Source organism: Camelus ferus, chromosome 28 (assembly GCF_009834535.1).
Source record: "Camelus ferus isolate YT-003-E chromosome 28, BCGSAC_Cfer_1.0, whole genome shotgun sequence".
In the NCBI taxonomy this organism is placed as follows: domain Eukaryota; kingdom Metazoa; phylum Chordata; class Mammalia; order Artiodactyla; family Camelidae; genus Camelus; species Camelus ferus.
This window is the reverse complement of record NC_045723.1, coordinates 6,005,780-6,294,137: the sequence shown is the minus strand read 5'-3', so window position 1 is coordinate 6,294,137 and position 288,358 is coordinate 6,005,780. Positions and strand designations below refer to the sequence as shown.

General features: G+C 43.5%; 4 protein-coding genes, 1 long non-coding RNA gene and 1 other non-coding gene across 7 annotated transcripts; 4 read left to right on the top strand and 2 right to left on the bottom strand.

The window, feature by feature from the left end:
* Positions 1-89,763: 89,763 nt before the first annotated feature.
* On the bottom strand, positions 89,764-93,674 carry FOXI3 (forkhead box I3). The gene is made up of 2 exons (XM_032469629.1): positions 92,832-93,674; positions 89,764-90,371 (listed from the first exon to the last, which is right to left on the bottom strand). The coding sequence occupies exons 1-2, from the start codon at positions 93,544-93,546 to the stop codon at positions 89,764-89,766; spliced, it is 1,323 nt and encodes a 440-aa protein (XP_032325520.1). The 5' UTR covers positions 93,547-93,674.
* A 43,953-nt stretch (positions 93,675-137,627) lies between these two features.
* On the top strand, positions 137,628-140,892 carry TEX37 (testis expressed 37). Its single transcript, XM_006183596.2, is given in 5 exon segments — positions 137,628-137,657; positions 138,389-138,481; positions 140,470-140,580; positions 140,582-140,684; positions 140,687-140,892. Coding segments are annotated over 5 exon segments (543 nt in total).
* Positions 140,893-158,445: 17,553 nt separating this feature from the next.
* On the bottom strand, positions 158,446-219,891 carry EIF2AK3 (eukaryotic translation initiation factor 2 alpha kinase 3). 2 transcript variants are annotated; one of them, XM_032469787.1, is made up of 17 exons: positions 219,370-219,888; positions 205,926-206,055; positions 189,860-190,054; positions 188,254-188,387; positions 186,380-186,614; positions 185,426-185,588; positions 184,313-184,453; positions 183,449-183,571; positions 181,373-181,593; positions 180,892-181,004; positions 177,306-177,428; positions 174,131-174,280; positions 172,001-172,781; positions 169,331-169,498; positions 166,367-166,468; positions 161,187-161,249; positions 158,446-159,666 (listed from the first exon to the last, which is right to left on the bottom strand). In XM_032469787.1, exons 1-17 carry the CDS (start codon positions 219,672-219,674, stop codon positions 159,466-159,468), a joined length of 3,348 nt encoding a protein of 1,115 aa, XP_032325678.1. In that variant the 5' UTR covers positions 219,675-219,888; the 3' UTR covers positions 158,446-159,465. The 2 variants fall into 2 exon arrangements, with proteins under 2 accessions (XP_032325678.1, XP_032325679.1); XM_032469788.1 differs by lacking the exons at positions 158,446-159,666; positions 161,187-161,249; positions 166,367-166,468; positions 169,331-169,498 and adding an exon at positions 169,505-171,237 and having other exon boundaries at positions 219,370-219,891.
* On the top strand, positions 189,616-189,687 carry TRNAT-GGU. Its single transcript has one exon. It is a non-coding gene; the product is annotated as a tRNA-Thr (tRNA).
* Positions 219,892-220,222: 331 nt separating the features above from the next.
* On the top strand, positions 220,223-229,358 carry LOC116660389. Its single transcript, XR_004315889.1, has 3 exons — positions 220,223-220,960; positions 223,083-223,470; positions 228,283-229,358. It is a non-coding gene; the product is annotated as an uncharacterized LOC116660389 (long non-coding RNA).
* Positions 229,359-240,223: 10,865 nt separating this feature from the next.
* On the top strand, positions 240,224-267,237 carry RPIA (ribose 5-phosphate isomerase A). Its single transcript, XM_032469474.1, has 9 exons — positions 240,224-240,556; positions 245,737-245,797; positions 247,833-247,888; positions 256,304-256,363; positions 258,606-258,670; positions 259,903-259,971; positions 260,624-260,765; positions 262,027-262,126; positions 266,295-267,237. The coding sequence occupies exons 1-9, from the start codon at positions 240,272-240,274 to the stop codon at positions 266,387-266,389; spliced, it is 933 nt and encodes a 310-aa protein (XP_032325365.1). The 5' UTR covers positions 240,224-240,271; the 3' UTR covers positions 266,390-267,237.
* Positions 267,238-288,358: the final 21,121 nt, after the last annotated feature.

The following is a 288,358-nucleotide window of genomic DNA, read 5'->3' as shown; positions in this document are numbered from 1 at the left end:
TTGAAAGAAGGAAAGGAGAAGGGAGGGTCAGAGGGAGGGAAGGAGGGAGAAGAGAGAAAAGGAGGAAAGAGGGAAGGAAAGAAATGTAGACTGCAGTCCACGCCCAGTAGCCGTCTGACTAGACCCCAACTATGACTTATGATTCTCAGCCAGAATTCAGCACTGAGGACAGCTCATGGCGGGAAGGTAGAGCTCCGTGGTAGAGCACGTGCTTAGCATGCACGAGGTCCTGGGTTCAATCCCCAGTACCTCCACTAAAAAAAAATAAAAAGCTGAGAGTTCAGCTCAGATCATCCCCCAAGCAGAGGCATGAAGGACCCTGGGGATGGGCTTGGGCTGACAAGGAGCTGCTGGAGGTAGGCTGCTTTCTAACCAACACTGCCTGATGAAACCACATCCCTGCCCTGGCAGAAGAGATTCACCAGCCCTTCTGGCCAGGCTAGTTGCCAGCACTGAACATGTCCACTGGGAAAGGTGGCATGTGCATGATTGAATTTAAGCCCCACTGCATCACTCTGAGAAGGCTGCTGTTCACATCCAGGTGTTACAGAAAATGAAGGTCAGTAGAGGTCAGGTGACTTATTTGCCTAAAGTCACAGAGATGGTCAGTGGGATCTCTGAGCTTCAACCCAGATCTGAGGGATCCCAAGACTCTCTTCCTTCCATGTCAGCCCCACCCCATAGATGCCCTCATTTGACCTTCTGTGAAGCAGCCCATCCTGTGAACCTTTGCCTCTTCCCTTCCAAATCTCAAATGCCCTGTTCTCTGGTTCCTGATAAATTCATTCCCACAAAGGTGTCATCTGCTGCTAAGGGCTGAGCTGTTACCTTCAGAGAACTGAATGAGACAACCCTGGAAACTTCTTGCTGACGTGTCCCAAGCAGGAACTCAATAGAAGCTAATCATCACAGTGCCCAGTGTGGAGTAGGAGCCTGGGAAGCTTTGCAGGGTGTTGTAATTGATTCCAAGTTGGATAGGAAACCAGAATCCCACATTCTTCACCTCTTCTTTCTTTTTCCCAGGTATTTTCATTGCCACCCAACTCTGAACAGTCTTTTGCAGTTGAAAAATCTCTCTCACAAACATGATCTCATTGGGCTTTGCAATCAGTCCATGGGGTGGCCCCATAGCCCCATTTTTCAGGTGAAGAAACTGAGGCTCCTGGGCCAGTGCTGTGTCTGCTGTGCATCACAGCCCACTTTCTTTCTCCCCTCTTCTTCCCTCAGTCCAAGAAGAGTCAGCAAACACTCGTTTGGGTACAGACAAGAGGAACAGTGATATCTGCTCTGTCATTTCTGTTTTCCTCTGTGATATTGGGGTGCTGAGTGTGGTTTCCAGGTGGAGTCTGACAAGAGTCACATTGTTTGCACAAAATGGGAAAATCTCTGCCGGGCAAGCCTGGCCCATTTTGAGCTTTTACTCTGAAGACCGTGGAAGATGTAACAGCTCAGAACTGGGTTTAAGGACTTGGCTTGAAGTCCCATTTCTCCCAGGAATCCCACCCAGGGGAGGGTGGGGATGGGAGCAGAGGGTCATAGAGGTGTGTTGGCACGATTTGGGGCTTTGCTCTTGACGTCGGTGTGGCTTGAATGCTGACATACTTTTTAATTTCATGATGTGATGGGTCATTGATCATGATGCGCATCTGTTATTCCATAGTGATTTGTGGACCCCCGAGCCAGCAGAGTAGAGTAACTGCTTTATGCAGCCACTCACAGTTCATATGCTGTGGTAACTGAGAAATGTGGAGGGACTGGTTATTAACTGTGCGTGGCAACTGAAGTTGGCGTGTAGGGAAACATGCAGAGCAAGGACTGCCTGTACACACTGGGCTGCTGGACCGCTCCACCTAGAAATCCAACAAGCACCTAAAACTTGTCATCTCTCCTTCAAAACCTTCTGTCCTTTCTGATCCCTGCTGCACCCTCCACATAGGCATGCAGCCTGGGAACCTGGGGACCATTTCATCTCCCCATCCCACTCAATACATCCAAGCAATTCCCAAGCCCTGTAATGCCACCTCCTGAATATTTCACAAATCCGCCCTAACCTCTCTCTACCTCCAGAGTTCAGGCCCCCATCCTGCTGTGGGTATATGGAGACAGTCTTGTCTCACAGCCTCGGCAAGTTACCCCTTCAGCCAACCCTTCACACAATTGCCATTGGCTAAAATGTAAAGCTGATGCTATGATGTCCTTGCTCAAAGCCTTCCAAGGTTACCTTGTTGCCTGGAGAGTAAACTCCAACACACCACCATGGCAGACACAGCCTTCCAGAAGCTGGCTCCTATATGTGTTCTTTCATCACTTCCTGCCAATACTCAAAGCCTGAGAACCATGGAACTCAGTGCTGTCATTGATTTCCATTCTTCCGTTCACAATATTTTTAACAGGAAACTCCCTTTCCCCTACCACTCTCTTCCCCTGGCTACCTCCAACATGTCATTTAAGACTCAGCTCAAGTGTCCCATTGTCCTCCTCACACGCAGCGAGGGCCAGACCTCCTCCTCCGCACTCCCACAGTTCTCTTGCAGGGCACCATCACTGTTTTCATCACACAGCTGTAGAACCAACTGCTTTTGTATGTATCTCTTCTACTGGACGGCAGGGGCCGTATCTTATTCCGAATGCATGGTACATAGTAGGTGCTCGAAAAACATTCCATACATAACTGAATAAAAAGTTTGAGTTTGAGGGGGAGAGGGAAATAGCTGGGAGCTATTTTAGCAGTAGAGTGTGTGCTTAGCATGCATGAGGTCCTGGGTTCAATTCCCAGTACCTGCATTAAAAGAGAAAAAAAATTTTTAAAGTTTGAGTTGGTACAGTAGATCTGTACTGGGCCAATCTGCATGCAATGTTGTAGCCTACAAAATGACTTCACTTGTTTCCCTTCATCTTGTGATCGCAAGGACAGGGGATGAGAAGGTCATACGATGCCCATTACAGATGAGAAAAGTGAGGGTCAAGGTACCTAAGTGGTCTAGCCCATGTCACACGTCTTTTACCTGGCAGAGCTTTCTCTCAAACCTGGGTCTTCTGACTGGTGGTCCAGGCCCCTCTCTTTGATTGATTTCGGTCCTGACTGTTGGTGCTTGGCTAAGTGTTGGGGGGTGTAATTCACGGACAGCAGGTGTTGTATTCATTATGTCCACTGTTCTTCCAAGGCCTAAAACCCATGGTAGGTAGTGAGTGCACATTTGTTGAATTAATTCATGAGTTAGTGAATATTGGCATGAAGTCAAGTTTTGTTGGTTGGCGTGGAGAAGCCAGGCATTTGGGGATGTGGTAATGGTGTAGAAAAGAGATATCAAGGTATCCCTCAGTTCTAGAGTCAGCAGGTAGAAAGAGAATCTCTTTCTATCCTAAACCCAGATAACAGGATGTCTGTACAGTCGCTCAGGGATGAAGTCCCTGACACTCCAGTCTCCCCGAGCATGTGAGAGGAAGCGTTAGCAGGCGGCCAGCTTCTACCCCCCCGGGAGTGGGGTTCTTGGAAAGGTTTTATCCCGCCCGACTGCCAGGACGGGGCTGGGGCTCACTGCCTTCCAAGAATGTGACTGATGGCAAATTCAAGTTCAAAAGAAGATTGGATTTCAAGGCAACTGGAAGCTATTCAGTCAAAGCCAAGTTTTACAGGGAGAGTTTCCTCCTGTCTCCTCTCTTCTCCTCCTCCCTCCAGGGCAGCCCAGGGCTTGTCAAGACCTGAAAAAGAACTGACAGTGCTCAACTGTTTTCCCTAATTGAGAAAAGGAGAGACAGAAAACCAGGCTCTGGAATCGTTCATGAATCCAAGGAGAATCCAAAAAACACATCTCCCAAGGCGCTCTGGTGAGGTGGCTACTCAGACTGAGTCCGGCATGGTGGTTGGTGGATGTCTGGGCTGAGCCTGAGTGTGGTGTCCAGCACTTAGCATCCTCTCAGGGGAAGAGACCTTTACCATGCTCCCTGTTGACTGTAATGGAAAACGAAGGGGCCACTAAGAATAAATTGAAATCTTATGTTTGTGAAGAACTTTTCCAGTTTACTCTCCCAACTACCTGGTGATGCAATTTCTCAGGTGCCACCAACACTTTGCAGGTAAGAAATCTGGGACCTAGAGAGATGAAAGGACGTGATCATGGTCACACAGCCAGCAGATGGTGATGCAGGCTTACAGCCACCAAGGCCTGAGCACCTCCTCTGTGCCTGGGACACTTCTGAGCACTTTCATGTACTAAGCACTTAATCCTCACAGCAACACTAGGAAGTGGATGTTATTTTTATTCCCATGTTATTCAGAAACTTGAAGTGGGGGGAGGGTAGAGCTCAGGGGCAGAGCGCATGCCCAGCATGCATGAGGTCCTGGGTTCAATCCCCGGTGCCTCCATCAAAATTAATAAATAAACAAACAAACCTGACTACCTCCCCTAAACAAAAAAAAAAAAAAAAAAAAAGAGAAAAAGAAAAAAAAGAAAGAAAAGAAACAGGAATTCAATTACCATGAATAGCAGAGACGGAATTTGTTTTTTGAGCACAGCCATTCTGGCTCCTGAATCAGTTCTATAACTTCTACTTGATTGTAAATTTCCAAGCTCAGAAGATAATGTTATCCACAGTTTTTTTTTTTTTTGGTGGGGGGCGGTTACCACATCCCCACATTTGAACGTTGTCTGCAGATGTGGTCACACAGCCACAGACCCGTCAATCCTCAGCAAATCCTCCCAAGGCAGCTGTAACACGAGACCAAGAGAGGCTGAGGGTCCTGGGGGAGGACCCCAGCCGGAAGACACCGAGCACACAAATGCAAGAGCCAGGGCATGAATGGTCAGCGGGCAGATTGACAAATAGAAGTCAAAAGAATACAATGATGGAAGGGCAAAGCCAGGAAGGACAGACAGAGCTCACATGGCCAGTCAACCACCGAGAAGTCTGCAGGAGAAAAGGCTAAAAGAAAGGGGCGGTCCAAGGGAAACACATATTCGGTAGTCTTGTTGATTGCAGATGGAATTTACTGAGTGTTTATTTTGTGCACCGTCCTGTCACGCAACCTTATTTGAACTTCACACCAATGCTGTGAAGAAAGTGAGTTCTGCGAGGCTGAGTTAGCCTAGTTCTGCTGCAGTGTTAGCAGACTTCCTAGCTGTCAACGCAAGACGATCTCAGTTCTAAACCTTCATTATAACTTCCCAAGTTTTCCTCCATTCATGGCCCCCGTGCGTCCAACCCATGAAAAATCCCTAGCTATTTACCATTCAAGACTCATTGCAGGGAGTCAGAGGAACGTAGCATCTGGCATCTCTGTTTACCAGGAGCTGGCAGATTCATTGGGGAAGAGTCCTCTCAAGTTCATCTTTACATCTAGGTATCAACAGTGGGGAACTGGCGCTTTGTTTGAACAGCAAAGTGGAGTGTTCTAGGCCCGGAAAACTCGAGATGTAAAGCACTGAAAACAAAACAAAACATAACAAACAAATAAACGAATGGAAGTCGCTTTTCATTCCCTCATTAGCACGAACTTTAAAACATCTATTAATAGTAATAAAACAAGTTTACTTAAAATACACTCCTCATTAGGAAATAAGGAAAAACACACTGTTCAAAAGCCTAGCACAGAGAAGTAGGGACATGTCTTTGCATAGAAGTGATACACTCCTCTCACCACTTAGTTAATTAAACTTAATTTTATTTATAGATTCCTCCTGGCCTTTCCATGGTTTAGGGTTCTCTTCCTGTCTAACCTCCCCCCGTTCTCTCCCATCCACCTGTTAGTTTTGCTTCTTTCTTGAAGCTCCCTTGGATCTTTTAGAGAAAACTTTCTCTTACTCTCCTCAAGCCTAGCCGGAGGAGAAACTGAACAAACAAACAAACAAAACCCATCTGCTTCCCAAGATGCTACAGGATGAGATAAAACAAGAATTCAAGCACTACATGCAACGTGTCAAATGAATTCTAGACCTGAGGTTCCCGAACTTTCTCTCTTCATGGAACCCTCAGTGTCTCAGTAATTTTTTCATGGTGCCCCCAGGCCAAGAGGAATACCAACAATCCCGGTTTATTAAGTAATTAAGTAATTAGGTCCAAACAACTTAATAACTATTTATGGCTTTAACAACTTAGTAGCCACTTGAAAAGTTAAGATTCAAAAGACAGAAAAAAGAATCATATTTGTATTTCATTATTAAATAATTACAATTTGTTGCACAACCTTTCAGAACTTGGAATCCAGTCGGACACAACACTGCCACCTTTATTTTCTTCTGCGCATTCGATTTTCACGCGGAACTTTGTTTAAAAAGAAAAAATTACAGCAACTCTAAAACTATATCCGAAGGAAGGCGGTAAGATTCAGCACGGAAACTCTGCACGACCTTGGGCAGGTGGTTTGCGTGGTGTCAGACAGATGTTTCTCTGAGAAAGTCTAAAAGGGCCGCAGCACCCTGTGAACTGGCTGTGGTGCCCTGGGTACCTCGGCACATGGTTTGGGAACCACGGTTTTGGACCATAAACGCGACAAGAGTTCAAAGGAGAAACCGGACACGTCCCACAAAAATGGCTCACTGACGATTTCGTGGCGGAGGAGAAATAGGAGCTGAGCTTGCGGGCTTGGCTGGGTGATGAGGAAGGGATGAGAACGAGCTGGAAGGAGGAAGGGTCCGGTGGGCAGGGTGAGGGGAGCCCGCGGACACCGGGCAAGGATGTAGTTACAGGCGGAGGGGTTGGGGCCTGGCTCATTCTCCCTGACCATCTTTTATCCTCCTCCCCTCACTGAATTCTTCCTAATTTATCTCCTCCAAGAGACAGACAGCTCTGAGGGCGGGGGCTGCTCTGAGTCTTTATCTTCCATACCCAGGAGCCCAAAGATTTAGGTAGGGGGGCTCTTTCAATAAGCATTGGCGCATTGACACCCCGCATCCCCACTTGCTGGAATGTTAATATCTGGGCCTTTGCAGACCAGTGGCACAACCGAAGTGGTAAAGGGAGTGACCAGGGTTTTAGCAAAAGGCCAGCTACTGGGTAAGGGCTTTCATTCCTGCATCACACTCCCAGGGCATGTTTAGGGGAGACAGTAGGTGAGGGAGCTCAGCGCTGCGTTGTTTTCCAGAACAGCCCTACGGAGAGCTGAGAGCGCCAAGAGTGCGCGTTTCCAGATCTCTTATCTGCCGCATCTCCCAAGTTTTACCAGGAGGGCTGATCTTAGAGAAACGCACCCGCCGCCAGCCAAGCCTCCCGAACACACCTCTGTTCCCACGAGGCAGCCCAGATGTGACAGGAGCTCATCAGAGAGCTGTTTATGTCTTTCTTATTTACAGTGTAAACAGCACTGAGGCTGCAGCTTTGGAAGGCCTCCGTCTATTTGTTCGGGTAAATCCACGGCCCTAGATGTGGTTTCCATGCAAGATCTCAGGACATTAAGGCACAGGAGGCTTCGTGCCCTGGTTCTGGAGTGCTCCTCTTTGCCGGTCATCACAGGAAGAGGAAGCTAGCCTCTGGCTTTCGTCGCTTTTGCATCGACTCTTGTTTATTTACATTGCTCCTAAACATATTCTCCTGGGAAGAAAGATGGGGCTTGCTTTGGGTACCTTCTCCTCCACACCACTACTTACTTTAAATAACTCATCTCCTGGCAACATCGCTTTGTAACAAAGTTCATTGGATGAAAAGCAAAATCGACAGTAACAAATGAACTCTTCATAACCGAGGACTGTGGAACAGTCTGTACCTGCAGCGTGCAACCAAAACATCCCCGTTCTTGATAAATAGATGTGCTGTTGGAATTTACTGGCTTCAGTATAAATATCGGTAGGTTTGTGATTGATGCTATCTTTCACTTCCAGGAAGAGCTGAATTCTAGCTCACACGGAAGGGATTTGGTTTCAAGAGAAGTCTATTGCATTCCTGTTAATTCTCCTCATGAAATTGAAAATGCTTTCTCTGCTTCTCACCTTCTCTTACGGTCTGGGTTTACAAAGTAGCAATCAAGAGTCACGTTAATTCCTCCCAGGTATTTTGTCCTCAATTAGAATCAGTTTGATTCAACCACCCAAGCTTCTCGCAGGGTCCTTGCCCCAGAGAAAAATCCACACACTTTTCCTTTAAATGTGCCTTTGAAAGTGAAAACTACAAACGTGGTTGTGACTACTAGGCAACAGCCCCCAAGGAAGAAGTTAATAAGAAAAGTAAGTTAGGATAAATTTTGGAATTTTTCTCCAAATTCTTTTCTGCTATTAATCAATGCTGAAGAGAATTCTGACTTCTGTTTTCCTCCAGGTGGAGTAAGGGTCTCTCTCTCTCTCTTTTTTTTTAAACAATTTGTCGTGAATTTTTTTTAAAAAAATTGAAGTATAGTCAATTTATAATATGTTAATTTCTGGTGTACAGTATAGTGGCTTAGTTATACATTTATATATATATTCCTTTTCATATTCTTTTTCACTATAGGCCACCACAATGTACTGAATATAGTTCCCTGTGCTATACAGTAGACCTGTTTTTTATCCATTTTATATATAGTAGTGTGTATCTGCAAATCCCGAACTCCCAATTTATCCCTCTCCATCCCCTTTTCCCCTGGTAACTGTTGGTTTGTTTTCTATGTCTGTGAGTCTCTGTTTTGTAAATAAATTCATTTGTGTCACCTTTTTAGATTCCACATATAAGTGCTATCATATGGTATTTTTCTTTCTCTCTCTGGTTTACTTCACTTAGCATGACAATCTCCAGGTCTATCCATGTTGCTGCAAATGGCATTATTTTATTCTTTTTTATGGCTGAGTAGTATTCCATTGTGTGCGCGTGTATCCCCGAACTTCTTTATCCAGTCATCTGTTGAAGGATTTTTAAGTTGTAGGGGTTGCTTAATTCACCCATGATGTTAACACTCCCTCAAGTCAAAGTCCTTCCCGGGACTGCTGGTGGAGAGTTACATCTTTATCCGAGCTGGGCATTAAAAAACAAACAAATCAACACAACTTTGGCTTTTGCTCTGTTCTCCAATTTTCTGCTATCAATGAACTCCTCCCTCCTCCCCACTAGAACATGGGCTCTATGGAGGCAGGGATTTTACCTCTGTCCTTCGCTGGTTTATCCTGAGTGGAAGGCCTGGCACCCAGTCCATGCTCAGGAGGGATTTCCTGAGGAAAGGAAGGAAGGAGGCAGTGCCTGGGAGCTGTGCTGTGAGGCTGATGGGGGACAGATCGAGGCAGCTGGCATTTGGCTCGGAGCAGGTGCTCCATCAATGTCCTTTTCTTTCCCTCTCCTCTCTGGCAGCCTCTTTAACATGGAAAGACCCCCACCCTACTTTCCGGACCATTCACTATCCGGGTCACCACACCTCTGATTAAGTACCATGGTGGCTGCACTGGTCTCCTGGAGCTGTCCATAGCTAATCACCACAACTCGGGGGCTTCCAGCAGGAGAAATTTATTCTCCCAGAGTTTTGGAGACCGGAAGTCTGAAATCAAGGTGGTGGCAGAGCTGCACCCTCTCCGAAGGCTCTATAGACAAATCATTCGTTGTCTCTGCCGGGTTCTCGTGGCTCTTGGCAATCCTTAGGTTTCCTTGGCTTGTAGTCGCATCACTCCCATCTCTGCCTCTGTCTTTACTTTGCCTTCCCCTGTTGTTGGCTTTAGGACCCACCCTACATCCAGGATGACCTCCCTTAACGTAATTCACTTTAACTTAATCATATCTGCAGTCGGGGAGGGTACAGCTCAGTGGTAGAGTGCATGCTTATTGTACACAAGGTCCTAGGTTCGATCCCCAGTATCGTTTCTAAAAATAAATAAGTAAACCTAATTACCTCCCCCTTAAAAGAAAGAAAGAGAAAGAAAGAAAGAAAGGAAGGAAGGAAGGAAGAAAGAAAAATAAAGACATTAAAAAAATTTTTTAAAGAACCACAGAAAAAAAAAAGAAAGAAAAAAAATATCTGCAGAGACCCTTTCCCCAAATACAGTCACATCCACAGGTTCTGAGTGGACATGACTTTCAAGAGGTCACCATTCAACCCCTTAGAGGAAGAACCAACGAGACTCCTCCAATGAAGTTACACTGGTGCTGAGGACAAGGAGACCAGGACTGAAGATCTGATGACTTGAAAAATGCTAAGATGTTTTAATGTTTCAGTTGCCAAGAACATGACTGCCTAGAACTGACTTTGTGGTCAGGTGAACACTGGTTTCACACGAACACTGCTAGGCCAGATCTCCCCAACTACATTTATGTCCTTGTTCATTGGGCAAAAAGAGGTCAACCTACTCCCCGTTGGTCTCATGGAGAGGACATTTGGGACCTTGACCTCATCAACCATCATTACTGTCTAAGCTATAAGTCAGTATGCTGAACACAAGGGAGCCAAGAGGAGAGTAGTGAGGGGAAGTTAATGAGAATTCTCTCCCTTGGGAGCATTCATTTAATAAATATTTATGGTGTTTTCACACTAAGTAAGATGCTGCACTGGTCGTTCAGAGGAACTCCAAGCTGGGACAGTGAAGAGTGCACAGCATTGCAGAAAGCCCACAGAGCCATCAATGGATACTTTTTAATATGCTTGGAGAATTGAACTAGAATCACATGCTTTTATTTAATTTACGACAGTCTTGTTAAAAAAAGAATTGCCAAATGTCTTGCTCCATGTCAAGACACATAGCATCTACCAATTTGCCAATGCCGTAAGCAGTCTTATCAGAAAGAGGCTTTTTCTCAGTGAACTGGTGATCACTGTCGCAAGATTGGTTCTAAAACGTTGGCGTGGACAGACAGCAAGTTTACCAGTCTGTAGTGACTCGAATGAAACTTTAAAAAAAAGAGAGGTCTTTGTCTTCTGTGTTTCTGTGTTCAATGTGAAGGTCATCCTTATTTCTAAAAAATATTTAGGTAGACTAGGAGTCAAATTAGTCAGGTTAGGCACTGCTGCAGGAACAAACGTTTTAGAGGATTGATTCATAGTTTATTTCTTTTATACAAAGTTTGTGACTTTCACCCTGGGGGCTCGGCTCCATACGGTCGCTTGGACCCAAGCCAGTGGCAATGCCACCATCTTGTAATGCTGCCCTAGCAACAGGGTGAGTGGCAGAGAATAGTGGAGAGTGTGGAAAACTCACCATGACTTGCCCTCCCTCAGAAGGGAAGTGACGCTGGCACTGCTCACAGGCCATTGGCTGGAGCTGGTCACATGACCCCGAGAGGGAGGCAGCGGCACGCGAGGGAGCTTGAACAACACTTGATACCCACACTGTCTCTTCCAAGGGATTGGAACAGTTGTGCCTTATCTCTGGTTCCTTTCATCTATTGACAAAGTATTATCCTTTTCAATCAAGCAAGCATTTATTAAGCCCCAACTTAATAATCAGCCCTGTGCCAGAAAATAATGGAAGGCAAGCTCCAAAAGTAATAAAAGATAGGCCTCCTAGCCCTCTAGATTCCTTAGGGAGATAACACTCACAGATAAGAAGGAGTGATTGAACAATAGACAATACTGAAGGCCAAATTATGTGGGCGGCTCTGGCGCTCAGAAAAGGTGTGATGGAGAGGCCTGGGATGGTCTGGGAGGGTTCCATCAGGGACTTGGAAGCTGGACTAGGCCCTGAATGAGGTCTAGGTAACAGCTTAGAGAGAAAACATGGGAGGAATTGAGTACAAATCCTCAGAGAGGCTCACGGTGTTAGATGTCCACAGAGCCCGGAGCTACTCCCGAATTTATCTTGGTTTCAATTAAAGCCCGTAATTAACTGAACTCAAGCTGTTGGTGAAGGTCGATTGCTGGCAAAGTGCAAACTCTAAACAGTGGCCCATGTGCGGACTCACTTCTACCTGTTCCATTATTTGGGAGGGGAAATGCCTTGACACGGTCTTCCAACCAGGAGAACCTCATGGCTGGCCTGGGACAGTCTCTCTAACATCCCCTAAATAGTGACTTTCTCTCTGAGGACCATAGGAGGCCCTGAGTGTTTGGGGTTCACACCATCGTATATGCTGTGAAGCCATCTCTTAAGACTCATAGTCCTCCTGTCTACCATGTGGTTGCTGCTGCCCCCGCCATCATCGTCCTGGTTTCAAGAACAACGGTACCAGTGAGCTCCAAGGCTTGTTCGCTCTGCCAGCCCAATAAATCAACAGAAAAATAATAAATAGATGCTCTCACTGGCCCTCCAAAGGAGCCTTGCACAATTCCCGCCCTGTGCTACTGTCACCACTCCTGCCTGGGACCAGGGAAACTCGGAGGGTGTCAGGCACCTCCATCCCGGCAGACAATGAGCCAAGTCTCTGAGAGAGGTGAGCAGGATGCTGGAGGCAGCGCCTGCGGATGGGGCGGGCCCGGGAAGATTGGGATCTGCTGGGCTGTGTTGAAACCCAGTCTCGTGCTGGGCCTGGAAGAACAAAGCCGTCTGCAGATAAGTGAGCTGGGCTGGAAGTCTGGGTCAGGATGGGGCTCACCTCTGAGAACAGCCTGCTTGGCGGTGCTGTGAGAACCAAGGTCTGGACATGCCTACTTGCTTGTGGCTTTGGCCCCCACAACAAGGCAGGGGCGGGGTGGGGGTGAGGGGGAGAAAGTGTTGAAATATCAACAGGGAGGCAGAGGCAGTTCTCATGGGTGGCTGCGTCAGGGTGGCAACTAGGGAAGGAGGGGAGGACTTGGACTTGGGGTCTGGGAGGAGCTGATGATCGGGGGCTGTTAAAGGGGACGTCCCTGTATCACCTCCAGGAGATCCGAAAGCCCAGGTGAGAGCATCTCCTCCAACTCCTACACCTTACAGGTTACCACGGCAAGGCCCAGAGAGGGAAGCTGACTGACCCAAGGTCACACAGCCAATGGGGGCAGAGTCAGAACTGCTCAATTCTCATGGGTCATAGCTCAAGCCACTTTCCACCATGCTGCTTATCAGGGCAAAATATGTATATATGCACACACATCCGTGTACACACACACACACACACACACATGGAAAGTCAGATAACAGCACAGGTTTAACTCGTGGTGGGAAAGCTTCCGTGAGGTGGGAAGAGAGCCCCAAGGAATCCCCTGCGTGACCTCCTCGGCATCCACACAACCAGCCAATGGGAAAGTGTCTTCTTCTGGCCATAGATCCTCAATCTTACATCACAGGTGAACTTCTCATTTTTAGTTAAGTTTCCATTGGGTCATTCAAGAAGGCGCCCACTGGCTTAGCTTCGATGTGACCGCAAAGAAATCTCTGACACATTTGACCTACCTATAGGACCCTTGGCCCTGGAGTGGAATCTTTCTGGAATTATATGGGGGGGGGGTGCTGAGGGTGAGCTCTGCTCCCGGGTTAGGCGTCACCTGAAATGGGCACCCGCCGTCATTTTACAACTCTCTCGAGAAGTCATATGTGGGGTACCGCTCCCTGGAAGGGGTTGAGAAGTCACCCCAGGAAGAAGCCCCAGGCAGGCCAGGATGGGAGGGGGGCATCGTGCCCCCACCACAGTCAGCCAGCGGGGACCACGGGCTGCCTCGGAGGGTGCCTCCTTCGTGTGGGCTGCTCCAGGAAAAGGCCACATTCTCCCTGACCCTACACTGATTTCCCTGCCAGTCCCTTCCACGCCTCCCTGCACTGATGTCCGAGCCCCTTCTCACGCACTGAACAGAGAAGACGTGGGCCTGGTGGTTAGAAACATAAACTCTGAACCTGACTGCTCAGTGCCAGGGGGGTGGTCTCAGCTTCGTGTGGTCATGAGCAAGTTGCTTGAACTTTAGGCCTCAGTCTCCTCATCTGTAAAGTGGGAATAATCCTAGTACCTCCCTCAGACAGTAGTTATTGAAGGTTACATTAATCACATGAAGCACTTAAAATAATGCAGCGTTACTTTATTATAATCACTCTCCCCTCTTCTAGACCTAAAACCAATTTTCCCTGTTTTGTGAAACAGGGCCAACTTGGGAGAGAGAATATGTGTTAAATTAATAAAAACTTCCCAGCCTCATTCATTCATTCCCTCACTCATTCAGCATGTATTATGGCTGTGCTCTTCCTTTCTTTTATTTCTCTTTCTTCCTTCCTTTTTTCACTCTTTCTTTCTTGTGAAAAAGCCACAGATGAGACACAAATTTTCTAATACAGCCTCAGGCCTGGCGTAGTTTCCCCTTGTTTCTCCCGGGTCTCCAGCTGCTTTCCACAAACCTGCTATTGTCCCAGATGCCTGGTGGAAACCCCGGCCCAGCGCCTCCCCCAGGTGAGTGAGCAGCAGCAGCCTGGCACGCCTGGGTCCCACCTGGGCGCCCAGCAGGAATATTTGCATATTTCCTAGGCTTCTCTTTTGAAATTCCACACCAATAATTAAGGATGTCTAATTCTCTGGTAATTGAGTGCCATTTGGGACTGATTAAAAGCAGATACGATCTAAATAATTATTACAGCGTTGCCTTCCTTTGTGTGGGCTCTGAATAGCTTGTCAAAGCGAACATAAGATACACTCCTGCCTGGCTCTTAAGATGCCTGACGCATTCTCTCTCCCCTTTCCCTCACTGCTTCCCCCTCATTCTACCCTTTCTCTGCCCGTGTTTCTCTTTCCCTCCCTCCCCCTTTCGCCATGCTTGGCCACAGTGCCAGACGGCCCGATCGTTTTGGAAATGCCATGATAACGAGCCATCTCCTTGCTTGCTCTGTGGAATTCCAAACCAAAGAAGTAACAGGACTGATTTTTTGTTTTCAGTGGTAGAATGGACTGGGTGGTTAGCTGACCCTCCTTGTCTCATGTCCAGGAGTCAGGAACTTTACTAAGGCAGTTTAAGTTACATCTAATTTCATTCAACCATCGCAATAATCCAGCAAAGTAGGTATGGCTAATATGTGTATTTCACCCATCAAGCAACGGAAGCAGAGAAAGGTTAAGCAGCTTGTCCATGTGTGACACACGTGTATTAACACGTATGATAACGTATGGGGAGAAAAAAATGAGCCCCCTTTTCATTCCACATCATTCCTGGAATGATGCCGGCCATAGAGATCCGTCTCCATGCCCAAGCCTAAAGGTCTTCTCACTTAAGATGCTGTCAGCTGCAGCAGAAGTTCCCTGTATCCAAAGGCCCCAGAGCACCTCTCACCTCCCGTAATAGCCTCCAGCTTCCCGAGGGCAGGAGCCACGTCCTGTTTACCCCCATCCACTTCTGCACTCAGGCCTGTTGTGAATGCGTGGAAGAGCTCCTTCTGTTTGCAAGTATCTCGACATTTAGAGCTGCTGTCACCGATGTGGACACCAGCGAGGAGCAGACATCCTGTTCCATCTCTTCCTGTCTTGTCTCTCTAACAAGAATGCACATATGCCTTTTCTCAGGCCCCATGGCACCTGAATGTGCTGGGGATACAGTGGACACTCAAACAGTTCTGGCCAAACTGGACTGAATTACTAACAGATGGCAACTGAATTACGAAGAGAGCAGGTTTTTAAAAGAAAGCTAAGGGTGCTTGTCCAGGCTCTGAGCCAACAGCTACAACGAGCACCCAGCGTCCCCAGCCCACGGCCCACCTGCCGGACTCCCTGCCCGTGCCGATCAGCACTAGGGAGTCACAGTTTCTGCAAAGTACACGTAGTTAATTACATGGTTGACAGGCCTACTTAGCTCACATTTTAGAGACTCCAAGAATTCCTAGGCTGTGGCCAGTTGACTTGAGCTGAGCACTCATCAGTGGATTTCCAGCTGTCAAAACCATCCGTGGAGCAGGGGTGAAAACGTACCGAATATCTTTTGTTTGAGATCAGATCTGGCTTGGAACTGCAGCCTTTGTCCCTGTAAATACAAGACATCTCATGTGCATACACCTGGGTCTCGGGAGACCAGATTTTCCAGAGAGGTTCCCTTCAAGCTCTCTCTGCATCTTGGAAGGGTTACTTCATCTCCTGAAACCTTTTTGTTACCCCCTCCATCTGTAAAAGGAGACTGTTTTTCCCCCTGAGGTCTCATCCACAAATCTAACCTCGTGGGATTCTATGACCGTGGAGGTGGTGCCCACATGGGTCCTAAGAACCTTGATATAATTAATGGGCTAGCAATTGGACTATGTAGGAGCCAGAACAATGCTAGGAGAGAAAGTCTGGGGAGAACCCAGCTCTGGGGTAGAGAGAATAAACAAGAAATGAATGGAGGAAATAGGCACAGGTGGAAAAGTCTAGAAAGAATTCAGGGTAACAAGCTAGGTGGCAGGCACTGGGAGGTGGGGCGTGTGGCATGAGATGTAGGTTAGGTCCTGAGAGTGGGCAGGGGCTCCAGGCATCAAATCACCTCTGAACTGTGATCATCAAACCGGGTACCCAACAGAAATACCTCGGGAACTTACTAAAAATACAGATGTTCCCAGCCCCACGCCAGGGGGCTCAATTCTAGCAGATCTGGTCTTGGCTCATGAAACAGTTAAAATATAAGCCCCAGGTAGGCTCATGACGTGGCCTGAATCTTGTGTCTTGTGTAAAGCTTAAGTGTTGAGCGGGTTGGCATGGGAACGCTGCCCCATTCCTGGAGTTCTGGGAATAATGGAGCCTACTTGTCTAGATGTGAAACTGGGCTTATGCTTTGGGACAGAAAAGCTGGATCCTGTAACGGGGCATCTGTCATTTGTCTGTTTGTATAGAACGTGGACTCCCAGATTCCTTGTGCTGTTTGACCTTCGTGCATTAGACGATGGGGACTTGGGGGTGGCACTGAGGAGAGCTGCATGGTTCCAAGGAGGTGTTTCCTTGTGATTAGAGCAGAGCATCCAAAATTACCTTCCTCTTTTCAGAAGCAGCAAATAGAATGCCTGGAATTGTATCTCAGCTAGGGTTGCCAATTTAGCCGATAAAACACAGGACAGCCAGGAAAACTCGAATCTCAGTTTCTCTGTATTTTATCTGGCAGCCCTAATCCCAGCTCCTGCCATTACTAGCCATGTGACAGAGGGCACTGCTGGACAGCTCTGTATCTCAGCTTGCTCCTCTGTAAAATGGGGTAATAACAGTATCCCACCTCGTGGTATTGCTGTGAGGGTTAAATGGGTTAAAACATGTTCAGTGCTTAGGACAATGCTCAGCATATGCTAAATGCCAGACGAATGTGAGCTTTGACTCTTATGTGATGGACATCCCTCCAGTGTTTTCATCCCAACATCAGGCCAAGGCCAGCCTCTTAGAGTTCTTGAATTTCTACGGCATTATTCCTACTTAGATCCAATGTTCACAGCCTTCATGGGCCAATAGGATTCACAGGGCAGGAATGTTCACGGTCTACAGCTCATCGCTAATTTTGACTGGATGTCTCTCTAGGAGCTGCTCTTGGCCACAGGGTGAAGTTACCAGCTGAGAGGCTGACTGGCTCACGGCACCCCAGCTCACCGGCAGCGATCAGCCATCCCCAGAGAACCTTGCAGATATGAGTAGTGACGGCTCGTGCACCAGAAACAAACAAAACAGAGGATGTAAGTGCTCAGAGGGCTTTAGGATTAGCTGATTCAATCACCAGCATCACTTCCTAGTAGAACTTTTTACAATAACAGAGATGTTCTCCATCTGCACAGCCCATTATGACAGTCACCTGCCACACGTGGCTGTTTGGCACAAGAGATGTAGAGAGCGCAGGTGAGACACCGAATTTTTAATTGAGCTACATGTGGTGAGCAGCTGCAGGGGAAGAAGCAGCCGGAACCCAGAAAGGCGAATTTAGTTCCCCGGGTCTCTCAGCCAATTACTTACAAGGCTGGGGCCAGGAGCCTCCTGACTCCTTTCTCAGTGCTTTTTCATCTGGAGCCCTTAAGAACAAGCGCTGTGTGCTCGGGAGACAGTCCCTCTGCTTAGAAAGCCTTGCAAAGTTAAACTAGATGACGGGGCATCCTTCCCTCCAAAGCCCCGAGAGCACTCTGCCAGGAACAAGGAGGAGAATTCGCAGAAGGGCAGCCTGCACAGTTACAGACACTTCTTAAGGCTCTAATCCTCAAATAAACCGCTCTGCTCCTTCATCTTCTCCGGATGACACTTCCTTTGTTGGAGCTGTCAAACTCCGTGACACCTTAAGCCCCGCTGGCTGCATTAGCGGGTATGTGGCAGAGGGGCTGACCTGGTTGGGTCAGAGCTCCACGTGCACTGGGCTTGCCGGACTCCATCAGCACAAGCTCTTTGTGTCCTTCTAAGCTGCCGCATTCCTAGGGACTCCATCCGGGTGGGACAGGATGAGGCTCAGCATTGACAGCAGGGGAGGCAATAAAGCATGGTGGGGTCTGGAGCCAGCTGGGCTGCTGGGGTTCAAATCCAAGCTGTTACTTACTGCAGACAAGCTGGGTGACCTTGGGCAAGTCACTTAACCTCTCTGGGCTTCTGTTTCCTCCTCTGTAAAATGGGAGGCATTAACCGTACCCATTTCACAGGGTTGTTATAGGACTAAAAGGGTTAATACCTGTAAGGCACTTAGAACAATACCTGGCACGTAGGCAAAACACTTGATAAATGTGAGGTGTATTTTAGAGGGAGTCTTGACAAGGAAGTTGTGGTTGGGGAGACAGGAGTACACAGGCTGGCTAGGCCAGATAACTTAGAGCAAGTTGCTTAATGATTCTGTGGGTCAGCATTTTTTAGGTCTAAATTATAAGAGAACAATGAGGCTCTCTGATTAAGAGGATGAGAAGGAACAGCAAAGAGGGAGTTAAAGGAACAATAAGATTTTTGTGTGACTATGAAGTGTTCAAAAAACTCTCTCCTAAGAATATTTTCTTAGAAATTCAGGAAACCCTACTCTTCTGTCCCAGGGCAGCAACCACATTTTATGTCAGTCTCACAAAATATTTCAGGATAAACTGAGATCCTGGAGTCTGAAGAATAAACTGGGACCCACAAGACAAATCCAGGTGGCAGATGTATTTTGCTTGGCCTGCAGGGAAGACCCGAACAATGTTTTTAAAATGTTTAATTAGTTGCCAACATTTAAAAAACAGGAGATTGCACATTTTCAAAATCCAGGTTTCCAGCTTCTCTTGCAAAATCAGATAATATGGCAACAACCTGGCCAGCACAGGTCCTCTGGGGTGTGACATTACCTACGTGGTCCACCTTGCACTGTATCACCTGCCTGGCTCCATCCACCAGCATCCCCCAATCTAGTCCCACCCTTCCTTTTACTGATGGGAAAACTGAAGGACCCAGTTTCCCAGGCGCCAGGCCAGTGCCCTTCCTTTGTCTCAGTGGTTCTTGAGCCACATCAGAATCACCCCGAGGGCCTGCTGAACCCTCCGTTGCTGGGTCAATCTGATTCAGAAGGTTAACCTTTCTAACAAGTCCCCAGGTAATGCTTTTCACAGAGGCCTATTTTCTGGAGGTCGGTTAAGGGAGCGTCTTGAGCCCCTCCGTATAATGTCTCAGCACCCCCAAGCTCCCCCTTTCCAGCGCCCAGCCTCTCCAGCCTACCCTCGGGAAGAGGATGGCGCCCCTGCGGAGCGCACAGCTCGGCAGGGGGATTCTGGCTGCGCCCCGCCTGCTGAGGCCTGCGCACCTCCGACCCTGCCAAGGGCGAAAGTCCGCCCGTCTGTCCAGCCCCAGAGTTCTGGTCCGGGGGCTGAGAACCTCCACCCGCCTCGGAGCCACGCGCCTCTTCGGAGTAGCCTTTGCGCCTCGGCCGCCGCCGCGAGGTCCCAGTGCCAGCATCTCCAAGGTCTGCATCCCTGAATCACAGCTGACGTAGCCATCATCTATCTCCCTTTAAGCCCTTTCTGCCGTTTGGAGAGTTTTGAGCAATCGGGACCGGGTGCCGAGCAGCAGCTTGGGGGCGGCCGGCCCCTGCCACCCCGGGACGCCCGGCAACCTCCTCCGAGCACAGAGTGTGTGTAAGGACCACGACCCTCCGGGAAGAGGAAAGCGATCGCCATCCTCAACAGAGGGTTTTTCTTTTGTCCTGAGAGAGCCAGAAGCGCGAGGCATTGGCCCCTCCACCCCCGGCCCGCACCGCGACCCCCGCGCTCCCGGCCCTGGGCCTCTGATGGCTCCTCCCGCCCCTCCCCTCGCTCCTCTCCCGTCCTCCCCACCCCCCACCCCCGCGCCCCAAGTTTCGGCGGATCGAGCCGCAGCCGCCGCCTGCCCCCAGGCCGGCCCCATTACCGGCTTTGCACCTGGAAGGGGCCCCAGGCCGCCTTCGGTGAGACTCCCTCCCCAGGTGGTTCGGGAGTGGCTAGGGTGTCTGGGTCAGGGGGAAGCCCCAGGTAAGCTCTAATGAGGAGCGAGGCGGGAAGGCAGGCCTCGAGAACTTTCTTCAGGGGCGGGAGCAGAGTGGGGAGGGAGACGAGTGTTGTTACCGGGGACCTGGCATCTTCTCATAAGGCCTCAGGGCACCACCAAGAGAGGGCGAAGCACATGGAGCCCCGCCATGTACAAAGCCCAGGTCAGCGGCGGAGCTGGGCCCTGAACCCTCCCCCTTCTCCCCTAGCCCCAGAAGGGAGGCTCCCCCATTGGATCCGGTGTGATCCTTTTGCCCCTGTCCACCAACCCAGGATGAAAAAGTAGGATTTCTGAGTCAAAAGGTCCAGGACCCCTGGTTGCCACCAGTTTCTTTAGATTCCATAAGCCGCTCTCCCATTCTTTCTGCTGCTCAGCACACAAGTCCTAAGGCACACTTACCTGTAGGGTATCAGAACAGTGAGTCTTATAAAAAAAAAGGGGCTGCGGGGAAAAGAGCAGGCAGCAGATTGAGGTCTGGGGAGTGGGGCTGGGGGCCATCTCTTACCACAGAATTTAACTGATCCACTGAGATTCAGTATTTGCTGGTATCTGTTGAGCGCTGGTTGTTCCCTAGATATTTTGCTCAGGGGCTGACTTGCTTTCTTTCATTTAACCTAATAGCACTAAAAACTGGGTACCCATTGTACAGATGAGGAAACTAAGGCTTAGAAATGCTTAAGTATTTGCCTCCAGCCAGGCAGGGAAGTGGTGGGAGGAGACTCAGACTCAAGCTGGCTGACTCTGAAGTCTGTACTCAGCCCCTTTACTATCTGGCTCCCTCCCTAGGCAGGTGAGATAAAGAGGCCGGAGTTTCTGGGGAGGGGGAGGCTGGCTGAGCTTCACTGGCCTTGAATAAAACAGTAACATTTCTCTTCTTCTTCTCCTTTCTCCTCCTCCTCCTTCTTCTTCAGGCCCACCCTCATTTCAAAAAGTGTGTCCTGGTCTGCTTATTAATCTTGAAGATATCTTGGACAGTTTGTTATCTGCGACTTAAGTGGCCACTCAGACTCCTTACAGCTGGAAGTAACATGAAACTCACCTGTCAGTCAGTGAGTCCTACTTTTCGACATGCAAATGACAGTTTCCTGCACCACAGGGGCTTTCCCTCTGTTAAGAAAAGGAGTTGGGGAAAGAATTGGTCCCATTTTCATTTCACCATAACGCACATGAAACTTTATGAGGGTATGTTGAGGTTTCCTAAAAGCCAATAACTTTCCTTTATTTGTTTGTTTTTGATGGTCCTATTTCCCTGCAGTGATTGGCAGAAACACCTTGAGAGTTAAAAGGAACTTTACAGATTAGATCATCCAGTTGCTAATTTTACAAGTGAAGTCAATGAGGCCAAAGGAATAAGTGATCCAAGATGGTCCGGTTATGTATTGGTCAATACCTGGAGTCAGGGCATCCTAGTCCTGGGGTATTTGCACCCCAGCAAAATGTAAATGGCCCTCAGGCTTGTTTCATGTACGAATAGAGCAGGAGTCTTGGGAGAAGGGAGGGGAGCAAAGTAGCTGGGCTGGGCCCCAGAGGGCACCAGAAGCTGCGTGCATCCCCAACAGGTAGACTGTTGTCTATCTGAGGTCCACATAAGAATAGTCTCTTCTTGTTCAGGTAGCTTGGCTCAGGTATAAAGCACTGAGCAAAACCTTCCAGGCACTCCTTGTCATCCCTCCCCTTTAGTCTGAAGATCCTTCCTTTTTCAAAACCCTCACCCCGAGGTTATGTCCCTCTGACTGTCAGTCTTTTCATCCTCTTGTTTCAGTGACAAGGCTGCCTGCAGCCTCCCCTTTGGACTCTGGATGAGAGAAATACATTTCTATTGGAGCCCTGGACAGAACCCTTCTGGCGTCTACCCTTGGGCTTTTGCTGTCTGTAACGATGTGGTAGGTCCTACAGGGCTACGATGCTTCACAGGGGCTGGAGGTGATTATCAGAATTTGGGCGGAAGGATGTCACTGATTACAAAGCAGACAATAAGCTGATGTTGAAAGTAATTCACTGCGTTCTATCCTCCACCTGATAGGAGAGTCGTTGCTCACCCCGATAAAGTGCAGAACAAACAAAAAACCAATAACAACAAAAAACCTCTTTCAAGATAGAAATAAAACTTGATTCAGAAATTACTGTAGTTTCAATTTGTTCGAAACTTAGTAAAGAACAAATGACTTTTTATGCATTTGTCAAAACCCATAGAATGTACAACATCGAGAGTAAACCCTAATGTAAACTATGAACTTTGGTTAATAACAATGTGCCCATGTTGAGTCATCGATTGTACGAAATATGCCACACTGATGAGGGATGTTGAGGGTCAGGGAGTATGTATGTGTGGGTGGGGAGGGCTATGTACAAACTGTATTTTCTGCTCAATTCTGTTGTGAACCTGAAACTGCTCTAAAAGAATAGTCTATTAAAATTTTTTTCAAAAAAATCAATAACAAAACAAAACAAAACAAATGACTTATATTGTAAACATTAAGAATGATGTGTTTAAAAAATAGGCAGAAGACTTGAATAGACATTTTTCCAAAGACATACATATGGTTACCATGACAAGATGCTCAGCATCGCTAATTATTAGACAAATGCAAATCAAAAGCACAATAAGTTATCACCTCATACTTGTCAGAATGGCTATCATTAAAAAAAAAATCTACAAATAACAAACGTTGGAGAGGATGCGGAGAAAATGCAACCCTCACACTGTTGGTAGACATGTCAAGTGGTGTAGCCGTTTATCTTGCAATAACTTATAATGGGATATAATCCATTATATTGAAAAATATTGAATCACTATGCTGTGCACCTAAAACTAACACAGTATTGTAAGTCAGCTGTACTTCAATTTAAAAAAAAAGCGACAACTAGGCAATAAATTAGTAAAACTATAGAAGATTTGGACAGTACTATCAACTAACTTGCCCAAACTGACATTTATAGAGCGTTCTACCCAACTGTAGCGGAACACAGATTCTGTTCAAGTGCACACGAAACCTTCACCGACATACAATGTAAAATAGGCTATAAAATAAGTTGACATAAATTTCAAAAGATTGAAATATTACAGAATATATCTGTGACCACATGGAATTCATTTAGAAATCAGTAACAATGAAATACACAGAAAAGCCCTCAAAATGTGGAAATTAACCAACACACATAATCTATAGATTTAAGGAAGAAATCACAGGAGAATTTAGAAAATATTATGAAGCAGATGAAAATACAATGACAACATAACAAAATTTGTTGCATGCACTCAGGGCAGTTTAAAAACAATGACCTAAGTTTGCACCTTAAGGCACTAGAAAAAGAAGAGAAATTAAACTCAAAGTAAGTAAGAGACAGACAACAGAGGAAATTTACAAAGCCGAAGGTTAGTCCTTTGGAAACATTAATAAAACCGTCGGAAAACTGGTAAATCCTACAAAATTGATCAAGACAAAAAACCCTCACAAATTGTAAATATTAGGAATTAAAGTGAAGATATAAGTATAGATTCTTAGGACAGTCAAATGATAAGATAATATTATTAACTACTTTATACCAATAAATTGAACAACTTTAAAAGATTTCTGAAGCTTGCTCAAGAAGGAATAAATGCTTAAATGGACATTTTGAATTTATTATCAAAAAACCTTCCCACACTCAAAAAAAAAAAAAACCCCACAGGCTCAAATGTTTCCACTAGTGAATTCTATCAAACATTCAAGGAAGAAATATGACCCATCATGCCCAAAATCTTTCAGAAAAAATTTCTTCTCTTATGTAATTTAAAATTTTCTTAACCAAAGTTTTATATGTTCTAAGAAGTAAAAATTACTGAATGTGTACCTAATGAATATAGATCTTATAAGAAAAGTAAAATACTTGAAAATGAATTAAATAAAAGTACCTGGTGTTAATAATCAATACGAAAATACATTTTATAACTTATGAGTGCTGCATTATGAAATAACACATAATAACACAGCCAGCAGATGGTCACATTTAGTAAATATTTTACTATTATTTATTAGTGACTAATTATATTATTGACAGTTTCAGTAAAGGTACACTTTTTTAGTTACAAAAGTCAAAAGTGGTCAGTGAGTGCTGTACCCTTCTTCCTGCACTCTTCTCAACTGTGTGGAAGTGAGGATCTTTTTGTTTAATGTTTAATGAAGAATTTCCATTTCATGGATTTAACTCCATAATGGTGTCACCCTTCTGCTTTGAACAACCAACTAGGGAACTGGACAAAATTAAAGAAACAACTCTTTTTGGACACTGGACAACAGATAACACAGGACCGTGATCCGGGAGAGGAGAGAAGTGAAGGTCCTACAATCACTTCTGATTTCTGCCGGGAGAAACATTCTGGATCGTGGAATAGAGACAGTCCCCAAGCAGAGCCCTGCAGTGTTGTTGAATTGGGGGAAGAGAGATCAGAGTGCAAGGAGGCTGACGTGGCTGTAAATTGCGAGGCAGAGTTCCAGAACAGAGAGGGCTAGGCATAAAAAGATCTTCTGAAATCTGCTAAGGGGTCCCTTTGAGGGCTTCAGAACTAAAAAGCATTGAGTCTGTAAGGCTGTGAAGATCTTCAGTGACTATGAGGCCAGGGAGGTATAAGATGAAACTCCATCAGGCTGGACAAAGAAGGGCAGCTCTGAGCTGAGCAGTTCCCAGAGCTCACACGGGGTTGACAGTGACTTGAATTCCGATCAGCCATACGGAAGAGTCCTGGAATCCTGTGGAAGAACCTCCGTCAGGGCAGTGGGGTAAGTCAGGTTCTTTAAGCATCGTGGTTTGTATTGCTTCCTTCTTGTCACCGTGGCTTCAAGAAGGCCTGGAAACCTAGCCTTCTCCTGGACTCCTCTACTCTGGAGTCTTACGGTTCCATTGCAGGAAGGGGGGCCACAGGGAGGGAAAAATATCTTTAAAAGGCTCCTTAGCAGGGTGATAATGAAAAAAAAAAAAAGATAGAGATACGTTGTTTTAAGAATCCGAAGAAACCAGCCATGATAGCGGAGGTAAATTTTGAAGTGGCTGAAAAGGATTTTGAATGTTGGAGATTAGGGCTGGAGGGCTGTCTGGGCAGAGGGAATGGGCGAATGGGCTTGTGGATGTTGGAAGGGAGCTGTCCTCCAGTTAAAACAGCAAAGGTCCGGCTCTCCATGGAGCAGAGGCCCAAGCAGGGATTTCTGGAAGCTTCCATGGAAAGTGTAGACTTTCTTTATATGCATATAAAAACATCTTCCCAATTAGGCAATGACCTGTTCTAGGTCTTTCCCTTCTTAACAGCCTCACTTCCCCTCCTATATGTAGCCAAAATGCGACCGAAACTGGACCGGGAAAGTTTAGCCTTTGACTTCATCTTTTTAATCAGCACTTCCTCCCCCACCTCCCCTCCTTGGTTGTGCCCACTTTTCCCGACTGCTCAAGGTCTGTGAAAGAACAACCCATGGTGATCATTGTGCCACTTCTATAGGATGTGTATCATTGTTACTCAGATGTGAGACTTTTGCTGGATACATTTCCCCACGGAAAAGGAAGATGCCACCTCGGAGAGGAGACTGGAGCCGGGCTGAGGCTGAGAACCTGGGCTGAGACAGGTTTGTGCCCTCACTGGGATCTGGCTGCTGTCAATAATCTCTGCTATGCAAATGAGGGGGGGAAAAAAAGCCAAAGGGTCTTGTCTAGACCAGAAACCAGAACTCAGTGGGAGGTCGCCAAAGGGTGTGGTGCAGCTGGAAACAAAAAAATTTGTTTCATCTGGCCTTAAACAGGATATTCATCAGACTAGCTCCAGGGAGGCACTAACAACCCAGAGCCCAGAGGCCTCACGATGAGCGGCCAAAAAGCTGCTCAGAGAGAATCCAAGACCGTGTGCTCACAGTCCCCGTCAGCAGCATGTGGGCTGGGAATGAGACCTCTAGCATCCGGGGAAACCTGCACTTTGCAAATCTATTTTTAGTTATACTTTCCACTTCATTTCTTTCCCTTTGGAAGAAACTGCACTTTGAGTGGGTCTTAGATGCTACCTGTCAACCATAGTGTGCTGCTCCGGTCCATGCAGGTTCCCCCTCTCCTCGGGTACTAGTCTACATCTTTGAAAACCTCCCAGCTCCGGGCCCATCTTCTCCCTCATGGAAGAGACTGAGGCAAACAGAAGAGAGAGTCACAGACTCCCACCGCCACACCACGCAGCTGGCCCCAGTAACACCCACACCCTCTTGTTTTCCCATCTCTTGCCCTTCTTTTTCCAGAAAAGCTGATTCTGCTCTAGACTTTGTCAGGCTACTCAAGGACGGCCCTCTGTCTCATCTCCCTTCCCTCTTCGTTTCTCACTTTCTCTGCATCAGTCCTACCAGCTCGCAAACACACTGCTACTTCTCCATTTTAAACAACAGTGACAACAAACATCTCTTTTAAGTTTCATCCCATGTCTTTGTTCCCCTTTGCAGAAAACTCTTCAGAGAATGACCCATCACGTTCCTCCGTCCAGGGATGGAATCTCTGTCCTCATCCTTTCTAACCGATCCGCCACCCATGGTCCCGGCTACCGGGGCATCCTCGGTTGCCAGGACACCGCCTTCTCCAGTATCCTCTTGTCCTACTGGCTGCCTCTCAGACCACTCAGCTGCTTCTCTTTCTTCTCTCTCTCTCTTCAGGTAAGACAGTGTGTCCATATTCTATGGCCACTATAACAAATTACCACAAACTTGGTGGCTTAAACAATACGAGTTTCTTATCTTACAGCTTCAGAGGTCAAAAAATCCAAAATGGGTCTCAGAGGGTTAAAATCAGTCGGCAGGACTGCGTTCCTTTCTTGGGGGCTCCAGGGAGAATCCATTTGCTGGCCTTTCCCTGATCCCCGGGGGCTGCCCTCATTCCTTGGCTTTTGGCCCCACCCCCTCCAAGCCAGCAACGTTGCATCTTTCTGACTCTTATTCCATCATCACAGATCCCTGTGGACACGTCAGTGACTCCCAAGTTGATCTCTCCAGGCACTTACTTCCCCCTGAACTCCAGATCCACTCACTTATGGATCCCTAGACATCTCCATTTAGCTACCTAATAAGTCACAGACTCAGCCTGTCCAAAAACCACAAGCCTGATCGTCCTCCTACAATCTGCCCCACCCCCAGTCTCCTCCATCTCAGTTGATGGAGACTCCAGCCTTTCAGCTGCCCAGTCCAGCAATCTTGGAACAATCTTCGACTCCTCTCTTTCTCTTACATGCCCCATCCTGTATGTCAGGAAATCTTGTCTCTACCTTAAAAAATCTATCCAGACTGCTTCAGAATAATCCAGTGTGTGTTGCGGGTGAAGAGAGGGAGCGAGGAGAGGGCATTTAAATGAAACAAGATTGCTCATGTTCTGATAATTGCTGAGGCAGAATGATGGGTATGTGGAGGTTCATTATGTTATATTATTATCTCTATTTTGTGTATGTCTGAAATTTTCCATAATATAATATTTTAATTGCATGCACCATTGAACCCAGCAATACTATTCCTTTAAAATCTCATGTACGTAAAAGCAGCCATAAATAATAATACATACATATGGATATTTAACCTAGCATTGTTTTCAGAGGCAAGAGTAGTGAAAACGAAGCCAGTACCTATTAATATAGATGCAGCTGGATACATTCCAGCACATACATCATGGGGTATCACACTGCCACTGAAAGAATTAATTTTACACTAGATGATTTGGTGGAGTTTCCACAATTTATTGATAAGGGGAAAAAGCAAGATGCATATATTATCCACATTTTATACAACAAAAATGACAATAAATCAATATACGCATGAGAAAAAAATCAAAACAGAATAAGCAAACAAAAGATCTAACAGCTTCTAGCCACCTCCGTTCCCTGCACGGTGGGGCAAACCTCCATCATGTCTCACCTGGGTTCCTATGACGGCCTCCTGACCGGTCTACCTGGTCTCCCCTCCTCCCCCTCCTCCACTGCCTCACCCCAAGTCTGATCTCAACACGGAGACCAGAATGCTCCAAAACCCTGTAATTGCTCTTCTTTTCATTTGGAGAAAAAGCCAATGTCCTGAGTCCTGATAATTGTCTCCACCATCCCACATAATCAAACACACCCCCTCCTCACTCCTCTGACTCCGCCGTCCACTACTGTCCCCTTTGCTCACTTGGCTCCAGCCACGCTAGCCTCCTAGCACGTTTCTGCCTCAGGACCTTTGCTTGGGGTGGTGCATGTATCTTTTCAAATTAGTGTTTTCATTTTCTTTGGATGAATAGGTAAGAGTGGAATTGCTGGATCATACGGTAGTTCTACTCTTAGTTTTTTGAGGCACTTCCATACCATTTTTCACAGTGGCTGCATCAAATCACATTCTCACCAACAGTGTACGTGTGTTCTAGCTCTGTGGAAAGTGCCGTTGGTATTTGGGTGGTATTTGCATCGAATCTGTAGACTGCTTTTGGTAGTATGGTCATTTTAATGATATTCATTCTTCCAATCTATGAACACAGTGTACATTTCCACCTATTTTGTGTTGCCTTTGAGTTTCTTCATCAGTGTCTTATAGTTTTCTGAGCACATATCTTTACATCCTTAGGTAGGTTTATTCCTAGGTATTTTATTCTTTTTGATGTGATTGAAAATAGGATTATATCCTTAATTTCTCTTTCTGATAGGTCATTGTTAGTGTATAGAAATGCAACAGATTTCTGTATACTAATTTTTGTGTCTGGCCGCTTTACCAAATTCACTGATGAGCTTTAGTTGTTTTTTGGTGGCACCTTTGGGATTTCCTATGTATAGTATCATGTCATCTACAAACACCAACAATTTTACTTCTTCTTTTCCAATTTGGAATCCTTTTATTTCTTCTTCTGTTTTGACTTTGCTGTTTACCCCACATATATTTAATAATTTTTATAGGTGTTTTAAAATCCTCCCCTCACCTCCTCAGTGATTCCAATGCTTTAATCTAGACACAGATTCCAAAGTCCTGAGAGGTTAAGACTTGCCCAAGGTCACACAGCAAGGTCCACACCCAAAAAGTGGAAGGAACCCAAATGTTCATCAACTGATGCATGGATAAACAAAACGTGGTGTCGCCATATAATAGAATATTGTTTGATAACAAAAATGAATGAAGTACTCATACATGCTACAATCAGGATAAACCTTGAAGACCAAGATAGCGCAAGAGACTAAGACTCCTGAACTTTTTGTTCATTGTCTTCCTAATACGTCACATTGTACCCTTTAGAAATGTATATAAATGAAATATACACCATCTGCTATGTCCCAAAGACAGTGCTAGACTCATTTCTAAAATACATCAATTCATCTAACCCTCACTCTACAGATGAAGAAACCGAGGCTCAAAGAGATGAAGTCACCTTCCCAGTCACCCAGCTAGCAGGCAGCAGAGGTAAAATTGGCACCCAGGGCTGCCTGACTTTTAATGCTGCCCTCTAGTGGGGACAGTGTGGGAAAGTCACAGGTTTGGAAAGAAATCTAGATTTGCTTTCCGGTTCCTTCACTTGCTGATCTGGTAATCCTGTGTAAGGTAAATGGATTTAAACAACTGTTTACAGAAACTTTCATAAGCGCCAGTAATTTTTACAGATCACCTTATTTAGTCCATACAATTACCCTCATGGATAGAAATATTCTAATACCCATTTTTCAGAGGGAAAAACTGAAACCCAGAAGGTTATACTACTCAACAAGAAGCAAAGTCGGAAGCAGAAATCAGGATTACCAGCTCTAGACACCATGCCCCCAGACGCTTTCCCTTCCTCTCATTCCTTTATATGTTTTGTTAATTTTTATTTTTAAAATTATCATATAGTCGTTTGTATATTATCTACCTGATAAAAGCCTTGTATACAAAAATATACCAAAACTCTTAACAATAAGAAAACAAACACCCAGGTTAAAAATGAGCGAGAGATCTGAACAGACACTTCATTAGAGATATACAGATGGAAAAGGAGCATAAGAAAAGATATTGAACATCATTCGTCATTAGGGACAAATTAAAGCAACAATGAGATACCATTGCATACCAATTAGAATGTCTAAAATCCATAAATCTGAAAATATCAATTGCTAGTTAGGATGTGGAGAAATAGGAACTCTCATCCCTTCCTGATGGGAATTCAAAAAGGTGCAACCACGTTGGAAAACATTTTTGCACCCTCAACATGCTAAATACAGTTACTTTATGACTAGTTAATTTCACTTCTAGGTATATATCCAAGAGAATTGAAAATATAGGTCCACAAAAACTTATACACAAATGTTCACAGAAGCATATTCACGGCAGCCAAAAAGTGGAAGCAACCCAAATGTTCATCAGCTGATGCACGGATAAACAAAATGTGACATAGCTGTATAATGGAATATTATTTGGTGACAAAAACGAATGAGGTACTGATACATGCTGTGATATGGATAAACCTCTACCCCTGAGCTGCACCCTCGCCTGCAAACAGACCAGTTCTTGCAGCCTCTTTGTACACTTGACCGTCATCTTGGAATTAAAGACTTACCTCATCCTCGAGGCCAACTGGCTGCCTTTTGTGGCCTGGACCGTACTTCCTGTGAGAGAAGGCAGAAGGTCTATGCCTACCTGGTTCACCAAAGCATCCCCAGAGTCAGCATGGGCCTGGCACACAGTAGGTGCTTGATAAATGTGAAAAAACATCTGCCTTACAAGGCTATAGTTCAAGGTAAAGATTATTTCTTACTCATTCTTTTTTCTTGCAGATTAGCTTCTCAGAAAATTTTGCTGGATATATAAATTTATATTTATATGTAAATGGACACAGTCTTATCCCTCAAGGCTAGGACCGCCCAAGGAGGGGTGATGCTCAGGTCCATTCCAGGCAGACATCCCTTCTGTCCTTGGTCTGTCCTTGTGGCCAGTGTGTTGCAGGGTCAGCACTGTGCCATGTGGGGTTCCCCCCCAGCCCCCCCGTGTGACAGCATCCATCAAGGGCAGAGAGGCAGCATTGCATCCCCTACCCAGAGAGGGACATCCACTTTGGCTTCTCGTCCTGGATACATTCCCCATTGCTGGAGGCAGAGTAATGGCCCTCACAATGTCCACGTCAAAGGGGGAAAAGGAGACGTGGCAGTGCAAGCAGAGGTGCAGAGGTCAAGGTGAAGAGAGCTGTGAGATCAGGAATACAGCAGCTTCCGGAAGCTGGAAAAGTCAGGGAAATTGATTCTCTCCTAGAGCCTCCAGACAGGAATGCAGTCCGGCTAACCCACTGCGGACTTCTGACCTCCAGAACTACAAAATAACACATCTGTATCGTTTTAAGTCACTAAGTCTTATGGTAGTTTGTTACAGCAGCAGTGGTGAACGGATACGTTCATGTCCCCAAAGACAGCGTTTGTCCTCTTGTAATGCATGTTACGATTGTTACCCACTAGGCACTATAGAAATAGTGTGTTCATATAAATCAATCTGCAGTTAAGTATTCCAGCTTCAGAGCCATGTCTTTCCATTGGTACAAGTGTGTCAGATGCTCCCCTAGTGTTGATATTAATCAGCACTCTGTACTCTTGCCTGGAGCCCAGGGAAGGAGGTGGGAAGGACTGTAAGGATGATGGGGATGCTGATCTGGGGCTCCGACAAGTCAGGACATGCTGTGTGTGCCACCCCTAAACATCTAACAGCAAGTCAGAAATCACAGACTACAGCTCTTGGCCTGGATGCATTAGGGTAACTGACCTCTCCAAGTCTCGATTCTAGCCTCTCCCCAGTGTTGAGGACAAGGTCCAGGAGGCGCCACAGATGTGGTCTCCAGGGTGGGTGGCAACAGGTGGGGCAGAGTCGGGGAAGAGCCAGCCTCATCCTAGGGTCTGCCCCAGAAGGCAGATGGTCGACTGCATTACCCGAGCATTCTGCATGGACTCTCCCTGGAGAAGAACAAGGGAAAGCCACGTCCCCTCCTCCCCACACAAATCTGCCTCATGACTGGGCCCAGTGGGGAGGGGATTTGCCCAGCAGGCTGGGGGGAAGTTGCCCTGCCAGATAACCCCAGCTCCAATTAAAGCCATTAATGAGGAATGAGGCCGCGGACCATTATCCCTTATTAGGCCCCTTCCACCGAAAGTCTGGGCTTTGAGACACAGTGGGTCAGTCTAGGAGCAAGCATTCCATGAGGTACTTTACTTACAATCATTCCCCAGTCAACTTCCATTCGGCCTCTGGAGTGGCCAACCATCCAGCTTTGCCAGGGACCAAGGAGTTTTCCAGGGCATGAGACTTGTAGCATTAAAACGGGGAAAATCCCAGGCAAACTGGGGTGAGTTTCTCACCTACTTTCTGCCTCAGTGCTGCTGTTTTGTGTAGCCCTTCAGCTGAGAAGCCAAAGTGCAGATCAGCTGGACTGTTTTCCCGAGCTGTCACATCTCCTTATGAATCACCAATTTATACCTAATTCTCTCCAGTGTAAGGCTTTCCCCCAATGACAACAATTTCCCTGTAACAGCAGCCACTGTTCAGCGAGGGCTCACCACCAGGAGCTGCAGAACGCGCCTCCTCGTTGATTAATCCTTTTACTAATCCTAAGAGACAAGCAATATTTTTTCTTATTTTATAGACGGTGAAAACTTGGGCTATGAGAGTTTAAGTAATTTCTCAAGGTCACACCAAAAGTATGTGGCAGAACCAGGAAGGTCTCAGGTCACTGACTGCAGAAGGGGCATTTGTAACCAGAGCACTTCTGCCTTTAAATGGACTGATCCACCTGGCAGCCGGGCGCCTGTTTCTAGGGGTGGGAGCGATCACAGTGCTGTGTAAATAGGGCAGATGCTCTGTTGTGGCATTTAGTGGCATGAAGACCCTTTGCTGCTGTCATCTGTTCTTTGGAGAGGCTCTTTCCCAGCCAGAGGCAAAGTTCCTGAGAACTGGAAAACCAGAGCCAGTTCGCGTGCCAGGTGGCCCATTTCAGCCCCCAAGGTGCCTGGATGCTGGGCTGTGATGCACAACAGCCTCGGGGCTTCCCTTCTACCATCCGACCCCGTGTGGTTTGAGACTGGGGGCTCTCGGCATCCCAGCGACTGCAGATCCCCCGCCGGCAGCCCCCGTGGCAGCTCCGGGCACCTCTGCTTGCAGTAAACATGACCTCTGCCTTCCGCCACCAACATGACATTGGCATGTCGCTGCTGATCTGTAAACACAATTGTGTTTTCAGTCTTCTGACTGAATTTTGTTACTGGGATCCCAACAGGCAGCACGTCTCTGTTTATCTGTAAACAGCAGCCCCATTCCCCGGCAGAGAGGTCGGATGCTGTTTGTTTTTATTACTTTACAGTAAGAGGAAAAGGCAGTTAGTGACAGGCGTCCACACTGCCCCTCCCTCTTCTGATTGATCTTTCTCTCTCTTGATCCATACCCCATTAGCGGAATGCAGAAACAAGCTGATGAGTTGACATTTTCTAAGAAAACTTCCAAAGGATTGATTAGCCTATACAATGTGTAGGCAAATCAAATTATACGTGTAATTTGATCACATATATAATTTATATATTATATAAAATATATACAAATTTATTTAATATTATATATTATCATATATAAATATATAGTATAATAACCAATATATAATATATATTAAAATTTATGTATTTCATTTTTCATTAATTCTAGCAATGAAGGGCAAAAGGCAAATTGGTATCGCTTCTTCTACAGAGCTGAGTTATCGAGGACATTGTGATTTAGGAAAATTTATAAGGTGTCACAGTGTCATAATGTAGAGAAAGAACTAGTGTGATGATAGCTGTCGTGACAGGTGCGAGGTGATAGCTCACTGTGACTCTGATTTGCATTCCCCTGATGATTAGTGGTGTTGAGCATCCTTCCATGTGCCTGTTGGCCATCTGTATGTCTTCTTTGGAAAAATGCCTATTCAGGTCCTCTGCCCATTTTTCAATCAGACTTTTTTACATTGAGTTGTGTGATTTTTTTATATATTCTGGATATCAACCCCTTACCAGATATATTATTTGCAAATATCTTCTCTCATTCATTAGGTTGCCTCTTTGCTTTGTTCGTGGTGTCCGTCACTGTGCAAAACCTTTTTCGTTTGATGCAGTCCCATTTGTTTATTTTTGTTGTTGCTGCCCTTGCCCGAGGAGACATATCCAAAAAAATATTGCTGAGGCTTATGTCAAAGATGTCTCTGTTTCCTTGAAGGAGTTTTATGGTTTCAGATCTTACATTTAATTCTTTAATCCAACTTGAGTTTATTTTTGTATATGGTACGAAAAGCAGTTCAGTTTGATTCTTTTGCATATAGCTGTCCAGTTTTCCTGACACCATTTATTGAGACTGTCTTTTCCCCATTATGTATTTTTGCTTCTTTTGTCATAGATTAATTGGCCATATTAAGTATGAATTTATTTCTGGCTTTCTATTCTGTTCCATTGATCTTTGTGTCTGTTTTTTTGTCAGTACCATACTGTCTTTTTTTCCTCTCTTTTTCTTGATGAGTCTCTCTAAGGTTAACCAGTTTTGTTTATCTTTTCAAAGAAAAAGCTCTTAGTTTCATTGATCTTTTTTTTTTCGTTCTTCTTCTTTTTTTTTTAGTCTCTAATTCACTTACTTCCACTCTGACTTTTATTATTTCTTTCCTTCCACTAATTTGGGGTTTTGCTCTCCCTTTTCTAGTTCCTTTAGGTGTAACATTAGACTGTTTATTTGAGATTTTTATTGTTTCCTGAGGTAGACTCTTTGCCCCTGCTTTATTTTTAATTGTGACCATTTTAATTATAATGTGCCATGATGTGAACTTCTTTGGTTCACCTGATTTGGGACTCTCTTTGTTTCCAGGACCTTCATGTCAGTTTTTAGCTATTTGGAAACGAAAGTTTTCAGCTATTATTTCTTCAAATAGGTTCTCTGCCCCTTTCTCTCCTTTTCTCTTTCTGTGACCCTTATAATGCAAATGTCAGCATGCTTGATATTGTCCCAGAGTTCTCTTAAACTATCCCCATTTTTTAAAAACTTCTTTTTTCTGCTCCAGCTTGGGTGATTTCTGATCCATTCCACTGTATCATATAATCTGTTGTTGATTTTCCCTTAGTGTATTTTTTTATTTCAGTTATTTTATTCTTCAGCTCTGTTTGGCTTTTCTTTATATTTTCTAACTCTCTGTTAAAAATTCTCACTGTGTTCAACCATTCTTCTCCCAAGCTCATTGAGCACATTTATGACCTTTACCTTAAACTCTTTATTAGGTAAATTGCATACCTCCACTTCATTTAGTTTTTTTCTGGTGTTATGTCTTATTTCTTTGTTTGGAACATATTCCTCTATCTCCTCATTTTGCCCAGTTCTGTTTTGTTTTTGTTTTTGTTTTTGTTTTTGTTTTGTATTAGGTAGATCAGTTATGCTTCCCAATCTTGGAGAAGTGGTCTCATGTAGGAGACAGCCTATGGAGCCCAACAGAACACTCTTCTCTGGTCACCAGAGTTATATGCTCTACAGGTGCCCCCCTGTGTGGCTACAGGTGCCTTTCTGTTGTGGCAGGGCCAACTACTGTGGGTACACTGGTATGTAGGGCTGGCCCCAGCCTGGTTGGTGCAAGGCTGTGCTTTGTGTGGTGGCTGCAGGGCCAGTGGGAGGTGGGGTTGGCTGTGTGGCCCCGGGGGTGAGGGTACGAGGCTGCTGCAATTTGCTATGGGTGTGGCCAGGTCCCTGTGCTGCTGTTTGCACAGCCTGGGGGGACATGGGATTGGAGCTGGCCTGCTGGTAGGTGGGGCCAGTTCCCCAGTGCTGATAGGCTAAGAGGAGGATTCCAAAATGGCACTTACCAGCACTGGTGTTATCATGGTAGAACAAGCTACCCAAATGGCCATCACCAGTGTCTCCATTGTTAAGAGAAGTCCCAGTTGTCTCCTTCCCCTCTGGGAGGCTCTTCAAGATCAGAAAGTGAGCTTGACTCAGGCTCCTTTCAAACTGCTGCCTCTGCTCTGGGACTCCGAGCATGTGGCATTTTTGCACACACCTGTTAGGAGCAGAGCCTCTGTTTCCTATAGCCCTGTGGCTCTCTGGAACATAAGCCCTACCAGTTTTCAGAGCCAGACATTCTGGGGACTCGTCTTCCTGCTGCAGGGCCGCTGGCCTGGGGAGCCTAACGTGGGCTTGGATCACTTGTTCTTTGGGGAGGACCTCTATGACTGTGATAGTCCTCCCTTCTTGGATCGCCAGCCCACGGGTGTGGGTCCTGACTGTACCGTGTCTCTGCTCCTCCTACCCATCATCTTGTGGTTCCTTCTTCATGTCTAGTTGTGGGACATTTTTTTTCTTTTCAGCTAGTCTCCGGGTCATTCTCATAGATGACGTCTCTGTAAGTAACTGTAATTACTTACAGGTGTGTCCGTGGGAGGAGGTGACTTCAGGAGTTCCTACTCTGCCATCTTGGCCACTTCTTTGTAAATGCGTGTTTTACAAAAGAAGAAAGACCTAAAAATGAATGATTTAAGGTCTCATCCTAAGAAACTAGAAGAAGAAGAGTATCTTATGATATCCAATAGAATTTACCAATCACACAAAATTTTTATTTCATCACTGAGAACCTTCCCACAATGGAAACTCCTACACAAACTCTCTCAGATAATAGAGAAGTGGGAACTGACTAATTAATTTTATTATATTGACAGTAGAACCAGACAATGATGTCATAAGAAAACTATAGACAAATAAACATCATGAAAACAGATGCAAAAATGCTCAAAAAATTTTTAGTAAATCAAATGTAACAGTATACAAAAAGGATAACACCTCATGATAAAGTGTGGTTTTTCCTGAGAAAGAAAAATTGGTTTAATATTTGAAACTCCAAAATATGTAATCCACCGTGTTTGTAGAATAAAAGAGAAAAATCATATCTTTTAAATAGATACAGAGCAAGCATTTGAAATAAAGTTTCAATTCAACATGCAGTCATCGTAAAAACCCTTACCAAACTAAGAATAAAAAGGAATTTCCTCAGTCAGATTAGGGGCATTTGTAAAAACTGCATCATACTCAGTGATGAAACCTCAATGCTTTTGCTAATGTTAAGAACAAGGAAAGGATGTCCACTCTTACTATTTCTATCTACCATTACATTAGAGGTCCCAGCCTCTGCAGTCAGACAAAAAAGAAATAAAATTATAACGGCTTGAAAGGAAGAAGCAAAAATTTCTTTGTTTGCTGAAAACATGATTGCATACCTAAAAATTCCTAAGGAATCTACACATAGGCTAGGAAAACCAGCAGCTTAACTTCGCATGATTGTACAATACAGCGTGATACACAAAAATCTCTTGCATTTTTGTATGGTAACAATGAACACTTAGAAAATGAAATTAACAAACGACAGCACGTCAACTCTAATCAGAAAAATAAAATATTTAGGAATAAATTTAATGAAAGGTGTGGAAGATCTGCATACTGAAAACTATGAAACCTTGCAAAAGGAAGTTAAAGAAGACTTAAGTCAACGGAGAGTAAATATATCACATTCATGGGCTGGAATATCAATATTGTTCAGGTTGACGCTACCTGAGACACAAGTTGATACACAGAGTCTCATCTTATTCTGGAGAATTTTTTTTCAAGTCCACATATTTTCATGCATCACCTTCACTCAGTCCCTTCATCCATCACCGATCCTCCCATAAACAAACAAACAAACATATATATGTGCCTGTATGTGTATGTATACGTGTGCTCTATTACACTGTGTATTAACCAACTTTAATTGTTTACTTGGCTAGAATTTTACCCTTCCCCTTCACTGCCACCTCGCTCCTGCTTCTCTCATTGTCCCTGTAGCTGCTTATTTCTGCCACATGATTAGAATTAATTTAATTGTGCACACTCATGCATGCACACACAAAGCGTCCAGGCAGTAACAATCCCTTCAAGTGTGCCTCATTATCTGGTCTACCAAATTACTGTGTAATCGTCAACACATTGATCCATTCCATCTATTGTCGTTTGTCTATATCTACCAGCATCTACCCATAGTTGGTTAATATATCCACTTAAACTAACAGCATCCTATTTCCCTCGCTTTACAGAGGAGGTTCTTAGGTTCAGAGAGTCAAAGGGCTTTGTCCAAATCCACCACTCAGTGGCAGGTGGCCTACCCCAGGCTCCCATAGACTGCATGCTGGACTTTCTATTCCTTCCCCTGACCAAAGCTTGTCTTCCTCAGCTATTCTAACGACATTTACTTTCTTCATTAAGATCTCTCTTTCCTAGCTAATTTCTATCAAACATCTTTGTGCAAAGAATCCAAATTAAAGTTAATAGTTTAATGAGTAATGTGTATTTTTGTGTGAGGATGTAGTTCAAACCCCATGGAGTGAGATGGGAGGCAGACTGCTGACCTCATTACAGGGGTACGTGTTCGGGGACTGCAGGGTGGATGGAAGAATCTGGTCACCTGCAGATAAGCAGTCCTGCGGTATCCAAAAATCACACCTGTAGGGCCCTGGGATAATTGATGCTGCAAAGTCCCCGGCCCAGGAGGTCGCCCTCCCTCCCTTCTCCTCCAGGAAGCTCAGTTCCATAGCCAGACAGCTCTGTTACCCAACACCCAGCCCAGGAGCAGTCAGCCGCCCAGTTTATACTGTCAGTGATCTCATTAGAACCAACGAGATGAGTCAACATTCACACAAAGACCTTCTGGCCTGCAATCTGAGAACAGGTTTAGGAAGAACAAAGCAAAAGGGAGAAATGTAACCAAGAACTATCTCTTTATTGCTTTTGAGTTGTTTAAGGAGGTTTTAAAGGATTAAGGCTAAAGAAATGTTGACTGTACGAGAGGAGCAGGGTATCAGTTGAACAGAATAGAGGCCTTTGTGCTGACTAAGAGGGGAGACACATTAAACGCAAATCTCACCAGCCTGCTGCTTACAGGGGGATGGGGCTGGACCTCAAAGGTGAAAGAGAATACACGTTTCCAGCCTGGGGCGGGGGGGGGGGGACAAGTCAAGGTATAGGGGGACCTTTGGGGTCCACCATAGGTTATGATCAGACAGCCAAAGACTACCAGAGGTCCCCTGACCCCTTCTGCCTGTCCCTTCCCAAATTCTCAGCTGAAACCCTGGGAGGAACCTCACCATAAGCTCTGGACACAGAGAGAAGCTAAGCCCGGGGAGCTCTGAAGGCAATGTGCCAGGGGAGCTGGAAAACCTCAAGGGTCACAAAAAGACCTCAGGGAGGCATGTAAGATGGACTTGGACTGTGATTGGCCCTACCCCATTCCTTTCTTCTCACGTTCCTTTCCGTTCCTTTTATTGTAACAGCCAAGTTCCCTCTATATCCTCTCCTCGTGTCTCATTCAGGTGTTTCTCTTATTCTCCGGAGATGTTCCGCCCTGTAGACACTATGGATACAGCCGCCATCTCCCTCCAAGGGATGCGTGACCACAAGGGGATTTCCACTGAGGAGACACTTCCTCACCCCCCACCTCCATCTCTAGCCTCACCTGCTACATCCCCACAGTCAAAGGCAGCAAGAACAGATAAGGGCTCTGGGCAAAGGAATGATTCATTTTCTTCTTTCAAGTGAGCAGCCTCAAAAGCCCAGTAATACTTTCTATTTTTATCCCTCACCAGACGTCACCTGCCCATTCTTCCCACAAGCCTGCCAGGGAGAGTTTACCTTCATTGGGAGAGTCCATCGTAGCTGTAGAGGCAGGGGCGGGGAAGGGATGGGGTGGGGATAAGAGGTGGGGATGGGGGTTGCCTTGGCTCCTTCCTTCCATCCTGACCTTCCTTCAGCCTGTCTTGCCTTCAAACTACCCAGATTCATTTGCTCCTTAAAAGCGCTCTTCAGAATTTCCCACATTGCTGGAAGGTCAGTCTCTCTGAGTAGGGAACAACACCATGATAAATTCTGCCTTCCCTCTGCACTGCTCATTCGGACCCCTGGCTCTGCCTCTAGGAAGCTGTGTGAGTTGAAGATGATGGTTACTTACCTCTCTTGGACTCTTTTCCTTGCCTTTCAAATGAAAAAAAAATGTGACGGGCATTATTCAGTCTATGATTTTAGTTGGAGCTTCATGTGACATCTCTGAAGGCAGGGACGTTTAAATCACTACCAGGAAGCCTTGTAAAGCATCCGAGCTTATCCAGGATGTGCATTAGAACCATCTACAAAGTTTTAAAACTTAATTTCATGTAAAAATGTCTTCAGCACAGGAAATTCTGATGCCATGGTTTTGAAGCAGAGCTGTGAAAGTTTTCTATTTCTTTCTTTTTTTTTAAATTTCCTTACCAATTCCCTATTGATTGACAGACCAACTGACATAGATCTCTTTGCTTGTATCTCCGATACAAAGTAAAACGGATGTATCTAGTTATTACCTCATTATTAAGTTCACCTGAACAACTCCAATTACTGAAGAGGGTAATTCTTGACGGAAAAAAGAAACCCTCAGGCTCTCTTCTGCACCCTGATCTTTTGCTGGAAACTTAGGAAAGGTTTCAAATTGCAACAGCCAGAGCCAAAACCACCTTTACTCGAACTCAGAGAGTTTGGTTTATCCACTGACACAGCTTTAATGACAGAAGTCAGGGGAGCTGGAGCATGACGGGGGACATACACAGGCAGCTTCTCTTTCCTGAGTTGGAATTCCCTGGGAATTGGCAGAAAGAGGCTTGTCAGGTATTGAAAGTCTGTGATGAGGGGCTACGAGATGAATGGAAGTGGGTTGGACAGGGCTGGTCTTCAGGAGCTATAGTCATCTTAAAGATGACCGCAGGTCAGGATGCAAATGGATAGCGCAGACTCAGTTCACTGTGGCTGAGACTGACGGTTACCAGCCCATGAGATGTCAAGTCTTAAAGCTTCGTCTATGCATCTCCTCTTATTTAGGCTCATAGTCCTTACCGTGCAGCCTCGAGAGGAAAGGCAGGGAGGGAGTGGCATGAGGTGGTTCAGAGAGATGATCGGGAGTGTGATTTGGTAAGGGCTTGGAGGATGGGTAAAACATGTGCATTTTATGATATGTGTGTGTTGGGAAATCTTTACAGGAATTTAAGGCTGATTTATGTTTCTAAAAGATCATCCTGGCTATTGTATAGAGGATGGAGTGCAAGGGATTTGCAAAAGACAGGGAAGGGATGGGGTACCTTTCAGAAGACTATTACAGATATCCAAGCAAGAGAGTATGGTGGCTTGGACCAGAGTGGCAGTGAAGGACATAATGAGATGTGGAAATGTTTCAGAGATGGAGATACATTTTGGAATTTACATGTTTACTTCCTACTCTCTGATTTCCATACATCGTATTTAGGCATCTAAAGTTACTCACATCATTCTTACGAGGTGCCAAAATTGCTTGCTCCTGGTTCATCAGATCAGATCAGCATAACATTATGAGTACCATCGACCAGTGTGATGGTGTGCGCAATGTCAAGACGGTCACCACCTCTGCCGCCTGTGTGAAGGCAGAGAATGGGAAAGCGGATGGAGCCCTGACGCAAGACTGGGAGAGTATGCTGTTGTCCCTGCCAGGTAAAAGCAAACTGCTGCTTACGTTCTTACAAACTGGTATGGGGGGAAAGTATTTGCCAGGTCAGTAGCTACATACATTACCAGGAGCTACGTTCATTTTTTGTTTCCAGTGAAGTTGCTATATCTGGAATGGCAGATATGCAATTGGAATCGCTACCTGATAACATTTTTGACAATCCACAGGCATTCTTCAATATCCACCCACCTTCTGCAAGAGCAGACAGGAAAGTAAAACGGGGTTTTACCTGCATCTTTTAAGTCCACAGTTCCCTCAGGGGTAAGGTATTGTTTTTATGTTTACTATCCTGGTAGGGAAGGGAAGTTCCAGTGCCTTCTGTTTGATCTTTCCAACCATAATGCTCCTTACCCCACGGGCCAGACAGCCAAGACTGCTATTCTTCCAGTCACTGAGTATGTGTATCCAATTACCATTCATGAAAAGGGGAAATAACTATACAGTTGAGTCATGGACCTATTGGGGCCACTGTGATTTGAAATTGGCCTCAGACTCCATCTATCACAAGGCCACCATTAGCCCTGATTTCATTGGTGGCACAGTGGCCTTTTGAGTATCCAGGAGTTAATATAAATTCAGAGCCAGTACCTGGTATTCCTTGAAAGTTCTGGATAATTCCTTTTTGTCAGGGTTATAGTCACTCTAATAAATGGCAGTAAGTCCCTTTGGGGGACGTCTTCAGTAGATGCTTCATCACAATCAAACAAAAGTGATAATCTGATTCACACATGATGCCACTGCACACACAGATGCTAGTATCCCATTTCTTATTGACAGGAAACTCCAGGATACGGCCAAACCAATCCCAAAACAGCATCTCTGAGAGTCTGTTTCCCGAGACTACTCTTGGTACTAATTTCTGTATCAGTCAGGGACCATCCAGATAACAGAAACTGCACCATTATTAGAGGAAATGTCATATTAAAAAAAAATGTTACCTAGGTATGCATCTGTTAACTAGGTAACTGAAAGGGGAAATCCTAACCCTTAAGACATCAAGAAGGTGAGAATTACAGGAGGCTTCTTGCATTCCCAGGACGAGGGGAGCACAGGAAAGAGGCTGGGAATATTAATGCTTAGAAACTGAGAGGAGGGGCACCAAAGAGCTGAAACTCAATGCTCTAAGAGGCCTGGCTCAACTGGTGCTTGTGTCTTTGAACTCGGAGGAGGGTCCCTGTGAGCCTGGGAGCTAGACCTTCAGGAGGGGGCGCCAGCTGACGTCGGTGTTTCTGACGTGAGGCTTTTTGTAGTGCTGGTTGTGCAAGCATTGGAAAACTGCAAACTGGACTCAACTGCTGCGGTTGTAATAATTCCAGCCTCTTCCGTGTGTTATTCCGGACCTGGAGTTTTCCCTGTTACACAGATTAAGTCATATTTTAGTAGACTGTTTCTCTATTTTATTCCTAGAGATACTGCAATGGTTAATTTTATATGCCAACTTGACTGCATCACAGCACGCCCAGATATTAGGTTGTGCATAATTCTGCGTCTGTAAGGTCACTTACCATTAGAGGTAGACTCAGTAAAGCAGATTGTCCTCCTAATCCAATCCATTCGAGGCCTGAACAGAACAAAAAGACTGAGTAAGAGAGAATCTGCTCTCTCTGCTTGCCTGACTTTGAGCTGGGACATCCATCTTCTGCCTTCAGACTCAGACATGGACTGAAATTTACATTAATCAGCTCTCCTGGTTCTTAAACCTTTGGACCCGCTTGATGGTTCTTAAACCATCGGCTCTCTCGAGTCTCCAACTTGCCAACTGCAGATCTTGGGACTTAGACTTCATCATCACAGGAGCCCAACAGATAAATAATCATGTTCTGTTTCTCTGGAGAAACCAGACTAATACAGACACAGTTATCAATTAGGGCCAACACCAGGGGTCAAAATACTATGATTAGCACCCCACCCCTGATTTCCATTATTATAAATGTGCCAGTCTTATCTCTGGCAGTTAAATGGGCGTCTGCTACACCCACACCCCATCACCTTATTAAAATCTCAATGGCAGCAAATTCCACTGTCATACCTACTACCTAGTTTAAAGAAAACTGGTGCTCCTCTCATGAATACATTTCTCAATGTCACAGTGAAGGTAGCGTCCTGCTCACTTTCTAGGAGAATCTAGGGGGAGGCGGGGGGTAAGAGATCACACGGGAAAAAACCACTCTGACATCCTCATCCTCTAGCATCTCGAACTCACTGAAAAAGCTCTTGTTGATTCCAAAATTCAGTAACTTAACTGAGTTAAGTGTGAGAGCCACTTCCAGCTACACAAGCTAACACAGTAAATACAAAATCTCTGGTAAGTGCCCTCATATCAATTTTGGCTTGAGCTAAATTTGGAATCCTTCCTTAGGATCCACTCCTATTCATATTCTTCATGTTCCTGCTGATTTTAATTCACAAAATCTTGCAATCTTTTGGAGTTATAAATGCGTGAGTCAAATTTTGTACCTATTGCCTTGGGAGCATACAGAGACCTGGCCCTAATCATGGGTGGAGAAAACAAAAGGTACTTGGGATGGATCCTGAGATCGTTACAGGATCTTCAAGCAAGAAGAAGCAATTCTCCGTGGTGATGAGAGGGCAGACTCTACAAATTTACATACTACGGGGCTCTCACGCCTACTCTGGCTGCCTTCTGGCTGGAGGCTGTCCTGCCTGGGGCCCCGGTCCAGCCCCAACTTCGTCCCTCTCTGGAGTAGCAGCGAATCCAGGCAAGAGGCTGGGAAATTCACTGCCTCTCCCAGCTCCATGGCCTTTCATGAGAAGCTTCCAAAATAGATTCCTGAGCAGGGCTCATCTGAGAAGGTCCAGTGGGCCTCTGTTAGGAAATAATTCGGAGGGAACAGGTTAGAGAAAATAAATCAATACCAGTGCCGGTTTGGCGCGATCAGCAGGAGAACTGGGGGTGCCATATAATATTACGGGGCTTTAGGCGCCTCCTCCATCAGATGAAGAGCTTGGAAGCAGGAGAAACTCTGAGTGAGACTCAGGCTGACCAGCCTGGCTTCAAGCACTCCGTGGTCCATTCCATTCTGCAAGCCCCTGAGAAAGTCTGTCTCTAAACTACTCAACTACTCCTTTCTTTCTGGAAAGTTCTGTCTCCTGTGGGTCTGGGGTGGGGGGTGGGTGAGAACTGCAGATGGGGAGGGAGTGGGGAGACAGGGGAAGGCTCTTCGGGGGCACTCTAGATTAGGGGAGGGATAGGCAAGCCCCCGGCTCTCCCCCGGTGGCCCAGACGTGGAGGTCTGGGCGGAGTCTCCTCCCGAGGGCACAGCTGCCAAACCCCCACCCACCGCCAGAGGGAAGCCCCCAGGAGGCCGCGCAGCAGCAGGAATTCAAAGGAGCCTTCCCAGGGCCAGGTGTGTGCATTCCTGGCCTGACAGCCGCCTCCCCTCCGCCGCCTTTCAGGGGCCGTTTGACCCCAGGCATTATGCAAAATCAGGCCGCCTGGCTTCCTCCGCCTGGCCATCCCGGGCTTCCAGAAGGCTCCCTCTGAGAGGATCAGAGGGCCACAGCTGAGCCTCTGGCAGAGCTGGGAATTCGCGGGGGGCAGCAGAGGAAGGAGGCTCTCACCCTGCTTCTTCCTCTGCAAGTGTGACCCCGTAACTCTCCTGGCAGCTCCAAACCCGAAGACTCCACCGCAAACACCAGCACAGTCTCGGAGGGTCTGAAGGAATTGAGTTCAAGCCAGAAACAGTTTTGTAGGAAGAGGAGTTCCTCCAGCGGCCTCTAGGTGGCACGATTCTTCCCAACGACCCATCAATGAAACCCTTGCTGGGTGAGGGCTTCGGAATGATGACTGAGGTCTGAGAAGGGTACAGGACACAGACAGCCGCCCACTTCTTTTGCAAGTTAGTTAAGTCCCCACGTGAGCTGCCAGCAGAGTGTCTTAGAGAAAACAGGTCCGTGAACTGGAGTTCAGCGCCCGAGAAGGTGTCATGTGGGGCAGGAAAGTCATGGTCCTCCGTCTAAGTTCTGGTTCCAGCTCTTCCTCTGCAGGTTGGCTCCCTTGTCTGTTCATTCATGGCTTCGTGAGCTCACTCGCTCGCTCTATATATCAGGTGGCGAATTGCAGAAGAGGGAATACACAGACAAATGAGAGCATGGTTCTCTAGCATCCAAACAGAAGTTTCCCAACTTGACTCTTAGTCTAGAGAAGAAGTGTGCACTTTCTCCAGTGTCCTGGGGAAAAGCAGCTTTATAAGCAGATAATTAGAATGCAGTATGCTATGGTTATAAATAAAGGCACATAAACAGTTTTATGGAAGTTCAGAGAGCGGGAAATTAACTCTTCCAGGGAAGTTGAAAGAGGTTTTCCAGAGATACTGAGTCTTGATGAAGAGCAGACTTCTGGGAGTTCAGGATGATGAAAATTCAGACAACAGCAAAACTTTGAGGCTGGAAAGTACAGGCCATATTTGGAGAATAGCACCATTTTTAGATGATGTCAATGTCTACACTGGAAGCACAAAAGAATCAACTGAAAAAATCCTGGAAATAATTAGGGTTCAGTAAAGTGGTTTGTTACAAAATATATTGAGAAAAATCAGTATTTTTTTAAATTCTAGAAATTAGCAGTATAGTAACTATAATGGAGAGAAAGTCTCTTTTGTTGGCAACAGCAATAACAAAAGACCAAGAAATGAATAAAATAATAAACATGCAGGATGCAGGTGAACAAGACTTCGGCACTTTCTGGAGGACACTTGAAGAATTAGGGATGTACGTTACAATTCTGGACGGAAAGACACAAAGATACATAAAGCTTTAGTGTATAATGAAAGGAGGCCCTTCCAATCAACAGATTACACATGTATCCTCAACCAAGAGCCGAGTGACAACTGATAACCATTTGAAATAAGTATAAAATAAGATCTCCATTTCACATCATACTCCAAAATAAATTCCCAGATGACGCTATTTTTTTCTCCTCCCTCCCTTGTAACTTCAGATCTCTTTGCCAGAGTCCTGGGTGAGGCAGCCCTAGTCTTCAGGAGAGGTCCTCAGAAAGGACCGAACCCTCGGGGATTCGGATGCTGGCAAACCCACACTCTGCATGAACCCGTTAGTGAGGAACACTTGGAGAATTTCTTCGTCTTTTTGAAGACGAGGACTGTTAAATCCTCAAATACAGAGGCCTGGAGTACTCCTGAGTTTCGAAACAGCAGGTGACATTTAGCCAGATGGCCGAGGAGGGACCTTTTCAGCACAGAAATTATATAGATCTTTTACTTCTCTTTTCTCCCTCTGTCACGGGTTGAATTATGTCCTCCCCGAAACTATGCTGAAGTTCCCCTCTCGCCCAGCATTTCAGAATGTGACTTCATTTGAAACTAGAATCACTACAGAGACAACTAGTTAAGCTAAAATGAACTCACACTGGGCTAGTGTGGGCCCTTCATCCAGTAAGACTGGTGTCTTTCTAAGAAGATGGCCACGTGAAGACAAAGACACAAGGAGATGCCTTGTGAAGACAGAGGCAGGGGTTGGAGTGATGCATCTTTATGCCGAGGATGCCGGCAACACCAGAAGCTAAGAGAGCACCGAGGGACAGGGAGGAACCCACCCTGCCAACAACCTGACTGGGGCCTTGTAACCTCCAGGCTTGTGACTGTGTGAGAAGACGTTTCTGCTGCTTTCAGTCACCTGGTGGGTGGTACTTCATTTCGACAGCCCTGGGAAACCAATGTACCGTCTTCAAAGGGAGACATATTATTCAGGCACTATTTGAGTGAGTTCTCCCAAAGTCTGCTAACCAACAAGTCTATGATTTTTAATGGAGTTGTTCAACTTGTATTTTTAATTCGGAAGAGATGGCAGAGGTGTACCAGGCTACTGGCAGACACAGGAAGGGGGCCGAGCCCTCCCGCTCCTCAGCCCCTCGCCCCAACCTGCACCCTGGCTTCCTCTCAGAAGACCAAGAGGCAGCTTGGCTGGCTTCCCAGGCAGCTGCCCCCCAAGGGGAGCCACCCAGGCTCCCTCCGCTACTTTGGGGCTGGAGTTACCTGAAGAGGAAAATGCCTCCCAAATAGCAAGAAAAGGAAGGCGAGGCATCTGAGCAAAGGCATCCGAGGGTGTGGTCCTTACCACCCAGACCAGCCCACTGGCTCTAAATAAATTTACAGGATAAGCCCATCTTTCAAGCAGGCATCCAAGCTCATCCAGAAACTTGTGGACCGTTTACGGTTTCCAGCCAACAGTTCTGACTGGTACAGTGAGAACAACCGTCAGATGCTGAAGAGAAGGGGGAAATTCTTTGTACATCCTGTAACCTTTGTAAAGATAAGGGAGCTTCGGTGGTGAAATCACACCAGTCACACCGGAGGTTTAAATTGCAGGGGGACGCTCATTGCGGCAACCCAGCCTCTCTGATTCAGTTGCATGGAGTTGGTCCCTCTGGCTCATCCCTGGTCCTCTGCCATTGCTCCAGCTTTTTGTGGCTTCTCCTTCTGCCACAAAGGCTTCCTGCTTGGACTGCTCTCCCCCATCTGCCAACTGCTGTCTCCTCCTCACCCCTCACCGGCTCAGCCATCAAGTCGCAGGTTTAACATCACTTCCTGGAAGAAATTCCCATGAACCATCCCATTCTTTCTGCTCAAAAGTCTAGATAAGAGATAGTTAAAAGATAATTCTAAAACTGCATGATTACGTCCAAGTTCAGGGTTCCCAGAAATACAGTAACCTTAAAATACTGAAATTCTCCAACACCAAAGAGCTCCATTCTACAACACAAGGGTGAGTTTGCAAAAAAGGAAACAAAACAAAACAAGAAACAAACTAAAAAGGGAAATCCTTAAAAGAAGAGGCATGCAGGGTCATCACCAGCTCAAGCTATTAGCTGCCCAGATAACCTGGATGCCTGGCAGGTTACTCCAGGTACTTAGAGTTCAGATTCTGTGCGGGGAACTGAACAAAGTCTCTGTGACTCAGATCAAGGAGTAAGATCAGACTTCTTTCTAAAGCTGGACCCCTACAAAAGAAGAAACGAGAATTAGAAAAAGTCTGGCACCAGGAGAAAACATCATGGAAAAGAATTTGTCTCGCCTTTGGTTCTTAGTCAGGACATTGAGGGGCTTCTCAGAAAATTCGTAATCAAAGACCTGAGCTCCTACTGCTGTGGGCCTGTTTTCACATTATTTACAAGGTTAAAAAATTTTTTAAGATAAGCATTTTAATTTAAAATGACATACCAAACAAACAAACAAACAAAAATCAAACTTGAATCCCAGCAAGTTTCTAAAATTCATGTAAAATACACCAGAGGGATACATTCAGCAAATCCTAGACTGTGGGAAACTCTACAGGGCAATTTCGTTTCTTTTCTTTTCTTTTTTCTTTTCTTTCCTTGGCAGGGGAAGGTAATTAGGTTTATTTATTTATTTATTTATTTATTTATTTATTTATTTATTTATTTTTAGAGGAGATGCTGGGGGTTGAACCCAGGATCTCACTCTACCACTTGAGCTATACCCTCCCCCCAGGGCAATTTCAATAAATGAATTACAAGGGGGAAAAAAAGAGACAGAGGGGAAACCTCTCAGTTAAGGGTCTTAATATGCATATTAAACCAATTGTAATGTGTAGACCTTATTTGGATCATGGCACACATAAATATACAGTAAAAAATTCCATAAGATATTTGGAAATTGAAAGCTGCCTGAATATTGGATGATATTAAGGAATTATTGTTCATTTTTTAGGTGTGATAATGGTACTGTGGTTTTGATTAAGTACTTATACATTAGTGAAATATTTGTGGATACAGTTATATGATGTCAGAATTTACTGAAAATGATATATGAGCGGGACGTAGATAGAGGTTTATCAATGAAACTAGATTGGCCGTGAGTTGACAATCATCAAAGCTGGGTAGTAGATACATGGGGTGCTATATTGTTCTTTCTACTTTGTGCATGTTTGAAATTTTTTATCATGAGTTACAAAAATAAAGTGGACCAAACCTGGCAATGCTTCAAGATGTCTCATGAAAAAAATAATGCAAATCCTTTCTGAAGACATGTACTTTCTTCAGAGACCTCAGAAGTTTCTCACTGGTAGCATTTTAAGAAGAGTTCACAGTTGAAACACACATAGTAAAACAAGGTTTCAAGACCAAGAGTCAGCAAAAAGCAAAACAAACAAAAAAACCCTGTAGCACCAACATAAATATATTAAAGATGTTTAAAGAAAATAGAGATCATTATAAACATGAAAAAGAAAAACACACACATACATGAAAAAAGATTGAGAAACTGTCAAAAAGAAGAGGATAATTCTATCAGCTTGTGCTGTTTCAAACCAACTTTCCCACTAAAAAACCATTAGGAAATCTGTTTGGAGGCACTAGAGAGCTACCGAGTCAATGCGGACTTACAGGGCAAAGATCCGCACAGAAGGGAGGTCTGGAGAAGTGAACCCAGCATTTGGGGCTGCTCTTCTCCTCAAGGTAATAGCTAAATTCAAAAGCAGTGGATGAAAAGTGCATTCATTTTTGACAACTTGACAGCATCCAGGAATAGGGCCGGCTGTAGAAGAAGTATTTATCCTAGCCCTTCACTTGGGATCCGGAAGGGCTATACCCTGGGACATCAGTTCTCGGACATTGTCATCTCAGGATCCTTTTATAATCTTAAAAATTATTTAGGATCTCAAAAATTGTATGGCTTATATCTATCAGTATTTACCGTATCAAAAATTAAAATAGTATTAAAGTAGCTATAAAATACTATTTTATGATATCTATTATTAAAATAGTTTTTCATACTTTAAAAAAAGGCAATATTAAACCCATGACATGTTAACATAAATTATTTTATGAAAATCAGCTACATTTTCAAAACCAAAAGATCAGTGAGTGACCCTGTTTTACATTTTTGCATCTTTAATGTTTGGCTTAACATAAAGACAGTTGGATTCTCATATCTGCTTCCATATTCAGCCTATTGCAGTGTGTTCTTTTGTTTGAAATATATGAAGAAAATCTGGCCTTCTATAAATATGCAGATAGGAAAGGATGGAGTATTTAAATAGCCTTTACAGATAATTGAGGATTTTTTTTCTTTGATACTACACCAAAACTCAGTAAGTGGTAGTTTCTTCAAGGTTTGTTGCAATGTGGAATCTGAAGTCATATCAATGAAGTTTTCATACTTTCACACTTTAAACTATATTGGCCTGTTTTGTACTTTGAAGGCTCTCTTACCTATGCATAATTTTTAGTACACACTGGTCATTGGGAAAATATTATATTATAAATATAATCACTGATTTATGCAGTTCTTCGAGATTTTGAAGCAGTTCACTATAGAATATCCAAAAATCATGTTCAGTATCACTTTGAACATCACTGCCTTAGGAATAAGAGTAAGCCAGAAGTAAACCAGCCCTCTTAAATAATGAGGCCCAGCATTAGACCATCTCAATCCCTGCTGACCAGTTAAAAGTAAATCCTGTCTGTAAATCCTCCTGAGCTTCAACTTACCTCTACAACAGTTTATATATAATACCTAGCACTTAATCAGAAATAACTGGTACATGAGATGATGAGGCACGACTGAAAACCAACCGAAAATGACAGACAATAAATAGACTTACAGAGATTCTAAAGAATAGATTTAACAACAAGGGTTGGAATTACTACACGTAATCTATTCAGTGAAGTAAAAGATAAGGGGTAGATACTCAGCACACAGCTGGAAGCTATTTTAAAGAAAGCAAACGGGAATTCGAGAACTGAAAATAATATAATCAAAATTAAGAATCAAAGGATGGGTGTAACAGCAAATTAGAAAAGCCAAAGAAAGAATTAATAAACTAGAAGATAGGTTGAAAAGTCCAGAGCAAAGCAAAGAGTTTTACAAAGCTAGAAAAATACAAGAAAGTGACTAAGGAGACATGTGGGACCTAACGTATGTATAGACGGATTTCCAGAAGCAGAGAAGAACAAGAATGGAGTAAAATCATTTCGGAAGACTTAATGGTTGAGAATTTCTTTAAACTAATGAAAAACATCCGTTTATAGACACAGGAAGCTCTTCAAACTCCAGAAACAGCGGGGAATATATAAAGAGAACCACGTCTAGTGCATCCGGTTGGAATTGCTACACACCTCAAAAGCAGCCAGGGGAGAAAAAAAAGACACATTGTCTTCAAAAGAGCAATTGTAAATCAGAAAACTGATTCTCACTGGAAGCAATCGAAGCCAGAAGACTGGAACGATATACAGAAATTGCTAAAAGAAAAGAAAACAGAATTTTGTACAAAGCAAAACTATTGTTCAAAAAGGAGATAGAATAGGGTGATGGGGGAAATAGGTAAAGCAGATTAAGAGGTACAAACTTCTAGCTTTTAAATGAGTCATGAGCATGTAATATACAGACCAGGGAATATAGTTAATAATACTGTAATAACTTTAAATGGTGACGGTAATCACTAGACTTATCATGTAATCATTTTGTAACGTATTTAAATGTTGAGTCACTATGTTGTACACCTGAAATTAATATAATATTGTATGCCAATTATATTTTAATCCAAAAAAAAAAAAGAGATAAAACAAAGATATTTTCTGGGGAAAAAAAAAGACTGGGAGAATTTGTTACCAGAAGACCGAGATGATTAGACATAGTAAAAATGTTCTTCAGACAGAAGGAAAATGATCCCCCCCAAAAAAACAAAAACAAAAGCAAAAACAAAAAACAAAAACAAAAACAAAAACAAAAACAAAAACAAAAACAAAAACAAAAACAAAACAAAACAAACAAAAAAAAGAAAAAGATCCCAAATGAAAACCATAAAATGTAGGGAGGAATGAAGACCGATGGAATAGGTGTGTCTCTGGTGAGCAGCATAAAGTTGGGCTTAAACAGATAAAAAGGGATTGGAAGTAAAAGGACTGAAAAGGAACTGCAACTATATTAATAAAAGAAAGTAGACTCAAAGGCAAGAAGCATTAGAAACAGAGAAGGTGGTTTCAGAATAAGAAATTCAATACATTGGGAACATTCTAAATTTGTATGAACATAATGACATAGTGTAAAAAACACAGACAGAACTGAATTGAGAATTATGCAAATCTATAATCCTTGGGGGAGATTTCATGATATCTCTTGGCTAATTTTTAAAAATCAATAAGGCTACAATGAACAATCAATAAAAATATGACATAAATCTTGATTAAAGTGCCAAATAATGGCAGAATCTACGTTGTTTTTATGTGCAAACAAAATTTATCAACATTGGCCACAGTCTAGAATATAGACTAAACTGTAACACATTTCTTATACTGGCCATACTAGAAATTATTAGAAATGCATATTAAAAAGATAACTTGAAAATATTTATGTGTTTAGAAAATGAGACTTACACTTCCAACTAAGTCATAGATCAAAAAGGAAAGCTCAGTGGAAGTTAAAATGCATTTTTAAATGAATGAAAATTAAAACATGACCTATTGAAGCTTGCAGGATACAGGTAAAGGACAAAATTACAGGAAAATTTATATCCTTAAAAGCTTATATTAAAAAATAAAATAAGAAAGGCTGAAAATAAATCGTCTAAGCACCCATCTTAAAAAGTTAGAAAAGAAGAAAAAACTAAATCCAAAGAAAGTAGAAAGGAAATAATAAAGAGCAAAGCAAGCTGATCCTTTGAAAATAATAATAAAATTTGTAAGCTTTTGATGAAATTGATAAGGCAAAAGGAGAGAAGGCATAAACAAACAATATTAGGAATGTAAAGAAGATAGAATTATAGATCCAAAGTAACTAAAATGATAATAGAATTTATAAGTTTGATTATAAATATAATCAGTTTTTTTCACAGTATTAAAAATACTGTGTTTTTAACATTTATTTGTTATATTCAATGGTTATCAAATTTTGGACTGTTTTGTGATTTTTTTGATCAATTAGGTTTTAATAATGATTGGAAACAACCATATATTTTAAGGTAAAGTTTCCTTGTTATGGAACATTTTAAAAAGTAATTTGTAAATATGTTTATTGCAAAGTTGTATGAGAATTTAGGGTCAATAAAAGAGTTAGTTTCAAGCACAAATTATATTCAGGTAAAGTTCTGGGAGGAAAAATGGGATGTAAAATTTCCAACTTCACAAAAGTTGTTTTATGTGTTTTTTTAAGCTGATAAATGTAAAAGTCACTGTGAAATTTAGATTGCATTGGATACATTTAAAGACTGATGAAATACTTATACACTTCAATTACATATGTGTGTATATATTCAGAAATCACATTTTTCCACTAAGCAAATCAAAGTTTAATGTCAATTTAAAAAGTATTTGACTGCAGTACACAGTTTTTCAAAATTCTTTCATAGGAGTAGAATAAACAAGATTATACCGTATAGCACAGGGAAATATATACAAGATCTTGTGGTGGCTCACAGCGAAAAAGAATGCGACAGTGAATATACGTATGTTCATGTATAACTGAAAAATTGTGCTCTGCACTGGAAATTGACACAACATTGTAAACAGACAATAACTCAATAAAAAAATAATAAAATAAAATTGTATTTTAGAAAAAAAATTCTTTCGTAGGGGACAAGAGCAAAAAAGTTTGAAAGCCACTTCTCTATGCTGGCTTCAGGACAGCATAGAATCTCGAGGACTTTAAACATTTATTCATGTATTAAGTTCTTTTTTCCACGACTTCCTAGCACAGTGAACCATATCATGTACCCAACTTTAGGTTCTCTTCCCTTTCTTGGTGCAAGGAATCTCCCTGCAACTCCATAAACTCCCTTCAAACCATCCCAGGGCCCGTGGCCCTCTCAGACTGGTTAGATATCCGAGCTGCCATGAAACTTCAAAGAATTCGGGACCCCATGATATCCGCAATTCAGAATGAACTTTTACTGCCATCATCTGAGCAATTCAGTTGAAAAGTATTGGGACCTTGGATCATTCAGGTTATCTCCAGAATACTCCCCGTGGTCCCTTGTATCTTTATTTTTTGTCTTGGTGTCAATGAATGACCTAAACCTGAAGGTTGGTTTTGACTTCAAGGTGATTGCCTGAAGGCGCCACATAATCAGAGACTTCCATCAGTAGATCCACTTTTGCTTAACACTCCTCGATGGCTCCAAATAGCGCTGACAATAAAATGCAACCTCCCAATGCCCCTCTTGGACCTTGCCAAGCCTGTATCACCTCACAGACCTCGGCTTTTTCTTCCTCACTAAACCCAATCACCGAGTCATCCTTCAGTTCCCGAAAGGGGCGTTCTCTTCTGCCCCAGGGCCTTTGCCTCCAAGGCACGTTAGCCTTGAGTGCTCTTCTCCAAGCTTTTTCCAGTGGGTGGCTGCCTCTTTCTCTTCAGGTTTGTCACAGTTTGACAAGACCTGTCAAAATGTAAGCTACCTGCCTATGGACCCACCAAAAATGATTCTGGAAACTCCGTTCTGAAGGAATATATTCATATAGTCCCCAGCAATATATATATATATATATATAAAGATGTCTATCAGTTTTAGGAGTAAAAGTTGTTAAGAATGTAAATGTCCTTTAAGAGAGGAATGGCTAGGGGGTAGGGGGGATAACTCAGTGCGTGCTTGGCATGTACAAGGTCATGGATTCAATCCCCAGTGCCTCAGTTAAGCGGGGGATAGAGAGAGAGGAATGGCTAAATCATGGTACCTACGCAACCCCTAAAAAGAATGAGGTAGAAACTAACACAACATTGTAGATCAACTACACGCCAGTAAAAATAAATGAATAAATAAATAAAAAGAAGAATGAGGTAGATCAGTAGGTCCTGGCATGGATAGAAGTCCATGGTATGTTGTATATGAAAAAAAGAAGGTCACAGCACAGTATGAATCATGCAATCCTTTTATGTAAATAAAGTCACAACATCCATATAAATGCATAGAAAAGGTCCCGGAGGCCTCACACCAGCCAAGCATGAGAGGATAGTGGAAGGAAGCCATTATTACTTTTTTCCACTACTCATTCTCATTTTCTATGAACATTTTACAGCAACTGTGTGCTTCTGTAATAACATTTTATCAAATGTCTTAAATGTTGAAGTCAATTTGAGAAGTAGGAACATCAATAAATTGGTGTCATTCTAGGGAAATATAATCTTTCAAAGAGATACCAAAAACTTGAGGCAGCTTCCCTGGTATCTTCTTTGAGCTGAGCAGTTCCAAGCAGAGTGACCGCCCTAATGCTGGAACTGGCAGATCAGATGCTCATGACCCAGGCAGGGAGGTTATCTTTCTACCAGAAGCTGTTTGTTGAGGCAGGCTGGTTCCCCATGCCCATGGATGTCATTACAGTTAGAAATGCTTCATTTCTTCTTGTGGGGGAGATCCAGCCAGGGGGAAGCCTGTTTCGCCAATGCCTTGGGAAAAGGGATAGAAAGGGAGATGAGATGACGGACATGGGGAAAGGGGTGAGAAAACATAAGTTGAAGCATAAATGAATCAGCAGAGAGATGAAGAGGAGAATGAAGAAGGCAGATGGGAGAAAAGAGAAGGGCAGGAGATGAGGGGGAGGAGAAGGAGCGAGAGGAGGAGGGGAGAGAGTAGCTGACATTTATTGGATGTTTACTATGTGCCAGTCACTCTAAGCCCTGAACATGTTTTGATTTCATCCGCTCTAATGAGGGTGGTTGTATTATTATCTCTGTTTTACTGCTGAGGAAAATGGGGCAGCAGAGCACAGAGACGTGTATAAACTTTCCCAAGGTCACTCAGCCTGGGAGTTCTGACTCAAGAATTCAAACCCAGGCTGTCTGATGCCAGAGCACTTGTTCTCGTCTTTGGAATTTTAAGAGGAAAAAAAAAATTCTAGGGACAGAGGGAGGAAGGAAGTAAAGAAGAAAAGGGGGAAAGAAAGAAAAAGGAAAACAAATAAAAACTCAGTTTGATTGTGACGACCATAATTTCTAAACCACGTAGGAGGGGAGGATAAACACACACGACAGCTTGTTTCTGAACAGTTAATATTTGGGAATTTTTTTCATTGAAGTATAGTCTATTTACAGCTTTAACTTCTGTTGTACAGCATAGTGATTCATTTATCCATATGCATATTCCTTTTCATATTCTTTTTCATTATGGGCCATGACAAGGGATTGAATATAGTTCTCCGTGCTGTACAGTAGGACCTTGTTGTTCATCTATTTTACGTATAGTAGTTAGTATCTGCAAATCCTGAACTCCCGATTTTTCCCTCCTCACCCCCTCTCCCCCTGATAACCATAAGTTTGCTTTCTATGTCTGTGAGTCTGTCTCCGTTTGGGATTTTTTTTTTTTTTTACACAAAGCTCAAAAACAATCAAAACTAAACTATAGTGTTTAGGGATGTCTACTCAGGTAGTGAAATTATTAGAGAAACAAGGAAATAATTAGCCAAATAGTCAGGGGTGTGATTACCTTTAGGGATAAAGCAAAAGGTTGTGATCTGGATGGTGCAGATGGGTCTCCTGGAAAAGTTCTATTTCTTTACCTGAGTGCTGATTCCAAGAATTCCCCGGGGGAAGGGGATGCTCAGTGATAGACTGAGAGCTTAGCATGCACAAGGTCCTGGGTTCAATCCCCAGTACCTCCATTAAAAAAAAAAAAGAAAGAAAGAAACAAGCGTTCCCTTTTTAACAATACCTTAAGCTGTACGCTGATGGTCTATACACTTTTCTGTGCATTTGTATCTATTTCACAACAAAAAGTAGTTTAAAAAATTTTCCTAGAATGGCTTTAGTGATGGAGTCTGGGTTGAGCACTCTAAGATCCTGTCTCAGAAAACAAAGAATCAACAGTGATTGTAACAGTACTTAGTCTGGGTAGGCACAATGGGCCCTGTTCCGGTACCGATGTGGGGGGTGGGGACTGACAGTGAGCATCAGGGGTGTAGGGACACTTGTTCCCTCAGACCAGTGACACCAGTGTCACCCAAGTTTGAGGAGTTTCACATTTGGACCCCGGGGGAGGGGCAACTCAACCCCTATTGTTGTGGCCCCTGAACTTATCCTCCTAGAAACCTGGGTCCTGGAGGAATTTCAGTCTGGTTCTACCATCAGGGGTTTCCCCACCCCCTCCGTCTTTGCCTGCTGCCTCCCCATCCCTGCCTAGGCTGGCTTTCCTGAATTTCTTTTATGAAGCTGACAGAAGCCATAATTGGACCCACTGACAAGAGCTGGACTGTGTTTTTCTCCCTCTCTCTCTTTCCTTTTTCTGCAATCTACAATGAGCTTTCCAAGTTCATTACCGCAGATGGTCCTGGGCAGGACCCAGAGGCCAGTGGCAGAAGCTTATTATCCAGCCTCAGGGACAGTGAGAGCTGGCCGGCAGCCGCGGTCATTCTGAAGCAGTCATGTCCAATTAGAAGAAACATTAGGCACTTTCCTTCTGGAGCCCCATTAACAAATTAGTCCTACCACAAACTGAGAGGGACTGGATGGGACCAAATACCTTTTGACCACGGGATAATTTGATAATTTGGAGAAGAAACAGTGCAGAACACTGCCGTGTGTGTGTGTGTGTGTGTGTGTGTGTGTGTGTGTGTGTGTCTTGGAGGTAGGGGGTGGCAGGTGGTTAGGGAAGAGGATTTGATCCTGTATGCCTGTCCCACCCAGGAATGAAACTTTTCTAACTGTCATTGGGTGACAATGGTCAGGGAACTGGGAAGAATGGTCAGTATTTCACCCCTGGTTGACTTGTTGGGTTAGAGCAACTGTTACAATGGCCTTCAGCCAGGGCATTGCAGCCTTAGGCATTCTTGCAAGTTTTTAGTTCCAGGAAGTTCACTGGGAAAGGTCTGGGGAAACCTGTGTCTCATGTACCTGCCATGGTAAAATAACCTGAACTCACTATTTTAAGGTTTTGTTAAGTCTTCCAAACGTTGATTGGTTGGAAAAAGCACTAATTAGACCTCTGAGATTTTAAAGAGTCTGAATCACAGATTTGGATTGCTAAAGAAAGAAGGGCATTCAAATTACCATTCAAATTACCAGCGCAAATTCAAATAGCCATTTTAGGTTAATTTACATTAGAGCACAAGATTGGAGCGAGTCCTCACAAAAGGAGAGCAAGAAAGGCAAGTGAGGAAAGAGGGAAGATGTCCCAGTTGAGAAAACCCTTCCTGTTTTGGATCTAGAGCTGAGGAACTAGGAAATCTAGAAACAGAGGACCACAGAGAAGGCTCACACTCTCTTTCCATGAGAGTTTATTAATCCTGGTATTGCCAGGATTAGGACGTTCTTAGAGACTTCCTGCCAGCTCGCATTCAATGCAGGAATGCTCTTTTTATGCATGACAAATCCTATAGTTATAAAGGAAAATGTGAGGATCTTATGAACAACTTCATGCCAAGATAATAAAAAACCTACTTGAAATGGATAACTTCCCTCATAGACATAATTTATTAAAACTGACACAAGGAGAAACAAACAAAAAGAAATAACTTCATATCTATGAATTTATCATTAAAACCCACAAAGAAATCTCCAGGTCAAGATGACTTCAACTGGTGAACTTTATCACACATTAAGGAGAGAATTAATAAACAACAAGGTTCTACTGTATAGCACAGGGAACTATATTCCATATCTTGTAATGAGCTATAATAAAAAAGAATATGAAAAAGGATATATATATATATATGTATATGTATAACTGAAATATTATGCTATACACCAGAAATTAACACATCATTGTAAACTGACTCTACTTCAATAAAAAAAAATCAAAGAAAAAAAAGAGAGAATTAATACCAGCCACATACAAACTTCTTCCAAAAAATAAAAAAGGAAGAGGCACTTCTTTATTTGTTTTATGAGTCCAGTGTAACCCTGGTACTAAAACTTCAATAGATGCACAAAAATCATTTGATAAAATTCAACACCTTTTCACAATCAAAGCTCTTAGCAAACTAAGAGAAGGGAGTTTCCTCAACCTGATTAAAGGAACTACAAAAACTTACAGCTAATATCACAGCTAATGGTGAAAACCCATTTCCCACTAAGTCTGAGAACAAGGCAAAGATGTCTGCTCATACAAGTTCTGCTCAAAATTGAGGCACACACACAAAAAGAAAGAAAGAAAGAAAGAAGGAAAGAAAGAAAGGAAGAAAGGAAGGAAGGAAGGAAGGAAGGAAGGAAGGAAGGAAGGAAGGAAGAAAGAAAGAAAGAAAGAAAGAAAGAAAGAAAGAAAGAAAGAAAGAAAGAAAGAAAGAAAGGAAGAAAGAGAAAGAAAGAAAGAAAGAAACAGTGAGCATAGGAGTGGGAAAAGAAGAAATGAAACTGCAAATCTCTGCAGACAAGCTGATTGTGTATGTAGAAAACCTTATGGGGTTCTACACAATAATTACCACATCTTATAAGTGAATTTAGTAAGATTGCAAGATACAAAGCCAACATAAAAAATTAATTGAATTTCTAGATATTAGCTACAAACAAATGAAAGCTAGAATTTTTAAATATACCGTTTACAATAACATCAAAAAGCATCAACTATCTTGGGTGAAATTTAGCAAAGTATGTGTAAGACTTCTATCTGGAAAATAACAAAATATTGCTGAAATGAAAGACCTCAAAAATGGGAGAGGTATGCTATGTTCTTGGATTGGAAGTCTCTAATGTTGTTAATATTTCCATTCTTCCAATAAAACTGAACATAGTCCAGAAATGAATCCATTTATATATGATCAATTAATCTTCAACCAAAATGCCAAGTCAATTCAATGGAGAAAGGAAAGTCTTTTTAACAAATGGTGTTGAAACAGCTATTCTAAGAAAAAAATAAACCCCCAACCCTAATCTCACTCCATTAATAAAATTAATTTGAGATGGATCACAGACCAGCATAAAAGCCAAAACTACGAAATTCCAAGGGGAAAAAGAAAAAAAAAAGTAAACTTAGCTTTTGCAAAGCATTCTTGGAAAGAAAGCAAAAAATACTAATCACTAAAGGAGAAAGAAAGACATTTGATTTTATCAATACTTCTTTGCAAAGATAATAAAAAAGCAAGCCACAGACTGGGAGAGGATATTCATGATGAGTGTATGTGACAATTTCTTGAATCCCAATATAAAAAGATCCATCCAAATCAATAAGAAAATCAACCCAATTTTTTTTAAATAGTCAAAATCGTACCAGAAATTTCACCAAAGGAAATATTCAAAGAAGTAAATGAAATTATATTCAACATCATGAGTTATCAAGGAAATACATATGAAAAACACAATAGTGACATTTTAAAAGGCTGAAAATTACAAGAATTGAAAAGGATGAGAAACAATCAGGACCTCATGGAAAGATGACAGGAGGGTAAAATGGTACAACCCCCTTTGAAAACCAGATTGTGACTTTCTTATGAAAGAATATAAATTCATCTCTCTTAGATCCAGCAAATTCTTCTTCTAGGTAGAAACATGTCCACAGAACAACTTTCATAGAAATGTTCATAGCTGCTTTATTTATAATAGTCTCAGACTAGAAACAATAAGTGTCCATCAATAGGTGAATTGATAAACAAACCGAGGTATGTCTACACAATGAAGTATGACTCAACAGTAAAAAACAACGAACTGTTGTTGGGGAGGGTGCAGCTCAGTGGTACAGCGCATGCTTAGCATGCACGAGGTCCTGGGTTCCATCCCCAGTACCTCCATTTAAATAAATAAATAAATAAATAAATAAATAAATAAATAGATAGATAGATAGAAAGATAGCTAGCTAGATAGCTAGCTAGATAGATAGATAGATAAATTTAATAAACTAATTACCTCCCACTTCTCCCCCAAGATAAACGGTTAATTTAAAAAAAGAAAGAAAACCAATGAACTGTTGATACAGGCAATAACATGGATGAATCTTATACAGAAGGAGTCCGTACTATATACACATCGCTTTCACACCAAGTTCTAAACGAGGCAAACCTGATACGTGGTGATGGAAATCAGGTCGTGGCAAGCTGGGGTGACAGTGACCACAAAGGGGCTTGACTTCCATGGGGAAGCCTCGGCTCCGTAGGAGATGGGTCCTGATGGGAGACTTTCAGGAGGTGTGACCAGCCCAGGGAAAGATGTCTGGGGGGAGGCAACAGGAAAGTGAAGTCTGCTAAGCAGTCTGTGCATCGATTAATTCCATTTTTAAGAACTTCAGGCTTCCTTTCCTCCCTCCCTCCCTTTTTCTCTTTCTTCTCTCTCCATCTTCCTCTCTTTCCCTTTCCATCCCACTGAAACCTGTGGGAAATGTTGGTATCCTCCTGAGCCGAAACCTTTTAAACATTTTTTTCATCTGATTTCAGAGAGGCATCTGTTGATCCCTCCATTGTCTGTGATGGAACAAAACCTCAGACCCGTAATTATCTCTTCTCCTGGCGGGCCTTAAGATGAAACAGACAGGAAGACCTGAGCGGATTCTTCTCAGATGCACCTCTTAGCACTGGGCTTTGCGAGCCTGTTATTTGGGGCGCTGCAGAAGGCAAGGCCCTATCCCGCCGAGGATCAATGGGAAAATAAGCAGTTGCTGGTGAATAGACTGTGGTCTCCTACAGTTGTCAGGCCTCCGTGGTAATGGCTATTTATCCCCACTTAATTGCTACCTGGGCTCCCCTCTCTGCGCTGGCTGGCACTTCCCACCACTGCCACCCGGGCAAACTCAGGGCAGCCTGCAGAGGTGCCGTGTGCCTGCCCCGCACTCCTTCAGGGGCCGAGGGATGATGCCCATGGTGACCTCGGCCAGGTTGATACTGATGTCGCTACCCCGACTCTCTTCCCAGTGGTGTCACCCGATCTCCCGTGCCCAGTGACGGCTGTGCTGGCTCAGCCTTGGGATCTGCTCTCTTGCCAGCTAAGTGTCCAGGTGGTTTGTGGGGAGGCCCGAGGGGCAGGTAATTCTCTTTGACAACAAACAGACTGAAACAGAATAAAAAGCCCCGTTTCTTAAAGAGTGGAAGAGCTTAGAGGACCTTGGAGAAAGGGAACCACAAGCCCATCTACATCTGGACTTCTTGTCATGTGGTAGGATTAATGGATACCCTTTTGTAAAAAGAAGGGAAGAGAGGAAAAAGAAAAGAAAAATAGAAACACGTTAGCATATAAGCAAAAATTCTACTCCAAAGTTTATCATCCAAACCGAGTTATATAAAAAGCATATTATATCATGAACAAATTTGATAAATGCAAACTAGTGCAAACTTGGAAAATCAAATACTGTAATTCATAATTTAACCCAATTTTTTTAAAAACTTTAAAAAAAGTCTTTGTTCACTTATAGAGCTACCTCTGGGAAAGCTACAGAATCACATAACTCACCATACTGGGAATGGGAATCACTTTGATTTGGCAGGGTTAGGCAAAATTTTCTTTTTTATTTAGATTTGTGCCTGGTCTGCTTGGAGTCCAGTGTTGGGATCCTCTGTGCGCTCGGTAGGAAGGAGAGTCAGAACTGGTGGTGAGGTGTGCGGGGGCACTAGGGTGGCAGGCAGTGGTGCCCGGGCCCTGTATCGGCTACCCCAGTACACCTGCACTGGAGAGTATAAAACCCTTTTCCCAGGTCTTCCTGGGAAAGAATCACCTTGTTAGCCCAATTCTGCACACCAGAAAGCGGAGATCAAACAACACACTCTAAACCCTCATTGGTTAAACTGTTCTTTGGTATTTCTGAATAGATTTAGTCCAGCCCAGGAGTACATAGAGGCCATCTTGCAGAGCCGTGTACCCAAATGCCTGAAAAAAGTTCTACCCCTTTGGGTAAAGCCCTCTGTGAGAGTTTTAGCTCTTAGGTAGAAAAGAGCTTCGATTACTCAGAATTTCACTTTAATTAAACAAATCAATTTGCCTGCTTACCAGGTAAAAGGAACTGTGTTCAGTTCCTTTTATTCCTACAAGGAGTAAAATATTAGAAGTCTAAGGCATAGTGCCAAGACCAGAAATGGGGAAAGAACAGTCTTTTTAGCTAATGGTGGTGGGACAGCTGAATATCCACAGGCAAATAAATGAATCCGGACCACTATCCACACCACATACAAAAACTTACTCATAGAGAATCAAAGACCTAATTGTAAGAGCTAAAACGATAAAACTCGTAGAAGAAAACATAGGTATAAACCTTCATGACATTGAATTGGGCAGTGATTCCTTTCATATGACACCAAAGCACAAGCAACAAAAGGAGAAAATAGATACGTTGGACTTTATCAAAATGAAAATCTTTTGTGCTTCAAAGGACACCACCAAGAAGACAACTCACAGAATAGAAGGAGATATTTGCACGTTATGTATGTGATAATGTTCTAGCATCTAGAATATAGAAAGAACAATTACAGCCCAACAATAAAAAGACAAGTAACCCAATTTTAAAAGATTTGAATAGATGTCCCTCCAAAGAAATTATACAAATGGCCTATAAGCACATGAAGAGATGCTCAGCATCATTAGTCATTAGGGACTTGGAAATCGAAATCACAATGAGATACCACTTCACATTTACTAGGATGGCTATAACCAAATAGATGGACAATAACAAGTGTCAACAAGGATGTGGAGAGATTAGAACCCTCATACATTGCTGGCAGGAATGTAAAATGGTGTAGTCACTTCAAAAAAGTCTGGCAGTTAAACACAGAATTACTATATGACCCAGCCTTTCTGCTCCTGGATATACACCCAAGAAAACTGAAAATGTATGTCTGCACAAAAACTCAGGCATAAATATTCATAGCCACATTATTTATAATAGCCAAAAAGTAGAAACAACCCAAATGTCCATCAACTGATGATTGGATAAACAAAATGTAAGTATATCAAACAGTGGAATAGTATGTAGCCATAAAAAGGAATTTGGTACTGTACCTACTACAACAGAAATGAACCTTAAAAACATGCTAAGGGAAAGAAGTCATACAGAAAAGACCACGTATCATATGATTCTATTTACATGAAGTGTCCAGAATAGGCAAATCCATAGAAACAGAAAGTAAATTAGTGGTTACCAGGGGCTGGAGTGAGGAGGGAATGGTAAGTGATTAGCAGTGGGTACAGTGCATTTTGGGGAGGTGATGAAAATATTCTGGAGTTAGATAGTGGTGATGGTTGCACAACTTTGCAACTATGCCGAAAGCCACTGACCTCTTCACTTTAAAAGAGTGAATTTTATGACATGTGAATTACATACCAATTTTTTTAAGTCTGAAGCAACAGTCCTCACTCTCAAATAGCTGACAATCTTCAGTGCTCAAACCTTCCTGTTCAGCATCATGTAATTATCAGTAGTGTATGTTTTTATTTTCTGAGTTAGCCACAAATAACATGATTTTTGATGAATGAACTAACTTATGACCTTAAAAATAAAAATAGAAATCAGTCTAGAAACTATGAGGCGTTAATTATTCAAACTTTAATTAGTAAGAATGGAGCATCTTACAATAAAATGTTTTTCTCAGCAACGAGGAAAATGATGGTCATATCAATGACCTGGAGACACCGCCGTCTGATGGTGTTGGAAGCAACCTTAGGACTCCAGCATAACAAGAAATGCTCCTGTGTTTTTATTTGTTCATTCATTCCTCAGAACTCTGCTGGTTATTGTAATCTGCTGGGCCCTGGAGGAGAGACTGTAAGCTTCCGCAAGAAATGTTCCCAAGGAGCTCAGTGTCCAAGGTAAGAGGAGAACCGCCTGCACTAGCAGGGCTATCACAGAGTGATGTCCAGCCCAGCGGTGACCCACCTCAATGTTTTTGCCTGCAGTTATATTTAAGGGGCCCAGAATCAGCCCAGCATTTGACTGCATTTCCTGTCTCATCACCAGCATTTTCTCCAAACTTATGTTATTACGAAAAATCAGCAATTAGAGGGGAGGGTAGAGCGCAGTGGTAGAGCACATGCTTAGAACACACCAGGTCCTGGGCTCAATCCCCAATGCCTCCATTAAAAATAAATAAATAAACCTAATTACCTGCCCCACACAGAAAAAATCAGCAATTAGCACAAATTTGACCTGTACAATGCATTAAAAAAATTTTTAACTAACTGCCAACATTAAAAAAAAAAATCCGGTGGTCTTAAATAAAAATCAAAATGTCTAACTTCTTTTAGAAATCCGGCCTTGCTGCCCCCCCCTCCCCCCGTTCTGGCCTGTAGCTCTCAGGTAGGCTGGAACAGCAGCTGCTCCCACCCACCAGGTGCAGAATGGACAAGGACCTCTGTCACTGGCGAGCACTGATGAGCTGGGTGATGGACACGAGGGCTTCATTATACTATTCTGCTTTGTGTTTTTTAATGTCCATGATAAAAAGTGAAAAGCAAACAAGAAATAGGAAGCATGCATTCTCCAGTTGGCCACAGTCCCCGACCTGCTCTATGGTCATTGAGGCAGAATGTCAGTTACCATTCACTGGGCATGCGCCACTTTTTTTCTTAATAGTATTAAAAGGCAACTGAACTCTTCTTCACACCTCACTTGTTTGCCTTACCTTCCTCACCTTTGCAAGACCCCTGCTGCCATTGGAGTACAGTCTTTCAAAGAAGCCTTAAGCAAAGGGCACAACCTGGTGGCCAATGGCCAAATTTGGACCACAGATACGGTTTTTTGTTTGGCCCAAAGGATGTTTTCCTTAATAAGAATGTCATAGATGGGCATGACTTGCCAATTCTCCCCCATCCTCCCCTCCATTACATTACTATAATCGGGCCCAATACACATGTATGTTCCTTACCTTGTCCCTGTGGGCATCTGAATGTTAGAATCCAAGGCAAAAGGGAGAGCGGTTGTGCTCGGTATTTACACAAACGTGCAGATTGGCCCTGCTGATCTTCCAGAGTCTTGAAATCCTATCTGCCTATAGATCTCTTCCTGTTGTGAAGATGACCGTATCTTCCTTTTAACGGTTTTTGTGAAAGTCTTCTATTTGGGGAGTTTAAAATAGCTCTTTATTTTTCCTAATTACTTATTAAATGGTTACTTCTGTGTTATGCTGTTATCACCATATCACCATTAACATCATCTCCACTGTGACTGCGTTTCATTGCTATTAAATGTTCCACAGAAGCGGGTAACTCATTCTGTGACCAAATATAATTTATCCTCAAGGATATGCAGACAGTATGCGATCACTTTGAAAAATTCACAAGCTTCCTAGCAGAGAAAAAAAATGCAACCCGAAAGAGATCCTTGGGATTATTGTATCTCTATCAAGTTGATTACAAAAATTAAAAGGGTATCATTCGGTGACGATGAGGGAACAGGTACACTTACATATGACCCCATAGCTGCAAATTGGTTCGATAAGTAACTTGCAAATGTCACCAGAGCTGCGGTCAGATAATTCTGTCCAGAAATATACTTCCACGGAAATAACCAAGAATGAAAGGTACAAAGATAGTCCTCCTAGTGCCATTTATATACTAAAAATAATATAAACAAATACACTAAAGCTTGAAACATAGCATCCCCTGGCATGTAAAACAACAACAAACACTCTTTGATTGTTCTCTAATTATTTCTTTGTGTATGTCTTCTCAGCCCAACCCAACTGTAAACATACTTCTTGGAAACAGTGAATGGTTCCCCAATAGTTGTGCAGTTCGTAACCTACACAACCGTTCCTGCCTATCCTGTTAATATCGGCATTATATGTGAAAGTTAAAAAGTTTTACTGATGTTCTTGCTGTAAAGCCTTTGAATTCTCTGATTTTTCTGGTCCTAAGAAATAAGAAAGAAGAAATTTCACTTTTCAGAATGACCTGAAGCTGTCCCTCCACTTTTAAAGTGGACTGCTGTTGATTATTTAATTTACTAAGTAATTCATATAACAAACATTACTTAAGGAGCACCTATGGGCCAGGCTTTGTGCCCAAGCAATGGACAGAATCAAATAAACAGTAAGAAAATAAGACATGAACTTGTCCTCATGGGGCTTAGAAAACTAAAGTAAAAGGATCAAATCTCTCTCTCTTTTATTTTCTATTTGAAATAGTGTGCAAACCTCCCATAGCATTTTTGAACTTCTCACTTCAGTCAGTATCCATTCTCTCCTCTCTTTTCTCTACAAAATGAGGGTAGAGATGTGAATAATCTACATACCATTAGCAACAAGCTTCTTAACCACAGAACAATAAAACAGGGAACGGGGGCAGTTCGTGATCAAATAAACTTGGAAAATGAGTCAAATCACACTCCACACTGGAGATCTAGGTTCACATTCATGTATTAAAGAGTCTGGAGGAGAATGTGTCACCTTTGACTAAACCAGGCTCACCAAAACGTATCTGCCCATGAAATCTTTCTTTTTTTTTTTTAATATTCTAACATTAACTTAAGGAAATAGTTCTCAAAGTGTATGCGAGCTGTAGACATTCTACATTGAATTGGATTGGAAGTACATTGTCAAACCTTGCAGATGCTTTCAAGGGTTTAAGTGAACATTTTAGATCATTAATGCTTTACGGGCAATAGTGAGTCAATGGCCCACAGGTCTGGTAGCCAGTAAGCAGAAACGGGCAGAGTTGAGTGTGGGCACTATCCCTAAGGAACTTTGGGCTGGTGACAATAGGACCGAATGAAGAGTCAAGTATCTACGTTCCAGTCCTGGTGTCCCCTTGGACTCACGTGTGATCTCAGGGAAGCCACGTTCCTCCTAGGACCATCTGTGAAAGTGTGGAGTTTGGGATTGTGGAAATGTATGAGCACACTTTAATTTGTCAGTGATGAGGGGGTCACACCTGACATGGAGCACACAGGGACCATGGATGCTAGATGTTTTTGGCGGGGTAGGGGGAGTTCCTCATCTTGAAGAACTGAGCTGCCTGTTGCATGATTTTCTGATGTTCCTCTGGGACAGGAAGTGAAAAACCTTCTACCAATGACCAGAGCCCAGAACCGAATCCTGAACTACGCATAACTATGCACTGAAATTTCCAGGAATGCAACTACATTATGAACCAAGAGAAGCTTGTACTTTATGCATTCAGAACTTTACCTAGAACTTTTCCACAATTTGGGGAAGTCACGTCACTGCTGGTAACAGTACTCAGGTTTTAATTAAATTGCCAGTGTTACATGACTGCATCAGTCTTCACCTTTAGCTGTCACATTCATGTTGACTCCACATATGGATTCAAGCATCTGGTGGCTTCACTGTGTCCTCTAGAGCAATGCTACTTGAGCTGCCAGTGTGCTACCGGATCAGGAGCTTGCACCAGGATGTAGATCAATATCATGTTTCCTTCTTCAAGAAAGTCTTGCTATGAAAACAATGTCAACTAAACTAAATAGTGTGATTCATCGTATAGTTGATTTTCATTTCTGGTATAAGCTTTTGATGTCCTTGCCAATCAGTAACCGTTCATGTTTACAGTCATGTATGGAAGCAGGCTTTCTTATTGATGGCTTTCATTTCAGAAAAGGAAAGGGGACATAATGAATATTGGTTGTAAAAAAAAAAAAAAGAAAATTGGGTCCAACGCATTTGATGATCATTGGGTCAAATGATTGCCAAGAGGCGATGAGCTTTAGTTTGTCCGAGCATCACTGGCTGCCTCACCCAGCTCTCTGATGAGACAATGAAGATTTCTCAATTTTTCAAAAAGTGAGTGCTTGTCAATTGCCATTTGAGGATACTTCTTTCAACCAGAACACAATCCTTAAGTCTCACCTATGTCGAAAGTCTGAAGATCGTACCCTGCTAATGATCTCTGGGGTCTTTTTCAAACTTTTTTTCCCCCAGTGGATTTCTGTATCTTTCATACTCTGCAACTTGGTGCCCTGACTCATTTGTATGGCTGCTCAGGTGACAGAAAGATTTGATGATGCTTTATCAAGGGAGCAATTTGATGTCTTCTCCCTGCCAGACGAGGACAATTACCTCCTCTGCTGCTCTGTTCCCTAACTGTGTACTAGATGATTGGGGAAAGTAAAATTTCTTTGCTCCACACAGTCAGTGCAGTTCAGTCCAGCAGGGGTTAAAACTGGCTTCTTGTCTCTGCTGGGGAGCCAGGCGGGATGGGGCTCCTGTAATGGGCACAGATGCCGCCATGCTTTGTTGATTACAATCTCCCACACCAAGGAAGCTTTGACTAGGTTTGACATAATCAGCTCACAGCCTCTGCCTGCACTCTTTCACAAACAGGCCATTTTCACATCTTTTTCATGGAATCCGACAAGCGGAAAAATAATTAATGTTACCTCAGCCCAACAATGACCCTGGCTCTGATTCAAAAAGAAGGCATGTTGCATAAACTGCCCTTTAATTGAGAGTTGGGGGCAGACCCCACATACTCCTGTACCGGGTCTGCCTCCCTGGCCAAGGCTGATTAAGGCTTTCCTAAGACTGAGGACCCATGGTCACTGAGTACGACTCAGTTTCAGGTTCAAAGAGTTTCGGTGAAAGAATTCTGCTCATGGTATTTAGCAAGCACAGTCCAGTTTCATCTGCCAGAGAATTCTAGATGGTTCTTCTGGTTGCTCCCATTTCATTGATGAAGACACAGTGACTCGCTCTTTGCAGAAGACACAAAATTAGAACTCACAACTATTGTCCAATTTTTTTTCTTTTGACAAAGAAAATACAAATGTATTTTATTATCGAAGTCCACCTGGTCATTTACACAGTTGTTGTGACAGGCGCGGCCATTCAGGTGGCAAACTGGTACAGCCACTTTGAGCAATAATCTGCTGTTCCTCAAATGTTCACAGATAGACCTGGCAAGTCCACACCTAGGAATTCCCAAGAGAATTGAAAACATATGTCCACACAAAACCGTGGACATGAATATTCATAAAGTATTTTTTATAATAGTAAGAAAGTGGAAACAACCCAACTGTCTCTCAACTGACAAATGGGTAAACAAAAGCAGTATATCCATATAATGGAATATTATTTGGTCATAAAAGGGAATTAATTATATACTGTAACATGGATGAATCTTGAAAAAAGTTCCACTTATTATATGATTCCATTTATATGAAATGTCCAGAATGGGCAGATATAGATAGACAGAAAGTTGATTAATGATTTCTTAGGTTTAAGGAGGATGAGAACTGGGGTGGGGGTGGAAAAGGAAGGGTTACAGTTTCTCTTTGAGACGATGAAAATATTCTAAAATTGACTGCAATATTGGTTGCACAATTCTGTAAATAGACTAAAAAGCCATGGAATTGTACACTTTTTTAAGAAAGAGCATAGTACACTAATCTTACTCTAGAAAAAATGATTGTCGAATTGTGAGCCAAGAACCCTGGCAATTCCCAACATCTTTTTGGAGTGTCTGTGAACCCTTATCTTTTCAACTACCTACACATGTGAGGTCAGATTTTTCCTTATGTAATTCCACAATACAATATAATGCAACAGATTGAACGCAGAAACAGTTGTGAGAATTGAGCTGTGTATTTTTTTATCAAGCCATAAAAAAAGATTCTCAAAAAAGTAAGAAGGAAAAAAGTCTACATATTCACCATAGAAAATTTGGAAAATGTGGAAAAGTAGAAGAGAGACAGTGAAGGTCTTCTATGATCTGATCAACCCCATCTAGCATTTTGGTACACTTCTATCTGGTCTTTTTTCTGACTCCTTGGGTTCCGAGTCTTGAGAAGTGGTGAAGCTCTGGAAAGAAGCCCACTTTGCTGGACAAACCCCTTCCCCAGTTGTCCCTTGGTTCTCTTCAAAGTAAAGCAGTCAATACTCACCTTGCTGCGTGTGCGGAGAGGGGTCCTGATTTATACCTGTCTCAAGGCCATGACTGCTTACTGATTACAAAAGTAGCCCGTGGTCATTATTAAAAACCATCGTGTGGCTGTGCGTGTGCCCAGGTCTGTGTATTGTGAATGTATGAAGCAGAAAACAGAATGATGGGATATTGGATCAAGGCGGCAGATGAGAACTCACATCTTAAACTCTCCAACCCTTAAAATGAAAGAAAAGTGACTTAGAAAAAGAATAAGTTTATCACGACAAATAGGACGGGTGCCACCAGCAGATAAGAAATCATGAAGAATTCCCAGCAGACAGAATAAAGGAAGGAAACAGATGAATGAGGAGAGAAACTCTAAAAACACTTGGGCATAACTACAGGTAAGGATTTCAATTAAGAAAATAATAATAATATAATAATAATTTTAAAAAAAGAAAAAAAAAAAAACTACAGGTGATGAAAAACAAATCCAAAGACACACCAAACTCCAAGTCAACTAATAAAGATTCACATTCTCATGTCTGCAATTCCTAAATCCCCCGAATCTCAAAACAGTGGTAGAATGTGTGCTTAGCATGCATGAGGTCCCGGGTTCGATCCCCAGTACTGCCTCTGAAAAAATAATAAATAAACCTAATTACCCCCCCCAAAAGAAAAAGAGATAATGAAGAAAAAGAATTTAATAGAAAGATCTGAAACAGCATGTGCAATAGAAGCAGATTCAGACTGAAAGAAAAAAAAAGCTCTGTTTATAGACGTACGTATATACGTATGAATGTTTGCACAGGGAAAAGCAGGGGGAATATGAGAACAAAGACCCCAATTCAGTCCTCATGGATTTTGCTTCAATTAGTAAAATAGAAAAAAAATTAAATAAAAGTACTTCCTATTACTAAAGGTATTCTTTTATCCTGCTTATGATTTTAAAGTTTTAAATGGCCATTAAACATCTTACCTGGGCCGACTGGCTTCTCTCCAGAGAGGCTCACTGAGAGGATAAGAGATTTCGGCTGTAGATGTGCAGATTGATACGGGATTAAAAGGGACCGTCATGACATCTGCATGCACTGGATTGCTAGATCCAAGAGCCTGGACGCCACGGTGTAGTATCCTGTCAAGGCTTACAGAGATGGGACTTCATCCCAGGAGGCAAAAGGCTGGTTCTCTCCTGGAAGATAACATCATTTCTGGCACTGGTAGGCTGATGAAAACTCTGTGCCCCAGCTTCCTCAGCTATAAAATGGGGATGATAATCATAATTACCACCTAAGGCTATTGTCAGAATTAAATAATGTAATAGTAGAATAGTGTCCAGTACACAGTAAGTGTTCAACAAATACTGTTAGTTATTATGCTGTCAGTAAAATCAGCATCAGTAATAATTTATCATGATCATAAAGCTCAAGTTTATATAATACTTACGGCACAAAAGAACTTTGACCTATCCTTTTTTTTTTTTTTTTTTTTTTGTATTATTTTCTGGTGTAGAGCAAAGTGATTTGGTTATATTTTTAGATTTTTCAGATTTTTTTCTATTATAGTGTATTACAAGGTATTGAATATAGTTCCCTGTGCTGTAGAGTGGAACCCATTTAATTTTTTAACTTGCAATATATGAGCTTCTAAAATATGGTAGTTGTTGTGTCAAGTGCTTTACATATAATTAAACATTAAAAATTTTGTTGTTGTTTGTGTGTATGTGCGTTTTGAAGGGGGCAGGTAATTAGGTGTATTTATTTGTTTATTTAATGGAGATTCTGAGGATTGAACCCAAGACCTTGAGCATATGCTAAGCACGCCCTTTACAACTGAGCTATACCCTCCCCCAACAAAAAAAAATTTTTTTTTAATTTTGTAGTAATTTAGACTCACAGAAAGCTGGGGAAATAGTACAGAGAGACCCTTGTACCCTTCCCCCAGCTTCCTCCAATCATAGCATCATATATATATATATATATATATATTTTTTTTTTTTTTAAAGAAGAAACTTTTCAGATGAAGAAACTGAAGCTAAGTCAAGCAACTTGCCTAAGGACAGACAAACTCAAGGTCTCCAATTAAAGGAAAAATCACCCTTTTTTGAGGGAGGGGGTGCGGTGAGAGGAGTAGGGGACAGAGAAGGGACAATCAGAAAACGGAATTCTCATCTAATAAATTCAGCTGAACCCAGGAAAAAAGAGAAGAAAATGGAGAACTCTCTTTTTGAAGAGGACTGATCACTCTCACAAAATGCTACACTTTTCAGAGATGGCTACACATTTTATCCCATGTAGTTCCTGAAAACAGCTCTAGGAGGGCGAGGGGCAGAGAAGGTATTATCCCAGCTTCACATACGAGGAAAGTGATGTTTAAACAATCTGTCTAAAGTCGCAGGGCCAACTCAGATACAGCTGCCTTAAACAAGTGTCCAGAAGAATGGTTGTGTAAGCAGGTACTGAGTTTGTCTTTTCATTCTGTCTCCTTAGTGCCACCAGGAAATAAACAAACAAGCTGGAGAGCTGTCATCTCCAAGTGAACAGTTTGTCGGAAGAGCGGAATTGCCTGTGTGCTGAATAGGTGGAAGCCCTTCCGTGTTTCCTCCTAAACGCCTCTGAAATGATAGGAACCCGGTAATAACATGTGAAATCAGGCTTTCAGCCTGGAAGGAAAGAGAAACTGGGCTGGCCTTTTCATTGCCCAAATACCTCCAAAGAAGCCTTTATGCTGGAAAGTATAAAAGTGAATTTGGCTCCCGCTTTAAAACCCATGGACCAAATTGGATTTACTGTTTGAGTGCAGGAAACTTTACCAAGATTATGGAAACAGAAAAGAATTCGAGATTAACACATACTGTACATTTCAGTACAGGTGGCAGGACAATTAGAAATCTAGTTAAGCTACGGAAAATCTCTGTAAATCTGGGAGGGATTAAGTCTTGGTGTGCTTTGGTGTAACCCATCATCAGATGCATGTTGTACTTGGTCTCCGTGCACCCAGACTCCCCAGGTGTGGGGGAGATGATGTAAAGGGGAAGAATAAAGAAGCGATTTTTCTCTGATCCACCTTTTGTGTGGAGCAAACGATTGGGTGGCACTGGTGCCTGCAAGGGGGACTGGGTGAGTCCCTGAGGGCTACTTCGTGCCACAAGTTTCACATTTTCCTTTTAAAAGTAACTTAAGACAATCAAGCTAATTGCTTATATGCAGATGCTTGATTTTTGAATTTGAAATAGTTGATGCATCTCTGTATATTTACCTTGGATTCTTAAAATTTGGGTTCTTACAGAAGCCGATGATGGTTTTGTCTTGTGTGTAAAATGCTACTTATTTAGACTAGACTTTAAAAATAACTAAGATAATAATAAGTAATCAAGATAATAACTAACTAAGAACATTCCCACAAAATTTGAAAAGGAACTAAGACATCAGATATTAACATGACTTTGTAAATCAACTATACTTCATTAAAAAAAAAAAAAAAAACCCCTAAGAGAAGAGAAAAAAAAATTCTCAAAAGCCAAGACTTCCCTTGACCGTGGCTGCTCTGGCCACCTCAATGCCATATTCTCCAAAATAGGAAGAAATTGTTTTAAATTGAGCAAACCTATTCTGCTTCAACTACGTTGAATCAAGGGCTTTACTTTGTCTATAACGCTAACTAACAGCCAGCACACCTTTTCTGTAAAGTAGAGTAAACATTTTAGGCTTGGAGGGGCCCATGGTCTGTGTCCACTACTCGACTCTGCAGTGGGAGCGGCGGGGCAGCATGGAATATGCAAATGAATGGGGGAAGCTGTGCTCCAGTAAAACTTTATGCTGAAATGTGAATTTCATATAATTTTCACATGTCATAAAAGAGGATTCTTCTGATTTTTTCCAATGTTTAAAAATGGAAAAGCCATTCTTAGTTCTCAGGCTTGTACAAAAACGGGTCTCCTGCGGGATTTGGTCTAAGGGCTATATGTTGCTGACTCCCCTTAAATCTCTTCTGGAGAGAGTGTATTAGGCTGAGGGAGATGGGGGCTCGTAGGCACGTGTAGGGGACTGTTTCCCCGCCTGCTGGGGCCCAAATCCTTTCTTCCAGATATTCTGACCTCCTGTGCCTGCCATCAGGCTTTGACAATCAGATGCCACTTTCTAGTGTTGCTTAAACTCTTTTGCTGGGATTCCCTTTACACTCTGTGATTATTGCTCCCAAGAATGGATAAAACATAGCGGAAGACACATTTGAGGGTAGCTTACAAAGCAGCTTTAAAATCTGGACGTTGAAATGGCTTCCCAACATCAGATACCCCATCCATCGCTAGTTCCCTGCACTGGGTATCGCCAGCTGCATCCCACACAGGCAGAGACGTTTGGGGCTTGGAGAAGCTAGTTCAGGCTGAGAAGTCTTCTCTTTTGACCAAGAGAACTGAGGAAAGAAAGCCCCCTGCCCTCTTTTTATCAGGGATTTCGAGTGGTTGGAATGAAAGACTGCTTTAGGGTACTTTGGGAATAGATTTTTATCTGCTGGGGCAGTCCAAAAACACACCTTGAATGCAGAGAATGGAGTTTCCTACAGGGAGCGCTTTGCAAATCTTTTGAAATTCCAACCAAGCCCTGGAGATTCAGCCCTGTGACTTTGACAGTCTTCGGGGGTAGGGGGTCCAGGTTAGTAGCAAGCTTTAATGTACCCTCTAAGGCCAAACTCAAAAAAGAAGAGAGAGTTTTGCTTGTCTGGGGGTGAGGTTACCAATGACAAGGATGTTCTGGAGAGGAAGTGAATGAAAGGGGCTCCCGGCGGGGGCTGGGGAGAAGTATATCTCAAGTGGTCGAGGACACGCTTAGCTTGCACAGGGTCCTGGGTTCAATCCCCAATACCTCCTCCAAATATAAATATGTGAGTAAACCTAATTGTCTCCCCCTCAAAAAAAATATTTAAAAAGAAAGGGGCTTCCAAGAGACAGCAGGTCGGAGACGGGACAAACATAGAGGCTGGGCCCAGAAAGCGTTAGTGATAGGGCCTCCTCCCAGCCAAAGAAGGCACAGACTGACTGGGAGTTGCTTCTAGAGTCACAAGCCCGAATCCCTGTGCCTTAGGGTAGAGCTCAAGGCCACATTCCCGCTCTATCTGCAGGCTAGGACATGTGCCTCCGGTCTAGATGGAAAGAGGGCAGGAGCACGGAGTCAAGGTCAAGGCAGGCCCCGCTATTAGGGTGAACTGAAGTATGGGCCCCGGGTGGGGCTGAGCCATCCCGGGAGGCAGTGACATGCAGGCTGCGGCGTCGGTCTGGCCAGCCCCACGCCTTTCTCTGCACGGCTCTACCACAGGTTAGGGGACTTTGCTTTGTCAGTCGGTTGGATGTCATCTAGTTGTTCCAACAGTAGAAGTGTTTAAAGCCTCAAAAGCAAGCCAAACTGTGCAGTCCTTTTTCGATGCAAAAGCCTGGCCTGCAATCAGGGGTAGGAGTTCATTGTTCTGACAGGAACCAATTACCAGCAGTTAGCAGAGGGCAGGCAGAAGCCCAGAGGGAAAAGGGTCCGCTCTCCCTTGAGGACTGAAGAATGGAATTCAGGAGCCGAGGAAGAATGAGCCTGGTGCAGGTTCCTAACGAGTTGTCAGGAAGCAAAGGTGGGGCCCCACGTGATGGTAAATAAATATTATGCTTTTCATTTTGCAGAAGATGAAACAGACCTAGAGGTTAAGCAGCGGGATTGAATAAGCCAAAGGGGAGAGAGAAAAAAAAAAAGATGAAATTACAGTCCTTATAGCAAAAGGTAAAAATGAGACAGAGCAAAACAGCGAAGAAGAAGAGAAATCATTTAGTCAAATGACAAAAGTGAGAGCACATCTGTGTGACAATAAATGTGGGTGTGATAAGCTCACCCATTAAACAGCAAGATTTCCAGGATGCCTCAAGCACAAAATTCCACGGAAGGCTGTGTGAAAGAAACACGACTAAAATAAACTGGCTTTAAAAAGTTTAGAAGGCAGACACCATGAAAATGCACTTGAGAAAAGAGCATGGTTATATATGAATATTAGACAATATTTGTTCACATCTTAAAGCGGCCTGAAATAATTTGCTAGAAATGGAATTTTCAGGTTGAAAATAAGTGTGCTTTAAATTTTGATAGATACTGCCTTCAGAATTGCTAAGTAGTAGAAGTAATTATATTGGCACCAAAATTCATAAGAATACACCATTGTCAACCTTGGAAATTACCAGTCTTTTTCAATTTGTTAATTACTGTGAGTAAAAAGAGAAATCATTTGTTTTCATTTGTATTTCTCTGACTTGTAATGAAGCTCAGAATCTTTATGGGTATTTTGGCCTCTGGTGTTCCTTCTGTGACAAGTCTGTTCTGTATTTGTCTCGTTTTTAATGGCTTTGTAGCTGAAATATATGGAAGGTAATTATTTACCTATAAAAATATTCTCATATTTTTTGTAATAATTTTATACCTTTGCATTTGTTTTTCAGAGTTACCTCTTTAACTTTCTGGAATTTGTTTTGTCTATGAGATACGTTAGAGTTTGAACTTATGTTTTCTTTATGGATTCCAATTGCCTTCTTTGTTTTGAATATTTTTTCCTTTTTCCACTGATATGAAATTCTACCTTGATAATAGTCTAAATGTAGATGGGGCCCTTTATGGACTCTCCAAACTGTTTCCTTGATCCGTTTGTATTTTCTTGTATTGATACATACTGTTTCAGAATTTGTAAATGCTATATCTTAATAGCTAGTAAGGAGAGGGACTATATATCATACAATCCTATATGTATAAAATCCTACATAATCATATATATGTGATTTTCTTTTTCCAGAGTCATCTCATATATTATTTCCTACTCCAGATAACATTGGAATTCATTGGTTGCATTAAAAATCCTTTGGGGACATCAACTGGCATCATGTTAAATTTATTAATTGTTTTGGGGGACAGTGACATCTTTACATGTTGAGTTTTCCATTGTGCTGTATGAGTTTACAGAACACTCTGAGAACTTTGGGTCAAAGACAAAGGACTTTATTAATTACAGCACAGCGAGCAGCATCTGCATCACGTTCCTATTGGTTTCCCTTGCCCCGCAAATGCCACAGGGACAACGTGGATGGCTTCTGCACACCCAGCAGGCTTGCATCACAGCTGAGGGCGCCAAAGTGAGAGAACCCGAATCTTTCGTACAGAGAAATAGGAAAACGGTGCTGGAGGAAGACATCATTTTTTCATACAGCAAGCAATCTGCTCTCTATTCCAGATGAAGGATTCTATCACTACCTTCCAAGGTTGTTGACAATAACAAACATCCTTGAAAAGACAGCCTGGAACAAAAAGGCAGTTCGTACCTCTGTTTGCAGGACACGTGGAAACACGAGTCCTGCAGAGTCTCTCTCTCTACAGATTTTTGTATATTTTGGCATATATTTGTAAGTGAAATTCGTCTGCAGTTTTCTTTTGGAGGGCTAGCCAGTTTAAGAGTTATTGGGATTTTGTCAGCTTCACAGAACAAATTAATAAATTTCCATCCTTTTATATGTTTAAAAGTAAATTTGGGATAATGTGGTCTTTCAAACATTGGTAGATCTAACTCATAAATCTGTCTTGGCCTAGTGCCTTTTTTAGGTGCAGAGTTTTTAACTACAATTCAGATTTCTTCTGTGGTTATTGATCTGTTCAGGGCTTCTACACCTTATGTATCAGTTTTATTAACTGATATTCAGTACTCCTAGAAATATTTCCATTTTCTAGATTTAATTATTTACCTACATAACATTCAATATGCAGGAATTTATTGATTTTTTTTTTAAATGGAGAACATTGCAGGATTTTATTTGCTGGGCAGAACATCTGGCTTAATTTACTGATAAAGATACAGTTATCAGAGAATTTTTCCTTCACTGTGTTAGCTTGGGCAGCTGCTTAAGGCTGTAATAATTAACTAGGCAGCCTCATGAAAAGCTGGATTCCATTCTAACCCACACTAAATAATACTGAGATATCAATAATAATATAATCAGAATAATATTATATTAATAATATATCAGAAATATGGAAGACACAAGATTGATCATATCTCTCATATTAACATTTAGTTTTCCAGTTAGGGAAGTATAAAAAGTAAAGGGCTTGGATAATAGCAATATATTATTATAAACTTAATCTGATAAAACATCTGATAGCAGTTACTGCTCTAGATGTCTCTCTACTGGAGAAAATCAAAATAGTCTTTGGTACATAATAAGGAAGTATTTTTGGACAGTGCTTTATTTTTCTTTATTCAGTAAACAGAAAAAATGAGAAGTGGTTTGCTCTCATCTGGCAGGGTAACTATAGAACTAACCACTCCGCCTAGTGAACACGCAGACTCCCTAAGAGCATGCCACAGCTTTATCTGCTCGGCACTTTGTTGACTATCTCACAGGACTTCATGCGAGTACTCTCCATTACTGACATAATAACGATGAAAAGCAAGAAGCGGCTATCCATCCATGCTTTTATAAGATATGGAAGCAAATAAACCTTCAAAAACATACCAGGCTGCTACATATAGGGTTTCTGTATGAAGCATACAGCTCAGAGAGACAAGGTGGTGAAACACACAGCAGAGAGAGATGCTGAATATGTAGGATGGGAAATGTGATATACATTTAATCATAGTCTCAGAAACAGAAAATAGAGAGGGTGGAGGGGAAGCAATATTTAAAAAGATAATGGCTGTGAATTTTCCAGAACAGATCAAAGTCAAGCATTTACAGATACAAGGGATATAGCATATACCGAGGGGGTAAGCAAAAACCAACCCACATCTACACATATTTTAGTGAAACTGTGGAACAGCACAGGCAAAGAGAACATGTTACTAGCAGCCAGAGAGAGAAGATAGAGCCTCTCCAGAGGAATAACAATTATTCAGACGGCTAATAACAGAAGCCAAAATATATGGAATAGTGTTTTTAAAGAGTTGAGAGTAATGTCAGCCTAGATTTCTGTCATGAAAACATGTTATCTTTCAAGTATAAGAACAAAAGGAAGCATTTCAATATAAATAAAAACTGAAGTCTGCTGATGAGACCATCAAAAGCAATCTACATTTCTGCAGAGGGGAGGGTAGAGCTCAGTGTTATAGCACATGCTTAGCATGCTGGAGAACCTGAGTTCAGTCCCCAGTACCTCCATTAAATAAAGAAAGAAACTTAATTACTCCCGCCACCAAAAAACAAATAAACAAACCAAAAAAACCCCAAGCAAACCAAAATAAGCCATCTACATTTGTTACAGTGTTTTTGACTTCTGGCATTTCCAGCATCGATTCCTTCTTAGAGTTCCCATCTCTCCGCTTGCATCACCGTCTCTTCTAGTGTGGTGTCCGTTCTTTCCATGAGAGCCCTTAGCACATTAATTATAGTTATTTTAAATTCCTGGTGTGATAGTTTCAACATCCCTGCCATCAGTCTGCTTCTGATGCTTGTTTTGTCTCTTTGAACTTTTTTTTTTCTTCTGTTAGCATGTTTTGTAATTTTTTGGTTGAAAGCCAGATATGATGAATCTGGTTAAAGGACCTGGGGTAGATAGACCTCTAGTATGAAGGTTTCTGTTTATTTGGCTAAAAGTTAGGCTGTTTGCGGTTTTGCTGTAGCTACAGTGTCAGGGGTAACAGCTAACATTCCCTCTAATGTCCTCATTCTTGCATCCCCTGTTGTCTTTGGGTTTCCCTAGAGACTCCTTCTTAAAGGAGAGACGGAGCCTTACTGTTCTGTTAGCTGTGACCCGCTGTTATTATACAGGAGCCAGACTGACATGGTGGGGATACGCGAAGTGCTCTCTAGTGTATGATTCAGTCTCGGTCTTTTTGCAAGTCTGTGCTCCTGGTCTGTGATCAGTACAACTGCTTCTCAGCCTTTTCGCTTATTCCTTTAGGTGAGACAGGAAGACTAGACGGGGCTGCTGTTGGGTGCTTCCCTTCTTCTCCCAAGTCAGTCAGGCTCTGGTAAAATAAACAGGACAGGCCATTGTTATGGAGACCAGAATGCTCTGGCTTATTTCATAATGCCTACTTTCCCCCTCCCACTGTCCGAAACATGAGGTAATTTTTTTTCTCCAATCTTCATTCTGAGAAGCCGAAAGAATTCCTGGAGGTAAAACTCAGGGAAGTGTAGGGATTCTAGAGTTTTTAACTCTCAAACGTGTCCACACCGATCCTCCAGCCATTTGTCAATGACGTCTTTAGGCGTTTCTACCAATACTGGCTTGAGTGGCAAGAGTAAACTTTGCTCCCAGTAAACTGTGATTCTCAGTGTTCATCTCTCTTTCCAGTTTTGGGGGCATTAATCCTCTGATGAATCTAAGAAAAGTTGTTGATTTTCAGTTTGCTCAATTCTTTTCTTATTGTGAGTATGGAAGTGGTAACATGACATTCGGCAGCATCAGAATGAATTGTGACCCTGCCCTTTTAGAGGGAAGAATCTTAGCATATAAGATGCTGGAAAGGAGGAAGACTGCCTTCCGGGTACCAGCCCCACCGCTACTCCAGCAGCGACAGTAATCTTATTATTAGCACAGGTATGTTCTCAGTAGTTCCTGAATCAAAAAACGTAATGCAGCTACAGCAGGACATCCCGCACACAGCCCGGGGAGGCCGTGGGAGGGGCCAGGTCTCTGCAGCTGACTTTGCTGTGCTGTGCGGCAGGCCTCCTTGGCTGCACGGAAGTTAATCCCATTGAAGGAAGGTTTTTAAAAAGTCTTTGCTGAAGTAGCAATTCCTCAGCACTTACCACCAGGACGCAAAGGAAGGTGCAGTGTAACAGCTGCTACGGGAGTTCCCCCCGCCCCTTTCCCAGACCTAGTAAAGGGGGAGAACTTGAAAGTCTTCGAGCTGAAACGAGTGCTGGGGGGCAGCTGAGGGGTTGATGATCAAAGACTCCAGGTGTTTGGCTGAGACTCTCGGCTCCAGGAGAACACAGGGGAGGTATGAACGCGGAAAGGGGGAAGTGATGTGTGGGGAAATGGGGACGGCTGAGTTCTAAATCCAGGCTAAACATAGCAAAAATTCTTGGGGTTTTGCCCATTTAAAACTGAAGGGGAAAGAGAACTTTTCTATTTTATGTACTGAGTGATGCCACTGTCGGGCAAATGAGGTCTGTCACAAATGAGAGTCTTGTGGGGGAGGATACAGCTCAAGTGGTAGGGTGCCTGTGAGGCCCTGGGTTCAATCCCCGTACTGCCACCAAAAATAAATTAATTAATTAAATAAATTACCCCCCCCAACGGAAAAAAAATTAAAACAAGCAAACAAACAAACAAAAATGAAAGTCTTGGGAAAGTGGATGCTCTGTGCCTCCATTTCCCCACACCAGGAGGAGGGGAAATGTACTTTTCTCTTAAAATCAACAAGACAATTATCTCATTTTAAAATAGGAGGAGAGGGAGGGTAGAGCTCAGTGGCAGAGCACATGTGTAACATGCACGAGGTCCTGGGTTCAATCCCCAGCACCTCCTCTAAAAAATAAATAAATAAATAGACCCAATTGCCAACCCCCCTTAGGAGGAGACAAACGCGAATGGGTCACCTAAGAGTATAGCTGAGTGAACCCTGTCGTGCTCTCCCCCACTGGTCCCTTTTTCTCGGCTCACCCCTCACCCTCAGAAATGATCTTAGTAAAACAAGAGATTTTTAGATAAAAATGTTCAGGGGGAGAGTACAGCTGAGTGGTAGAGTGCATTCCTAGCATGCATAAGGTCCTGGGTTCGATCCCCAGAACCTCCATTAAAAAAAAAAAAAAATTAAAACCTACCTAATTACCTCCCACTCCTCCCCAAATTTAAATATTAAAAAATTCTTAAATAAATAAAGCAAAGGGCTTTAAAAAAAAAGGTTAAGTTAAGGCGGGACGAGCAATTTTTAAAGGATGGCCCGAGGGGAGCTGGTGGAGGTGGGAGAGGTTTAAATGCGCAGGGACTGTTGTACAGGCCTCTGAGCGGAAGCTTGTGATCCGGGGGATTGAGATCTGGGGAGGTGGCAGAAGGAATAACTGCAAAGACCCTAAAATAGAAAAGTTTGGCATATTTGAGGGGCTGTCAAGTGCTAAGTGGCTGGAGCAAAGCAAAGAGGGGACTGGAAGGTAGTGGCAGGAGTTAGCTCACGCGGGGCACAAAAGAACTTTGGGGTTTGCTGGTAACTGAAGTTGCCAAAAGGTTCTAAGCAGAGAAGCAGTATCGTGGTATCTTTTGGAGAATGAGTTCAGAAAGGTAGGGCTGGATGCACTGTGCACAGTAGGAGCCAGGAGTCAGGGTAGGGAGGCCAGTTAGGGGCTGCTGTGGCCTCCAGGCAGGAGATGGCGGAGATGGCAGAGGAGCTGTGAGAGGGCAGGGGCTGGGGACAGGCTTCGGATGCTAGAGCCAGCAGTTCTTGTTTCAGGCTTGGATGTGCACTGTGAGGGAAGCAGAGGAAGCAAACTCAGACTTAGTAGGTGTTTGGGCCATTTATTAACTGACTCAGCCGCTAACTGGAGTCCATGAATGACTGAAATTCCCTTTCCTTTGAGACTTTCACGGCTCCCAGTGGCCAGCTGTTTGCCAAGATTCCCGCTCCGTTTTTGCCTTTCTGTAATAGGAAGCCAATAATACTCACTCTCCAAGACTTGGATTTGGGGCCAAAAAAAAAAAAAGGGGGGAAACACTGACATCAAGCTTTCTGCGAAGAAAGAAGTGGAAGCTGTGTGAGTGGACGCTGAGGTCCTTCTCATCGTGACTGTTGGGCAAACAGATTCGATGTGAAATAGACACATTAAGCTTCTCAGCGACCCTGTGAAGGAGAGGTCGCTATTACCCGTTTTACAGAGAAGACCGAGGCCCAGGGAGTTTGTATGTCTGGGCCAAGGTCACAGTGGCTCCCAGGCAGCCCAGGTGTGGGGAGGTGGAGGTGAGCGGTGAGGGATGCAGTCAATTGGCATCGTCCTTGTGGGTGAGAGGGAGGCGGTCCTCGTACTCGCTAGTGCCCCACCTGCTCATTGCAACCTGGAGCAGAAGCATCCTGCGCTGTGGTTGCCTTAATGCATTTCAAGAGAGTAAATTGGGGAGAAGAAAACCCCAGCGCACGTGTAGCCTCGAACTTCCTTTGAAGGGCAGTGGAGCTGGGGCCGCGCGTGCTGATGCGAGGGGCATTGCTGGATCACACCAGGGCTGGAAGGGCAAGGGTGTGGGGGAACAGACTAGTCGTGCACCAAGGCCTGAGGCCTTGAAGAGTTGACTGACGTCACTTCTGTTGGCCCAGAAGCCCGGTACAGTCCCCCCTCAGCAGCAGCCACTGGGAAAGGAAGGGGTGAAAGGAGATACCACCTCTCTGAGCCCAGAACAGGGAAGCTGCCCGCTGCTCTTCCAGGAGGTTAAGCCGTTCTGTCTCCCTCACCAGAGGCCAGCAGCTAGTCCCACCCTGTGGATCCTCCCCACCCTGAGCGCATCAGTTCTAGGCCCCCACCATGCTTGCTGAAGATCTGAGTGGGCTAGTCATCTTAGTATCCTCAAGACCCAGCACAGGACCTGACGCCCAAAAGTATTTGCTGAGTCAGTGGATAAATTTCCTATGAGTCTAAGGTTCCAAACCAGTGTCTCCAACGTCTGGCTTCCCTTGGCTGCTTCAGAGCCTGAGATCTGGGCCTCTGATCTGGCTGCTGGCTGACCCTGTAAAGGAAGATAGGAGGCTATGTCAAGGAAAAGTGACTTCCCTTTGCTCACCTCCCTGTATCCCTGAGAAAGCAGCCCCGGACCCAAAAACCAACCTCAGGGAGCTTACAGATGAAGTGCCTGAAGGGAGCGCTACTGAAGGAGGTGGGTGGCAGGTCAGAAGCCAGGGTTCTAAGCCCAAATCTGTAGCCAGCAAGCTGTGCGGCCTTGGGCAAGTCACTTAACTTCTCTGTTCTCAACTTCAAAATGGAGAGGCAGTATAGTAGGTTAAGGGCAGGTAGGCTTTGACAGAGACATGATTTTGAATCTCAGTTCAACCACTTAGATGCAGCGGCTACTTAGATCTTTGACCTTGGCCTGGTTATACACACTTCCTGGGCCTTAGTGTTTTCACTGGTGAAATGAACAGCAGCATCTGCTTCACAGAGTTGTTGGGAAGGTTCATATAGCTTTTTAAAATTTAATATATATATTTTAGGACTGTGGCTGGCACCCAATAAGGGAGTTATTATTATTGTAATGTTTACCTTTTTTAAAATGATAAAGGACTGTTCTCCAGGCCTCCCAGGGTTTTGGCGCTGATCCCCTGACATCATGCATAAAAAGGCAGGGAGGAATTCAGTAGGTATCAGGTCTTTTTTGACCTTTTTTGTTTTCCAACCTGACAGGAAATTCCTTCTTCCCTCAGCGGTGCCAGCCACCCAGCCACAAGCCCAGCTGATGGCTTTCCATGACAAAAGACAAGGCCACAGGACCCCGGGTCTCTACCCCAGAAACCAGCAAATCCCTGCCTCAGGAAACCACTGCAGGTTTCTTTTTTGTTAAAAAGACTCAAGGTTTTAGCTACTAGAGCAGCTCAAGATTTAAAAAAAAAAAAAAAAAGATCCTGAAGATTTAGGTTCTTTCCAAGTTCTGGAAAGTCTCAGGGAGGCGGAGAAGCACAGTGTGGGCGTTTCCGCTGAAGTTCAGTGACGTTCCTCCTTCCCTCAGGGGCCAAAGCTTGGCCCACTTAGCCCCAGGAGGAACTTGAGAGCGCCCTGGGGAGCTGGGGGAGGAGTTGGGGTGCAGAGGCACATGGTTTTTGAAGCCTCTGGGCTCCCAGCTGCCTTTTCCCAGTAAGCTCAAGAAGGAGGTGATGGATCTCAAAGTATCAAAAAGGAAACGTGAAACCTGCTTATTAGGTTTTCAAATTCTCCTTTGTCCCCATCTTATTCTAAAAGATATGCTAGGTTCTAGAAGGCAGAAAGGCAGCTGCTTTAAGTTATATATGTGCCCAATGGACCTTAGCCTGGGCTGCACTGGACGGCTGCCCCTAGTCCCCGGGGGAACCCCAAAGAAGGGTGCTTAACTATATACCGTGGGGCCATGTCTTTTCCTCTGTGCTGTCCCAAACAACAGAAAGTGGACACAGGTCCAGAATTTTTGACCTGGTTCCCAGGCAGAAAATGTCCCAGAGGCAGGACATCAGTGCCAATTGATCTAGAAACATCACAGGCAGCCCAGCAGGGGGCAGTTCCCTGATGGAGACTTGCCCGCAGCCCAGTTTCTTCAGTCCTGGGCTTGGGGGCTAAGCCAGTCTGCTGCCCTTTGCATTCGGGAGATCAGAAGTGGAGTCTTATAAATGCCATCATTCTGGCATTTCATAGCTATCAAACACCCAGATCTAGAGTCTTCCGACTACAAGTTAATCACGTTCTTTCAAGATATCTTTCTTTCCAAAAATCCTGTCCTCCCCACCACCGTCCCCATCAAAAATGATAATAACCCAGATGGTTTTCTATTGTTTGGTCAAAATTATTCCCAGCCTAGGTCTCTATTAATAGAAATAATTAGATGTCCAGAAGGAAGCCTCCATAAGCATCTATAACAAACACAAAATATTGCAGGAGTCTACCTTCAAGGTGACAGGCAAACCGGTGGCTCTCAGTTCTGAGAAATGCCTCAATCATTGGATGGCTCCTGCTCATAACCCATTCACTTTAGAAGAAAAGCCATCTGTTTTGTAGGACAGAAACTATACCAGAGCTCAGAGGCTTAATTCATTCAGGGTTCAACTGTTAGCCTGAGAACCTAGGACTTTTTGGGGGATGGTTGGGGGGCTCTGTTTCCTTGTTGGCAAATGGGGGGGCGTCGGTCTCCATCAGTGGTTCTCAACCAGGTCTAATTTTGCCCCCCGGATATCTGGCAATGTCTGGAGGTATTTTTGGTTGTCACACACGGCCAGGGCCAGGGGGAGAGGAAGTGCTTCTGGCATCTGATGGGGAGAGGCCAAGGATGCTGTGAAACATTCTGTGATGCCCAGGGCAACCTCCGTAACAGGTCACCCAGCTCCAAATATCAATAACGCTGATGCTGAGAAACCCTAGGCTAGAAATTCTATCTTTTGGGTTTCTTCTAGTTGGGGCCAAGTACAAGTCCCCTAACTTTCCTTGGAAATGATGGGCTGCCCATGCTCCCCTCAAGGACCACTACACCCAAAGCTACAGAGCTGCCTCGGAGGGGTGTTAAAGGCTGGTGAGGCCCTACACCACCGTTTCTCTCTGGAACAGAGATTGTCTGGTGCACTGAAACTTAGTTTAATCTGAATGACAGAACCATTACTCTGTTAAAAATAAATAAAATGCTCTACGCCTAGAGACCCTCCCCAAAGAGTAAATGTTTCGCCCCAAACCTTTCGGATGTGGATAGGTTAAAGAAATCTGACAGACAATCATTCATTCACTCTCAACACATACAAAAACCCCTGTAGTGGCTTTGTGCCACGCCCCTCACATCTCTCTATTCCTTTAGAAGAAAGAAGCTGACGACAGAAAAATGTAATGTCTAAAAGTGGCTAGAAGTCATCCCACTTAAAGTTTATTTCATGTGATTTCCAGCATGCAGTGTGCTTTCTTGGGGAAAAAATTTTTTTTTTGTCCCAGTTCACATTATAAATTAATTTACAAATATAGAGCTGTTAGAAACAATATGTATAAAAGCCCACATGATTTTTCACATAGAAAAATATCCACAGAAACTGGTTTTTTGTACACACAATATGGGGCTAGGCAGTCTCTTTGGTTGTCTTCCTGCATAATATTCAAAAAGTAATGGTGATGTTATCTATACCTCGATAAACTATTTAAAAAAATAATTTTCTATTTGCATATTTCAAAATAAAAATTTAACAGTAATGCTGTGAGAGTCTCAAAAAAGAATACCTGGAGAAAAGATATTATTATTTTTTTTTACAATGTACTGTGTTCCTTTTCCAAAAAAAAATTAAACCCCCAAACCAGCAATGCTCCCATCAAAGACTGAACAGCATGGTACAAAGGTAACTCCTAGGACATTATCTTCATCTTAATGCATCGCTATTCCAATACAATCAACAAATATCCACACTGTAATGAACACTTTTTGGATAAGTTCAAACAGTGACTGAGTGTCTGCCAGGTACCAGGCCTTCTGCTGGGCACTGGGAGGGTGACCATAAAAAACTATTCAAATGAAGATGCCTCTTGAGAAGTAAAAGGGAGTGCCAAAAATAAGTTACATTTTAAAAAGTTTCTGATCACAAAGTTTTTATAAAAAACTATAAAAAATTCCATTTAAAAACTATTTCTAATAAAATTCTAAAACTTTGTGTATAAGTTGAAAAATCCAAGACACATGCTAAAAGGGACAGGACACCAAGTTGAGTAAGACACTAGTCACCCCAGACCTCAGAAATACGGCAGCAGAAGTAAGGCAAGAGGGGTTGTCCATGTCCGCTGCCCAGAGTGGCACTGATTTCAACCAGAATCTTTGGTCAAATGAAGGCGAGCTCATTCCTACTCTGTACACACTATGTCTGCCTGTGCATGCTGGTGCCTTGATTTCCAGGAACTAGAACACAAAATTTACAAGCACCAATTCTGGAGCCAGACTGCCTGACCTGATCCTGGCTCCACGGCTTACTATCTGAGTGGCCTTGGGCAAGTTACCTAACATCCTGGCGTTTCACTGCCCTCGTACAGAAAATGAGGGGCAGAAAGCATACCTATCTCCCAAGGTTCTTGTGATGATTAAATGAGTGAATACACGTCAAGTGTCTAAAACAGCGCCTGGCACACAGTGCTGGCTTGCCTGCGCAGTTTTGCTGCTGTTAGGGTCTACCTCGCACCTGACGCTGAGCCTAAATAGAGGTGATTTGCGAGCTGGATAGAGTATTTGCATTTCCTAGTACCGTATTTTTAAAACTTTCATTAGCCACAAAGAATCCAAGTGGAGGCTTCCTATAAAAATCCAGGTATCTGACTTTTCTAGAAAAATCAGAATGCTGCCAGGCGGGAGATAACAGCCTTTAGCTGGTCAGTCCCAACCCGTCCTTTCTGCTTCTGTTGCCAACTGTTACCTTTTTCCCACCCAACAACTTCATTCACTTTTTTTTTTTTCAGCCAGTTCCTATACACCCTTGAGCTTGTAACCCTGATATACACTGATGAACAGAAAGACATGGTCCCTGCCCTCACAGGGCTCACAGGTGCTAGCCCAGAACAGAGAGGGCTGGATTTCTCTCCAGGAAGGCCCTTATCCAGAGAAAGCTGTCAAAGCTGGCCGAGATGTAGAGAGACTCCTGCTGCATCCATGATCCTCCGAGTGAGGTCAGCGGATGGACCCGGAGCTCTCCCAGGAGCTCGAGAAACGTGGCATCTCGGTGCCCGCCCCAGACCTACCGCCTGGGAATCTGCATGTGAACAAGATCTCAGGTGTGCACATTCAAGTCTGAGAAGCACGCTCTATACCTCGGAGCCCTCGCGGGGGTAGATGAGGCTGTTGACTACGCTGAAGTTGTAGAACGGGCTGCCGAAGGGGCCGCTCTGACCCCCGCTGGTGCTGGCAGGGAAGGGGCTGTAATAGGAAGATCTCTGGCTGCTGCCCGCGTTGCTGGTGCTGTGGCTCAGCTGCAAGGTGTCTGGTGAGGCCTCCGAGACGGAGCTGGGGGGGAAGGTGCTGCTGGGGGGCACCTGGGCGCCCTGGATCCCTAGGTGGCGGCTGCCGGGGAGAGCTCGCTGGGTGCCCGCGCTGCTGCTGACACTTAAGGTGCTGAGGCTGCTGAAGAAGGTGTTCAGGCAAGGGGTGGAGGTGAGCATGGATGCTCCTGGGGAGGAGGCGGTCCTCTTGGTGCCCTCGGGAGGCTCTGGGGACTGAGAGGAGCTGTCTCCCTCCGGCTTCCCAGCCACTCCAGAGCTCAGTCCCGAGGACAGCCCGTCTTCTGACTTAGATGCCCCCGCGGCCGCCGCAGAGGTGCTGCTGGTTTCCGAGCGGCGCTTCCGCTTCCTGCGGAAGTTCCCGTTGTCAAACATTTTCTCACAGTTCGGATCCAGGGTCCAGTAATTCCCTTTCCCTGCGGAGACGAGAAAGGAAGCGGGGTGAGAGAGGAGCACCCCGTCCGTGCCCATGCGCTCAGCTTCAGCTCTGAGACGAGGGGGCAGACTCTCATTAAACTCTGGCAAAGATGCTCCATCCGCTCTACCCCTTAAATTCATCCTTTGTGGGGAGATTTTATTCTTCACCTTCAAGGAGAAATCTGGAACAACAGTGTCCTAGCCACTTCCAGCTTCTCCTGGCAGTGTCTGCCACTTACATTTTAAGACTCACTTCTATTCCCCAAACACTTATAATGACTCAGCACCTTCCCTTCTAGATGCATATTGTGTTCTCCCTGCCAAATCCTGGCACTACTTGAACCTCCGTCTCTTTCTTTGTAAAAATAGGGGTAAGAACGGTACTCACCTCATAGGTTGGCTGTGAGCGTTAAATGATACCTCTGCCAAGTAGCTGGCACACAGTAAGCAGCGAAAAACCAGTATGTTATCATCATCACTGGCTGCAAAGGTACAATACCCTCCCCGAAAAAAATACACCACTAGAAAAAGGCAGCCTCAGATACCCAGTCCTCTGCCTTGTCGAACACAAACGACAAGTTATTACTGAGTAATTAACTGTTTTAACAACGCCTTGGATGGCATATACTTGGGGTACACACCTAGGGCAGGAGGCACCCCGTATCTCTTCAAAGCTCTTCCTCCACTCCACAAATCTCAGAGATCAGGACCTAATTTAATGCCTGCAATGCTGGTCTTCTGCTTAGAAAATTTCCCTCACTCTCCAGCACAATGGAAGTAAAGAAGATCTAGCATCTTGGAGGATTTTATCTCCAGACAGCTTCTTTCGCTGCTGGTAAAAAGAATCTTTGGCATTTGAAAGTACTATAAAGCACTTATCTCATCGTGAGTGCTTTGCATGGATAACTTCAGTTTCTCCTCTCAGCTCTCTGAAGACAGGCAATATCACTGCCTCCATTTTTCAGATGGGGAAACTGAGATCCAGATTAAGTTAGTAACCTGTTGTCAGCTAGCAATGGTAGGGTGAGGATTTTAAGCAGACTGGCTCTAGACTCAGCATTCTTAACCATTGTCTTAAACACTGTCTCCACAAACTAGCACATGGTCCTCCACATTCATTATCTCCACTGACACATTTTCTGCAAGTAGTTGCAGAAAAAAAAATTTTTTTATTCATATAATTACCATCTAAATAACAACACCTGCACCCATCAGGATATTTATATTGTGTCACATTGGTACCAAAAGCTTTGACAAGACATTAGTTATAGATCCTTAAACTTTTTAGAAAGTCCAGGAGTGTATATGCCAATTTACACGATCGTCTTAGACTCAGAGGCCAGGTCTGGAAGATGCGTCTTCTGGAACTGCACCCTGTCCAGTACACTAACCACAAGCCACACGTTGCCGTTGGGCACTTGAAAAGTGGCCAGTCCAAAGTGAGATGTGGTGTAAAACACACAGGATTTTGAAGAGTTAGTGCCAAAAGAATAATGTAAAGTAGCTCACTAGTAATTTTTGTATTTGTTATACGTTGAAACAATATTTTGGGTTACCAATTAAAAAATAATTTCACCAACTTCTTTTTTACTTTTTTAACGTGGCTACTAGAAAATTTACAACCACGCGTGGTTTGTGCTGTACTTCTGTTGGAAAGCACTGCTCTAGAATGACTCCAAGTACAAATACTTCAGAGTATTTCCACAATTTACACAAAATCCTGGATCTCTGTAGTTTGCGACTGCAACATTTCTCTTCTCTTTTTCCTATCACGACTCTGCCAGCATTTCCCCTGTCCTGGGACCCTTCTGAAACTCTTAAGTAGGATTCTGTTTCTCTCGTTTTTGAGCTTTTCTCCACCTCACTCCTCGAGAAGAACGGAAACCACTAACGCTCCACTCCAACCCAGCCCTCCTCACCCCTGGGCTTAGATCCGAACGATGCAAATTTAGGCTTTTCATTTTCACATTTCTAAATAGTTATGGTTCCCAAACCGCGCGGTCTGCAGGACCCCGCTCAAGCTCTCCCATCCCTCGGCCCCTGCCTCAAGATGCCTGTGTCACCATCCTCTATAATCACCCCTCTCAAAGCAGGCACAGTGGGTCTCCCGCGACCCAGAGGCAGGAGGAAGAGCATCTGTGGCAGCCTGCACAGCCGGCTGCTCCAGCCCTAGGCCTCTCACCACCCCTCTCCTGAAATGTGATGGGATTCTCAGCTCATCGGAATCTCTTCATAGCCTTCCCTCATCTAAGTGCTCATCCGTGTTTTTAGTCCTAATCTCCCTCCCTGTACCTGGACCCTCCCTTCCAGCGGCCTGGTGAACACCATCCAGGGGCGGCGCCCAGTTTGAGGATTCAGGCTTTTCCCTTTTTCTCTAACTGGTCGGCCTCTCCGAGTGTGGGGGGTGGGGGTGCACGTGGGTATAAGGGACCGGCCAGGAAGCACCTGTCCGTCCTCACCTGGGTCGTCCTCGTCGCGGGGCACCTTCTTGAAGCAGTCGTTGAGCGACAGGTTGTGGCGGATGGAGTTCTGCCAGCCCGCCTTGCTGCGCTGGTAGAAGGGGAAGCTGTCGGCCACGAACTGGTAGATGTGGCTGAGCGTGAGCTTGCGCTCGGGCGCGCTCTGGATGGCCATGGCGATGAGCGCCGAGTACGAGTAGGGCGGTCGCACCATCTTCATCAGGTCCTCGCGGCTGGCCATGGACAGCCAGCCCAGCTCCCCCGGCGCCGCGGGCCCGGCGGGCGAGGCGGGCGCGGCGGGCGCGGGCTGCGCGAAGGGCCGCTGCGCGCAGCCGAAGGTGCCGGCCGCGGTCGGCGGCTGCAGGAAGGGCCCGGGCGCGCCCCCGGGGGGCGGCGGCGGCGGCGGCGGCGGGGGGGCCCCCAGGTACGCGGCGGCGGCGGCCGGGGGACCGCCCACGGCCGGCCCGTTGAGCCACAGGTAGGGGTTGGCGGCGGCGGCCGGCGGCGCGGGGTAGTCGGCCAGCCCGTAGGGCGCCCTGGCCGGCGGAGGGGCGCCCGGGGCGGCGGCGGCGGCGGCCGGGGGCAGGCCGGGCTGCGAGTACACGCCGAAGTTGTCGCCGCAGTAGAGAGCCATGTCGGCGGCCGTCGGCGGGTGCGGCGCGGCGGCGGCGGCGAGCGGCGAGCGGGGCTGGTCTCGCCGCTCGGGCGAGAGCATCCCTTTGGGGGCCAACCCTGCGGCCCCGCCTCGGCCCTCGAGCGGCGATCGGCGTCCCGGGCGGGGAGGGGGGTCGGGTGCGCGCGGAGCGCCGGCGAGCCGGCTTCTTATAACCGTCGGCGGCGCGGCTCCTCCCGGGCCGGTCCCGGGGCTGGGCGGCGGCCCGCGGGCCCCGGCTCTCCACGCCCCCGCCACGCCCCACCTGCCCGCGCGTCCCGGCCCAGCGCGCGGAAACCTCGCGCCGCCCGCCGCGCCCGCCGCGCCCCGCCCCGCGCCTGCAGCCCCTCCTCGCCGGCCCGGGGGAGCCGGGGCGGACGGGGGAGGCTGGCGCCTCCAGGTTTCGGGCGAACGGCTCCCCATTCCTAACCACCGTGTTCTCAGCACAATCATGAAATAAAATAACGAATATCGGAACAAAGAGCAGATCACCAAAGGCGGGCCACTGTTTTATGAAAAGTCCGTAAGTTAACTTTGGGTGGCCTAGCCCCCTTTGGTATTTAGACTTCGAGCCTCTACACCTGTGCGGATCGAGTTGCAGGATTCACGTCCGGTCTCGACTGATGCGCTCGCAGTCAGAAATAATAGACGCGATTTACAAATCTTTGGGGGTAAACGGTAGACGATATTAAGGTGCATCCTTGGTGTGTCCCCTTCTCCTAGGGGATTCTTTGAAGGAAGGGACTGAAATCGGTTTTTAATTTATCTAACCACGTCTCTAAACATAACTATACGTTCGTTCACATTCGAGCAGTATTCGTTCATTTCAGGTTCGGTTTGCGCAGTCTTTTGGTGTGATTTGTTTTCTTCTAAATCAGAAGGGCGAACGTTTTCAAAAACATTTAAATAAGTGGGTTCGGAATTAGCATTTTAAAACCAACTGTAATTTAAACTCTGCTAGAAGCGCTCATTTACAAAAACGGTCTCAACGAATTCTGGCATACGACTTGCCCTCCACTCTTGTAAGTTTCCAAATGCGGCTTCTGCCTGGAAAAACAAAACCAGCAAAATGTTGCGGCGACCCCACATGCCACGCAATAATTATTTATTGGCTCCGAACAACAGTAAGAAAAGTGTCTCTTTTACAATTCAAAACGACTCCTAAGTATGCTCTTAATAAGTGACAGGTCTGAGATTCTCGTTTAAGGAAGAGGGGAGGGGAAAAGATCTTTTTCCCGACTGCTTGCCAATTGCAGACTGACGGTCCAGAACATCTAATAATTTGGAAATCTCCCTCTCCCCCACCACGTCACGTTTATCTTCATGATGAAGTTAGTTATACACTTTCAGGAAAATGATCGTCTTCTGTTATCCCACTTCTTAAAAAATGAAATTCAGAGATACTTAACTAGCAAATTTTTGTACCTAGAAGGCAAACCGCACTTCAGATATAGTATTTTTCTCGTCTTTTCTGGAACCAGAAAGGAATTCTTGGCACACGATTTCTTTCCTGCAGATGATACAGAATGGGGTAATGTTTGCCTTCCTCGGATTTTGAGTTGTTTCCTATTTTAGATGAGCAGAGTGATTTTGTTTTCCTTCTCGAATAGCCCAAACGAAGTTGTTTTGTTTCTCTTGGGATGTTAATAAGGATGACAGCTATAAGCCAGGAAATTGGAAATCAATATTTAATAAATTATAATGCCCAAATTGAGTATTTTTTCCTTAAATTTAAATTCTAAACTAGAAAGAGAAAGTCCAAAAGAAAAACTGGGAAAATTAGGAAAAAATTGGAACCATCTTCCCCTTCGTAATTGATGTCCTTAAGACTATAATACAATGCCATCCCTGATTTTTTAGCAAATTTCTTACCCATACATACTTTGTGGTTTTGCGGATTTCTTTTTTAGTTTAATTCTTAACCCTGTAACTCCAAATTATTTTGAGTGAGTGGCCGTGATTTCAGACTATTGTTTCTGGCTTTGATTAAACGTTCTGCCAAATAGAGGGTTTTTTTTTTTCCGTAACTATACATTATTTTTTGTGGACTTTAATTTTATTTAAAAATGATGGAGCCACCTAGCGGCTCTTTGCCCCTGTTACAGCACATCTCCAGGTAGGGATCCATGAGGTGGACACCCCCTCTAGGGGTTTGGAAGTTACACTTTTCTACCTATTTTTTAATCACATCTTAATTAGATAAACTTAAAACTATCATTGGTCATAGCCTGGGGTTTTTAACATCAAAATTCAGTAATATTTGAAGTCCCTTTTTAAAAACATTAAATTTTAAAAAGCAATTGGTACACTTAAAAAAAAATAAACAGAACAAAAACTGTGCTTAAAATTCAAATTCCTCATAACAACAGTTTGTCAAATTGCCTTTTCACAAAAGAATATACTCGAGACAATTGACTAATGTATCTATGCCTCGCGTAAAATAAGGTAGACTGTTAACATGTTTTCATCACTGGAAAATAAAACATTTGGGGAAATTATTCAATCTAAAGAAAATGTCTTATTTTCCACTGACATGTGATAACATTCTTACTGATTCTTTGAGCCACAATGATTTATAATGGAATGTGGTCATTTTTAACAAATACTATAACAGAATGTAAAGCTTACACTCATTAATTCATAGCATCATAGACACACTGGCACGTTAGTGTTTGCTAGTATTTTTGCACAGTTACAGAGGAAGGAAAAGGTCATATAAATTGGAAAGAGCCTCAGTGCTCTTAACTCCTAATGGTTGCAACTTAGAACAACACTGAGCGAGGCACAGTCAGTCCTTCCCATCTCGGAATCCTGGTTTACTTTGTAGCATCCATGAAAAAGGCCACAGGCAGAAATCATGAACTCTATCCATGTCCCCCTCCTGGCTTTCTACTGTGCACTATCATTATTATACCTTTCTTGACTCTGCTCGTAAATCAGAGACTCTTTGAAGACGAATCCTTATATGTAATTCAGTTTTTGAAACACCTTGCCCACCAGAAGATGAGCAAATATCAATTTCTGAAAAATTCGTATCTGCCGAGTTAATGAATGACTACTTACAAATGCCATGTTGGGATATAAATAAACCCATTCCGGGATGAATTAAACGTACACACGTACACACACACACACACACAAACCTAACGCCCAAAATGGGACCTTGGGACCAGAGAAAAATTTCTATAGCAAAAAAGAATAGGAGCATTACTCAGATGTGGAGGGAAAAAAAAACCAACTTTACTAGAGTAATGGGAAGGACATTTTAGAAAATGTTGGCTTTTTTGTTTTCAGTAAGATGTATGGCAGCCTGGCCTGAAACAAGAAGTCAGAGTACCACAAAAAGGAGACAAACTCAGGTGCAAGAGGAGATGAAAAAGGAACCAGAGGAGGTGTGGGGGGGGAAAATGCCGGATACCTCGACTTATCTTTGGAGAATACAGTTTTTGGACTAATGAGGTGAGAAGGCCAAAATAAGGAAGATTAATTAGTGCGTTTGTTATTTTGGTGAAAAGAGGGTGGATTATTGAAGGGAAGATGTGGAGACCACAGGGGCTGGGCCTGCTGCCTCACTCCTGACTTTTGCCAGCTTCCAACCGCTGAATTGGTTCTCGTTCGAGAGGTGGCGCGGTCATCAGCGAGAGGCAAACTGAAGAGCCTCTGTCCCCTCCCAGTCTGTACGTCAAAAGCTGCGACTTGCAGACTGAAGCAGAACTCAGAGGCACCCTGCGCCAGGACCTCGTGCATCCTAAGTCCGCACTCTCCACTGAGCTGCCCCCTGCCCTCGTCCAGCCTTCATGTTGACATTGGCCACACTACCCCCATCAGTGCCCCCCCCCGCCCCCCGCCCCAGCCGCCTGGGAATCAGAGAAGACTGGAAAGAGCTGCAAATACAGAGTGAAGGGCAAAAATCAAGTCCTGGAAGGCTCAGAAACAGGAGTGTGGCCCAGGGACACCCAGCCACAGGCCAGAGGACTCTTAAGGCTCACGGCCCTCTTCCCACTGCAAACATTAGGCACAGAACAGGTAGCAGAAAGGATGGATCCTGAGGATTCTTGCAGACTGAGGCATCTGAGGATATCACAAAAGTTCCATGTACTCAATCCAGAAAAATAAGAAAAATGATTAGCCCAAACCATGGTGCTCCAGCAATTCCTTTGAACAACTTATTAACATGTCCCGCCCCTGTTTGAACGGGAAGCCTCTTCTGGTTGCCGCCCTGTCCCCGCCCGAGGCCTCTGGAATGCTTCCTGGCCTCTGGCTCTAGCTGACTAGCCCCATTCTTGGCCTTCCTCAGCTAACTTCTCAGACCCTTCCTCTCCGGACCCTCATTTCCAAGAACCAACTTCTCTCCAGTTCAGCCACCCACTGTACTGGGTGTTTTAAGAGGATGGAAATGCTATCTCTTGTTGCTCTTTTTTTTTTTTTTTTCTTTTAACACCTGCAGTTAAGGAATGTGTGCTAAGTGCCTGGCACTGTGCTAGGCTGCGTACAGGCATCACCTCGCTTACTTCTCTCCGGCAGTTCTGTGAGATAAGAACTGCTAGCAACCGAAAGAGAGGTTAAGTAATTTAACCGCAGTCTCCCAACTTCTAAGTGTGCAGCCAGGATCCAAATCCAGGCAGCCCAGCTGTGAAGCCCGTTCTGGGAACCCTCTGCTCTCATTGCCTCCTCCCAGTGTTTCCCCAGCACCCAGGCCAGTGCCCGACGGCAGCGCATGCGCAACGATCTTTTGTTGCTTGAATAAAAAAAAAAAGTTAAAAAGCATTAAGTCATGTAAAGCAGAAATTGAAAGTCTCACCCCTACAACCCCCTACCCCGTCTCTTCACATGGTCCCTCTCACCAATGGTAACCACTTGCTATCAGTTTCTTATGCTTCCCTCCAGAATTTTTTTGTTTTAATTCAAATGTAGTTGATTTACAATGTTAGTTTCAGGTGTACCGCAAAGCGATTCAGTTATATATATATACTCAGTTTCTTTTCCATTACAGCTCCCTACAAGAAATTGAATTAAGTTCCCTGTGCTATAGACTCGCTCCTTGTTGTTTATCTATTTATATATAGTAATGTGAATCCAGAAAATGTTTTCAGGCACTTACCTGCACAGCTATATGCATTTAAAAGTGGAATCCACATTACCTGCCCCCACCAAAAAAAAAAAAAAAAAAAAGTGGAATCTATGCTGTTCACATGGCTCTGCACCTTCTACTTTCATTCATATGTTTTAGGAATTTTCCAAAGCAGCGCATGTGTCCATATGTCCACCTCATTTTGTCCTCCTGGTGGTCCCCTTCATGGGGTGGTCAGGGCTGGCCCCACCTTTACGGCTGGGTGCAGGTGGCTTACAGCCAGTGTCTGTTCTAATTTTTTCGTGTCCCTCCGTACCCATGAGGCAATATTTTGAATTTAACCTATTTTAGTTCGATCTTTAGATTATTTCCTTTAAAAGAAATGGCTTAATGTGCTGATGATAGTAAACGCCTAGCTAGGGACTTGCTGGGTCAAAGAGAACGCACCCTTAAATGTTTGATTCTGACCAACTGCTCTGCCGGAAGGTGCCCCAGTGTCTACCACCTACCACCCTGGATGCCTTTGCTAACACTGGATTTGTTCAAGTCTTTCTATTTTGTCAATCTTAAAAGCACAAGAGGATGTCTCAAAAGTGTTTCCATTTGTTTTCCTTGATGAAGGACTATCTAGTCATATGTCATTTTAAAATCTTTTTCGGGAACTAACTGTTCTGACCTTTTGCCCATTTTTCTATCTGTGTATCTTTAAAAAAAAAATTTATGTGAGCAACTTGTGATTAAAGATATTAACTTTTTTTTCTCCTAGGTATTGCAAGTCATGATTTCTTTGTTAAAACTGTCTCTTCTCTTGGCATCTCTGACAACACACTGTCCTGGCTCTCTTCCTTTCTCTTCTGCATCTTCTGAAAGGACATCTGTTTCTCATCTCATCCACTGAATATCATTTTCCCCCCTCAGGTTCCTAACCTCAGCCCTCTTCCTCTCCCCTACACGGTCTTCATGGGCTGCCCCATCTACTCCGTGGCTTTCATCATTGTAGTGGACATGGTTTGTTACAGTTGTTACTGCCTGTTTAACAACTCCACAGAGAAACACTCTGCCATTATTTCCAAAGCGTGAGGTTTACGTGGGTTTGGCCATTGGGCAGAGACAGGCTGGAGACTCAGACCTGACCCTTGCCAGTGTTACTTTCTCCTACAACAATGATTTGTTTGAAGTGGGTGAGCGATTTAAGGTAGATCACTTAAGATCTTCTTCAGGACTTCTGCTGGGATTACCAGAAAAAGTTCTTTTCTTCGCAGGGCTTGGTTTCTACACAGAGTTTGTGGTCCTGAAATGGCCATCATTAGGACCACCAGAGAGGATGCAGGTGACACCACATAAAGCTGAGTGACAGAAATGAAGACACATCCTGGATCCAAGATTTGAATCCCTTTATGCAGGATCCTCCTTCATCCTCTTGAACTTCCTGTTTTCATTAGCTGACAAATATCCTTTTTCAAGTAATAAGTTAGCCTATGGTGTTAAAGGCTGCATTGTGTCCCCTATAAATTACAATGTTGACTTCCTAACTCCTCATACCTCAGAACGTGACTATGTGGAGATAAAGTCATGAAAGAGGTAATTAAGGTCTTAGGGTGGACCCTAATCCAAAATGGCTGAGGTCTTTATCAGAAGAGGAGATTAAGACACAGACACAGATCCGCAGAGGGAAGACCCTGTGAAGACACGGGGAGAAGATGGCCGTCAACAAGCCCAGGAGAGAAGCCCTCGAGGAGACCAACCCGGCTGAGACCTTGATCTTGGACTTCTCCCCTCCAGAACTATGAGGAAGTAAGTTTCTGTTGGTGTTTTGTTTTGGCTACCCGGCCTGAATGAAGGGAGTCCATTCTCTTGTTAGCCAGCCATGGTTCTAGCACTCTCCATGCTTTTCCCAGTGCATTGCTCCCAAGCCTTGTCACGGTTTGCCATGAATTAGATACAACCATGGTCTTAATTCAGCCTGTTATCTGACGAACGCGCAAAGATTAGCTGATTTTACAATCTTGTGGCTTCCTCGGTTTATTTGACTCCATTATACATCAAATCTTTGTTTAAGCATCAGATATATTTTACAGACTTACTGTACCTCTTTCTTAACCAACCTCCAGCTGAACCCAGATTCATTCTTCTAACCCCAGTTCCTACAGCCTTTCTATCCTAGGCCCCTTTGCTGAGGTAGGTCACTGCCTTTTGTATAATAGACCCTCTATAGATGGTTTTTGAAGATGATGATGGTGGTGACAATGTTCATGACAGCCAGGCTGCTTCTTGACTCTAGATCCACCCAGCCAGGGCTGCAACTGGAGAAGCTGGATTGACCTTGTTCTTCAACCCGTGCTTCCCAGTCCTTGGCAGAATCATCTAGGGAGCCTGTTAAAGTACTGATTCCTTGGCTCCACCCTATGGAGTCTAAATCTCTAAGGTGGGATGCCTGCAGGCTCTATACTTCTTAACCTTCACCCATGATGATGCTGACACTTGATTTTGGGAGCATAATCACTTTTTCAGAACCTTAAAGAGGAGGAACAATGTTCCTTTATAGATACACATAAAGCGATGGTTCTCAAGTTGGGGAGATCAGAGAGGTGCGTCTGAATCCATCAGAGTTTCTTTCGAATTGTAGGAGCCCTGCCCTTATCTCAGGAGAGGACGTGGAGAGCCGTGATCAGCAGGCACGTGCCTGTAGCATCCCTCAGAAGTGGTGGGGCAGAGGCAGAAAGTTGAGATATAAGATGTGGAAATAATCAGGAGTGCTTTATATGAATGGGTTAATATATACAGAGAGAGAGAGAAGGAAAAAAGATGGTTTGTGGGAGAAAGAAAATCTTATCCCAAATAGAGAGTTGGGAGGTGAAAATGGGGTGAACTTGAATGCAGAGGGCACAGGTCATTGTGGGATGCTGGTTGGACCTGCCCTTCTGAAGCAGAGCATCCTGCCAACCTCTGGCAAAGTATTTCTGGCAGTAGAGCAACACGTTTCAGCTCTCTGGTCTCTGTAGTGAGAGAGACCTGGGCTCTGGTCTCAGCTTTGCTGCTTATTAAGCGTAGGGAGTGGTGGCACCAGCTCAGGAACTGCCCGAGTCTCTGAACCTTGATGGTCTCGTGTACAAAGTGTTGGTGGCAGTACCTAAAACTGTTTCAGGGATTAAATATGATCATATGTGTGAAGCGCTAAGCCGTCAATAAATGATAGTTTTATCATGGCCTGTTTTTTATTTCCTGAATTGATAAGCCCGGGAGTGAAGTGTACTGCCTTTGATCATGGACAAGGCACAGATCAGAAACACAAGGTAAAGATAACTTTACTTTGAATATTCCCTGCTGGAAAGATTAAAATATGAGGTTCCCCTTACAGAGCATAATTTGGACCAATCTTATTAGGAGAGATTATCCAGCTAATTGGTTGCAAATGCAACCTAGAACACATGGGACTTCTTAATTTGGCAAAAAACTAACAGGGTGACAAAGACATGCCAGACCCTGGACAAAGCACAGGAAATAAAAGGTTTTTGCCTTCAAGGTGCATCCAGCTCAGGAAGGACAAAAAACGGAAGTAATTAGGCTGGAAGTTGGTTCTGTGGGAATAGTAATAATACTTTCTTTAAGGTATTAATAATATATTAATACATAATTAATAAATAATACACAAATATATTAATAAGAAGAAGAATATTAATTTCTGAGAGCTCCATATGTTTTGGGGAGATTAAACCCTTTGTCTGCAACAGGAGTTACAATGTTTCCCCCCAGTGTTCTCTTTTGACTTTGTTTCCATGGGGTTAGCAGACCTAGTTACTGCCTCAGTTGTTTGCCCTTACGCAGTGCACAACCTGCCCAACTGTTCAATGCTGTCTCATCTGGTTTTCATAAACAACCCTAGGAAGAAGGTACTATTATCCCCATTTTACATCACCTCCCCAAAGCCACACAGTGAGTCAGTGGCAAATTTGGAGCCCAGGATTAATCTCTGTGCTGAACTGCACCTGCCACACAGGGTTATAGTCAGTCTTAAGCAGGACAGCCTTATACAGTAGTCAACACAGTGCCTGATAGGTAGTAAATACTGAATAAAATGTATGTGATGTTAGCTTTTCATCAGTCATATGTGGAAAACATCATTTGTGGCCAATATCTTTTTCCAGGTTTGTCATTTGGCATTTGATTTGGCTTGTGGTGTTTGCTAACCTGTCATATTTTTACATAATTGGGTTTCTGTATCCTTTCCATTATGACTTTGGTGATGACTTCTGCTTTGGTTGGCATTATAAAGACAGAATAGTTGAGTAAGATGACCACTCCTGTGTTAATTAGGGGACAGGCTAATTTAGAGAAACCCCAAAATGCAAGACTACAGTGGACTTTCCTCTCATGGACCAGTCCTGATGTGGGATGTGGTTCTGCACCACAGGATTCCCAGTGACCCAGGGATTTTTCCTGTTAAAAGAGAACATAGGAAGGGGAAGGGAAAACATGCAATCTCCTTTAAAGGAAGCAACACTTATTTCTACTTAAATCCCATTGGGACTTAGTCAGGTGGACATCCCATGGCTGCAAAGGAAGCTGGGAAATGTAGTCTCAAGCTGGGTGGCCTGTGCTTTGCCAAAACAAGGGGTCCAGCGGCAGGGGCGTGGTTCCTGTGCTAAAGGAAAAAAGGAAAGGGTACCAGGGTATAGTTGGCACCTCCACCCCTCCTCAAATCCCACATCCTCCTATGTGAAATCCACCTTCATCCTGAACTTACTTCTGGACACTTTTTCCTCTGCTGCAAAAATTTCATTTCTTGTGGATGCAGTTTTTTTCCCCCAGTTCTTTTGTTGGGGATAATTATAAGAGGTAACTCAGAGTTAGGAAAAGAAATGAGAAATAATACTCCTTGCCTCCTGAGGGTCTTGGCAAATTCCCCTTCCTGGGCCTGGACCACCTTCCAGTCTTGCAGCCAGTTAATTGCTACCTGTTGTTCAGATGCGAAGCTCCAAGCTCCATCCTCAGAGAAACAGCCATAGTTCCTTCACTCCTCTCCCTCCCAAAGCAGACGAGGGCTCCTGTATACTCGTCCCATTTTACTTTTGTTCATAACTAGGTAGGTGTCTGTACTAGACACTTGGTGACGAGGATGTTATCTGTGTGGCTCTGTGGTGGCTGTCCCTGCTGTGCTGCGCTCTGCACTTCCAGGGCCAGGAGCTTTGTGTGTTTTGCTCACCTCCAGGGATGGAGCCTTGTGCTGTGATCAGTTTTGACTCTTGACAGGTGCCTCCTTCGTTCTGGAATCCAGGATGAAGCAGCGGCTCTATCCTGGGACGTGCTGGGACACCTGCTGGTCTGGGAGAGCCTGCGGAGAGGTGGGAAGTGGCCTGGGGACACGGACACTGGTGGCAGCCATATTCGGGAAGCTTGCACGGCATGAACACTGCTGCTTGTGGCTCTCTTTTGCTTTTTTTAAATTTCTCGTTTGACCTCACATGCCAGCTCATGGGGAAATGACAGCTGCCCAGAGGTACGGAGCGGAGAAGCCTCCCGGGGAATCAGAGGCTGTGTGGCTACACTCTGGTGGCTTCTTGACCCTTTCACTCTCATCTCTCACTGCCACCAAGGAGGGCGCGGAGCCCATGGCAGCCGCTCTGGGACATGCCTCCCAGCTGGACGGAGCTGGAGCTGCATTCACCCAGCGATCTATTATTGACCAACGAGGAATTTTCACAATTGTTCAACTGGGAACATGAAAGCACTTTATAATAGACCATCCTCCTGCCCACGGTTCAGTCTCCTATTAGGTGATCTCAGCCTCAAGGGGGTGAGAGAAAAAGGCAGCACCATGAGTCAGCAACTCCTCCAGCCCTCAGTCTGTTCCGTCACACCCGCTGCCGCGATGGCTTCTGCAAAAACTATTAGAACAGGAAAATGTGATTCTGACTTTCCCACATGAACACATCTGCTAGGTCTTTAAAAAATATTTTTGAAGGGAAGGTAATTCAGTTTATTTATTTTTATTCATTTATTTATTTTTAATGGAGGTACTGGGGATTGAACCCAGGACCTCGTGCATGCTAAGCACGCACTCTACCACTGAGCTATACCCTTCCCCCAGTCCATTTTTATTGTTGACATTATTTACGGAGAACACTTGGAGGAAAGACATTTGAAAATAAGACTTTAGCATTTCTGATAGCCGATGACGCTTTGGCACTGTTTGTTGAGTAATCTTTGGCCGAACATTTGAATTGCAGCCGCTTCAAAATAGGCCGTGTCCCTCCTACCAAGCATGTGAAAACGCATCTCGGTGTCACTGTGTTTCAGATCTCATCTGGCAGAAGAGTTAGATCTGAAAAGAGACATAATTTCAAGTTGAAAGAAAGTGTGGCGGCAAAGGCTGGGAGGACCAGGGCCGGAAGCACCAGCCTCAGATGATGACAGCAGAAAGCCGTCTCTCCATTGGCATCGCTCTGCATTTCCAAGAGAAACTGAAATCGGGGCTTGGCTGGATGCATGCCTGCTGGCTTGAAGGAAGGGTGGAGACAAAGCTTCACAAAGCAAAGAGGCACCGGGCGCCAGCCCAACATCTTTGTCAGGTGCTCTTCTTTTCTTGTTCCCCAAATGGTGAGGGATTAAGATGAGGGGGTCAGAGTGGCAATTTTTGTATGATTCTTCCTAAGCCAGAAGAGACACTTTTCTTCGAGAGCTGTGGAAAGGAATGCAGGCCGCTAAGTGTGCTGGGAAAGTTGTCTTGAAACACCTGGAGTGTGTGTCTAATCCATCCTTGAAAACAGCTGACTGCTGCCTCCCCCAGGCCGGCTCCCCTCCCGGACCCAACCCCTTCCCTTTCACACGCCTCTTCCGCCGGCCTCCAAAGCCTTGTCCTTTTAATTCTCGGAAGAAAAGGGGTCTCTTGCCACAGCTACAAGTGGGCTGCATCACCTCGATTCTGGAGAACAGAGAAGCCCTGCCACCCCCCTTCTCTTGAGGTTCCAGTCAAGAGAGAGACTGATTTCCAGAATGATCTGTGTCTATAACCTCTCAAACTGACGGGGTCTGCAATTGCGACTGCTTATGCAAATGTGGGCCTCCGGCCCCCCTTGGGGGACCGTGTCCTGTGAGTGATGTTACTCCCAGCACCTCTCAGCTGAGCTCAGAGGAAGGCCCTAGAGAAATACAGAACATGGAAGCCGGCTCCTCCTCCAACGGCCACCTTTACTGGTCAGCTTACTCCCTCAGAAGTCCTGCGAGCCAGAACAGAGATCGCTCTATGACACAGAGCATCATTTAAATTTTTCAAAATGGATGGTATTTTATAATACCTGTACAAGGAGCATAACCTTTAAAAATTGTGAATCACTATATTGTACACTTGAAACTTTTATAATACTGCACATCAACTATACTTCAATTAAATTTTTTTTAAAAGGATTCTGTTTCTCTGAAAGCTAAGGGGTGTTTATTTTCCATCTCCATCTTGTCCTTGAATCAGCCTCTAACTGATGATGCACTGAAGATTGCAGTTTGCTTTTATTCAGCTGTTTTCACCTACAAAATAAGCATCATGCTTATCAAATGATAGCCCCATCGGTGGCAGAGCGTGGACTTTCTGGAGGAAATAGGCGTGTTCAGATGTGTGAGAAAATTGCATATTGTCCACCATTTCTCCACTCTTGACTCTCACATATAAGTGCTACATCTTTTTGCCATAAAGATTTTACATAAAATGAGGAGTATTGAAACCTTTTTCCTGCTCAGGTCATCCTGGGGTTTCAATTCTAAAATATATTTCTAAGTGAGTGCTTTCAACAAGATGACCAAGCAGTACTCAGAGACTCAGTTCTTTATAATATATTCCAGTGCAAAAATAAGATTAATCCCAGATAATGAATTTTAAAATGCATAGGAAGAAACTCCGTAAGTCTGAATAATGCAGCACTTTGTCATGGTTTAGATCTGGAGCCCTGAAATCCTAGGAGCTGGATGCTTTTGGGTTGCAGAATTCAACTCTAACTTTTTAAAAACATTTATTTTCCTTATTCTTTTATTTATTTTTAATGGCGGTACAGGGGGTTGAGCCCAGGGTCTCGTGTATGCTGATCATGTGCTCCATCACTGAGCTATTTCCCTCCCCCAAACCTAATTATCAGTTGAGTTGGAGGAGTGACTACTTTAATCTCCTTTGTAGAAAAAGAGAAAATATCATTGCTAGAAAAAAATAACATGTAGAAACTATGAAAATGCAATCCCCTGGTTCTCTCTTACCAAGCGGATACATTGAGAGTATTTCTCAAGTGAGCCAGTATCTGCAGACTCCAGAGAAATTACAGATAATAAGTTGCTTATTATTCAACCAAAGCCTAGGCACTAGCTTTAACTTGGTCCTGCAGCCTCTGTCTGGGCAGATTTAACTGCACAGAAGGAGAGAGGGGGAGAAAGAAAGCTCGCTTTCTTTATTAAGGGCAAGAACATTTCTTTAGACACTGAAGGAACAACCAACTTCGTGATACACTGACACTAAATCACAAAAAGAAAAAAAAAGCAAACTGAGAAAATTAAGATTGTTTGACTGGCTAAGATGTGATGTCCTCTAAAAGGCCTCCTCCGCAGGAAAAAGCAAAACATTTTTTTAAATAACGCAGAAACAGTTGTAGGATCTGTTATCCTTCCGTAGAAATGTTACTCTCTTAAAAATGCTGATGGGAAAAAAAATGCTGATGAGAAGTCCCTTATTGTGACAAGGCATCCTCCAACATTTTTTGCCCTAGGCTCTGAGAATTATACGTGGCCAATATTTGAGCTGAGGATCTTCATGGGCTGTGTTCCTAGACTGGGAGCAGACTGGGGCTTGATGTAGGGTATGTCTTGTATTCTGAGAATGCATTGCTAACAAAAATAATCACAAAAAGTTAATCAAGCTAACAGTCCTAAAGGCAAATTCGAAACATGGAAAAACAAAATTGGCAATTCTAGTCTATCTCAGGAATGAGCCATATAGAACACTAAAACATACTTTATTTGTTTCTTTTTTTTTTCTTCCTTCCCCTGTGGGGGTTTGTGGGAAAGGCGCCACGGAGTCCCCTGCAATGGTAGTAATGTGTGCCCATCAGAGGTCAAAACTACTGCCGTGAGGTGTTGGCTAAAACACAGCCTGACCATTCTGGCAGCAGCCCAGGCAGGGCACTTGCCCAACTGAAGTGGGAGAAATTTAATTCCAGAACACATAGACGCACGATCTCCATGCAGATGGTTACAGGGACTCTGGAAATGAGGTGGGGAGGAAAAAAAGCTCTTTGGAAAACCCTGAGTCCACTGATAAACATAATCCTAACATCAGCAACAGCATCCATCACTATCGCTGCCACAAACATTTATGCAGATTTTTACAGAAGAAAAATTTTGCTGTTCCATGTGAATCCAAATAACCATAATGAAGTGATTGGCCTAAGGGATGGGAACCAGGGACCTGCAGAGCTGGGCCTCAGAATGAGGCTCCCGGGACAGCTGCCCAGGGAGGCTGGATTTTAGATGCTGTGTTTGCATCTTTTTTTTTTTTTTTTCTTGCTCCTGCTGCTTTCCCTCCCCTTTTTCCTCCCTCTCTCAGACTCTTTCTCTTTCTTTCCTCTTATCTCTCTTTTGCTTTCTTTCTAATTTTTCAAGTATAACTGAAACACAAGGAACTGCACATATTTCAAGTTCCAATTTGGTAAGTTTTGCCTTATGTATGCACTGGGGGAACTGTCACCGCAATCAAGATGGCGAACTTACCCATCGCCCGGAAAGCATCCTCCCGCTTCTCGGCAGCCTGCGACTCCAGCCCCTCCTGCCAGCACCTTCCCAGGCTCCCACCGATCTGCTTCCGTCACTACGGAGTAGCGTGCATTTTCTAGAACTTTATATGATTCGAATCGTATTGTAGGAACTCTTCTTAACTCTGGGTTCGTTCACTCAGCGGAATTATTTTGGGTTCCATCCACGCCGTTGCGTGTTTCAGCAGCTCCACAGCTCCGTCCCTTTGGCGGTGGTACCGCTGAGCACGTCCCATCGTACAGATGCGCCTCAGTTTGCTTGCCCCGCTCACCTGATGGTGGACATCAGTGTCTGTTTCAGTTTGGGGCTATCACAAATAAAGCTGCTGCGAGCGTTCACGTACACATCTTCCTCTGGATGTAGGCTTTTCTTTCTCTTGAGTAAACAGCTAGGAATGGAATGTCAGGTACATGCCTAAGTTCAAGAAACTGACCGCCTCTTTTGCAGAGTGATGGACCGTTTACGTTCCCGGCAGCATGTCTGACGGTTCCAGTTCCTCCACGCCCTCACCAACACTTGATGTGCACAAACTTGTTCATTTTAACTTCCAGTAGGTGTGTAGTGGTATCTCATTGTGGTTTTGATTTGCATTTCTCTGATGACTAATGATGCAGACTCCTCTCTCTTTTGTTAATCGCTTTTTTTTTTTTTCAGTGCACACACAAACTTATATCTCAAAACGTTTACGTAATTGGATTTCATGTGTGTATATTCCTTGTGGTCTTTTTCAACTTGAGGATCTGCTGGATGATAAAGCAACACGTTTTTCCTTTTCCTCACCAGCGCATCAGATGGTGGTACCAGGAGGAATATTTCATAGAAAATGGGCATTTATCAGCAATCCTAGGTTTCAGATGTTTGAACCATACTATGCAAAAGAAGTTTGGCCTTTTTATTTCAGTATCCACAAATCTAAAAAGGCAAGAACTTTCAATTCACTCCCATGAACATTTCTGAACCCCTATCTGAGCAAGATGATTTGGAGGGCACTTATGGAAGTGAAAGCATGAATAAAGCATAACAATATCCTCTCTGAATATATTACCTGGTGAAGGTTTCTGCATATTTGTTGTCGCTGTTTTAAAGCCTAAAGAGACACATTTGCCTGTTTTCTGTGAAATTGTGGTGTGGGGTTGGGAGCTTGGAGCCAGGACCGAGCCCTTTACTACCTCAGCCTGCAGGCTTGGAAGGATCATCAGCGAGTTTAGGGCTGATGGGATCTCGGTCTGTGACTCTCCAACCTGGGGCAGGTCCCCAGTGGCCACACCAATCATCAGTCCCTAACAAGCAGGGCAACAGCAAGTCACATATGCATGTGCGTGAGTGAGTGCACATGTGTGTGCGCGTGCGTATGTGAGAGAGAGAGAGAGATACAGAGAGAGAGAGAGCTGGATGTTAAGCAACACACAAAAAAATTCTCTGAGCAATATATATGGGATAAAATAAATAGTTAATCCCAATACAAAGCAGAAAGAAGTAAGTCCTCCATCACAGGGAACTATGTTCAATATCTTATAATAACCTATATTGAAAAAGAATATGAAAAGGAGTATATATTTGTGTAACTGAAACATTATGCTGTACACCAGAAATTAACACAACAAAAACGTAATTGAAGTAAACTGACTATACTTCAATTGAAAAAAAAAAAAAAAGTCCTCCGGAGAAGTGCTAATCAAAGCAATGGGTCCACAAACTGACTGCTCCGCAGTGAGACAGCGAGCTTGTGCTGGAATGTAAGTCAACACACTCCTGTTTCGGTCGGCAAAGTCTTGCTATTCAAATAGATTTATAATATATTTCATTTTTATACATGTGTATATACATTTTTTTTTAAACTAAAGGGAGTGCTTAGTTGCCTGGTTGATTTGCGTTCTGGTTTAAGCTCTTCAGCCGCCTCCTTGCAGACTAGCAAGAACAGGTCATTGACTGCACTGGTTGGCAGATGTCATTTTAGGTGGCTTTGCTCTGGAGAGGGACAGGCAGCTTCCGGTATGAGCACAGGAAGGGAGAGTGATTCATTCTGAAAAGTGTGCCTTCACTCTCTGGCATTTATGACATTTCTCATTTGACCTCAGGGCAAGCCACCGCATTTCAGGGAATCGCAAAGATCTAAGCCCTTTAAAATTATACGTTCACTTTAAAATCAATATAAGCAAAATTAACTCTGCGCTGCATGTTGTGAACAATAGGGAATTAATTCTTTGACCAATGAAATAAGTATATAATGAACATAAGAGTGTTTTTTACTTATCAGCCTTTGAGGACTAAATGACATTCTAACCAGCACGATTTATTTCAATAGGACATTTTATCAACGTCATTTTCGTATCAACATGGGCACTGTACTCACCAAGCCCCGGAGTGTCATCTTTTATTGTATAACACGAAGGAACAATGTTTCCACCAACTCGGCAAGACAGCTGTGGCAGGAAAAGTAACGTCCCCCTGAAGATGACCTCCGATTGTTGGAAATTCTGGTTGTGTTTCCTCACTCGGTAATATGAACTTGGCAGAGGTCATGAGGATCTTGAGATGGGCGATTATCCTGGATTATCTGGGTGGGCTCACTGTTGTCACAAGGGTCCTTGTCAAAGGGAGGCAGGAGGATCAGGGTCAGAGACATGACAACAGAAGCAGAAGTTGGAGAGATGTGCTTTGAAGAATGGAGGAAGGAGCTGTGAGCCATGGAATTCAGATGACTTCAATTATGGAAGGAGCTAGAAAATGCCAAGTAATGGATGAGTTTCTTCCCCCCTGAAGCTTCCAAAAGGAATGTATTCCTGTCTACACCTTGATTTTAGGACTTCGGACCCCCAGAACTGTAAGATCATAAACTTGTGTTTATTTAGGACACTAAGTTTGTGGAAATTTTTAGAGCAGCAATGAGAAACCAATAGCAGAGGGAAGCAGGGCTGTGCCCTGTTCCAAGTGCCTCCTACATAGTCACACAGCTGACACTCACAGCCACAACGGGAGTGGCTTCTATTATTAACTGCATTTTACAGATGAGGAAACTGAGGCAGAAGGAGTTAAGGACCACGATTCCATGGCTTGTAAGGTCAAGGTCAGTATTTGCAGCAAGTCCCTCTGGCTTCAGAATGTGTGCACTAAACCACCTCACTCTCTTGCTTCCCTGATAAAGTGAGTCTTCAGGGATCAGCAAGAGGAAGAGCGACAAGCCACGTGTCACTCCTAAAGGTCATTTTACTCTATAGCTTTTCCATCACCTTCTACACCATACTGTAGAATCAAGACAAAAATGAGAAGTCCTCTCTCCATGTCTTTCTGCTCTCTGCCCCAGGAGCCAGCTTAGCCAGGTCAGAGTGGCCAAGTGTAAAAAAAAACAGCACGTGGGGACTGATTACACATGAGATGGGTTATGAGCTATTATTCAGCAAAAGATGCCGACAGTTTAATCCGCAATAAGAGATCCTTTATGTGTGAAAATTAGCTTTTAACTATTCTTTAAAATCTTGTTTCAAAGCTTGCTTAGTGAGCAATGATCACATTTTACTATTAGAACAAAATACCCAGACATGTCACTTAGAATGTCGATGACCATTTTAATATGAAAACACTTATGCACAGAGAGAAAGGTTGGAAAACGAAGTTCAAAGAATGTCTGAGAAACTAGAATAAAAATGCAAAGAAATGAAAAATAGGAGAGGAGAAGAAAGAACATCAAGCCAGAATGCCCAGCATCCAATAATATGAATTCAAAATATTGTCAAGAAAATGGGTGAAAAAGAATATGAAAATGAATATATGTGTGTTCATGTATGACTGAAGCATTGTGCTGCACACCAGAAATTGACACAACTTTGTAAACTGACTATACTTCAATTAAAAAAAAAAGAAAGCTGAACAACAACAACAACAACAAAAAAAAAAAGGAAGGAAAGTATAAAGAAAGAATACAAGAACATTTCCCAGTTTTGAAGCTTTATGTATCTCAATTAAAAGGGTCCATGGAGAGACCAGGGCATTGAATGATAAATGACCCACCAAGACACACACCATCATGAAATTTCAGCATTGGGAATGGAGAGAATGTTCTGAAAGATTTTAATAGAATAAAAGTCAAAAATCACACACAAAGGATTGCACTGGGCTGCAATAGTAACTCGATAATGGGAGGAACATAGAAGTGTCTTCAAACTTTGGAGAGATAGCCAAAAAGGGGAAGCAACCCAAGGGTCCATCAACCGATGGGTAGATCAATAAAAGTGATACAGCAATACGAAATATTCGGCAATAAAAAGGGATGAGATACTGACACGTGCTACAACGTGGTTGAGCCTTGAAAACGTGATGCTAAGAAGCCAGTTACAAAAGCCCACATATTGTAGGATTCCATTCATACGAAGGGAGGTGACTGCTATTGGGGGCTGCGAAGTGTGCCCCTTTGACTGTCTGGGGTGATGCAGCCCATGATGCTGGCTAAGCCTGCATCATTCAGCAAATATTTATCAAGCTGCTTCTGTGGTCCAGGTTCATGGAACAAGACAGAAGAGGTCCCTTCACTCTGGCTGGTTGGGGGCGGGGGTGAGGAGGGAGGTGACGTAAGGGTGACTCTGGATAGAGTGGGCCAGGGGAGGCCTCTAAAGGATGACCCCAGGATAGCCAGGCAATGAGTTGGAGGAAAGATATTTTCAGCCATGCTGCATTGGAGGCTGATGTAATGAAGCCCACTTCACAGAGGAGGAATCCAGCTCCCAGACGTTGAGGTCCTACGGTCTTCAGATGTCAAAGAAGACATGCACCCTCACCCTACCCGCTCCACCCTGGCCATCCTCGCTCACCACCCAACTGTGTCAGCTGGACGTGATAGAGTGGAAGACGGTGCAATCAGATGGGGGGAGACTGGGATCCAGCTTGAATGTTACAGGATGAGAACGAGGTGGCGGGGCCCAGGGATACAGGGGGAGGCATCTCCTTCCTTCTCTGCTGCTCTCCAGCCATTTTCTCTAAGCACTGCGTTTGGTTGGGGATGTGACCTCTTCAAAGGATGGATGCTTATTCTGGTGCCAAGAGAAGGCGTGAAGAAAACATGTGCCCTGAATTTGGAGCATTTGAGAAGGGCGTGAGAATCCCCCAGCCAAGCGTGCCAGCTGGGGACGCTCGGATCTCCTTACCTGGCCTTCAAAGGCCAACCACAGGTGGTGGGAAGGCATCTTTTCAGGTGGCCGGGAAGTGAGGAGGGACGGAAAACACACAGCTCTCCTTGCGCGGGAAGTAACAGAGAGGATGGGTCTCATGTTAGTGCCTGCAAACATTAATGCACATTCATAAAACGCTGGCCTTTCGCAAAGCACGAGGCCCTCAGTCTGTCATCAGTCGGACGGGGAAACGGGGACCCCCCTGAGTCATCCTTCTTCTTCAGGACGCTTCGCCAACCGGGCCTCTGAGAACCATAAATAAAGACCACTGCGGATGGCTTTTCTGTCTGACCCTTTAACCCGAAATAAAAATAAAGCTTGGAGAATGTCACTCTGACTCAAGTTCTCTTTACGGGCCCCTCCTTCCCTTACCTGTTGACAGGTGCCTGCCAGCCCTCACAGTTACCTTTGATTTAGCTGTAATGGCATCTCCACACTTAGCCAAGGTCTGCCCTGTAATCCTCTCCGGAGCTTAAGTCAATTTATATGGTAACCTGAGAGCCATTCCTTGCTTCCAGATGATGTCACTGTCTGTTAACACATTACCAAGGTGACCACGAAACTCATGCTTCGGGGAACAGCGCAGGAAATCACTCTCCAAGCCAGAAACAGATACTCAACGAATTTGCAAAATAAAAAGGAAACCTTATTCCAACACACCTTTCTGTAACTCCTAAAGTATTGCAATACTTGGTTTTAGAGGTTCAAGAATAGTTTTTCTGAATCAAAAATCTGTGCTTGCGAAGTCTAAGTTATTACGAAGATAAGGGTGGCCAATTTGAAATTGGAGCAGAAAATTATGGACAGAAATGACCCAAACCTCCAACTTGATTTTTATTTTTTTAACTGAAGTATAGTTGATTTACAATGTTGTGTTAGTTTCCAACTGTATTTCTCTCCACTCAAGGCCTAAAATGAGTTTGCATTAATAAAAGTTACCCCCAGCATTTGTTTGCCTGAGTCCAGTAATGGGGAAAAGAAGATTCTGAATTTATTTTTCCTTATTTTATTTGGGGTTCTGGAGTGAACAGTGTAACAATTTCATTGTGTTAAATAGTGCCTGCTAAATATAGCAAAATTTGGCTCATTTTGTTATAGGACAGATGGACCATATTGATTAAACCATGAACAGGAGATTTGTGTGTGTGTGTGTGTGTGTGTGTGTGTGTGTGTGTTTGTGTGTTCACATTTTGCTTTGTTTTAAATGTGGGCAATGATTAAAATAGAGAACCTCTGGCTTGACATTTTATGAATACACCGAATTCCAAAATATCAGCATTCTCCTTTCCTACGGTGTATTTCCTATTACTGCTGTAATAAATGACCACAAATTTATTGACTTAAGGCAACACAAATTTATTCTTTTACAATGCTGGATGTCAGAATTGGCATCTTAACAATACTGAGTCTTCCGATCATGAATACAGTGTTTATCTCCATTTGTTTAGGTCGTCTTTTCTTTCTTTCATTGGTGTTCTGTAGATTTTAGCATACAGACATTGCATATATTTTGTAAAATTTATACCTGAGTACTTGATGTTGTCTGATGTTATTGTAAATGGTACTTTTAAAAATTTCCATTTCAAGTGGTTTCTATAACAAGTTTTAGTTGTTCAATTAATGATTTTGAGTTACTAATATATAAAAATACAATTGGCTTTTATATGTTGATCTTATATACTGTAATCTTGCTACACTTATTTGTTTTAAGAGTTCTTTTGTACATTCTTATTAATTTTCTACATAGGCAATTATATTGACTGCAAAAGGTGACAGTTTCATTTCTTTTCCAATATGTATGCATTCATTTCTTTTTCTTGACTTATTGCATTAGCTAGGACTCCAATATGATATTGAATAGAAGTGGCAAGAGAGCACATCCCTGTCTTGTTTCCAGTCTTACGGAAAGGCATGTAACGTAGTCTTGTACCACTGAAGAGGGTGTAGCTATAGGTTTTCTGGTTGAGGAAGGTCCTCTATAATTGCATTTTACTGAGAGCTTTTGCCATAAATAAATGTTAAATTTTGTAAACGCTTCTCTTGCATTTATTGAAATGATGTAACTTTTCTTCTTTAGTCTGTTGATTTGGTGACCTACATTAACTGATTTTCAAATGTTAATTTTTTTATTCCCAGGTTAAACTCCATCTAGTCCTGAAGTATTATCTTTTTTTTTTTTTTTTTGATTCAATTATCTAAAATTTTGGTAAGAATTTTTGTGTCTATGTTCATGGAGGATATTAGTGTGTTTTCTTTTAAGGTCTTTATCTGGCTTTGATATAAAAATAATGTCACCTTGCAGAATAAATGTGTTCTGAATAAAAGAGGTGTTTCCTCCTCTTCCATTTTCCAGAAGAATTTGTGTAGAAATGATAATTTCTCCCTAAGTGTTTGGTAGAATTCACCAGTGAAGCCATCTGGGCATGGGGTTTTCTTTGAGGGAAATTTTTGATTATAAATCCAGTTTGTTTAATAAATATAAAGCTATTCAGATTATTATTTTTTCTTAAGTGGGTTATAGTGTTTGTATCTTTTAAGAAATTTGTTTCATCTAAGTTATTAAATTTACTGACATAAAGTTGTGTGTATTTTCTTACTATCCTTACAATATTTCTAGGATCTGTAGTGATGGTCCCTCTCTCTCATTCCTGATATTTGTAATTTTTATCTCTCTCTCTTTTTTCCCCTTATGAGTCTGGCTAGATATTTACCAGTTTTATTAATCTCCAAGAACCATTTTTGGTCTCATTGGTTTTCCCTTTTTTTTTTTTTCCTGTTTATTTCTGCTTTGAATTTTATTTTTTCCCTTTTTTCTGGTTCCTTTCACTTTAATTTGATCTTTTTTTCCTACTTTCTTAAGGTAGAAGCTGAAAGCATTGATTTTGATACATTGCTTGATGGAATATAGGATGCTCAGTTAAATTTTAATTTTAGATAACAAGTAATTTAAAATTTTATTTTAAGTATTTCATGGGCCATGTTTATACTAAATAAAATGGGGTGGTTTATCTTAAATTCAAATTCATCTAGGCACCCTGCATTTTTATTTCCTAAGCCTGGCAACCCTGATTTAAGCCCTTTCTTCATTTCTGTTACAGGTACTTAGTGTTTATAAATCTCTCTCCAAGCTTTATCTGCATTACCCAAATTTTGATATTATATTTTTGTTTTCTTTTAGCTTAAAAATACTTTCTAATTTCCCTTGTTGATATCTTCTTGAGTTATTTGGAATTGTGTTATGTAGCTTTTCAAATACTTGGAGATTTCCCAGTGATAGTTGATTTGATTTCTGATTTAATTCCATTGTGGTCTAAGAGCACACTTGGTATGATTTAAATCCTTTAAAATTTCTAGAGACTTGTTTTATGGCCCAGAACATAGTCTACCTTGGTAAATGTTCTATGTGAATTTGAAAAGAATGTATATTTTGCTGTTGTTGGATGGAATGTTCTATAAACGTCAAGTAGATCAAGTTGGTGGATCGTATGGATCCAATCTTTTATGGTCTTATTGATTTTCAGTCTACTTGTTCTATCAAACATTGATAAGTGAGTGTTGAAATCTCCAACTTTACCTGTAGATTCATCTATTTTTCCTGTATTTCTCTTGGTTTTTGCTTTGGTTTTGAAGCCCTGATACTAGATGCAAAAACATTTAGGATTGTTCTGTTCTCTTGGTGAGCTGATATTTCATTGTTATGAAATGACCCTCTTTATCTCTGGAATCTAAAATCTTCTTTATCTGATATTAATAACAACCTTTTCATTTCCGTGTTAGCACGGCATATATTTTCCCAACTTCTAATGTATTATATCTTTGTATTTAAAGTGGGTTTCTTGTAGGGAACATATAGTTGCTTTTTATTCAATCTGATACTTTCCAACTTTTCATTGTGATGTTTAGATGTTTATCCTGGATTTACACGTCAGACAGTTAAAGTAGCTCTTTTGCCTGAAAGATGGGATACCAAGGTATGTATATTGAACAGAAGGGCTAGTCATGAGTGCCATAAAAAAAAAAAAAGTTCTCAAGATCTGCATTTCATTCTTGGTATATTTATTTATTTGTATTTCTTCTCAAACTTGAATGAATGAAAAAGCACCAGGGTTTTTTGTTTGTTTGTTTGTTTTACATTATAATCAGTTTACAAAGCACCAGGTTTTAAAATTCAGATTCTTGGCTCCACCCTCAAGAGTCTAATGTCTGTGTCTGGGTCTGGTCCTGGAGCGTGTAATTCATGGCACACACCCCTCCCTCCACCATCACCATGGTCATACCACTGATGCAGGAGATGCTCAGATCACAGCTGGAGGAACGCTGTGGAAAGCAGCCAGGTCCACTGACTGTACTATCATCTATTGTCATTTTCTTGAGGTTACTGAAAATACAGAACAGATATACTGGAGTTCACCTGTCCAGATCCAGCTGTGTGATACCATGCACCAACTAACATTCAACTCAAGCCAATTTCCATTGCCATAGGTTGAACCTGTTCCAAAGGCAAATTTCTTCATCAGGGCTAGGTCTCCATCCTTCAGCAGAATCTATGTCATCACAAAATGCAAGAAAAAAGGACAGCTACTGAACAAAATCTGAATCTGATGAAGACAAAAGGTTTTGATGATTCATTTAATTGTAGTAATAAAAGCTTATATAATCACAGGGAAGTACCCTGTATTCACCAATCAGCTATTTTGAGAAGATTTTCCTTTGTTTTTTTTTAGTTAGAAATTTTTTTGCTCATGCTTCTTCCTTGTCCTGGAATGTCCCTTTTCTCCTCTCTCTTACCATGACTCATCTGAATTCTACCCATTCTTTGAGATCCAGCCAAAATAGCTCCTTTTCCACAATTCCACCTCCCAGACTTACCATAAAGATAGGGTTGATTCCGCCAATTGGTCATTTACTAAATTGATTTTCAGCCAGTTGGACTGCTGGGCCCTTGACATTATAACAAATCTAGAATCTTAGAAACTAGATTTCAAATGAGGAGGAGAAATTTTTAAAATTTCTCCACTATTGGTTCCCTGGATGCTGGGGTGGGTGGAAAATCCCACCAGCCAGGGCAGGTACTGAGAAGTAACAACAGGTATGAGGAAAGAATATCATCAAATGCAGAGCACTAAAGATTTTTTTTTTAATTTCCTCGTGTAAGTAAACATATATGTAAATAAATTCAATAAGCTTTATTTAACATTCCAACAGCAAGGAGTCATTCAGCATCTCCCATACGTGGAGTTCTCAAATACAGTCTCATCCGGTTTGGGACAGGAGCCAGGTACATAAACAGACAATGCAGCCAAAATCTGGGGCAATCGGAGAAGGCTTCTGGGGAAGGTGGCATTTGAGCTGGGTACCACTCAAGAAGGAAGGATGGGCATTTGAGAAAGAATGAACAGGATGGAGGTTAAAAGAAAAGAAATATGACAGCTGGTGAGGGGAAAGAATCATTTGGGAATGGGTGGAAATGGGAATGGCTAGATTGGGACCAGACCAAGAAGAGCCTTAGATGTCCAAAACTGATGATTCATAAAAAGCCAGGATGTTTCTGGTTGACAGAGGAACCTCTTCAACTCATTCAGGGTCTAAAGCAAGCCATACAAAAATAGAGACAATATCTTGCGTTGGATAGTGATTAAGTCAGCATTTGACTTTTTTTTTTTTTTTTTTTTTTAATGCCTGTTGAGGTTTCTAGGCCATTTCACCAAGGAGAGGCAGTGATCCGTGCACAAACCAAGCAGTGCAAGAAGATAGATCACCGAGAGAAGGGGTTCTGTTTACCCACAAACACCTTGACAACTTGCAGTGATGGAAGAGGAGACACAGGAGAAATGTCAGGTAGAAGAGGCAACAGTCAAATTGGCAATGCTTCTCATAACTCTCTCTCGATGTGATGTGTTCTTTTCCTCGCCACGTTTCTGCCCCCTTGTGACTGCTCAATTTTCTACATGAATGACACTAATGCAAAGATCTTTTCAAAGGATTACTTTGAGCAGATGTTTATGCCCCAGCAAATCAAATCCAGGCAGTTTCAAATCCAGGGACAAACCCAAGACGAGAAATGGGATACCGGACTTTCCAGGCTGTATCACTAAAGTATGTATCTCTCTGTAGCGTCTCCCCAGGTATCATTCAAATGAGGCCCAAGCCCTTTTTGGTCCTCATGTAATTCAATGTATCTCACAATAGTATAGACACTCCACGTTCAACAATAAAAAAGGACTTCTCATGGTGGTTTTCTCAATCTATCCTTGATACTAGGGTACTCCTCTTGGAAATAAAAAATGAGAAAGACTATGAAACTGAACAGAACAAAGCTTGCGTATTTTCAACATTGATTCAGATCATCGATGAAAAGGTTTTTTTTAACGTTTACAAAGTATTATCAACGAATGCATCTATATTGTAGAAAACTTAGAAAATACTCAAACATGAAAAGAAAAGAAATGCCATACAGTTTCACAAATCTAAGAATTATTAATAACATTTTGGTGATTTCCTTTTTAACGTTCGTTTTACACACAGGATTTTGTGTTTTGTTTTGTTTGATTTGTTTTTTTTAATGAAGTATAGTTGATTTACAATGTCATGTTAGTTTCAGGTGTACGACATAGTGATTCAGTTATATATATATATATATATATATATTCTTTTTCAGATTCTATTCCATTATAGGTTATTACAAGATATTGACTATAGTTCCCTGTGCTGTACAGTAGGACCTGTTGTTTATCTATTTTACATCGAGTAGTGTGTATCTGTTAATCCTAAACTCCTAATTTATCCTTCCCCCACCCTTTCCCCTTTGGTAACCGTAAGTTTGCTTTCTATGTCCATCTACACATAGTTTTGAAGTCTTCCTTAAATAAGAAGAAAATAAGTTTCCATTAAAATGTCAGAGGAGCAGGAGGAATCTCTAGAATTACTTTTCAAGTGAGGTTCACCCTCTTAGCCTGAAGTCATCCGGCTTCTGGATGTGCCAATAGAAATACCTGGTTATCCAGAAGACTTAAAATGAAAACGAATTTGGGCCTTTATTTCCTTAGCCAGCAGCCAGCCCCTCTTCTGCAACCTGCATGGTGCTCGGCACAGGGTAACTGAAAAACCAGCCAGTCCTCCAGGTGGCTGGGGGGAAAGGCGAGATGTGCGAAGCCAAGCTTATAAACTCTAGAACCCAGGTGTGTTCATTAGTCAAAGCTGCCAGCTGACAGAGGACTTGAGTGACGGCGGGGACAGTGACCAAGTCTGGAAGATAAATGGAAACCCTGGAGAGAAAAGAAATAGTTTTCTCTATTGAAAAAACAAAATGGTATGTGGTAAATGCTCAAACATATAACAGGATTATAGGCTATCAGGACAGGACCAAACTGCCTCCTCGGGTAAACTTCCTCCAGTTTCTGGGAAAAGCGAGTGGCAGAGTGAAGCCATAGAGGGAGCAAATTTCCTTCAGAGGAAGCCTGCTGCCTCCCAAACGGGGAACAGTGTGGAGACAAGGGAGCCAGACCTGTCGTCAGCTCCCTGGGACACGAATAACATCACCCTCATTTACTGATGGCAGCTGAAGCCCAGAGAGGTCCAAGGACCTTTGCAAGTCCTCACAGCCCAGGAAATGTTAAATCTGGCATCCAAACGATCCTTTCCACTCAAAATAAGAAATGCCTCATCTCTTTGGGCAAAGGCATTGCCCTTTGGGGGGCCGGAGCACGGGGGATCACACTCGCAGGTTCCCAGGAAACCCTATCTACAAGTCAGAAAGCAGTATCTCCACGTCTTATTCTGCAATGAGTAACTCATCACTTGAATCAGTGTCACTTTCAAATCATCACAGCAAATATTTCATTCCGCAGTCGCTCAGCGTAAGAACTAGAAGCCTTGAGTTCTGGAGAGCCAGTGTTTTTTTTTTTGTCCCAGGCTACTGCTTCCAGGAGGGTACTTGTGACACCTCTGCTCTTTTTCTAGGATTTCTGATGTTTAAAATTAGGATGCAGGTACTTTCGACAACCAAGTTAAGAAGGGTGGGGTAAGGATTCCTGGTGACTCTGATTCCCCAGTGGACTTATCTCTGCTCAGTCTAATCACTTTGAAATTAATGGGGTCTCAGGGACTTGCAGTTGGGGGGTGACCCAAAGATGCACAAAGATAGCATTTGAAATTTTACTGTGTTGTCAATGGTATGAAGCTGTAAGAGGGAAACAAAAGAAAAGAGGGAAGCTTTAAGGCTAGAAAAAGTCATTGGAAATCTCCTTTAAACCCCCAAGCCAGATAAAAGCCCTCTTTTTGCACATGAGTGTCTGTAGGTCCCTCAATTTATGGTAATCTTCATGGGGTATGGGACAGAGGGTCGTGGTAATTGAGGGGTTAAATAAAATGCTGTGACTTTTCCTTAAATGATGATGGTGGTGTTCAGTAGTACAGAGATGGTGCTCTTAGATTCTGGCAACAAAAAATGAAAACTTTCTCCATAAAAAATGTCAGAGAAGCCTCCATGAAACTCACAGCATGCTTCAGAACTCACCGATTTGCTGATCTTTCAGAAAGCGGTAACTTCATTTTTGAGCTTCTGAAAGTTTTGGGAAAGGCAGCTGAAGAATGCCAGCATGGGTTGATTAAAGAATACGGAGGGTAGATTTTCACTAGAGAGGAAGTGAGATGAGCTGTCTGGGGAAAAGCAAACACTTCACACTTCAAGGTGGACTGAAATTTCTCTCTTGCCCTGCCCCTCTTCTCCCATGACCCCTAAGATCCGCGACGCGCCTTAGCTGAAGTACAGATCAAAGGGAGACGGTGACTCTTGACGCAGACTGAAACCATCCAGTTGCCTCATTATCCCTTGATGCAAAAGGCCGGGTCTTGCTTTGCTTGTCCGTCAGTGAAGGCAGGTGGTCGTTTGGTACCGGAGGCTTTTATTTTCCAGGACAGGTTTATGTTTCCTAACAGAGCAAATGTGGGCCAAGGGTAGAAAGTCTTGGATTTAATTATCCACTTTGGAATGATTCTCCCGGACAAAAAAAAAAGATGTTTAGGCATATACAGAATGTAAGCTCTACACTTTCAGTTTAGAATCTGATTCTAGCCATGCCTGAGCTTTGGTTTAAAAAAAAAAAGTTCTAAATGAAATTGCCAAATTCCTTCCTATCTCAAAAAATAAACAGATTTTGTGGCAGTGTTAAAGCCAGCAACCTAAAAAATTCTGTTAGTCTCTCTAGAGGATAACTTTTGTCAGCTTCCAGTTTTAGGGACGTGAGGAGATTCAGTAAAGGCAGCTCTGTTGAAGGATCAAATGAACATTCCCATCTTCAAAGAGGGATATTCTGTAAACATGGATCTGAGTCCAACTGAGGCTAAGAGGCAAAGCAGCATCTGAAAACAGGGCCTTTTAAGTCAAACACATCGTGGGTCACTTCCTAGCTGTGTGATCTTGGGCGAGGCCTTTAGAGTCTCTGGTTCTCAGTTTCCTCATCTGTGAAATTGGCATTCTGATACATTACAGGATTGCTGTGAGGACTGTGGTGACACCCCTGGAGCAGGAAGCCCACGGTCACTTTTTGAGTGACCTTGGGTCACAGTGATGACAATGGCATAATGTCGGAGTTACACCACCCTACACCGTGTTACAGTCCATCCATTAGCACCCTAATTATAAGTGCGAGCCTAGTAAATTTGGGGGACCACCAGACTTGTGCTCTCAAATCAACTTTGACCCACCTGTTAGACATCATGCTGTAACTGACATGTGTATGAAGCATTTTTAAATCCAAGATCCCCTGCAAACGGTAACCAGGAGAGGTGACTGTATTGTCAACAGTCTGTATTTCTTTTAAATGAACAAGTGGGCTACTTCTATGGCAAGGGTGTAACCTGTCCCTCAACTGCTCCTTCAAATGGACCTGGGTCTATATCTCCAGGACTACAGAAACCCTGGGCATATTTTGCAAGAAATCTGCAAATCAATTCAAAGGCAACATCAGGTTGAAAAGGAAGGATCGGCACATGAATTACAGTTTAGCCCAATGATGTAGCTAAAATTTTCTTTAATCAGTGCGTTGTGAGCTTGGGGGCTTGCTATGGTAACATTTGTTTGAAACGCAGAATATAACAAAGAGAAAATTGCTCTGATGATAAATGAAGGTGATGGTTGACAGCTGAGAGAAGATACCGTGATGTGTGTGTGCAGAGGGAGAGACAGGAGAGAGAGTTATAAAATGCAAGTCAGAGAAAGAACATTTGCTTCACAAAGGATTTCCCCATTTGTAAATCCTGAGAGCAACTTCTTAAACTTCTTATCTTTGGGGTCACTGAATGGGCTTCAGGGACAATGAGAACTCCTTAAAAAAAGCAGGCATAATTTTTTTTTTCATGTAAAATCCACATTTCTGGAGAAAGTGTGCATGACTTTCATCAGATTTTTTTTTTTTTAAGTGTAGCGGCACTACCTACTGCAGTAATTGTTGCTTTAAATATTAAACTTTTAAAACCATTGCAGATGGGTTTTGTGTTACCTATTAGTGGGAAATGTAGTTAAAATTGACTGTTAATCATCCTTGTACTAGAGTTCATGAGCAGCGCCCTCATCTTAAATCCTAATTTTAAAAGCAGTGAATTTTCAGATCATAACAGTTGTTTTCATGTTGTTGCAGCAAAGTGTGTTACAGCTCAGTGTGACAGCAACCTGGATCCGGGCGAGAGACCAAGCAGCACTCGGAGGGTTGGAGAACTCAGGTTTATTACACCAGCGGGCCCAGAGGAGTTAACACTCCAAGCTCTGGGCCCCGTCTGTAGGTTTACACAGGCTTTTATAGGCTACCAGTCAAGACTTTGCAACATTTTGCAACATCATATGCAAATAAGGTATAACAAAAGTGACTAATTAGGAACAAGCTTTGTAGAAATGGACCAATCAGGAGTGAGCTCAGGGAACCAAAATAATCTTAGGGGTAAGTTCTGCTTTCCTAGAAGTAAGCCATGTCAGAGTTTTAAAAAGTGAGATAATGCCACTGGGCCAGGGAACCGAATGGTGCTGGCAGGAGGGTAGTGGCTCTGCCTGGGGCGGTCCTGCCATCCTTTTCATGGGGCTTCCCACCTCAATATCAAATTTTGACCCACCCATTGGATATTGTAAGTAGGAAAAAAGAAAAAGAAAAAGAACACAGTAGAGGTTTGGATTGTGGTTGATGTGTAAGGTGATCCTTGTAGAGCAAACGCACGTTCCTCAGGTCCCACAGCAGCACGGCCACCAAGACCTAGAGCGCCAGGCTTACATCCTGCTGTTACTGCTGTGTGATTCTGGACAAGGACTTGGCCTTCATAGGATAATAATAGCTGGCTTTCATGTGAGAACAGGGGGAGGATTAAATGGACAGTGCGTGGGAATTCTTAACCCAGTTTCTGGCTCAAAGTGCTCCTAAGATGTCTGCTGTGGTCCCTGTGAAGCTGGAGACAGAAGATCCATGTGCAGGAGAGAAAGCCAGGCATCTTCCCCTTAATATCGCCTGTGAGTTTCAGGGTCTATTGAGCTGGGCATCATCTGTTGTTTTAGGCCTAAAAAATAAGATTCACTAAATGGTGTGTAAAATATAAACGTTCTTGCTGGAATGGGCACCGCCATCAGCAGTCTTGGAAATGTGCTTCACGGTAGGCTTTCTTAGCTGCAGGGCAGAGCAGTGCCCTGGGTCAGCCCAGAGCTGGGCCAGGCATCAGCTGGCAGAGCCCAGTAACTGAATTGAATTCAATAGCGGTGTTGGGGGCGAGGGGCTAACTCAGTGGTAGAGTGCATGCTTAGCTTGCACAAGGTCCTGGGTTCAATTCCCAGTGCCTCCACTGAAAAAAAAAAAAAATGAATAAATCTAACTAGCCCCCTCCAAAAAAATAATTTCAAAAAAATGGTGTTGGAGGCCATGAAGCAGGGTGGCAGAGTCAACCCGGCTTTGACACTCAGTTCCACAGTTCATTCGTTTTGCAGCTTAGGGCAAGTTCCCCTCTCCGCCTCACTACAAAAATTAAAAGGATTTTTTAAAGGCCAAGTGTTTTTAGAAAGCAAAATTAATGTAGTGCAAATAAGAACATCTAATTCTCTGGGTCTTAATGTCCTCATCTGTAGAATGGGCTGGATGATGGGAGGTCCCGCCTACTGCTGTCATGACGACAGAAGGAAGTGAGCCTTGCAGAGTGTTCTGCAAAGTGTCTGGCCCCTCGTGTTAAATGCTACATGTTAAGCAGCATGAGTTAAGAAGTGCTTACTGCGCACTTCACCCTGTGCTGAGTTTTTAAAATCTGAATTCACTCTTATAAAATACCTATGTTGTAGGTACTAGCAATATCCCTCTTTTACAAATGGGGAATTTGGGCACAGAAATCCTGAGAAAGTTGCCCACGTTTAGGCAGCTGGAGGACAGAGGCAGATCCATCTCCAAGCATCCCAGCATCCCCATTGTACCCACTGCACTCACACGTCAGGTCCTCGCTGGCTCAAAAGCGTCCCAGGTGCCCACTGCCTACGGTGGGGCTCCCAAGTCGCCCTGCACTCAAGGTGGTGGGGAGGGGAGGGAGCAAATCCCTTGGCCCAGGAACCTGTCCCTAGATTTCTCAGAACTCACACAACGCACAAAATGGACACAAAATAGGGATATCTAAGGTTTGTCTAGCATCTTCTATGTGTGGGCACACAGAAATGTGTACACAAGATATCTGTGCTAAAAAAAAATCTTTGTGCACATCTGTCATGGTTCACAAGCACAACAACAGATTAGTCAGTGTTTGGCATCTAGTTATTGGGGGGTTTTTGCATCATTCTGTGGACTGTGATAAAGGAATGCAAGGGGCTCTGAACGCGGCAGAGGAAGGCTGATACCAACACAGAAGGGCTTCCAGGACGCAGCCTGCCTGGAGGATCCTGGAGAGGGGTGATGCTTTCCGCAGCTGCGGTGGTGGGAGGGCCAGAGCCCTTTGAGAAGAAGGATGCCCTGCCGCCCTCAGGTAAGAGCCTCACATCAAGGTCCTGAGGCGTTGGGAGGAATTTTGGAGGAGTTGCCTCAGAATTGCAGGGAGGACGCCCCCCACCTCTTCTGCAGGCAGCTGGACCCTGCTTTGCCTCTCTGGCCCAATCAGTGCCCTCTGAGTTAGCACCAGGGGGCCTGGCCTTCGTGACACCACCCGCCCAACAGTCCCATCTTTCCGGTTATTAGCGGCAGTGTCGGTGTAAAGGCCTTACCTAGAGACAGAGCCTTTCACCTGGCCGCACGGGTGGGCCTTGTCATTCCAACGAGATCCATGCTGGCAGAACAACCAGGGCAGAAAGAGAAGGCGATTTTAGCTGTTCGCATGTCCTGGTCCTGAAAACTGAAAGAACACACGCACTTCTGCAGAATCGGATGTCTGCCCACCCATTGATCTATTGAGTTATGTCCCAGAGTTTTTTTTGTTCTGGAAATGACCTTGACATTGAAGGAGTCACAAGTAGCCAAGGAAATTGCAAGGCAAAAGAAAAGATATCTTTGCAGAAAGCCCTGAAGCTTTTACCATCTTTTTCAAATATTGATTGTATCGAAGTGTGTGTGATGTCATGGATGTCGCTCCTTTTGTCCTCAAAAAGGAAATGGCCTTAAAGGATCTGGAGACGTGGCCACATCACGTATCTGATATTGCTGGAATATGCTCAGAGGAGCCCACTTTAATCAGGCTTCATCTATATTTTTTTAATTTTTAATTTTATTTTTTGTTGAGGGGGAAGGTAATTAGTTTTATTTATTTGTTTATTTTTAGAGGAGGTACCGGGGATTGAACCCAGGACCTCATACATGCTAAGCATGCTCTCTACCACGTGAGCTATACCCTCCCCGCAAACTTCATATATTTTCAATTATTTTTCTATGACAGGGCAATGGAATAGAAGTAGGGTCATTTGACTGCAAAAATGCTTCACACAGAGGTGTCAGTCATAACAGGATCCTCAAGGACTTGCCAATTGGGCAAAATATCACCATGGTCTTCCTCGTTGTCCCCAAACTTCAGAGCTTGTTTAACATGCTGGTTTCATACCCGACTCCAGCCTCCCCATCAGATTCTGATTTGGAAGACAGGGAGTGGGGTCTCGAGACTCTATCCTTAGCAACCGCTCCTGGAGGTCCAAGGACCACACTTTCCAAGACCTGCCAACTTATCTTGAAAGTGTTGGTGATCAAAACCGTCAGTCTCTTCCCCAGGCTCTCGCTGCTGCCAGGTTTGTGTTATGAGGTATGAGAGGCTGACCTCGAGGTGACTGGCCAATCTGTCAGCGCGGTTCCTCGGGAAGATGCGCTTCTCGGCACTTCATTCCGACGTGATGGCACGAAGTGAGATCCTCTCGCTGATTACACCGCCGGTGCCAGGTCAGGCAGGGAGGGGATGAGGGGTGTGACTTACTGATCACCTTGCCCTTTCAACATCTAATGGCCCGACCCACCACTGACCCCAGACTCATGGCCCGAAAAGCATTTGAAAGAATTTAGGAAAGTTGACAGAGGTACAAGGAGACAAAATGAGTGCTCCTAATATGTTGAAGTAACTGTTGGGCGAAGTAAGACTGTTTAGGGATAATATTCTTCTAATTCTCTGGGGCACAGAATCTTCACCATTACCCTCTTCATCATCATCATCCTTGGTCACGATAATCAGTGGTTACTAAGCACTCAAGGGTGCATCTTAGATTTATTATGGGAAAGAGACCCTGAGTGTCTCTTTCCATTTCATTTCCAGGCTTTTGGGCAAAAGGATTTTATCCAGCTGTCTCCAAGGGAATCAAGATTATTCTTTAGTATCTTCGCAGAAATGGTTTCTTCTTCTCATGGACATAAGCATCCTTCCATTTTAGTTCATCTGAAGGTCTAGGGGGGAGGGTATAGCTCAGGTGGTGGAGTGCATGCTTAGCACGCGCGAAGCCCTGGGTTCCATCCCCAGTACCTCCTCTAAAAATAAATAAATAAACTAAATACATTCCCCCCTGAAAAAAAATTTAGCATGCTTCTTAAAAAAAAACAAAAAAACTTTTGTTTGGTTTGATTTGGAGGTCTTTTTGGGGGGAGGGAAGTAATTAGGTCTATTCATTTTTTTAACAGAGATACTGGGGATTGAGCCCAGGATCTTTTGCATGCTAAGCCCGCAATCTACTACTGAGCTGTACCTTCCCTCCAGTCATATTTCCTTTAAAGACGTACTAATATTTCAGTGTGGACTTTTCCACATTTATGTAATGAATTCCTGCAGATGCAGATTTAGGTTTTTTGCTATTTCAAGCAATCCTTTAATGAACGATGCCATGCCTGTCTTTGCACATGTGAGTGATCACTGGTATAAGACCTGGCTAGGTCAAGGGATCCCGCCATTTCAGCTTTTGGCAGGTTTGCCTTTGAAAAAGTTATGGCAGTTTATGTTCATGACAATAATGTATGAAGTGCCTTCCTCATGCCAATATGGAAACTATATTTAATTTTTTGGGGGGGCAGTCTGAAAATGTCATGTGTATTTGCATTCCTTTGATTTGCAATGATATGTTTATTGGTCATTTGTATTTTTATTCTGAGAAATGCCCAATCCTTTGCCAAACAAAAGAAAAACTTTTTTTTTTAAATTAAAAAAAAATTGGGGGGAGGGAGGTAATTAGGTTTATTTATTTATTTATGGAGGTACTGGGAATTGAACCCAGGACCTCATGCATGCTAAGCATGTACCCTACCACTAAGCTATACCCTTCCCCCAAGATTAATGCTTTAATATTACACAGGTTAATTTTTTAACATTTAATTTTCAGAAAAGAAAGCTTCATTACTGGGGAAAATGTATGACATGAGGGCACTGAATACCTCATTCTTCACTTATATCCCATAATCTCAGCCTTATTCTGATAGACTAGAGAGAAGCTGATTACCTGGATGAGTTTTTAAAAATGTTCTTGAGCCTGAAATAACAATGAAATAACAATGAAATAAACAAATGAAGAACTGCAGTCTGAGTTCTCTCTGCCAGTCACCATGCTAGATATGGCCGCATGTTCTATGGTTGAATCTTCTTAAAAATTCTTTGATGTTCATGTGATTCTCAAATAAATAAACCTAATTATCCCTGCTTCCCAAAAAACTGCAAAAAACCAACCAACCAAAAAAAAAAAAAAAAAAACCAAAAAGGTCATAAGATTCTCACCCTCACTTTAACAGAGAACTCTTAGGGAAACAGAAAGAGGAGTAGAGTAATCCTTTGTGATGCCCCAGCCCTGGCTCAGACCAACAGAAATCCCGCTTCTGACTGGGAGAGGCAGGTTGGGAAACAGCTCGGATACTGAAACACCGAGATTTCCAAGGAGATGTCAGTGACGTCCATCCAAAGACCAGCAGGAACCCTCCTGGGATTGAACAAGTTGGGTTTATGTCCAGTTGCAAAGAGGGAGAAGACACACAAGGGGGAGCTGTTAGAATGGGGTGTCAGAAGGTATTTATCATAGGATTTGTTTAGGCTGGTGTTAGGTGATTTGAAGGAGGGTTCAAGAAAGAGGGGCTTTGCTCTGGATTGGACGCTGTCAGGACGCAGGTGTGACTCTATATGATTGGGTATCTCGAGACTTCTTGTCTATCAGGCAGGAGGAAGAAGTTGACAATAAAGAAGCAAGAATCACTTATTAGCCAGGACAGGGAGGTGTTTGGTCATTTTATGTTTTGGGCAGTGTTCTTCCTTTGTCTGTATTCAAACATAATCCCAGAGTGATCTTGTGTCTGTCCTGATCCATCGTGGTCACAGTGGCCTTGTTGGGTGTGTGTGTTGTATGAAATCGTTCACGTTTAATGGGAGAACAGCACAGCCTTGCTGTGGGTACCAGTCTCCAGAACAGGAGCTGCTTTTCACCTTCTTAGGCAATTTCAGGACATTGAAATGAAGATCATCTCCCAAACTGCAGCATTTATAGGTTTCCCTCTTTAGAACCCCATCCTCTTTGTCTCCAGGTGCCCAGTGACCATACGGCCCCATGACTGAGAACGTGGACTCTGGTCCCAGGCAGCTGCGACTGGCATCCTGCCTCTGTCACTTATTATCTACGTGGGACCCAAAGCAAGTCCCTTCCATCGGTGACTGTTGAGTGGCATGCTACATGCCTGGTTCATCGAGCAGGTACTGGATGTACTGAGTGTCAGGCATTGGGCTGAGCAGGACTCGCACAGCATATCACTCCATTCTCCTGCAAGCCGGGCATCTTTAACCCTCATTTCACCGCTTGAAAATATAGGGAACTCATCCAAGGATGCAAGGTGTGTAAGCAGTAGAGCTGGGTTCAAATGCAAAATCATCTCAACCTCAAACTCTTTCCACTTTGCACTTGGCCTTCACTCTGAAAGTCCACCCTCCTTAGCCCGCAGTTGGAGGCCTCCAGTGTCCAGCCCCAGCCTCCCCTTCCAGCCTGACCTTGAAAAATCCTCCAAACAACCAAAGAGCCTTACTCAGGATCTAGCATTTACAGGTCTAGTCTCCGAGGCTCAGAGGAAATTCAGAGGCAAAAGGCAGTTCACATCTTTTGAGGAAGTAAAAAATGCATAACTAATGGAAAAGTTTTCAATTAAGTGACAGATACCTGCTGGAGTGTCATAAGTGTTCAGAGAAACGGGATGTGGGTGAAGCAGGAGCAGGCAGGAGACGGTTCCCATCAGAGGTCAGGGGTGGCTGAACCTTCAGAGAGGGGACAGAAGGAGGCTCTTCATTTAAGACTTGGGTTCCTGCCATGTCTCCAGTCCCTGCTCCAAACCAGATGGCCCTGCCTCTCAGTCCCTTGCCTGTGCTGGCTCTTTCTCTCTTTAGGTACTTTCTCCTTCCTCCCCCTCATCAGGTTGCTTACTAAGTGTTAGATGGCAGGCATCTTGTGCTTTTCATCTTGTATCATCACTGCAATGACACCTCCTTCCTACTCCTACACACACACACACACACACACAGCACCTAGCACACGCCTCGCTCACCTAAGGCAGTTAGTTGTGTGTGTGTGTGTGTTGAACAAATGAAGCAAAAGGCCCTGCATTCTTATCCCAGTATAACAACCTCACGGGCTCTTTCGATGTCATTTTTCATGTCCCGTGCACATCCACCGCTCTTTACGAATCCCAGGCTGGCCTACTGGCCGTCTGCCTTTGCACAAAGTCCCTGGAAGGCTCTGGACCTCGGCTCCTGCTCCTGCAAAGAGCTGGGGGTAGCCCAGCCCGGATTTCCTTCTGGGGGAGCGGAGGAATCGGAAGAATTCTAAGAATGCTAGCAATCACCGGTGAGGCTTGCTCAAAGGTAGATTCCTCGGGTTGGCTCCGTCTCCCAGAGAAGGCGGCAGCAGAGTTTTTTTTTTTAATTGAAGTCTAGTTGATATACAGTGTCGTGCTAGTTGCTGGTGTACAGCATAGTGATTCAAGAAATCTGGCTTTAATACGCATCCCAGGGGACTCTGTCTGAAGCAGCGCTCAGGGCGCTGCGCTGGGTGACCCCGCTGGCTCCTAGGGCCCCGGAGTGGAAGAGGCGGGCAGCCCCTGTGTTTGGGGCTGGCGAAGGCATCCTTGGCGGGGGACGGCCTCTCTGAAGCACAAACACGTGTTAATTTTCAGAGCTGTCCACCTGAAAGCTAACGACCCGGCTGTGAGCCCACAGGGAACGAGGCGGTGGGACCCTCAGCATCCCGGCACCGCCCCCCTCCTCCCGGGGACAGGGTGCTTCCGCGGGGCCCGACCCTGCTGAGCTCGGCCGATCCGTTTTTGTTTGTTTGTTTGTTCTCCGGGTGGAGGGGCTTCTGTTTCTGCTGAGGGCCTTCCCGGCTCAGCCTCCCGCTCTGGGAACGGCGGCGTTTGCTAAGCTCTCCAAGGCTCCGGGCTCCCGGAGGGGGGATCGGTGTCCCCAGGGCTCTGCGAGGAGAGGCCTTTGTAGTGTCGACTTGCTGTTTGCGCTTCAGGCTCCGAGGGGAGGTTTGCTCCTAATTAAAGGCGTAAATGCTTTAATCCCCCGGCCTGAGGGCTTCCCATAGCGCATTAGCCGAATTAGGAAGGAAATGGATTGTAATCCCTTTAATATAAGCCTGGAGGAACTCGAGGGCTTCTGGTTTGGGAGAAGAATTTCCTCCAGTGACTTAGCAATGGCAACATGCAGTATTTGCATAGACAGAAACCTGGGGCCCCGCTTTCCCTTCAGGGAAAGCCGAGCAGGAGTCTGTGTCAGATGAATGAAGGTTGCAATAATTAAGCTCCTACTGGCATACCAGACCAGACACCAGGGTATAATATACATTTTTCTCCTTTAGTTGTTCTATCCCACCTGTGAAATGTATTTTATCAATAAGGATAACAGAGGTGAACATCCTCACTGGATGGAGGAAGGAGGGGATTTTGTTGAGAGCCTTTGGTGTGCCCTGTGCTTTGTATACACTTTATTGAATCCCATCAGCACAATCTTTTTGTGTGTGCTTTAAAAATAACATTTACTTCTTAGGAGTTTGAGATTAACAGACACACACTACTACGTATAAAAGTGATAAACCACAAGGACCTACGGTAGAGCACAGGGAACTGTATTCAGTATCTTGTAATAACCTATAATGGAAAAGAATCTGAAAAAGAATGTATATACACATGTATGTGTATCATTGAATCACTTTGCTATACACCTGAAACTAACACAACATTGTAAATCAACTATACTTCAATTTAAAAAAAATAACGTTTACTTCACCTTAATTATGCTTTTAGAAGTACACTCATATTGGTTTCCATTATGGGTTTTAGTTTATCTTAACCCACCCAGTTTGAACCCAACCCTTGTATGTGATTTCAGCTTTAAAAAAAAAAAAAAAAAGCAGGATTTGCTTTCTGGTTTATTTTTCATCCCTGACAAATGTTGAAAAGATCCTCCTTCATGTGCTGCTGAAGGAGGCTGCAAGAACCATGAGAAATTTAGCTGTGTTTTGTCCTTCACAAAAATAACATGTAAAAACTTAAAAACTGGCACAATGTGAGATTCTGTGGTGACTCAGCTTTACAAAACTTTGTCTCTGTTGAAATTGGGTTGGAGGAAGTCTGCCCAGCACAACACAGCATTTCAATTCTTAGTGAAGAGATGGGGACACTGAGGCTCCAGGAGTGAGCCTGCCCACACTGGCTGCTGCGTACCTGTGACCGTGGGTGGCCCCCCTGAGATCCTGGCACTGCAGGCTCTTGCATTAATGTTGCTGCACTAACTCTGAAGCCAAGACGATCTGCAGAAAGAAACCTGACCACAGCAAGAATGGCAAACACAAGGGACCAAAAGGAAGACCGAGTGCATGGACCCCTGTCGCTTTTCCACTTGTTGAGGGAGGCAGTAGGGTGCTCTTCAGGCCAGTGTCACATCCCAGGGCTGTGTGGCCCCTAAATATAGTAAATTAATAACACATCTGAGCTTCAAATACCACCAATCTCACCAGCAATTTCGGAGCATGTCTCACACGTCCTGAACTTTCTTCCCTGAGCTGTAGATCACTGTACTCACTGGATGGCCCACGGGCGGCACGGCTGCCATATGATGGTGGTGCTCACCAAATTGGCTCCTCCTCCAGCCTTGCCCACCTCATCAAAGGACCATTAACCCCCAAAGACTCCTTCCAAAACTCTGCAAATCATCTTTGATACCTCTGTCTTGCCCCTGTGTGTCACTCCCTAATGATTAAGTGCTAAAGAGTTTATTCCCAAATTGCCTCTTGAATCTACCCCTCTCCTCTGTATCTACCACCATCTCCTCCAAGCTGTCCCAGCCACCGTCATCATCCAGTGGACTGCGAACTCGTCTCCCCAAAAGCAACTTGGTAATATTTTCCTGAAAAATATAACCTTGAGGCACAGAAATCACTTGCTGTGCTCCAACAGTCCTCTCTACTCCTATCTCTCCTCTTCTCTGCTAGTTCTATTAAATTCACAATCACGTCTTAAATCTGTGCACTTCAGTGACAGTGCGCTGAGGGATAAAACGGTAAGACCTAGTTCTTTACCTCAAGGACCCCACAGTTTGTTAGGAAAAATAACTACTTTAGATCTTGAGCCTTTAATCTGTTGGGGCTGCTCCAGCTGTAAGGAATATATTGGCTCACATGAACTGCAAAGTCTAGGTGTAGTTCCAGCTTCAGGCATGGTTGTATCCAGGGGCTCAGTGCCCTCATGATGCAGTCACTCTCTGTCTCCATCTCTTGGATCTTCTTTGCTCTGCTGATTTTATTCTTAGCTAGGGTCTCTCCACATGGTGGCAAAGTTGGCCCAGGCATCTCCAGGGCCACGTAGTTCTCAGGGCCCACCATATCAGAAAGAGAGCCTCTTTCCCAAGAGCTGGGGACGATGCTCATCAGCCCACCTTGGGTCTTGAGCCTGTCCCTGAATCAATCATGGTGACCTAGAGGATGGAATATTCTGGGGACAACATGCCTATTTAGAGCTAGGGTCAGAACCAGCCAAACTACTTGATTCTTAAAAAGGGAGAAAAACAGCTCTCTACAGGGAGAGAAAGAAAGGAAAGTCAGAGATACACAACACACTCCCTCTCTTGGCTTCGTGCCCTAACCCATTCCTTTCCTTGGCCCTTCTTGTTCCAAAGTGTTCCTGTCTTATAGGCTTGTACTGCTGACCCCTGTGCTGGGAACCCCTTTTCTCCAGATCTTCATGTGGCTGGTTCTTTTTACACTTTAGATCTCTTCTCTAACGTCTCCCTCTCAGAGAGGCCTTCTTAGACCCACTCAGTCATTCGCCCACAATCATCTTGCTTGTTTGCTGGATCTAATGGGGGATGAATCGCTTATTACTTTGTTTCCTCTGTGTTTTGTTCTCACCAGACTGTAAGCAGGCATTTCCATCTATTTTGTTCACTGTTGAATCTGAAAGATTCAGAACAGTGCCCAGCATGAAATAAATGTGCAATAGATATTGGTTGGATAAATGAAAGGAGTCTCTGATGGCACCCAGTGAGAAATCAAGGAAGGCTTCATGAAAGAGGTCACCCTCAAAGAGAGTGGAATTTATTTTTATTGTGGTAAATATATTAATATTTATGCAAATGGTAAATATATGCAAAATTTCTCATTTTAACCATCTTCAGCATGCACTTTGATGACATTACGTATATTTACAATGTTGTGCAGTCATCACCACTGTTCATTTCCAGAACTCTTTTATCTTCCCAAACTGAAACTCTACAGCCATTGCACCCAGCCCCTTGGCAACCACCGTTTCTACTTCCTGTGTCTGTGAATTTGATGACTCAGGTACCTCAGATAAGTGGAATCATACAATATTTGTCTTTTATGGCCTAGCTTATTTCACTTAATGATGTTTTCAAGGTTCATCTATGTCGTAACATGTGCCAGAATTCCTCTCTTTTTGAAGGCTGAATAATATTTCATTGTATGCATATATCACAGTTTATCCACTCATCTGCTGATGAGCCTTTGGGTAGCTTCCACCTTTTGGCTGTTGTGAATAATGCTGCTAGAAACATGAGTATACAAGTCTTTGTTCGAGTCCCTGCTTTCAGTTCTTTGGGGTAAATACTCAGAGGTGGAATTGCAGGATCATGCAGCAAATTTATATTTAATCTTTGTGGAACCATCAGACTCTTTTCCACAGCGGTGGCGCCATTTTACATTCCCACCAGCAATGCAGAGGCATTCCGGTTTCTCCACGTCCTTTTCAACGCGTGCTATTTTTCGTTTTTGGATTATAGCCATCTCAATGGATGTGAAAGAGGGTGGAATTTTGACAGACAGAGGAGTGCTAAGCCAGCCTTTCAGGCAACGGAGGCCTGGAGGGGCTATGGTATGAGCTGGACTTGGTCACACACAGTCTGATGTCATAATCTCCATGGGGTCCTGTTTACCTCCCTTTTCTGGAAATACACCAATTCCACAGAGCACTGGAAAGCCCTGTCTCCCGGGTACCTTCATGTTGGGTCAGGTGTGCTGGGACACCAGCTGCTCCCTGTGACAGAGGGTGAGCCAGGGACAGGGGGATGGACAGTAGGAGGTTGACCAGTCTCCCCATCACAATGACTGGGGACTGTGACCAAAACAGCCTGCATCATGTAGGTCAGGGTTCATCTCAGAGACAGGTGCAGCTGTGGGACATGGCAGCAGGACTCTCCAGGCAGCAGGGGCACTTGGAGCTGGAAGGGCACAGGAGCATCGTTGTCCCCTTGGCAGAAGGAAGGGTAGGTGCTGTTTGCACTGAAGCTGGTCCGCAGCCCAGGAGACCAGCTGTCTAGGCACAGACGGGAGGGGACGCAGGGACCATTTGAAATCTGGCAACCACGCTGCTGGTCCCTAGCCCCTGAATGGAGTGGGACCTGGGGCTTGGTTCCATGGGGATGAAACGGAGTACCAATCAAGAAGCCAGGGAGCCTTGCACACGAGGTAGGGTGGGCTTAGCGAGCTCCCCAAAGCCCTGGAAGCAAGCCCTCCCCACTAAGACTTCTGGGCTGGGGGATGGTGAGAGGCCGGGCTGGACCTACGGACTGCTCTTGTTAACTGAGCATGCAGAGCCTCACAACTTTCTTCGCCCCGGGTCCCCCCAGTCTCCGCTAGAAACACGGTTTGTGTGTCTGCATTAGGGCGCCTCGCCTCTTAGTCCTGGGCCTGAACCTCGCTTCCTCGGGGCAGTTCGGAACCCTGGCTCACGGGGTCCTGGGGGTGGAGTCAGCTCATCCCGGCTCTGGGAGCCCATTCCGTGCGCATCTTTACAACGCGGCGTCAGGACATTATATGGATAGTTCTAAATGGGCCAGAGGGGGAGCATTTACACCATAGAAGTTGGCAAATGCTATAAACCGGTTTATTTGCCCCACAGAGGTGATTGTTAAATGGTTCCCAGCACACCGCTTGCCCTGCGCATGCCTCAGGCCCCGGCAGGCAGCAGGGGGACCTGGGTTGGTGGAGACGGGTCCTGGGACAAAGGGCTGGAGCAGGTCTCAGAAGGAACTGGAGCTGCTGAGAGCACCAGATTTACTATGCAGCAGGGCGGGGCTAGGAGGGCTGGGGCAGTCATGCTTCGTGGGCGCAGCCTTGGGGACAGTAGCTGCTTTCCCTGTGTGTGGCAGAGGTGGGTCTAACCAACCTGTCTGTGTCTAAGTCGTCTGCTATGGCAGGTGTGGTGTACCCAGACAGGTAAGTGTCGTAGGCTTCCGTCCCCTGACCATCTCAAGGCTGGGTGAACAGCCCCAGGGGAGGGCCAGGCTCCCTGGGGCTCCCTCTGGCCGTCATCCTGGAATAGTGGTTGTTTTTATTGTTTTTTGTTTTTGTTTTGTGTTTTTTTTTTTGAAACAGGCAGAGGAAAGCTAAGGATTAACAATTTTCTAGGGGTTTGTTTTCGCAGCGTGCACTTATTAGGCACTTTTGGTGTGTCAGGCAGTGCGCTGGGCTTTGAGGCTGCAGAGATGCCTAAGATTAGCCTAATCGAGTGGCCTTCATTAAACCAAGGACAGCACTCTGGGATAAGTGCTGTAGTGAAGGGTGTGAAATGAAAGCAGACGAGAAAGCGTTTAATCGTTGGGAGGGGGAGAATTAAAGGGGGGGAGAGATGTTTGGGGAGGGCTCTTGGAGGATGTGTAGGAGTTTGCCAAGCGGTGATGAGGACAAGTAGGGTTTCCAGCAGGAGGTCAGAGTATGCGCCAGGCACCTGTGGAGAGAGGAGCAGCGAGGCTGGAGTACTGGGCGTGGAGGGGGCCGAGGAGACTGAGATGATGAAGGCCAGTGGAAGCCTGATCACCATGGGCTCCGAATGCCAGGCCCAAAGTTGGCCTGTGTCCTGCCGACAATGAGAAGCCACTGAAGGCCTGAAGTGGAAGGCTGACTGGCGGGGGAGGGGGGACTTCTTGTTCTGTGCTCCCTTTTGTCCTGTAGGCCCCTGTGGACTTAGACATATACCAAAGCTCCTACATGATCGACTACAAACCCTATGGGAAGCACAAGTACTCCAGGGTCACACCGGAAGAGGTGAGAAGTCACTCAATGCATTCCGCTGTCCACTGAAACCATCTTTATTCCATTTTTACTACGAGTGTGAACATCAAGGGCACTTATTTAGAACAATATCCGATGCTGGGAGATCTAAAGAGATCTTTTCGGTGTACATGTATTGTTTTAAAATGGACACCCAGTAAAAGTCGTGCATACAGAAGAGTGTAACTAACATACATTTACAGCTTAAATAACATGGATAAAGCTGATACTCATGTCCCTATTATCAGCCAGCTTAAAAGACAGCACATTAAGAGTAGCCTGGGGGGGAGGGTGCAGCTCAGTGGTAAAGTGCATGCCTAGCGTGCATGAGGTCCTGGGTTCAATCCCCAGTACCTCCATTAAAAATAAATAAATAAATAAACCTAATTACCTCCCCTCCTCTGCCAAAAAAAAAAAAAAAAAAAAGAAAGAAAAAAAGGAAAAAAGAGTACCCTGGAGCCCCAGGTGCCCCTCCCTCCTTACTCAACCCCACCCCCAGAGGTAACTAAACATTCTTCTGAGTTTTGGGTTAATCACTTCCTTGTGTGTATTTTTTTTAATAGTTTTATCTTATATGTATGTATCTTTTTAAATACACTATTTAGGTTTGCCGTTTTTGAACATTATTATTGGATTATATTATTTGTCCTCTTCCGTGACTTCTATTTTTTTGCAGAACATTATGGCATATTATTCATTTTCTGCTGTATAATACTACATTGCATAAATGTGCCACAGCACATTTGTCTTTTCTCCTGTCAGCGGACATTTGGGTTATTTACTTTTTTTGTTACTCCCCCCACCCACAAATGCTGAATAAAGACGAGGCACAGCGAGGAGCTCACCCGTCGTAGGTGACATCTCCATTTTCCAGAGCGGTTGCATCAGCTTATTTCCTCATCAGCACAATCTCACAGCTCTCCAATCTTGCCAGTTACTTGATATTGTCAGACTTTCAAATTTTTGCCAATTTGGTGGGTTTGAAATCATCTTTTCTTGGGGGTAGGTACAAGCTCAGTGGTGGAGCATGAGCTTAGCAAGCACAAGGTCCTGGGTTCAATCCCCATTACCTCTGTTTTAAAAAAAAAAAAAAAGATGGAGAGGGTATACAGTGGTAGAGAGCATGCTTAGCATGCATGAGGTCCTGGGTTCAATAAATGTATATAAATAAGCCTAATTCTTACCCCCAAAAAATCTAGAGGAAAAAAAAAAGAAATAATCCTTTCTTGATATCGTAATTTTTATTTCACTGATTATTAATGAGATTCAGCATATTTTCATGGAGGTTTATTATTTGCAAAGTGTCTGTTGATGTCTTTAGCCCATTTTTTTTCAATTGGGTTGCTTGTCTTTTTTCTTATTAATTTGTAGGCGTTCTTTACATAGTCTGGACATCTTTCATTTGTCAGTTACATAATTGGCAAAGCTCCAGTCTGTGGTTTGTCTTTTCATTCTCTTTCACCGAATGGAAATTCTTATTTTAATACGGCCAGATGTATCAGTCTTTTTCTTTACCATTTGCTCTTTTTGGGTCTTGTTTAAGAAATCTTTTCTTAGCTTGAGGTAGCCCTGCTAAAATTAATAAGAAGATCTATACAAACAGAGGTGGAACAGTTTCTGAGATACACTAATTAGGTGAAGCAAACTGCAGGGTGGCATTACAGAATGTATCATTTGTGTATCACATGGGATCTATACATCTATGTTTATATGTACAGAAAATACTTCTAGAAAGATACAAAACAGACTGATGATAGTGGTTTCCTCTGGAGATGGGAACCGAGAGAGGGAGAGGATAGGAAACTGACCTTTTGCTCTGCACCCTTTTGTATGATTTCAGTGTCTCCCTCTGTCGTATATATTAACAGAACTAAATTTTCTTTCTGAAAAGGAGAAAAGTGTGCTCTGTCTTGAATACCTCCAAGGAAGAAGATGGCATTCCACCTCTCAGCCCTTTCTTCATGTGTGATTTGTTTCCGCAGCAAGAAAAGCTGGCCATCCAGCTCCGGGAGAAGGAGTTTTATAGGCCCACCCCCAGCCCCAACCCCAAGCTAGAAGACGGATACCCTGCCTTCAAAAGACCCTACATGACCTGCCAGAGACCTGGGGCGACCCGGCTTCTTCCCGCCACAGGACCACGTGGCCACGGGGGAGGACAAATGCAGGTTCCTCAGCGCCTGTCCTTCCGTGTCCCCAGCTTCCATGCTCTGTACCTGGCCCACAGGGATCCCAGCCGGCCTCGCCAGGATGCCGATTTCCCGTGCCTTCTGGAGCCTGAGCGCCAGCCCGCTGCGGAGATGGGCAAAGGCTACATCCTGCTGCCCGGCTGCACCTGCCCTTATCACTGTACGGTCGAGGTCCCCGTCTTGAACCGATGGGGACCCTTGATGCCATTTTACCAGTAGGAAGGCAGACACACCTGCCAAGGGCGCTGTGGAAAGTCCTTCCTCTCCCGAGGAAACCCCTGCTCTGCCCTTGGAGTGCAGAGAGGAGAACTGAAAATTAAACCCTGGGAAGATGTTCCAGCAGCACCGGGGCTGTGCTCGCTTTACCTGGCTCCCTGGCCTGCCCCGGGCACAGTATCCCCACCAGAGAAAGAGCAAGGGAGGGGCAGAGGGGGAGGAGGAAAATGGGGTATGTGTGCAGGGCTCGATGTGTGTGAGGTCTCATTCTGAGTCAGAGTCCCGCTGGAAAGAGTCTTACTGTTTCAGGCATTTACTTTACAATATGGGACAAATCATCTTTCCCAGTCATCTGAATGTTGGGTGTGATTGCAGAACTTGAAATCCTGTTGGGTAACTTTTTACCTCAATACTCTTATTGTAATTTATTCACCACTCCCACCCTTGTACCAATCAACAGTGACCATTTAGAGGGCATCAGTTCACACTTTTCTTCTTGCGCAGTGGGTCTTTGTAAACAGACAGTGGATGAGTCAGGTGGGAAACGGGCTAAGCTGCTATAACTAAGAGGACCAGAGCACAGAGGCTTGAATGACATCCTAGTTTCTCTCTCATCTAACAGTTCAGAGGGAGGCAGACAAGAAGGGAGAAGGATATTCTTTGCAGTGGCTTCTACCTGTGAGTCTAAGGTGTCTGTTATGGACTAAATTGTGTCCTCCACCCTCCAAATTCATGTGTTGAAACCCTAACCCCTCAGTGTGACTGTGTTTGGAGTTGAGGCCTTTAAGGTCGTAATTAAGGTTAAATGAGGTGATAAGGGTGGGGCCCTCATCTGATAGGATTGGTAACCTTTTAAAAAGAGGAAGAGAAAGAGCTTTCTACACACACACACACACACACACAAACACACACACACACCAAGGAAAGGCTATGTAAGGACATGGCAAAAAGCTGGCCTGCAAGCCATGAAAAGAGGCCTCTCTAGAAACCAAACCCTGCCAGACCTTAATCTTGGACTTTCCAGCCTCCAAACTGTAAGAAAATTAATGTCTGTTCTTTAAGCCCAGCCTGTGGCATTTTGTCACAGCAGCTGAACAGACTAACCCATGGACAACCTCAGTTATTGACATTTTTCAGTTAGCAGAAAGCCAGGACCGACCAGGGGAATCCAGGTGATGTCCCTTTGAGGGGCACAATTCAGACATGCTCTTCTTCACGTCCAGTCTCATCCTCTTGGCCAGAGCTTAGCCACGTGGTCCCACTAAACTGCCAAGAAGGCTGGGAAATACCACCTTTATTCTTGGTGGCTGTGTGTCCAGCTAAAAGTGAGCAGTTGGTAACGTAGAAGGAAAGGATGGGTTTGAGTGGATGATTATTCATTTTTGCTGCAATATGTGAGACGACATCCCCTTTATAGGATCACAATATACACCAGTGTTTCCATAGGGAATCTTGCTAAAATGTGGATTCTGGCTCACTAGATCTGGGGTGGGGGCAAGCTTCTGCATTTCCAAGATGCTCCCAGAGGATGCTTGTGCTGCTGGACAAGAGACCACACTTGATAATGAGGTTATTGCATACTATTCTGCATCTTCTTTTTCACAGGTTATTACTTATCAGTCTAATTATTTTAATGGCAGTCTGATACTCCACTGAATGAATAAACTTTGATTTATTAAAATATTTTCCAATTGGTGGAGAGCCATGCTTTTCCATTTCCTCCCTACAAATAATGCAGCAATAACTATTCATGAATGTGGATCCTTACAAATGATGCTTTGATTTCTGTAACGAGGTTGCTGGATCAAACAGTATGGGTACGTAGTGTAATATTTATTAATATAAATAATTGCATAACCAGAACAGCCCCCTTCCTACCAGGAATGGGTCAGAGTGCCTCTTTTCCCATCTCCTCACCAGCACATGAATATTCTGAATCTTTAAAATGTTTGTCAATTTGAGAAGATGGAAAATGGTATCTCATCATGGTTTTAATTGGGCTACTAGCGAGATGTAGGATCTTTTTTTTTTTTATTAAAAAATTTTTTTTGCATCTTCATTTTTTAATTTTTTAAAACATTTTTATTGATTTATAATAATTTTACATGTAGATCTTTTTAAATAGCATTAGCCAGTAGATTTCTGAGTTGCATCTTTCTCCCTTGAGTTTATCTTTTTTTCTCATCAATTTATAGGAGCTTTTCGAACACTGGCCGTGATAACCCTTTATCTTGGACATGCACCAAATGTGTCCTCTTTAGTTTTAAATAAAAAGGTTTAACTATGTAATTGAACATATTTTGTTCTAATACACAATTACTAATATCTGCAGTAGAAGATGTTACGAAGTGAAAGGTGCGAAGAAGAAAAGGAGCCGCCTATAATGTCACTGCTCAGTCAGTGACAACTTCTGATGACATTTTGACACCGAAGGTGGCAGGGTAATACTTAAATTCCTGGGCTGTGGAGCCAGACAAAACTGGGGTTCCACCATGCCTGAGTTTACTGCTTATTAGCGGAGGGTTATTCTAGAAAGTTATTTTATCTCTCTGAACAGCAGTTTCCTCATCTGTAAGAGGCATTAATAGTGTTCGTATCTTTTGATTAACACTGTTTCTATAATGTCGGAGGCATAGTCAGTGCTCAGTGAAAACTATTATATGCCTATTTACAAATCTCACCCTGATTTCATAATTTTACATTCTGCTTGATCTTAGTTGCATTAACTCTAAACATTGCTACTCAGCCTTAAAACTTTATATATATTATTGCTTGAACATACCATAACTACTGTTGTTAAACATCCAAGTTTCCAATGATGTATTTTCTCTTAGAAATATGGCTACAGAATAAATTTTTTTCTCTAATTAGGTAGGAAAGGAGAGACAAAGTTACTGCATCGAAGTGTATGACTATGTTCTTGATGTGAATTTCTAAACAGGTGAATTTTTAATATAAAGGAACCATTACTAATTTTGGTGGGTGTAATAATGGCATTTTGAGTATGTTAAAGATACTTCATTTTGAATATTTACAGGAAAGAGGATATCTGAAATTTACTTCAAAATGCTCTAGCGAAACAAACAATATGAGTAGGGTGGGGGAACAGGTAAAACAACATTAGTGACAAAATGAACATTGAGCTGGGCGATGGGTGTGTGGAAGCTCATGATCCTGCTCTCTCTACTTCTGTGTATTTTCACAATTTTCCATAATAAAACACTAGAACAGAAAGGAAGGGAGGGAAGTTGGAGGAAAAGGAAGAAAAGAAAGAGGGAAAAAAGAAAGATGTACCCCTGTTGAATACCTCTCACCATTTATAAGTGTGTCTAGTTCATAATATCCTCGTCATCCTTGCTACTCTCATTAAGAAATAAAAAGAAAGAATGGAAAAAAGAATGAAAGAAAGAATAAAAGAGAGACCAAAAAAAAAAAAAAAAGAAAAAGGAAAGAAGAAGGAAAGAAAAGAAGGGAGGGAGGAAGAAGAAAGAGAGAGATTGAAAGAAAGAAACAAAAAATCCGTTAGTTTGATAGCATAATCTTTTTGATCCATGGTAAGGTTGAGTAATTTTGCAAATGATCTTTATCTCTTTTTATAATTGGAGTATAGTTGATTTACACTATTATATTAGTTTCAGGTGTACAATATAATGATTCAATATTTTTATAGATTGTACTCCATTTAAAGTTATTATACAATATTGGTGATATTCCCTGTACTATACATTACATCCTTGTAGCTTATTTATTTTATATATAGTATTTTGCACCTCTTAATCTCCTACTTCATTCTTGCTCACCCCCTTTCCTCGCCCCACTGGTGACCACGAATGTGTTCTCTATGTGCGGTGTGATGGAATATTACTCAGCCATGAAAAAGAACGGAACTTTTCCATTTGCAACGACATGGATGGTCCTGTGGGGTATTATGTTTAGTGAAGTAAATCAGACAGAGAAAGATAAATGCCATATGTTATCACTTATATGTGTAATTTAAAAAACAAACAAATTAATATAACAAAACAGAAACAGACTTACAGAGCTTTATCTCTTGATCAGTTGTAAAATGTTTCCTTACCTGGGCGGTGTCTTCTCCCTTACCTGTTACAATCTTTAGTGAATCTGTTTTATCCATTGTGCCTTCTAGGGTGTCCGTAAAAGAAAGTACCTATGAATGAAAATTCACGACTTCTCAGTACTGCTTAATAAACATTGTTTTTCAATGTTGAGTCGTGTGGATCAGCTGACGGTTTTAACACAGAGTTATTTCCACAAAATGATTTAATTGAGGTGGAAACACTGGTGACAATAGGCACCTTCTCTATTAGTCACTGATCACATGCCAGGCTCTGCGCTACTCACGTCACAGACATTATTTCATTCTCACATACAGATGAAGAGACAGAGGTTCAGGGAGGTTAAGTACCTGGGGGCCTGCCTTCCAGGCCTTTCTGTAGCTGCTCTCCAGGCTCCTGGCTCCAGCAATGTCAGGCTCCGGGCAAGTTTGTCTGTCCACCTTCGGCCTGGGAATCGGGCCGTGTCAGGTGAAGTTACCTGGGCAGACATTCCTGAGGGTGGTGCCCACCACTTGGCCTACTGAATTCCACTCTCTACCAATCAGAGTCATCTTTGGGAAGACAGCAGGTTGGGGGAACTCCAGGTTGGGGTTTGGGTCACCCCTCACCCCGCGCCTTCCCAGTCCCAACTGCAGCCTGGTCTGTTTAATCAATAGATCCAGGAGAAGCCTGTTACAGTCAGCAGACATTTCAATATTCCCAGCAGAAGACTCTTAGCTCCTCGCCTAGTTATTTCTGGAGCAGAACATGGCTGGATGTCAGTTGCCAATCCATCTGTAATTTTTTAAATTATTTTGGGGGGGAAGGAAAAAATTGGGTTTATTTATTTTAATAGAGGTACTGGGGATTGAACCCAGGACCTTGGGCATGCTAAGGACGCACTCTACCGCTTAGCTGTACCCTACCCACCCCAACCTGCATCTGTCTTCATTTCTCCCCCTTTTTAGCATGAGGTCCTTCAGCATCGAGGGAGAGCGCAGAACCCAGAGCAGGTCTTGTGGAGGGGGACCCACGTGTCACCAGGAAGCGCCAGCTTCATGTCAGGCCAGGCACATGCCTTGTCTTACTTATGAAATACCCATCATAACCATTGAGGTGATACAGCTGTCCCCCCGCTTTATAACCCAGGAAACTAAGGGGTCAGGTGATTTGGTCAAATGTCACAGGATTTGAAGCTTGGCACCTTTCTGCCATGAAACCTCACTTCCATGAAAACCTTCAGTTTTCTCATCTATAAAATAAGAACTAACTAACTAACTAACTAACTAACTAAATAAATAAATAAATAAAATGAGAACAATCATACCCATCTTACAAGGTACAAATAAGAATGTACATATTTAAAAAAATTTTTTGTAAAGATTAATAAAGTGTCTTGCTACACTTGCTTGGAGATTTGCCCCAGCCCAGCACTGTGTCCCCTGCCCCCACTATGATGTCAAGCTGATGGGATGTTTTTGTCATTCTTTGGCTTGGGGAGGGGCCCTGATGATGAGGTGGCAGAAACAGGACTGGGAGGCTCCAGAGATAACTGATGTGAACAGCCCTCACATGTGTATATTTCTCAGCGTTTACAAAACACAGTGTCAGATGCTATCTCCCTGGGTTCTCAGTTCATCCCTGTGACCGAGGGATTCTTACCCCCATTTCACAGAGGGATAAGTGACTAAGGCTGGGTGAGGATGGAAGCCCCAGGCTTGTGCTGCAGTGGTGCGTGCCCCGCATCTGAGCGCCTTGGGAAACCGCTGATTCCTCAGCCCCACCAGGTCTGGATGGAGAGTCGCTTGGTCTGGAGCAAACTCCAAGTGCTTGCATTTTTATCCAGGTCACCTGGGGGCTGCGTCACTGGTGCTCTGCAAAGCAGAAGATGCAGAATTCCTGGAAGTCTCCTCAGGAGGCAGACAGGAGTAAATCTCTGCTGGACATAAGTTAATGGAGTGGGGGCGGAGGGGTTGGCGTGGGGTGGGGGGGGCACGGGAAGATCAGAGCATATGCATATTTAAATATCTCAAGGATGTTTTGGTCAAACAAAAAGCCAGAATGTATGCATTCATTTCCAAACATTAAAACAGATATATATTTCGCTTCTGTGAAGTACTTAGAGGAGTCAAAGCCACAGAGACAGAAAGCAGAATGGTGGTTGCCCTGGGCTGGGAGGAGGGCAAAATGAGGATGAAAAAGTTCTGGAGATGGATGGTGGTGACGGTTGGGCAAAAATGTGAATATACTCAATGTTACTGAACCGTACACTTAAAAATGGTTGAAATGGTAAATTTTATATTATGTGTATATTTTAGCACACAAAAAAAATGTATACATGAAGGAAAACGTCTCTAAATGTAACATAAAATCTAGAAACTATAATTTAAAAAATTGGCGCATTGCCTATATAGTAATTAAACTTTCTGCATAGGAAAACAATACCATTAATAAAAGGCAAAGACAAAATTGGGAAAATATTTGTAACACAAATGGCAAAAGCATTGGAGTCCCTTACACACCAAGAAGAAAAAGACCAACAATGCAGGAGAAACATTATTTTTGAATTCAACCATTTCGTTTCTTTTTCTTATTTTTTTTTTTTGTTGAAATGTAGTCAGTTTAGTTAGTTTCAGGTGTACAGCAAAGCAATTCATTTATACATATACATACATACGTACATACATATATTTTCAGTTTCTTTTCCATTACGGCTCATTATAAGAAATTGAATACAGTTCCCTGTGCTATACAGTAGGTCCTTGTTGTTTATCTATTTTATATGCAGTAATGTGTATCTGTGAATTCAGCCATTTCATCATTTAGCAGATATTTAATGGTATACGCCAGGCAGAATTCTAAGTGCTGGGAATAGAGGAAAAAACATCATCATCATCATCATCATCATCATCATCATAAGACAAGAAAATTCCATACCAGTTGGGAAAAATGACAATAAACTAAACAAGGGAAGTGTATAATATGTTAGAAAGTGCTAAGTGACACGGAGAAAAGCTGAAGCAAGCACAGATAAGAGAGCCATGACCTGGGCACAGGTTAAACAGATCAGAGCAGAGCTCACTGTGAGGATGACTTCTGAGCCAAGTCCTGAAGGGGAGAGAGACCTTCTCATGGGATGAGTGGGGCCCAGTGACCAGGCAAAGCCCCTAAGGGATGGGGCCTGGAGGCCAGTCAGGGCAGCAGAACGAGGTCAGAGAAGTCACAGCAGTCGTGCAGGACTGTCCATGGACCGCTGAGCCCTTGTAAAGGCCCTGAGTCTTATTCCAAACAAGATGGGGGCCACTGGATATTAACGAGCAAAGGGATAACATAGCCTGATTTCTGTTTGAAAAGACTGACGTTGGCCACTGGGTTGAAAAAAGACTGGAAGGGCAAAGACGGAAGCAAAGAAGTGGATTAGGATAATCCAGGCGAGAGCTGGTGGCGCCCTGGACCAGAGCTGGTGGCGCCCTGGACATGGGTGGCCGCCGTGCAGGTGGAGCTAGTGAGCGTGGGTGGAGCTGGGGTGCGTGACGGTGCAGCCAAGGGGATTCCAACAGATTGGACTGGGGGGAGGGGGACAGGAGAGAAAGAGAGGCCCCAGTGGTGACTCTGGTGTTCGGGTTGTGCAGACTGGAAAGATGAGCCGCTGTTCCCTGAGAGGGAGAGGCGGACAGTCAGGACGGTTTCGAGGGAAACTCAGTTTGGCTTTGGAAACATTAGGTGTGAAAGGCCTGGAGGACTTTTGAGCGCAGATTTGAGGAGGCCCTTGGCTACCCTGAGGGGAAGTCAGGGCCAGCCGGAGACAGAAACTTGGCAGTTAACAGCCTACGGATGGTACTGAAAACCAGGGCACGAGACCCCGATGCCCAGGCCTGGAAGTGGTCCAAGCACTGAGGTTTAGGGCAGGTCAAGGTTGAGAGGTCTTGGAGATGAGGAGGGGCTGAGAGTTGGAAGGAAAACCAGGGGAGTGGGTGTTCTGGAAACCACAAGAAAAGAGGTGTCAGGGAGACGGGAGCACTCAGCAGACCAGCTGGGTTGGAGGTGGCTGCCAGGCCAGGAAGCATGAGGCCCGAGAACTGACCTCTGGGAGCAGCAACAAGGCTACTGATGACCTGGGAAGGAGCCCGGGAGTGAATGGGGCAGAAGAGGGTGGGCGAGAGAGAGAATGAGGTGGAAGAAATGTGGGGGGGGGCGGGGGGGGGAGGAAAATGGGCAAAGACTGGAGAGTCACAGAAAAAGAAATACACATGGCTTTTAAACAATGGAAAGATGCTGAACTGCATAATCAAATAAACAACAAAGAGAATTCTCTTCAGATCAGGAGAGATTAAAAAATTGATACAATACCATGGAAACCCAGGGGAGCCAACTCACGTAGCCACTACACTGCACGTAGGACTCTCCATCCATGCAGCCTTTTCTGGTCAGCTAACTCAGACTTCAGCTCAGTAATCCTACCCCTAGGAATTTGTCCCAATGACAGTGTCACACGGACATTCCATGACTATGTAATGGGCATAATCGCCTCATTATTGTTTATAATAGCAAAGCCCCGGGAGAAATTCAATCATCCACCAACCGGCCATCAGTGGAACACAAGCAGCTGTGGACTCGTAGGCAGGAAACCAAGCGTATATCATCTCCTGTCATGAGTGACCAAAGCAGATACCTACAGACGTGTCTGTGCATCTGGGCGATTTCTAGGAGCACACCCAAGAAACTGAAAACAAGGATGCTCCTGGGGTCCAAAGGTGGGAGACGCCTTTTACTTCTTATCGTTTTGCGTTGTTCAAAATTTTAACCCCGCACATGTACAGCCTTAAGAATTAAATATAAAATAAACATGTATTCAGTGGGGTCCCATCAGATCTATTCGGAGGGGACTTTCAGGTTGTCTAGCCCAGTGGTTCCCACTCCCTTGGCTGGGCTGCATCAGGATTACGTAGGGGCTTATTAAGATGCAGACGGGTGTGCGGAGTCAGCATCTGGTTCCCCGGGCAGGGGCTCAGGCTACACTGCTCAGGCCATTCGGAAACCCAGGCAGGAGAATGCGGTGCGCACTGGGCCAGTCATGGTGCACAGTTCCCTGGAGAAATGGGGGCCTTACCAGTGTCAAGCAGTGTCCTGGGGGCTGTTTCCCCCAAAATGAACAGCTAGGTGAGACGGCAGGACGGTCTCAGGGAGCTTCCGCGTGGGTAAGAAGAGAGGCCTAATGAAATGACAATCGCTGACACTAACTGTTTTACAGAAATAACTTACGCTCTTAACAACCCTACAGCGACAGGCACTATTATCACCCCCATTTTTATAGATGGGAAAACAGAGGCGTGAAAAGTCACATAGCTAGAGAGGGGCTGAGCTAGGATTGAGCCCCAGCAGTCTAACTCTTAAGATTATAAACACAATGGAATGAAAAAGATGTGGACTCACCAGCATGGGAGGAAGGGGTGGGAGTGCACCTCTGGGTGTGGTGGTCAGAGTGGACCCCTCTCACACCCGAAAACCAGGAGATGCTCACAGCAAGCTCAAGACAGCTGATGGAGAAGACAGGGGGGTGCGCTCCAGGAACAGGTTCAGTATTTTCTTAAAAAGCCTTCCCACCCTTGATTCTAATGTGCAGCCAAGGTGGAGGACCACTGGTAGGTGATTTCTCTCCCATGGGACACTCCAGAGCTGTTGTGGGTACCACTCAGCAGTCCAGCCTCTCTAGCCATCCCACCCACAAGGTCCAGCTGGCTCACAATTTGTCCAAACTGCAGGACGGAGGAGGGGAAGATGCACACATCACTTTCGATTACAGCCCATTGGCTGGGATTTAGACAGAGGGCGATGCTTTATGCAACAGAAGCTGGGAAATGTTTTCTTTTCTTTTTTTTTTTTTATGGCTTTTTATATATTAATCTGAGGATGCCCAGGACCTGTCAAGGATGGTAATTAAGCAGGGAATAAACAGCACAGCCGTATTTGTGCTGTAGAACATTCTCTGTCATGTCACCATGAGTTGGTTCAAGATTAGAGGTGGGAGACCAGCCTGGGGGTCCAGTGAGAGGTGATGGAGATCAGTGAATGCAACCTACTTAAACAGAAGTTTCAAGAGATGCCTCACGTGGTTGATTTACTTTAAGCTTTTAATTCACCTAGAGTTCGGACTGTCTGATCGTATACTGCTTCCAGGCCAGTCCTCCCTAAGCCTATGCTTGTCCAGATTTTGGAGAATCTGGAGGACGAGGTATAACCCCCTCCAGTGCAGCCCTTCCCCTGAAGAGCTGATCAGGAGATGTTAGTGGAATTAACCATGGCCCAATTGCTTTTGATCTTGTTGGTGGCCGCCCAGAATTCCAGTCTGCTCTCTGAGCAGTCAGATCAGGGTCCAGCTACAGGTGGAGTGTTGAAACAAATCTAAAACCTCCTCCACTCTATCTCAAACATTAACGTGCATATGAATCACTTGGGGTGGGTGATAGAATGCGGATTCTGCTCCAGCCGGTCTGGGTAGCTGAACCTGAGATTCTGCATTTCTGCCGATATTCCTGGTCTAGCAGCTCTACTCTGAGTGGCAAGGCCTGTGGTTCTCAGCCTTGATTGCACCTGGGAGCTTTAAAAAAAATCCTAATACCTGGGCCTCGCAAACAGGATGTGGGTTTATAAGGCTGGCGTGTGGCCTGGATACCGGCATTTTAAAGGTCCCAGTTGTCTAATCTGCTGCCGAGATGGAGAAGCAGGAGCTTTAAAAATCACCCAGGGAAAGAATATATATATATATATATATATATATGTGTGTATGTATAACTGAGTCCCTTGCTATACACTTGAAACTGACACAGCATTGTAGATTATGCTTCAATCAAAAATAAATAAAGAAGTAAAAATATCACCCAGGGAGCTTTGATTCTTTAAATCTTGGAAAAGGCCCCAAAGAGATGTGCATTTTAGCCAGCACCCCCTAGAGATTCTACTGCAGGTGAAGAGTGCTCAGGCTGGAACCCTACTCCCTCTCTCCTTCCTGGGATGCCCAAGGGCAGTGACGATCAGAACCAGATACAGCAGGACTGGCCCGCCAGGCTCATTCAGTGGCGGTATTACAGCAGGTAAGTCACTTTAAAAAACAAAACAAACCCCCCACAAAACCCCTTTATTTGCCTTTCCCACTAAGGTTAATGTATGTGTGGTTATTTCTGTTGAATGGATTCCACAGGGTGAATTGTTGCATCAAGAGGAATCTACTTTGCCAATTTCTACAGACACTTGACTGAAAATTCATCGAAATGCATTCCAGGTTGTATTCCTAACCGTGTGGAGAATTCTTCTGATCACACTTGCGCCCACACAGGTAAATCTTTAAAATTCTCGCCGTCAAAGGGTGGGGAAAATGGGACCCGGTCGCAGCTTTCATTTGCATTTCCCCGATGAGCAGCGATGTTGAGTTCTTTTCATTCATAGATGTAGCTGAAAAGATTTACAATTCTCTTGGCTTGCCTGATTATACCTATTGAGGGGTAAACCCTAGACTTCGTAAGGCTGTTTCCTCCTCTATAAAATGGAGGCGATAATATCTCCCAAGGTTGTGAAGATTAGATGAGATTTCATGGATATACAATGCCTAGAAAAGGACGTGGTGTACGACAGGAGTTCCAGAAATGTTTGCCTTTGAAACTTGCGAAGGAGCCCATTGTCCTGCGGCCCAGATGGACTGAGCCCTGGGCGGGTCCATTCAGCCCGAGGGAGAGAAGGCGGTGGGTGGTAATTCACGATGCGCGGTGGAGCGGCTCCTCCCGCGCAGCATCAGCGCCGTATCACTGCCCCACCGCGGAGATGCTCGCTGCCCAGCCCGCCCTCCGCCTGCATCCGCCCCATGGAAGGACCGGCCACTGGACCGACTAGGTGACACCCAGTCAAACCCCAAGGCCCGCGGAGCCCCGGCCTTCCCTCGGTGTCTTGTCGCCCCCGCGTGGCCAGTTGGCGCTCTTCTTCCTCCCCGACCCGCCTCTGCACCAACTCTCCTGGCGCCGCTCCCGGCTGCGCCCGAGCCAGACATCCGGCCCCGGGCCAGAGAGAGATTCGGTGCCTCATCCACGGATCTTTGATCTCCAAACCCTCTGGCCACTCTGCGCCCCGGCTCCCCGCGAAGTCAAACCTGGGAAGACTCGCAGGCTGCCCTGCTGACCCGCCCCTTAGGGTCAAAGTTCTGAAAGAAAGGGGGAATTCTCAGCGCCACCCCCCACCTGCCCAGCCCCACGGGGGCAGCCCCACAGCCCTCAGCTAACAAAGGACGTTTCTTGATTACGTTAACCATACTTTGGTACTAGACGAGTTATCAACAGTCGGCCTCTGGTCCTTGTCATATGTATATTCAATGTCTGAATTTTCGCAGAAACATTATAAAGTTTTATAAGCGACATATTTTACTATGTGATCTTTCCTTCTCCCTTCACTTCTTGTTTCCTTCCTTTCTACTCTTTGAGGACCCGCTAGTAACAGCCAAGCGTTCTTTCTATACCTTTCCCCCATCGCATAATTGTAAATTTGCATATATGCACATATTTGTATGAGTCATTAACCCAAATTATGACACTTAAAACTCACAGTAACTCTGTGACAAATTATGCCCATTTTAGAGCTGAGGAAAACTGAGGTTATGGTTTCATGTTAAGCCTCTGTTTATTGAGTGCTTACTACTTGTGGAATTCTATGCTGAAGTTATGTATCTTATCCTTTAATCTTCACAATGTGTCGCTTGCTGTTGAGGAAACAGATTAGAGAGCTCAAGGAAAATTATAAACAAGTAAATAGTAATACAGCTGATTGTGATCCCTAATGTCTTGTCACCTGTCACTCCTCAAAAATGCCCTCTGGACTGAAGGGAATTCAGAGACGTTAAGAAGGTGGTGGGGCCATAAGTATTACAAACTTCCTGTCATATTGCTGTAGTTATTTTACTAACCATGCTGCTTCCTCACAGGTAAAACAGCAGTGAAAGTATCCAAGGTGCAGAGGTCCAGGTCGAATTAAATGAGACCACGTTACATCCTTCTTAACTGTAGAGCCGGATACAAAGACGAGATCAATTAAAATATTGTAAATATGGTTTATTGGTTTCCTTTTTCTTGTTTTATGAATTTAGTATTATTAATCCTGAAAGTGGTGCATCTGTTGGAAGAGGTCAAACAAGAGTGAGGTGCAGATTGGAGCTAATAATCTCTTCCCCCAAATCCACGCCCCTAAGGTAACTGGTGTGGATACCTCTGAACTTTATGCCCATGAAAATATTATAACAGATAGAGCAGCCGTTCCATTTGGTTGCAGTCATATTATTCTCACACCTCTGCAGCTAGCAGGTTTGTCACTTATCTGCTTGAGACATTTAATAATTCCATCTATGCTGAGGACTCATTTGCATAGTATTCAGAATATATCTTCCTTTACTCAGCCATTGCCCTGATACTTCTTCAAAAGATCCAACTGGAAAGAGAACATCCTTTCCCCTTCAGTATTTCTCAGTATCAAACCCTTTCAGCTGCCTCTGGGCAGGTTTGTGAACCTTTCTGGAAAGTGCAAATCTGACCCCCCATCACCCACCCCGCTCCTCCTGGAGGCCCCTAAGCTCAGGGCCAGCAAGCTCTGTGTTGTCCCTGCTCCTCTTCCTGCCCCGATTCTTGAGCTGGAGGACGATCCCAGAGTTGCCACCATGGTTTCTGGCGTGTTCTCTGGGGGCGCTGTAAAAACTCATGTCTTCAGGAGGCAGCAGAGAAGGGACCCCAACACTGCAGCAGCCCCTGAAGAAAGTCCTTCAAAACTCAGCACGAAAAAGCAATGGCAGAGGAGCCTCCCCCGGGCTCCTGGGGGCCAGCACATCTTTAGTCGCTGGACCAGGATGTCTTTTGGCTCCCAGTGACCCGGCTCAGGCCCTCTGACCCCCGCTGGATGAAAGCCTCTGTCTCCACCACCTCTCCCCTCAGTCAGCCTCCTCTTCATTTGCCATAGGGACCTGAAGTCCCATCCTGTCCTTCCTTGGCTCAGAAACTTTCAATGGCTTCCCATTTTCTCCAGAGAAAGCCCTATATATATATATTTCTTTTTAACCATAGAGACCTGGGAAATTAATCATTTTCAAAAGGCAACATCTGTCCCACACCTTCCTTCTTCTAGATTCTATGGAAGGTTCTGCACCCAAAATCCAGGAGCTATCATCTTCTTCTTTGTCTATAGTCACTTAATTCCAGCATCCTGGCCTTTCTGCTCTCATTCTCATTCTTCCCCTTCCCCCCAGGCCTTTCACTGGGGCGGTTCCCCCTGCCTTTCCCCATCTTTTCTTAGTGCACCGGCCCAGGCAGGGGAGTCAGAGACAGAAGCGATTCTGCTGTTCCAAAGAATGGCGCTGAGCCAGGGATGTGGGATGCTGAGGCTGTTGGCAGTAGCCGGGCACATGTTGCCCTAGGTTTATGGCTTTAAGTCATTGTCCACTTGAGGAATTTAAAAGTTGCTCATGACAAAAGCATTGTGGGACAAAAGCATTTTGGGAATTTTTCCATATCTGGTATGTTTATGTCAGTCACACATGGACTCACTTGTTACGTGGTTCCCGTGATGTCTGGAGGAGGGGCGTACCTTTACAGGTGCAAGAGTGTTTTCTATCTCAGCCCTCAGCTACAGCGCTCCCTCAACTTACGATGCGGTTACATCCCTAGAAACACGTAAGTGGAAAATGCACTTAATACACCAAATCTACCGAGCATCATAGCTCAGCCTTGCCTACCTTAAACTTGCTCAGAACACTTACACTAGCCTACAGTTGGGCAAAATCACCTAACATAAAGACTGTTTTAAAATAAACTGTTGAATAGTTCATGTAATTTATTGAATACTGTCCTGAAAGTGAAAAACAGGATCTGCCCGAGCACAGAACTGTTTTAAGTTTATCATTATTTTACCCCTCGTGACTGCGTGGCTGACTTCTGCTGGCCAGCATCACTAGAGCGTATGTACCGAATTTCGCTAGCCCGGGAAAAGATCAAAATTCAGAATTCGATCTACAATTTCTACCGAATACGTGTCACTTTCGCATCACCATAAAGTGGACGAACCGTAGTGGAGCGTCTGTATTTACTTCTTGAGGAAAAATGTGAAAGTGCGCCCCCTGGCGGCAGCTGCGGTAGTTGCGGGGATAGAATCTGGAGAGGGACGTCTCCTTAAACAGTGCCTCTAAGTCTAGTTCTGGGAAGAGCAAACGTCCCCGGAGGGGGCCAGAAAACGCCCAGAGCTCCTGCTTAGCCCTTGACTTCTCCAGGAGTAAGACTGAGTCACTCCGCGGCTGGTGGTTGGACTGGAAGCTTGTCTGTCTCCACTTCCTCGGAGGAAAAAAAAAAAATATATATATGTAATAGCGTTTGATGTAAATACACCCAGAGAAAAATCTCAGTAACAATCTGGAAAACAAAACAAAACAAAACTGCTCCAAACATCCTAAATGTCTGCTTTGCTGTTCTGCCAGGAGGCACAGAGCAGGGTAGGCAGCTCGTTTTCAGAATTTCTCAGGGTCTTCCCGACCTCCGGACCAGCTCTCACTTCCCCGCCGTTGCTTTCCTGAAAGGGGGAACCTGAAACCTGGAAGATGTGGTGTGCTTTCCCGCGGCACAGCGTCTATAGGCTTGCGTGCCCCTCCCCCGGTCCCACCCCGTCGGAGTCCCTCCTGGCGGCGGGGGATGTAATGCCTTCCGGTGAAAGATGGCAGGGGAGGTGGACCGAAGGGTCAGGCATTAGGCAGAGCCGTGTGGTGCTGAGTGTCCCAGCCCATTTCTCCTCTCATTTCAGTTAAACCCTAAGGTCGCATTCCTTTAGGAAACTTCCAGGATTTGAGACTCTTCTCTGTTTTTAGCATCAGGACTGTTCAATCATCTTTTCTCCTTCACTTTGCTAAGTATTTCTGGCAGTGACCTGCGCATTTCTTTTCCAGCTCGCTGGGCTCTTTCCTGAGCGCTGCAGTCAGTTACACGTTCGTTATGTTCTCCAAACTCAGTTCAACAAATGTGTACCAGGCTTTACACTAGACGTTGGTGGGATTACAAGAAGGTGCGCCCCTACCTTCTGGGACCTTAGCTGTTAAGGGAGGTTGATTTGCACCAGAGTTACTGGCTCCTCTGCAGTCTGACAACGTCAGTGTTATTAAGAACAAAGTGCTAAAGGAAGAGGCAAATACTGAGGATGGGGGCTCAAAAGATGTCAGAAAAGCAACAGCTTGAAGGGGGAGGTAGGGTTTGGAGTCAGGAGAAAGTGCCCTCTGGGTGAGATCACAGGTAACTCCTTTCTGGCTAAGACTGAGGAGTTGCTACCTCCTGCTGGCCCTGCCCCTAAACGTCCCAGGGCTGCTTTCCTATTGGTGGCCAGCAAAGGCACAGGTACAATTAAAACCTGCTTATTATTATGTAAGGTACTTGCAAATCCTTAGACAGCTTGGTACAAGGGAATAGATAAAACCCCGTCTAGGAATTGGAATTCCTGAGAATTGGTCCCGGTTCTGCTGATTGGCTTTGTGATCTCTGACAAATCACAGCACCTTTCTGGACTTGAGTTTCACCATAAGAAGAAAGGCAATAGTAACATCTGTCACGGCGTTATTATAATTATAATATTATAATGGCCAGCTCTCAGGGTGGCAGTGAGGGTCACATGGTCTGCAGCTAGGAGTGGGTGCGCGGACTGGGAAGAAATCAACAGTCTCCCTCGCTGGGGTGAAGAGGAAAGAGTGACTGAAACAGATGGACCAAAAGATGAAGAAGAAAGAGAGATGGGCTAGCCAGGGGCCAAGCAGAACCGGGAAGAAAAAGTTCAAGCCACATTGTGTTGGGGAAGGGTATAGCTCAGTGGTAGAGTGTGTGCTTAGCATGCACGAGGTCCTGGGTTCAATTCCCCAGTACCTCCATTAAATGAATAAATAAATAAAAATACACCTAATTGCCTCCCCCCACCAAAAAAATCATTAAAAAAAAAGCCACATTGTGAAGTGAGAGTCTGGACAGAGCACACAAGTGTCTGTGGCATGTGAGTCCAGCTTACAAATCAAACTTTGTGCAGTGGATGCTATGTGTCTGTAAGATGGAAATGCACTGGATAAGGCTTGGGTCTACCAGGCAGCCCCACATCCCACATGCCTCCACGTGATACACGGTACACACACTGTGACACCAACACACAACTGGCATCGCCAGAGCCCTTGCTCAGCGAGGTCTCCCTTCCCGGACAGGGGGAGGGACTCCTGATGGTCCCAGTCCCTGGCACAGAGTAGGAACCAAGCAAATGTCTCGGGATGATGAGTCCAGTGAATTCTGAAAAGGACTTGGAATTGTCAAGTCTTTGGGAACTGACACCTGTTTGGAATAGGTAAGGAAAAAGTTTTCTTGAGAGTTAGGGTTACGATTCTTCATAGACCTAGGATCTTGTTTTATAAGTGAGAAGAACTACCATTTGGGGGCTGGTCCCCCCCCCAAATAAGAATCCACCATAAATCATTTTTTAAAGTTTTATTTAATCATTTAGACTTGAAAGAAGTCACAATAGTTAACACACTTCAGTGCGTTCTGTACACCACCAACCCAAATGGATTGAGTTCAGAATTTTTATAAATAAAAAATAAACATATTTACAGTGAAAAATAAAAACACGTTAGCAAGTTAGATGATTAAACTGTTCTCTATAATCAGTTTTGGGAAAGGACCAACCTACAGTATTACATTGAAGACAGTTAAGATTTCATTAGGTTTAGAAAGTCCAGAATGGAAGATGTTAGTTGTAGTATAAGATTCATTTCTCACTACAGCTTTGTTCCTCCCCAATTCCTCCCCAGACCAGAGCGTTTGACCAATTTACACAAAAAGCTTCATTTTCCCTTTGTTGGAGGTAAAAGTACAAAAGCTCTCAAGCTCTTCCTAGAACCATCTACGGAATAAAGCTATGGAATGCTACAAATGTCACTAGTAAACTAGCTATGGCCTAGCTATGTCCAGTTTGTGCTATTCTGTCCTCCAAAATATTGTAGATTCCTAATTTACCCACCAGGGACAAAAATGGAGTCAGCTTTTTTGGAAATCAGTTACAAAATCACCACCATTATCTCTAGAAAGTGTGTTTCTAGAACAACATAGTTATCACGTGTAGGGCCTTTCATTTTTCTGTCCTATAAAAATATTTCCATTTTATAATTCTCTATACATCTTAGGGCATTGCTCCCACTTCCCCAGGCAAAACCTGAGGGCTGTGTGCTTGGCTAGTCAGTTTCAAGAGACCAACGAAGAAAAAGGACCACATGTGATGTCGTGACAGCCCTCCCTTGAGTAGAGCAAAAATCGAGTTGGCTCCAATTAGGTTAGAGCTCCAAAATCCAGTTTAAACGTTTAACTTAGAAAAAGCAGCCCAAAGCGAAATTGAGCAACGAACAAAATTTGCAGATTCACAATTTTGGAAAGCGACATTCCTTCGAAGCGGGCGATTCCGTGTCACCTGCTGGGGGTGTGAGCACAATTTAAGGCTAATTGCTTGGCAAAGGGTTGTGGGAGCTGCTGGAGTGTCTTGAATGTTTCGTTCCTGATGAGCTCAGGGAGCGAGACCTCTGTCTGAGCACCGTCTTTCCTGGAAACTCCAAGTCCTCAAATATAGCGTTTTCAATGATGTTGGCAGCTTCAGGCCGTTCCGTGGGGCATGGGGAGAGCATGTCTTGTACCATCGCGTACTGAAATATAAAAATTGTTCTGCGATGAAAGGGCCAGGTTTAGACCACTAAACGCTCACCTAAGTCAGGAATCAGCAAAATTGTTCTGTGAATATTGCCAGCCAGTTTCTGACACAGCCCCTCAGCTCTGCGATTTCAGTACCAAAGCAGCCACAGGCCATATAGAAACAGGTGGGCGTGGCTGTGTTCCCATAAAACTTTATTACCAAAGACAGGCAGCAGGCTGATTTGGTCTGTGGGTGATGGCTTGGCCAACTCCTGCTCTAAATAAACATGGACCATTTTGGGGTAACTGGTTGTTTTTTTAACATATAATAAAGGGTCTTAAATCACACCATTGAAACATAGACATAACTTGACTTTTAAAATAAATTCATCTGGCTGGGAGGGTGGATAGCTCAGTGGTAGAGCATGTGCTTAGCATGCATGAGGTCCTGGGTTCAATCCCCAGGACCTCCATTAAAATTAAAAAAAAAAAAAAAAAAAGCAAAAACAAACTTAAAAAGATGCTCTTTGGTTAAAACTCAATAAGAAATTTTTAAAAATAAGATAAATTCATCTTATAACCATATGTGGATGTACAATTACCTCCATAAAGATTTCAATTAAAAAAAATCATGCCAAAGATTAGTACCTAATCCCCTTTCCTTGATTTTTTTGAACCCCTTTAATACAACATAGATTTTTATGAACCCCCCCGGGAATTGATTCATCAACTTTATAAAATATATAACAAAATATTTTTTGTAAAATATATTTCATCTTAGATTAATATATCTCCATATTATTATAAAGTTCATTTTTAATGCAACCCTTCATTGTACTTATAATATTGAAAGATAAATTAGACTTTTTCCAATTTGAGAATCAGCCACACAGTCTAATTTATTTCAACTTAATTTACTAAGAAAATTCAAGATGTATCAATGCATAACTTTTAAAATGATATGTCTTTGGACATATTATGAAATAAAAAAGAAACAAAAGCTGCGAGTAGTAACTTCAGAAGTTCATTACACGCAGTTTTCACCATGAAGACCAGCTTCATTTCCCCTTCCCGCTCTTCTGAGCCGTTTACCGTGTCACTCTGAGTGGTGTGACTTCAACACACAGAATCAGCGGAAATTAGTGACATTTTTCTTTTAAAGAAGCCAGTTTTTAAGATCACTCCCAAATTCACTAAGATAAAGAAATTAATGGCGTGATCATAATGGCAACTCGATTCCTGTGAGGGCGCCTTAGGAGTTCAGCCTTGCTGAAGAGCAAGGATGTTAGGATTCACATAAAATTCCCAGGTGGGATGTCATACAGTCTGGAGCACAGAACACGCGGCCCAGGACGGGGCTGAGCTCCAGTCTTAGGCTTTAACAAGTTGTGTGTTCTTGGGATCAGGTCCCTTTCCTCTCTAGGCCTTTGGTTTCCTCATCTGTAAAATGGGGAAACTGGTGAGCTGACTGCTAAGGACCCTTCACGTTCTAAGGAAGATTCTAAAGAAAATAAAAGATGAGAATTATACAAACCTCACGAGGATATTTCTGAGTAAATAGTGGTGGAAATTTGAGATCTCTGACATCAGTTAAGATCTGAAAAGAAAGAAGAGTGTTACTTATCTTTAAATCTATTCTGATACGTGGATCTATTTAAACATAGATTTTTTTTGGTACTCCAACAGAGTAGCTAAGAATTAAAGGTTGAATATTAAGCAGATGAAAAACTTATCAATAGCTTTTCCCGACTCGATAAACTACACAAAAGCGCTTCCTGAGCACAGATATACATGCCACCAAATCACCCAAATTTAGGAAATAATTCAGATATAATTATGTTTGGATTGTACATGATACTGACTCCTGGATTTTAACTGAAAATGGACTGATCTGTAGCAAAAATAGTTTAATCATTCATGAATACACGTTTGTGTTCTTACATGGATAACTTTTTCTTTTTTCTTTTTTTTTTCTTATATGAATTTTATTTTATTTATTTTTTTTACATTTTTTACTGATTTATAATCATTTTACAATGTTGTGTCAAATTCCAGTGTTCAGCACAATTTTTCAGTTATTCATGGACATATACACACTCATTGGATAACTTTTTCTATTAGTCGCTAATCTCTTTGTATTTGATATGAAAAAACATAGTCTTTCTTCCTCTTTTTCTTTCTTTTTTGAGTGAAAAAAAAACCAAGTCAACCATGCTAAATTTGGAATTAAAAAAAAAATTTTTTTTAAATGGAGGTATTTGGAATTGAACCCCGGACCTCGTGCATGCTAAGCACACACTCTACCACTGAGCTATACACTCCCCTAAATTTGGAATTTTAAACAAAACATTTGAAAGTTCTTTGGGAAATTTTCACACAAATAATTACCCTCTTTATGTTCCAGCATCCTTACCTATAAAAAACAAGGATGACAGGGCCACCTTATATGATTGTTCTGAGGCTTAAGTGAGGTAATTCAGGCGAACTTAGCACAGTGCCTGATACTCCTTTTGCAATGATGACAAAAACCAGTTTTGAGAAATGAAATAAGGCAAATATGTCTTCATATTTCTTGAGAAATAAGTGGGAATGTACTTAAAACAAAAAATATGAAGTGGGTTGGCATTTGTTACTTCCCATTAAAAAAAATTAGAAACTTCGTTAGAAGAATCTACGCTGAAGGCCCTTGAAGGAAGGGTTCCATCTGCTAATGGGAAGGTCGTATCAAAGTCAGTGCAGCTAAATGCTTGACTCTGAACTCACAGAATTAATCTCTAATCACATAACACTCTTAAATCAAAGTTTTTGTTTTAAAACATAGAATTTAAAGGAGACCTGGGCCATAATTCAATGGGGAAATAGTCTTTTCAACAGAAAGCCATAGACTGGAATAAATTGGTCACAATACACATACCTGGCCAAGGTCAAGGTCATCAAGAGAAATGCAGACTTCAACCACAGTCTGCTTCCATTAGACCCCTATTAGAATGGCTGAAAATGTGAAGACTGAAAGTTCAGTGTTGGCCAGGATGTGGAGGACCTAGCACCCTCCTACACCGCTGGTAAGAGTATAGAATGAAACTTTCTTATAAAGTTAAGCCACTTACCACACCGCTTATCAATCCTGCCTAGTAAGTACCCGAGACTAATGAAAACACATGCCTACAAAGAGACTCGTTCACAAATGTTCACAGCAACTTTACTCATAAATGTTTCCCAGTAGGTAAATGGACACACGATCTGTGGTCTACAAACACTGGAACATTATTTAATACAAAGGAAGGAAGCACTGACACACTGAGTAATGAATGAATCTCAAATACTTTATAGTGAGTCAAAGAAGGCAGACACAAAAGAGTATATACATGGATGACTCCATTTATATGAAACTTTAGATCAGACAGAAAGCAGATCAGTAGTTGCCTGGGATGGGTTGGGGGCTGGAAGGACAGGGGTTGACTGGGAAGGAAATAAGGAAACCTTTCAGGGTGATAGAAATGTTCTATATTTTGAACGTACTGGTGGTTACATGGATGGATAAATTTGTCGAAACTTATAAAAATGCAAAAAGTGGGTCCATTGTATTGTACATAAATTATACATCAATAAAATACATTAAAAAAAAAAGACCTTGGCCAAATCATTGAATACCTTCATTTTACCTGTTTTACCTTCATTAACAGAATCTCAGAGAGGTTCTGGCTAAATGTGGCAGATTTTCTACTACATTTCCAGCAAACATTTTCACTGAAAGCTGCAAAGGGATATGCAATCTATGCGAAGTCTATCAGGATGAGTGCAGTGGAAGGAAGGATCAAATTTTTGAAAGAAGGAAAGCAGATGGGAGCACAGCAAGTGTGCTGGCAGAACGTTGGAAGGGAAGCCAGGGCGCCCGCTGGGCTGATGCCGGCGGGGCGGGAACTGATGAGCTGAGCGCTGAGCGGAACCTGCAGGGGGTGGGGGTGGGGGTGAGGCGCAAGGCTGACGGCAGGAAAGGGCTCTGTATGCAGTGACACATCCCCTCTAACAGAGGAGGCTTGTTCTCGGGAGAAACTGAACCAAGGAATTCCAGACTTAGAGTTGAGGAGAGGGGACAGGAGGTGCTGGGGGTGGGCGGGGAAAGCAGAAGGAGGAAGTGAAGACCTGCATGCTAAACAGCAAGACACTCTCCACATCCCACCCCTACCCTCTCTCAGTCAGGAGGATGAAGGCTTCCTTTCTGGAGCAAATGAGGAAAGGCCGACATGTGGGAGTTCTCCCCGCATGGACCAAGGAAAGAACTCGATTGTAACCTTTACAGTGAAGCGCACTCCGAGTCGCCATTTTCGAGCCCATTCTTAGATATGAATGGACAGCTAAGGATCATCAACATGAGAAACACACACATATACATCATTTAAAAAACTCTGAGATGTTGGGAGGGAGGGAAGTAAGTGTGACTATAAAGGAGTAGCAAGAGGAAGTTTTTTTTTGTGGTGATGGAACAGTTCTCTTCCTAGATTGCAGCGGTGGATACACGAACCTCTATGTGAGATAAAATAACATGGAGCTACATACACACATTGTGCGAATGTCAGATTTTTGTTGTGCTATAATTACATAAGATGTAACCATTAGAAGAAAGTCAGAGCACATTATTTGGTCTAGCATGGAACAAGATTTGCGTAGTTTCATAATCAAAAAAATTTTATATAACTACAAGTTTTAGCAAATTTGTTCATTGAAATACACATACATAGAAGTCACCATTTTAACCATTTTAAAGTGTATGTATGACACAGGGTTTTTTTCCTTAATTAAAATTCTTAAAAAATTTTATATTTTTTAAATTATTTTTTTATTTTTTGGGGGGGTGATAGTAATTAGGTTTATTTATTTTTAGAGATACGTGGGATTGAACCCAGGACGTCATGCATGCTAAGCATGTGCTCTACCACTTGAGCTATACCCTCCCTTCAGGGTGTTTTTATTCTATTTACAACGCTGTACAACCATCACCACTGTCTAACTCCAGAACATTTTCCTCACCCAAAGAGCAATTTCATACTCATTAAGCAGTCACCCGCTACTTCCTTCCACCCTATCACCTGGCAACTACTAACCTACCTTGTCTCTATGGATTTGCCTATTCTGGACACTTCACGGAAATGGAATCATCCAGTATGTGGCCGTTTATGTCCACTTCTTTCACTTAGTGTGATGTCTTCAAGGCTCACCTGTGCTGTAGCATGTATCAGTACTTCAGTCCCTTTTTGTGGCTGAATAATATTCCACTGTGTGGTTATACCACATTCGTCTTGCCATTCACCAACTAATTGAATCTGGGTTGTTTCTACTTTCTGGCTACTTTCTGGCTATCATGAAGATGCTACTATGAACATTTGTGTACAGGTTTTTGTGTGGACCTATGTTTTCATCTCTCTTGGGTATATACCTGGGAGCAGAACTGCTGGGTCATATGGTAATTCCATGTTTAACTTTTGGGGAACCGTCAAACTGTTCCACAATGGCTGCACCATTTTACTTTCTACCAGCAACGTATGAAGGCTCTAATATCTCTGCATCCTCGCCAACACTTACTTCGTTTGGTTTTGTCTTATTATAGCCATCCTGGATGGTGTGGAGTGGTACCTCACTGTGATTTTGATTTGCATTTCCCTGATGAATAATGATGTCATGCCTATTGGCCATTTGTAATCTTCTTTGGAGAAATATCTGTTCAAGTCCCATGCCCATTTTAAAATTAGCTTGTTTGCCTTTTTGTTGTCGAAGTTCTTTCTATATTCTGGATACTAGAACCTCGTCAGATACATGATTCACAAACACTTGCTCTCACCCTGTGAGTTGTTCTTTCACTGCCTTGACAGAGTCCTTTGATGTGCTTATAACTACAACAATTCTGATGCCATAAGACTCCAGATCCTTTACGCATGTCGCACCGGTTTTATTTTCCTTTCTGGAAGCTTTTAGGGTATTTATCTCTGGTGTTTTGAAATTTAGCCATGTTGATTTTTAAATTATCTTTTCCCCCCCCATTTATTGTATAGAACACTTGATAGGTCCTTTTGATTCTATGTGAGAACTATATCTCTCGTACCATGGCCAGGAGTCAGCAAGTAAGGTCTAAAACTGATAAATTAAGAAATGATGATATGGACATAAACTTTGGAAATACAGATGTAAGTACCAGGGCGATAGCTGGAAAAGTTGAGGGGGACCACTTATGACGGGTGGGGAACAATGTGACAGAAGCCTACTTTTAAAAGACATTCAGTACTATCGTCCTTAAAGGCCATGGTCATGATTTATTTGGGGGTAGGGGGGTGGACCTAATTCTGTCTAGTTTGCCAGCTTTTAAGTGTATGAGTATGTGGCCACTTGTCCTTTGGAAAATTCTCCTCTGATCAACCACCACCATTACCAGCACTCCCTTATCTTATGGTTCCTCAAGCTTCGCACTTATTATAAATTTGTGTGCAAAATATTGCTGAGTTACGATGAATTGAAGCAAAACAAGGAACAAACAATTCAACAATTTTTGAAGACTGAGCTTTTAAATGGAAGCAAATAGTTTACAAATCCTTGTTTCACTCACATGACTTCTTCTACTTGTAGTCTGCTGGTATCCAGAATAACTAATTCCCCTTTTAAAACTCTCTTGTAAATTTAAGAGCATTTTCTTTTTCTACCTTTTTTAGGGAGGGGAGAACTTACCCTGACCCTCTCCATCTGCGTGGCGAACGGGTAGAGTAATTCAAACAGAATGAGGCCCAAAGAAAAGATGTCCACTTTATGAGAGTAGTTGTTTCCATGAATCTGAAACCCCATATAAAGAAGAAATATTAGGACAAAATTATTGGAGGCAGGACAGTGGATTGAAATGGCATTAGTGAATCCCAAAGCTGACCCAGTCACTTCTTGGTTTAAATGCAGTTGCATATGTAAAAATGTTAGCCAAGAGTTAATAACCTCTCTGTCCTCTTTTTTTCAACTCACAGCAGCAAAGAGTAATTAAGCTACTCAGCATTACAGAAGGAAACCCAGGCATCGCTCCGAGATAGGCATCAGTAATACAGGCCCAGGGGAAACCTGGAGCCTTGTAACGCTAAAAAAAAAGTCTGTGGGAGCCAGGAAAAGCTGCTCCATTACCCCCAGGTGAAGTTTTTTCAAAGCGAGCGCTATCTGAAGCAAATCTCTCATTTCTAATCATCTTAGTCCTCACCTATTTTTATGAGAAAATCTTCATTACTCCAAACCACTAATCAACTGTGGTGAGGCCTCATTACGGCACCTAATTATGGACTTCTCTGCATTCTTGGTTGTTATTTTTTTCATGTGTGGAGTTCTTATTCTTCGCAATGAGATGATAAAGTCCTGGAGGGCAGGGAACTGCTCTTTTTGTATTCCTACCATCCAGCACTGGGCTCAGTGTGGAGCAGGCCCTCAATAAATACTTATTTGTTAAAATGAACCAATGAATTACAACCGAACTAGTCTATTAAACAAAGCCTCATTCAAATGAAAAGTGACCTCCCCTGACTCAGAAGAACCCTTTTATTTGGGAAAATGCTCCAGGCACATAACAACATTTGGCAAAGGCCAAAGCAGGGCGTCACTTTGGAGAATACTCATGGCGGCATCTCCTGGGGGAATCACAAGGTATCTGTCGGGGATGACACACTGTTCACAACCTCCTCTCTAAACTGGACTTGAGACCTGTTTCCTTGACTCCTTCTGGGAGCCAGACTGCCTCGCTGATCACAGAATGTCACGTGGAAAGTTCCAGTGATTTTCCTCCCTTCCCTTCCCTCTTACTGGGGCTTGGGACGTATTCAAAGAAAATGTGTTCAAAACAGAGCTTACAGGGTTACAGTGAAAAGGACACCTCAAACGCTATCTGGAAAATATCAATACACCTTTTTTTTAACCTCTTTTTTTTCAATTGAAATATAGTCAGTTACAATGTGTCAATTTCTGGTGTACAAATGAGGCAAGAATACACAACAGAGAAGACAGTCTCTTCAGCAAGTGGTGCTGGGAAAACTGGAGAACCACAAGGAAATCAATGAAGTTAGAACACTCCCTCAGACCATATATAAAAATTAACTCAAAATGGCTTAAAGACTTAAATGTAAGACAAGACACTATAAACCTCCTAGAAGAAAACATAGGCAAAACATTCTCTGACATAAATCTTAGCAATGTTTTCCTAGGGCAGTCTTCCTGGGCAATAGAAATAAAAGCCAAAATAATACACCTTTATGAAAAGCAACCTGGCAGTCAATATTTACTACCCCTTGAGGGTCCTATTTAATTTCGTCCACCCTAGGGTCGGTGGAAATGTGGACAGAGATTTGTACACAGGGATGGTTATCGCAATGAAATTCCTAACAGCAAAATTTAGGGGTCACTTAAACATCCAAAACAAACGTTTCCCTTCTTAAACTCACTTGTAATAGGTAACACATCCACATGATTCAAAAAGAAGTAGATGGTCAAGTTTCCCTCCCACCCATTCCTCATCTGACCCGCCCCCCAAGTCACATCCCCTCTGCCTCCTGCCCTCACAACCATTCCTTTCCTGCACATCCTTCCAGAGTTCTTTATATAAACACAAGCAAATACATATTTATCATTCCCTCCTTTACACATTTCTGTCCCTTGCTTTTTTCACTTAAGAGACTCCTTTTAAACTCTTATCGACCTAAAAATGCCTAATTTCTTTTACCAAATATACTTCAACCAAAATAACACACTGCAAGGGATTAAATGCAAAAGCAAATATGAAATCTAGCTTTTAAGTCAGATAGTAAAGAAATTTACAAAAATGTAAATAAGTGTCATTTTATTCACTAGTTTCTTTTGGGGGGGAGTTTATTTTTCAAAAAACAAGTATCTTGAAGATGTGATCGATTTAACAATGTTATTTTTCATTGGATTAGTGACATTTTTATAAATGTCTCAGTTTTGATCTCTAATATGGCAAATACTGATAGACAAAATCCCAGAGGAAAAATGCTTCAGCTCTCAATCATGTGGAGCACCATGTTTACAAGTATAAACAGGCACTGACCTAGAAGTTTGAGAACCACTGATCTAAGCACATATAAGCTTGTGAATGTCGTTAGCCTCGTGGTGGCCGGGTAAGCTGCCCTGAAGCTCCCAGCATCCAGCGCTCCCACAGCTCTGCCAGGCTCTGTTCTGCTTATGTGCTTTCCCTCTGGAGATTACGCAACCCTATGTCTCAGCCTATCCACCTCTATTTCCCACCATGTACATTCTGCAAGCTGCCTGTGGGTTACTGGAGAGGGCAGCTCCATCCACCAACTCCATCCGGCTCTGAAAACAGTTCCTACGATGTTCACACAGGGTGCAGTACAGTTCAGTTTGGGAGGAGAGCATTCAAAGCCTCTTTCAAAATTTCTGGTTGCTGCCAGGCTCTGGGTCGGAGGGGGAGCACATTTTAAGCATCGTTAGCATTTCTCTTAACCTGCCCCGAGTCCAGGTTGTGGGAACTGCACCCTTGCTCCTGCCAGTCTTCATCATTTTCAGATTTTATTTTATTGGGGTGTTTAAATAAGAGCATGGATGGAGATTCATGGGGCACATCTACCTCACTGTCATCCTAACCCCAAATCTGTTTTTTTCCTTCAGAAGTAAAACAAACAAAAAACTCACCTGCTCTGGGCTCATATACAGCTTGGTCCCCACTTGTCCGGTGTGTCTGGCGTACCCCGGCATTGGGGTCAGAACCATCTGGTCCTCCTCATCCTGGTCCATCGCAGTCACTAAGCCAAAATCTCCAACCTTGACCACGTCGTCCATTGTAAAGAATATGTTGGAAGGCTGGAAAAAATAAAACAAGAGAGAAGCACGGTGGGTGTGTCTGGAGAAGGAGACAAAGTGAAGGGGGTTATTTAAATAACCACAGCAAATAAACACAAGACATGAGACCTTCTCAAGCATGTTCCTCTTTACTGTGGGATGATAGGAAAATAAAAAACAAACCTTGGATGTTAGACAAGTACTGTGAGTAAAGAAGAGGCAGGGTAGCCAAGAGAGCTAGCATTTACTGAACATCTATTTAAATAAATCCTTAGAGAGTCACATTGGCTAGGTCTAGGGTACTTAATCCTTAATCTCATAATTTTAGATACTCTCCCTTGGCAAGCTTCGCTACTTTTATGACCTAAGCCATGATTATGGTAATAGTATTAATAATAGCAAAGGCATATAGAGCACTTGCAATGGGCCAGAAGCTGTTCTAAGCTGTTTATTACTATTAACTCATGTTAATACTCTTCTACTTATTTATTACCATTATTATTTTATCACGTGCAGTTTCTTTTCTTTTTTTTTTAAGTTTTTTTGGGGGGGAGGTGGGGCAGAGTATAATTAGGTTTGTTTGCTTATTTATTTATTTATTTTTAGGAGGAACTGGGGATGGAATCCAGGACCTCGTGTACGCTAAGCATGCGCTCTACCACTTGAGCTACATGTTCCTGCCACTTACAACCCTTTTAGTCCTATTAGTCCCTCATTTCACAGATGAGTAAACTGAGGCCTAGAGAAGCCAAGTAAATTGCCCAAGGTTCCCCAGCTAGTAAGTGGTGGAGCAGGGACTCAAACCCAGGCAGTCTGGCTCAGTGAGGAAAGGACTTCGCTTCACTGCCCTGTGTCCGGCGCTCAGTCCAGTTCTTGCCCTACGACAGCGGATCACGGCTGTTTGATGAGTGAATGAAACAGACTGATCTCCGGGTCTGTGTCTGAGAGGGGAGAGCGGGCCACCCAGGAGAATAAGAGCTCTTAACCGCAACCTCATGCAGCCTCTCCTAATACTCACAGGCTCCTACACACTCTACAATGCCCGTCCCAGGTTCTAAGCTCTCATTTGCAACTGTTTATAGGACACGTCTAACCACAGGCTCCTCAAACTTAAAATCCCCTACATGAAATATACCATCTTTCCCTCAGAACCTATGCTAACCCCAGCTAACACGACCTCTGTTCGTGGCACTTGAAATAAGGGAAAAGGTAAGCCATTTAGCTCATAAAGTTGAATTTCACTAGGCTTCAAATACTGCCAGACAAAAACCATTTTATTCACATCCAAAATACCGTCATACAATTTCTCCTGGCTAACCACTTGCTACTTCTCACCCTCCAGCTTCTCACCTCCTTGCCCAAAGCCTAAACAGTTCAAGAATAAAGGGCAAAAAGCACTGGAGATTTTGCCCCAGCTCGGAGCTGGCTAGTGAAGGAATGCACGTCTCTCCTTCCGCTTAGGTCCCTGTTACTAAGCTACGCGGGGCTTAATAAGGGGAAGATGTGTGAGGGTTACTGAAAGCCAGAGGAAAGACAGCGTATCTGTTCCTGGTGGATTTTACATAAAGACTTATTTTCATCAGGAGATTGGGAATACTTTTTACTGTAAAATGGACATAAACATATTATAGAGGAGAATTCACAATTTGCCTGAAGCTTTTAAAACACAAGAGAATTCTTATCTTGTCGCAGACCCCTGTGGGCTACTTTCCCAGACCTCTGCGGCCGACGTCACTTGATGATATCATTTTACGTGGAATCTTAAAAAATGATACAAATGAACTCATTCACAAAACAGAAACAGATTCATAGACATCGGAAACAAATCTATAGTTACCAAAAGGGAAAGGGGAGGGATAAATTAGGAGTTTGGGATTAACAAACACACACTACTATATATAATATAGATAAACAATAAGGACCTACTGTATAGCACAGGGAGCTATATTCAATATCTTAAAATAACCTATAATGGAAAAGAATCTCAAAAAGAATATGTATGTATGTATATATATATATATATATGAACATATTTATACAACTGAATCACTTTGCTGTACACCTGAAATTAACACAGCATTGTAAATCAACTGCACTTCAGTTAAAACCATAAGGGGGGAGGGCACAGCTCAAGTGGTAGAGCGCCTGCTTAGCATGCACGAGGTCCTGGGTTCAATCCCCAGTACCTCCTCCAAATATAAATAAATAAATAAACCTAATTACCTCCACCTCATAAAACAAACTCAAAAGCAAAAACAAAACAAAACCAACCCCATAAATAAATGACTTGATGACTAACAAGAAAGGGGGTGGAGAGTTTAGCTCAGTGGTAGAGCGCATGCTTAGCATGTGTGAGGTCCTGGGTTCCATCCCAAGTACCTCTATTAAAATTAATTAAGTAAGTAAACAAATAAACAAGCAAACAAACCTAATTACCTCCCCACCCCAAATTTTTTTAAAAAAAGCTAAAAAAAAAAAAAAAAAAAGGCTGAAACCTCTGGGTGATGTTTTGCAAATACAGACCTTGAGGTCCCTGTGCATGAGCCCTTTGCTGTGCAGAAACTCCACCGCCTCGGCGATCTGCAGGAAGATGTGCAGACACGCGCTCCTCTCTCTCTCCTCTATGGTGCAGCGGCTGTTCAGCCAGTCTTTGAGGTTTTCCTTTCTGCACAGCTGCATCTGGATGTAAAGATACACCTTCGGCGAACTGGGCTGCGGTTTTTCCGCAGGGTTTGTAGTGAGATCTAAACTTAAAGTGGTTGGTCTCGGAGGAGAAATAGAAAAGGTAGGTTCTGAAGAAGGCCTGCTGCTGGAATGCTGGACAGCAGTTAGTTTATTAGCATAATGGTTGCCCAGAGGCGGTCGGTTCGTTCTGGGCTCTTCTTTGCTGGACGCGTTATCACAGCCGGAATCTTCAAATACTATAGAAGAGGATGTTCGCTCCCTTGACCTTATGTTGGGAGAAGCTTCAGAAGGACAAAGTTCAAAGGAGTGCCCCTCATCATTGCCATCCATAGTACCATCTTCCACATCGCAGTCTGTAAGGCAACTGTCCGGGAGGTTGTTCACAGCATCCACCGACTCACTCGTGTCTCTGTGGTCCATTCCGGAAAATTCCAGTGGAGAGAACTGGCTCTCAGACGAACTTGTCCGGCCACAGGAGATCCCTACTGAAAAAGATCTGCCGCTTCGTGGCGAAGGAGCTATGATTTCGATACGCTCCTTCGTAGAGAAAGGATCCATTCTGCGTATTTTAACGGAGGGGGCATCCACCGGACTGGGAGAGCTGAGCGGCCAGTCTGTGCTAAAAAAGCGGGAGAGATTCAAAGGGGTGAGTGTGAATATGGGTTGATGAAACTATGTGAATGCCATCCTTTATTTTCAAAGCTTCAACTATAATAAAGCCGGCTACCAAATGACAGCACAGGGATTTAATGAAAACAGGCTACAGGAGACAAAGAATGTCACCTTTTGTCCATTCCTTAATTGGAAAGCTTGATTTTATATTTGAAACAGTTTTCTGGGACTGTCATGCCAGGAGCAGCCAATGCCTTTGTGCAAAACACAAAGTACGAAGGAAGACCAAGGACAGGACCCTTTGGTTGTGGTGATGCGGAACCCCCCATCCAAACGGGGCAGCGGCTCACTGGGCCTTGAGACACAGGACCACTTCACTTGGTCCTTCTGCGGTCTGGCTGTTGGCTGTGGGTGTAACAGCGGCTGCTGTGACCAGGTACCCGGTGTGGATCGAGGGCTGTGTTTGGTACTGCTAGGCAGGAACCGCCCTCTAGCTGTTTGGTGAATAGTCTATTTGTAGCCTGCTTCTTCTTTGTTCTCAGTTAGTAGTTTTTCTTATTTCTTTTTTTTCCAGTTTTTTCTTTTTTCTTTTTATTCATTTAGGAGTTTTTAAAAGGGCCTTCCTTCCAACAGCACGGCATACTTAGCATGGGAATTACCTTCAGGTTGTCTACGTGTATATATTTTCAGCTGCAAACATTTTAAAACTACTTTAAAAAGAAGTAAATTGATAACTATTAAGAAACTAAATAAAAAATTTAAATAAAAAATGGAGACAAAAGCAGACAATATCTCTTATTGAGAAAGGCTACTGTAAATCCCTCAGTGAATTTAAAATCATAGCATCCTATCTACCAATAATTTTAGAAATTCATGTTCTGGACAAAAAAGAAGAAAAATTCTTGTTCTAAAAAACTAAATCTGGGTGGGAGTATAGCTCAGGGGTAGAGCATGTGCCTGGTATGCATGCGGTCCTGGGCTCGATCCCCAGGGCCTCCGTCAAGGGAGGGAAAAAAAAAAAGAGAAAAAGGAAAAAAAAACTCATTAAAAAGAAAAAGATACCATAAAAAACTAAATTAACTTTTCACTTAACAAGTGAATAGAGAATGTTCCAAAACATGACAGAAACAGTAATCTGCTGTTAATTTTCCTTTAAAAAAAAATCATCTCTGGGGGTAGGGTGCCTGCTTAGCGTGCATGAGGTCCTGGGTTCAATCCCCAGTACCTCCAATAAATAAATAAACCTACCCCCGCCAAAATCATCTCTAAAGTTACAGAAAAGATACTTTGCTCATGTAAACCAAAAACTAGCCTGGAAGACACACTCATTTTAAAGTCTGTGTCTAACCAAGTTACCTTTCATCTTTCAGCCAGATTTCGTCCATTTTTTCTTGCCACTTCTCTGGTGGTGCTTCCAACCAAGCATTGAAATACCTGACAATTCCTGGGTGCTCAAGCTTGGCCAAAGCTTTCACTTCTCGCATTACCTTCTCCCGAGCCAGTTCTCTGAAATTGGAGAGACAAGGAAGACACTGAAGGTGGCTGTGATCTGAAGGAGCAATCATATCCAGGAGTGACAAGTAATCAGATAAAATCCTCTCTTGATTCTAAAACCAGAAACATGAAAATTCATCACACTGTACATCTGAAATATGTGTTGAGATCACCGTGCAGGAGGTACACCACAATAAAGTTGTTTTTTTTTAAAAAAAAAAAGGAAACAGAGGGTTCAGCCTAGCGGCATAATTCTAAAAAGCCATGTAGTAAGTCGTGTATTAAAAAAATACATTTTAGGGTTTTTTTTTTCTTCTATAAATAAGTGCTACGAATTCATCTGTTGCTTCATTCAGATAAAGATTTCTTTGTTGACAAACAAACAAACAAGAATGACTACAGACCCTTAGAGATAAATGCTTAATGTGTGTTAATCGCCTGGGGGATGAACAGGTGTACGTGAAGTATTTGGGAAAGAGGGCTCAGCGCAGCAGCTCGGGAGGATGGGGAAGGACCACCCCGACAAGGTATACACAGCGGTCCAAAAGGCTTGTACGAGCACCTTGTCTGTTTAAAGCCTCAACTACTGAATCTCATGGGCAATGATGTTTAACTAGAAAAGCATCTGGATTTCGTCTGCTTTGGCAGCTTTTCTGATGGATCTAAGCTCAGTCTAGGGATCCCACCATCACCTGAAACAACATAAACAAATATAAGTTATCTCCTCTTCCCTCCCCGAGAGATGGCCCGCTACTCCGCTTTTCTCTCTGTGCCTTTTCCTGTTAACGTTCCCACTCTGAGCATCCTGGCGTGTTTCCAAATCCTCCACTTTCAGTGACCCAATCCTAAGTGCTCCTCCTTCTTAATTCTTTACACTCATTCCTTTCTCATCCGTCTCCTCTTCTGTGCTATTGTTCCGTATCTTACGACCGAATCTCTGCAAACCAACCCAAACCAAACAAAAAAACTCCTAATGAACTCTGACCATTTCTTCCTAACAGCCATCTAGGCACCACCTCCACTATGATCACATCATTCTTCTGCTCATAGGCACAACTGTCTACGGAATAAAATCTAAACTCCTCTGCTGGGCATTTACGGTGCTGCCACCCATTCTTCTCCACCTTTCTTCCACGCTCCCCTCCATTCTTACCCGTGCTCCACCGCTGCCAGAACACTCACTAATCTCTACAACCCCTCTGGGTGTTTGTCTGGAGCCTTTGCTCAGGCCACATTGTATGGTTGGCCATCCCTCTTCTGCATGTGTGTCCACTGAGGGACTGACTACCCTTGAACAGGGCACGGACACCACCACCTCCATAAAGCTTGCCTTCCTTGACTGCCTTCCAGCTGCATCGGACTTTCCTCGTGAGAAGCTATTTACTGATAAGCTAAGCCGTGGGTCACAATCGTCCTTGCATTGCAGTTAACTGAGTATATACACAAAAGCCCCAAGGAGTCATATAGGTTCCTGCGGGCAGAAGCCTTTGTTAATTTTATATTCTACGTGGTGCCTTATTCATTTGAGTATTTAAACTGCTCATAAATTATATACCAGGGATGGGGGGAGGTATATAGCTTAGTGGTAGAATGTAGGCTTAGCATGCACCAGGTCCTGGGTTCAATTCCCAGTACCTCTACTAACTAACTAACTAACTAACTATTTTTAAAATTATATACCAAAGAAAAGAATTCATCCCAAAATACTCAACCTGTCCCATTCCTGTGTCCCCATCTGTTGGGCAGCACATTTAACTACTAGTTAGGAAGACAGCCCAGCAATTAAGTACATACTTAATCAAGAGTCCCCAGGAGGCTCCCACAATAGATGGAAAAGAAAGTATCACTGATAGTCCATCATCTTAAGCATCACACTGTTCTGAGTCAAAAATTCCACTCCCAGAAATCTATCCTAAGGAAAGAGATGTGATCAAAATTTTATATAAAAGATGGAACATTGCCAAGTTATTTATTTATTTTTTTTTATGTTGGAAAAAACAGCAGTAGATAGACATGGAATGGAGGTGGGGGGGTGACTTTTTTTTTTAAAGCCAAGTTATTCTTAATCGCAACAAATTAGAACCCTGAATACTTAAGAATTAGAAATGATTAGGGGGTGGGAAGGGATAAATTGGGAATCTGAAATCTGCACCTCTTGAGGAGTGATGGAGATGGTAGCCATCTGGATTATGGTGGTGGTTTCATTGGTGAATACAACTATCAAAATTCTTCAAATTGTACATCTGAAATATGTGTAGTTTAGTTAACAGAAATCACACCATAATAAAGGTGTTAAAAAAAAAAAGAAATGATTAAACAAGATATGGCACATGTATCATTGAACTATTATCCAGCCATAAAATACTTTTAATATATTTTGGCATTTCAATAAAATACTCTTAATAGCAAGGAAAATACTGAGAATACAACAAAGGAAGCAATAGATAAAACTGTATTGTATTGATAACTGCTACCAACTAGGTAAATTTATGACCAGAAAAAAAATCAAAAGAAAATACCCTAAAATGTTACAAGTGTTTATTACTGGGTAGAGAAGACATGGATGGATTTTGTTTTAATATTACTCTTTATCTTCCAAAATGAATATGGATTTTTTTTTTTTTTTTTTGGTGGTGGGGGGAGGTAATTAGGTGTATTTATGTATTCTTAGAGGCAGGATGGGGGACGGAACCCAGGACCTCCTGCATGCTAAGCATGCACTCTACCACTTGAGGTATACCCTCCCCCAGTGGTGCTATGTATTAAAGTCTACAGTTATTCAAATTCACTGTAAGAAAGTCCTGAGTTAAGAATCAAAAACAAGTGTGGATTTTTTCTTAAGTAGATACAAAGTGGTCAAAGCAGATCACCTTTTTTAAAGACAGCTGGTCACCTGGTAGCATTAGACCATATGGTTCAGAAGGTCAGAAGCTATGTTTCCAGTAGTCCCTCTGGAGTATAGTGAGATGGACATATTGCCTAGGAGATTAGATAACATGGTCCCAACTCCAAGTTCACTAACAGTACCACCCATTACCTGTTGGGGAGACGGATTCTCTTGATAGCATAATTGCAGTCATCTACTTTGTTTCTAGCTTCGAAGACAACTCCAAACCCCCCGCGACCCATGCACTGAACCGGTTCAAAATCTGTTAGATATCTGGAAAGAAAAAAAAAAAAAAGGAAGGTTAAAAAAGTTTGCAAATAGTTTAAAATTTTGTAGTTAGGTAATCATCATTCAATCTTATGATATGTGAAAATGTATAAACTAAGTCTTATAGAACTTATTTTAATACAGTGTAGTTTAAATTCAAATAGCATTCTTTGTAATTTTTTCCCTAGGAAAATTCTAAGAAACAAAAAAGCTTCTGCTTCATGGGGAATCACTCGTTAATCACTTATTCTAACAGCAGCTTTAGGACTGTTCTGCCCTGATACTTTTCATGGTTCATCAGAACAGTCTGTCCTTAACTCTCCAACCTCTTCCCGCCTGTGGCAATGAGAATATGTATTTTAATCTTATGTCCGTGCCTGTATATTCTATGGAAAAAAATTAATCAGCCCTATTCTATTTAAGTACTTTTTGGCCAGCAATTGCTCTAGGAAGCAAAGCTACCTGAAACTTGCTCAGTATGCTCATCCGGCGGTATCTGGATAGAAGCTAACTTGCCATCTTTCACTTACAGGTGTACCTCCGCCCTGTAGCCTGCTTCCCCCTTTAGTGCCTCACCTCGCTGACCTGCTGTTTATGCCAGCCAGCTTGCGCCAGGCTCTCTCACAACCCCAGGGCTTTTGCGTCTGCGATTTGCTCTACTGGGATGGCCTATTTCTTTGTACTTAATAGAATTCTAGTCTTATTTTTTTTTTACCACTTATTTACTTATTTTTTATTAAAGTATAGTTGATTTATAATGTTGTGCTAGTTTCTCGTGTATAGCTTAGTGATTCAGTCATATATATATATGCATTTACCCTTTTTCTTATTCTTTTTCATTATAGGCTATTACAAGATACTGAATATAGATCCCTGTGCTATACTTCTCCCATTTATTTTTTTTGGGGGGGTAGATAATTAGGTTTATTTATTCATTCATTACTATTTTTTATTTAATGGAGGTACTGGGGATCAAACCCATGACCTCGTGCATGCTGACCATGCGCTCTACCACTGAAGCTACACCCTTCTGCCCTTATACTTCTCCCATCTTAATGTTCTTATAGTACTTTGCACATTGTACCTTGAATATTTAAAATTAGTCTCAATATTTGCAGTTTGTTTATATGCAGTTTTCTTTCTCCATTGCCACTGAATTGTAGGGGCCTTGAATGCAGGAAAGCATTCTTTTTATTCTTTGGATTTCCAGAGACTGGGCTTACCTGGCAAATAGAATGTCTAACAAAACGGGAGTGAATAAATGAATGAATGAATAAATGCAGGCTGTGGAAATTATTTCTTCTGGCCATGTGGGGGAGAGCTGCATTAGATCATCTTTGGTGTCCCTTATAAGGCTAAGTTTATTACTTTATGACTTGCACACGCATACGAATTTAGTAGTTAGCTCAGCTGGTTAGAGCATGGTGTTGAGGAGAGACAACAGATGCCAACCCTCCATGGGCCAATTACCTTCACAGAGAATGCACAGTAATAACCTGTGTCCCTAAAAATAGCCAGTCAAGGTACTTCACTACAAACCCATCTCCCCAGCTGCACAAGCTCATGAAGTTTACGTCCTACTCATGGAGGGCCAACTGAATTATCTTCCTATATTAAAGAAAACACCCATATGAAAATGGAAACATCTTGTATATGATTACAGACTCTGTAATAAGTATCATCTCGCCGAAGGTCCCAGCTTAGGACGTGAACTCATGACTGCATCCAGAGCCCATGCTCTTATTAAGGCCTAGAACTGAGAAGGCACTCAGTAGCTATGAGGTGTTACTACGGAGCTCCTGCATTTTAAAAGCAATCAGCAGTTCTCTTCATATTGAATACCATTAAAGGGAAATTAAGTCTAATTCAATATTAAAGTACATTATTTGAATTTGCTTAACAACAGCCTTCCAAACACACATTTACACACTATACCCTACTCATCCCCATCTCTCCTTGCCTCTTACTTATTCATGATTTATGGTTCAATTAAAACGTGACCTCATGTGTGACACCCTCCTGAATCATCACTGCCAGCGTTAGTCACTTAGCTCACGGCTTTTTTCTTATGTGTTTATGTTTTCTCTAGGATCAACTCCCCCCATAGACTTCAAGCTCTCCCAGGAGATAGGCCCAGTCTTTTTATTCCTCCCAAAGCCTAAGATACTGTCCTGCACACAGATGTTCAGAGCAGATGTTGGATGAAGGATGAAAGGCCTGGGAGTGAACTGCCAGAGGAGTCGGGGGCCCCGTCCTCTCCCTCCCTCACTGCCGGCCGCCCATGCCGGCCACTGACCTGTCAATCAGCATCTTTATTAGCCAGGCTATTAAAGCCCTTACGACTTGTTACCTGCCTAGTACACTTTGCTAAAACATTGATTATATCAAGCCTTAATTTTAGTAGCAGTAGGTTCTGTAGCTTCTCCTTGTCCCCAGACCACTGATGTGCTAAGTATGATGTCAAAACAAGGGGGGGAAGTAGCAATAATCCATGTCATAAGAAAACTGGACCACGGCACCATTTCTTGTGCCTCGAAGCATCAAACTCCGAGCACCTGAGAGATTGCTAACAGATCCTCTACTTTAATTTTACTTTCAAATCATTTGAATTGGCTGCTTTTTAAGTAACCTACCTCCCTCTTCTGCTTTTAAAAATGATCTGTTCTATAGGTGTATTTCTCCCCATTTTTCTCCTTCTTACTCTACACAGAATAAAAATGAACTACATAATTGAGGATTAAGTAACACATGGAGATTTACATCACATTCTAATAACGTATTAATTATTATTTGGTGCTAGTAATGTCAAGCCCAGTACTTGGTAGACCCTCAGTAAGAAAGTTATCCGAATAAGACCTCAGTCTGGTGACTATAGTCCTTTTTTCCTTTCAGTTTTATTGAGATATGATTGACATACATGGTGGCTGTAATTCTAAACTTCTGTAACACTCTATTTCCAGCCCTCTTTAAATGCCACTTCGAGTAAGTTTAAGTAATGTAAGGGATAAGCCTATGTTTTATTTACCTAGATATTCAAATATTAAAAAAAAAGTTAACCAAGATCTTACTTTAGAGGCTTTTTTTAATTGAAATATCGTTGGCGTATAATACTACGTTCGTTTCACATGCCCTCCATAATGGCTTGATATTTGTATGCACTATGAAATGATCACCACCGTAAGTCTAGTAACCATCTGTCCCCACACACAGTTATCAGTATTACTGACCGTGTTCCTTACGCTGTGTATTACATCCCCGTGACTTTTCTACCATATAACCAGAGGTTTACAGAAGACGTTAAGTAACAACTATTCTGTTCTTTATCTATTTCGCCCACCCACTCCCACCCCTTCTTCCTCCTAGCAACCATCCATTTCTTCTCTACATCGATGGCGTTTTCTTCTTCGATCTAAGCAGTTAACCACCAGAAGCCACAATGCACACGTGTATTCTATGATAAGACTCTTACCGTGATACATATCCAGAATTTTTTATGTCACTCCAGCTACTGTCATTAGCTTCTCCACTTACAGAATCATATTTATTTTCAGTTTGACACTGAGTTTCAGACTCCTTCCTTTGCTGATAAGGTGGGAGGAAAAAAAATCACTATCAGTACGAAGCCAAATTGAAGTTAGCTGACAATCTTAGGCTATAAAATAACACTGAAAAATGAATAACATTGAGGAAAACAAACTCGTCATAAGAACACAGAAAACACAGCATCTCCCTTGTCAAAGGGAGATGGAAGGATAAGGGTGGAAACCAGGCTGCAGCGGGTTGAGGAGTGAAGGGGACAAGGACATGGAGACAAGAGTAAGGGCAAAAATGATTTTAGGGTAAAACATAAGTATTATGTACTCCCTGCCCCACTCCCCACCCCACACATACTATAAGCTTTCTCTAGTCCCGACACTTCGAAATCAATTCGATTCTAAAAAATGTCTTACTCTGTGAGGGTGAGGATGGAAAAGTCGGCGCACAATGAAAGTTGTTGCTACAATACAAAACAGGATAGTTCCAACGATTTCCTTCCACCAGTGTAAGAGGAGGACAGGGTCCTTCCTGCGGACATTCTTGCTGTAATTTGGATTGTCCAGAAACCTGACCGTGATCTGCGTGCTCCGTTTGCTCCTTTCCCTCTTGTAGTAGGGCAGGTAATATCCATTATCTTCAGAAACAAATATGAAAAGTGTTTTTCTCTTTAAATATAGATCCACCTTTCATTGCTAAAAATTATCTAATTTCCTTTGACTTATAATAACAATTCCTTTTTCTAAATTCTTTAGCACATTTCATTGACCCTGCTTTTCCTTCTTTCTATACAAATAGGTTTTCCTTTATTCCATAAGCATCTTACCTTTGCTTTCTATTGAATACTAAGACTAGAAAAAACCTTAAAGGCTACTCCATTCCTTACCTCATTAATAACTCAACACTTTACATGCAAGGAAGAATCAGACAGGACTCGAACCTCCTTGAAGGATTTTAAACCTTATTTTCATTTAGCATCAATAAAATACCAACTTTTACCATTACTCATTCTTCACCAGCTGAAAGGAAAACAGCTCCACTGTGCTCTTTTGTTCATTTTAGGCTGCCAAACTGAGCTTGTCCTAGAGAGCAGCCTGTCTTTTTATCTTCTATAAAATCTATTTTGTGCCACGCGGGCAGATTACACAATTCTCTTACTTTATATTTTGGTCAGTACCAGCTAGACTGTGGTCTGTCGTTCAGCAGAGCCCCCTGGGTTTTGTTGCTGTTGTTGTTAATCTATTTATTTGTTTATTTATTTATTGAACTATAGTCAGTTTACAATGTTGTGTTAATTTCCGATGTACATACATGAACATACATATATTCGTTTTCATATTCTTTTTCATTACAGATTACTACAAGATATTGAATATCGTTCTCTGTGCTATATGTTAATCAATTTACTTTTTTGGAATTAGCTTTATTATTATTATTATTTTATTTTAGGGTTTTTTTTTCTTTTCCCTGGTGGGGAGAGGTAATTTTTAAGTTTATTTATTTATTTATTTACTTATTTATTTATTCATTAATTCTTACAGAAGGTACTGGGGATTGAACCCAAGACCTCATGCATGCTAAGCATGTGCTCTGTCACTTGAGCTGTACCTTTGCCTCCTATGTTAATTTATATGCTACAATAATTTTGCAGTTTGAGCATCTAGGGTAACCAAAAAGGAGTCTATATTTTTGCCTACTGCAGACTTGAGGACTTTTTAAATATCCAACCATTCAAAAGACTTTCATATCTGAAAATATCCTAACTTGAAATACTTATTTCATGCCGAATTTCACCTATTCTTGACTTTTGTACTGATTTTTCTTGCTGGAGGACAAAATTAAAATAACCTCATTTTATAGCATTTTCACATAGCTCTGTGGGAAACACGTATTTCCTTCATTATACGGGCTGATACTATACAGATTTTATTGTATAGGCTGACAATTAAATGAGAGCTAATAACAAGGACTAATGCTTATTGAACACTTACTATTTGCTAGGCCTGGTGCTAATTAAGGCCGTACGTACACGATCTCATTTCGACCTTATAAACGACCCAATCAACAGATGTTAGGGTGACTATATCCTTGTTTTACAGGTGAAGGAACAGAGACACAGGGAAGGTAGGTGTGCCCAGCCCAGCATGTGGCAAAACTAGAATCTGAACCCTGGCAATCTGACTTTGGAGCTTGTACCCTTGGCCACCACTCATGTTTGCCTCCCAAGATATTTTATTTTCTACCCTCCAATTGACTACCTTTCATTTGAATCCTATGAATTAATTTCAAATTAAGAAATTAAAAGAAATAGAGGCGGGGGGAATAGCTCAGTGGTAGAGTGTGTGCTTAGCATGCAGGAGGTTCTGGGTTCAATCCCCAAGTATCTCCATTAAACAAACAAACAAACCTAATTACCTCCCCATTCCCAAAACAAAACAAAACAAAAATGGAAAACAAAATAGCATTTCCAATGCCAGCATAATCAAACTCACCATACGGATACTGTAAGATTGAAAGGGCACCATTGCTGTACTCTTCATGAGAAAACTTATCGTTACTTAGACATTTGTCGAATTCATCAGACCCTACCAAGACAGGAGTTCTGGAAGGAGAATCTACAAAAAAATGGAAAAATCTTAACTGTTATGACTTTAATGAGAATTCGTGTGCTTCATTCATTCAAAAAAAAAATATTCAACCGTGGTTCAGCTCAAAAATGTTAAGTCAAACAAATGGCCCAAGGTTCTTTCCCTTGAAAAGCACAGTCTTGTAGAGAAGATGAGTCATGTAAACAAGCAATTAAAATATGATGTGAGGGGATAAGGTAATAGCTTAGTGGCAGAGCACGTGCTTAGCAGGCATGAGGTCCTGGGTTGAACCCCCAGTACCTCCATTAAAAAAAAAAAAGTGATATATGTGATCAAAAACATATCTGCAAGGTATAGAAAGATAACTGAAGGAAGCGGGTGGCCCAGTATTCGAATTCAACTCATTTGAATGTCTCAAAGATTACAATGTGATAACCAGATAAATTTTCATAAATATTCTTCATATAAATAAACTAAGAGCTAAATGATACGAAAGCATAATCAGAGAATGGTTAAGAGTTTTTCTGAGCTGCCTAGAGAAGTATTTTATTAACACTGATTTCTACAGAAGCAGCTGTTGCTTCAATGAAATCATGTTCTAAATAACCATTAAAATTCGTTAAAGTCCAAAATACCTTCCCAGTTTATCAGAAGGTATAGAGTAGGTCATAGTTGTGATCTCTGTGATGTTCAAAACTCGGGCAAAGATGGTCACGATTAGATCTCTGATGCCTGAATAACATTTATAAAAGTTCACAATTCACTTACGAATTAAGGGTTTCCATTTGATTGTTGGCAAAGGAATAATGGCATTTTCACCATTGACAGATTCCAAGGCCTTGGGACTCGTAGGAAATTTTTCTGAAATTCTGACTGATGACTGCAGATACAGCTGGCCTCTGTACATTCCTGAATCAACCAAAGCATTGGCAGTTACATTTAGAATCAAGCACCAACAATTTTACCAAAAAGGTTCACTTCCGATTGGATAAAATTAGATTCATTCCAGTTATCTATTCGTGTCGTGTGCCACACAGCGCTTTTCAAAGAATCGTGCCTGAAGCTCTCAAATTTGACCCAAAGGTTATTCAAACAAAAATAGGGAAGGAAAAGTTACACACAAGTTGCAATGTTTCTCATTGAATAATTTTCGATAATTACCAGATAACTCTTCCAGCAGAAAAATTCAAAGAAATCAATGTACTTTTATGAAACTAATAGCTTAAATGACCTAACCTTCTCCTTAAGAAAACCTATCCAGAGATATTAAATACCACCATAGCACATGATGTATGACCTGTTATTATTCTTTCAAATTCTTGCACTTCGTTGAGATTGAGGGGTAGGTACCACCTTGAAAGAATTTAAAGAATTTAATGAGTATTTGACCACAAAACTAGTTCAAAATAATCAGATTCAAGGGTTTTCAAAATTTATTATATGAAAGGCTTTCAACTGCCCAGCAGCATACCAGCATTTTATCTTTGTTTTTCAGATAGATTGTATAGATGCACAGAAAAAAAAATCATCTTTAAGGAGGAGTAAATTGGTAAATATACAAATATGAATGCAAATGCAAATGTAGAACATTTTAGACTTTGAGGAAATATAAGTGATGTGAAATCATGCTATATAATGTCAACATTTCTAAGCCTTTTAAATATAAGGTTTCAGAGAAAAACAGTATGCTATAGTAATTAAGTTTCAGAATTGGATAAATGAAAGAAAAAGGCAGGAGTGGAAATCAAAGTTATCAATCTTAAGGCCAGAGAATGTACTTAGGAATTAAAGCTGCTACAGGCACACCTGAGGAAGGAACAATCCAGGGATAAAACCTAGACACCAGGACGAACCATCACTCGGTAACAGACGCCCACTCACCCAGGTAGACGCTGCTCTCCGTGGCTCCTCGCGCAGCTTCCACAATGTCTTCTTCATCTTCTAAAACTCCATCATTAGGGGCGTAACTCGTATCATCGAAAAGACTGATGGGAACGACTTTGCCATCCTTCACCAACCAGGCAGAGGCAATGGGCGTACAAAACTAAACAAAAATGGAGAAGGACTTTTATATAACTTCAAGCACATTTATGTATATTCCAACTCCTGAAATATCATTTAAAACCACAGATTTCAAATTTTTACTTTTCCAGCTTTACTGAAGTATAATTGACAAATGAAAAACATGTATATATTTATGGCGTATAGTGTGATATTTTGATACATGTTGCATTGAAAAATAATTAGCAGAGTCAGGTTAGTTGACATATCCATCCCCTCACAGTTACTGTGTGTGCGTGTGTTTTAAGAACATTTAAGATCTAGTCTCTTCACTTCTTTTTAACATTCTGAGGAACCTCCACGCTGTTTTCCATAATAGCCATACCAATTTACATTCTCACCAACAGTGTACAAAGGTACCCTTGTAATTGAAATTGCAGTCCCAAGACAAGGGACCTCTAGAAACATGAATAAGCCAGGAAGGATTCTCCCCTCCAGCCTCCCAAGAGGGTGTAGCCCTGCCAACACCCTGACTTAGGACTTCTGGTTTCCAGAACTGTGAAAGAATAAACTTCTGTTGTCCTAAGCCAAAAAAACCCCCCAAAACAAAAAACAGAGATACGCTGTTACACACTGTTCACCAGCATCCTCACCAATTGTTTATCTTTCTTGTAACAGCCATTCTAATAGATGTAAAATCACAAATTGCTTAAAGCACAGAGGATATATTGAAAATCCGAAATGGCAGTCACTTCCCTCTACTCAACATGTCTGGTCAAACTGAGAAAGTGAAAAAAAAAAACATAGTTATAAATTCTCAGTGGTTTTAGGTACCTGGTATTCCCATTCGAGATGTCCTCCCTTCTTACTAAACGCCATAACTTTCCAGTCGGCAACGGAGACCTTTATCACTGTGTCCATCATGACAGCTTCCTGTTCGTCCACATCTGAAATAATTTTAGACTCTTCTTTGTTTCCATGGGGTTTTAAAGTGCTTTCAATAAATCCGGCTCTAGTTTCCATGTCTGGAATATACCGAAGTTCAAAGTGGCCAACACTGAAATTCCACCTTAAATTTACAAAGGCGTGTTTTAGAAATTTACACTTAAATAAAGGCACCAAATAATAAAGAACTCTTCTAGAGCGAGGAAGCAAACAGTAAAATTTGGTGATGAGAAAAGGAGCAACTCAACACAATCTTCTGGAAAAGCGTGCTCTGCTGATTTACGCCACAAGAGGGCGTGACTTTGACCCTTTAGAAATGGGCTCTGAGAGATGGGAACTGACAACGGCTGCCAGGCAGAGCATCTCTCAAAAATCAACAGATGTTCACATGTCCAAATCAGGGCGATTATCTCAAAACCCATCAAAATCACCTTAAAATGAGGCAGCTTGCAGTGTGCCTTACTTCTTAAAGTCTGGGCATATTTTTCAAGTGCAGAGAAACTAATACATCCCAATAAACCAATGTAAAAGGCGAGATGGATGCATCAGTTTTAGATTTTTATGCAAATGCAGCCTCGAAAGGCAATGTCACCCAGGATACGAAGCCTGAAGGTCTTACCACCTCAGCTGCAATCACAGATCTCTAGACTGAGATCGGGTTAGTCATTCAACCTTGTCTGAGTTTCACTGTCCATATATCCATAAAGTGGTAGCAATATTGTTTCCCCTATAATTAACATACAGAAAAATCACCTAACTATTGGCAGTATAGTGGTCTTGACTCTGAGATATAAAATGGCCCTAGAAGTCTCAACATCTGCTAAAAAATAGATACTTAAGGAACATGGATCTTAGACCCCAGGCTCTCCCCGTTCTGATAACTCAAGTTCTGTCGAGTTGAACACCTGCTCCTGAGGTAGCTGAGCAGCCAGCAAGCACCCATACACTTAAGGAAATAAAACCCCACCAGGATAAAGGAGGTCAGGTTGTCAGCAGATGCAAAGCCCCACTCACAGTCCAGTGAACGGAGAAAGAACTCATTCTTAATCGAATTTGAGAAAACAGTTTTCAGGAAAGGAAACTGAATTACACTGCATCAGATTAGACAAAACCTGAGAAAGCCTGGTTCACTTTCAAAGATGAAGATGGTATCTAAAATTATTTTTACTGCGCAGCAATTTAAAATTTAAATATTAGGTTAAAAAAAAATCAAGCATGTCATTTACGACCAATCTGTCTAATCCAATCATATTATTTTAAAGGTAAAAATTTACATTATTTGAAAAAGGAAACAAGAAAGAAGTGGCCCAAATAAATTATACTTTAAAACTTGAAGACAAGGGATTAAAATATTATTTTAAAATTGAGATCTGACTGTCCGACAACCTGTGAAATGATCTACTAGAGAGAACTGCAGAGTCAAACAGGCCCAAGTGAAACAAAGCACATTAGCTTTGTTCTGCATTCAAAGAACTTTGATCAGTGAGGTTGTTATAAAAAATATCAGTAACCTAAGACTAAGCCAATATCCACTCATTGTACGGGGCTCCTCCCGGTTACCGTATGCTGAAGCACATGGTGAGTAGTTTAGTTCAGGATCTGTTAATAATCATGAGGCCATTTTAAATTTAGGGGCTACGTTTCTCTCAAAAGAGGAGGATGCTTTTAGGGAAACAAGATCAGAAAATCTCCACAAAGAAAAAGCCGGTGAATTCCGGTCTTGCACTTCTAAACATCGATAGCAGCGCTATCTGAATACCCACTTCTCATTGCCACTGCGAGGTCCGACCGCTCTCACGGTTTTCTGGGTGCGCTGCAGAAGCAGGATGCCCTCTTCTGGTTCCACTTCATCACTGTCCCACTGGCGACAGCCCAGAGCTGAACAGATGTACCTCACCTGAAAAGGCAGATACAAAATTAGGAATGAGAAAAAGTTACAGGAGATCAGAGACAGTGAAAAAAAAACAAGCTCTATAATTTATAAAAAGTGAAAGGAAATTGGGGAGATGTGTAAAAAGTACCCAAGTATTAAGAAGCATCCGCTGGATTACCACCAACTCCTGAAATGAAACCTTTAGAACCAAAAAAGGACTGCTGAATATTTTTTTCAGGGAATGATTTTAAGAATTTGGACTGTTTTAGCCTTACTTTGAGCATTTCTATGGAAAAAAATGGATAGCTAGTTGTGATGTCTTAGTCATTGTATCATTAATAAAGTTCTGGGCAAATTGAAAAAAAAAAACCAACCTCAGTATTGCCCTATAACAGAAATAGTCTTTAAAAATTTGAACCTTTTTTAATAGCTGTAGTATTTTAAAGTGCCTCCTTCAGGTCTTCATCCAAGGAAAAAGGAAGACTCTTTTATGATGAGAAGATGGAGAAGGCAGAAAAGCATGTACAAGAACAGGGAGGGCCTATGGACCTGACACTGAGACAAGGAGTCGCTGAAGTCTGAAAAACTCAAGACCAAAGATCTCTATTCTGCCTTGTTTCAGTCTCAAACCTATAGATAAATATTCAAGTACCAGGCATTAAGGGGTTAAAAAAAGATTTTTTTTTTTTTTACCTTTCTAAAAAGCATGTCTTTAATTAGTTATTCCCAATAATGGATTAATATTACAAGATCCAATCTTAGAAGCAGAGTGTGCTTATCTCCTAAGCGCTAACACTGGAGAAAGTCTAGGTCATTAACAGCATGACTTGATCGTCACACAGATCTAAGTCAAATCTGGCCTTGGAAGTTTCTGAGCCTTTAAAGAGTCTCAGTTTTCTCATCTGTAAAATGAGTACAAACTTTCCTCTTGGATCCCCCTGTTATAGGGTCAAACTGGATAAATAAGTAGTAGCAATTATTCTTAACGTCAGGATTATCATTCACCTTTGGAAGGTTCCTCATCTATCCAAGTGGAAATTTTAAAATCTAAAAAATACTGTGATGATTTCAAAATGATGCATGTGAAATGCACCTGACACATGGCAGACCACAGTTATTAATTCTCTTCCTCCTGCTAGTCCTGGCTGTGCTGTTTATTCTGTTATCTTGGGTAAATTTAGTTTCTGTTAATAATATTTCCCCCCTTGCCACTTGACGATTCTTCAATTAAAACAAATGATATCCTGGGGGTAGGGGTATAGCTCAGTGGTAGAGCACGTGCTTGGTGTGCACAAGGTTCTGGGTTCAATCCCCAGTGCCCCCATTAAGGGAAAAAAAATGAAATAAAATTAAAAAACAAAACCCAAAAAATAAACGATATCTTCAGGGGAAAATTATAACAAACCTCAACCAGTAATAGCACAGTTTAAGAAATTATTTCTTCTATTTCTATTTATTCTGGGTTCTCCCTAAATAAATCGAACGTTTTTACTCACCTTCCCACTATATGCACCGAGTCCATACGTAGTGAGGGACTTTCCTCCAACCAAGACGACATCATCTCCAAACTTATAAGACGATTCAAGAAGTGATTCAACTGTAAACGGAACTGTTTCCATGCTCTCGCGGTCTCGGTCCCACTGGAAGAGGTCTCCATCCAGGGAGGGGATGATCATCTTATTCCCAAATACCTAAAACACAAGCTAACTTTTAAACGCATCTTAACTTGTAAGAGCAGTTTAAGGCGGAGCTGCAGTCTTGAGCTCGCTGCACTCCGGCCTCCTTCTGAGCAGCATGCGGACTGGCACAGCTCATCAACCAAAACCAACTTAAAAGAACTGCCAACCTCCCCTGGGACCTACAGGTAATACTCCAGGATGGCTTTTTCTCAAACTCTGTTTGCCATGAGCCAAGAGTGTTTCACAACAATAAATGAATTATCACAGACATAGAAAACAGACTTACAGTTACCAAAGGGGAAAGGGGGTGGGGGAGAGATAAATTAGGAGTTTGGGATTAACAGATACAAACTACTATATATAAAATAGACAAATAACAAGGTCTTACTATATATCACAGGGAACCACCTTCATTATCTTGTAGTAAATCATAATGGAGAAGAATATGAAAAAGAATATATATATATATATATAATACATGTAACTGAATCACTTTGCTGTACACCTGAAACTAACACAACATTGTAAGTTAACTAGACTTCAATAAAAAAAAATTTTTTTAAACAATTAGTGAGTTACCAAAAGAGAGTTTTGTGATCAAGTGAGTTCAAGAAACAGTTACCATAGGACTTCCTACAGCAATTACGAAGCTAATGTAGAAGATGACTGCCTAGCAAAGGGATGGCTTATGCAGTACTTTCCAGGCCTTTTTAAAAAACTATTACTATTTTTTTTCCAGGCCTGTTTTATCCAGGCCAATGACTGTCCTAGGTTCAGATCCAAGGAACGCAGGTTGATTTAAGCAGCATCCGTCTCCAGCTTTCTTTTATTCACTTTCTCAAGTCGGCTACGAGCTAGAAGCCTGGGAGCCAAGCTTCCTGATTTCATGCTCTTAGTCGTCCTTCTTTGAACGATGTTCACTGAGGGCTTACTATGTGCCGGGCACTATTCTGTGGCTTAGGATAGGCCAGTAAGCAAAACAAATTAAAACAAACATACTGCCACTGTGGAGCTCAAACTCCGGTGTCAGGAAACAAAGAATATACTGAATCATCACAGAGAATGTTAGGGGATAAATGCGATGAAGAAAAAGTAGAACAGGGCAGAGTGGGGGATGGACGTGTGGTATATTTATACAATATACCTATGAGATCACTTATGTGTGGAATCTAAGGAAAAAGACACAAATGAACTTATTGACAAAACAGAAACAGACTCACAGACACAGAAAACAAACTTATGGTTACCAGCGGGGATAGAGGGTAGAAAGGGATAAATTGAGAGATCAAGATTTGCAGATACTAACTACTATATATAAAATAATCAACAAGTTTATAGCACTGGGAACTATATTCAGTATCTTGTAATAACCTATAATGAAAAAGAATATGAAAATGAATATACGTATGTATCTGTAGGGCTGAAACTATGCTGTACACCAGAAATTGACACAATATTATAAACTGACTATACTTCAATTTTAAAAAAAAGAAAAAAATATATACAATTTGACTTACTTCAGCTAATGACAACTATTTTCCTGATCATCAAGGCTGAAAACTTCAGGAAAAGGGACTATGAACGAAGTATGAGCTTAAAACACTCTGAACAAATGTCCAACTTAACTTTTTTTAAACAAAATTTCTCTGTGTACTTCTTTGTTCCTTAAGCAGCAAGAATCCTTTCTTTAAAGGGACACTTTCAGGGATATTTTAAAGGGATCCTTCACAGGCACTAAGAGCTCTGAGTTGATCCCCAGCTCATATATCTGCCCCTCCCCCTCCCCCGCCCCCAGCTTTGCCCCACACCCCTGGGCTTCTGGAGGACAGCGGACAGGCTGAAAACCACGAATCTAAGCCCTTTCTTTCCTGCATTTCATAGTTGAAATCTTTATGTCTCCTAACCGAACTATTACAATAGCCTCTTTACCTAACTGGGAATTTCCTCAATCTAACCTTGGCGAATCTTCTAGATTAATCTCTGAGTCAGAGTTAAGCTTGTTATGACACTATTCAAAAATCTTCAACAGCTCCCATTATCTTCTTACTAAAGACCCCAAATCCTAAGTCTTGACGTTCAAAGTCCTCTAAACATGACCTCAAACAAGCTCCTCCTCCCTGTCTTTCACTTTCCCCCACGTGGGTGGACATCAGGCCTCATTACCAAAGCAGGATCTTTAATGTTACTGTTATTGCTCAGTTATGTCATTGTCAACGTCATTTCTTCCCCCTGGAACCCTCTCCGGTACCAACATTGCCCACAGCAATCCGATTTGACCTTCAAGCTAGTATCACTACTGTTTTTGCTTTGAAATCCAAGAAAAGTTTAGCAGTCTAAGTTTGCTGACAAAAATCTTCTCATCCCTAAATACTGTACTTTTTGCTGTACCTATAAACTGAGACACCATTACATTCTCAAAAATTGTTTATTGTAGCTCTAAGAAATATTTACCAGGTATGCTCATGTATACATATTTATGTTGATACGGTGGCTGTAAAAGTAATGCACTCAAACCTAGTGCCCGGGTTTTGTGATCTAAGTCCATTCCCCACCAAAAGAACACAGGCTCCGGGGAGAAACGGTGACGCCAGGGTGGGGCCAGGGCAGGTACAAGATGAGCATTTAACATTTTATTATTCTAGAAAGTAAAGATGTGCGCCAAAAATGGTGGAAACATGTCACTGACCACATCCGGAATTTAAACACCAGGATAGTTAGGTAATGAATCATAAAGCATTGAAAAAATAAGGAATTTATGACTCGATAGTGATAACAGATAAAATAAACAACAGATGGGGGAGCAGGGAGAGTTTTACTGCAATAAAATACCAAGTGTCTGCTGGTAACCATGAAGGGAGGGCTGGAGTTGGAAAAATTAGCATCCTGCAGTCATCCCGCAGTAGAGACTATATCAGGCAAAAATCAGCCATGGTGTTCAATCCAGGTGAACATTTTCATGGGGAGCAGCATATCTGCATCATCTTAAAGTATCTTCCCACAGACTGCTTATTTTTTGGAAAAAAGCAGTTTGCAGGAAATTAAAAAAAAAAAAAGCCAGAGAAACAGTCATTATATAGTGGAGAAATCAGGCACGACCTCGACTGAACGATCAAATGAGTGACAGACATGATATCCCACGGAAGGACGTAAAACCACCCACGTGGCTTTCTGAGCCAAGCACGCACAGCCTGAATCTAATCACCAGGAAACATCAAATAAGCACAAAATGAAGAAGGTTCTAATTTTTTTAAAACAAAAGGTCAGAAAGACTATATTCTTCAAAAATGCCAATGTCATAAAAGATAAAGTCTGTGCGGGAAAAAAATCCAGATTAAAAGAGGCTGATGTGACAAGTAACCGTCCGACGTGACCCTAGATTAGACACTGTACTGGGAGTGGAAGACACTACAGGAGATGGATAAAACTGGAATATGGACAATAAGTGTCAATAGAAATTTCTGAAATTGATAACTGTACTGTGATCAGTAAGAAAATATCTCTATAAGGAATACACACCGAAGAATTTAGGAGTAAAGAGCTAGATGGGATATTTAACTTATTTTTAGATGTTTCAAGGAAAAAAAAAGTGCGTATGGGGGTTTGGGGGGTAAGAGAGACACACACACCTCAAATGGCCAAGCAAACAGGTTTTGAGCAGGTGAATCTGGGTATATGAGGGTTGGTATTCTTCTTTTTTTTTTTGGTACTACTTTTCATACCAAAAAGTGTGCAACTTTTTGTAGTTTAAAATCACTTCCAAATAAGAGGTTAAAAGGAAAAGAAAGATACTCCAGAGCCTTGCAGGAGTGCTGTGATTAAACTCAGAAGGCTGCTCCATTAAGGTGAAGGCTCAGCATAAGTCTGGATATTTAAAGATCTTCAACCATTACTCCTGATTGAAAAAACATCTGAGGGGGCGAGGGTATAGCTCAGTGGCAGAGTGCGTGCTTATCATGCGTGAGGTCCTGGGTTCAATCCCCAGTCCCGCCATCAAATAAATAAATAAACCTAATTACCTCCTCCTCCACCCCCCCAAAAGAAATCAACACAAAATCATAAGCCAACTATACTTCAATTAAAAAAAAGAACACTCATGAAAAAACATTTGATTTTTAATAAACTCTCTAATGGCATCGGTATGTATACATACGTGTACCATCCCATATTATCTTAGAGTTTTAACATTATTATTTTATTCTTTGCTTTCTTATACTTCTTGGTAACAATAGAGAAAAGATTTTATTTTCAAAAATTAAAACTTTTCGTTTTATCTTTTGTAGAATGCCTGACCTGAAGCTGTCATTAAGAACAGATTTGGGTCATAGTAGACATACCCTAGGATAATAGTATTGCAGTGTTTAGCCAATACGATCTCCCATTTTCAGTTACATATCAGTTAGAAAATCAAGTATTTACTGCCCTCTATCTTCCATCTTATGTCAGGTATTCTCTATTCTCTTTACTTAGAACAATAAATTCAACTTATGATAAAATTAAAAATAGGCATCTCAGTCATCTGTCATATCAACAGTGGTACTAGCTGAGTACAAACTGGGGAAAGCAGGTGTGCGTCACTACAAAAAGAGGAAGAGGGGTTAGCGGGTCTGCAGTAAACAGATAACATTTATTTTTACTGATTTCCTCTCCCACTAAACAACTTATTTTCCCCTAAAGAAGCAGCAGGTCCTTAGGGAACACACTGGCACCTAAGGATAACCAACCCCCTTGCCAAAAAAAAAAATCTGTCAGACTAATAGGAACTAAAACTCATCTTTGCTTCCAAATGTAAAAGGAAACAAACTTATCTGCAATTAAAAATATGGTTTAAACAACCAAGAGGATTTCATATGACTGACCATCCTGAGAAAACTCGCCTTGTTTTAAGCCTTCAACAGCATTACTCAATGAGAAAAAGTGCAAAACCCAAAACAACAAAAAAGCATAATGATTCAATACTCGATCATCATGTCATATTTCTGGATTATGATTTTAAAGTTCACTTTTTAGATGCTCTTCGCTAATTGGCTGCTTATGAGTCATACCCGGGGCTGCTGACCTCTGCACCAATCCCTGCAAAGCCTTCCAGGCTGCATATGTGGGAGCAGATGGGGCTTTTTCCTTGAGAGCCACAAGCAGCGATATAGGCATGCGGTTCAGGTAGAGGGATGACATCATCCCTCACAAGAGCATTACCTCACCCTCCCAGCACAGGAATGAGTCACCCGGACGGTCAGCTGCAAGTCTCTTAGTATAAAAAAATGTGGGTTATGGCGATGCACTTCCACATTCCACTGATAGGTCTCTGCAAGTAGCGATTTGTTCTGGTTCGCTGCTCTGCAGCTCAGACTAATTAGGTGATTTGTTTCCCCCTTTAGTCATTTTTAAAAATGTAAATTCTTGTTATTTGGATTTCTTTCCCTCTATTTGTTTTTTCCTGTTAATAATTTTAAAACAAAAGGTTTGTCAAGTCAGCCAGCAAACTCAGTACCAAAGATCCAATCAAGGTCTTTATCTGTGCCATCACAAAGCAGTTTAGTAAAGTAATTCAGTTGCTGCTTCTGAACAAAATCTAAAAGGCATAATGAATACTGGTGGCACATATGATCAAGGACGGCAACACAACACTGTTAACTGACTATACTTCAATTTAAAAAATTTTTTTAAATAAAATAAAAAATAACTCTAACACAGACACACAAAGGCCTGCCATTTGAAATCAGAACAGAATAAGAATTCCATTTTCAAGTGGTAGAAGGAACTTCAACTGAGAAAACAAAGGAAGTTTCACTACTAATATGAATATAATCAGCAACAAACAAGAAGTCTTCTTTAAAAAAACTTATGGTTACTAGAGGGTAAAGAGGATAGGGAGGGAGAAATTGGGAGTTCAGGATTTGTAGATACACACTGCTATATATAAAATAGATAAAACAACAAGGACCTATTGTATAGCACAGGGAACTATATTCAATGCCTTGTAATGGTCTAGAATAAAAAAAAAGAAGACAAAAAGGAATATATATGTGTATAAATGAATCACTATGCTGTACACCAGAAATTAACACATTGTACATCGACTACACTTCAATAAAGAGTCGCCTTATATGAAAAAAATGTATTTCATTTGGTTCTTCCTTCTTCTATGCAACCACCCCACAGCCCCCCAACATCCCACCATCAACATACACACTTTGGGGGGTATAGTCAACTTTATTTTAACTTAACATGAAAATTTTGCAACATATAAAATGTAAAGATACTAACAAGATAACCCCCATGTATCTGTCACCCGGTTTCAACAATTATCAACACTTTGCCCCTCTCTGCTCATCCACTATGTATATTTGTTAACGAGAGTATATTAAAGTCAATCACAGGCATCATGTCATTTCACCAATAATGTACTTCAGAACTCATTGCTGAGAAGTAACCACCATGCCAATGTTACAGCTAACAGAATTAAGAGTAATTCCTTAAAATCACCTACTATTCAGATTTCCCTCATTGTTGCAAAGGTATACTGTATAATCAGTTTGCTCCAACAGGGAATTTAAACTCCACATATTACATATGTAGTCAGTAGAGCACAGGAGAGATTGGTTTAAGTACGATTTTAGTAGGAAATCTGCTTTCTTTCAGATTTCCCCAAATGCTAGTTGGTGTGAATCCTTACATATTTTATAAATATAAATACATCCACAGTTAGAGATAATTGGCTTATAATCCAAATGCCTCACTGAGACAACCCTTTGATTTATCAGTCTCCTTGAAAGTCTCAGCAAAAGAAAATGTCAAAATATACCCTTTCCATTTTGACTATGGAGGAATCTCTCCCACTTAAAATCCTTCAATGGTTTCCCATGGCTCTGGATGAAATCTAAAACACTTCACATGTGTTGCTGGACCTGGAAGAGCCTGCCCCTGGCTTCCTCCAATGGCGCATCTCTCCTGCTCGCCCCCAGTTCCCATACTGCTGGCCACCCTCCCCTTCCATTGCTCTGAGCACACCATGATGATTCCCACTGCAAGGCTGTTTCCTCTCCCAGAGCAGTCCTTCGTGGCCTCTCTACCCATCTCCTGCAGCTCCTTCTCCTCATAGGATCTCAGTTGTCAACATCATTTCTTCTGAGAAGCCTTCTCTGACCCCCAAGCATGGTAGGTTGGGTATTCTTGCTAAGTCTCTCTTAGTCCCACCCTTCCCTGTGGCAGTTAGCACAGCTCAATTATGACATATACAGTATAGTCATTTCAGATTTGTCTCCCCAGATGGCTCCACGTAGTGTCACGTAAGTTCCGTGACAGCAAGCGTCTCATTTGTCCCAGGCATTGCTGAACCCCAGCGCACAACCCTGCAAGACTCCTGCCCTCTTAAAGAGCAGTTCAGTCTTGGATGTGTTAAATTCTGGTACCTCTGACTCTCTCACTAGGGAAAAGTTTAAGAAGTAATTAAGTGTGCTGAGCACCATGCTAAGTCTGCTATATCTACGAAGTCTTTGAGTAATTAGTCCTGATAAGGCCCATTAAGAATTATAATTATTAGAACAGAAAATGCAAACACAGTGGTAAGTATTGAAGCATTTCAAAAGGCATGAAATATTGGAAAGAGGGCAAGACATATGTACAAAGATCTAAGGTTGCGTCTCCGCTTTACTCCATCAGACACACCTCTGAACCATTCTGAGCCCCAATTTTCTCATCTGAGAAAGGGGGGTTAGTAAAAATATTTATTTTATAAGGCTGTGTTAAGGAATAAAGAAGAATAGGTTTGATATCACTTTGTAAACTATAAAGTGCTCATCAAGCAAGTTATTATGTAGATGTAAAGATTGACGGCTGCTATTTTGAGCCTCAGGTAATTTGTGGGTGTGCATATATATGCGTAAAGCTGTTAAAGAAAAAAGTGAAAAACAAAAATATAAACTCTTTATCTGACCACCTATAAACTCACCATGAGCCTGCTTGGATTCTCTATAAGGAAACTCCAGAAATGACTATGGTTCATTAACAAATTACAAATATTTCAATAAAGATTTTAGAATTCAAATAGTCCCTCCAAAAGTAAATTCAAGGAGAGAGTAGAAAGCTTAATTATGCCATGTCAATTACAGCTGACCCTTGACACGGGTTTGAACTGCAAGGGTCCACTAATACGTGGATTTTTGTCACTAAATACATACTATAGTACAACAGGATCCACAGTTGAATTCAAGGATGCAGAACCGTGGATATGGGAGGCCCAATGAGAAGTTATATGGGGTTGTTTCCACACATGGAGGGTTGGAACCCCTAACCCCCACATTTTCCAAGAGTCAACTGTATTTCTTTCCCAATCCTGGATTCACAACACTCATTTAAAAACAAAACCTCAAAACTATATACAGATGAATTCAATGCAAGAATTAAATATATCAAACAGCAACCAGTCTTTGACTTACCAGAAATCTCTATCAGCCCTAACAACCTCCTTTGGATATAGAAGTTCTGAAGGCTCGTAAAGTACTTTGTTGACCACAAAGACAAACGATATTAAAGAGAAGTTAACAGGCCTATTTTTATATATTTTAATTCTTCAACAGTGTTATACTACATATGGAACACAAAATGGTAACTCTTAATAAAGTAAAATGAACAACTGACTAGACTGCTAGTTGCCAAAATTGACTATTTGTGACTTTAAAAGAAGAAGAAGAAAAAAAGATGTTCCAACATCATTGTGTTGAGGAAGTGCTTTTTAAAAAATTTCCCTGAATTGCAATGAAAACTAAAATCATCATGATGAGGAGAGTAAAGGAAGCTTATTTGCTGAAAGTAAAGTGTTTTTGGGAATCACACATCAAAGACCGAGGAGGGGAGCATTATGGTTAACAACTAGTTAGGTGATCACAGTTAATAACTAGTTAGGTGATCTGACATGAGGGATTATGAGATCTTTTAGTAGATCCGAGCATTAGTCAGAGGAGGCACCCTATGTGACACGCTTAAAAGTAAATATAGGTTTTTTTTTTTTGAAAAGAAAAAGAAAATGCAGACAAAAAACCAAATCCTGAAGTGACTTGGTATTTATGATCATCAAAGATGGTGAATTAATGCTCAAGAGCAGTGAGATGCCAAGTAGATAATAATTATTTCATTCTTTCTTTCCTCAACCTACAAAACAGAATGCCTCAAGTAAAACTACCAGATTAAATTTTTAAGTATACTTTTTGCATTCATGGTGAAAAATACAGATTTTACTAACTCACTCTACTTTCACTTAGATTAATATACATTCATAAGGTAGATAAATAATGTGCATGAAACAGAGTCAAATCAATTTCTCACTTGGCAACATGCGTGCTGGAATAAATGGATTTAGTTTGCAGCATTGTTTTCAGCCATGCGGAGGGATTAATAAAACAAAATTAAGTCAATGCACTGTTTCTCTTCTATAATTAAAAGAAAAGCAATTAACCTAAGCAATTATGTAAATACAGGCTTGCTACATGACTGACAGTGACTTTTCCAAGTAAACCACCATCTTACATTGTGCTCATCCAAGGCTAAAATTGAGCTTGTTTATGTACAAATGAAAAACTGCAAAATGACCAGACCTCTTTCAGTATAAACTAGAGAATCTTTCAAAGAGATTATAGATCCTCTTTTAACAAAGCAATACTTAAAACAGTCTACTAATGGACCCTTTGTGAACAAATCAAGTAACCATTAAAAGTGTATTCTTTTCAAAGGACTCCCCCCCCAACCTATGACGGCCCTTCTTAGTGAACGCAGTCTGATGTTCGGGTGGGGAGGAGGCTGGAAAGCTCTAGCACCATAGTTGTCTGTTTCTGCACCTGTCTGAAACAGAAAGGCCTGTGTGTCCCTTGGGGAGAAACATGCCTAAAATAAAATAACACAAAACCCCAAACTCTAACTATAGACTTATAACAGAGTTGTTTGTTCTTTTTAAGAGGAAAAAAAAGGACATTTTAACAGAAAACTGAAACAAAAAACAAATATGGTATCTCTAAGTAAAGAAAAGACAAAAGTATTGTCTAAGGACAGACAAGTTATACATATACAATTATAATATGCATTCTAAACAGATAAGGAAGGTCTCTGTATTTATGCCCAGAGAAGTAGATAGTTCAAGGCCATTTCATCTACTTAGATTTGATGAACTGTGATCCACATGCCACCCAGAGAGCCCAAAGAAAAGCAAAATTACAAAACAAAATTTTAAGATAGCCAGTGAGGAACCACAGCCAAATCTACTTAGTGCTTTTTCAAGGTTGAATCTGCATGTAAATTACCAGAGGAAAGCAAATCAGATTTCACCTCAGATGGTCCTTCTGAAAATTAAAAACAAAATTCTTAGCTACCGTCAAAAGTATTAGGCTTAAAACCTGGGGCACATCTGTTAAAGCTAACAGTAAATCTTAGGTTCATCATTCATTGTAACGCGCACAGACGCGCCTGGATGCTCAAGCGCATGCGCGCAGCTTTGGTTTGGTTTATATCAGTATTCTTTTGAGGAAGTTTATAAATAACTAGTCAAGAGGAAAGAGGGCACAGAATCAAATCTGTGTCCCAAGGCATCACTTCCTGCAGCACACAATTCATTCTAAATATAATGCGAAACACTTGTTTTTAATGGAACTGTCAATCTCCCTTACCCTCTGGGAACTTCTTTTTGCACTGACATAATCAAAACATGTCTAAAGCAACATAATAAACTATTTTATATGCCTTTTGGACCAGAAAAGGTTAAGGACATCATCAGAGCAGGCTGAGAATTAATGAGATTTGCACCTAGTGGTAATGAGTTTGCGCTATTTTTAAAAAAGAATCCTTAAATGTAGTAAAAAGGGAAGTCAAAACATTCCTGTGCACCAGAAATTGACACAACATTGTAAACTGACTATACTTCAATAAAAATATATTTTAAACAGTAGATTACAAAAACAAGTTTCTGCTGCATAGCACAGGGAACTATGTTCACTATCTTGTAATAACCTTTAATGAAAAACAATATGAAAAAATGAATATATGTATATATATGTATACATATGTACACATATATGGCTGGGGACGTTATGTTGCACACTAGAAACTGACACATTGTAACTGACCTATACTTCAACAACAATAACAAAAAAATCCCTCTGGATAATTTCCTTGGGTGTTTCATGCATTTGATGGTACCTGAGTCCTGAAGTTAGGACAATCTTTAGAAATTTAGTCCAATCCCATAACTTTATACAGGGAAAGAAATGAAAGCTCTACTGAATTAAATAATTTAGCCAGGTCACATGGCCAGTGAACGGCAGGATCATGACTAGAAGCCCCTGATTCCTAGTCCCTCCTCCACAGCCCCACACAGCCTAAAAAGTTCCTCTGCTGCTTTTACTTTATTGTTCTGGCAAAAGTACACGTGATCCAATTCCTCTATCACTAGTAACTTAAAATTTATTATACAGTCTATCAAATCCTTTATCCTTTGCTTTTCCTCATCAGATTAATAAATCACTTTAATAATTACTGCACAGAGAATACATCTTCTCTGACCTTCTGGGTTTAATTGGTTTCATTTTCGTACCACTCTTGATGAAAACTTGGAGAAGGTGACATTCTAACAGGAGAGTCTCCAGATGGAGTCATGAACCTACTTATTGTCACCTGGGTGGCTCCCACTCTATCTCCCTACCATTCCTTCCGCCAGTTACACCCAGGCCTCTTCCCTCCACCTCCTTTACTATCAAACACTGAGCTTCCGATAGAGAAAATTAACTACTTCTCACCAAAAATTAGGGAGCTTCATAAAATATTATGTCAGATATATTTAGAAAGGTACCATTAGTCTACACATCCAATTCAGGGCATTTCAAATAGCAGTCTTTGTTCCTCTTTTTGTCCAGCTTCTGAACATAACTTCTAGATGCTGAGCGACACACATCTTGCTGAATACCAGGTGACTCAAGCTCGCAATACAGTCCTGTCTCCTTGTTAATATGTTTATAATCTTACAAATATTCTTATAGTATTTCTATAATATCCTAGATTAGCAGTTCTCAGAGTGTGGTCTGTGGCCTCTGTTTGAGATGCAGAGGGTCAAACAGTTTTCATAATAAAGTGCTATTTGCCTTTCCTGTGGTGATATTTGCATTGATGGTGTAAAAGCAATGGTGACTAAATCTGCTGGTGCCTTGGCAGGAATCAAGCACCGGAATAGCAGTCTTTGTCCCTGCACTGGCGTGCACTGGCGTGCTCTGGCAGCAAAAAAAGAAAGAAAGAAAGAAAGAAGAAGAAGAAGAAGAAAAGTTTCACTCAAGAAATGTTTGGATGAAACAATAAAAATTAATTTAATTTAATAGTGAGCTGAGTGAATATCCTTTTACTAGTCCACACAACTAACTAGGAGGAATGCATCAAGCTCTTCTGTCACACCCTGAAGCATGTTTTGAGGAAAACCACTTGTAGGGGGAGGGAGAGGATAGCTCAGTGGTAGAGTGCATGCCCAGCATGCACAAGGTCCTGGGTTCAATTCCCGGTACCGCCATTAAATAAGTAAATAAACCAAATCACCTTCCCTCGCCAAAAAAAAAAAAAAATTAAAAAAAAAAAAAGGAAAAGCACTTGTGGGACTGAGTTCTGAGTGGACAAGCTAGTGGCACTGATCGTGAAGCTCTGTTTTTATTTGAAAAAAAAAATTGAGAGAACTAAGGTTGCGAGACTTGGGTATTTCGCAAACATTTTCTCAAAAATAAACCAAGTGAACTTCTCACTTTAAGGAGAATAACTGACCATGTTAGTGATAAAATCAAGGTTTTGAGCGAAAATTAGAATTTTGGAAAAGCAATATCTACCAATGTGAGCCTAACAGCTTCCCCGGACTCAAAAGACTTTCCTGATGAGATCAGAGGTGATAGTAAAAAATTTGAGTTTAAAAAATATTGTATGAGGAAATATGTCAACATTTGGAAGATCTGTTTAACTCAGTGAATTAATATTTTCCAAGTAATGGTAGATAATCACGCATGAGTAAAAGGCCAGATAGACCAATGGGGGTTAATGTAACAGTACAACTGTTCATTGGTAACGTTCCAGATGCCCAAGAGCAACTAACCTTTAAGAAACTTCCATTTGTTTTGGTGTCTTATCAAAAAAGAATGACCACAGTCATCTGAGAAGGCCACTAAAATACTCCCTTTTTCCAACCACATATGGATTTTCTTCTTCATACAGCTCAACCCAAACAGCAGTGCAACGTATTGAATGCAGAAGCATATAGGAAAACTTAACTGACTTCTATTAAACTTGAAATTAAAGAGATTTGCAAAAATATAAAACAAGGCCACTTTTCTCATTAAATTTTTTTGGGAGAAATACAGTGATTCTTTATAATAATGTTATTTATGCTACATGCAATGCAATGGGGTTCAGTTTTTTCAATGATTTAGTAAGTGTTTTTAAAATTTCTGTTTCAATTTTTAATATGGCTGAAGATATAACCCATGGAGGTGGGGGAAAAGCTCTTCGGATGCTTTTAAGAATGTAAAGCGTCCTGAGACCATAAAGTTTGAGACCCGCTGCACTGGATGAACAGCCTGAGTTGTAAAGGGGAAGTGGTTACACACAAGATGGGGAAAGGGCTCTGGGGTGGGAGGAACGGAATACGGTCAGCCAAGGCCGGGTTCAATCCCAGCTCTATGCATCTAGTCAGTCTGTGACTTCAAGTTCCCTGAGCTTCAGTTTCCTTTTCTATGAAATGACACCAGCAGAGCAACCTCAGGAGGACAGCTGTGAGGATTACACTGTGTGTCAAGTACATGGCGTGTACATTACAGCTCCGGGAACAACATTATCATAGCATATCTACACGGTAAACATACAGTCTCGAGAAATGGTCCCAAGAACTTGGGGCAATAGTAAAATCTAGTAAAAATTTTTGCATGTGTGTAAAGTAGAAAATTAAAATCTAGGTAATGCAAAGAGGTCTAGGCTCTCTTTCCCTGCAATGGAAGGTGGTCAGTGAGCTCTTCATTTATCATGTAAAGGTGACACAAACTTTTAAAGTATGCTTGTGATTCAACGTTTCAAAGCACTCCACCCAAAGGATCTACGGTTGGGGGTGAGTGGGAAAAAGGACACTTAAAATAAGAAAGTTCTAATAAACTACAGAAAATGGTAAGGACTGGGGACGATGAGAAAACTGAACTGTAGTTTTAAAATCAGCAAATATAACTGCTATTCATAAAAAAATCTTCAAGTTTGACTAGCTGCTTATAGTTTAAACATACTCAGTGGCACGCGGGTGATTACAACTATTTGTCACACCATGCAACTTATCTTTTTGTGAGTGTGCATGTGTTAGTCTGTAAGAACACACATGCTTTGCACCACTACAACACACTGTAATATTACCTCAAATGTAACCGCTTACAATCTTCGGATTTTGCTCATCACCTTTTCTGTCTAGTTTAAAAATAAAGCAAAACGTGCGTTCCCAAGCACACTCCCAGCAGAACACAAACACGTGACTATTCAGTTTGAGTCGTAATTCACTTGACTGTTACGCCCGAAATTTTTTTTACATTACATTTTCTGTGCAAATTCTTTTACATTCAAGCGTTTTATGTAATTTACAGTCAAGTTGCTATTTGTATTAATAATTCACAATTCAAGAGAAGTTCACTCTTTTCAACAGGTGTTGTCGCTATACTGTCCGATAAGCAGTAGGCATTCTGGAAGCCTAGTCAAGGCTTAGCATACAGCGAGGGGGGAGGGTGGGCAGTGCCATCCCCCACGTTCCTGCCTGGGTGCTCCAGAAAGAATCCAGGCCGGGTTTACTAGAGAGCAGATGGGTCTGGTAGCAGTCTTCCCATCAGATAATTCCATCACCACCAATCAGATCTTTCTCAAGCCCCTCGTGTTAGGTTTTGTCTTTTCCAAACTTGATACGAGCTCAGAAGCTTTTTGAAAGGGAAAGATTGACGAGGATGGGGGAAAGGCATACCCTAGGGAGGGCCCTTTGGGAAGAATTTGGCAAGGCTGAAGGCTGAGGGTATTCTGGAGAACAGGTGGTTCTTCCAGGTCAGCCGTTACAACTCAAAAGAGGGACTTACTTTAAACGATTTAAACAGGAGAGTGAACCTCCAGAAAAGGATAACGATTTAATCTACCAGAGTCAAGACCAAAGGGTAGGAAATAAACTTCTCTTCTTTAATCACCGTCCCTCAACCCTCCTCCCCATCAAGGCAATGCCCTTATTTTCCTGATGGGGACAGTAAATCTCTGAGGGGCTAATTCACCTGCCCAAGTTTTGGAAGCATGTGCCAGAAGAGTAATGGAATCAAGGTCTCCTCCTCTCTCTCTCTTTTTTTTTTTTTTGCAAATAATCTAATTTGTCTAAAATTACACGCCAAGAGAATTTCAGATGAATTATGTTTACAATTAGGATGTAGAATTGAGGGAAAACATAGGGAATAATTTCTATTAAAACACAGTTACTTATATTTGTTTTATTATTTCTAGGAATCTTGTGGTGATAATGATGATAGTAATAATAATAATTAATAATAGGAAAGAAATGATGATCATTTTACAGCTCAGAGAATGAACTACTTTGATATAGCAGATAATATCCTCAGTTACTTATTTATATGATTAACTCATTTCGTGCCCAAAACAGTCCTAAGAAGTAGGTGACATCACCCACCTCGTTTTACAGGAGGGGAGCTGAGGAATAGAAAAGCCAAGTACATGTCCCTCGTCAGGGACAGACAGGCCCCACACCTAGGCGATGAGACTTGAGCCCCCTGCTCTATAAGCAAATCCCTACCATTAACAGCAGTCACTGCTCATTTTAATTGAGTTTTCCGGTCAACACGCAATAGAAGATTCTTACCTCTGGTTTGCTAAGGCTGGATGACACCAAGGAACCGGATCCCACGTCCAAATCCCACTGCTTTTTACCACGATTCTCAGGATCCAAGGCAGCGATTCGGCCATCTAAAGTGCTGATAATCACTAATGATCTGCAGATTTCAAAATTAATAGGACGGAGTTAAAAAGATGACTAAGACATATGCTCAAAAGAAAAGCAGCCTCTCCCCGGGCCTCTATCTCTAAGTGAGAAGGCGGGGAGCCCACCTCCTCAGGACACTTGCGGTTTCTCCATCACTATCTGTCTTGAGCCCTGCGAGACAAGTGCACTCTGCTTTTTATCTGTTTATGTCACGTACGAAAAGCCCCCCAAATAGAATATGTATGTGTGTGTGTAACTGAATCACTTTGCTATACACCTGAAACTAACACAACATTATAAACCAACCTGACGTCAATAAATTTTTTTTTCTGTAAATCTTAACTGCTCTAAAAAGTAAAATGTACTAGGGGAAAGAAAAAAAAAAAAAAAGAAGCCCCAGATTCTCAGGTCGCCTCTCATTCCCACACTCTAAACCCCACATGGAACTCCGCATTTCCTGCTCTGTCCTCCACTCTTGTTTCCCCGACTCCTGACACCTCCCCCCTGAAACAGTCTCCCCTGAAAGGTCACTTACCTTCCTGCTCTAATAGAAACCTGGCTCTCCCTGAGGACACTGCTTCAGAAGCCATGAGAATTCTTTTCTCATGACCCTCACTGGGCCCAGGGATGGTGTCAGTGTACTTCTTGTACGTCGCTACCATTTCCAGACTACGCTCTAATCTCTCCTCTCTAGGAATCCCCAGGACCCCTTCATCCACTAGCCCTCCTAATAAATGTCTACCCACCCTTGGGTCGCTAGCCTCATTCTCTGAGGATTTTGGTTCCTGGTTGGCTATCACTATAACATAATCTTTGGGTTTTCATTATCTGTTACCTATCACAACTTCCCTGTCCCACTGACATTTCAAGCACCCCATCCCCAGCCACCAACCCCCCTTTCCCAGCTCACTTCCTCTACTTCCCCAACTCCAACAATCCTCTGGCCCCACCAGAACCTATCAGTCTTTGATCTGACTGTTACCCTGAACTTCACCATCATTAGGCCTTCCCTTCTTTCTTATCCAGTTTAAATTTCATCGTCCTTCATTTTAAGCACTTTCTTGCCCACACCCTCAAATCCCCTACTCTCTCTCTCTCTCACACACACAAGCTCGACTAGCAGAACTCCAACCAGGTTAAATTCAACTTTCTGCCCTTTCTCATTCTTGCCTCTGTGCAGTTGAAGAAAATCATGGCCATGCTACCTGGTCTCCCTTTCATCATGACCATCAACATCAAAAGGGCCATGAATGATGCTCAAGGATCATAACATGCGTCCCCAGTCTATCCACTCTCCCTCTGTCCTAGGTCAACTATTTCACTTTGCCTTTTCCCTCAAACTTCCAATACCATCTCTTCCAAGCTTGTGCATCCCAGGGACTGTGCTACCTAAATATGTGTTTACTGAGGAAAATGGAAATAATCAAAAGAGATCCCACCATTGCATCTCTCCATTTATCAGCACTTGGGCCCATGAATCTGCCTCCCCTCTTCTTGCTGCAGGTAAATTGTCCACGTCCCCCTCCACTGAGACAGAAGGGAAGGGGGCAGGACACAACCATTAAAAGAATGACATAGCCATTGAGGATCTGCCATAAACTGGTTAGAACCAAGTAGCTCCAAGATGGCAAAAGATTCAACTTCCAGTACACCGTGAGCCTCCACGTAAGCTCATTGTAATACATCAGCATGCTAAATGACAGGCTCACTCAATATGAAATTAGCCAGCCAATAAAAACTAACCACCCCCACTTTCAGTGGAGTAAGGTGTGAAAGTAAGAGTGAGGTAGGGATGCAGAGAAAAACAAGTCAAAGAGAAAGAAGATGTTGCGGGAGAGTGGGTTCCTGTCTCGTGCAGGAAAGAATTCAGGAGCGAGCCATAGTAAAGTGAAAGCAAGTTTATTTAGAGAGATAACACATTCCATGGACAGAATGTAGCCCATCTCAAAAGGGAGGGCAGCCCCAGGGCATGGGGATGTCTTGGAAAGTGAGAGTGGCCCGAGGTGTGGGGGTGGTTAGTTTATATAGGCTGGGTAATTTCATAGGCTAACAGGCGGGGATTTATTCCAATGGTTTTCAGGGAGGGAGTGGGGATTTTCAGGAATTGGACCCCACCCACTTTTTGGCCTTTTATAGTCAGCCTGGGAACTGTCATGGCACCTGTGTGTGTGCCATTTAGCATGTTGACGTATTACAATGAGCCTGTAATGAGGCTCAAGGTCTACTGGAAGTCGAATCTTCTGCCATCTTGGGGCTACTTGTTTCTAACCAGTTTATGTCAGATCCTCAACAGCTATGTCTTTCTTTTAATGGTTGTGCCCTTCCTTCCCTCTTCCCTTGTCTCACCACTACCAACACTTCCACTTAGGCAATAGATCTCTCCCCATACATACATGAGGACTCACTCCTCAAAAATCTCTCCTCTTGCTCTCCCATCAATTATTCCCTCTCTACCACAGCACTCCCCTCAGTCTTCAAACCTGCCATTATTTCCCTCAACTTAAAAAATGAACCAGATCAAACAGTCTGAACCACTCTCCCAGCTCCAGCTTCCAATCCATTTCCACTCCTCCTGCCCTCTGCCATCCACTCTGCGCACATGTTTCCAGGGCACCATCCACTCCTGATTCTTCTTCTCTTAGTTCTGTGCTTCTCTTTCTCAGTTTCATCTTCTGGTCCTGCCTCATCTCTCCAATGTCTTAAAATATTCTCTGCCTACGTGTACTTTTCTTTGGTGGTTTTAGCCAGTCTCATAGATTAAAATGTCATCTATCAACTGGCCAATTCTGAATTTACATCCCTGAACTCTGAACGTAACTGCCTACCAGATTTAGATCGTCTGTTAGACAGGCTTCTCAAAGTCCACAGATCCAAAATCAACGCCCCTAGACTGACACTCCCAATTCCTCAAACACATCATGCATGATTTTCCCTCAGGGCCTTTGCAACCACTGTTCTTTCGCATCCTGGAACATATGCCCCCACATACATAACAGGCTCTCAATCAATATTTGTGGAATGAAGCAATGTATTGAACACTGGTTCTAGGAATTTGTTAGGTATATCTGTCTGCTTCTCAAAGACCATGCAGATTCCAAGCAAGTGTAGTTATGTTCCTGGTTAGGATTATAAAATACAACCTTTATCTATTTGACTTCATATACAATGTATACAAATTCAAAGTAAAGCTACAAGTTGACCAAGACAAACCAGTTCAAGTAAAACTCACTGAAAACCTTTCAAAGAATTTAATTGTTTAGCAAATGAATACATTTATCAAGAGAATGAAAGGGTTACTTTAGTTCTTCAACTATATACTAATCCCTCACTTTGAAGTTTTCACATGGTAACTCTTAGTCTAATTTGTGAAAAGAGTTTCCCACACTACAAACTAGTCATTTTAGACAACAAACCAAAAGAAAGGGAACAACTCGACTCCCCTCCCCACACAATTATCCTGCATTCTACAGAGATCTACTGGGAGCTGGAGGAAGAGAAGGATAATGCAAGCTAAAAATTATATTATAATGAAGGGTATAAAAAATTCATAGCTTAGATGTGCCAATTTACAAGTAAAAGCAACAGAATCTAATTCAGTTAGAGATAAAGAGCTCAGAGCCAAGTTCACTCTTTCCTAGTCCCACTGCAGAAACACCTCATTTTTCTGTTCAATAATAATGAACCATAAATAGTGGAATGAAAAACACTCTAATTGAGACAAAACTTAGTATAAACAAAGTGCTAACCCAGGAAAAATTCAGGTGACTACTGGAACACTTCAGATACTATTTTTTTTAGAAATTCAGAACCAACATTTTTCATTTGTCATGCTCAGTTTTCTACTTATAGCTTCACAAAGCTATCTTTTTTTTTTTTTTTTGGAATATGTAGTTATTTGCGCTAGAGGTATATTCAGGAAAGAATGATAAAATTCTAGCTCTGAAAACAAGGAAAAATCTAACAATAAGATACACATACGTCTTATGTGTATATAAGAGAACATTTTACTAAGTAATTTGGAGTTTAATATCCAACTATCCTTTCAGTGTTCTGTGGGGGTGCATTTAACTGAGTCAAATATTCTGCTTATTAAGATAAACAAGATCTTTTCAGATGATGAACTACTATATTGAGAAAGCACGTGTGAATTTGAGCAATAATTAAAAGAAATACAAACATGCAGGCAGGAACAATTCAGTACCTCACTCTATTAGCTACTGTTGCTATTTAGTGGAATCTGGTTCTTAGAGGAGTGTATCCTTAATTATTTTAACCCTTCTTAAGGGGAATAACAGAAAAATCACCTAACAAACTCTGTCAGGTGTCAAAAAGAAAATTCTTCATCCTCGTCTGCCACAAGCTGGTAATACTCACCTTGGGCTCCTTCCCAAGCACGTCTCTGGAAGGGACTTTCCCTTCTGCTGTGGCTGCAACTGAACAGCGCCAGCAGGTATGTTATGACTTAAACTGTTACACCTTATCACATTCTTGGAGAGATGCTATCGACATACTGTTGGTTCAGAGAAGCATCAAGGAGACAGATACCGCTGAAAAACTAAGTCCCCGGGCTGAATGTAAAGCACAACCAGAGGTCACAGTAAGATATGGTATTTAGAGCAAACATCAATTTGAGATGGATAATGAGCCCTCCTGCCTCCCCCCCCCAAAATAGGGAGAATATAAGCCCATTCATCTCCCCACGATCCACTTGCCCTATTTTGAGATTTCTATGAACAAGATGAAAAACTCAACTTATTTAAGAATCAAAGAAACTGCAGAGGCAGCAATCTCCAGGGGAGAGACTTGGAGCTTTGAAGTCAGACCTGTGGGCACATCCCCAGGGCTTCATTCAACTTGCTTTTTCATGGGTGAAACACGACTATTTCACCCAGCTCAGCAGGACTCAAATCTGGCCATCAAAATAATCTGGAGCACTTGTTAAAAACCAGTAAAGGTTCACAGGTCCCATCTCCAGAAGAGGGTTGGGAGATTGTAGCTTAAAAAAAAAAAATCCATTACATGAATGCAGAAGTCCTATTGATCAACTCTGCTCAGCTCTTGAAACTTCTCACTTATATGTTGCCTCAGTTTACAAAGGCATTTTGGGATGATTCAACAGCAAGCACTGTTCTCTCACCCATAACCAGATTCTTTGATGCTCATCTCAAAAAAGGTTTGCAATGACCTCTGCCTAATGGCCAGGCCCTCTCCCCTCATCAGGTTCGTCCCGGCGGCAGCAGCAGGAATGGTGGACCAGTCCGCGCCCCCATCCTCACCCATCATTCTGACAGCTCTCCATCTCTAACAAGAAGACCAAGGAGTTCTGGCTTTACCCACAGCCCCCCACTTACTCTATCTGTAATAAAACAGCTCCCTCACCTACATGCATTTCATCTCTCTTGCAACCCTAATTCTGCATTTTTCAGCAGTGCATACTCATCACCTCAAAGCCTTCAGGAAACTTCCCTTCTCTCCCCTGGCTTTCTGCATCCACTGTCACTTAACATCCAAATCACAAATCAAAGCTACTTCCTCCCTCAGACTCTACATTAGACAACAGTCATGCCTTTTTTTTTTTTTTTTAATGAAATTACTGGAGCTTGGACCGAGGACCTCATACGTGCTAAGCATGTGCTCTACCACTGAGCTCTACCCTCCCCACTAGTCAGGGGCTCTTGATTCTATTTCTGAAGCTCCCTTTAAATCTTTTCCTTTTTTTAGTACCACTGCCTTTGTCCTACAACAGACTCACATTTCTCATCAGAAAACCTGAAGATTCCTGTCTCTGATCTCCACCACCGCTGCTCTTCTGACAGTTTTGTTTCTACAACAGAGTTCTGATGACCTTCCGAAGGTCCCTGTGCCCAGTGAATAAAAGCCACACCGCCTGGTATGGTACATAATCTAACACGATTTGGCATAACCTAGGCTCCCACCCTTTGGAACAAAGTTGCCTTGTTAATTTGTCTTTTGTCTCCTGTCTTAAATGATTTCACTGTGCCCCGAAAACATCCCTTATCATGAATTCTCCCATCCTCAGTGGAACTATTTAAGTACCAATGAAAAGAGTCAAGACTTCTGGGAAGAAATAGCTAAAATTATTAGTTAAGTTTGGTAAAATTCTAGCTTAAAGCTGAGAAACTTGACTTTTTCATTAACCTTCTCCTCATGGAATGTCCCGTTTCCATTAGGTTATTTGAAAGAGATGGACAATCTCAGGGATCTCCCGTATGCAGGCGCACAGGGGTCCAGGAGCCCTGGCTTGGCGACCACCACTCTGAGTCCTTGTTCACATCAGCCCAGGCTGCCGAGACCGTCCTTAACATCTCACGTTCAAGGACTCACTCCCTTGACGTCTCCACTCTTTCCACTCACTCCCTCTTATTTACCATCCATTCTAGTTCAGCTAATTCTTTAATACCTGTTCTCTGCCCTCTCAAACCTGGGACTCAGGGACAGCCCAGGAGTCATTTATCTACCCTCAGCACCTAGTAGGGTAGAGCCCCTCATAAGATGCAATAAATATCTGCTGAACGGAAAAATCTTGCTAGAACAGATACTAACATTCACATAAAACCAAAACAGAAAAGGAGCTGAGAAAGGTGTGAAGAAAGGTGACTCGCCTAAGGTCATGCACCAAATGAGAGGTTTTGGACAGAAATTTGAAGCTGAAATTTCAGGTTTTTAACTTTAATTCTATTACTCCATTAACCACAAGTTTGCATAAGTGGCAACTACTATATTATTATCATGTGCAGCTTTTATCCCTTCTAGAAATCTCATCAAGATGCCACGTGCCCTGTTATTGCTCTGATTATGCCCTCAACTAAGGCCACAAAGAATACCCAATTTTTAAACATTTTGTTTGCTCTGACTTATGTCAGAATACCTGCCTATTTACAGTAAAGTTTATCAGAGTCTGATAAGTAAATGCTGAATTCCTTCATACGGTAACTTTGAAGGGGCCTTACTGCCTTGATAAATTTCCCATGTGGACCAGAGCAGGTGACAGTAGAACACTGTATCGATTGAAGAGTTTCCACACTAACAACTGTTTATTTTTAAATTGTACATTTCCTTTCTTAGGGAAAATAATTTTCACAAAGTTAAAATTGTGATTTGGTTAAATTTGCTTTTTTGATGTAACCAAGAATCCTCTATCTAAATACACATTCTCACTCAGGGATGCATATATCTGTGTGGTTTTTTTAAAAAATTTTAATTAAAAAAAATTTTTTTTATGGAGGTACTGGGGATTGAACCCAGAACCTCGCACACACTAAGCATATGCTCTGCCACTGAGCTACATATACCCCCACCCTCGGGAAGCATATATTCTTGTTGAAAAACAAACTTACTAATGGGACTTCTTAGTCCTCACCTACTAAGTAAATTTTCAAATCAAACTTCCTTTATTTAAACATATCACAAGACTAACCATGCCCCAAGTCAAAACAAATATAAAGCCAAAAAATTACTAACTGTACTTTATAACTTTGACATGTCAGCTAGACCTTAAAGAAATACAATCTAAGTTTTCAATGTTATAGACCACATGAGAGTGACAGACATCCTCTCCTATTAGATTAAAACATTTTTCAAAGCATTTTTTCTACTTTATTCTAGGAAACATTTTAAATAAAGTGGTTACTGACAAATAGAACAGGGTGAAAAAAAATTAAAAATTAGTCTCCCCCCTCATATTTAGTTCTGAAACCTACCAGGTCTTCTCTCTGTATTTTAAAATGCTTTGTAATAAAAATGTTTCTCTCTTACAAAAAAAGGAGAAAAAGCAGATGGAATTCCCAGGCAGTATTTAGGGAATGAGGAGCCTCGGGAGCTCCAGGTCATAGCAGCTGATAAAGAGAGGTCGCCCTCTGTGCCCAGTGTGAATACAGAACAGTTTCCTCAGTCCTGTCACATATCCTATCTAGAGTCCAGGAGTCAATTAAGCTAAAGAGACAATTGTAGACAGGAAGGCTAGTCCATTACTTGCTGGAAGTATGTTTATTTTGGCTTAAAACATGCCTTGAAATTTAAGCATAAATTCTTCTTTAAATGTGACTTCTAACAGCTCATACAACTTAGTAACAAAACAAACAAACAAACAAACAACCCATTCTAAAAGTGGGCAGAAGACCTAAACAAGCAATTCTCCAATGAAGATATATAAATGGCCAATAGGGACATGAACAAATGCCCAATATCACTGATTATCAGAGAAATGCAAATCAAAACAACAGTGAGGTATCACCTCACACCAGTCAGAATGGCCATCATTCAAAAGTCCACAAACAATAAATGCTGGAGAGGGTGTGGAGAAAAGGGAACCCTCCCACACTGCTGGTGGAAATGTAGTTTGGTGCAGCCATTACAGAAAACAGTAAGGAGAGTCCACAAAAGATTAAAAATAGACTTACCCTATGATCCAGCAGTTTCACTCCTGGGCATATATCCAGAGGAAACTCTAATTCGAAAAGATACATGCACCCCAATGTTCATAGCAGCACTATACACAACAGCCAAGATGTGGAAGCAACCTAAATGTCCATCAACAGATGACAGGATAAAGAAGTGCTGGTATATTTATACAATGGAATATTACTCAGAGATAAAAAAGGATAAAATAATGCCATTTGCAGCAACATGGATGGACCTGGAGATCGTCATTCTAAGTGAAGTTAGCCAGAAAGAGAAACAAAAATACCATATGAGATCACTTACATGTAGAATAAAAAAAAAAAGACACATATGAACTTATTAACAAAACAGAAATAGACTCACAGACCTAGAAAACAAACTTATAGTTACCAGGAGGGAAAGGTGGTGGGAAGGGATAAACTGGGAGTTTGAGATTTGCAAATACTAACCACTATATATAAAATAGATAAACAACAAGTTTCTACTGTAAACTCAATAACTTGTAGTAACCTATAATGAAAAAGAATATGAAAAGGAATATATGTGTGTATATGTATGAATGAAACATCATTCTGTAAACCAGAAATTGACACAACATTGTACACTGATTATACTTCAATTTAAAAAAGACTGTCATATTGGGGAGGGAATAGCTCAAGTGGTAAAGTGTGTGCTTAGCATGCAAGAGGTCCTGGGTTCAATTCCCAGGACCTCCTCCAAGAATAATAAATAAACCTAATTACCTCCCCCTCCCCCTCCCAAAAAGACTATCATAAATGTGATTTTTAGTCAACTTTATAAGTCTAGGGTCAGAAAAGTGAGCAGATGACTGAGTTCCCTTTCAATGCTGTATCCTGAGATTCTATTATTCAATGGTCATTTTAGTTAAAAAAAAATAAAAGCTTGATTATAAATCTAAAAATCTGAGGGACATCAGATTTCTGTACCACTGATTCAGATCAGATCAGTTTCTAAAAGGACAGAAAGGAGAAAGAGTTAAAGAGGAATATAGTCATCTTACACTTGTAAAGTATTTTTGTGTTACCTCATAAAATCCACATATTTTGGTTTACAGATGCACAGATTGCAGAAGCAGCATAGATTAATGTCAAATTTAGTAATACTTTTGTTAGAGGGGAATTTGAGGCAGAAGAAAAGGAACAGATACTTTACAGGATAGTGACACAGTTAAAACTAGGCCTTCACAGCTTCTGAGGTTGTCAGGTGTCCAGATGAAAATGTCCATCCCGTCACAAGAAGCCCAAGTGACACTCTGCAATTGGCTATTTGTGCTGGAGTCGGAAATGTGGTAACTCGTAACTTACGCCAACATGCATAAAACCTAACGGTGAGCTGAGATTTCAACTTCCTTCCCAACTTTCTGCAATGACCATCTCATTTAAATTCCAACTAAATGTAACGTTTAACAGAAGAAGCGCTGACAAGACTGCTACCAGAAAAACAGGTTACTTTTTAGAGAAAAAAAATAATTTATTCACTCATTCACATGCTTGAGATGCAGAGTAAGCATTTAGACTGAAACCAATGAAAATTCCATCAAGAGAGGGAATAAAAGTGAACCAGAGAGTCTCTTATCACTTCCTGGGCATCAAAAGATAACACGCAAAAAACAAAGATCTTAATTCCCCATCTCCCTCTTTTAAAAACAGTTTTGCAAGGACAGTAGTTCTTCACAGCTGTTTGTAATAAATGCTTGGTTAATCCAAATTTGTCCCCTTAATCCTTCTTTAGATAAACAGAATATTGGTCTATTATTATAGAACTGATATTCTCTTTTTTTTTTTTTTAACTTTTTTCTAAAGAGCACTGAGAAAATAAGTTTTATAAACTTTGCATACTTATCCTGTGTTGATTCTATCAATTTACTTACTCAAGGCTTCTCAAACTTTCCACACCATCCTAAGCTAGCAGGCAGAGCCCCTCAACCCTGGCCTCTCTCTTCCTAGCCAGGTCTGTTTGCCAGAAATCATTTACTCCCCGCCAGGCTAAATTCCTCTATTTTCACTCTTCTTTTTTCTGAGGAAGACGTGGTCCCCCTTCTTGCCAACTACCTTCACCTCCTCTTTTATTTCTTCCTTTTCAACCTGTCGGTACAGGCTTCCTGCCTCTGCATGTACAAATAAGATGAGAGGTCCCCTCAGCTTTCACAGTGCGGCGGGGAGGAAGTGGGGCCGAAAAGAATGAATCTTTAACCTCTGGCCATCTGAGTAGCATCTGGTGCTTTACTGAAATCCTTTAAAGTGTCCTCATTTGCCAAACCCCTCATCTTCTCAGTCCTCACCCTACGCCTCCAACCTAGCCAGCTCTATTTCTGTCTCCTTTGCTGGCTCATCTTGTCTGAAATACAAGGCATTTCCTGAGGATTTTATCACGAGCCTCTTCTCACAGTTTCAACCGCTTACCCTGACATCTCTCCCACGGCAGTCACTCATTTCCACCTTCCGAGTCTCTTCCTCTGGATGTCCTGCCTGCACCTCCAAGTCACCAGGTCCAACACGAAACCTCTTACCTTTTCCTCCCTGCTCCCCCTAATCTCCCAATTTTCCCACTTCGTCTCTCACCTTCCAGCCACCCAGGCTCAGTCTTTGGACAGCAGTTCCCAGGGCGGAGGAATCCATTCTTTCGCCGGGAACCGAGATTCTGCCTCCAACTTCTCAAATCTACCGCCTCTGTTCTAGCTCCACCCGACAGTCCGCCTCTCATCTGCGCTGCTCTCACGCATTCCTTTTGGTAGCCTCACTTCAAGTTTTCAGTACACACAGTATGGCCGGAGAACTATTCCTTAAGCACGAACTTGAACCCGGCCTGGCATTCGAGATATTGTACACAACGCTCCTCAAACTGTAATGTGTGTGAATCACATGCTGATCTTGTTAAACCGCAGATACTCATTCAGCGGGTCTGGGTGGCGCCGATCCCGGATTTCTAACATGTTCCCAGGTGATGACGATGTTACTAGCCTAAGGCTGTGTATATACACAATAGGGCCCCAACCTATTTTTCTGTCTTCTCTTCATCTTCTGCGCCTCCCTGCCCGGCACACCTGGATGTACGTCTGTATCTCTCATACACACAGGTCACACACACACACACACACGATGTACACAACAGAATGATGTTCCCTACACATTCCTTCCAGCTTCTGTCCTCTTGCTGTTTCCTCAAGGCCAGCATCTGCCCATCACAATTCTACCCACTTCTCAGGAAACAACTCATTTTGCCAGGATCTTTTCTTATCTTCTCTCCTATCCCATCCCCCGACTACCACCCACTGAAGACCACAAAAGCCTTGGGACACTGAGGGCGCTTAATCTGCATGGCTTCCGCCCTACAGTATCATGGGGGGGGGGTGTCCTCATTTAACCCTCACTGCTGGACTGCAGGACCCTAGAGGGCAGGGACTACCTAACATCTGGAACCCCGGAACCCCAGGGCATCGCAGGGGCCTTTTAAGTGCCAATGAACACCTCCTGCAGTGGACTTGTATTCACAGAAAAAAAGGAAACATCTTACTGTACTTCATGTAACGCTGAGCAAGTGCATCAGAAGTTTAAGATAACCAAAAAGACTCTTCCTCGATAGCTAGCTCATTAGCAAAACCTATGAGAATTCTGTCAAAAGTTTGCTACTTAAAAAAAAAATCTATATGTAAACATTCACGTGGTGCGTCCAGAATTTTAGTACTTATCCTTTTTCTGGTAGTGTCCAGGCACACCAGATCAAGGTTCTGATATTCCACTGAAAAATTAAATCTAATTTGTCATAATCTAGTATTTACTGCATGGTAAACTTAACAATACTTTCTAATCCAGATTCTAACCCTCCTTGGTTTAATTTACCTAATGCTCCTTTTATCATTCCATTTGTTAAATGGGACCTCACTTTCTCCCCAGGTGTGCTAGGAATAGTTGTCTGCAAAATATTTTACCATTAAAATGCCTTATATTTGTATCCAGACTTTGAAAGGTGCTTTAAAACATGTCTCTTGAGGAAAGGAGGGAATGGCTCAGTAGTAGCATCCATGAAGTTCTGTGTTCAAGCCCTAGTACCTCCCCATTAAATAAATAGATGAATAAATCGAATTACCCCCAAAAATTAATTTAAAAATTAAAACATGTATCTTGAAGTAACCTCTTCAAGGAGGCTAGGCAACTCAATCAAGACAGCCCTATGTTAAATGTTTATATGGTGAACCCTCCAAATATCAAAGAACTGCCAAAAAGAATATACCCATAGCTCTTAAATGTTAGTGTGTTTAAGAATGTCTGGATTTGAATGTCCAGATTCCATGTTCTTACCCTGAGAAAGTCTAATTAAGTAAATCTGGAGTGGGACCTAGGGTCCCCAGCATTCCCAGGCGGTTCTGATGCAGGTGTTCCGCAGATCTCAATTAGAGAAATACTGACCTCAACCCTGGACCGTGGGCACTACTGAGTTGTGTTTAAAGGAAAATGTTGAAATCTCTTTGTAAAGTCCTTTCCCAAAACAGCTGTCACATCAAGCAAAGACATAGGAAAATTCAAGAAAGAAAAGGGGGGGGGAGTGGGGGATGTAAGTTCCTTGGGGGTATGAATAAAGCACGAAAGCAATGAACAAGAGAAAGCGACGTTTCCTGCCATTCTCGGAGCAACCCCAGGCACCTTCAAGAATGCTGCTCGCGCCTGCGAGTGAGGATCGGGCGCCGGGGAGCGGAGCGATGCCCGTCCCTGGTCCAGGGGATGGAAAGGCGGCCCTGCGCTCGCCCCTAAGTCAACAGCCTTCCTCCGTCAGCGAGAGGGCGCAGCCGAGGGGGTACTGCGGCCCCCGATCCTCCGCAGTGCACGCGCATAAACAGGTCGCCTCCCCGGGTCTGCGGTCCCGGAGCTCAGACCCAGCCCCTCACCTGCCGCACGGCCGAAGCTCGGCCTCGTCCTCGGGTTCGGGCTCCCGCTCCTCCTGTTCGCCCGCGGCTGCCGGCAGCGCCTCGGCATCCTCCACTGTCACCTCAGCTGCAGTCACAGCGCCCGCCGCGGGCACCCGCGCGGCCGCGGTGGGAGCGGCCGCCGCCCCCAGGCCGAACGCCGCCTCCGCGGTGGGTGCGGGGATGTCGGAGGCGAGCCGCGCAGCCACGGTCCCAGCCGCGATCCCCAGCAGCAGCGGCAGTAGCAGCGCCCGCGCGAGCGACCCCGGGCGGGTGGCGCGCTCCATCAGCGGCCCGCCCTGCGCGCGGGCATGGAGGTGCAGCCGCCGGTGCCCGCCTCTCCCGCCGCTCCGAGCCCCCGACCAGGGCGAGGACGTGCAAGGGACCCCGCCGCCGCCCCGACTGTCTGAACGGGCAGCCGCTTTCCCCTGGCCACGTCTTAGCCCGGCCTCCGCCACCACCACCTGAGTGACAGCCTCCCTCGGACATCGCCCATTGAGCAAGTTTTCCGTGTATCTGCTCTCGGATTGGCTGCGGCCACCGCCACTCTGGACACCCAGGCTAATCCTGTTGGAGAGGGTGGGCTTTCCCCGGTTGTCAACATCACGCCTGCCAATCAAATTGTATTACCTCAGCCCGAGGCCCGGCCCTCTTCCGGAAGCGGTTACCAATGAGAAGCGCCCCTCCCCTCAGGCTTCTTACCTGACTGGTGAGCGCCGCAGTTCCTAGAGTACTTTTCCCCGGAGCAGATTGGCCAGCGTGTTGTTTGGCCTCGCCCCTCAAAGCGAGGCGCTACAGGAGGCTTGAAGATCATTGGTGGAGGCGGATGCCCCTCAAAAATCTGAGCTAACTTCCTCTTGATTGGTTGGAAGCGGCACTTACTACGTGGCGGATTCTGACTGTGGAGAGAAAGGTCCCAACGGAAAGGGGAGAGTGGGAGGTGAGTCCCTGGTGGCCGGGAGGCGGCCGGCCTTCATGGAGTTACCGCTGTGGTTCTTCTAAAGCCTGGTCTGTTTGGAAAGGCAAAAGAAGAGCAGGAAAAATGAATGACCGCCCAAGACGTGTCGTTCCTAGAAGGGGAAGGGGGACGATGCTGCCTGTGTTCGCGACGGTGCTGGGAATCACAGCTTGTTGGAGATGCTGGTGACCTACAGTGATCCAGTCTACGCGACACGCCCCCTTCCTCGTTATAAACTATAAGGAGCTCAGGTCCAGTGCGCTTACGTACTTTGTCTAAAGTCACAGAGCTGCTTACTTACAGAACCATGACTTGAATCCAAGCCTTCTGACCCTGGTCTGCCATACTTTGTAGCTCACTATAGGGCTAAGAAAGAGAGAAAACTGCAAAAGCCCAAACTGGAGAAGAGCTGAGTGTTCAGCTAAGGCACTGGAACTTTTCATGCAGCAGTTAAGGACACCCTGAAAATTTTTGAGCAAATGAGTGAAGTGGTAAGAGTTTTGGTTTAGGAAGATGGATTCCTCGGAAGTGTTTTCCAAAAGAAGAGCATCAGAGATGATGAGACTAGCTGGGAGGCTCTGGCCCCATCAAAATTCTGAAGATTTATTTTTAAAGGTACTGACATACAAACATTTTTGTTTTTTCTGTCCAAAAGCAAAACAAGCAAAAACCGCGACTTCCCCCTCCACCTCCCACCACATTTCGTTGTTCTTCAGTAGGGCAAAACTCCAAATTCTTTGTCTTCGGTTCCTCTTCTCTCCTTGTCAGACAGACAACGGTCGGGCTTTTGTGCCCATAACTCCACCAGAACTGCTTTTGCTGAGGCTGCCGTTGCTAAATTCAAAAGATAATTTTCCGTCTCCATTTTACCAGCTCTATTTAACCCAGTATATCAGTCTTTCTTGTATAAAACACTTTTCACTCACTGGTTTTCATGCTTCTACCTGGGCCAAATTATAACCCTCATTACCGCCTCATTTTAACTTAATCTTCTCTTTAAATGGCTTCTCTCCAAATAAGTTTACGTTCTGAGGTACTCGGGATGGGGCGGGGGGTAAGGACTTCAACATACGAATTTGAGGGGGAACACAGCTCAGCCTGTAACACCCAGATACTCATGAGACCTGTTCCTTCACTTCCTTCAAGGCTCTATTACCTTCCCAGTGAAGCCTTTCCTGGCCACGCTTTTTAAAATTGAAAACTCCCTCACCTCAATTCCTGAACTCCTCCCCTGCTTTATTTCTCTCCTTGAATCTTAAATACTATAATTTACATATTTTTTTATTGTCTGTCTCCCTCCACTCCTATATAAATTCCGTGAGCATTTACTCATTGATATATTCACAGAGCCTAAAATGGTGCAAGGTGTTTAGTTAAGTGTTGAATAAATATTTGTTGAATGAATGAATGAATACCTGAGGACAGAAGGAAAAGGGATAAAGGGGGAAGGAAGAGACTGTAATTGCTGTAGCTAGAAAGGGATGATTAAGGAAGCAAGACCCCAGAGGACCCGGAGAAAAGAAGGACTGCTGTGCCTTCCATGTTGAAAGCAGAGATTAGAAAGTACCCCTAGAGAATAAATTATTTTGAAATGAAGAGAAAATAGATGAGAGAGCTCAAACGAGTTGATCATTATCTACAAACCGGGAGGGAAGATCTGCCTAAGGGAGAGATTATAGGAAATAATATGAGGAAGGAGTCAGGAAATTAATGTGAGACGAAAAATGATTGTTGACTGCTTGTACTGGTCCATTTGAAATTAGCTAACGTACATATTTTAAAGACCTAGTCTTTATAGTTTTGTAACTTTTTCAAAAAATAATCATGGCATGAACAATTATATGAGCTAAGGAATTAGGAATCTGCTTGCCACCTGTAAATGACAAAGAAGTTTTGTTCATTCATTTATTCATTGGCCATTCTGGGAGTACCACGTGACCACGTGCATGTAATGGGAATAAAGATTGAACAAAACACATGGTTCCTGCCCTTCAGAAGCTTAATATCTATCTTAATAGTTAGGGAGACAGACACTACTTTGGTAATATGTCTATATTATTAAAACCAAGATAAGTGCTATGGTGTAAAAGGCACAGACAAAAGAGCACAGTGGTGGAAAATGTCAGGAGAGTCATTTTATACTCAGGAAAAAAAAAAACATGCAAATATTTCCATTTTGGAAAAAGAAGAGTCCTGAGTCATGGTCAGCTGCCTGGGACAAAATAACTGGGAGGGAAAAGAGAATCTGCCATTCTTAGAACAGCAATGGAGAGTCACAATGACTGCATGGGAGCCCTGGAACGTGTGAGCACCTCAAGGAAGGGGAAGAAAATTTGGGACCAGGTGTAATAGCTGATTAGTGAGTCTGAGCCAGGAAAAGAAGCTGGTGCTTTGGAACCTGAGCCAGGACTGCCCAGAACAATTCGGATTTTAAACCTGTGCCTGGTCCAGATCAGGAGAACAGGTCACAGATTTAGCATCATTAGGGTCAGTCCCTTAACAAAGGAAGTCTGTATCCGCTGAGATTGTATTTGGTTGTAATTAACAGAACATCCTGCCAGATAATGGCTGAACCGAGGAAGGGATTTATTTTTCTTACTGACACCACAACTCCACAATTGTTTTATTTAGTCTTAGGCTCCTTCCATTTTTCGTCCTTCGTGTACGACTTTTGTTCCTGGTGCTTGTCATCTCATGATGACAGGATGGTAACCCCAGCATCATTTCTTTATTATAGGCAGGGAAGAGGGGAACCACAGAAGACATTTACTGCCTGAATTTGCCCTCTAGCAGAGAACTTTCCTGAGAACCCCAAGTAGAGGACTTCCACTTATATTTCACAGGTCAAGATCATGTCAAATATTCACCCCAGGCTGCAAGGACAACGTACTGCCGCTGGGAATAAAACTGGGGTCGTGCTATTGAGGATGAAGGCAGGAATTTGTAATCTGCCTGATCGAAGGGCAGGGCATGTACAATAAGCTGTTCTACTGAAAGTGCACGCTTGGATAAGTTTCAACAGGTTCATACACCACAGTCGAGATAACAGAATATTTTCATCATCCTCCAGTGCTTCCTCACATTCCTCTGAAGTTGAGCCCTCCTTTCACCTTCCATCCCACCAGGTAATCACTGATCTGTTTTCAGTCACAGTGGATTTTCTAGAATTTTTAATTAGCTTAATCATACAACATATACTCTCTTTTTTAAGTATATATATATATATATATTATTGAAGTATAGTAAGTTTACAATGTTGTGTTAATTTCTGGTGTACAGCACAATGCTTCAGTCATATATGATCATACATAGATTCGTTTTCACATTCTTTTTCACCATAAGTTACTACAAGATACTGAATATAGTTCCCCGTGTTGTACAATATAAACTTGTTGTTTATTTTATATATAGTAGTTAATATCTGCAAATTTCGAACTCCCAATTTATCCCTTCCCACTTCCTTCCCCCACTGGTAACCATAAGTTTGTTTTCTATGTCTGGGAGTCTGTTTCTGTTTTGTAAATAAGTTCATTTGTGCCTAGTTTATACCAGAGGTCCTTCCCGTTGAAATGTCCTGAGTGTCCATCTCTACTCCCACCAACCCCCAATTCAAGGGCCGTAAATTTCTCCTTTATGGTGTACTAGAAAATTCTTCCTAGCCATTGCAAGTTCATCTCAGCTGCTCGCAGCTCTACTGTGGATGATGGCTACTTCATCGTAGTCACTGCCTGGAGCTCCTGGGCACAGCCCCTGGATAGGAGGCTGCTCTCCACCTCCAGGCTCCCGCTGAGAATTTACTCTCTGAATCCACCTCATAAGACCACATGTGCTGATCTAACTTTACCAAAAGGTTGGGGTAATTAAGGAGGAAAAAGTGGTGATCATTTTGTAATGAACAGAATGATCAAATCACTGTTAATGCACTGTTGTAGGTCAATGATACTACAATAAAAATAAAAAGTTAAATAATTAAAATAAAAAAATTTAAACCAACTATTTTTAGACTTGAATAAATAGTAAAAAGTCATGTTTTGGGTCATGAAATCACACAGTTTTAGACATACTTAAAGTCATAAATCAGAAGCTTCCTAAGTGTACCAGGTGTTGAATGAGTGACATGAAATTTAGAGAGGCAGGTATAGCTCAGTGGTAGAGCGCGTGCTTAGCCTGCAGGAAGTCGTGGGTTCAATCCCAGCTACCTCTATTAACAAATAAATAAAATGTATTATTGAAAAAGAAAGATTTCAGACCACTTCTTTGAGGTACTGATTAGCTTATGGATTTCCGGGTATTTAATAAATTTGTCAGAAATTTTTTAAAAAGAGGAAAGAACCCCCAAAGTTCAACCCATCATAAGGTCTCTCACATGCATTCCTCTGTTCATAACCTTGCTCTCCCCTCATTTTCCTCTATCTCGGGGATGCCTTACTTTTGCTAATTTTTCCTTTCCTGCCCACAGGAATTGGTCTTAGCCCCAGATTCGCTGTCTTTCCCCTTGCGTTGGTCAGCTATTGTCATAATAATCTGCACAACTAATCACCCTAAAACTCAGCGGCTTTCAATAGTCATATATTCTTCCCTATGGATCTGGATATCAGCTGGGGCTTGGCTCCAACCCGAGGTGGCTCCAGTCTAGTCCACTGGCAGAGTGAGCTACTTGGGGCGTGTTCTTTTCATGGCAATAACGAAAATGCAAGAGGGAAATCCACCCACCACATGCATATTTCAGGTCTCTGCTTTTATATGTCTGCTAATATCCCTGTAGCCAAAATGTGATAGCCCAGCCACGTCCAGAGTGAAAGGGCCGGGGAGCACACGTCATGCACTAAAAGGCCATGCGTAGAGTGGGAAGGTGACATAAGGGAGAGGACCTGTGACCATTCATTCAGTCTACCACACCCATCATGAGTATTTGTCCCCTTATCCTAGTGACTGAGTCCAGACCGATGCCTGGAGGCTTCACCAGGACGGTCACTGATAATTATGACTCTTGAATTTGCACAGTCCAGTCCAGTCCTGGCCAGATCTGCATGATCCATTCTGGTCCTCTTGGAGATCTCTCCAAAAGTGGGATTTGCAGGCATGTGTGCATGAGTGCCGAACCAAATCCCTGCATATATACCCACATGTGCAAGTATACATGTGTTTGTGTGCGTGTGCACGTCCAGTGACGTACTCCTTTCATCCAATAATAAGTTTAGTCTCAGATATTTGCTACTTAATTCTTCAGTATAAAAAGGATTTTCCTGACTGCTTTGTAAATTGTAAAGAATCCTATTTCATGATAGTATCAGGACTTTATATTATGCTGAGAAATATCAGTGCCTTTTCTTCAACCTTACCTCTTCTTCATCATCAAACCTCTGTGGGCTAGCCAAGGATAAGAAAGCTGCCAGGAGCTGCATCTCTGTACCTCCCAGTGTCACACTCCCTTAAATGCACAGAAAACCTTGCACTGGAAAATTCTCACTCAGGGGCTCCATGGCTTTCATTTTCTGTCTGGGGTAAAAGGAAGGAGTGATTTTATTCTTCCAGTTACATGCAATTCTTCTAATTTAGGAGGAAATAGAGGCACTGATTAGCACTAATTTTGGAACATCCAGTGACTTGCTGTGTGCTCTGGGGCAATCTGCTTCTAAGTCTCACGGCCTCTTCTGTGGTCCCTTGGGCCAGGAGCCCTCAGCGGTCGCTTGCACCGGGGTCTCCCTTTGGTCATTTCAGTTCCATTTTTATATAAAGTTATGCCTCTTTTTTCTGTAGAGAATATTTACACAATTCTGCAATTAAAAAAAAAATCTAAATATGTAGCAGTAAGTAAACACGAATACAAAGGCTCACTTTACATCACTAACCATAGATGAAATTATTTCTCACATGGGGGCCACCAGCATATGCTTAAAGGTCAGCAAGTATAAAATTTATATATATATATATATATATATATATATATATATATATATATATATATGATTGTATACATATATATAAATTTTGTGTTTTATTTGCATGATTTTTGTATATGCATATTATATACGTATAGCATATATAAATGTGCACAAAATATAAGCTTGTATATATATGAATATGTATATGGATGTATAAGGTAACTGAAATAAGCCAGTCACAAAAGGTCACATATTATATTATTTCATTGATATGAAATTTCCCAGATAGGAAAATCCATAGAGGCAGAAAGTAGTTTAGTGGTTGCCAGGGGCAGGAGACAGAAGAAAGTGGAGAATGTTTGCTAATGTGTACAGAAGTTCTTTTTAGGGCGATGAAAATGTCCTGAAATTAGATAATGGAGGTGGTTATAGGACTCTAAAACCACTGATTTGTACACTTTAAAGGGGTAAATTTTATGGACTGTGAATTATATCTCAATAAAATTATTATTTAATAAAATGAAAAATTAGTTCTTTGAAATTAAGAATTTAGTGCCTGGGTGTAACAGAAGAACAGAGAATTAGTGAACTCAAAGATTTCTTTTTTGTTTTGTTTTGTTTTGTTTGTAGGAGGTAGGTAATTAGGTTTATGTATTTATTTATGTATTTAATGGAGGTACTGGGGATTGAACCCAGGACCTTGTGCATGCCACGTGTGTACTCTGCCACTGAATTCTACCTTCCCCCCGAACTCAAAGATTTCTCAGGTGAAAAAATATACAAATTGGATCACAAAAAGAAAAAAGAATGGAAAAGAAAAAGAAAACCTATGAGAGCCAGAGAACATTATGAAGAAGCCTATACAGGTGTAATTGGATTCTTCCAGGAGAGAAGCAATAGCAATATTTGAAGAAGTGAGAATTTTTAAAAATTGGTAAAAATAAATAAATAAATCAAGCTACAGATTCAAGGATTTTTATGAACCCCAAGCAGTTTAATCACAAGAGGAAACCACAGGTAGGCCTATCATAGTGAAACTGCTGAAAACCAATTATCAAAGACACCATCTTAAAAGGAACCATAGGAAAAAAATATCTATTGCCTTCAAAGGAGCAATAGTAAGGTTGCAGTTACTTTCCGATTGACAGAGACATGACGTTGTTAAAGAGCTGGAAGAAATATACTGGCAACTTACAATACTCAGTGAAAATGCCTTTTAAAAACGAAAACAATAACAGACATTAAGAAAAAAACCAAAAAAATTGAAAGGACTTGGTTGCCAACAGACTTAGAGTAAAATAAATACCAAAGGGAGCCCTTCAATAGAGAGAAAATGATCCAAGATTGAAAGCTGAAAAGGAAGGGCACAGGAACTAAAGGGTATTGCAAAGGATAAATTTGGTGATAAATATAAATGAAAATTATTCTTTTGTAGAAAAATGCTAATGCTTTTTGGAGCTTTAAATATTACATAGTATTTAAATGTATATAATGTTAAAATGCATAACAACAGCACAAAAGGTGGGAGTGGGCAATGCAGTTAAAGGAGTCAGATTTGCATCGTCTGGGAAAATAAAGTACTAATTTATATTGTATTAGGTCAAGGATGTGTGTTATAATCTTAGAGTAATCACTTAAAGAATAATCAAGGTTGTCATTAGGTTAATAAGCTACTAGTAAAGATTAATAAATTACCAAGTGACAGAGGGAGGAAATGAAATGATAAAAATATGTGATTTATCCAAAGTGGTCAAGAAAAGAGGGGAAAAGGGTAGTTTCATTGCTGCACTTATTTATCCCTCTTTCCCCACTAACCCCTGGCAACCACTGATCTTTTTCCTGTCTCTATAGTTTTTGCCTTTTTCAGAATGTCAAATACAAGAGTGAAATTACCAGGACAGGGTGTTACCAACTAGGACCATGTTGAAAGTGACAGTGGTCTAATAAAAAAAGGACGATTCTGTCGTTTATCTTTTATTTCGTATACAAACTGTACCTCAGAATAGACAAAGGAAGGCTGATCTTTATAAACGTCTATATCTGTTCCTTCAGAGCCTAAGTGTGACACAGGAAATGACAGCACCCCACTGCGGTCGGAGTAGAGGACAATGCTGGCGACAGTGTCTTGTGATTCACCCAGACGGGACTTGGGTGGTTGGATCGCAGCTCACCTGCCCTCCCCAGCTGCCGCCATTCTCAGGTGCCCCCGTTCTCAGGGGCTCTGAGTCATTATCATGGGACGCTTGCCTTTGCTCCCACCCTGGTCCCCCCCCCCCCCCAGATCAAACACATTGGCCACAGAGGTGACTGGCCACGGAGCCCGGAGGCGTGTTTGCCTTGAGAACTTGGCACAGTCACTCCAGTGTATCCGTTATTGATTTCCATCCTGTTTGCAGATGCAGCTCGCTGGGCTCCCTGCTGGGGCCCGGTTTCCGACTCCTCTGCTCTGTTGTCCCCTTTTCTTCCCAGCATAGCTCATTCCGGTGACAGCTTTCTTGGTCCAGGTGACATACCTTTGCACAGTCCTCCTAACTTATTTGAATCATGTATCTGATGGCTGCTTCTCACCAGGCTCGCCTGGATGCTCTTCATATTGGAATGCAGAACTGTGTCATCCGCACACTCCCTGGCCTTCGACCGGTGTGTGTGTGCGCACGCGTGTGCACTTGCACTGCAGGGGGCGGTACTGGAAGACTGACTCTGTGTGGTTGCATGCTTTTATGAATATCAGCTGACCAATTCATTGCCTGTATCCCCCAGGTTTCATGCCTGAATCACTGTCCATTTGATGGACAGTCCTATGCCCAGCCTATGCCCAGTCCAAAGATGAAATGGAGTTCCCAGAAGAGCAGGCTGCACAACCATTTGGGGGACCTGCTAAATATTGCTCTCTCTGTGGGGAGGGTAATAGCTCAGTGGTAGAACACATGCTCAGCAGGCATGAGATCCTGGGTTCAATCGCCAGTACTTCCACTTAAAAAAACTCGACAAAATCTACTGTATAGACAGGGAACTATACTCAATATCCTGTAATAACCTATAATGGAAAAGAATCTGAAAAGGAATATATATGCATACATATGTATAACTGAATCACTTTGCTGTACACCTGAAACTAACACTGTAAATCAACTACACTCCAATAAAAATTTTTAAAAAAATTTAAAACCCAAGTATTTCTTTAAAATTAAGAATCTGTTTAGTGTCTCTTACTTTAAAAAAAAAAAACCTCTCTCTCTTTCTCTCTCGCTCTCTCTCTCAGAACTCTAGTCTTTGCCACCAGAATTCTCAGTGATGCCCAGCACATGGGCTGCACCCAGGCTCCACTCCTCGCTAGACCCTGCCACCCCAGTGGCCTGGCACATGGGCGATGTGTGCCCACCGCCCGGGGAGGCTGCCCCGTCCTGCATTCATGCTCCTGTCCATCTCCAGGACTAGCAGTTGTGTCCGGAGATTCTACGAGAAACACCCAATGGTTTTCTGCTCAGCTCCGGCATCAGGCCGGATAGAACGGGAAAAGCCAGTGAGCACTGGGCAGTGAGTGTGCCTTTCAGGATGAAGGGCGCTCCAAACTGCTCGCAGTTTTCCCGTTTCTCTCCCTGTTCTACCGCATCCCCCGCACTCTCATGTCTCCTGATTCTGCCGGCTCTCAGGATGAGGCGGAGGGGACAGTAGGGTCTGAGGGCTAGGTGTCTGTGTTTGGGGGACACGTCCTGGGTCCATACCACAGGCTCGGAGGCCTCAGGCCAAGTGACTGGGAAGCTGCTTAGCTACACGTTTGGGTGGGAAAGTGAGGTGAGAGGGCCCTCTTTCCTCGTCTCGTGCTCTGGACCCTCAGATGATGGTGTGGGGGTTCTTGCCAGACATTATGAGGCAGCCCTCCCTCCCCTACACCGCCATCCCCGTCCCCAGTGCTTTCTCTGGTTCCTGACAGTCCACTCTCCCACAGCAGCCAGGGCGGCCTTTTTCCAGCATGAACTGCATGACATCCTCCCCACTCCTAAGACCCTCCAATGGCTTCTCTTTACTAAGAACAAATCCAAACTCCAGCACCGAGGCCTGCAAGACCACACCGGACCCGGCCCTGACCCTCGACACACTCCCCTCCGACCCTCCTCCCCCTCGTCACTCCACACCAGCCACACTGAGCCTGGCTTGGTTTCACCCACACCTTACATTTCTCCCTGCCTCAGGGCCTTGGCACTTGCTCTCTGTCTGCAGTGCTTTCCCCTAGGAACTCTGGATAGCAGCTTCTTTCTCTCCATTTGGGGCCCAGCTCAAGTGCCCCCTCCTCAGAGTAGGTGTCCTCTGACCTGATTGCATTTCCCCAGGCTTCGCTGACTCAGATTTGCAGGTGGACGCCGTCCCAGGGTGCACAGGGGAGCTTTAGGTCTACCTGCCAGCTAGTCGTGGAGCGCGGGTTGGAAGGCCTCACGACAAGCCAGGCTTAGTGACAACCCAGGAGAAGGTCACTCTGAAATCCTCTCAGACTGAGAGGGAGAGAAAAGTCCTCCCCAGGTGGGGGCCATAACCACTCCATTTTGCCTGGAACTGAGGGCTTTCATGGGATATGGGATTTTCAGACCTAAAACTAGGGAAGTCCTGGGAAAACTGGGACAAGCTGGCCATCCTATGGCCCCAGATGTCTTGCGATGGTGTCATACTTGGTTTGAAATCCAACTGAATCACTTTTGTCTACTTCGTCTTACTCTTTGTAGCTTTGCCCAGGCCATAGTAGTTAGGGTCCAAAGTAGAGCGACTACTTTTTGTGATACCTTGTATGATTTACATAGGAGGATTTGATAGGAAAACACCTTGCAATAAACACACACACACAATCTAAAACCAACTGAGCCACACAGCCTGAACGCTGGCTCTGGTCCCCAGCCCTTGGCTCAGTGTCTCTCATGTAAGGGTGATAAATAATATACTGTTGAAGCAAGTTTAACTAAGTACGGGATTGGATCACATTCAAAACCTCAGGGCCAGAGATTCTTCACAGCAGGAAACAGAGAAAGACTTCAGAACCTATATATAGCTGGTTACCGTCACTTCTGGTGACCAAATTGGTCCTTCAATAGAGAGGATGGTCTGCCCCCTGGTGGTGACTATTAGCTTCGCTCCCTGGTAAACCACAATTTGTGGTTGGTCAATTTGGGGGGAATAGATTTATAGAAGATGAGGCCTGGGAGACACCCTATGCTATGACTATATTTCTAGCCACTAAAATAGAGAAACTTGACAAAGAATATTTTTAAATGATTTGTGAATTCTTTTATAGGAGAAATCACATAATGGGATAAGGGGAAATAAAAAGAAAACTGAAATCTGTGGAATACTTGTGTGAGCTAGATATTCTATGCATATTGCTTCTCCTCACAACAGCTTTCTAATCTGGGTTATATTACATCTATTTTACAGATGATGAAATGGATACTCAGAGAGGTTAAGACATTTCTCTGAGATTAAACAGGAAAATAAAGACTAGGGCACAATTCTTTCTGGCTCCAAAGCGTGAACTCAGGCTGTCACACTGCATTTTGCCAAACACTTAAAAGACCAGTTAAAAAATTAACTTCACTGTCATATAGTTTCCATACAACAGAATTACAGGTTAACATTTTATGTTGAAATAATTACAGACTCACGGGAAGTTGCAAACCTTTTACATCTTCCCTAACCACTGTGCAACATCCAAGACAGGAAATTGATGTTGGTACAGTGTCTGCGTCTGCCCTTTTTATCACGTGTGAATTTGTGTAATCACTGCTGCAATCAGGATACAGAACTCTCCCATCACCACAAACACCCCGTAAGGTCATACTGTTTGGTGTGTGTCTCAGCCTATAGGTCATGATGCTTTGGGCAAGAAATGCCTGGGCTGTATACTATTCTTTGTGAGCCCCTGCACACGTCTCCCCTTTCAGAGCCAACGTTGCGGCTGAACTAGCCCTTGGGGTTCAGTACTATGATTACAAAACACACCTCATTGACAACCATCAGGGAACTTTGAAAAAACAAGGTTTATTGTTCATAAGTCCTGGACGGTCCACAGCGCACCTGGGGCCACACAGCAAGGTCACGGGTAGAGAGAGAGAGAAAGAGGGCGTGGAGCTGGGGTTCTGCCTTTGTGAGGGTCCAAGGATGGGTGCCTAGGGTTTCCTCAGGTTCACTCTTCTGGAAATGAAAGGCGGGAAGGGAAAAGCAGGGTTACTCCCTCGAATGGTCAGTTGTCTAGGACAATCAGGGGGAAGTTTCTAAAGGGGGAACTTCCCCAGTGGGGCAGCCTAGCTCTTTGGTTGTGTAAGAGGAAGGGTGTGTGTTCGAGATGAATGTTTGTAAAGTAAGGACCTCAGCAATCAAAAGCTTAATGTCTTGTAGTAACCTATAATGAAAAAGAATATGAAAATGAATCCATGTATTTATATGTATGACTGAAACATTATGCTGCACACCAGGAATTGACACAACATTGTAAACTTCAATTAAACAACAAACAAACAAAGCTTAATGTCAGACCCTTCTATTACGATCAAAAAAGCTAATAGTCACTTACTTCCACTACATGTACCCACCAATCCTCCTTCCACCCTTCCTAAACCTCGCCAACCAGTAATCTGTTCTCCATCTCTGTCACGTTGCTTGGCAATGTTATTTAATTGGAATCATACACTATGTGACCTTTAGAGATTGACTTTTATCCCTCAGTGTAACCCTCTGAGGTCCATCCACATTGTTGTATCAACACTTATTTCTTTTTTGTTGGTGAGTCAGTTTCCATGGAAAGGATGCGTCACATTTGTCTAACGTTTCACCCATTTTGGTTGTTTCCAGTTGTTAGTATTACAAATAAAGCTCGATGAACATTCACGTATAGGTTTCCGCGTGGACACAGGTTTCTATTTTTCTGGACTAAATGTCCAGGAATGCAACTGCTGGGTCATATTGTAGTGTATGTTTATTTTTTTTTTTAACAGAAGTAGTTTGCAAAGCTGCTTTCCAGATGGCATACCACTGTACAGTCCCACCGGCAGTGTGAGTGAGGTCCACTTTCTTCACATCCTTGCCATCATTTGGTATTGTCACCCATTTTTATTTTAGCTGTTTTAATAGGTGTGAAGTGATCAATGTGGTCTTGGTGCCTGGAAACTACGTTCGCCTCTTGGTGCGTGTTGAGCCAAAAGACGCAACCAAGCCAAAAAGCAGGAGAAGGAAGGATTTATTACTTGCATCAAGTAGGGAGAACACCAGAGATCTTCCCCAAAGCAGTGTCTCTCCAAAATGCAAAATCGGGGAGGTTTTAAGCTAAGGGTACATGCATATTCATGAAAGGGCTTGAGCAGAGGAAAAGTCAGCATAGAATTGGGGGAAAGGTTGACAGAGCCCAAGCTTTAGTTGACTGAAGTCACGAGGTTCAGAAAAGGTCAGCCCCATCATTCCTTAGGTTCTGACCAGCCTGGGGTCTCAGCACGAGTTATATCCCACATGGATGGGGGCCTGAGTTCCTGCAGAACTCAAAGATACGTGTCAGATTGTGATGCATGTCCCTCAAGGAGGAACTAAGACTGTTACATCCCTGAACTATGGTTTCTTGGCTGTTTTTCCTTTGTTCCTGCATCTTTTTGTTTCCTTAAAATTGTTAATTACTGAGACCCGTCCAAGGGCAAGCACTGTGGCCAGGCTTAGATCACAAAGTGGCTTAGGCCACAATGGCTTCTCTTCTGTCAAGAAAGCCATGCCTAGTTCTTTCTCCAGTGACCCCTTACCCTATCTACTTTCAGTCTTAACTTGCATTTCCCTAAGAGCTAGTGATGTTAAATAATATTTTTGCGTGCTTATTTGCCTTCAGGACATCCTCTTCACTTAAATGACTTTTCATGTCTCTTACCCATTTCCTCCTCGGGCTCTTTTGCTTCTGTTTTTGTTTTACTGTTAAGTTTTAAGCATTCTTTATACATCCTTGTCAAACAATAATAATCAGTGTTGAGGCTGCAAAGAACAAAGAGCTTTCCTGGGGGTCTTAGGAACTACAGTTCAGGAGATGCAGATTCAGGTAGAAGAGAAAGAACGTTCTTTCGAGAAAGAGTCAGTGGCTTATAAAGGCCAAAGCCACCAGATTGTTAAAATTGTCTGACAAGAATAATGATTGGCTCTGAAGCAAAAAGCAAATATTTGTCCTTAAGGGACAGGCTATCACGAGTTACTTAGGGTAACGGTCTGATAAGTTATCTTGAGCTTCTGGAACACTGGGTGCCTGCGTTAAAACAGTAAGTGGTCAAAGTTCAGATTCCATCTGGTTGAGACAGGTAAACGCCCCACTTCCTCAGTGGTCCCCCAGCTCCATTTTAGAGAGCTCTCTTAGCAATACCAACTCCATTTTGATTTCCCTTTCACATTCTAGATACATGTCCTGCTTCAGACTTGTGGTTTGCAAATATTTCCTTCCAGTGTGTAGCTTGTCTTTTCATCCTTTTCGTCATTAACAGGGTCCTACACAGAGCGAATGTTTTTAATTTTTATGAAGTACAATTTATCAAGTTTTTTTTCATGGGTCATGATTTTGGTGTCATGTGTAAGAACTCTTCACCAAGGCCTGGGTCCTGAAATGTCTCTCCTATGTAATTGTGGGACTGTGATACAATAAGAAATATACTTGGTCTTCATCTATGACTCCTCCTGACACAAAGCTCCTGAAACCCTTGTGATTCCCTAAGTGCGAAGGGCTAGAGGAACGTCTTTTGTTATAATATTTGGTTTTTTGTTCCCAGCTCCTGAAATAGTCCTAGAGCATAAAGGTGAAAGAGGGGTCTTGAGTTATTCATTCCAAGCCCCTCCGCACCATAGCCTGAGTTTATATTAATGAGGTGACTTTGGAAAGACCCTAAGGATGGGGGGTGCAGGTTGCCAGGGGAAATAACCATGTGATTACAAAGTTGGAGTTTTCAGCCCCAACCCCACCTCAGGGAAGGGGAGAGGGACTGGTGACTGAGTTTAACTAACAATGGCCAATTATTTAATTAATCGTGCCTAAGTCATGAAACCTCCATAAAAATGCTTAAAATAAGGGGTTTGGAGAGCTCCCAGGCTGGTGAACATGTAGAGCGGCTGGTGTAAGCAGACAGGGTACGGGGTCCCTTGGAGGAAAACCAGAACCAGGCATGGGTTTCTTGACAGAAGAGAAGCCATTTTGGCCCAAGCCACTTTGCCATCCAAGCCTGGCCACAATGCTTGCCCTTGGACAGGTCTCAGTGATTAACAATTTAAGGGAACAAAAGAATGTAGAAACAGACGGAAAGCAGTCAAGAAACAACATTTTAGGGATGCAACAGAGTCCCAGGTCCTCCTCAAGGAATAGACATCACAACCTGATACTTATGTTTGACTTCTGCAGGAGCTAAGGCCCCCACTTAGGTGGAGGATGGTGACCGCCTGCTGAGACCCCCGGCCAGTCAGAACCTAAGGAATGATGGGGCTGACCTTTTCTGACCCTTTTGACTTCAGTCAACTAAAACTTGGACTTTGTCAACCTTTGCCCCAATTCTATGCTGAATTCTTCACCACCCAAACCCCTTCATGAATATGCATGTACCCTTAGCTTGAAATTTCCCCAATTTTGCAGTTCGAGGAGACACTGCTTTGAACAGGATTTCCAGTGTTCTCCTTTCTTGCTGCAAGTAATAGCAAATCATTCCTTTTCCCATCTTTGGCTTGGTTGTGTCTTTTGGCTCGACACCCACCAGGAGGCAAACCGTGTTTTGGGGTAACACTGGGAGAATGGTAACAGGACAAGGAAGCTCCAAGCCCCTTCCCACATACTTTGTCCTACATGTCTCTTCCATCTATCGGTTGCTAAATTGTATTCTCTTATAATAAACTGATAATCTAGTAAGTAAACTGTTTTTATGAGTTCTGGGAGCTGTTCAAGCAAATTATCAAATCCAAGGAGGGGGTTGTGGGAATCTCCAAATTATAACCAGTTAGTCAGAAGCCCAGGGACTTTTGATTGGCATCTGAAGGGGGAGCTGCCTTGTGGGACTGGGCCCTTACCCTGTGGGGTTTGCACTGACTCCAGGTAGATAGTGTCAGAACTGAATTTATAGGATTATCCTGGATCATCCACGTTGTGGAAACACAACGGTGGCACATGGTGACATGCAGGTTGGTAAAAGAATTTACCAGAGATAAAGTATGAGAATAAAAAAGGAGTTGATTAGGGGTGTGCTGCCATACACAACAGCAGGCCACACAGATGAGAGGTGCCTGCGTGAGCCCCGAGGGCCAGTTGTTGGGGTGTTTTATAAGGTTGGACCACAAGATGCCTGATCGGCTTGTGCACGAGTCTCTGATTGGCTGTAAGTGAGGTAAGAGGTTTAGGCTCTGTGAAGGGTGGTGGGGTTTATGACTCTGATAAGGTGGGCTTGAAATGAACCAGCCTGAGCTACTGTGGGATTAGGCATGACCTAGGGCTATTAGTTTGTTGAAAACACACCCAGTAAAGAATGTATTTATCTGTTGAGGGATCACAGGCAGACATCTGAGAGCCCAGAAATGGGGGTAATTGGACTTTGAAGGACATCCGTTGGCCCGACAATCCATGTGAGCCAGGAGTAATCGCAAAGCTCCTAATAAAAGGGAAGCAGGAGATTAGGGTGATCAGTAGGAAATGTGACCCTCAAACCAAGATGTTGGAGTGATGTAGGAAGGAGCCATAAGCCAAGAAATGCAGGCCACCTCTACCCATTAGTGACAAAGACAGGATGAAAAATCGAATCTTATAACTCAATTCTTCATTCTTTCCATCACATCATACAGTTTCTATATGATGTCATAAATTAAATCAAATGTGTTGACTATGTTAAATCATATTTTAATATGATTTAATATGATTTGATACAGTTTGATAGACTGTAACCCACTATACAACTTCTGGGTTGCACTGAAATTTTAACATGCTGATTTTGTCCATCCGTCATCCAACCCATCCAACCAATCACCCATCCCATTACCACATACTGAGTGCCTATCTTGTGCCAGGGTAAAGCCTTGAAGATACAGACATAAAAGATGCAGGCTCAAAGGAGAAAAAAAGAAAAAAAAAAAAAAAAAGAAAAAGATGCAGGCTCTCACTTCTGAAATCAGGGAGCTTGCCCTCTAGTGGGCAAGTATAAAAGTGTGAAAAGTAGTACCGTGGTAAGTTTATTCAGTGAATGAGGCCTGAACTGGGTCTTAGAGGATGAGGCGGAGTTAGCCTGATGAACATTTAAAGCCTGGAAAGAAGGAAGGGTTGTAGAGAGGACATTCTAGGCTGAGGCACCTGCTCTTGCAAAGGCTTGAAGACATCAGAGAACACAGTGCCCTAGGGAAAGTCTGTTGGACGGCGATGATTGGTGTGCAGGGACTGAAATTCTGTACAGCTGAAGCTGAAATGTGGGGTTGAGGCATGAAATGTCTGTTATGCAATCATTGAATCATGCTTTAGGTATTCACTGCCGACCATCTGCATGTCAGACACATGGAGGATACTGAAGGGGAAAAGGCAACTTCCCTCTTCTCAGAAGCACTATTTTCTACAGAGGGTAGATGACAAACACAAAACTAAGCAAACGAATGATCAAGGGAAGTTCTAGGATGAAAGTAAACAATGGGTAAAGTGATAGAGGATGAGGGGGGAACCCAATTTAGATGGGGTGGTCAGGAAGACTTCCCTGAGGAGGTGGGTTTCAGCAGAGTCTAAAGAATAAGATGGAGCTGGCAATGCAGAGACGAAGGGCAGAGGGACTGGCAGGGTAAATAAGGTGGTGGGAAGCCCCAGTGCAAATGTCCTGAGACTCGGGGTGGGGGATTAAGAGGAGTTTGGCCACTAACTTTTGCTCCAATAATGTTTTGGTGGAGAAGCCCAAATGGGGGAGAGACTGCCCCAAGAGGATGTGGAAGAGGCCACAAGTTTGCCTAAGGAGGCCTTCAATTGCAGAGATGAACTCTACTGAGGATCCGTGTATTCTTTCCTTGGAATTTAGCACCAAGTTCTTCCTAAAACCTAGGAGTCAAATATCTCAATCTCTTATAACTTTTCCTCCCGTAGGCCAAGGTGGAGGTTGTCAGACCGTCAATGGGTGAGTGGAGTGGGATCAGTCTCGAGGCTGTGGAGAACAAAGAGCTTTATTTGGGGGTCTTAAGAATTGTAATTTGGTAGACATAGATTCAAGTAAAACTGAAACAGTGTTCTGGGGGAGAGAAAGAGCCAGGAGCTTATAAAGACAAAAGCCACAAAGGTTGTTCACGTCTGTGATTGACTCTGATATATAAGCAAGGAACATCTGTCCTTTAAAGAATAGGTTATCATGAGTTACTTTAGGGTAAGGGTCTCAGTAAGTAGATAGGCTGTCGGGAGTCATTTTCGGGTAAGGACCTGATAACTACCCTGAGTTTCTGGCAGATGTTCTGGATGCTTGCTTTAAGACAAACTGGTCAGCTTGGATGTGCATAAGTTACACTTCCTCAGTGGCCTCCTGGCTTCATTTTAGAGTGCTCTCTTACCAATACTGACTCCATTTTGATTTTCCTTTCACAAGGTCCAGGGACTGACAGCTTCAGGGGACATGGCAAAGAGAACCCAGGTGACATGGGCAGTAACAGTGGCCTATACCGGGCTTTGCACACAGAAGAGGGAGAAAACCTGAAGTGAGTTTGAAAGTGATGAGTTGATAGCCAGCAGAAGGAATTCCTTCAGCATGGGAGAGAAGACCTCCAAGTCATCAGTAGGCTGAGGTCAGTGCTAGCTTCCTGCCTGTAAAATGGGTACAATAAAAATTCTCCATCCCTTACTGTTCTCTGTAGAAACAAATAAAGAAAAAAGCCTCCCTCATAATCTACTTACAGAAAGGGTTAAGTCACAACAGTGCAGTCACCCACCAACACTATGCCACCCTGAGGGCAATTCGGGATGGAGGAAAAATAAAATGATGCATTCTGTGTCTCGGATACACGCCCTTAGATAGTTAAGATGCATATCTATGGGAGAATTTCAATGACCCCAGATTCCTGTACCCTCCAAAACTTAAGAAAGCACTAAAATCATTAACTTGAGATTTTTTTTTTTTTTTGTGATTAGCAGTCACCTTTTACCAAGATGTGTTTGACTACACGTATTTCCCAGACAAAAAAATTCATACACACACACACACACACACACACACACATACTGGCTCCTCTCCTACCTCTTGGGAATAGTTCCACAGAACTATCTGACAGGCTACCTCCCAGGCTATAGTCCCCAGTAAGGCCCCAGAATAAAACTGACACTCACTGCTCTTACATTGTGCGTTTTCCTTCAGTCGACATCTACAGCAAGACACTTTACAGGCAGAGAAGGAAAGGGAAAGCTGTTAAGCTCAGTGAAAGTCCCCTTCAAGCCTACAAGGGTTGCAAGCTTTCTGCAGTCCACACGTATGGGGGGAGGAGGGGACATGGGGGGAGGAGGGAGGGGTCCGGGCTCCGTACGGAGGAAACCGCGCCATCCAATGCTGCAGAGTGGAGAACATTCAAGGCTGGGCATTCTAAATTTGTAGTCCTGGGCCTGCGGGGGTCTAAGGTTGGACTAATAGAGCCGGAGACCCCATGTATTTTTCCCTGGGGAGTGAATAGATCACTCCCAAAAGGACGTCTCCAGAGAAGTAACTGCACTGAGGTCTCGTCCACGGCCACGTTCTTACTTCTCGGAAAAACAACAAGGTCAGATCTAACACAGCCTTCTCAGATGCACAGGCAGAAAGAAAAATCTCTACAACTGGCCCAACAGCGGCTATTTGGGCGACGCTAGCCGACGCGCCAAAGTCCGTCGCAGGAGATTTGCGCACTCTGTTGCGGAGCATTGTGGGGCTGGTAGTCCAGGCTGGGACGCGGCTTCCGGCCACTGAAGCCAAGGAACTACATTTCCCAGAAAGACTCGCGTTGCAGCGTACGCGGACCGAGTACGTGCGCTTCCAGACTTCCGGCCGAGCCGAGGGCGGGACCGTGGCGGAGGCTGGAGCGAGGTGGAGGGATGCAGCGCCCCGGGCCCTTCAGCACCCTCTACGGGCGGGTCCTGGCCCCGCTGCCCGGGCGGGCCGGGGGCGCGGCCTCCGGCGGAGGCGGGAACAGCTGGGGCGTCCCGGGTTCCCACGTGCAGCCTCTGGGACGCGCGCAGTTCGGGACTCGCGGCGGTGTCGGCAGCACCAGTACAAGCGGCGGAGACACTAACAGCGTCTGCCCGACCCCCTCTACGATGTCCAAGGCAGAAGAGGCCAAGAAGCTGGCGGGCCGTGCGGCCGTGGAGAACCATGTGAGGGTGAGCAGCTTGGGGCGTGGGGCGCCTGTGTTCGGCCTGGTGGGCTCCTTCTGCGCGTTCTGGGCTCTGTGCGTGCGTCTAGTTCCTTGCCCGGCGGGGGCTCCGTGAGAGGGGAGCGGGTGCGCACTTCACCCGGCTTCAGACCTGCTCCTTCAAGGCCTTTTACATGTGGAAATGGTTGGGTGCGAGCCTCCTGAAAGTTGAGCTATCTAAAGACTTCTCGTCAGGCCGGATAACAGTTTGCTAAGTGGAGCCCGGTGGTGTCTGATAATGGAGTGGGGCTAGAAGGGACTTGGCGTGTGGCTTTTTTTATCAATAAGTAGAAAGCTACTGCTAGAAGCGAGGTCTTCACTTCTCTTCACTGCCCTGGGAAGTCGGTGGAGAGCGGATTTGTTTTGAAATTTCACTCCAGGGAGGTGCTTAGCTGGGCACGCAGCCGCTCCTGAGGCTCCTGAATGTACGCACCAGACGGAGGAGAGACGGAGCCCAAGCGGAAGGCTCGGGCTTTAAACCAGCTTTGGACAGGGCCGGGGTGGACCCTTTAAGTTTGCAGGACCCTGTACTTTAAGGTCGGGGCGTGGAGATGTTCAGCTGTTACTCGTTGAGGTCGTGGCCCCACTTGTTAAGTGTGGGGTTTGGTGCTCTTTGTGGAGTCTCTTAACCTGATTGGATTTGCCGTAAGTAATCAAGTTAATTATCCTAATTATAATGTTTAGCTGGGAGTCAAGTGCAGTATTTCTGTCCTTAGGTAGAATTGCCTTGGCTTTGTTGGCTTTTTGTCATTCTCTTCTACTTCTTAGAAAGTGGTATCAGATTCCCTTTTCTTTGTAATGATGATTCTTTACATTTATTTGGTAATGCTTTAGTGTACAAGGTATTTTGCCTACATAGGTCCTCCCACAGCCTGGTTGGTAACCTGTGCCCCAGTGCGTTCTGTAGGAGAAATGACAAAGTGCCTTCCAGGACCCAAACCCAGTGACTCCTGTTCCAGTGCCCTTCCAACAGTTCCAGGCCGCCTGGTCTGGTGTAACTTGTTCCAAGTCTCGTTAGCAATAGGATTTTCTATGGAAATTCACAGAGATAATGTGAAACATGTAATTTGGCTCTACTTTTGGGATTCAGTGCCTCAGCTGCAAAATTGGAACTGTACGCTGAGATTTTAGAATGCCTGGATAAAATGAATTGTTCACTCGTGTAAGTTTGTTCAGGTGGGTTTTGTGCCAAGTCCTGTTGGTTCCACCTTTGGAATGTTCTTAGAGTTGACCCTTCCTGTTGACCTTCCAACTTTTCTGGTTTGGGCTCTCCCCATGGCTGGAGGATTGTAGTTGCCCTTATCTTGTCCCCTCTGTTGACCTCCCAAGTGGTGCATTGTCATCTTCTGAAGCTTTCATCTGCTCTTAACACAGTGCCCCTCAGGTAGCCTCATCCTCACCTCCATGTGACACATCTGGAGCATCTGTTGCAAGGCAGGTAGTGAGCCCGGTGGAGGGGATACGCAGCTGAGAGGCTCTGGTTCTCGTCCTTAAGGCCACAGCCTTGTCTCCTTCTCTGTTCCCTTCTCCCCCAGGCACCAGATAATCAGAAAAGACAGACTACTGGCATTGGTGTGTGTTTTAATCTTGACCTGGAATTCTCTTTCTTGTCCACTACTTCTGTCTGTTAAAGTCATACATGTCCTTCAGGGTTTGGTTCAAAGGCCATTGCTTCCTTTTAGTTTTTCCTTAGCCTTGTAAGGGGAGGAAAAATTCTCTTCGATTCTCTAGCACTTTATTTACCTGTTAGGAGCTTTATGCTGGTGTGTTGTGTTCTGGTTGTGTGTGTGTGTGTGTTTGTGTCTCCAGGCTCCCTGAAGGGTCAGCTCCTGAGGGTAGTTTATTTCCATTCAGTGTTGGTCACAGTGGAGCCTGCCTGGTAAATGTTTGGTGAATTATGTGGAGTGTGGACACAAAGGTGGACGTTGTCTGGTTATTGGTGGAGTGGATCTCTGGGTTCTAGGGTTTCCATTTCCTAGCCCATTGGTGTTCCAGTGTGGTGACCACTTCCATGTCTGGGTGGTTGGAAAACTTGAAGAGTTCTCAGCTGAACCCTCTGAGTAGCCACTCTGGACTCAGATCTGCCTGTCTCCGGGAGCATAGTCAAGCAGGATGAGGCACCATGCAGAGCCATGCTCTCTGGAAGGTTCTCTTTGGAGCCTAGGCTTTGGTCTTTGGCTGGCTTAGCTTGAAGAAGTTGGTGGGCAGTGTTTCCAGTTGGTCAACAGAAGAGGTGTTTCCAAGGTTACCTCACTGGACCAGGTGAGCGAAGTTGTGATGTTGCACGAATGACCCGTGGTTTAGTATTGCCCATTAGGAGAGGCCTGCTTCTCCAGTAGAGCCTGCTTGACGGCCTTCTACTGCTGGGCCACCTCTGCCTTTGGCTGGGATACTGATTCTTGGCCAGTCATTTGGTTCCAGGGTAGCAGGACCACATGGTTGAAGAGCTTTGGGCCTGGCAGGCCCCTGGGAGAAGGCTTGCACAGAGCTTGTGTGACTCACCCAAGTTCATCTGTGTGCCACCTGCCTGCTGGGTGACATGGCAGAGCTGGGTAATGAGGAATCTGGCTGTTGAATTACTGTATAGCTGGAGCGCTCAGCCTTAGGTCAGCTGTGAAGATCAGGTTGAACCTACCTAGTCAAGACATTTTCTTGTTACTTGAAGATTTTTACATTTTCTGATATTCAGCTGTTTTGCATGTTTTTGGGTTGTGATACACCATTTACTGTTCTTGAAGGCCTTGCTGTTGAGGTTTGCCGAGGTAGCTAAGTGGCTACTTGATGCATTACCTTCTTGAGGACATCATTGCAGGTGGACTGCTGGCCTGGCAGAGGCTCTGTTTTAAGGCCCCTTGGTGTTTTTTGGTGTCTTTGGAACTTTGAGCTAGTAAAAGAGATTTCCATCAGGCCAGGAACACAGGGGTTGTCTCTGTAGGCAGGGGACATTAGCATTTGATTTGTTCTTTTTTGTAACTCCGTCCACCTGTTAGTCATTCTTTCCAGTCTTTTCTCCTCTGAGATGTAGTCTTACTTGGAGAAGGGCCATATCAGCTGTGGGGCCCACGGGCTGGCCTTGGGTACTCCTGTGGCCTTCGTCCCGGGGTGTTGGCAGCAGCTCTCCACAAAGGAAGTTTCACTGTGGGCTTCATTGTTAATTAGTTGCTGGAATTCTAAGAAATTCAAAATGAAATGATGTTTCAGCAAATTGAACTTCCTGAAGTTGCTTGTTCAAAGTGAGGTTGTGTAGGGGGGTAATTGACATTGTTGAACAATGATTTTCTTTTTAAAGGTAAACTCAAGATATTTGTAAAATAAATATGTATTAGAGATTTTGTTTAACTTATTAAATGATTGAGGGAACTGGAAAAGATGTTCTAACCAGTTCACAGGAAAAACCAAAAACCATAAAACTGTATGCAGTGAAGGAGTGTTAAGATAAATTTCTAAGATTAAAAAAATGTTAAAAAAAAAAAAAAAACAAGATAAATTTCCAAGAGCTATAGGGTAGCAGTTGGATCTCTCAGAACACAATTTGCATTTCTGTGGACAAGAATTTGCAAAGGCACACACCCTGTAGGATCAGCTAATGCCTGTGGACTCCAGCATTTTATTGAAAGGGTATCTAATCCTCTCTTTTGCTCTTTCTAAGTCTTAAATTTTTCCTTCGGGTGTTGAATTTATCTCTAAAGTAGGGTAATGGGCCTTGAGGGCACAAGGGGTTGTTGTGAGGTTTGACTTACATTAACATTTATAAATCTCCTTGGTAGATGCTTAGTGCATGGGTTTGTAGCTGTTTTGCCCTCAGTGGGTGGGAGCTCACTCCCAGGAAGTTGCTTAGGAGCCAGCCCCACACGAGTTCCTGGCTGCTTGTACCCTGACCTTGTTTTGCTGTTTGTGGTCTAACTGACCTTGACTGGGGCCCAACTCCGCCCCTGGTCCACTCCGGAGTGCCTTCCCCTTTTCTTGAGATGGCAGGCTCAGTAGTCTGACGCCTGTGTCTTGTTCTTTCTACTCATGGACTGTTCTCCGTCTAGTAAGTCCTTCCCGTGGCAGATGAAGGCTCTTTCATGTTCTCAACCAAGCCTTCGCCCTCTTCCCGTACTCTCCGAAGCAGGCGCCTGCAAAGTGAGGGCCCGTTGGGGCCGGTTGGACAGCGCCGCTGTGATTTGCTGTCTGGAGGTTACTTCAGCCTCCCCCCTCTTCTGTTGGCTTTGGTGGGGCTCTGGATGATAGCCTTGATGTGTCTCTGAGGTTCCTTCTGATGCCACCAACTTGAAGGGGACGGTAGTCAGTCCCCTGCCTTCTAGATTTTAAACTTGTGTGAAAAGTCACTGAAGCCAGAAACCTCTGTTTTCTGCTCGTAGTGTACATCTAGGCTCTGTCTTTTTCTAGGGTCTCTCCTTTCTGATTGCCCCACCCTGGGGTTGGCCAGGAATCTTTCAGTGTTTATCTACAGACCGTTTCTGTGAGGCTGACTTAAGTTGCTGAGTGTTGTAAGCCTTTGTGTAATAGGATGTAGGGAGTGTTAAAAACAACAGAGCCAAGGTGGAGTCGCTCCTGCTAAGCCCCCGTCAGCAGACTGATGCTTATTTGTTACCCTTTTGTCTCTACCAGAAATGGAATCTTAACCCAGTCGATCAGAGTGGCCTGACCAGCGCACTTAGGTCGATTCCCTGGTAGATGCCTGTCATCCCCTAAAGGGAAGTAACCTTACAGTAACCAACGTGCTTTTTTGCCTGGTGTAACTTCCTCGTTTCCGCCCTCTTCTTGCTATAAAAGTCTTTCATTTTGTACAGCTCCTGAGCTCCTTTCTATCTGCTAGATTGGATGCTGCCCGATTCAAATTGATTTTTGCTCAAATAAACTCCTAGAGTTTGTAATGTGCCTCAGTTGATCTTTTACCAGGAGGAAATGGTGATGCCACAGTCAGGGATGAAAGGAGGGGGGCTCTGCTGATAAATTGTGGCTGGGCCCCAGGATAAAGTGCAGCTCTGAGGTTCAGTGATTATGTGCCTGTGGGCACAGTCCCCGCCTTGCACTGGTGTTGGTGAATTGCCGTGCCTAATTTATAGCTCTAGGAAGTGGGCTGAAGAGGGAGTAGGATATGGTATTAATACGTTTTGTGTTTTTCTCCCCCTGTCTTGACAGAATAACCAAGTGCTGGGAATTGGAAGCGGTTCTACAATTGTCCACGCTGTGCAGCGAATAGGTATGTTCCCAGGCTGTCTGCTGGATGCTCCGGTCGGGTGGGGGGCAGGGGAGGGCCGTGGAGGTGGGAGAGGAAGTGGGGCACAGGTATGTTCCCGGGCTGCCTCCTTGGTGCTTCGGGTGGGGACGTGGAGGGGGAGGAAGTGGGGCACAGTTTCGGCACCTGCCCAGGTTGGTGCCAGCAGTGTGGAGCCTGGTCAGGTGAGTGTGCCTGCTCTTCCCTGAGTGGGGTTGTTGGGCCTCTTCAGCCAGCTTAGGGGGTGCCCTGGCTTTGTTTCCTCTGCCGAGCTGGAGGGGAGGAGCTGACATGGTGAGGTCTCCACAGAACTGTAATCATCAGTGCTGTTATGTGTGTGTGTGTGTGTGTGTGTGTGTCCACGTGGATCCCGAGGCACGCCCTGCAGAGCTGGGGTTCCTCAAACAAACAAACCGAGGCCCACGCAGGCTCGCCCTGTCTGTGACCCTGGAGCGGATTCCGGGAGGTGAGATGCCTGCAGTTGGGGGCTGGCTCCCACAGGTGCTGACTTCCTTCTGATTCAGTGTCTCTGGGCTCAGGAGAGGCTCTGGGCTCACGAATGATCGAATGATTGGCCCGTGGCTGTTCAACAGGTTTTACTGCCCTGCTCTTGTTTGGGGGGAACAAAGCACAGAGGAGAGGCTTGCCTGAAGGCTGATCTAGTGCCGGAGACAGCCCAGGAACTGAACGCTGTGTCTTTGAGGAGAGACTGTGGTGTGGGTGTGATGGCTTTTGGGACCCTTCTCCTTGGCCTCATAGGGACCTTAGCGTTTTGCACGACTTTCTGCCTCAGCACCTAGTGTGTGGAGGATTTTAGGACACAGGAAATGACTGTGGATTTCATAAGAGTGGCATCTAAACCTCCCAAGGTGCATACTCAGTGATTAAAGAGACTTGAAATTTTAATAACATAGTTTTTCCCTGTCGACTGGAGGGGGAAAGAAAAAAGTGCTACCTAGAAGTTGAGAGTCCTGTTTTATTTGGGGATTCGGGGCATTACTGAGGGGACGCCTGGGACAGAGCCTCTCACACAACTCTAGAGGGAATGTTAAGAAGAGGTAAAGGAGGAGCTGGATATACAGGAGTTTTGCAAAAAGAACCATGTAGTCAAACATCAAAAGATTATTGCTAATTAAAGAAAAACCAGACATCAGCACTAAATGGATTTAGTGCTTTTCTGTGTATGGGCAGATGCAAGAGTCTGGGCTTAATGAAATTATTCCTTTGATGTGCATCTTAACTGTCTAAGGCCAGTGTTGTGTTTTTCTCCATCCAGAATCCTCTTGGGTTGCACCGCCTGGGGCGGCTGCAGTGGCTGATGACTTGATGGCCGCAGCATCCTTTGTTCACTGAAATGACAGGAGACCTTCTTTATCCATATGCCTTGAGACTTTTCTTTTTGTTTAAGTCAACATTTTCCTGAAAGGTGGAAATCCGAAATGAATAAATGAACCCTCTTTAACCACCGTCTGGGGTCTGTAAATGATTATATGTTTCACTAAATGTAAAAGTCAAGTTCTAGCTTTTTTTCTATAAAAGGCAGTTGAGGGAAGTAGTCAAGACTGTGGCACTAGGCTGCCTGGGATCAGATCCCAGGTCTGCCACTTGTCAGCTGTGTAACCACCCAGTTCCTTTACGGCTCTGTGCCTCAGTTTCCTCATCTGTAAAATGGGGATAATAGTTGTAAATTCTCTTTGGGTGACTGGATTAAAAGAGTTCATATATACAAAGTTCATTTGAATACTGTCAGGCACGTAATAGCAAATCCTGACATAGCCAGTCCTTTCTCCCTGGTTAGCACTCACCTCCTCAGGCTTTCCTTTCCCTGTCTCGTGACACATGAAGTCTGTTCACCAGCTTTTCCACCGAGGGTGGGGACAAAGAATGAAAGGCGCCTGTGTGTGTGTGTGTCGGGGGGGTGGTTAGACCTTTTCTGTTGGATCTGAGCAAATGTGCACGTGACAAAGGGAAATGAGGTGAGGAGAGTGAAAAACCACCAACCCGGCTTTTGTCTCCACAGCTGAAAGAGTGAAGCAGGAGAATCTGAACCTCGTCTGCGTTCCCACTTCCTTCCAGGTACGGCCTGCGTTGCGCTCTGCATTTCGGCGGTTGCCGCTGAATCTTCTGGTCCCTGCGGACGTGGGGCTGGGGCTCTGGCTGCGCGCCGGGGCTGTCCCGGGTGGGAGAGCCGGGAGCCGGGAGCCGGAGAGGGGTTTCTTGGCTGGGGACTGCCCCTCAGAAGCGTGCTTTTCGATGCGTTCATTTATTCCCTCCGAATAGTTCAGTGTGTCTTGTGTAAGGCACCCTGGAGTCGATAGAGAGCATGTGGACTGTGTCCTCAAGGAGAATCGTCTCTGCTTATAGATGGAAAAACCGAGGCTAAAGGCCGTTGAGCGATGTGCCGGGAGCGCAGGTACGGTGCTTTGAGTCCATGTCTAATGAATGCTCTTTCGCCATCCAATAGTAGGGCCTGCTGAAGGCAGACAGTGGAGCCATTTAAATCCAGGGAAGGATAACGGGCAGAGTAGACTTGGGAGGAAGAGCGGTGCCCAGAGAGAGCCCCGTCCCTCACCTGGCCGTCGTGGGGAGAGGCTCGTGTGTGAGCTCTCATTGGATTCCTCATGGTGATACTGTCACCTGGGGTTGAACGTTGGCATTCCCGGTGGCTGGCGCTCCTGTGAGTTTGTGGACTTGGTTTGGGACAGAAACTCTCACTCCTGGAGCTCAGCACTGGCAGCCTGCAGGCAGCTCTGGGGAAGGGGCCGAGCTTCCTTCTAAGCCAGGTGTGTGCCCAGCCTGTCAGAGCAGGGCGTGGAGGAGGGTTCCGGGTGGACGGGCTGGGAAGTTAGGGTGGTGCCTGCTGTTAGAGCCTCCTCGCAGCTACATCTCCTGGAGACGCCAGGCAAGCTGGGCGGGCACCCCGGGGACTGAAGACAGTACCATCGTTCCTGCTTCAGGCCAGAGAATGAAAGAGGTTTTACAGGCCTCTTTTGCTTTTGAAATCCTGCTGTCTTGAGGAGACACTTTTAAAGTCAGAGTGGTTCTGGTGGCTTGTCTTGGTCTTTTGAAAAAGCTAAGTGCCTAATTTTTCCAAGTGACTTGATCATCTTTATTTCTTATTTAGTACATTTGATGTTGGTGTTTATTTTTAATTAAAGTTACACAAATACATGAATTGAAGAGTCAAATCTTTTTATTAAAAAACAGAACACTCCCCTCACCCTCCCCACCCCTGACCGCCGCCATTTCTTGCTCTTCAGACAGCTGTGCTTTTAAAACTCTTTTTAGCTGATGGGATATTTGCTCCAAAGTCTAGAAACCACATGCTTTTCTTGTAATTTAAAAAATCTGTTCACCTTCAGGTCATAATTCTACACTGAATGGATGAAGGGAAGATGCACATTGGCGCCTTTTCCCTCCTTGCTCTCGCAGTTCACGCACGCCCTTCTCCCAGTCGTCCGGTGCAGTCACTGTGCCGAGGCCTTGCTCAGTGTTCGCAGGATCGTGATGTCCGCACTACAGCCGGGCTGTGCAGTGCGCCGCGATTACTCTTCTTTTTCTGCCCGTTACTTGTTTTCCTGAAAGCTTTTGTTCTAAGATTTTTTTCTCCTTCTGTATCTGCTTCCTCAAAGTGTTTTAAAGTTTGTTGGAGATATGTTACGTACAAAAAAATTTACCCTCTTTTGCATGTAATTCTGAGTTTTCATGAATACTCATATAAACAACCAACACAGTCAAATATTATTAGAGTGCTTTGGCCTTTTTTTTTATTATTATTTTTTATTTCCGGCATTTCTTATTCTGGGGCTTTTTAGCTTTCTGCTCGTTTTGAAGGCTAGAGGGCTAAGAAGCTGATTGGAAGCTAGCTCTCAGGATGGGGTGGTCTTTGTCCTAGGCTTGTCTGCCAAGCTCTCATCTTGGAAGCTCCTGACGTCAGATCATCTTTCTTTCCTCTGGCTGATCGGGTTTCCTCCCCTTTTAGAAGGGGTACGTGTGGCTGCCTGTGTCCTGGGAGCCAGGTGGGGGAAGAGGGCTAGCAGACACCTGCCGTAATTCTAAACATAAACTTGCTGTTCATTCCCTGTTTTCAGCGTAGGACCTGTGGTAGATGGGAAAGAAGTGCCCGCTACCTTTGCTGTGTTTCTTTGACTCGGGGCTTGATCGTGTGACTGTTCTGCCCACGGGACGTGGCCCAGTGGACTGCCAGCAGTGGCTTGAGAAGTGCTTTGCTTTGGGGCTTGGCCCTTTTGCTGCTGAAATCACTCTACTGCCATGTGAACAGGCCTTGGCTTCTGTCCTGGAGGACGAGAGGCGTGTGAGTAAGCCCAGACCAGAGACTTCCAGTCAGTCCGTGGAGTCACGGGAATTACAAATACTTGTTTTTTCCAGCCTCTGAGGTTCGGAGTAGCTGCTGCGCAGCAGAAGCTCGCAGATGGAGAGCCCTTATCTCCGGTGGTGCCGGGCAGCCCAGTCCGGAGACCTGCTGTTTGACCTTCTCCAGAGAATAAACATGCTGCTTTGAGAGCAGTGGGGAGAGACATGGAGCTGTAACAGGGTCTTAAATAACCCTCCAGCCAGTCTTCCCTTTTTCGTTCCCACTGTCATGCCCTCTTTCTGAAGTTCGCGTTGCCGCTGAGTCCTGAGCCTCTTGAGACGTTCTGTGCTGTTTGTTTGGTTACTTCTTGGCTCCTTCCAGTGCCGGCTTGGGGCTTCTCTGTCTCATTTCTGCCATTTACCTTTGTCCGTCAGTGGTCTACTTTCGTTTGCTGCTGTTTTCTCCTTTTTGCTTTATGCTTTTAAGAAAAATTCCTGTATTGTACTTTTACAGAGATTTTTGGGAAAGAGCTGAGCTAAATACAGGTGTTCAAATTGGAAGTTTGATCTTGTGTCTTTAAGATAGCATCCTCCTGACCCACCTATGTGTAATGATGTGGTGATTAATAACCATGTTATTTAACCGTTTAACCATAGTCGTTAATAACCCCAGACTGGAAAACGCCGGCCAATTCTAGTTGGCCAGGTGCAGGAGCCATTCACAGTTCACAGGACTTTTAGAAACTCATTTGTTCACAGTTACTGTCCCCCTCCCCCCTTATTTTGTGTGAAGTTTAGCCGGATGCAATCTCCTGAAATGACTGAAAGGAAACCAAAATGACAAAAATCATTTTCTCTACCTCTTAAACAAGTAAATCCATAGGGATTTAAATAATTTTTGTAGATTTTTCCCTTTAAAGTTAAAAAACCAGTGTTTATTCACACTGGCCTTCAGTCTACCTCTGTTGGGTGATTGAAGGGAAAATGCAAAACTTTCAGGTTTTACTGTGAAGCTGATGGAAAACAGGAGCGCTAGCCTGCCTGATGCTGTGCGCCTGACCACGAGAAGCCTGTGAGGGTGCCAGCTGTGGGGCTGCAGTAAGGCATTGCTTCCTGTCGTTGTTTCTAAACTACAAGCTAATCATTAGCTTTCCTGCTCCCTGCACTTTCAAGAGCTGGAAGAGACGGACAGACAGGGGTGTTTGCCCCACACCCTCAGGAGCCCCTCAGCCGGTGAGCTTGGGGTGTCTGGTGTCCAGGAGACACCGATCCTTTCAAGCACCTGTGGCCGCAGTCGTGCTGGCCGAGCTGGTGACGGGTCCGTCCCCCACAGTAGGGCTGTGTGTTGAATCCGGTATATTGTGTCCTGGGGCTGCCGTAACAAGGAGCTGCCGACTGAGTGGCTTGAAAAACAGAAATTTGTTGTCTCCCAGTTCTGGAGACTAGCAGTCTGAGATCAAGATGGTGATTCACTTGGAGGCTAAGGAGGAGAGTCTGTTCTCTCTCCCAGCTTCTGGTGGTTCGCTGGCCGTCTCTGGCGCTGCTTGGCTTGTAGACACGTCACTTTGATCTCTGCCTTCGTGTTCACTTTGCCATCTCCCCCTGTGCACCTGTCTCTGTACAGATTCCCCGTCTAAGGACGCCAGTTCTAGCGGGTTAGGGCTTGCCTGCGTGACTTTGCTTTAACTTGATGACCTCTGTGAAGACCCTGTCTCCAAATAAGGTCACGTTCATAGGCACTGGGGGTTAGGACCCCAGCATGTCTTTTTTCAGGGGAGCACAGTCAGCCCATAACACCCAGGAAGGGTGAAGCTCATGCCACTTGTGATTATGACTTCTGTGTGCAGGGCCGTTCTCAGGGGCCTTGTGGGGAGTCAGGGCAAAGATGGGAAGAAGGGAGAGTTGGAGGACCTGCTGGTGGAAGCAGGCCTGAAGGGTCCCACCCCAGTGGAGTCCTTGAGGTCGTTGTACAGGGTCCTCCACGTTGTGAACGGGGAGGCAGACTGTTTAAAGGGAGATGATACCCTGTTCTGTTGTTGCTCATTGCCCCCAGGGTGGGGCAGGGAGGTCACAGCAGGCCGCCCAGCCGCACAATGTAGACAGCTGATCTACTGGGCCCCTTTCGTGCGCCGGACTCTGGGCAGGTACTGCGGCGGGTGGCAGGTGGTGGCAGTGAACAGGCAGATTTCAGTTGGCGTGGTGATCACTGAGGATGTATGTTTCTAAAGGGATGTGCGGCTCCTTGTGCATGGGGTGTTACTCACTGTTGCCAGGGTCCAGGGTGGTGCCTGGCTCTTAGTGGGTACTCTGGGTTTGTTGGATGAATAAATGCTGCCTTATGTGTGTCTTTTTTTTTTTTTTTTCACAAATATATGGTAGAGAAGAGGTAGAGATAACGCACCTTTTAGAGGAAGGCGAGCACTCCTTGTCCCAGGGACTGGGGGCTTCCTGGAAAGCAGGGCCTGGCGCTTGGGAGGAGGCAGGGCCATCTCAGGTGGAGGAGGGAAAGCCAAGGAACTCCTTTTAAAACTGTTACTGTTAATAGCATATTACCATTGTCACGTAGGATGACTTCAGTTCCTGTATTTATAAGCGGGGGCTGTCCTTTCCTTTCCTTTTTCTTCTACGTTCCCTCTGTTTTCCTTTCCTAATTTCCTTCCTACTCCCTAAACAGGAGGACAGTGTATTTCTGGTCTGCATTCTGTCCCTAATTAGCACTGTGACCTCTGAGCATCTATTTCTTTTCTTAACACAGGAGTTTGTACTAGGTAATCCCTTCTAGACTGATCTCAGAATGATTAGTTATTTACCCAGCTTTGGACTCCTGACCCTAACTGCTGTAGGGTGACAAGCGTCTGTAGAATGTGTCTCATACTCTGGTTACTGTCTAGATGAGCACACAGGACGTCCTCATGAAACAGTAACTTTAAACGTATGAAATGTTAAATTAAAATGATATATTTATGGAGGACTTTTTTCCGCAGGAATCATAATAGAACAGTTTCCTGACATCTAGTTTTCGTATAATACATCAGAATTCTGTTCAGTGTTGTTTCTGAAGTGTACGAAATTAACAGGAAATCAGAGTACACCACAGTTTTATTTGCACGATGGAATATCACACTGACGTGCGTGTTATTTTTCTAACAAGCATCTGTAGTAGATATCTGTTGCTGTGGAACAAATTACCCTCGATTACTTAGCTTAAAACAACAACATTTATTAGCTCCCCGTTTCCAAGGGTCGGGAATCTGGAGTGATTTCGTTGGGCGGTTCTGGCTTTGGGTCCCTGGTGAGCTGCAGTCAAGCTGTGGGCCAGGGCTGCAGTCATCTCGAGACTCAGCTGAGCGCGGAGTGTCTGCTGCCAGGCTTACTCACGGGGCTGTTGGAGGCCTTCGCTCGTCACAGGTCTGGTAGTGGTCTGTCCCTAGGGCTGTCTCAGGGTCTTCAGGGCTTGGCAGCTGGTTTCGCCCAGTGTGTGTGATGATGGGGGTGGAGGGAGAAGGAGGGAAGGATCTTGTTGAAGCATGTCCCCCTCTCCTCCCCCCAACGTCTGTCTAAATTGATCTCAGAAGTGTCCTGACATCACCCATCACCTCTGCTGTGTGCCAGTGGTCACACAGAACAACCCTGGGACACTGTGGGCAGCGATGGCCCAAAGGTATGAATACCAAGAGCTGTGGGAGTCTTGGGGAACTCATTGTCCAGACGTTGCAAATGTTTTTATAGCCTCAGGTTCTGGAATGAGTGTGGTTTCTCCTGTACTACTTTTGGAGAAACCTAGGAAGTAAGAAATAATTCAGTAATACTGCTTTTATTGTGGTTTTCTCTCTTTAATAAGAATTTTCTCTCTTTCTTTTTAATAAGAACAAAATCATGGGGTTTTCTTTTTTGAACTTGCTTTTTTTAGTCAGCATTTTGTTCTTTTTTTAATTATAGAAATTCAAAACTTTAATAAGGATAAAGAGTAATATGATGAACTTCCGTGTACCCATCACCTGGTTTCCACAGTTACCAATTCATGGCTAATTTTGTTTCATCTGTACCCCATTCTCCTCCACCTCTGTATTTTAAAACAAATCCCAGGTGTAGGTATGGTTTCACTCTATGTATCTCATTATGTCTCTGAAAAAAAGGGAGACTTAAACATCTCAACAGTACTAAAAAGAAAATTAACCAGTAGTCTTTAATAGCATCAAATAAATCCAGGGTTCAAATTTCCCCTATTATCTTATCTTTTAAAGGTATTTTTTATTAGAATCAAGATCCAAATAGGTCCCCTATACTGCAGATTCCAGGGTCTTTGTGTTATTGTTAGAGTCTAAAAATTTTGGATTTGAAGATTGCCTTCGGTCATTTCACCCATCCCCACAGCTTTGTGTATGTCGGTGCTGACTTTCCCCACAGACATCCTAACCCTTCCCCAGGCCCGTGCTCTCCAGTTGCCGAGCTCCTCACTAGCCATTCTGGGGGTCCTGCCTTTATGTTCTCTTCTGAGTGTTTATATTCTTTTGCTTATTCTTATTCAACAGTAAAGCCTGGAAATAACTGTGTATCAATTTATAATGATCTTCCTCAGTCTTTTTATTTTAAAGACTTATCTAATATTTTGTAGATTTGGCTCTTAGCTTAGGAAGTTTAAAAAAAAATACATGGTTGCCGCCCCTCATCCATGGGGAGTACGTTCCGTGACCCCCAGTGGATGCCTGAAACCGCAGCTGGTACTGAACCCTATACGTACTATGTTTTTTCCAAAAATTCATAAGATGAAGTTTAATTTATGAATTAACAATAGTAACTAATAATAAAATAGGACAATTATAACAATGCACTGTAATAAAAGTTAGGTGAATGTGGTCTCCCTCCTCAGATTTTCCTGTTGTACGAATCTAATGCCTCTTCCATCTTAACTAGGCACTGTTGCACTGTGGTTGTAACTTTTGCTGTTTGAGATGTGACAGCAAAATTAGCAGGAATTTTTTTCTTCTTTACAATGTCACAGATGGCCGATTTGTTCTTACCATATATCTTAGCAACCTCAGTGTGTGACATTTTTTTCTTTCCTTGCTAAGTTGACAACTTTCACTTTTTCACTTAAAGGAAGCACTTTACGGCTTGTCTTTGGCACATCCGGCTTGCCAGCATCACTATTGCACTTTGGGGTCATTATCTTGGAGATACGGCAAGATTGGTTCCATTCCGCCGCAATGAAGCGATTATCACAATAAAGCAAGTCGTGAATTTTTTGGCTTCCCAGTGCACATCAGTTATGTGTACACCACATTGTAGTGTAGTAAGTGTGCAACAGCATTATATCTGAAACAAAGCAAAGTACATACTTTAATTTTAAAAATTGCTAAAAAATGCCAAAACAATTACAGTATAACATCAGAGATCACTGATCGCAGATCACCCTAACACACTTAATAACAATAATGAACAAGTTTAAAATATTGCAGGCATTACCAAATGTGACACACACGTGACGTGAGCAAATGCTGTTGGAGCAGTGGTGCCTGGGGACTCCCCGGGGCGGGGGCAGGGTCAGGCACAGACCTTCACCTTGTAGCAGGTGCAGCATCCGCCAAGCGCAGGGGAGTGAAGCGCAGGAAGACGGGGCCTGCCTGCATTAGGCATCATGCAGAGTCTGATAACTGAGATGGCTGCTAAGGGACAAGTAGGCGGGGTGTGTTGGACAAAGGGGTCATTCACACCCCGGGCCGGACAGAGTGGATAAGAGATTTCATCGTGCTGCTCAAAATGGTGTGCAATTTAACACCTACGAATTGTTGATTTCTAGAATGTTCCATGTAATATTTCTCGGTCAAGGTTGCCCTCGGGTAACTGAAACGGTGGAAAGTGATGCCTCGGGTGAGGGGGGCCCGCCCCGCTGTGTTCCCAGGAGCTTTAGGAGGCCACGGCGTTGTCTTCAGTAGCAGGTCCCTGGGAAGGACCTCGGCCTGGCACTGGGGCAGACTTTTCAGTATGTGTTGCTTGCTTTTCTCCGCCTCCCAGGATGAACTAACGTTTGCCATTCGTGGGCCTGGATCTCCCAGCTCCTGGTGGGCCAGGTTGGATTTGGGAGGGAGTCTTTAGTTAGGACTTGGTGTCGCTTAACTCCAAGAGGATTCTGAGAATCCTGGCCCTCGCTCAGAGTGCTTTTCCTGTTCCCCGCAGGCCCGTCAGCTCATCCTGCAGTACGGCTTAACTCTCAGTGACCTGGACCGACACCCAGAGGTAAGGGAGTCAGGCTGTTGCGTTTTTCTGGCGCCTTTCTCATGGCTGTCACTTGTTCATGGGCTCTGGATATCTTGTCAAGTCTCGGAGAAAGGTTAGCCATTACTAACTTTTCTCCTGGGACTTTGAATATTAACCTTGGCTGAGGTCCCAAGTGGGGAGGTTGTTAGTTCCCAGCACATCCCTGTGGTCTAACCGTGAGGGCTCAGGGACCCAGGGTGTCTGGCAGTCCTTGTTGAGACGTGTAAGAGCAAGCCGGCCCACGGAGCTTACCACTAAGTGGAGAAAAGGAGTGGTCATCCCAGGCAGCCATGGGCGTTTGAAACCGAGTTTTATGGTGAAGACGATTAAACACACAGGCAATCCAGAGGCGACTGAAGGCCGTGAGAGTGAGCCTGCGTGCGCACAGCAGTAGCTTGTTCTGAGCCCTCACCACGTACCAGGTATCATGCTCTGTGCTGGGCCTGCATTAAACGATGGTCATTGCTCAGTGTCCCTGGGGGACTGGTTCCCAGACCCACTGCGAGTACCACAGTCCACAGGTGCTCAGTCAGATCGCACAGTTGGCCCCCTGTGTCCGCGGTCCCACCCCGCAGATGCAGCCAGCCTTGGATTACGTCGTGCTGTGGTACATGCTTCATGGGAAACCAGTCTACCTCTAAGTGAGCCTTCTCAGCTCACGTCTGCATTGTTCAAGGGTCAACTGTATCTAATCTCCAGCAGTCCCGAGGGTAGATACCATTACTATTCTGTGTTACAGGTGCGAAAAAGGCACAGAGAGGGCAAGCCATGCTGTTTGTAAGTGGCAGAGCCTGAATATGAATTCGGGTGCTTCTTGCTCTAGAGCGATGCTGTTAGGTGGGTTTTGTGGGAAGAGGTAAAGTTTGAGCAGGGCCCTGAAGGCCAGGCGGGAAGGGCAGGAGAGAACATTCCAGAGAGGGTGGATGGGAACCATGGGGACAATTCCAGGCAGGCATGTGGGTGTATGTGGACAGGGCTCAGACGGGCTGGGGTGCCTAGGACTGGGTGAGTGGAATGTGATGGTGCCCAGTGAAGAGGGCACGGCTGAAGGGAAGAGGGGTGGGATTTTGGCAGCTCGAAAATGAACTTGATGGTGGTCTACTAACCTTGTTCTCCTGGTACACGTGGGCCACGGAGGGGTTTGTAAGAACCATGGCTTGCTGGGAGATTTCTATGGGTGGAGCTGGGCACAGGCTGAGTCAGCTGTTCAGTGCTGTGAGGAGAGTGCTTTGGGTTGAGGTGGGCCTGGAACCAAACAGAAAAGGTCAAAACCTTCTAGGCCCTGGAGAGCTGCCATGGTGCCACCAGACCCTGGGGGTAGTGCAGGGTGGGGAGAAGCAACGCGGGCTGTGACTTCATCTTTATAAAAGGATGGAAGCGAGAATGCCCTGCTGAAACTTGGTGGGATGTCTCCCCGTGCCATGCCGAGCAGCTTCTAACTGCACCTTGAACTGAATTTGTACCCTGAGGTTTTATACTGCTGCTTTAAAAACCCTTGTTTGAGGTTCCCATATTGTCCATGCAGAGTGCCAGGAGTGACGAGAAATACGCAGCTTCCTTGATTTCAAATTTTGAAAGATGAATGAATCCGTTTCCCTCTTGACTGCCTTTAGGGTTGGCAGTGGAGCTTCCTAATACAGAGGGAGCGGGCGGGCCAGACAGGTGCTTTGGTGGGGTCACAGTGGGGCCATCTGAGATAAGCTCCAGTTCTGGATCATATCAGGTGTGTGCCACCTTTGTAGCTCTCGGTTGGGTCTTCTCTGTCCTCTCAAACTGGCTATTTTTGCCACATTAGTATCGGGACTCACTGAATCAGTGTTTCTCAGCCTTTTCCCCATTATTGCCCCACCCTCCAGTGAAATTTTAATTCCACGGATACACTATGTATCTGTTTCTGAACTTGGAGGTGAAGTTACTCACGTTGAGACTGCATGCTGGCGGTGATGCCAGCGTGTGCACAGAGAAGCCCAGCGGGGAGTAAAGGGAGGGTTACGTTGTGGAGCTGGACACAGATGGCGTTCCCACGTTTGTTTCCTGGTGACCCTGGTGGCATAGCTTAGCCTCTTAGCGTCTCAGTTTCTGGGTGGGTTAAATCGGAATATCCGTGCCTGGCTGTGGGGGCTCCTGGGATCTGAGGAGCCATTGCGTGTTCAGGCTAAGCACAGAGCCTGCCCTCTCAAGGCTCTAAATGGCTTTTGTCTCTTTCTTTCCCTCAACGCAGATCGACCTCGCCATCGACGGCGCCGATGAAGTAGATGCTGATCTCAATCTCATCAAGGGTGGTGGGTGAGTGGCGGGGCTCTTCTGCAGGGTATTATCTGCCAGGCAGTCCCTAGCAAGGCAGAGTGGAGCGCAGCGAACACATGGCCGCTGTGGTGTCTGTGACTTTGTCTCTCCGCTGGGATGCTGACAGCATATGGCCCTAGGGCCAGCCTGGCATTTCTGTCATTAGCAGGAGCCTGGGCCTCCTCAGTGAGATTATTCATCTCAGTGGATTCTCAGTGTCCACCCCTTCCGCTGATTCAGACTTTAAACACTGCGCAGGCTGAACCAGACATGCTGCTGGGGCTACATTACTAGGTCTGTGGGCACCAGTGTGCGGTCCTTGCTTTAGAGCTGCTCCTGCCTCCATGAGCAGTTAGTGATGTATGTATTCATTCATTCGGAAGACATTTATTGGGTGTTTCTTAAGTGATGATCTGGGGTGTGGGTGTGGGTGTGGGTGTGGGATGGTTAGGGAACAGTGAGTTGAAGAGGGGGAAGCCCCGGGCTCCTGGTTCTCATGATCAGGCAGACTGTGGAAAGACACAGAGTTTGTTTAAAATCTCACCGTGCCCTCTCTCCACTTCGTCACCCTGACTGTCAAATAGGGCAGGTTGTTCAAAGCTTGTCCTTCCTTCTCAAGTTATAGTGCCACGCCTCATGCCATGCTCAGATGACTTCTCCCTAAGCACAGTCAGTGCTTCCTGGCAGATGCCTCTTAGATAGGGTTGTGCCCGGCCCCCCGGGAACCATTTCTCCCACATGCAGGCTCGTATTTCCACGGTCCATTTCCTGGAAGCAGCGTGTCTTAGCTCGGGCCTCCATAGCAAAATACATTAGACTTGGTGGCTTCAACAGAAACATTTATTTCTCACGGTTCTGGAAGCTGTAAGCTTGCAGATGATTCGCATGGTGGGGAGAGAGCAAGAGAGCTTTCTGGCATCTTCTTAAAAGGATACTAGTCCTATCAGACCAGCGCCCCGTTTTTGTGACCTCATTGAACCATAATTACTTCCTTCTTCCAGATACAGTCACGTTGGGGGTTAGGACTTCAACAAGTGAATTTTTCGGGAGGGAGGACACAATTCAGCCCATTGCAGGGTCTGATGGGGTTGGGGATGTTCCTTTAAAAATTAAAAACTAAATTTCTCTTTAAGTGCCAGAATTGAGTGGACTTTGGTTTCTTGGATCTGACCTTCGTTCCCAGATTCAGTTTTTGTCTGACTTACCCCTGTGTTAATTCTCCCCCATCCCAGAGGCTGCCTGACCCAGGAGAAGATCGTGGCTGGCAACGCCAGTCGCTTCATTGTGATCGCCGATTTCAGGTATGATGTTCGGGGTTCTGAACTGTCCACCGAGGAGGTAGATCAGACCCCAGGCCTCACTTTATAGAGGAGGAAGTAGAGAAGTGGAGGGCCTGTCTGGCTCTCTGTGGCTTGGGACAGCGTCTTGCAGGCTTATGTTCCGCTCTCGCGCTGAGGCTGGACACGGCTTTTTCACGTGTCCGTTGGGAGGAGGAGGAAACAGCTCGTCGTCCTTGTTAGCAGAGCACATCCTGTTTACCGCCCATTTGCTCCAGGCGGTGAGTCCGCGCCCTGCTTCCTCTGTGTCACGGCACTTGTGCCGTGGGCAGTCTTTGACCAGGCTCTCTCATTCTCCTTCACGGAGTCTAGTAGAAGGCACTCGAGCCGAGCATATGAATTTAAAAACAAAATGTATTTACTTATGAATTACGACAGCTGTACAATTATTATACCTGTATAACCACAAGCTGGTCATACTCAGTTTTAACACTTTTGTCATATTTTCTTCAAATGCTTTTCTTAAACGATGAAATAGCCAGCAGGTTTGCAGCCCTGTCCCCTCGTCCCCGCTCCCTTCGCTTGGCCTCTCACCTTGCAGTTACCCCCGGCCTGAGCTGGGTGTGCACCTGCGCCCTTGCGCTTGTTTACATTTGTTGCGTTTTTGACTTTCCAGGAAGGATTCAAAGAACCTCGGGGATCAGTGGCACAAGGGAATCCCCATCGAGGTCATCCCCATGGCCTATGTCCCCGTGAGCCGGGCCGTGACCCAGAAGTTCGGGGGCGTGATTGAACTTCGAATGGCTGTGAACAAGGCAGTAAGTGCCCGGGGAGAGGCGTTCCAGGTTCTCAGCGCAGGGTCCTCCTTCCTGCTTCCGGTAGTTCTTCTGTGTCTAGACTGGGCAGTCGGCTTCTGTTTGTTTATTTTTAATCCCCAAACTAACTGTGGTTACGGGCAGAACTACGTTAAAAAGTTTTGAACATAAAGAAAAGAAAGCAAATTAGCTGTAACTCTGCCCTGATGAATTTTTATTTTGTTGTGTTTTCCTCCTGGTGTTTTGTAATGACTTCTTCAAAATCATGGTTCTAATCCTAGTGGTTGTGCAGAGCCCTGGCTCTGGCTCCCTGCGAAGCTGAAAGGCGGAGGGGGCATCACTGAGGTTCTCTCTCAGGGCTGCAGCTCCTCCGCAGGGGCCCAGCACCCGCCTTCGTGGGCTTCCTCCATGGGCTTCCACCCCTTCCCCAGCGTGCGGGGGAGTCCTCCTTTCCGTGCTCTGGCCACATCTGTGGTCCTGAACACTTTCTAGCGCCCAGCACTGTTGAGGAATTCTGGGTTGTTTTTTTTTCAATTGAAGCATAGTCACTTTACACTGCTGTGTCAATTTCTGGTGGACAGCATCATGTTTCAGTCATACGTGGACATGCGTATGTTCGTTTTCATATTTTGCATTATAGGTTACTGCAGGATATTGAATAGAGTTCCCTGTGCTATGCAGAAGAAATGTGTTTTTTGTCTATTTTATATACAGTAGTTAGTATAAGGAATTCTGGATTAATGAACTACACCCAGCCTGTTTGACCCCATGCCCCATCTCCGCCCCTGACTTCAGGTGGACTGTCTTAGGGGAGCACCGTCTTGCTTTGCGTAGTGGTGGTTCTCAGTGTGATGCTGTGGGGATGCTGGCCGTGTTGGTGGTCTGTCCTGGTGCTGTAGTTTTTCACCCTAACAATAGCTAAGAATTGTTGAGTCCTCACTGTGAGCCCTCACTGTGGTTTATGTATAGGCTGCCTCACAAAGTCCGTTTTATTGTCCCTTTTTTGCAATCGAGGAACCGGAGGCTCTCAGAGGCTCACGGCTTCTGTGAGACCTGTGCCTGTGCGGCTCCAGGACTCCAGCTCTGACTCCATGCCTCTGCTCGTCACTGCTCTGTAGTCCTGGGTTCTGGGAAGCAGGCGGCAGGCGCGCTGGTCAGAGCACATTGATTGAGGTCCCTGTCTTTGGCTCTCAGCCCCGCTTTCCTGTCCCTCTCTGCCTGCCTGTGTCTACATCCCCTGTAAATGCGGGACATTGCCTTCTAGGGCCCCGTGGTGACGGACAACGGGAATTTTATCCTGGACTGGAAGTTTGACCGGGTGCACAAATGGAGTGAAGTGAACACAGCTATCAAAATGATCCCAGGTAACGTGAGCGGCCTTTACCGAGCATAGATACCCGTGCCCTTCCTGACTGTCCCCGCCTCCAGCCACAGGAGGCACGATGGGTGGGGGCTTTGAAAAGACTTGGTTGGAAAGAAGGATTTCCTTTATACCACATTTGGGGTTTCTAATTTCACACCTTTGCACTCCCACCTCCTTTCTCCCTCCCCTCTGAATGGCCCCTGCTCACCTCTCAGCTTGGTTGGTTGGCGTTTCACGACCCATTTCAGCTGGGATAGGTCTGGAGTGGCAGGGGCGGGGGAGGGGCTCGCCTTGAAATAAGCCCCCTCTCTGCAAAGAGCCTTTCCTCCCAGGAGCTTGGCTGCAGCCTCTGATTTGGGCGGGCTCTCTTAAGCACTGGGGAGGAAGGACTCAGTTCCCCCACATTCATTAGGTACGTGCCGTGGGCAAGGTGCTGCCCTGTGTTACAGGGGATGCTCCCATCAGTAGAACGGGGGATCTGCCTCCAGGAGAGTTGGTGTGAACCTGGGCAGAGCTGGGAGTGGCTGCGTAGAAGCTGTGCCCACCGAGAAGGTGGAGTGTGCTCGGTTCCGCTGGAGGAATAATACCGGGAGTGCAGAGTGGCTGCTTCTGGGCCGTGTGGGGAAGTTCCACAGAGGAGAGGTGGCTTCTGACCTGCCTCTTAGCACAGAGTAATGCACTGTGCTAAGTGTTTAAAAATGTCTCGTTTGATTCTCCAGTTTGATGAGATAGTTGTAGAGGAGGACATGGCTTGAGGAAGATGAAACGATTTGCCCAAGGGCTGCAGCACCAAGATGGGGGCCCAGGTTATCTGCCTCTGGACCCTGAACCTTTAGTCCTTCCGTCCCCGAGAGCCAGGTCTAGGAGGGGTTGTGTGACACGAACGTTTGGAGCAGCAAGGAGCCTCTGCTGCAGCTGGTACCCGGGACCCGGGACCCGGGGCCCTGGGTGCAGACTGGGAGGGCAGAGTAGAGGTGAGTCAGGAGCCAGGCCAAGGGTGGTATTGAAGGCTGGTACAAGGAAATCGAAAAGAAGAGGCAGGTGTAAGAGAGCTCTGTTTCATGATACGGAGCAGCTAAGGTTCTGACTGGGAATATTCCATGACATGGAGTGTTCTCAGGCCTGAACTGGCTAATGGGAAAGGTAAGGCCGGTTTAGCAGACTGTAGTGACTAGGAGTGGAGTCTGGAGCAGACAGTCTGGGGGAGGATCTGAACTCTGTCAGTATGACCTTTGTGGCCTTAGTTAACGTCTCTGTGACTCAGTTTCTTCCTCTGTAGAGGAGGCTATTAGTACCTACCTCATAGGATTGTTAGGAGGATTAAATAAGTTAAAATGGTGCCCCAGCACACGCGACAGTGTTTGCTGAATGAATACATCCCTAAGAAGAAAGGATGCTATCTTCACCATAATCCACTGTGCTGGGTGAGATTCTAATTTACCCGTGCTATTTGGGAATGAAATATATATATAAATATATATATTATATAGATATATTACATACATAAACACGATATAATACCTTTAGTCTTCCAACCTTTAGTCTACTGATTTAGTTGTCTATTGACAATCTTTTCCCAGATTTACTAAGTAAAAAAGATGAGTCGCATTATGCGTATTCCCTCACTTAGTGCTATCTTTAGTGAAGAGCTGAGGAACCAAGAAGGCAGGAGGACGAGAAGTCTAGGGGTCACTGTTAGTAACAGGAGAATAGCCCCTAATGGTAACGCAGACAAAGCCCAGCGTGCGAGCAGGGAACAGCCCACCGGTCCCGACCCTGTTCTTCTGGAGGTGGATTTCTCTCAGTGCCCACTAGGTAGCTCTCTTGCACCTGCTCAGACCTTTCTTGCTTATTGAGAGACACTGAGATGTCCTTCGTGAGCACATTTCTCCTGTACTTGCTTTCCACCTCAGGAAGTAGGAGCTTCGTCCTGGAGAAGTTCAGAGTTTCATTAGGAACTTAAAGTGCAGAAAATGAGAAAAGAGGCTAGATACTAAATCAGTTCAGTGCCGCAAGGATCATCGTCTCTCTTTTCTCACCCTCTTTGGTCTGTGGCAGTACTTGCTGCTGGGCCAAGTCAGGGGAGGAGAAGCAGGGCAGGCTTCTCCGTCTAGCCCTGTTGCCCTGCCCTGGTCCCGTGGGCATTCGTGGACATGAGGATGCTTAGAGGATAGCTGAACTGGTGCCTGGCTGGTCACACCCCGGATGTTCCTTTGCTTCCACCCAGAACCAGAGCTGAGCTGCCTCTGCCCTTTCCACCAGCTTCGGGGTGGGAGGAGGGGTGGGTCAGTCCGTCCCAGCACCTCAGTAACCCGGAGGGAGGTTGCTCTAGATCAGACCTTGGACCGCCGCCACGCGTCTCTGCTGGCTCTCTGAAACCTTTTCTGAACCTGGTTTGACTTTCTTTTGGATCTGGTGGGAGCTGTCACCTGGTGTTAGAGTTTTTGGAAAGGACGGGGCTTGAGGGCCACTGTGCTTGTCTTTGGGGGGCTTGCAATGGTGCCAGAGGCCTCCGGGTCTCAGCAGCTCTTCTCTTGCCTGATGGCTTTTAATTGCCAGTGGATGGTTTTGTTTATGTGTTGGGGGCTGTCTTTGAAAGTTTTACTTTTGAATTTATGTGGTTGCAAGAGTAAACAGTGAGACGTGTCTTCCTTCCACCGCTCTTGTGTGGAGGCAGCCACCAAGATTGTGTCCTTCTTGAGTTTCTCCTTCATAAATGCAAACAGCCTCCCACCTCCCTTTTAGTCGAGTGGTAGCACACTGCATACGTGTTTTGCTTCCTACTATTTCCCATCTTGGAGATTATCACATTATGGTTCACAAAAGAGCTTCCTCATTTTTTTTTTTAAACAACTACATGGCATTCCATCTTTATGTCTGTCATATTTATTTAACCAGATCCCACTAGCAGATATTTGTTTCCAGTCCTTTGCTAGAAGGGAGTTACTAGATCAAAGGCTACATGTGTCTAGTTTTGCTAGATGGTGCAGAATTGCCCTCCACGGACGGCACCATGTTACCTACTTCTGCCAGCAGCGGATGCAGGTGCCGCTTCCCCCACACACTGGGTCCATCCAGCTTGTTTTTTCAGTAGTTGATCAGTATTATCTCATTTTAGTGGATGTGTCCATATGTAAATATTTCTGGTAGAGGTTGCTTACAACAGCGGTGGTTAACTCTCATCACTGAGTAGTGGACCATCGTATTTATGTGTGTGAAAAAAATACTTATCTATGCATTCTACTCTTGATGGACATTTGGGTGTTTCTCCAGTTTTTAGCTATTAGTAAAAGTGTTGCTATGAACATCCTTACACCTCCTGTCTTTTGAGGACCATATACATGCCTGATAGTTGCTTATATAAAAGGGGTAAGGAGTAAAGTTGCTGAATCAACAGGTTTGAATACGTTCAGCTTTAGAAGAGGCACCAATAAACATTTGCCCAAGTGATTTTGCCATTTTGCTCCCTCTGTGTCTGTGTGGGAGTGTCTTGTATCCCAGTCACATTTCATTATATTCATTCTGGTGAGTGTGTGGTGGTGTCTTGTTTTAATTTGCATTCCCCTTTGAGTAGTTTGCCATTTTTTTTTAATGTTTGTTGGCCGTCTTGGATAACCTCTTGTGAAGTACCTTTAGTCTTTTGCCCGCTTTTCTACTAGGTTGTCTGTTGTATTGATTTGGAGAGTTTATGTGTTTTCATGCGGTATATGCATTGCAAGTATCTTCCAGCACTCTGGGGGGAAAACTTCTAAGGCTGAGAGAGTGATTGAGAATCACTAGGAGTCAGAGTAATTAGAGTACTCATGGAGGGCCGCTCTGGAAAGATGACTTGTCATCTGATATATGAAGGGCAGAGAAGCCCCAGCCCCTTGAAGTACTCAAAGATCGTTGTCGAATTCAAAAAGAATAGCATGAGCAAAGGCCCTGAGGCAGGGAGAAGCTTGGCACATTTGGGTACAGAGAGAAAGCCCAGATGGCAGGGGAGAAGGGATTCAAGAAGAAGTGAACATGATCAGCAGCTCTTTTCGTTGTCACGTGCGAGAGAAGGCGTTATTTGTCACCTGTCCAGTGCTGTTAATGGTGGTTGCCCCGCTGGCCCCGTGGCCCCAGTCTCCTCCTTGCCCTGAGAAGCTGAAACATGTTGCTTCTTTCCGCCCTTGGCCCTGCAGGCGTGGTGGACACGGGCCTGTTCATCAACATGGCCGAGAGAGTCTACTTTGGGATGCAGGATGGCTCGGTGAACATGCGGGAGAAGCCTTTCTGACCCGACCCTGCAGGAGCGGCGTGTGTTCATCTCTAGTCCCCGGCCCGCGGCCGAGGCGGCCACGCCTCTCCAGGAGCCTTTGCCTTAATGTATCTGTGCCAGGCGGACAGCTTGGCAGGGCGGGGGGTGAGGGGCTTACTTCCAGTCTTCTGAAGTATTGTTATTAAATGTCTTTTTAAAAAGAGAAATATAAACATATATATTTTTACTATTAAAAATACTCAGCTTTTTTTATGAAGTAGAACGTGATTTCATGTTTTATATGAAATATTTACCAAAAATAAAAAGAGAAGAGGACTGACTTTTAAACTTTTAACTGAGCCTGCTGGTTAAGCTTCTGAATCTTGGGTTTGCCGAGAAATGTAAATCGCAACTTTTCTTTAAACTAGTGAAATGAAGGGCCCGGCCAGCAGTAGTTCCCTGATGCCTTACTGGAAACTTCGACGTATGTTTACTTTTCTACCACACTGTTTTGGTTTTAGTTTTTGTTGTGATCACGCACAATGTATATTTATGTGTTTTAAGATGTGATTTACAAAAGTCTGCTGATTGTAGCAACGTGGTATGTAGTGACTCAGAATGTGTAAATTATCAGGGGGGAAATGTGGGGGCTCTTTTTCTGAGATCAAGGGGTTCATTGAGACCCCTGTGGTTGGAAGCAATTGGCCAGAGTTCCTTGCCAGTACTGCCAAAGCACTGCTGTGAAGCACCTGTAAATGACTGTCTTGTTTGTTAATGTTTTTTGTTGTTGTTGTTCCTTTGTTATTACTTGCATGGTGTGGCATCAGAAGTTGTTACCTCTTTATATTGTTTGAGGGTTGAAATAAAACAGTATGGTGCCGTTTTGACTCTTCGTCTTTTTTTTTTTTTTTTGGGGGGGGGGTGGTAATTAAGTTTATTTATTTATTTTTACAGGAGTTACTGGGGATTGAACCCAGGACCTCGTGCATGCTAAGCCTGCACTCTGCCACTGAGCTATACCCCTCCCCGACTCTTCGTCTTTACTGTACAATTTGTGTTAGTTTTGCAGTAAAACAGGAATCGATTTTGCTCACCCAGTTTATGTTGGATCTTTGATAAGAGGTGGAATTCACTCAAGAAATCTTGAGCCAAACAGTAGGTAAGTATTTCCTTTATTTCTGAAAGACCTTGATGTCAGTTTTATTCCATAGACCTTTGTCAAACAAGAAATTGGTTTTCTTTATGAATAGAGATAACACAGCTGAACAAAAGTCACAGATTATCCCCCAATTTTATACTAGTCATTCCTTTAGTCTTGGGAGCTGACAAGCGGTAAAATGAGTAACGTGACTTTCCTCTGTTTCTCCCAGCCTGTGGTCGTCACAGCGTGCCTGATGAGTGCCTAGTGAACCATCCAGATAGCCTCATAGATGGGACGGGAAAGGCCGCGATCAGCTCAGTGATGATTCTAGATGGGGCCTGGGCCTCCATCCTGCTGTAAAGGTGTTTGTGCTGAGTGTCCTGATAACCCCCCGTGCTGACTTTGCACGGTACTTGGACAGTCATTTCACTCGCCTGGCCCTCTGTTTTGAAGCTTGGATTATAGCCACCAAACTTACCGGCATCTAAATTCCTGCTAAATCAAGCTGCAGAATTAAAGTTAACCAGCCAGAACTGAGCAGTGAAGAGGCTTTCTTTTCTTTGCTGAATTCCTTCCCTTTTACTCTCAGGGGGCTCTTTAAACATGAGCTGCCTCACACATTGTTAGCACACCTGTTAGGAGCGGTTTCTCTTTCTTCAAGCCTATTTTCATCTGGATGATAGGAAGTTTTTGCACAAAGTGGGCACCAGATCTTAGCTGAGAAAACTTGATAGAACTGACTCTGAAATGATCTTTTAAGCTCGTGTGGCATGGATTAAATTCAAGGGTACAAATAAACAGCCATGTCCAACTGGGTTTCTGAGAAGCACCTGCACACGCCCCCGTACACGTCAGTGCTCAGCGGGTTTCACGGGCGTTCCCACCTGTGACCCAACTGCAGTTCCCTCGTGTTAACGTGAGGTTTTCCTTCTCTTGAAGAAAACAAAATACCTGCTAGGCTGTAGACACACAGCAGTTGGTTCTAGAGCTAAACTTTGATTAGAGTTTCTTCAATAAAATTGTCAGTAAATGTGATCTCGTTGGATGGAAACAATTTGCAGGCTCATGATCAATCTGAGGGGCACAGGGCAAGATGCAAGTGTGATGTTTGGGAAAAGTTTGTAACCAAGTTAAGCTGCCACATTTCTGGGACGCATCAATGGGGGAAAATCACATGGATTTGAATCAAATCATTCAATTTTGGTTTCAGCTAGAGCTTATAAAGTTTTTTCTTTATTGAAGTATAGTCAATGTTTCAGCTAGAGCTTATAAAGTTTTTTCTTTATTGAAGTATAGTCAATGTACAATGTTAATTTCTAGTGTACAGCATTAATTTAAACACGTGTATATTCCTTTTCGTATTCTTTTTCATTATAGGCCATTACAACATACTGAATATAGTTCCCTGTGCTGTACAGTAGGACCTGGTTATTCATTTTATTTATAGTGATTAGTATCTACAGATCCTGAACTCCCAATTTATCCCTTCCCACTCCCTTTCCCCCCAGTAACCATGTTTGTTTTCCATGTCTGTGAGTCTCTCTCTGTTTTGTAAATAAGTTCATTTGTGGGCTCTTTTTTTTTTTTTTTTTTAAGATTCCACATACAAGTGACATCATACAATATTTGTCTTTCTCTTTTTGGCTCACTTCACTTTGAATGATGATCTACAGGTCCATCTATGTGGCTGCAAATGGCCTTATTCTTTTTTATGGCTGAATAGTATTCACGTGTGTGTGTGTGTGTGTGTGTGTGTGTGTGTGTGTGTGTGTGTACAGCACAATTTCTTTATCCAGTCCTGGACACTTAAGCTGCTTCCATGTCTTGGCTATTGTAAATAGTCCTGCTATGAACACTGGGGTGCAGGTGTCTTTTTGAATTACAGCTTATTCCTGGCGTATGCCCAGGAGTGGGACTGCTGGGTCACAGGGTAAGTCTATTTTTAGTTCTCATAAAGTTGTGATACTCTCCAATCATCAGGCTTTTTCTGAGTCCCTATCGTGTGCCAAAAATTCTTAGAGGGCATTAGTGGCAGGGAGGTGTGGGGGACAGGGGCGAGTAAGACACCGCCTGTGTTCCGGATGCTTCCAGCCTGTTGGTTAAGGCAGGCAGGTTGATGGAATTGTCAGCACCTTGGGGAAGAGGGGCTGTGAGGTGGCAAAAGCGGTACCAGGTGGCTGGAGACACAGCCCTACCTGCCCTCACTCACTGCGTGCCGGGGGCTGTCCTGGGCCTTGGGTCTGTCACCTCACGGCAACTTTATAGCGTTTGTTGCCTTAATTTGTGGAGTGAGAAACAGGTTCAGTTTAAGTAACGTGTTCAAATCATACACGGGAGAGCAGGCCAGACTGCTCTGGCTCATGATTCCAGGTGGCTGCAGGGCTCTGAAGTGTTTGGGTTCCTCAACTGTTGTATCCATCATTTGTAACTTGAATCACAAGTAATCTGTAATTTGTGTAAGTACTGAAGTTAGTGAATGGTTTAGTATGTGTATGTGTGTACGTGCACAGGCTCAGGGAACCCTGTGACGATGATTAGGTGATGCTTTTCCACGAGCTTTCTTTAGTGGGAGAAAGGAGCCGGCCGGTGCCCGACCCGGGCTTGGCCGGGGAAGGCCCTCTGTGCGAATCGTCCTTGTTGCCACCACTGATCTTCCCCCTCCCGTGCCCCCTTCCTTTCTGTCCCCAGGCCAGGGGTTACTGCACAGTGGCGACCACGGGCTCTGCTACCTAGGGAAGGATTTATGGCTGAGGATGATTAGTTCCCTGTAGCCAAAGACGCTTCAGAACACACAGTTGGACAAAGTTGGTTTTATTGACCCATCGAATGAAGGGAGTCACATGCCCTGGGGAGTCTCAGTGCGAGGGTGTTAGGATTTAGAGGATTTAGGCTTTTGTTTGGGGCTTGGAGGGAGGGCTCAAGGAAGCGGGGCTTTCTTCTGGATTGGATGTTGTCAGGAAGCAGGAGAACCCTGTGATCAGGCACCTTGATGTTCACGGAGAAGAACGGAGTGAGGCTAAAGGCTGGGATCCATAAAGAAGCGGTGGTCTCGGGGTCGGGGGGCACATGGGTCCGCTTTAGGGTTTGGATGATGTTCGTGTTTTGTCTGTGTTTTATGGAGACGTAAGTCAGGGAATCATCTGATGTTTGCCATCACAGTCGCAAAGTGGCCTTGTCTGATGGTGTCCTGGGAAGTTGTCGGGGATCCACAGGAGAACACAGCAGCCTCGCCGTGGGTGCCAGGCCAGCTCAGAGCAACCCAGGCCAGGCCATCAGTTCCCACTGCCAGGGGCTGTGTGTCTCTCTCAGGGTGCGCTCACCCCAGGATTAGAGGGCCTGGATGTTCTGTGACCAAGTCTTCCCTTCTGTTTGATTAACAGGCACTGAGCACTTCCTGTGTCCTGAGCGTGGGGTGGAGGGACAGGCCACAGACACCCCGTGCTGTGGCTCCAGCCTTCAGAGGCTTCTTCGGTGCCATGACGGTGCCTCGGGCCTTCTCAAATGCCTGACTTCGCTCACTTCCTGTCACACTTGGCGGCTGATGCAGCCGGATTTAGGGCTGTGCCAGCCTTCACTCTCTACTGCCCCAGCCGTCAGAGGATGCTTGTGACCTGGGCTCAGTGCCTTTGCCTTTTTAGTAACCGGGCTGTATTGCAGGACAGCAAAACACTGCAATATAGCCTCACATTCAAATGTGCCCGAATTGATTTCTACAGACAGACATCTGTAATGATGCTCTGGGAGGGATGGAGGTGTGGTGGTTAGCGTGGGCGGTGGGGTGGGTGGAGCTCAGAGGGGCAGGGAAAAGGAAGGTCTTCCCTGGAAAGGCCACCCCAGGGTTCTGTGGACAGTGCCTTCTGCAGACTGGGTGAATCAAGTAAGTTCAGCATTGAAACCCCATTCTCTTGTTCGACCACTGAGAACATCTCTGCTCAGCCGTGAGGTGGGAGAGGAGCCACCTTTCCGGGGATGGAAGCCCCATCTGCCTGCATCTCTGTCGGCCTCGGCCCCTGAATGTCTCTGTGATGACAGAGGGAGTGCCCAGGTTCAAGGGCATTCCAGCCTGAGCTTCAAACGGAGTTGTGCTCATCCTCATTTAATTTCAGAAGCTGTGGGTCTCCAGTCCCTGATGAGTTCAGTTCAGATCAGAACCCTGATCCAAGTTTAGCTCTGCTTGGCCCCTGTTCCTGGGCCAGCCCTGCTGCCTTCTGTTTGTCTGCAGACCCGTGAGAAGCCATCACGAGGTGGCAGCCCACAGGGAGCACAGGCGTGGTCGAGAACAGCGCTGCCCAGGGGGAAACTGAGCCGCATTTGTAATTGTGAATGTCCTGGTAGCTGCACTACAGAGGTAAAAAAAACAACAACAAAAGCAAAAAACAAAAACAGACAAAAAAACTAGGACAAATAAATTTTAATAAGGTATTTAACCCAACAAATCTATTTTTTTACCTGTAATCAATATTTTACTTTTTTTGGTGCTAATTCTTCAAAATGCCGTGTATATTTAACTTCAGTACATCTCATTTTGGACTACTTTTTTTTAAGATTGTATTTTTTTTTTTTTTTTGGTGTAGGAGTTTTGCATTATTTTTATTTAAAAAAAACTTAATGGAGGTACTGGGGATTGAACTCAGGACCTTGTGCACATTCAGCACGCGCTCTACCACTGAGCTATGCCCTCCCCGCCTCAAGAGCCACATTTCCAGTGCTCAGTAGCCACACGTGGTGAGTGGTCACAGGACTGGGGGATGCGGCTCTAGAAGTGAATGGGGACTCTGGTGGTGTCCTTGTTCTGGCTTCTTAAAGGCCCCTTTGATTTCCGGAAGCAAGCCTCGGTTCCCTTGTGGCCCTCGATGTTTCTGAGAGCCCACAGAGAGCTGAGTCAAAGGGAAGGCTCCCCACTGGGGTCCCCTCAGTTGCCCCAGTTTGAACTGAGACTTTGGTGCCTCCAGCAGATGACCTTTTTGGCCTTATATGTGACCTTCATTCCAGAAAAGAGGGCACCTTTCAGCTTCTAAGTTAAATGATTATTTTAGTTGAGATGTACTGTTTTTTCTGAGAGAGGTAAGTAAGATGGAGAGAGTAACCTTGATTTGGAATTCCGTTCTTCCGCTCACTACCTCTGGACAGGTTCACCTGTAAGCCTGGATTTCCTCAGTGTATAACATGAGTATAAAAATGTACCTTTTAGGGTTATTTTGAGGATGAAATGACTAGTTCATGCTGAGTGTTGAGAGCAGTTTGTTGACACAGCACATAATAAATGTTCCATCCCTATTAGACTGCTGTGGACTTGTTTTCTAGACTTCCTTGGGCCTCAGAATTAAGAGCATTGGGATGTGCAAAACAGCTTGCTGAAAATAATCTGCGGGTGCAGTGGCTGGGGACACCATGAACTGAGTCATAGGTGCCTGGGGGTTCACTACTGTCTGCTTTTGGACGTGCGATATTTTCCATAATAAAATTTTTCTTCAAATGGCCTGCCAGCTTTTTGTTCTGAAATTTGATGAAAGAAAAAAATTGTTAACAGTAATTTTAGATGCCCCTTTGAAGTGCCACATAGGATTGTTGAGGGATGTGTGTGTGTGTGTGCATGAGGGAAAGCCTCGAAGTGTAGGTGGTCATTTAGCTGCATCTTAAAAATTTTTTTTTAATTGAAAAAATTTTTTCAGCTTTATTGGGGTATAATTCACATATCATACAATCCCCCCTTTGAAAGCATACAGTTCAGTGGTTTCTAGTATATTCACAGGGTTGTGCCTCTGTCACCACAATTCTAGAACATTTTCGTCAACCCGAAGAGAAACCCTTCGTCCATTAGCAGCCACTCCCTGTTTCCCCCCAGTGCCTTCCCCAACCCGTTCCCCCCGTCCTAGGCAACCGTGAATTTACTTCCTGTCTCTATAGATTCGCCTGTTCTGGACACTTCAAATAAATGGAATCATAGAGGATATGATCTCTTGTGTCTTTTATTTAGCATAATGTTTCAGTTCTTGAAGCACGTGTCAGTACTTCATTCTTTGTTATTGCTGAATGACACTGTATGAGTAAGCCACATTTTATTTATTCATCAGTTGATGGGCATTTGGATTGTTTCCACGTTTTATGAATAATGCTATGAACATTCAGGTACATTCAGGACATATGTTTTCCTTGTCTCCTTGTCTGTGTGTTTGTTCTTCTGTTCATCCCTTCTTTGGATTTAAATTAAAAACATTTAAGCCTACCATCCTAATTTCTCTCTCTCTCTCTTTTTTTTAAATATACATTTTAGTGACTTAAATATGGTGGCTCTGGTTGCTGAATCTTGAAGGAAGGGTAAGAGCCACCAGGCAGACAGGTGGTGGGTGGGGGAAAAGTGACGTGGAAAGACACACTGCAGAGAAGGGGAACAGCATGTGCAAAGACGGGGAGGGGGGTCTTAGCGAGGACCCGGTAGGCAGGTAACCTTGAGGAGCTGTGCGTGGGTGACAGCTATTGCTGGGGAGAAGGTGAGAGAAGGGAAGGCAGGAACCACTTACTGAGGGGCCATGTTCTCTGTAGCTGAAGACTTTGACTTTCATCCTGACAGTGGAGAGGGCTGGCCAGTCATTGCTGGCTGCAGGCAGGAGCGTGGGATGAACAAGGCAGAGTCTGGGTCAGAGAGATCAGTAACAAGTCCATAGAAAAAGTTCAGAAGGGCTTCCCAGTGTATTTGAAGTCTTTTTGTTTGTTTTTTTAAAGGCTGGTAGAATGTTTCCTTTATATTTTCAGGACACAGCAAGTCTGGGTTGTGAAAGATATTCTACTGCCAGGAAACACTTTCCCACGTGGGTAATTTTTTCTGAGTGTCTCTAGTTACCCCAGGGGCAGGAACTTTGGCACTTCCTAAATCCAGTTACCTTCAAAGTATTTCCGTTAAAATGGTCCATTGTTTAGAAATCCCACAAACACAGTGTGATACGCAGTGGAAGGAAGAAGTAGAATTCGTGGGAAGGAGACACAGTTACTATCTGCAGAGTAAGATCAGCCTTCCTGTCCATTTTGGAGTTGCATTATATCCTTTAAATAAATCCCATTTCTGCTTAATTTAGCCAGAACCAACTTCTGCTGTTTACATCTAAGAATCTTGACTGATACCCCAGTCAATAAGAAAATCACTAAGGGCTGGACAGTGAAACAGGTAATTTACCAAAGAGGAAGTGCTCATGGGTAATAAACACCTGGAAAACATTCTACCTCGCTAACAATGAACACAAAACACATCGAAAGTAAAATGGTAATAACCAGATGCCTTTTTCTGGCCTATAAAAATTAGCAAGTAATGTGATCAGTTATGTTGCAGAGGGCATGGTGAGACAGACTCTTTAAGATCGCTGGTAGGATTGCAAACTGGTCTAATCTTTATGGGGATTTTGGGGGCAATTATTTACCAAGAATCGTCAAATAAATGAGTCCCTTTTAGTCATGTCCAGGAATCTAGTCTGAGCAAATACTTAAGAAATGTAGATAGAAATTTATGCACAAAGATGTTCATACAAATGTTTTAATCTAAGAAACATTAGAAAGTTGAATGACACAAATCAGTTAAGGTGGGACGTAAGGAGATGTTATGCAACCATTAAGAAAGGTTTGTAAGGAACTAAAGATAAAGGAACAGCTTTATGGAATAGTATTGAATGATAAATTAATCCAAAATTATTGACTGACATATGTCAGTCATGATCTAGTCGGGAAGGTTAATCATTCCAGGCATTTCAAGCAAAGGGAATTTATTATGGGAAATGCTTCAGAGGAGACAGAAGGGCAGAGAGTCAATCACTGGGTTGAAGGTACTCAGACATGAACGTCGGCTACAAACCACTGCACTCCCAGGGCTGAAGAAGGTGGTGTTATTAGAACCCACAAGCAGGGCACTTGGTGGAAGCTAGAACCACAGAGGAGATGTAGCCACTGCTGGAAAATTCCTCCCCAAAGCAGAGAGAGAGAGAGAGCAATTAACGCCCTTCTTCCCACCCTCCAGTCTTTTGTCAGTGCCTCTCATCAGCCAACTAGCCAAAGCCAGCTGGCAGTGGAGCCAAGGGCAGGAAAAAGATGAGAGTAGACAGGTGGACAGTGACTGCCACAGAGGATGGCCTTGGCCAGATGAGAACTGTGCATTTTAAATGATGTTAGAGGGTAGGTGTAGCTCAACTGGCAGAGTGCATGCCTAGCCTACACAAGGTCCTGGGTTTGATCCCCAGCACCTCCCCTAAAAGTAAACAAGTAAACCTAACTACCTCCCCCACCAAAAATATAAATAAATTTTTAAAAAATGATGTTAAAAGTTAAAGTTTTCTGATGGGATTATATATGACTTTTATTTTCATATGTTTTTCTGTACTTCCTAAAGAACCCAAACAATATATATGTATTTTAATTGAAATACAGTTGATTTACAATGTTGTGTTAGGTTTAGGTGTACAGAATAGTGATTCAGTTATACATATACGTGTATATTGTTTTTCAGATTATTTTCCATTATAAGTGATTACAAAATATTGAATATAGTTCCCTGTGCTATATGGTAGGGCCTTCCTTATTTTATATGTGGTAGTTTGTACACGTTAATCCCAAACTTCTAATTTATCCCTCCCCTCACCCTTTTCCCTTTTGGGAACCCTAGTTTGCCAAATAATATTATTAAAATAAAAAACTGGCGAGTATGTGCAGGGGACATGCCAAATAACATTTTTACGAAGGTATATAGGTAGGGATGGATGCGATGCAGTCAAACAATGGAGTTTTAGATACTGGGTCTCTTGGGTGTGCTCGCTTCACGCGGCCAGCAGGGGGCGCTCCAGCCCAGCACACCAGGGGCTGCTCTGGCTGCTGGGGTTTCCCGGGGCCACTGTTGAGTGAGTGGGACCCTAGAGGACAGGTTGCCCTGTGGGCTAGCCCAGATCCCCAGAGCTTTGTCTCTGGCAGCTTCCATCTCAGAGCTGCCCCTCCCTTCTACCTTAGGCACGCCATTGCCAGGACTCATGAGAAAGCCAAACCAAACACCACTGAAACTCAAGTGTCCTTCCTTGTCCCTTTGGGTGTTTGGCACGTGTGTCCATCAAACCTTGAGCCCCAGTGTGCTGATTATGCTTGGCCTAAAGGGACTTGCACGGAGGTGCCAGTGGTCACTGATTAGAGCTCTCAGCCGTGGATATTATGTAATAGTAAATGCTGTATGAATCGATCTTGGCCTTTTCCTAAGTACCTCAAATTGCTGTCTGTGAGGCTCCATGCTTTGCCGTTTCTGTTTCTTCACACCGTCTCCCCTGCAGTGACTGATTCGTGTAGATCGGCTTAGGCTGACTAACCAGCAAAGTGCCAAAAGCGTCTGAGCTGCATTGTGATGGGGCCAGAGGGCTTTTTTTTTTTTTTTTTTCCCTGCAGTCAAGATGTGTACCTTGACAGTAAGGTACCTCTGTTCCCCTAACCCTGATCTTTGTTCCCTGGGCACACAGAGCTGTCCACAGCTAGCTGGAAGTGCCGGCTGGGCTGGGCTGGAATTCCTGCCTGCCCCGAAGCTCCTCCGTGACGTCTTCAGTTAGGTGATCTTCCCTGGACATCTCCGTACAGGTTCCCAGGGGTCACAGGAGATTGTTCGAGGGAGTGCCTGGGGGAGAATGGGTCAGACTCTGAATAGTGGGCATTGTAAAAACGCAGCGGGTCTCTCGTGTTGAAGGCACCTGCCACCCCATCATGAGCCGCCTGGGGGCTGCCACTAGGGCTCCCACAGTGAGCGCTGCCAACCTGCTGCCTGTACAGAAACTCTGGGGTAAGAGCTGGGCCCTGGGGTCCCACCTAGGCTGTGTGTGTGTGTGTGTGTGTGTGTGTGTGTGTGTGTGTGTACATGGTGTTGTTGGGAAATGCAAGGGAGGTCCAGTGAGGCAGAAGCATAATTTCATGCAATCCCAGATGGTTTGTCTTTTCCAAGCGTCTCCTCCTCTCACTCCCCAGCTGAGAGTGTGCCTTCACTGTGTGGTTTCCTTTCCCTCAATAAGGGTAGAATGCGTTACAACTTCATGCTTTTCTGCTTTGGGAAATGAGTTAAAACTTAACTTTAAGGAAAAGGTTGCTTTGGGGAAACGTAAATAAAGAGACTGTGTGAACAGAGTACAATTAATAAAGGTAAAGACGAGACAGAGGCAATTTTAATTGGAAACAATAAGCATGGTTTCATCAAAGTGAATGATTTCAGGCATGAAAAGTTGTCTCCGAATATGTGTGATCTCAGGCTGATAATGCTTGTAAATGTTCATCTGGGAAATTCTTTCTTTTTTTTCAACACCTTTATTGTGATTCCTGTACAGTCAACTGCACATAATTCATATGTACAATTTGATGAATTTTGATAGATGCATACACCAGTGGAGCCCCACCACAATCAAGATGGCTAACATTTCCATCACTCCCTAAGAGGTGCAGATTCCTAATTTGGTCTGGGACATTCTTGAGGTGCTTTGCAGAGCTGAGAGCTGTGTCCTCTGGGCTGATAGCTTAGGTCAGCTCCTTTCTCTTAAGTATAATTTCCTTGAGTTTTATTTAGTGCATTCTTATTTTTTATTGAGATATAATTCACATACAATAAAATTCACTGCAATGCATTCATCTCCTGTTGCTATTATATGAGATGTTTGCATAAAGAATTTTACATTTATGTTTAAAAGTTTTGAGGAGAAAAGAAAAATCCTTTCTACAAGTAACCTTGTAGATTTTTATTTTTAATTAAGGCAAGTATGTATTAATTATAATTTAAACTTTTTCCTTTTTTTCCCTTTTAAAAAAAATTGAAGTATAGTTCATTTATGTTTCAGGTGTACAGCAAAATGATTCAGTTATAAATATATACCTATCTTATTCTTCTTCAGACTCTTTTCCATTATAGGTTATTACAAGATATTGAATATAGTTCCCTGTGCTATACAATAGGTCCTTGTTGTTTACCTTTTTTATATATAGTATTGTGTATGTGTTAATCTCAAATTCCTAATTTATCCCTCCCCCCTCAATTATAAATTCATTTCATGAGGCAAAATATATTTTTTTGCATGTCCCTTCCTATAGGAACCTCAGTAGATCATCTCATTTGGAGTGTATATCAGATGTAAACAACAGCAATGAGTAACTGACCCCCAAATATTTATCTAAATAAGAGACTGAATTCTAGAACTTATTTTTTTTATACAGCTCATTAATGTTTTATTTAAGAAACTTTTTTTTTAATTGAAGTACCATCAGTTACAATGTGTCAATTTCTGGCGTACAGCACAATGTCCCAGTCATGAATATAAATACATATATTCATTTTCAAGTTTTTTTCATTAAAATTAGAACTTACTTTTGAATACTTCTCTGTAATTAAAATAACTAACACTTTGATAATTTGAATTTTGTCATAAGGGTAATTCTGAAAGAATTCCAAAAGTTTTGGTTTTAGAAGTAGTTCCAGAATTATTTTGCTCTATAAAGAGGGTTTATACAACGTGTACCTTTAAGTCTTGCTTCTTATTATGTCTTTTCTAATATTCCAGTTTTGGTTTCATTTTTATTAACAAACATACTTTAGGGCTAAAATATTTTATTAACAATGTCTTAGTCTGGGGGATAGAGAGTAGTGAAGAGAGAATTACTTCCCATGATTTTGCTTTTGTACTATGTGAATGTTTTAGCAAGTTCCTGAATTACCTGTCTAAAAAGTAAATGGAAAAAAATTTTCAGTAAGGGTCAGTAAAATATTTGATGCCCTTTGGTGTTTTTCATTAACCTATTTTTGCCTTTTTAAATACTTTGAAGAATGGAACTGAACAAATGGATGTGAGAAATTAGAAAGAAAGGACTTAATTGACTAAAGCATGCCTCTGTCCCCAAGCGAACCCTCAGTAATTTATTTTAGACAATTGTCTAAATCTAGAGTATTTTCAGTTCTCAATCCAAAATGGCTGAACTTATTTTTATAGTTTGCTTGTCACTTGACAATAAAAGATAATTTCTGATTCTGAGAAGTATTTGCTATAACTGGTGGAATTTAAACTTTCAAATCACTTAGAACTGTTAGGAAGCAATAAGTGCTCATTTTTGGGGTAAATAACGGTGCTTTATTCACTCCGGGGGCAGGGGTGGGGCGGGGTCTCCATGGCTGGGGAACGATCTGCCCACCGCCTGGCAAAGGACTGGGGCTGGGGAGGGACTGGTTCTATCCGAATCTGGAAACAAAGCAACGGTTTATTTCTGACTTCCATTCTGCAAGCTTGGCAAACTTTCCCTGTTCCTGAATATTACTAATGGGACGAATGATATTCTAACATCAGAAATTTCAAAGGAAGAGAATTCCCATGTTTGTACTTGAATATTACAGCCTTAGCATTTTGTCCGTGTTTTCTTTTCAATCTTTGTTCACAGGCACATAGATTCTTACACAGAGCGAGCTGTAAGGCATACAGAATTCCACGCTTTACAAATATGCCTCTTTAATTGAGTTTTCCATGTTGCTGCACAGACTTCAAAAGACTGTAACTTAGTCCATTTCACTGGCTTTCCATAATTTCCTTGGCCACTTCTCTTATTGTTGGACATGCAAGGTTTTTCTGATGTTTTTAGATTTCTTGAATGTAGTGAGTTAAAGGGAGTGAGATTTTAGTGGCTTTTCATATGTGTTACTGAAATTCTTTTCAAAATGTCATACCAAAGTACGATGCCAATTAACTGTTTCACAAGTGTTATTCTTCAACCATATGAAAATTATTGTATAGTCTATTTACACACATCTGTATCTCTCCTCTACAACCAGCAAAAAAACTGGCTTGAGGGTGAAGTAAGACATATACAAAAATATCTGTATGTTGACTGTATGTCTAAGCTTCACATACTAAATTCTACAGATATTATTATCTGAGAAATACAGAAATAACCCACTTAGATCCAGCCCTCAAGCCTGGCATTAGGACTATTTTGAAGGCCTGGTTCTGCAAGTTTTTTGTCACAAACCCTGACCAGTAAAATATGGAAACTTTAACTTTCTGTTTCTGACTATGGTCTCAGGTGTCTCTCCAGAAGGGAGTTGAAGGAAATTGTTCCCACCAGTCAAATTACTAAGGACTAAGTAAATACCCAACATGGAGTTGATAAGGAGGGCAGGCCTGTGAGCCCATCACACATGGAGAAAACAGTTTCGTTTCACGTTGCTGGCGGGGTGGGAAGTCGCGCCATGTTGCTTTTCATGAAATGAATTCTGCACGTGTCCCTGGGAGCTGTTGTTCAGAAGGCTGCGTACAATAAGCTTGCCAGGAGTTTTCTTAAACATTGTGAGACCGCTATTCAATGTCGTACAGGACATAAGCAGGTGTTTTTAATCCTCAGTTTTATACTGAGACTTGTTCTAAGATGGGCTGAGTGACTCATTCAGCACAACACAGGAGCAGAACCAGAGCCAAGCACAGGTCTGTCTTCAAATCCAGGGTGGTTTTTCTAGGTATTATTTCCACTTGAGGCCACTTATTTATAAACATGCCATTTGTGGGTAGAAATCTCTCAAACAGCATCCACAGCACGGGTGAGGAGAAATCTCGATCAGCTGCCTTGGCAATTTTGTTAACTCGTTGGACCAGATACCCAAAACCAGGATACTCAGGGATTCCCAGATTTAATTTGTTTCCTTCTGACTGCACTGTTTTTATCCTCTGGGTAATCTCCTAATTTCTCTCTTGCGCTCTGTCGGCATATTCTCAACATCCACATGGGTGAGCACATGTTTGAGGTGGTAAACTCCTGAAGGTCTCTGGTACAAGGCTCACACGTGACGGGTCACAGGTTAACCTGCACGCTGGGTCCAGTCCATCTCTGGTGGAGCTGCTATCTAACTTTCTCTTTGGCCAGTTTCCTTCCCGAGAACAGTGCCTTTTCATCTGGTGAAACTTTAAACATCCTTTCTAAAAGGAATATGCAAGGTCTCTTTTCATGTTAAAGGATTTATTTCCACATCATACAGAGCAAACCAGGGTCAAAGAAAGCACCTTAAAAATTCTTTGTATGGTCACGCAGGAATCATAACATTTTAGATGTGGAAGGAACCCTCATCATCACTCAGTTCAGCCCCCTCATCCTACACCCTGGATAACAGGGGTCCAGTGACTTACTCTAGCTTGTTAGCAAGGTGGTGTCAAAGAGGGATTCCAGTACACTTTTGGACCCCAGTCCACTGTTTTTGAAGACTGCACAGCGAGCCTCTGATATTTGCTCTTCTACAAAAGAAGAGAGAACAAAAAGAAAAATGCCCTAGTTCAAAAATCAGGAGCATACAATATTCATAAACACAGGAGCCCCTTACAACTGTGAAGTCCCTAAGAGTTTACAAAGCTCTTGCACACCCAGAAGCATGACTATGTAGAATCAAATTTATTTGCTATCTTATGAAATAGTTCTTTCTTGGCCAACACTTTGCCCCTTTGTAGTACCATGGTAATTTTTTGGTGAGATTTTGAAATGACTTCTGAATTAGCAAAGAAATAAAATTGTTAGAGAAAGGAAACCAGATCTATTCAGTCATGATCTTTTAAAATCTATTTATTTTAACTAGAATAACCCATTCCTTAAGAAAGGTGGCTAACGGGGAATTTTCTGATGTTACCTACCAAATTTTGGCCATTTCCTTAGCCCTGCATTGGGTGTTTTTATTTCATCTTTTGCTAAAGAAGTAGCATTTGTGGATTTGGATAATGGCATACAACAGATTTAAAATCATCAGGTTTTGAACAGAACAAGGAGATCTAATGGCATGATTTAAACTAAAAGTCACAGAATCCTTTGCATTTGAATGGCAGGTTCTTGGGAGCTCTTCCTTTCAAGATGCCTTCAAAGAGGTGCTCTGTTATCTTAAAATTACAGATGAGGAAACTGAGGTGTTGATAGTGTCACTAACTTGTCAAGGCCAGTCACCCAAGTTACAGCAGAGCTGGGTTCAAAGTCAGGTCTACCTGCTCTAAAGTTCATAATTTTTAAAGTTGCACTTTTATGATTATACTGAAGAAACTATGATTCGAATACTTTTTCTGTTTTTCTTGGCAATTTCTTCCAAGATTGAATGACTTCCTTTCTCTGGACATATGCGGGCTCTTAAGTCCTCTGCCTCTAACCTATGGCTGGGCTGGACCTTCTCTTGCCTCCCATTCCTCCTGCTTAATCAGCACACGGCGGGCCTCTGCGTGAGCCAGGGTATTAAACGGTCCCTTTCCCTGACTTTGCCTTACTTTTCCCTTCGTGTTATGGGGACAAGCTCTGTAGTAAGGGAAACTGGGAATCCGAGGGGGAAAGGTCCCACCCGTGGGGTGCATGTCAACATCATTTGGCTCCTCCATTGTGGTTTAAACAACCTGAAACCTAGACCCTCGGGCCTGCCCCGGAGTGAGAAAAGCCTGTTTTCATTTCTTCTTTTGCCATCTGGATGGCGCAGGTGCAGGGCTGGGCTCTTAAAATAGAAGCCTTTGTTCCGAGCGACGTGGCACTACGGAAACCCCCTTGCCTCTTCACCTGCTGTTCAGATTAATGAAAGGGTGGAGGTCTGTTTTCCATCGTGGCGTTTTCCTGACTTCTCTGGGGCCTTTCATGTGTCGGTTGACAATTCTAATTTCTTCACTTGTAAAATACGGGACTTGTTCCTGGTCACCTCAAGGATCCTTCCTAGCCTTGATATGCTGTGTCCAGGGTTCTGATTAGGGCTCAGATCTTGGAATTCACCATTTCTATTTTGCTCAGTTCTCCCAGCAGTATTATTCTAGCACAGTTAGCTGGGCCTAAAGATGAGTCTTGCTGGGTAGAGTACATCATGCCACTATCTGCACTTCCCTTTTGCTCTTTATCAGTAACCCTCTCTAAAGCAAGTGTGACGCACCCCTTAAAAGGCTGAGTCCACATACTGTACAGCACAGGGAACTATATTCAATATCTTGTAGTAACTTGTAATGAAAAAGAATATGAAGAGGAATATATGTATGTATATGTATGACTGAAGCATTGTGCTGTACACCACAAAGTGACACAACATTGTAAACTGCCTATACTTCAATTTTTAAAAAAAGTTAAAAAAAAAAAGGTTGAGTCCCCCTGTATGTGTAAGGGATCACAGAAAAAAATAGGTGATTTAATTTAACATCAGGGAGGGTTATTTCCATGGCAGCTGCTCTTCCTTTCTGGCTTAAGAATTAAAGATTCTTCTCAAAAATTCTAAATCTTAAGAGGTTAGGCTTTAAGAAATTAATATTTATAAAACTCCTCTGGCTCTTCTCTGATGGTTAAACTAATCTTTGAGTCATATTCTCCCTTTTTTTTTTGTAAGTTAGGAATAGTAATACCTCCTTCATGGGGTTGTTGTGGGAAATAAGTGAGAAAAAGGATGTGAGCCTGTTTCGCAAGTATCTGATACATATCAGAAAATGTTTGTCCACTTAGGGTCAAGTAAGAAGTTCCATCTTTTTCTGCTCATGAGGGCCAGCTACTGATTAGCCTTGAGGCTGAAAAATCGGCCTTGTGATCTCAAGAAGCTATCTATATATATATTTAAGCTATCAATATTTTAACGAGACAAAATAAACACATATGAAGCAATGCGAGAAGAGGTTAAGTCAGGGCATGAGCAGTTGTTGCCCTGGGGACAAGGCGCTCCAAGCAGAGCAGGCAAATGCCCACAGTGCCCTTCTCCGAGTCCCATTTTCAAGGCGAGTAGAGTGCCAGCATCACTGACCTTCGTAAGAAAGAGTCAAGACCACAGGTTATGGGTTCCAAGGCTAAGTACAGGTACACACCAGCAGTAAGAGGGAATGCTGCGTAGCTTGCAAAATGATCAATATGATAACTAAGTCAAAAAGAGAAGTGCTGAGAAAAAACAGCACGTGAAGGAAGCTGAACTCAAAATTGTGGCCATGGTGTGAATTACCCCGGCCGCTATGAATAACATATGCAGATAAATGTCAGAAAAGAATATGATGGGAGAAATTAAAATAACAGATGAATTAGGGTTATGGATTTATGGATACCTTTCAAAAACATTCTGTTTATGAGGCTTTCACTTCTTTTGAAATATTATTTTTTAAAGTTTTATCATTTAATTTTTAAAAATTTTGACTTTTTTTTCTTGTGGGGGTGGGTGGGTAATTAGGTATATTTATTTACTTAAACGGAGGCACTGGGGATTGAACCCAGGACGTCATGCTTGCTAAGTGCACACTCTACCACTGAGCTCTACCCTCCCCCCAGCAGGCTTTCCCTTTTAGTAACTATCATAGATCAAATATTTTGAATGATTTCATACTGAATAATGGCGTGGAGTGAATGTTATACCAGCCCATGGCTGAAGGCTCCACTCTTCTCTGGGGCAGGACCTCCACTCTGCTTTTCATTGTGATCTCTGTCTTGAATGACTTGATTTTTTTTAAGAGGAAAAAAATCTAGTAGGCGATGGAGTCCTCTTCCATTTACGTTTCTGTGGTTCTTCCTTCTCACATGCCCTACAACCTGCTGTTGAATCCAAAGGCAGGGAGGAGCCCTGAGAGCTCTGATCTTGAGCTCCATGGATGTGGCCTCATACTTGTCTAGAAAACACCTGGTTCTCCCAGGAATCAGTCAACCCCAATCGAGGCTCATATCCCTTCAAGAAACAAAACAATTTAACAACAGTCAACTTGGCAGGTGGAGAGTTTATGTTTTATATTGGAAGGATCCTTCCTTCTCAAAAGAATTCCCCATCAGTGTCACTTAAAAATGCGTTGACTTTTGAGGAGCACATTGATTCCAGGCAGCGACTTGCCCTGTCGGTAGTAATGAGAACTTAGGGCTGGTTCTGTCATGGCTTGAGGAGGTGGGTTCTTGTTAAGGGGAACAATCCAAAGAGATGCGCCACAACTGTGACCCTCAGTGGTCTTGATTCAGCTCTGTGCAAGCCAGTCCAATGCAAACCAGTCCGATCTAACCAGAGCATGTGGGGTGTTTGGGCCAGTGAGTCTGAGGAGTGATCGTTTCCCCTGAATCAGAAGTTTACAAGGCAGACCTGCCCGGGTTGCCCTCTAGTCTTTCCCACCATCACAGGGGAGCCTGGGGGCCCTTACCCTCTGACTCTATGTGGAAGGCCAACTTCTCAAGGCCTCCTTGCCTCCGTTTGCTTAAGAATGTGGATGAGAGAAAGGAGAAATGGACAGAAAGCCTCAAGCCTGGCTTCTAGCCTTGGCTCAGCTTCAACTGCTAAGTCATTTGAAGTTAACTAGTGAATTGCTTACACAGTGTTGAGTAACTCAGCCAACCTCCCGAGGGCTTAGCTCCTGATTTGTTTTCTGGCCACTTCTCTCCAGTGCTGGTCCTCTGTGAATTCACCTTCAGCTCTTTTATCCAGAATTCTTGGTTAATTCAAACCAAATCCCAATCACTCTGATACTTTTAGTTGGCTCTTTTCAGGGTGATGGTGCCCAGTTTGCCACTATTCTGATTTTCCTTTACTTATACTCATTCTGGGGGGGGGGGCAAGGATTATGTTTTACTTTTTTTTTTAATTTTTAAAGTTTTCTGGGGGGGTGAGTGGCAGGTAATTAGGTTTATTTATTAATTTATTTAGAGGAGGGACTGGGGATTGAACCCAGGACCCTGTGCATGCTAAGCATGCGCTCTACCACTTGATCTATACCTTCTCCCCCATGTTTTACTTTTTACACAGCCTTCTCGAGGGCAGGGCTTGTGACTTCCATGTCCTTTTATGGCCTCACAGTGACCTGAATTCTTAGGGCCATTGTCCAAACAACATTCTTCTTGGTGATTCTTCGAGTCTTTCTCATGTCTATAAAACATTCTTAACTCAAGAGTGAAAAGTTATCAAAATTTTAACTACATCCTGGAATTTTTATAGCTCCAGTATTTCTTTTTAGAGTAAATGTTGGAAATGACTTCATACACACAATTTTTTCAAAAAAGATTTTTTCTTTTTTTTCTTTTTTGAAATCAGTTGGAGTTTATTCTTTCTAGCAGAGGTGCCACGAGCAGTTCCTATAACTGGGACACTTTAGTATTGCTTGATTCCAAATTTTCTTTTTTTAAAAAATATTTTTATTGACGTATAGTCAGTTTACAAGGTTGTGTCAATTTCTGGTGTACAGCATAATGCTTCAGTCATATAGGAACATACATATATTCATTTCATATTCTTTTTCACCATGAGTTGCTACAAGATATTGAATATAGTTCCCTGTGCCATACAGTATAAACTTGTTGTTTATCTATTTTATATATATTAGTTAGTATCTGCAAATCTCGGACACCCAATTTATCCCTTCCCACCCACTTCCCCACTGGTAACCATACATTTGTTTTCTACTTCTGTTAAGAATTTATTCTTATAACTAAATGAGGTTGCTTGATTAATCTGCCTGGCGAGAAACACAAACAATCCTTTCCAGTTGTTGAAGAGCAATGGTTCTTAGTCATTCTGTGCAAATAAACAATTCTTTCCTGTTGACTCGATGACTTCTTGTGTCTGGTCAGACCATTCTACCCCAAAGCGTACTTCCTTTCCACTCAGAGAGGAAGTGTCCATCCGGTGTGCACAGAGTGGAGAGAATGGCCATGGTGCTGGGTAGGGGGTGGTGGTGGTGGAGTTGCTCTAGATTATCTGGGCTGTGAGAAATGACACTTCCTTTCCAGCTAGCTGGCTCCAGAAAGTGCAATCTCCTTTCCTTACATAAGACATACTTTGGAACTGAAGGCAGCGTAGAGCAGACACGCTGTACAAAGCCAGCAAGGGACTGAGAAGACCAGCCCCTGAAGTCCACCTTTGGAAAGCAGATTCCAGCTGCAGTGGGTCTCTTTAAGGAAGACCTGGATGGTCAGATCCAGTGATGTTGTTCCAAGCAGGGGGCTGTGTCCAGCAAAAGGAGAAACGGGCTTGAAATCAAAGGGCAGGTATCTGAGAGATGGCTTTTCCACTTGGGCAAATCTCGCCATCTTTCTGGTCCTGTTCCTTCGTCTGTAAACTGGGGTAAACACGTCACACTCTGTGAGCTGGTGCATCCAAATAACAAACAAACACACAGAAAAACAACCCCTATAATAGTTCTACAAACATAGATCAACCATCAACAATTCATTATTCATTCACTCATTGATTTATTCAACAAATGCTTATACAGCCGAGGCACTGTGCTTTGCGCTAAGCTGCAAAGTATAAAACCGTATAAAGATGAAGATGCAAAAAATTCTAGTTCAAGTCCTTAATAAATGGTAGATAAATCATAAACTGAAGAATGGAAATAAAGTATGACTTTCTGTAGGTTCTCCAGCTACTATTGTGATCTTCAAATATTGTGTTGGTGCACAGTTTCCAAGTGAAATAGTGCCAGTGTCTTTTTCTTTTTCTTTAACGTAGCTTTATTTTATTTTATTTATTTATTTATTTACTTTTTAATTCTTTCCAATGGAGGTGCTGGGGATCGAACCCAGAACCTGGTTCATGAAAAGCATGTGCTTTACCACTGAGCTCTACCCTCCCCCCACTTCAGTTTCTTTATAATGGACAAAAGGTCCTGCCTTTTGATGGGAAATAAAGACAGAGATCCTTGGGGCTTACACAAATCAGATACACAAGTGATGGGTGATATGTCCTGAACACAGTGATGTGGGGGAGCAGGGGAGTGGGCTCTGGGGGAAGTCAGCAGAGTTTCTGATTATTCCCAGATGGTCTTTTAGAGGAGGTGGGGTTTCCTTACACCAGCTGAACACAGAACCAAGTTTTCATTGATTTTTCAGACATACCTGCAGATAAATCACTAATAAGAGTTAGGAGGTTAGCAAATTTGATATTGTTCCACTTAACAAGCCATTTGTAC

Bases quoted from the DNA above. Each gene is read 5' to 3' on its own strand.
- FOXI3 (XM_032469629.1), bottom strand. From the start codon at position 93,546: ATGCTCTCGCCCGAGCGGCGAGACCAGCCCCGCTCGCCGCTCGCCGCC. The intron at 90,372-92,831 runs GTGAGGACGGAC...TCGTCTCCGCAG, and splicing joins CCGCGACGAGGACGACCCAG to GGAAAGGGAATTACTGGACC.
- EIF2AK3 (XM_032469787.1), bottom strand. From the start codon at position 219,674: ATGGAGCGCGCCACCCGCCCGGGGTCGCTCGCGCGGGCGCTGCTACTG. The intron at 206,056-219,369 runs GTGAGGGGCTGG...TGAAATCTGCAG, and splicing joins GAGCTTCGGCCGTGCGGCAG to ATCATTAGTGATTATCAGCA. The intron at 188,388-189,859 runs GTGAGTAAAAAC...CTGCCTTTTCAG, and splicing joins TCGGTGCATATAGTGGGAAG to GTGAGGTACATCTGTTCAGC.
- RPIA (XM_032469474.1), top strand. From the start codon at position 240,272: ATGCAGCGCCCCGGGCCCTTCAGCACCCTCTACGGGCGGGTCCTGGCC. The intron at 256,364-258,605 runs GTAAGGGAGTCA...CCCTCAACGCAG, and splicing joins ACCTGGACCGACACCCAGAG to ATCGACCTCGCCATCGACGG. The intron at 260,766-262,026 runs GTAAGTGCCCGG...ATTGCCTTCTAG, and splicing joins GAATGGCTGTGAACAAGGCA to GGCCCCGTGGTGACGGACAA.